Here is a 259,831-nt window from a genome sequence, read left to right as displayed (position 1 = left end):
CCCAACGTGGGGCTCCAACTCACCAACTGTGAGATCGTGACCTGAGCTGAAGTCGGACACCTAATGGACTAAACCACCCAGGCCCTCCTCATGAAACCTACTTTTAAAAAAGTGTCCAGGCCCAGGAACAGCCCCCAGCAGTGTGCATATAGAGAACTAAGGTGTGTGTAGGAGGAACCGAGCAATGGGACACGGACATCAACCAAGGCCTTGCTGTGTCTTGGCAGACTGGCTCAGTCAGGGTGGGTCTGTTGTCAACAAAGCCTCCTAAAGAGTGAAGGGATGTCTAGACTTCTGCCTCAACAATTTAGAAATTCTGTTGGGTTCACTAGGCTGACAGCTGCTATCAACAACCAGTAGTTAATAAATAAATCAAGGAGTAACAGCTGAGAAATGTGTTTTCTTTACGTGTATTTCAAGTAACTTGAAACACATATTCCCACAGACATGCATGTTATACAAGTGCACAACACACACAACTGGCTGTGTGATCTAGGAGTAGCGTCCTCCCTTCCCTTCTCTGGCCCCCACCCAGGAACACATCAGCTTGTGTAAGAATTCGTTTGTTTTATTCTTTACATTTTATTTTGTTTCTAATTTTTGTGTTTTTTCCCTCCTCCCATCACCCCCATGGAGGGGGAGGTCAGGGGTTTTTGTTTTTGCTATTCTCTGTTTTCTTGCTTTTTCATTTGGAAACTCTCCTATAGTTTTCTATTCCACTGCTGTTCATTTTCCTTCCCTGCTCTCTTAATTCAGACACTTATGACTGTACCACTGGTCACAAACAAGAAGTTTAATATGCTCTCCTAACAAGATCCCTCCACAAGATAAAACCTCTAGAATAATTTCTCTCTCCCATTTCTCTCCCTGTCTCCCCATCTCCATGAGAAGTTTGGAAAGATTTTACCTCTCCCAAGCATCTGTTCTACTGAAACAGTTTAATCTTTATTAGAACCTCCCCCACACTGTGTGTGTGTGTGTGTGTGTGTGTGTGTGCACGCGCGTGTGCACACGTGTATGTGTGAATTGCGGACGTGTGTGCGTGCGCGTGCTTGTATAGGGATAGAGATTCCTTGCTCAACAACGTTTCTTCCTTGCCGCTGTATCAGGGTCTGGTTCTGGTGTATCTGCCGTCTGTCTTTCATCTTTCCCCACTATTTTCCTCACTGCTACCTGGATGCTCTGCCCCTGACTTGTGGAACATTCCAGCCCTGTGCTGTGCTCTGGCAGGTGGAGGCTGTTCCGACTGGGCCATGGGTTCCAGGCTGTGTCTTTTCCTGCCGTGCTCTTGCTATCCCACCGTTCTCCAGCGCCTGGTGTTGAAGAGGACAGACCTGATGCCATTCTGACTTTTCTTTTTGTAGGTAATTTGGGTTTTCTTCCCAGAAGCTTATAGGGCATCTTTTCTTAGAATCAGATCATTATGTTTTCTTAGCAGGCCACCCTGGGATTCAGGGATCTCTTTGCTTCCCAGACTTGAGTCTGTCTCCAGCTGAGCAGAGTTCTCTTCTACTTTTCATTGAAGTATGGCCTCTGTGCCACCCTTTCCTTTTTCTCCTTTGGGAGCACCCGCGTCTAGTCACATACATCTGTGCCTCTCCTCCAACAGGCTTATCTTTGTTCCTCATGATTTCCATCTCCTTTTCTTTCCTATGCTTTCTACGTGGTGGTCCAGGCCACCTGTTCACATTTCAGCCATGACCATTCTCTGCTGTAGTTCAGATACCGCAAGTTTGAGACATCATTGTTCTATTGTGCGTCCATCACCTTCGAAAATTTCGGTTTGCCGGGGAGTTGTTTTCGAGCATATACTTGTGCGCATTGCACTTGTCCTTCCTCTGTGCTCAGTGTTTTTTATTCAGGAGTTTAGCTATCTTCCTCGTCCACGATTCCGTTTCACTAGCTTCGGGAAATTGGCCTTCCTCAGTCTCAGTAATATCACACAGCTGGCCAGTGCAGGCTTCTTGAAATGTTTTCTCAGCTCAGCCCTCACTGTGCCATTCCTCTTGGTTTTCCTTGTGCCTCACTGGTTGCTGGTTCCTCCCCTTCTTGCCAGCCACAAGTGTGCCTGGGCCTGTTGTGGGCCCTCCCAAGCCTTGCGGATGGCAATGACCGTCGTGTAGTTCCTGTCACATGGTTGCTGTGCTACCACATGAACGATGCCTAATGTGGGCCGGACAGCAAGATGGCCCGATAACGTAAGAGGAAATTGCGCCAGGAACCGTGATGTCGATCTAATGATGTTCGTCGAAAATGGCACCTTTGACAGCCATGTAAGGTACTTGTGGGGGAGTTTATGTCACAGTAATGTGGTTGGGGATGGACGTGTCTTCCTGCAATCTGACCCGCTCTCACTGTAGATGGCAAAATATCACTCTACCAACATAACCATCACCCAGGAGGACCACAGAACCTTGAGAAGCTGTGCTCAGCAAATGTCACACCACCTGATGGCTTATGGAATAGCTGAGATGTGGCCTTAGACCCAAGCCCAGGAGACTGTCGCTTCTTTGTGATTTATGTGTCAGAGTGCTCATTTCTGCCAAATCTCTAGCCTGGGACTGCCCTAGTGGCCGAGAATCCAGTGCTTTCCCTTTCCTTCACCCACATCCGCTCTACGTCAGGGGTTCACAATGTCTGCTTTTGTAAAGAGCCAGGTAATAACTATTTTTGCCTCTGCAGGTCATATGGTCTCCGGTAACTACTCCGCTTTGCTATTACAGCATGAAAGCCACCATAGAAAACAGTAGATGAGGCAGGCTGGCTTAGTGGCCCCTGCTCTAAGGGATCCCATCCATTCCCAGGGCTCGAGGATGCTTTCCAGGCCCGTTTCCAAGCTAGACGTCGCCACTGAGCCCCAGGTGCGTGCGTCTCCCCAGTTAACATCTTCGGCTGGGGGCGTAATAGCCATCTTGAACCTCAGACGCTCAAATCAAGACTTGATCTTTCCACCGTTCTGGATACGGCCAGTTGCACTCAACTTCCATTGTCATCAGCTGCTTCTATGCATTTTCCTGTATTTCAGAACCTAAAAGCTGAAAAACCACGTTTTTCAGACCCCCTTGCGGTGGGACTTCCGAAGGAGTGGTTGCATCAAATGCACGCTCATGGGACGACACAGGAGGCAGGGTGGCCATGCAGTCTCTGGGCACACGATGCCACAGCGATGGCTGTCAGGGCAGGGTGGGGTGCGGTTGGCAGGAGAGAGACCACAAGGCCCCAAGTTCCTGGCCTCACAGTCACGGCTACGCAAGTCTCTCAGACTCAAGGGGCCACCTCTCAGTCCACACGCCCCAGCCCATCTGAAGATTTTGTAGTGTCCCCTGTAATAAATCCGTTTCTGCCATAGCTACTTGAGAGCGGTTTCTGTTTTCTGCACCGAGCGTGATTGATTCACTCGCCCCAGCTGCCCCGCTCCCCATCAGCTTAACCTCAGAAATGACCTCTCTCTCCATTTTCTGTGAATTGAGTTCCAGTCAGAAGCTTCAAAGCCACACCAGTAATGCGAACAGGAAGAAAATGCGATGAAGAAGTGTTAACTAAGAAAAGGAGATTCCCCCTCAAGTAGACAGAAGAGTGTTCCAAGGGACCCCCCCCACTGAAAAAATCCACATGTGACGTTTGATTCCCCCAAAATTTACCTAGTACTGATGACATAAACAGTGGGGAACACACATCTTGAATGTTTTATGTATTATGTGCTGTATTCTTACGATAAAGCTACAAACACTGTACTGTATTTATGGAAAACATCAGCCTATAAGGGGATGTGCGGGTCACACCCGTGTTGTTCAAGGCTCCCAGCTGCACACCCAGGGCTGACAGAGAGAAGAACCCAGAACCTGGAAGAGCCCCACACCTGCCACAAGGGTGAGGCTCCTCTTCTCTGGAGGGTGTGGCTTCCACAGGTGGAGAAGAAAAGAGGGCGCGAGTCTGAGCTGGCGGGCAAGAGCAGTTGCCACACGGTGCAGAAACTTGAGAGGGTGCAGGCAGGACGCAGCTGGCCTAGCCGGGCTGCTCAGGTGACAGCCTCCCGCCTCCCGCCATCGGATCCTGGCCTCTGCACCAAACAGCGCGCCGCAAGGAATGAAGGCCCTTCTCTAGGCCAGTCCTTGCGGTGTCCCTCCGGCACCCCCTATGGACAAAACCTAGCACCACACCAGCTGGCAAAGGGGAGGTGTAGGGGGGGCTGGGCAGTGTCGGTGCAAACAGAAGGGGGGAGGGGTTTAGTGCTGGGAGGGGACGGAGTGAAAGTGGCACACTGCTCGGTCCATCAAAGCAGAAGCAATGAGTGATCCCCACCTTTCCTTTATCGCTTACATCCAATATATTACCAAAGCGTGTCAGTTTTAGCACCAAAACCTATCTCCAACCACACTCTCTCCTTCTCTCTCCATCATCACTGCTTTACTCAAAGTCACAACAGATCCAACCTGGACCTACAGAAATGTAACCTGTTCCTAAACTGGTAAACTCAAAACCATAATCCAGTCCATCCTCCCCAAAGTAATCTATGCAGCCAATGCAATTTCAATCAATTTCAACTCATTCAGAAATTCACGTAGGGAAAAAAAAAATGTGTAAAATGTTCCAAGTAATTTTGGAGAGGAAGCCAAAACAGAAGGGACTTGCCCTATCAGAAATCAAAAGACACTAGAAGCCCATAACGGAACATTCCAGTGTAGGTGCAGGGATAGACAGATAGGAATTTAGAGCCCAGAAACAAACCTAGGGGAGTTTAGTATATGATCAAGTTAGCAATTCAAATAATCAAGGAAATGATGTTTTTTTGAAAAATGGTATTGGAAGACAGGACAATAAAGTATATTCTTCCCTCATACTATACACAGAATAGGGATGCCTGGGTGGCTCAGTTGGTTAAGCATCTGACTTCAGCTCAGGTCATGATCTCACAGTTCAAAAATTCAAGTCCCACATCAGACTCTGTGCTGGCAGCTCAGAGCCCAGAGGCTGCCTCCGATTCTGTGTCTCTCTCTGCCCCTCCCCTGCTCATGCTCCCTTGGTCTCTTAAAAATAAACATTAAATAAATAAATAAATAAATAAAGTTATTTACATTAAAAAAAAAACTACACACAGAATAAATTCCAAATGATGAAAACTTTGAAATCACAGGTTTGTGTGTGTGAGTGTGTGTGCTAGGATAAACAAGAGAACAGTGTTCCAGTGTTGAGCTGCTGGGCCCAAAGCTAGAAGCCCAAAAGGAAACGTTTGACATATTGGACTATATAAAAACATATTTTTTCTGTACAGGAAAAGATTACCAATAACAAAATAGAAAGAAAAACTACAAATCTGGAAAACATATGACCCCCAAAGTTAAATATGTAACATAAAGATGTCTTGGGGTGCTGGCTGGCTCAGTCCGTGAAGCGTGCAACTGTTGATCTCAGGGTCGTGAGTTTGAGCCCCACATTGGGTGTAGAGATTACTTAAAAATAAAATCTTTTAGGGGAGCCCAGGTGGCTCAGTGGTTAAGCTTCCGACTTCGGCTCAGGTCATGATCTCACAGTCTGTGGGTTCAAGCCCCGCACTGGGCTCTGTGCTGACGGTTTGGAGCCTGGAGCCTGCTTCAGATTCTGTGTCTTTCTCTCTCTACCCCGCCCTCGCTCATGCTCTGTCTCTCTCTCTCTCTCTCTCTTTCAAAAATAAACCTTAAAAAATGTTTACATAAAAATCAGAAAATAAAATATTTTAAATAAATGTCTTACAAATCAATAAGAAAAATATGAGAAAAACAACAGAAAATTTGATAGAAACACGTGAACAGGCAGTTTGTCGAAATGTATATGGCCAATAAATACATGAAATACGTTCATTCTTCCTAAGAACCAACGAATGCAAATCTCAACAAAACAAGACCTTATTTTCACATCAGACTGGCCAAGGCCAAGGCATAGAGGCAGTGTGATTCATTAAGGGTCTGGAGTGTGAGAGCCAGATAGTCTGCATCTGAATCTCAGTTCCACCGCTCTCTAGGCATGTAGCCCTTCATGCCTTCATGTAGTTTCCTAATCTGTAAAATTGGAATAAATAATAGCGCTTTACTCCAACTTTGCTGTGAGGATTAAATAAAATAATTTCAGTAAATTAGTACTCAGTATAGTGCCTGACACATAATACATGCTCTATGAATATATTTGGCTCTATTTAAAAGGTTGATCTTAGGGGCGCCTGGGTGGCGCAGTCGGTTAAGCGTCCGACTTCAGCCAGGTCACGATCTCGCGGTCCGGGAGTTCGAGCCCCGCGTCGGGCTCTGGGCTGATGGCTCGGAGCCTGGAGCCTGTTTCCGATTCTGTGTCTCCCTCTCTCTGCCCCTCCCCCGTTCATGCTCTGTCTCTCTCTGTCCCAAAAAAAGTAAATAAACGTTGAAAAAAAAAATAAAAAATAAAATAAAGAAAAGAAAAATAAAAGGTTGATCTTAACCTTCACTGGTTAGGGTGTACAGAAAAAGAAACACAATTCATTGAAGAAAGTATAAATTAATCTATTTATTCATCAAATATTTATGACCCACTGGAGACACAACAGCAAGCAAGAGGCTCAGTCAGCACCCTCACTGGCGAGCATTCTAGGGAGGCTGCACTTCTGAGGACGGCAATTAGGCAACATTCGCCAAATCGTCATCCCCTTGACCCCACAGTCCCACATTAGGAAGTTTATCCCAAAGAACTATTTGGGTAAACTTATGAAGATTAATTTAGTAGAATTCAGAGTACCTGGGATCACAATCTGAAGCTGCAGAACCAACCCAAATATCTACGAATGAGGACTGGTCAAGTCATCATACGGGAAGGCACAGAATCGCGTGGGTAAGACAGGCCCATTCTGGGATAAGACAAGCGTCCAGGGCGCTCTGCTTCTGGCTGTGTGTCTTTCTGCATAGGTTGGCTTTTTCCTTACAGCTGGATGCACCACGCTTATATCCTGGGTAGAAATCCGGCTATTTCCATGGAGGAGGGAAATAAATGATTCATTGGCTGAAGAAACAAAGGCAAACGAGGAAAAACCAGGTCCCATCACTGTCCACTAACCCCAGGAATCTAGTCCTGCCCCCAGCCCTCATTTTCTGCCCACACATTCTAGGAGCTCACCCTTCCCCGACTTTCTGTCTTTCTACAGCCGCTGCTCCTGCACCTGGTGGCTGAGCCCAGGCAGAGTCCCAGGCAGATGGGGAGTCCTGGGGCACAGGGGTGCACACCAGTCCTGGAACTTCCCACTCAGGTCCCGGTTCCCACTCAAATGCTGGCCCTGGATGGCCAAGCTGCTGCGAGCCCCTGGAAGCCCACAGCTCACAGCTCAGTGCACCCCAGATCCCACGTGTGGGTGGACCAACCCGGTGTGTCTGATTTTATGGGGGATCTTCTGTCAACACCCCCCCTCTGGTATCCTGCAACATGCTTTTCAGAAATTATCATCTAATAAGCAGCAATAATGATTTTATTGACTCATTCTTTAATTAGCAATTAAAATGAGCAATTTTAAAATATTTTTGTTTTTAAAATATTCTAATTCAGTAAAATACTTCACATATGAAATAAAGTTTGTACCAACCAAACAAAAATAGTACACCTTGCCCTATCTCAGTATTTTAATTTTTTAAATTTATTTATTTATTTTGAGAGAGAGAGAGAGAGAGAGAGAGAGAGAGAGAGAACCCCAAGCAGTCTCCGCACTGTCAGAGCGGGGCCGATGCGAGACTTGAACTCACCAATTTAAGCTGAAATCAAGAATCGGACACAACCAACTGAGCCACCCAGGAGTCCCTCACTATTTAAAATCTTAAACACAAATAAAAACTCCAAATGGTCACAGAATTGCAAAAGTGCGAAAACTGAGTTCTGTTTCTTCTTCCTTCTTGCAATCACTCTGGTCTCATTGCTCATCTCAAATCTAAGGCTTAAAAGGAGAAATATGTGTCACCTCGGGGAGAGGAGACACAACTGCCCCTTGAGCTCCAAAAGCCGTTTCGAATGTCCAAGCATGAGGCACTGAGTCCCCTAAGAACAACTTGTAGGGAGTCTGCATTAACTTCCATACAGAATACAACATTTAATAAAGATAATAAAAATTGCTAACTTGAAACTTACATACATGCTATTAAAATTCAACAGTAACCACAGTATCTTTTTAAACCACTAACAAAAGATTTGTGGGGTAGGAGTATCTTCTCCCTGACCTTCTTTAAAATTGCTGGTCTCGTAAGGATAATAAAAGGCTGATCAATTTGGCACACCCTCAGTGTTATTTTAAAATTCTCTTTAGACAATGCACCCTCTAGCTGCCTCTCCCTTTCGGCCCTCAGGTCCCCCCTGGAGGGCCCAGACGCGCAGCTCCCAGCAATCCCCAGCTTGCCTCACGTTCCATGCCACACTGGGCTCAGAGCTCCCTTGGCAAAGACCAGAATTCCCACAAACCACTGGGCACTCCTTCTCATCCCCTGCCCCCTTCCGAGAGTAGGCAGGTGACTGGCAGAGCTGGGTAAAATGGACACATTCTTTTCATTTCCTTCATTGCTTTTTTTTTCTGTTTGTAAGATAAACACTAAGTTTCTTTACTTAAATTTTTCCTTCATTAATAATGAAGTTATTTAGGGGCACCTGGGTGGCTCAGTCAGTTAAGCATCTGACTCTTGGTTTCAGCTCAGGTCATGATCTCGGGGTTCTTGGGTTCAAGCCCCACATCGGTTCTGTATTGACAGTGCAGAGCCTGCTTGGGATTCTCTCTCTCTCCCTCTCTCTCTCTGCCCATCCCCTGATAGCACTCTCTCTCAAAATAAATAAACTTTAAAAAATAATGAAGTTATTTAAGGCTATACGTTTTCCACTGAACACAGCTGTAGCAATGTCCTGTGGAGTTGGGTATGAGGGATCTACCTTTGCAATGTTTTCTACATAACGTGTAACTTCACATTTGAGTTTCTCTTTGATCCAGTGGTTTTTAGATGAGAATTTGTCAGGGCGCCGTACACTTCTGGAATGGGGGCACTGAAGCCCAGCGAAGAGCCAGGCCAGCGCTCTGGCGCAAGGCCCTGCCTGCAGGGCGGCGGCACCGGCGACGACTCCGCGGAGAAGCCTCCAGGGCTGGGTTGCGGGGGGCGGAGCCAGGTTGGGGTAAGGGGCGGTCAGCCCCGTTGCCAGGAGGCGGAACCTGGACACAATGGGGTCTGAGAGTCGGGCCGGGAGGGGGCAGGCATCCGGGCACCCCACCTCGCCTTCCCCGCCGGGAGCCACAAGAGCAGGTTAGTGCATCAACTCTGGAGCCCCCTCTGGGCACCAGGTTCCCCACGTCGCCTCCTCGCCCCAGTGTCTTGGCCGGATGCCCCTAAAATATCCCAGCCCCCCAGAACCCCAGGGAATTCCTTCCCCCCAGGACTGAGTCCAAACTTGGCGCGCTCACACACCCCTATTGGACTCACTTTGGGGGCTTGAAGCTCCGGCCCGGCCCCCCGCCGCCCCCCGCCGAGCCGGGGAAGCTCCGGTTTGTTTTCCCGGCGCCCGGGATACAGGATGGGCCCCACCCCCGGAGTCGGGAGGAGCTGGAGCGGAGAAGCGCGTTCGGCGCGAGTCCTGGGTGGAGGGGCCGGGGCCGCCACCTTCTGTCCACAGGTGCCGCGGGCCGTAAGCTCACCCCACCCTCGCGCGCCATGGGCTCGGACGTCTGGGTCGGCCCTTGGCGGCCGCACCGGCCCCGCGGCCCCATCGCAGCGCTCTACAGAGGCCCGGGGCCCAAGTACATGCTGCCACCGAACACCGGTACCGGCGTCGGGCGGGGTGTGGAGGGGCTACCGAGGCCTGTGCCGGCAAGGGGACGCCGTAACGCGGCTGCGGGACGGAAGGGAGGGAAGTCTGTTGGAGGGAGGGATACGGTGCACTGTGCCCGGGGCGGGGAGCAGCGGGGGCCCGCGGTGACGCTGGGACGCTCCTTCAGGCTACATCCTGCACGACCCGTCGCGGCCCCGCGCCCCGGCGTTCTCCTTCGGCGCGCGCCTCCCCACGCAGCAGACTTCGTGCGGCCCCGGGCCCGGCCACCTGATTCCAGCTCGTATGACCGTGCGCGGCCCCGACGGCACCCCCGCCTACTCCATCTACGGCCGTCCGCGCCACGCAGCGCCCTTCCTCACTCCGGGACCCGGTCAGGACCCCTGGGACCCCGGGCTCCCCAGGGCAGAGCCGCCTCCGGGAAGGCCCACCCGGGAACCCCCTACCTGTGCCCCGACGCCCCCTCCCCGTGTACCCTAACACTCCAAAATCGGTACCTCCACATCTGGATCTCAACCCCAAGCCCCACCGGGCTTTGACAAACCGTGGCTCGGATTCACCTCAGTCCCAGGACCCCCAACCCGGGTCCCCACCAGGCCCTCAACCCGGTCCCGGTCCCGGCCCACACCCCCGGTCCGCCCCGCAGGCAGGTACTTCCCAGAACGAGCTGGGAACGCGACGTACCCCAGTGCGCCTCGGCACACCATCGCCCCCCGAAACTGGGGCATCCACGCGGGGCCGCAGACCCCAGGTGAGACCAGAAAGGCCTATTCCAGCACCGTGGACCTTCCTATCCCTGACGGGGAACCACTCTCCAGGCTGCGGCGGGGAGACCCTGGCCTGGCCAGGAAGACTCACCCCCGCCCCAGACCCCACCCCTTGCTGGCTCCTCCCCAGGCCCCGGGGCCTACACTGTGCCCTCGCTCTTGGGTCCGCGTGTCATCGGTAAAGTCTCGGCCCCAACTTACTCCATCTGTGGCCGCAGCGCAGTGGGCAGCTGCTTCGAGGACCTCAGCAAGGTGGGAGAGGGGCTGCGGGACACGGCGCAGCGCGGGGTGCACCCGGCGGGCCACAGAGGGTCAGGAAGCAAGAGGTGAAGGCCAGTGCGCCCCCGCTGCCCTCCCACAGACCCCGGGTCCCTGCGCCTACCACGTGGTGAACACTGGGATCTACAAGCCTCGGGCCCCCCAGTTCTCGATGCTGGCGCGGAATTCACTCCCCCAGGACAACACCCTGAATCCGGGACCCGCAGCCTACAACGTGGACCAAGGGGTCTGGAGTCCCGGGTCAAGGGTCAGGGGAGAGGGGAGGAGGGTCGGAATCCCGGGGTTCCCCGGCGCGGAGCTGGACGCCTGGCCCCGCGAGGTCAGCGCCGTCTCCTGGGCCCGCAGCATCGCAAGCCCGGCGGCTGGAGCTTCGGGATCCGGCACTCGGACCACCTGGCCCGGGTCCTGACCTACGCGGATGACTGACCCGCTGGGCGGGCGTGGCCCCACAAACGTTTGCTTAAAGCCTCCCGAGCCAGCAGCGTGTCCGCCCCTGTGTGTTCGCGGGGCGCGCGCGGGCGCGGGGCGCGCGCGGGCGCGGGGCGCGCGCGGGCGCGGGGCGCGCGCGGGGCGCGGGGCGCGCGCGGGGCGCGCGCGGGCGCGGGGCGCGCGCGGGCGCGGGGCGCGCGCGGGCGCGGGGCGCGCGCGGGCGCGGGGCGCGCGCGGGCGCGGGGCGCGCGCGGGCGCGGGGCGCGCGCGGGCGCGGGGCGCGCGCGGGCGCGGGGCGCTGGGGTCCACGGAGCTCCGCGGGCGGGCCTGCCCGGGAAGTCCCGGAAGGTGCGCGCCCGCGGGCCTTCCTGATTGGCCGAGACAGAAGGGCCTGGGGCGACCATTGGCCGAGAGTCCCGCCTGTCCGGGAGGCCCCGCCCACCCGCCGTCCTGTGGCCGCGGGACGGCAAACCGCACCCGCCTGGAGTCTGGAGCAGGATGGGTGAGGGCCGCCGTACCGGACAGGTACAGGCCGGGGTCAGGCTGTGAGGCCGACGAGTAGGAGCCAGACACGGAGACACGCACACGGGCACCACAGACACGGTACAGAGGGGCGGACATGAGAGGGAGAGACCAGGATCAGGGTCGGGACAGGTGCACCTGCTGCAGACACCCGGACACAGGGCGGCCGCAGGTTCCGGCGGTCTCGCACCCCGCAGGCTCGGAGCGATGGCGTCCTAGGGACCCACGGCCCAGGGGCGCCTGGTGACCTTTCAGGGGGAGGGAGCTCAAGCAACTCCCGGGTCTGACCCGCCTGAAGAGAGACGAAAGCCCCCTGAGCTAGGGGGACCTGCGGGGCTTCGTGCGCGCTGTGTTGGGGAGGGCGCAGGGCGCGCAAATCGGTGCGTGGGAACTTCTGGGCACCCCTAACCCTGAGGTCAGTCCGAGACCGCTTTCCCCTGGGGACGCCACAACTGTCCTGGGGACAGTGCCCCAGCACTGTCAGTGACCTCAAGATAACCCACCGCTGTGAGAACACCATCCCCCACCCCACCCCACCCCCCACCCCCGTGATGGCTACACCACCACCGTATTCCATGCCTAGAGGCCGTGCTAGTGGCCATGCCACTGGGAGGCATAGATCTGAAGAAGAAAGTGGTGCTGACCCAGGCCCTGGCCAAGTCTGGGCAGCAGCTGGAGCTGCCAGAGGCCTTCTGCCCGCAACTCATGAACAAAATTCTACAAGGGGAGTGGGTGACAAGGTCAGCCTGGACCTGGTACCTACCCAGCTGGCTATAGGCTACAAGGTTAGAAGATGCCATCTCTCCAGACCAGAACGTCTGACCTCAAAGAGGTCAGTTAGCAGCCTACAGGCAATCTCCAACTTCAAGCCTGGCCTAGACAAAGTCCCCCAATGGGGGGGTCCAGGCTTCTCACCCCCAGGATGGAATTTAGGTTCCCCCCACCCCATCAGCCCCCCATAACAGGACCAAGTTCTCCAGCTCCCCCTTGGGTACCCCACTCAGGACTCCCACAGGAAGAGCTGGGTACTCCTCTCTCTTGGTTCCCCAGACTTGTGCTCCTAGGTACTAGGAGCCTAGTACCTACTAGCCTCCTCCTCGTCACTCCCCATACCAAATCAAAACAATTTCTTTTCCATTCCCTCTCCACCAGCTGCACATACTAAATGCTTAACTCCAGCTGAAGCCCTAACCAGGGAAAGTGAGAGAGAATGGTGGAGGTAGAGGAGGAGCAGGTGTGCAGGTGTACTCAGCATCCCTGCCCAGCAGGTACCAATGACCAACGGATGTGGTTTGAGGTACCCTGGTGGGGCAGGGAGGGGTGGGGCCGGGGAGGAAGCCCCGCCAATAAACTGGAGTCTATTCCTGGATTCACCCTCATCCAGAGTTAAGAGCAGGTACAGGTGGGCCACTGGTCATTGATCTAGGTTCTTGATGGTAATATTGGCCAGAATCTCTAAAGAATCACTGATAGGTCATTAATCAGGGTCACTAATGAGGATATTGATCAAAGTTATTTATGGGTCACTGATAGTCATTGAACTTTGGTCACATCATCAGTGAAACCTTGATTGGAGTCATTAATAGGGACTTGATAACAATCACCATTGGGCTCTCTGATCAATCCTTAATGGGCCACAGGACATTGGTCATTATACCTGATGGGTCAGACCAGTCATTAATGAGGAATTACCAGAATTGTTCAGAAGTTTCTGGTCATGGTCTTGGACACCTGTCATGGTTGCTGATGAATCCTTGATCAGGGTCAGTGAAGGGGGTCCCTGGAAGTCCTGATGCAGGGTAGTCTGGCCGGATGTAAGGGCTGCTGGAGGGAGTGGGCGCAGTCCTATGGGTCAGGGCAAGAAGCTGGTTCCTGTGGACGGACTCCTGTATGAAGCCAGAGTGAGTGTCAGTCTCCATCGACACCCTGCTAGTCATCACAGGTTAGTAACCTGACCTCAGACTCCAGGTCTACTTCCTGCATGTTAAAGACCCCTGACCTCTGACCCACACAGTCAGGGTCCTCTCATCAGGAGACCATGGGACTTCCCCCAATCACTGGTGATCTGAATAGACCCCAGGGTCAGCGTACCATCACAAGATCCCTGACCACCAACTCAGAAAGGTGACCTGACTGATGCACAACCCACCAAGCCCGTTGCAGGTACAACAGGGGACTTGATCCTCAACATTCAGGGTCCCTAAACCCTCATGACTGACCCAAGAGTCAGTATACCCCTGTGAGAAATAAGCCCACCGACCCACTCGAAGGAAGGACACGGAGACTCAGAGCACAGTGAAGCCAGGCTCTAATCAGCGTTCTTGCAAGAGCGGTGTCTAAGGGACAGGCACACTCAGGGCGGTTACGGCAGGCAATTTATCTCCTAGCGTGAAGTCCCTCCCCTTGTTCTTCATTGGTGAGTACTACAGAGGTTACAGCCTTCCCCAGAGGTCGCCTCTGCCCACGGAAGGCACAAAGTAGTCTGGTTGGAACAAATGTACATTCCCTGAGGTGAGGCAGACTTCAGTTCTTTGGTGCACGCTAACTGCAAAGCCCAAGAAAATAAGGCCGCAAAAGGAGAGGGGAAGAACCAGGAAGTGAGGTGCCTAAGGGTTTGGGACTCCGGCGGGGGGGGGGGGGGGTTCATACATATCTCCAATAGGTTATAAACCTATTCTTAAGTAGACAGCACAACTTTTATTTGGTGTTTCTGAAAATGAATCATCTCACTTCTCACACGCCACATCTCCGAAAAAGCTCCAGACCCCTCTGCGTCACCACCCCCTCCATCCTCAGTCAGAAGATGGTGGACAGCCCATCCCCTCCGGTGGTGGACTTGAAGTATTCCCTAGTCACACCCAGCAGCTGGCAAGAGTCCTGGGGAGCACCTGTGCCTGCTGGAGTTCGTGTGTCCTATGGGAATCCCAGTGTGGCTGTGGCCTGTTTGGGTAGGTCTTCTAACGTGAGCTCAACTTTCCCTTCATGACTCTGGCAGTCCGGTCCCATGTGCCTCTTGGGAGCTGGAGGACCGCCCGGCCCAGGGGCGCTTCGAGTGGATGCCCAGGAGCAGAGCCTGGACCTGGGCCTGGCTCCAGGCCTATGCTCCCGGACCCCCGCGCCCGGAGGAGGAGCTGCACGTGCCCGTGGACAGTGGGCGCCGGGAGACCTCCGTCCCTCCCCACCAACCCAGGCCCCTTCCCTTCTCCGAGTTCCCATCCCCTTTCCTTCCCCGAGCCCGGATTCTCACCCCTGGCCCCCCGCCTCCGGCCGGCACCGCGCAACTCATCCGGGCGCAGCCACGCGAGGCATCCACTCCGGCGGGAGGTGGGAGCTGAACTGTAGGTCGGCGTGGGCCGGAGGCTGGCCCTGCAGGGGTCGTCGTGCCCTCGGACCGCGCGCCCTTCGCCACCCCCTCGTCCTTTGCCGACCTCTTCCCGCCGCCGCCGGCGCGCGCCGATCGACACACTGCGGAACAGACGGCCGCGGCGAAACCGCAGGAAGGCCGGCGAGACCGAGAGGAAGTGGGGGAAGTGGCTCCGAGGGAAGCCGGGCCGCCGCGGGACGGAGCGCGAAGGGGCGGGGCCAGGGAGACGCCCCGCCCAACTCTACGCTGGGCCCGCCACCTTTTGCGCACGCGCGCAGAGAAGCAGGGACTGGGGAGCGGGGACGTTCACGCTTGTCTGCGCGTGCGCCATGCCCATGAGCGTGCGCGCTGGCGTTGAGCGCACCGGTAGCGCAGGAATCTGTCGGCTCCGCTAGTGCAGCGTGGTTGAGTCTACAGCGGTGACGAGCTCTGGCAGAGCGGGGCTGTCCCCTGAGTCGCGGTACTTACGCCGGGTTCCGAGGAGACTGGGTCGTGCTCGGTGTGTGGCTCGGTGTCCAGCTTTCTGACCTTACAGGTGCGCGTCCGGGAGGGCGCCCTGGAGGTGGGGCTCCCAGAAAAAAGGGGCCCAGGAAGGCCACAGGCTGCCTTCGCTTGCCAGGCACATCGCGTGCACTGCTTAGAGCGCGTATGTAAAGAAGGAAGCTGGTGGAGAGAGGCTGTGGGACGTGCCAAAAGGTCATCCAGCCCAGAGCGCAACCCCGGGAACCATCCGGAAGTGGGCGGAGACCAGAAGTCTGGGAATCCTCGGGAGGGTCTTTTCAGCAGCTGAACGAACAGGTGAGGGGGAGTCTTAAGGCCCCCACTTAGCAAATTTCCAGGGACTCCTGTGAGAAGGACACGGCGGACACCGAAGTTGGTGTCAGGATCCTGGCTGTGAAGGGGGTGGTGGGGACGCTCGTGACCAGTGGAAACCTCATTCCTCTCGGGGTGAGAGCACCAGGAAAGCTCGGCCTGGAGCGGCGTCGGTGGGTACTTGCCCGGGCTCCTTGTGGGCGGACCGGCATGGGTGCACAAGGCTGTTGCTGAGCGCGGGGGGAGGGGGCACAGAGTTAAAGTGGTGAAAGGCTGGCAGGCCGCAGGAGGGCCGGAGGAGCCCATCTTTGGGGGTTAAAGGCAGAGACTCGGCCACCTCCTTTCAAGAAATGGGTTTATTGCAAAACGACACACATGCTCAGGAGCCCAGGCAAGGCATGCACTTGGAATGCTTCCCATCAGCTGACCCGGTGAGGTGTGGAGTGCTTCCCCGGGCCATAGAGCTGCAGGCACAGGACCAGGGTGGGAGGAGACAGACTGAGCCTCTCCAGCTAAAGGACAGGAGTGACAAGCATGGGCATTTGAGAACACCTTTCATAGGTGAGGCAGTCCTGAGCACTAGGTGAGCAGCTGTGAGCTGCCGTGCAGCCTTGGTCCTTCAGACGGTGGCAAGTCTCCCCAGAGCCAACGGGGGCTGACCCAGGAGGCGGAGGCAACCGCAGGCTCCTGACACCTGTGCTCTTTCCTAGGAGCGTCAGGTCCATGCTGCTGCTGGTTCTGGCACCCAAGGCTTGGCACAGGCTCTCTCATCTGAAGCCCCCAGCCCTCGTTTGGACCCCGGGAGGCAAGGCCGGACATGTGAGGTGTCGGCTCCTGTCAAGGCAGGGCCCTGGAGACACAGGCAGGCAGAGCCGGCCCCAGGGCCCTGGGCTTGGAACTAGGCTGTTGATCACCGCCTTGTTTGGGGCTGGGCTGGGTGGGGCCTGGCTGGCTGCCAGGGCCGAGAAGGAGCAGCGGCGGCAGCAACAGCGGACAGAGGCCCTGCGCCAGGCGGCTGTGGGCCAGGGGGACTTCAGCCTGCTGGACCACCACGGACGGGCTCGCTGCAAAGCCGACTTCCGGGGTCAGTGGGTGCTGCTGTACTTTGGGTTCACTCACTGCCCCGACATCTGCCCAGACGAGCTGGAGAAGTTGGTGCAGGTGGTACGGCAGCTGGAGGCTGAGCCCGGCCTGCCCCCGGTGCAGCCTGTCTTCATTACTGTGGACCCCGAGCGGGACACTGTCGCAGCCATGGCCCGCTACGTACAGGACTTCCACCCACGGTTGCTGGGCCTGACCGGTTCTGCTGAGCAGGTGGCCCAAGTGAGCCGCAGCTACCGCGTGTACTACAGCGCGGGCCCCAAGGACGAGGACCAGGATTACATCGTGGACCACTCCATTGCCATCTACCTGCTCAGCCCTGACGGCCTCTTCACGGACTACTACAGCCGGGCCAGATCAGCAGAGCAGATCGCAGACAGCGTGAGGCGCCACATGGCTGCCTTCCGCAGCGTCCTGCACTGAACCAGGTCATTAAAGAGGGTGTGATGGAGCTGTGTGCCTGTGGTCTGCGTCGTCGGTGGCCCCAGGAGGCCACGGCAGGGAAGCGCAGCCCTTTGCCTGCATGGCGCAGGAGTGTTTTTTAAGACTAAGTGGGATGGCAACACCATTTTATTGGGCTGGGCCAGCCAGGAAACGAGGGTCGAGTGAGCAGACGCGATGCCCAGCACCCGCGGGGGACGGGGCTCCAGAGCCCACCCGTCAGCGTCAATGCTCCCCACTCAAGGCTGGGCCATGGAGGGGGCAGCGTAAGTCTGGAAGCGCTTGTGGGCCCGCTGGTGGGTGAGTAGTCTCAGGGACATGGTGTCCACAGCTGCCTCCAGCCCCGGCTGCTGGGTGATCTCCACTGTGTGGTCGTTGGCCTACAGGGATAAGGTGTCAGCAGAGTCGGGGACCGCTTCCCTCCCAGGCTCCCCGGGCCACTCACCAGCTGCAGGGAGGCCAACATGGAGCGACACACCTCGAAGGCAGGTTGGCCAGCTACTAGCTCCGCAAAGGGACACCACTGGTTGAGCTGGCTGAACCTTGAGACCACCTGGTCCCCATAGGTGTGGATGTCAAAGGGCACGTGCTGTTCCTGCAAGAAAGAGGGGCAAGATCCCGGGGCAAAACCCAGGCAGGCGGCAGGGGAGTCCCTAGCTGTCAGTCAGGGCTTGGCCCAACCCCTCCCTCACCTGCTCCTGGAGCAGCGGCTGGATGGTGTCCTCCCAGTGCCTGATGCGCTCACTCAGCTCCGTCTCCTGCACGAACTTCTGAGACGTGGCGATGAAGAGCTCCTAGGGCGGGACCAGGAGCTGCCACCTTCTGTGCGGGAGCCCCACACCCAGCGCCCCCACCTGCTCTGACTGGGACCTACCACATTCCTGCGGACCAGCTCCTCATAGCTCAGGGATGCCGGCACGGCTTCTGCTTCTGGGAAAGGGGCAGCTATGAGCTTCTGTGGCCACGGGCCACGCCCCTTCCCCCCTCCACTGTCCTCAGGGGCCCGGAGTGGCCCCCCCGGCCAGCAGCTCACTCTCAGACCTACCCAGGTCTGCGGCTTCCCCAGGCTTTGCCTCCTGAGGCTCTGCATACTCCTCAGGCTCTAGAAAGTCATCTGTTGGCAGACAGAGAAGCCCAGGAGGAGGCAGGCTGGCTGGCAGCGGATGCTGAGCCCCCACCCCAGCCCATCCCAGTAGGCTCCCACCTGCCGCCCCCATATCCTCCAGGGAATCCTCCAGGCGGTCCTCTTCCACAGGCCACAGCCCCTCCTCAGGCCTCGGCAGCCACCGCTCCGCCATCTGTGTGCAGACAGCATCTATGAGGCACACTGCTGTCTCCCACCTGGGACCACGCGGGCGCCAGACAGTGGCCAGTACTTGCCTCCCTCCTCTGCAGCTTCCGGAGGGTCTCCAGCTGCTCCTTCACGTGCTTCCAGTACAGGACTTCCATGTCTACACACAAAGCCCTTGTAAGAGGGGCTCCCACGCCCTGCCCAGCCCCCCTCCCCAGTCCACCTGGAGCCTTGGGTGCCCCCAGGCCGAGGGGAGGCAGGCACTCAGCAGAGTGCGCACGTGACCCTGACCTCACCTGCAAAGGACGGGCCCTTTCGCCGGGGCCTCCTGCTGTCAGCGTGCTCGGCATCTTCGAGAGAATTTGGTCAGTAGGAACCGAGCCAAGTCCCCGTGAGCTGCACGCGGACCCGCCTGCCCTGGCCCGGCCCCACCACACCCACTCACAAGCAGCCAGGTACCACTGGTGGAAGTCCTGCAGCTTGGCGACACCCTTCCTCTTGCGCTTCTGTCCTGGAACCTCCTCCACACAGGGGGGCACAGAGTAGGGCCTACCTGGGGGCAAATGGCTAAGTCTCAGTGCACAACTAAAGGCCCTGGGGCGGATGATGGCACCCACAAGCCCGAGGAGCAAGTGCAGACCGCACTAGGCAGCACAGCCCCCACCCTCATCTACCACTAGTGCTCCGGAGAACCCAGCCACAGGTGCCCGAGTGAAGGTGTCCCTCCACCCAATTACCTTTCTTGAAGGGCTTGGCGTCCAGGGAGTCAAAGGGGTCCAGGCTCTGCCAGGGGTCTGGGGTCTCCTGAGCAAAGAGTACAAGCAGACCCTGGGGTGGGAGCAGGGGATGTACATCTTCCCCCCAGAAGTCCAGACACAGAGAAGGGCTGGCCACATTCAATCCAGGACCCAAGGGTGACCCACCAGAGAGAGAGGTTCCCCAGAGCAGCAGATGAGGGGATTCGATTTCTGGGGCAAGGAAGATTCCTTGCAAAAGAGAGCCAGCACAAAGGGCCTCCAGCTAGGAGCCCAGGCATCCGGAGCTCTGAAAGCTAGGAGTGAGGGGCGGGCAGCAGAGCCCCAAAGCACATCCTCCTTGCCGGGGAGGGTCTGAGCCCCACTAACCCTCACCTTCAGCAGGGACATAGGCTCCCGTCGCTCCCGCAGCACACACCTGCTGGGCTGGGCAGCACTCTGCAAAGAAACAGCCCCAGGGATGCCTCTCCCCTCCTCCACCCAAGGCTGGGGCACCCCAGTAGTCTGCTCTAGGGTCGGACACCAAGAACCCTGCAGAAGGACCCTCTTAAGGAAAACAAACACTCTAGGAAAAATTTTAGAACACACAAACTAGTAAACTAGTAAAATAGGGTACTGGTTTTTTCCTTTAAAAAATACCAAAAAAGAAAAAAAAGACTGCAAGAAACATCCACGTACGTACCAATCAAAATTAACAAATATTAACGTTTTTCCTGTATGTATCAGGATTTTTGTTCTAATAAAAAGATTTTGGAGCTCCAGGCAGGAACACAAAGCCAACCCTCGGGGGTGGAAGGGGCAGCGACAGCCTCCAAAGCCCATCCCCTCCCACCAGCCTGATCTCGGGAGTCAGCCTGGGAGACCAGCTGCCATCCTAGGTGGTAGCATGACCACAGGGCTCAGACCCTTGAACCCTAGGCCACCTCTCTAAGGAGCAGCAGCTATTCGGATCGGAAAGAGGACAGATGTAGAAGGCACCACCCGAAAGGGCTGGGTGCAAGGACCAGAGGCAAAGCCCCCGGGCCCACCTATCCCACCGGAGTGTGGGGCCTTCGCAGGCCTCGCAGGGCCCCCACCTGCTGCGGGCTCCTGGGCTCCTGGGGCTCTGGAGGGACGTCAGGGGCCATGGGCTCAGGGAGCTCCACTGCCCCATCTGCGTCCTCATCCTCCTCCCCACCTCCAGGCAGCGGGCCTTCCGGAGAGGTACCTGGGCCGGGGAGCAAGAGACCGGTCAGCCCCGAGAGGCCCAAGGCCAGACAGCAGATGGGAGGCTGGCCTTGGCCAACACCCCGGAGAGCCTGCAAGGCCGATTCCCTCGCTCAGCCCCACTCATTAGACCCGGAGTGGTATGACCACGCCTCTCGCCATGCCACGGTTTCATTTGGCTCGTTTTACCAATTTTCCTGCTGAAAGGCTGCCATCCATGTGTGCCCAGGGCGAGGTCCAAACCTCACAGGCCCAAGAACGGCCAGAGGGCAGTCACGAGACCAAGACAGCGCAGTGAGGCCAAGGTGGGGAGGGAGGCCTAGGTCCAGGTGCAAAGAAGCCAGGCTTCGTTGCTCCCCACACCTCACGCCTGGGGCGGCGGAGCACGGCCCCATGCAGAGCCCCATCTCCCCATCCCAACCCCGCAAGTCCACTGTGGTGCTCTCTTCTCACCTGGCTCCTGGGAGGCGCTGAGCGCAGGGACGGAACTGCACACACAGACTTCCATTGGCTGCTCCTCAGCCCCCTCAGCCTCTGCGAAAGATGGGGGACTGGACAGGGTCAGCCCAGCCCCTCCCTCCAGGAGGCCCCTCCCAGGGGCCCAGCAGAGCCAGGGCAGGGGAAGGAGAGCAGAGACCCGTCACAGGACTCGGGCACCCCGGGGCCGAGCCAGCTATGGGCAAAGAGGGGGCAGAGGGGATGTGGCCTGGCAGGCCTATCCTCACAGCAGGTACCCGGGGAGGGAGGCAGGACCAGAGCTGGCAGGCACAGGGGACCTGACAAGGGGTCCAGCCCAGAAGTCCCTTCCTTCCCACCCAGCCCCCACATCCAAGCCCTCACCCTTCTGGTTCCTTGGCAGCAGTGTCTCCGTTGGGGATATGCCCACCGGCTCCAACATGAAGGCTCCTCTGGGGTGGGCGGTGCATGTGTTCATCCTAAAATCCTTCCGGCTGGCCAGGACCTCCCCCTGACAGCTGTGCTGGCAGAAACACAGCCACTGCAGAGACCCTTCCCAAGCAGCCCTCTCCCCTTGTCTGATTCCCCTCAGCCAAGCTGAGGCCAGTACCTGTACAGGGGGCTAACATTCTTCTCCATCTCATCAGGGGCCACGAGGGCCATGGGCAGGAGAGGGACGATGAGGATCTCCTGCGTGGAGGCCAAGAGCGGGTGAGCCACAGGCCCCACGGGCTCCATGTGGGAAACCGTATGGGAGGACACCTTCCAACACCCCCATCAGCTAAAGGCAGCCCCACAGAGGGAGGGGGACTCACACGGGGAGGCAGGTCGTTCCTCAGATCCACATTAGCGCGGGAGTCAGGGAGGTCATCTAGCGACAGGAACTGTGGGGAGACGGAGCTCAGGAGCAGCGCCGGGCAAGCGCACAGCAGGCAGTGGCCACGCACCTGATAGATCTCACCTGGTCGTCCGCCTCCTGGGGCGCCTCGGAACTGGCGTCCCCATCCGCCCCCTGTTCCCGCACCGAGGACAGCTGCTTGGCCCGCCTGAGGGAGAATCAGCGCATGGGTGTCTGCGAGGCTGCAGGCCGGGCAGACACTCAGGCCTCCACCTGCTGGCTCAGACCACCAGTACTCACTTCTTGCCAGAGATGAAATCGAGAGCCTGGTAGACCAGCGAGTACAGGTACTCCACCTGGTGACCAGAAGCAGACGGTGAGGACGCGGAAAGGAGCAGCCTACCAGAGACGCAGAGACGAGCGTGTGCACAGAGAAGCCCACCGTCCCCTCGAAACCCTCCAGCACAAGTCCCGCCCACATGGCTGCTAGAGTGGCCTCTCCAATCAAACGAGCACGTCTTATTGTTGTGGTTTTCTCCTCGTCCTCCGTCCCCACGCTGCATGCAGCCACAGGAACGGCCGTCGTCACCCAGCTCTGACCGTCTTCAGTCCCTGCACGCCGGCCTGCGTGCGGCCCCCCGGCCCATCGCCGTGCTGCTCCTGCCCGACACCCACAGCAGCTCCTTCCCGCCCCGCCCGCAGGCTCGGGCCACCACCGCCCCATCTCCGGAAGCCCGTGAGTCCCTGCCTGCCCCGTCACAGGGTAACGGTCAGGATTTCCGAGAGGCTGACCAGCAGGGCGTGTGTGTACCGCCTCTGGGTCTTTCCCTCTGGGATGACACCACCCCAGAGCACATGCAACCCCTCTTCTTGGCCCTGCCTTTTTTTTTTTTTTTTTTTTTTTAATGCAACAAACGTTCATTGCGCTTCTATTATGTACGGGGCTCTGCACTAGACATTGGACACAATGGTGAGCACAAGAGGTGGTGCCCCCTCATCACAGGGGCCCCATTTATTAGGACCAATAAGCACTACCCGTTTCAAGTGTTTGTTCACATACAGGATTGTGTTCGTGCTTCTTCCCGTCTAGTCTGTCTGAATTAGGTGTCACTGCTGTTCCCGTTTTATAGTAGAATAAACCGAGAGAAAGTCGCCTGGATCAGGGGTAGGTCTGGGATTTGTACCCAGGGATGCATGATTCTCACTGCCACTAGCCACGTGTGAGTCAACCAATTTTAAATTCAAGTTCACTGAAAGTCAGTAAAACTCAGAATTGCTCAGTCACACCAGCCACCTTTCAAGGCCTCCGTCGTCACGTGTGGCAAGTACTTACCGTCTTTGACAGCACAGGTCACAGACCATGTCCATCATTTCAGGAAGTCCTGCTGGGCAGTGCTCGTCTAGAGCTCGCACTCCCCCCCACCTCCCAGACTTCGTCAACGTTTCACTACACTTGCTTTACCACACTTCTCTCTGTCTGTCACCTCACGTTTTATGCTTTCAAAGTCACTTGCAGACGTTCCTTCTCAGGACAAATACAGGATGTAGGAATCTGACGTAACCAGCGAAATCTTAAACTGTCTTAATGACTTATGGTGCCCAGAGATAAATCCGTGTCCTGTGCCATTAGAACTGAATGTAGATGGCTCACTGCCCTTCTCTAGTTTGGACCCCATTATCAAGTTCCTTATCACAGTTCTGAACTCTTACCTTTTGTCTTTCTCCCACCCACTACACCGCCAATGCTGAGTCCGCTCAATTCTGAGCACTTTTCCGTGCTCCCCCCTAGGGGATGGCTACGCACTGCTGGAGGAAAAGGGCACAAACGTGCCCCTGCAGACAGCAAGATGCGCGGACCGTCCGTGCCTTCTGTCAGTCTTTCGTTTGCATTCCCCTCAGCAAGCATTGTGAACTTTCACCAAATTTCCTTAACAGCTGACTTATATTCTCCATTACGAAAACTGGGGCCCTTGGCAGGAACTCCCCAAATGCCTGTGTCCAACTTCTGCGCATCAATACTGACTTCCTCCTCCAGAATCCTGAGATGAGGTGCCTTTTCTTTTTTTCAAGGCAGGCTTGTCAATCCATGGTCCTGACCCATTCCTCAACTATCTCTTCTGGGATTCTGTTGCATCCGCCGCCCCACCCCCACCCTTCAGCGCTGGCTGTCACTGATACCTGCCCCCTGCCCAGTTCTGATTTCACCAGTGCAGGTGATGTCCAGGAGCTGGGCATGAGATGGACCACAGCCTGAACGGAGGACTGCTGCCTTCCTTGCTGTCCCCCCTTCCAGTGACCTCTCCCCCAAAGGGGTCACGCCATGTCTCCACACCTCTCCCCACCCCACAGTCTGGTCCTTCTCTCCCTAAAACCCCTGGTGACCTTCCAGGATACCCACTGGACACCTGAAGACCTTTCCGGTGTGGGTCAATTCACTGAACTCAACATTCTGGGTCTTACGGTCTTCTTTCTTCCCCCTTAAAATTCTCTACTGCTCTGTCTTCCGGGACACTGTCTTGATTTACCTTTCTCTCACTTTTCCTTCTTGTAGGCACTTCCTAAACACTGGTTTTCTCAGGATGCTCGCTTCATCCTGCTTTTCCTCTCATTCTACACGGGGTTCTGGACGATTGGACTACTGACAGTTTGGACTGGACCATTCGTTGCTGCGTGGGGCTCTCCTGTATACCACTGGATGTTTAGCATTAGCAGCAGGCCCCGCAGTTATAAATCCAAGCTGTATTAAAAGGTGCTGAGGAAGAGGGACACAGGAGGTGCTGGCGAGGAAGGTAAGAGCCAGGGGTGAGCCTGCCATCTGCCCCAGCAGGACAGTCAGGCTCAGTCCCGCCAGACGCTGCAATGGCAAGAGCAGCAGCCAGATGGGCCCACCTTCTTACTGTAGACACAGGCAGAGCCCTGGATCAGCAGCGCTGCCTCGATGAAGTTCATGGTGGTTTTTCCTTCATCAAAAGAAATGCAGATCTGGTCCAGCTGCAAAACACAACACCAGGGCGTCGGGAAGCCGGAACCTGGGCACGCTTCTCCCCAAGAGCTCACCCAGCGCCCCTGCCTCCTCCCGGCACTCTGGCTCTGCTTGGAGTGAGGAGGCGGGCCTTTGTGATTTCTCCTACCTCCTGTAACCTCTCAGACCTACTAGTTTAGAAAAGGAAGGCCCCTGGAGTGTATCAGCCACAAACGGCCAGAGCTGCACGGGAGTCTCTCCCTGGAGACGCTCCGCACTGAGCCCATCTAAGTCAAGGCACAAGTTGGACAGAATCGGGCGGGAAGATCCCTCACCCTGCGAGAAGGAAAGGGGAACCTCAGGGGTGGGGAAGACAGAGACAAAACTCTGGGCCTCAATCCTTTGAGCAGAAACTAAGGAAACACTTACAAGTGAGTCCCCCTCCTTCCTCTGCAACCCCTAACCTCCCGAGCCCCAGCTCCTATCACCCCTTGAATGTCAGTGTCCACGGACCACATGCCAACAAGTCCCAGACCCACCTGCGGCAACACTCTCCCCTAAGCTGCGGCACTGTGCTTAGAGCAACCCCAACGCATCCAAATGTCCCCAAACTTTTTCTCTCCATGCTGAAGCCAGGGCTCCCCAGAACCTGGCCCCTCTCCTGCACGTCTCTCAGCAAACAGCACTTTGAAGCCCAACATGTTTTTTCAAGTTCTGCCTTTGCTTTCCACGTGCCTAGGACACCTGCCCCCAGCTGTGCCCCGTGTGAACCCAGCAGTGTGGCTCGGACGCCTGGCTCGGACGCCAGGGACTTCTCCCTCCCTGTAGGGCAACTGCAGCCTTTACCTCATGGCCTGACGCTGGTGTCCAGTAAATGTCTCATGAACGAACCAAGTGCTGACATCAGAGCTAAGCCTGAAAGACACACTCCCCAGGCAGATGAAAGGAGAGGCCTTTTAGGAAGAGCAACCACTCCCACAAAGGCAGTTAGCTGACCCGGGAATCCACTATTTTTTTTTTTTCAACGTTTTTTATTTATTTTGGGGACAGAGAGAGACAGAGCATGAACGGGGGAGGGGCAGAGAGAGAGGGAGACACAGAATCGGAAACAGGCTCCAGGCTCCGAGCCATCAGCCCAGAGCCTGACGCGGGGCTCGAACTCACGGACCGCGAGATCGTGACCTGGCTGAAGTCGGACGCTTAACCGACTGCGCCACCCAGGCGCCCCGGGAGTCCACTATTTAGGAAAATGAGTATCACGCAAACATGTCCAAAGCACAGGGCGTGTTGGGGAGCAAGGTCAGACGTTAGACACTATGGAGAGGGAGTCTAGGAGGACACCACCCAGGGACCACCTCTACCAGTTCCTGAAGGATAGAGGGAGTTTTTCAGGTCAGTGAAACATGAGAGTCTGACAGCGTGCAAACATTCTGGAAATAAGTGAAGGGCTTTCCCTGAAAGGAGGGACTATGAAGCAGAGGGTAGCCGGGCCACCCAGGCCCTCTTCTTCTCAGCCTAGGCTGGCTCACCCACTCCCAGGACCTCACACTCCATCCACTTTCTAACAACTCCCAAATGCATGCTCCAGATTGAACCTCCCATCTAAGCCTAAATCCATACGTCCAGCTGCCTTCTTCAAACACCACTTGGATGTCTTAACCAAAATTTGTATCGGACGGGCCCACACTGAACTCTCGATATCCGCCCCCCAACCACCCGTCCAAAAACCCGCAAGTCTCCGCTCCTTCCTGTCTTCTCTCATTTTCCCCATTCAACCTGTGCCAAGTTCCCTGCCAATTCCATGCTCCACTTCGACTAAACTGTCTGCTCCTCTCCACAGCGGCTGTGGCTCTTGCTCAGCCGGCCCCACCTCTTGCCCGGCCCTCGGCACTAACTGGGCTCTCCCCCCGCCTTCACTCCCTTCCAGCCTACTCCTGACAAGCCAGCGCTTGTCTGCAGACACAAGGCAGAACTACCTCACTCCACTCAGAACCCTAATGGCTTTCTGTCACTGTCAGGGAAAAAACCCAAATCGCAAACAGAGCCTCGCAGGCTGACCAGCTTCCCTCTGCAGCTACCCACCCTCCCCTGCTCGCTGCACGGCAGTCACACGGGGCTACCTCTCCAGGTCCCCCATGGAGCCAAGCACTTTCCCACCTCACAGCCTCGGAACCTATCTTCTCTCCACGTGGAACATTCTTCAGCTCATTTGGACTAGGCAACTCCTTGCATCCCAAACAAAGTTCAGTCCCCCACATAAACTCTTCGTGGAGCCCTCAACTTTTCTTTTGAACCTCTCATGTCTGTGATTGCACAAAGACACAGTGACGAGGACAGTGGCCTCTGCTCTGCCACCTATTAGGACTGTGAGCCTATCTCTTAACCTCCCTGTAGAACTAATACCTGTTCCAACGACCCTATGTCGTTACTTCCTCAGGATCCGTTCTCCTACAAGGGTGAAGCAGGGACTACTGTTTGCTTGCCACTATTTTCTTAGGATTTCACATGATTCTTGGCATACAGCAGACACTCAACAACAACAAACAAAAAAATAAATGGATGAAAGAGCCTGGGTGGCTCAGTCAGTTAAGTGTCCGACTCTCGGTTTCAGTTCAGGTCATGATCTCCCAGTTCCTGAGTTCGAGCCCCAAATGGTGCTCTGCGAGAGTAGCAATGTGATAAGATGTGTTTAAAAAAAAAAAACTTTCTGGTAGCTGCATGGAAAAGGAAAGGAGGAGAAAGACAAAACAAGAAGCAGGGAATCAGGACTTTAAAGGGCAGAGAAGGTCTGGAACAGCAAACAAAAGCAGGAAGGGAGCTGACCAAGCCAGGAAGTAGATCTACCAAGCATCCCCAGGCACCCTGACCAATGTGGAAACCTGAATTCACAGTAGCCCCACCCAGCACAATTCTCTGCATTTTCTCAGCAGTCCAGGTGTCCAAGCAGAGAAGGTAGATCAGTAGATCAAGTATTCATCCAACAAACACTTATTCTATGCCCCCTACTATATGCAACGCCCCCTACTATATGCCGGGCATTCTATTATTATTTTTTTTTTAATTTTTTTTTCAACGTTTATTTATTTTGGGGACAGAGAGAGACAGAGCATGAACAGGGGAGGGGAGGGGCAGAGAGAGAGGGAGACACGGAATTGGAAACAGGCTCCAGGCTCTGAGCCATCAGCCCAGAGCCCGACGCGGGGCTCGAACTCATGGACCACGAGATCGTGACCTGGCTGAAGTCGGACGCTTAACCGACTGCGCCACCCAGGCGCCCCGCATTCTATTATTATTATGCAAAGGGAACAAGGTATACACATGGTTCCTGCCCTAGCAGAGTTAAACAAGTGAACAAGTTAAAGAAGAGCTTGTGATAAACATCCTAAAGAACATAAAGTACTGTGACAACTATCTTAAACAGGCTCCTCACCTGACGTTTAACCTGAGACATAGAGGATAAGAGGTGGTTAATCATAAAAATAAATGGGTGAAGAATATTCCCCAGTGGGAACAGAAAATACAAAGACCCTCAGTCAGGAATGAGCTCCAGGGGCACCCAGCTGGCTCAGTCGGTAGAGCATGCAACTCCTGATCTCAGGGTCCTGAGATTGAGCCCAGGTTTGGTGTAGAGATAACTAAAAAATAATAATAAAATAAATAAAGTTCCTTATTTAAAAAAAAGGGGGGGAGGGCACCTGGCTGGCTCAGTCAGTTGAATGTCTGCTGTTAGCACAGAGCCTGCTTCGGATCCTCAGTGGCCCTCTCTCTCTGCCCCTTCCCTGCTGGTTCTCTATCTCAAATTAAATAAATAAACTTAAAAATAAATAAATAAGCCCCAGTGTTGTAGGTTGATTGGCTCTAAAGAACAGGTGGAGAGGAGCTCAAGATGAGGCTACAACAGTCAGCAAGGCCAGATTCGGAAAAGGAGGTTTGCGCTTTAGTCTTAGCACAGACGCCTCTGAGGCGCCACTGCAGTCACACTTGCTACTGGATGGAGCGTGAATCGGATGGGGCCAAAAAAAGCTGTTACAGAGCCTAGGAAGGAAGGTTTTACATGAATCTGAGCCAGGTAGAAAACAGATGAATTCAAGGGAAATTCTGGTGGTGCAACTGACAGAATTCACCGAGTTTCACTAAAACAGCTTTTAGTTCTCACCTTTTGTTGAACAGTAGTGCTATTAGCAAGGAAGACCGAGATTAGGGCAAAAAAAATATAAAGCTCCACTTTAATGTATTAAATCTGAGATGCTTGGGGCACCTGGGTGGCTCACTTAAGTGTCTGACTCTCAGTTTCAGTTCAGGTCATGATCTCCCAGTTCCTGAGTTTGAGCCCCAAATGGTGCTCTGCGCCGACAGCACAGAGCCTGCTTGGGTTCTCTCTCCCTCTCTCTCTGCCCCTACCCTGCTCTCAAAATAAGTAAACATTAAAAAAAAAAAAAAAAAGAGATGCTTCTGTGGAATGTCTAAGAGGAATGTCAAAGGTAAGCAGCTGGATATACAAAATAAATTCAGAAAAAAAGATCTGCTGGGGGGTCGGGGGGGCTCAGTTGGTTGAGCATCTCATGGCATAATCCCAGGGTCGTGTGACTGAGCAAAAAGTCAGGCTCCATGCTGAGTGTGGAGCCTGCCTAACATTCTTTCTCTTTCTCTTTCTCTCTCCCCCTCTGCTTTTCCCCCCACCTCATGCTGTCTAAAAAGAAAAAAAAAAAGAAAGAAAGAAAAAAGATCTGGGAATGAACACATAAATCTGAGAGTTGTCCTCATACAGGTGATATTTAAAGTCAGGGAAACAAGTGAGATTATTTAAGGGAGATACAGAAGATGGCCCAGGCCCTGCTCAGAGAAGCTAAACACTTAAGAGACTGGATAGCAAAGAAATAGTAAGCAAATAACATGGGGAGAAAAAATCAGAGCACGTAAACCTGTATCCAAAAAGGAGCGGTCAGCCCAACAAATGCTGCTAAACTGAATAAGGTGACACTTCTAGCGCCCCTTGAATTTGCCAGGATAGACGTCACTGTTGATCGCAGTCCAAGTGAGCTGCAATGTGAAAGCGAAGTACAGAAATGGAGCAGACAGCACATTAACAAGGACTAGACTCGGCTGTCAAGTAAATAAAGACCAAATGCTGACGAGTAGAACATGACAGCAGCTTGAAACTGGTTTCAGAACCCAAGATAAGAAACTCTCTTTCACCGTGATCCAGCTGTCTCAAATACCCAAACACGCACATAAATGCTAGTCTATCCTGTTACATTACAGAAAAATGCTTGTCACCACCCATGAAATCCATTTCACGGCTCTGGAACAGGTAGCGACCTGTGATGACAACTCCAGGCTAATTTAATAAGGGATGACTTCCAGAGGCAGAGATGGATTTGGAAAAAAAGAAACGAGCCTGAGGACAGCGCCAGAAGGACACAGACGAGGAGGCGGGGCGGGGCCGCCCAGCAGCCCCCCGCCCGCCGCCCCGCCCCGCGCCACTCCCCGGGACGGCACTCACCTCCTCTAGATATTCTCCCAGCTGGGCCGCCACGTCCACCTCCCAGTTCTTAGTGAGGTCGCGGATGGGCTGCAGTAGATGGGCGAAGCGCGCCTCCACGTCCTCCATGTCCGGAAGGGGCCGGGGCGGCCCGGAGACCGCAGGGCCGTCTTCGAGGGGAGCCAGCGTCCTCAGCCCGCCACTAGTTCTGGCGCCATTTTGCTGTTCCCGCCCAGGGTAAGGACGTAGCGCGTGACGCCGCGCGCACATCTATGACGCACGCGGCCGCAGCAGGCGAGAGCGAACCCCGACGCCGCGCTGCAGGAGCGCGCCGGAAGGGCCGCAGTTGGTGCTGGAGGCGGGGTCGGCGGGGCGGGGCGGGGCCGGCGGGGCGGGGCGGGGCCGGGCGTGCCCGAGGGCTGTTCTCCGGCCGGCCGCGTAGCGGACATGGCGGGCTCCCGGCTCCCGCGACAGCTCTTCCTTCAGGGCGTGGCCGCCGTCTTCATGTTCGCGTTCGCGTCCCTCTACACGCAGATCCCGGGTGAGGGCGCCGAGGGTGGGACACCTCCCGGCCCGCGCCCTGCGTCCCCTCCTCTCTCCGCCCGACACTCCGCTGACTGGGGGAGGGAGTAACGTCCAGGCCTCGGTGCCTGGGGTAGGGGCTTCGGTTCATGTCCTGCGGGCCGCGGGGGGCTTGGGGAGGTTTGAGGGTGTGCAGGTTCTGACTTGGCGCCGGGGCAGAATTCTGAGGGGGGTGGGCGCAGACCTGGTGGGGCAGTTAGGAGATATGACCTGGAAGAGAGGAGAACTCTCTCCGTTGGGCGGGAGGTCCTGACTTGGGAATTCCGGTAGACCTTCTGGGGCCTGATCTGGGAGGGGCTGGAGATCAGGTTCTCACCCGGTTGCAAGAGTCTCCAGGTCCTGACCTAGGTTGGGGGAAGGGGTGGGTCCTGTGGGCCCAGACTGGTGGGGGGTGTCTAGCCTTGGGGGACAGTGTCAGGGCCCTGGCCCTGATGTGCACTCCCACAGGCCTGTATGGTGCCGAGGGCATCCTACCTGCGCGGAAGACGCTGAGGCCACAGGGCAAGGGGCGCTGGCAGCAGCTGTGGGAGACCCCGACCCTGCTGTGGGAGGCGCCGCAGCTCGGGCTAGACACCACGCAGGGCCTGGAGCTGCTGAGCCTGCTGGGCACCCTGCTGGCCCTGGGTGCGCTGCTGCTGCGCCAGCTGCGCACCCTCCTCGTCTACCTGCTGCTCTGGGCTGCCTACCTGTCGGCCTACCAGGCAAGTGGGGGCTGCCTGCTGCCCGCCCCCCCCCCCCGCACCACTGGGACCCGTGTCACCAACTCTCTCCAGCCCTGTCCACCCTCCCGCTCACCCCTGTCTCTGCCTTGCCTGCCTCTGCAGACACCCGCCCCCGCCTCCCTGACAACCCTTCTCCCTGCAGGTGGGCCAGGTGTTTCTTTATTTCCAGTGGTGAGTGACTCCTGGGTGTGGGGCTGCAGGGGACGGGGTGGAGCAGGATATGTTTGCCTCTCCAGGGAGGACCCTCTGAGGGGAACAGCCTTGATGGGGAGGGGCCCTTTGTGCTGTTCCTTCTTCCCATAGGGATTCCCTGCTGCTGGAGACTGGCTTCCTGGCCGTGCTGGTGGCCCCCCTGAGACCGCGCCACCACCATAAGCAGGCCCCCCAGGGCGGGCTGGCAGGGGCCTTGCCCCACGAAGACCTCCCCTTCTGGCTGGTCCGCTGGCTGCTGTTTCGCCTCATGTTTGCCTCGGGTGTGGTCAAGCTCACCAGCCGTTGCCCCGCTTGGTGGGGGCTTACCGGTAAGGGTCCTATCCTGGACTCTGGGGCAGTCTTGGGGGTTCTGCCCAGCCCTGACCACCCATTTATCACCTGCAGCACTCACCTACCACTACGAGACACAGTGCCTGCCCACACCTGCCTCCTGGTTCACCCACCACCTGCCCGTCTGGCTGCACAAACTATGTGTGGTGGCCACCTTCCTCATTGAGATCGCAGTGCCCCCCCTGTTCTTCGCCCCTGTTCGCCGCCTGCGTTTGGCAGCTTTCTACTCTCAGGTGGGTGGGGACCTCAGCCGTCAGGAAAGTAGGATGTGGCCTTCTTCAGCACTGCCCAGCGGGTCCCGTTGGGATCGGGTGGCTGTTGCAAGCAGTCCGGAAGGCCCGGTGGGTGGAGGGACAGGCTAATCCAGGATGTAAAGGCATGCCTGTGGGGCAAGGCTGTGGCGTCCCTAGAAGACGCCAGTGAGGTCAGCAGAGGCAGGTGCAGAAGGGCTGCACGAGGCATGCCGAGCTGGGGTTCCTTCCAGGTGGTGGGAGCCATGGAAGGTATGAGCAGGGGGGTAGAGGACAGTGGAGTGAGAGCATAACCCAGGCCCGGGGATGATGAGGGGGGTGGGACGCCTGCAGGAGAGACCCAGGCACAGGGTGCCGCGGGGCTTGAAGCAGGCTCTGAAGGGCCAGGAAGGGGGTGGGCCTCAGGAACTCTCAGTGCAAACCCTCCCCCAGGTTTTGCTGCAAGTCCTCATTATCATCACTGGCAACTATAGCTTCTTCAACCTGCTCACGCTGGTGCTCACCACCGCCCTTCTGGATGATGGGCACCTGACTGCTACACCTGGCAACAGCCACTGCAAAAAGGCGGCCAGTTGTGAGTGTCCGCTTGTCCCAGACTGCCGGACACTCTCAGCCCAACCACCCACCAGCAAGTTTCTTTCCCTCCACCACCCCCCAAGTGACCCCTGCTCTAGTTCCGCCCCAGCCCGAGACTATGACTGTCTTGCTCAACAGCCTGGCCCAGGACGCTGCTGGCTGTGCTGTCTCTGCTCTTGGAGTTCACCATCTACGGGCTGCTAGCCTATGGTACCGTGTACTACTTCGGCCTGGAAGTCGACTGGGAGCAGCATGCTGTCCACTCCAGAACCAGTGAGTGCCAGCCGGGGGGACCAGAGGGCAGAGCTGGACCGTCCCTCCTCACACCCCTTTCCCTCTGCAGCTTTTACCTTCCACCAGTTTTCCCAGTGGCTGAAAATGGTGACCCTGCCCACCATGTGGCTGGGGGTGGCCTCCCTCACCTGGGAACTGCTGACTGCCCTCTGGAGGTACGTGGCCCGAGGGGGTGGGGCAGAGCCGCGCAGGGCAGGCCTGACAGCACTCGGGTCCCCCGCCCCCCAGGTGGACCCAGGTGCGAGGGTGGCCGAGGAGGCTCTGCACTGCAGTCCAGCTGCTCATCTTCGGCACTGCCACGGCGGCCTTGTTTGTGATCAGCCTGGTGGGTAGCACGCGGGGAGGAGGGTGGGGTCCGGAGGGGCAGCACTGAGCCTCGCCCACCTGCCTCTAGGTGCCATACTCCTACATGGAACCCTCAACCCACGGGCGACTCTGGACTGGGGCCCACCGCCTGTTCGGCACCGTAGAGCACCTACAGCTGGCTAACTCCTACGGCCTCTTCCGCCGGATGACCGGTCTGGGTGGGCGGCCCGAAGTGGTGCTGGAGGGCAGCTATGACGGGCACCGCTGGGTGGTAAATGCTCCCGCGGGCCCCACGAGGCAGGGAGGGACCTGCAGAGGGCAGGGGGAGGGTCCATCCAGTCCAGCGAGTTGTGTTAACCTGCTCTGCCGGGCAGGAGATCGAGTTCATGTACAAGCCCGGGAACGTGAGCCGGCCACCCCCCATCGTGGCGCCCCACCAGCCCCGCCTCGACTGGCAGATGTGGTTCGCAGCCTTGGGCCCACACTCTCACAGCCCCTGGTTCACGGGCCTGGTCCTGCGCCTGCTGCAGGGCAAGGAGCCTGGTGAGACCCCGTGGGGAGTTGGGGGTGGCTCACGGGAAGGGTAGGGTCTGGTGGGGGCAGGGTGTGTGTGAAGGGGAGGGTGGGGCCGAGAGAACATTGGCTGTGCTGAGCCCACTCCCTGGCAGTGATCCGCCTCATCCAGAACGACGTGACTAAGTACCCCTTCCACAAGCGGCCACCCACCTACTTGCGGGCCCAGCGCTACAAGTACTGGTTCTCACATCCTGGGGAGCAGAGGTAAGGCCAGGGTGCCCAGTGGGAAGCTGGGGCCTGAGCTCAGGCAGCCCCTGAACGTCCCGCCCTGTTGCAGCCAGTGGTGGCGACGCCAGTGGGTAGAGGAATTCTTCCCACCAGTGTCCTTGGGGGACCCAACGCTGGACATGCTGCTCAGACAGTTTGGCCTTCAGGTGGGAAGGCGTTAGGGAGGGGGAAGCGGCAGGGGTGACCCTCCCCCACAGGAGTGGTCCCCACGGACCTTCCTCAATCCTACACCCACAGGACAAGAGCCCACCCCGAGCCCGCAGCTCCAGCAACACCCTGGCCCAGGCCCTCCACTGGGTCCGGAGACAGCTGTCTCCCCTGGAGCCTTCCACCCTGCTCTGGGGGCTCCTCGCCGCAGTGGGGGCCATCAGGGTCGTGCAGGCCCTGCATTCAAGGCCTCATTCCCCCCGGTCTTCCCCTCCGGGGAAGGAGGAGAAGCACAGGCCAGCCCCGAAGAAGGACTCTGGAGCTGCCACCAAACGAGCTGCCCCAGCCCCTGACAACTGTACGAGCAGTTCCCAGTCTCCAGGGAGGAAAAAATAGCTGCATCTGTCAGCCACACGTCCGGAGAGGGTCAGGGTCCCCAGCACGTCTCTGGCCTTCTGCCGCAGGACGTGATCCAGCCAGCGTGCCTTAGCCAACTGCCGTGACAGATGCAGGATGGGGTGCCATCCTCCGGGGGGGGGCTCTGGCTTCCCTGCTGCGCGGAGGGCCCACTCCCCAGACACACACCAACCGTGCCCTCCCCAGGCTATCTCCTGGCCTTGACCCACGAGGCAGGCATGTGACCCAGCTCAAGGTCTCTGCCGGGACATTGTACCAGGGCTGGGGAAGCCCTTTCCCTCTGTAGGGATCCAAGCCTGATGCCCCAGCAGCAGCTCCTGCACCAGAGGGTCTGAGGCTGACTTGCTGGGGCATCGAGGGAGAGGGAAGACAGTCCTGAGACTCCGGCCATTTGGGTCCAGGAGCCAATAAAGGTGTCTCTGTGCTTGGCCACGCGTCGGATGTTTTCTTCCCGCTTTGGAGTCCTGAGGACAGCGGACCTTCCCCTACCTCTGGTAGTGGACACAGCTCGTGCTGTCCAGCTGATAGCTGGCCTGGCTTTGTGGATGCCTTCATTCTCCCGCCCTCAACGTTCCCCTCTGTGAAACAGACATAAGCACACGCTCGGGCACGGCCTGGCCGACCTATCCGCTCCACGCATCAAGTCTGCGAGGCCAGTGACACAACGTAGGGCCTGGAGGCATCCAAGGGCCCGAGAGCTCACCAGAACCTGGGCTCTGCTTTCTTTGCTTGTCCTGCTTCCTCATCTCAGGGAACGGCTGAAGGGTCAGAGCCCTGGACCTCCCTTGGGCAGGGGTGAAGGAAGGACAGGCGGGAGGGGCAGGGCGGGCACCACAGGCACCAGGTCAGGGAGGTGTTGAGTGGCATTCAGCAGAACGAAAACCCATCACGCCTCGGGCAGAGTGGCACAGGGTGTGGGTGGGGAGAGGAAGGAGGAGGCCCTGGGTCAAGGGCAGAGGAGGGAGAATGCATCTGACCACCCAGGAAGACAAATGTGGAAGCAGGTATTGAGGACAACACTCAGGTTTCTGTTTGGGGTTCTGTGGTCAGTCAGGAGGTCCCCGCCCTCCATGAGAACTTGTAGCCCAGCTGGCCCGGACTCTGTTCTCAGCCCCCACCTCTCATGCTCTGGTCCCATGGGTACCTAGTCAGCCCCCAGTGTGCTCAGCTCCCTCCCCCATGTCACTGAACCCCCTCTTTGATTTGAACACAACCCATGCTCAGCCTGTGCCCACAGCCACACGTGGTTTACATGGACCTGTGACCTGTGTTTTCAGGTGCCTTCAAAGGTGCTCTTACACGCAGATTACATGACCTATAAATTGACTTTTGCCTGAAGACAGTGAAGTATTTAAAATTTTAAAACCTGGGGGCACCTGGGTGGCTCAATCTGTTAAGCATCTGACTTCGGCTCACGGTTCATGAGTTCAAGCCCCACGTCAGGCTCTGTGCCGACAGCTCAGAGCATGGAGGCTGCTTCAGATTCTGTCTCCCTGTCTCTGCCTCTCCCCTGCTCACACTCTGTCTCTCCAGAGATAAATAAATGTTAAAAAAAATAATAAATTTTAAAAATCTGTTGCTTTTCTTTAGACTTTTTTTTTGAGAGAGAGAGAGAGAGAGTGCGCCTGCACACACACATGAGAGGGAGTGGGGGGTCGGGGAGGCAGAGGGAGAGAGAATCCCTAGCAGGTTCCGCACTCAGCGCATAGCCCCATGCAGGGCTCTATCTCACAACCCTGTGATCCTGGGAACATGACCTGAACCAAAATCAAGAGTCAGACGTTTAACCGACTGAGCCATCCAGGCTCCCCTTCCTTCAGGCTTTTAAACTCAGTTTGCGAATCTCTTTTCGGTTTTTGTTTTGTTTCCTGTAAAAATTTCCTTAAGATATAGTTCACGTGCCATACAATTCACACCCTTAAAATGCGGTGGGCTCACAGAGTGGTGCATCCATCACTTTAGTCAATGTTAAAACTTCATCCTCTCAGGAACCCCCGTTCCCCTTACCTGGCATCTTGCAACCCCTCCTTATCATGCCCTCTGCAACCACACATCTGCTGTCTCTATGGTGTTGCTTGTTCTGGACATTCCATGTGAGTAGAATCACGCAGTCTAGGGGCGCCTGGGTGGCGCGGTCGGTTGAGCGTCCGACTTCAGCCAGGTCATGGTCTCGCGCTCCGTGAGTTCGAGCCCCGCGTCGGGCTCTGGGCTGATGGCTCGGAGCCTGGAGCCTGCTTCCGATTCTGTGTCTCCCTCTCTCTCTGCCCCTCCCCCGTTCATGCTCTGTCTCTCTCTGTCCCAAAAATAAATAAACGTTGAAAAAAAAAATTAAAAAAAAAAAAAAGAATCACGCAGTCTATTCTGGCTTCTTTCACTCAGCGTGTTTCCAAGATTCATCCACGTAGTAGCGTGTGTGAGAGCTTCACTCCTTTTTTATGGCTGGATGCTATTCTGTTGTGTTTTTACACCACATTTTGATTATTTACCCATCGATGCATATTTGGGTTGTTCCCACCTTTTGGCTATTGTGTACGATATAAATGAACATTGACAGGCAAGTATACGTGTGAGTCCCTGCTTTCCATTATTTGGGGCACACACCTAGGAGTAGAATTGCAGGATCTGGCAATTCTGTGGCTAAATTTTCAGGAAACACCAAACTGTTTGTTATAGCAGGTGCCCCATTTTACATTCCCTCCAGGAATATACCGCAGTTCAAATTTCAAATTTATCCATATACTCACTAACATTTGTTATTTCCCTTTTTTTTTTTTATGGTGATACTCATTCTATTGGGTCTGAAATGGTATTGCATGCAGTTTGGGTTTTGCATTTGCCTAACGACTAACGATGTTGAGCAACTTCATGTGCTCATTGACTATGTGCATATCTTTGAAGAAATGTCTATGCAGGTCCTTGGCCTGTTTTGTTTTGTTTAGAGAGAGAGAGAGTACGCTCACATGAGCAGGGGAGAGGAGCAGAGGGAGAGGGAGAGAATCTCAAGCAGGTTCTGTGCTGTCAGCACAGAGCCTGACACAGGGCTCGATCCCACAGTCCTGGGATCCTGACTTGAGCTGAAACCAAGAGTTTGATACTCAACCGACTGAGGCATCCAGGCCCCCCTATTTTTGTATCTTTATTTTTTATTTATTCTTTGACTGTTTTTCATCAGTTATTTGCTTTTTGTTATTGAGTTGTAGGTTTTTGTATATTCTGCATATTAACCTTTCATCAGATATATGATTTGCAAATATTTTCCCATTCTGCAGATTAACTGTTCACTCTATAGTGTTCTTCAATGCACAAAAGTTTTTCATTTTTATGAAGTCAAATTTATCTGTTTTTTCTTCTTTCCTTGTACTTTGGCGTCACATCCCAGAAATCATTGTCAGATTCAAGGAAGATTTCCCCCTATGTTTCTTCTAAGAGTTTTATAATTTTAGCTCTTACATTTAGGTCTTTGATCCGTGTTAATTTTGCATATAGTGTGAGGTAGGGGTCTAATTTCATCTTCTGCATGTGGATATCCAGTTTTCTCAACACCATTTTTGAAAAGACTGCTTCCCTTTCCCCCATTGAATGGTCTCAGCACTCTTGTCAAAAACCAACTGACCATATATGCAAGGACTTTATTTCTGGGATCTCTGATCTATTGCTTTGGTCTGTATATCTGTCTTTATGATGGTTCTACCGTGTTTTGTCTACTGTAGCTTTGTAGTAACTTTTGAAATTGGGAAATGCAAGTCCTCCAGCATGCTTCTCTCTCAAACTCTTTTGACTATTTGGGATCCCTTGAGACTCCATGTTAATTTTAGGATGGGAGCACCTGGGTGGCTTAGCTGGTTGAGCATCAGACTTCAGCTCTGATCATGATCTCACCATTCATGAGTTCGAGCCCTGCATCGGGCACGTTGCTATCAGCACTGAGTCGACTTGGGATGTTCCATCTCCCTCTCTCTGCCCCTCCCCTGCTCACACTCTGTCTCTCTCAAAAATAAATAAAAATTTTTAAAAATAATAATAATTTTAGGATGGATTTTTCTATGCAGTGCAGTGGGATTGCACTGGCTCTGTAGCCTGCTTTGGTAATATTCTCATCTTAACAAAATTAAGTCTCCCCGTCCATGTATTTTAATTTTCTGTCCTCTATTTAAATCTAGCAGGGTTTTGGTTTTGTTGGGGTTTTTTTTCTTTTCTTTTTCTCTTTCTTTCTTTTCTTTTTTTTTTTTTTTTTTTAGATCTGGTAGGTTTTAGCAATAACTCTGGAAGGTTAAATTTGTAATTTTTTTCTCAAAAAAAATTTTAATGTTTATTTATTTTTGAGAGAGAGAGACAGAGTGTGAGCAGTGGAGGGGCAGAGAGAGAGGGAGACACAGAATCTGAGGCAGGCTCCAGGCTCTGGGCTGTCCACACAGAGCCCGACAACCCACAAGCCATGAGATCATGACCTGAGCCAAAGCCAGACACTCAACTGACTGAGCCACCCAGGCGCCACTTTAAAAAATTTTTTTACTGTTTATTTTTTGAGAGAAAGAGAGAGTAGTAGTAGAGGGGCAGAGAGAGAGGGAGACACAGATTCCGAAGCAAGCTCCAGGCTCTGAACTGTCAGCACAGATCCCGACACAGGGCTCAAATTCACGAACTGGGACATCACGACCTGAGCTGAAGTCGGACGCCTAACCAACTGAGCCACCCACGCACCCTTAATTTGTAAATCCTAAATGCCTGAAATACTTTAACTGCTTTACAAATTTAATTTTAATTTATTTGTTAACCCTTCAGTTTTCTGACCAACACAATCTTTCCAAGCTTCAAAAGAAGCATGAATGAACATACAAATGCAGTGAACCAACACTTCTCTTGAATGTCCCCACACCACAAACTAAGACTGACCATGGCCAAAATCTTGGCCTGGCCTGGTGAAGACACACTGTCCCTGGACACAGTTGGGTTTGAGAGCCTATTCCCAGCTCCAAATTAGGAGTCGAGCATGGCCAGGTTAGAATACGGCCCCATATAGCTCCAGGGTAATGCCACGTTTCTCCCTTTTCTGGCTTCCAGAAAGAAAGGCGACAAGGGGCAGAGTGGCTCCTCCCACCCAGACTCATGAGAATGCAGATTCCCCACCCACAGGAAATCTGACACACCATGTAACCCCCTGGGGCGCCCAGGACCCTGATGAATCCATCTTCCTAATGTATATTCCCCTCCCCCTACAAGGATGGTCTCACTAATACAAGGCGGCCATTCCGCACCCTGCACAAAAACCCTAGGTCACACCAAGGCACAGAGGCACCCAAAATCTGGTCCGTGCCTGCACCCACATCACTTGCAGGTTCCAGCATGACACCTACCTTCCCTTGAGCTCAGCACAATTCTGTCTCCAAATTCTGCATTTCACATGCTAGACTGTGAAGTTAGCCACCGGGGAAGAAAACAAAAATTGGGGGGCACCTGACTGGCTCAATCGGTTGAGCGTCCGACGTCAGCTCAGGTCGTGATCTTGAGGTTTGTGAGTTCAAGCCCCACCTCGGGCTCACTGCTGTCAGCCTGTCACCGAAGAGCCCACTTTGGGTACTCTGTCCTTCTCTCTGTACCCCTCCGCCACTTGCACTCTCTCAAAAATAAGTAAGTGTTAAAAAAAAAAAATTGGTCAGTGTTTGAAGGACAGCAAAGAAAAAATACAGGTTATGTTTAAATGCTTAGTTACACATTTTGAAGGAGAGGGAAAGGCAGAGAGAGAGAATCCCAATCGGGCTCTGTACTATCAGCACAGAGTCCGACTTGGAACTCCATCTCAGGAAAGGTGACATCATGACCTGAGCCCGAGAGTCAGACGCTCAACCAACCGAGCCACCCAGGGGCCCCCGGGTTGTGTTTATTTCAGCAACTCTGCATCGGAGTTGCTTGGGCCTATCTACACAGGGTGCTGCAGTCTTCCACCGATGCTGGCCAGAGACTTGGCAGTTCTCAGGCATCCGGGGGTCACCTGGAGCATTCCCGGGGCCTCTCAGTCCTGCACCAGCAGCCCTTTCCCCGTGAAGGCCAGCACCAGTCACACACTGCCTGCTCAACCCACAGCAGAGGCACTCCGCACAGCTGTGTGTTTAGCCGTGTCCAGTCCCAGGGAAGCGCTGCCACGTCTGGGGAAAAGCATTGCTTCCTTGAGAACCACATTTCACGATGCAGCATTCCCAGAGTCACCGAAATGGACCACAACACTTTCACCAGGGGACCCTGGGTGCGGGAGTGAGAGATGCTCACTGGATGGCTCCCGGACATTGCACTCCAGGCTCGCCGCACAGGGCGTTCTCTGCAGCCTGACTCCCGAGGGCATCGTCTGCAAGCTGGCACCGTGGCCGGGGCTTCGCCTGTCTGCTCCATTATTCCGTCAGATCATTGATTTGGGGGTCACGGGGCATATGCGGGGCCCACTGATACCAGCCTCTGTTTTCCGCCTTTCGCTCGGAAGAACACGTTTGGCCAGAGGCAGTGTTGTGCGGGATACGTCGGTGATGGGCACTCACGAGTCAGTGGACAGTGACGCTGGAGGAAGCACAGAGGACAAGGACGGCAAGTCTAAATTGGCACAAAAGGGTGTTGACGATACTGCCCAGCATCACAGACAACATCTGCCGTGGCGATTGACTGCACCCCTGGGGCGGGGGCATGCTGCTGGCCCCGGGGGGTTGGTGAGAGAGCTCCATATGGCTGTGCTCAGAAATGGCCTCCACTTCAGCCCTCACGGAGCCCACAGAGCGGTTGTTTGGTCTCAGGACTCCTTTACGTTCTTTTTTTTTTTTAATTTTTTTAATGTTTATTTTTGAGAGAGAGACAGAGCGTGAGCAGGCAAGGGGCAGAGAAAGAGGGAGACACAGAACCCGAAGCAGGCTCCAGGCTCTGAGCTGTCGGCACAGAGCCCGACGCGGGGCTCGAACTCACAGACCGCGAGATCATGACCTGAACCGAAGTCAGACGCTTAACCAACTGAGCCACCCAGGTGCCCCAAGACTCCTTCATATTCTTAAAGCTTGAGGACACCCTGGGGTGCCTGGGTGGCTCAGTTAAGCTTAAGCGTCCATTGACTTCGGCTCAGGTCATGATCTCATGGTTCAGTTCGGTGTTGAGTTCGAGCCCCACGTGGGGCTCTGTGCCGGCAGCTCAGAGCCTGGAGCCTGCTTTGGATTCTGTGTCTCCCTCTCTCTCTGGTCCTCCCCTGCTCATGCTCTGTCTCTCTCTCTCTCTCTCTCAAAAAAATAAATAAACATTAAAAATTGAGGACTCCAAAGCTTTTGTTTCGGAGGTATTACATCTATCAATATCTACCACGTTGAAATTAAACTGAGAAATTCTTTAAATATTTACTTACTAATGTTATTTAACTATATAAATAAGCTCACTACACATTACCATGAAGACAAATTTTTAATGAAAAATAACTGTATTCAAAAAAATTAAGAAGAGTGCCATAGATTTTTTTTTTGTTAGTTTGTTTTTAAAAGTAAAGTACAGCCAACACGAGGCTCCGACTTATGACCCTGAAATCAAGAGTCACATACTCTAGCAACTGAGCCAGCCAGGAGCCCCAAGAGTAGCATACTTTACGTTTTTGCAAAATCTCTTTAATGTCAGGCTTCTCATATCTGCTTTTTTGGCCAAACTATTGCAGTATGTTTTTGGTTGAAGTATATGAGGAAAACCTGGCCTCACACAGATACGTAGCTGGAAAAGGGAAGGATATTTTAGAAACTTTTTCAGATCACCGTGGGTGTTCTTCTTTAATACCGTATCAAAACTACACATAGTCACGTCTCGGTGGTTCATTGCAATTGGAATATGAAGCCATCCCAATGAACTTTTTGTCATCTGTCCCATGAGAACCCACTGGTGCATCCTACACAATGCAAGGAGCATCATATGTTGGTCATTTAGACAATATCCGTTCACTGAGTTACACCGGTCTTCCGAATGCTGACACGTGACATCGTACGACCTGAAAAAATCCCATTCATTAATATCACCACCAATCTCATCCTAAAACCGAGTCTAAGGAAGCTGTCATGTTCGCAGCTGCGGGCACAGGTTTTCCCAAATCCTTTTTTTGCTTGAAAGCTAAATTTTATTATTGGCAACAAATGCTACCATTGTTTTTCTTGAAGCGACAGGCTCATTTTGTTCATTTTTAAGAAAATGCCTGCCAATTCAGGTCATGATGTCACGGTTCATGAGATCGAGCCCCGCGTCGGGCTCTGTACTGATGGCTTGGAGCCTGCTTGGGATTCTCTCTCTGCCCTTCCCATTCTCTCTCTCTCTCTAAATGTAAATAAACTTTAAAAAGTCTTTATAAAAAGAAAAGAAACAAGAAAATGCCCTGCCCAATGCCCGAGACCAAATACCTACAGTCTGTCCAGTAGGTGTTGTTCCAGGGAAAAGGCTTCTATAGCTTCAGCAGAAGCGCCTCATGTGTCCAAAAACGGACGTCCCATTTTGCCACATAAAAGATTAAAAAGACCCACACTCGAAGATAGAGATTTAAGAATATTAGTGACGTTTACGACTTCGTTCTTAAGTAAAACTGACCTTGTTGTGACTTGGGGTGTGCGGTGTTGGACGGTCAGGGCCAGGTCAGGACGCAGTCTCAGCTGGTGTGTGGCAGAGTGGGCAAACCCCTGGCCCACCGAGTCCCCTGGACGTCAGCTCAGTGAAAAAGGCAGGTGACCTCATGGGCCCCTGAAAGGGCCTGAGGGGCACCAGAAGAACCACTGTCTCAGTGCAGATCGTTTCTGCATTCAGGCCATGCCTGGAGCCTGAGATGGAAAGATTTGAACTTGCCGTTATTTCCTTCTCGGGCCGTCTGTGCCCTGGGAGCAGCCCCCTTGCTCCAGTGCTTGCTCGTTGTCCCCCAGGCCCACGAGCTTCCTGCTCCAGCAGGCCGCGGACTGCCAGCTCCCCTCCGGTTCCCGCACAGCGCTCCAACTTTCTGCCTTAGATGGGCCCGAGAACAACTTCCAGATTCCTCTAAGGCTCTGTTGCTTGCAACCCACCTTCTCGGAGGGAACCCACGGGCCCATTCAAAGAGAAACCCGACGAATCAGAGGCGCCCTGGAAGGCTGAGCCTGGGGCAACGGGGAGAGGCAGACCAGGGCGGCTAGAGCAGGAAGAGGGACGCTGCAGGGGTTAGGCCAGGGTGGGGATGCCAGCAGGCGGGAGAGCCAAGCCCTCCTCCTGCCTGCAGGCTCCTCGGCTGCCTCAGTGCCTGGAGCCCAGTGAGGCCTGATAGTCCCCAGGGGGACAGAAGGATGGGGCCCTGGCCCACACTGCGCTACCCACCCTGGTGCTATCGCAAGGGACACAGACAGGGTCTGGGGGCTGGGGACAGGAGCGAAGATGGCCTCTTCTGCTCTGCACGGGGAAGGCCCCCCAGGGATGAGATCTGAACGGTACCTTTGGATCCAGAGACTCAGCCTGCCGAGCACCGCCCGCCCCCCCTCCCCCCCCCCAACCCCATGGAGCAGCTCCAGGGAGGGACCCTGCACTTGCACTGCCAGAGTTCACCGGAGGGAGCGGCAGAGGTTGCCCACTACTGGGGAGGCTGCCCAGGGATGGCGCAAGAGAACAGTCTTCCAGAAGGAAGCAAGTCCGACATTATTTGAGCCCGCACTCTCCTGAGGTGGGAGCGGAAGGGAGGTACGCGGGGAGAAGCAGGGCGGGGAAGGCGGTGGGTAACCCCACCTCCAGTGGCCACACCAGGGGGTGGAGTGGAGGCGAATGTTCAAGAGTGAGTCTTTAGCCCCCAACGTGTGGATATGAAATACCGTCTCCCCCTCAGAGAAGCCAGGGCTCCCTGAAGTGGCAGCTTCCAGGTCTGGGGCAGCCTCCGGGGTAAGCTGTTGGGGAAGGTCGTGGGGAGGACATTACCACCTGCACCCGTGAACTGGACCCTGGCAATCGAGGGCTCCTCACCCCTCCCCCGTCTTTGCCGTGTGCATCCCATTGCCCCCCTCCCCCCGCCCCCGAAGCTGCTCCAAGGATAGCGATGTGGGGTGGAGACCAACTGGACGGTCCATGTGACTGAAGCCGCTTAAGTGCTGAGTGTAAACTTTCAAGATTCTATCCTTAGTTTTTAAAAAATAATCTCTCGCCCAGCGTGGGCCTCCACCTCATGACCCTGAGATCAAGAGTGATGAACCCTACCGACTGAGCCAGCCAGGTGCCCCTAAACCTCTAAGGTTCCCGCGGGCAGATGCAAAGACCCAGGAGTCTTGTGGTCGCCCCAGACAAGCCTCATGTGTAGGCTCCCTTGCTTGTTTTTTTTTTTTAATTTTTTTTTCAACGTTTATTTATTTTTGGGACAGAGAGAGACAGAGCATGAACGGGGGAGGGGCAGAGAGAGAGGGAGACACAGAATCGGAAGCAGGCTCCAGGCTCCGAGCCATCAGCCCAGAGCCTGACGCGGGGCTCGAACTCACGGAGCGCGAGATCGTGACCTGGCTGAAGTCGGACGCTTAACCGACTGCGCCACCCAGGCGCCCCTCCCTTGCTTGTTAAACCTGCCACCTACTAACCTGGAGCAGCCTGTCCCTTTGGCATCTTCCTGCCCTCTGCCAATGGCGGCTCGTTTCGGATTACAACTGAAAAGCTCTGGAGGGGCTCGAGAACAAACAGTCCCCCAAAGGTGTCCGCATCAAATCCCTGGAATTTGTAAACATGACCTTATTTAGAAAAAGCATCTTGGGGCACCTGGGTGCCTCAGTCAGTTGAGCTCCGAAGTCGACTCAGGTCATGGTCTCGGGGTTTCTGAGTTCAAGCTCCGCTTCAGGCTCTGTGCAGACAGCTCAGAGCCTGGAGCCTGGATTGTGTGTGTGTGTGTCTGTCTCTCTGCCCCTCCCCCGCTCTGACTCTGTCTCCCTCTTTCTCAAAAGTAAATAAACATTAAAAAAAAAAAAAAGGAAAAGCATCTTGCGGCCCCTGGGGGACTCAGTCGGTTGAACGTCCAGCTCTTAACTTTGGCTCAGGTCATGATCTCATGGTTCTTGGGTTCGAGCCCCAAATTGGGCTCTGTGCTGACAGTGCAGAGCCTGCTTCGGATTCTCTCTCTCCCTCTCTCTGCCCCTCCCCCACTTGTACACTCATGCATGCTCTCCCTCTCTCTCTCTCAAAATAAACTTAAAAAAAGAAAAGAAAAAGCATCTTCTGCATGTGATGAAGTTAGGGATATTGAGATGAGGGATCATCCTGGGCCCGGTGCCATGACCGTGTCTCATAAGAGAGAGGCAGAAGGTACAGGTAAATGGAGAAGCCATGAGAAGACAGAGCAGAGGTGGAGTCACAAGCCGGGGGTGCAGGCAGCCCCCCGAAGCCAGAAGAGGCAAGGATGGTTCCTCCCCGGAGCCTGTGGAGGGAGCACAACTCTGCCCAACACTGTCATCTCAGGCTTCTGGCTTCCAGAACTCGAGAGTATAAATTTTTGCTTTAAGCCAACAAATTTGTGGTAATTTGTTACAAAAACACAGGAAATTACCACAGTCTGGGTGTCTTATCACCAGACAGCAGGACACCCACCAGAGACTGTCGCGGTCATGTCAGAAGGACCCGGGAGCCATCTGGAAGCTGTACCCCAGCCCTGGCCGAGGGGGGTCTGAGTACCAGCGAGGGTGATAAAATCAAGGAACCAAAGCACAAATATGCCGAAATCTACATGTTCTTTTTTTTTTTTTAATATTTTTTAAATGTTTACTTACTTATTTTTGAGAGAGAGAGCCAGATCGCAAGCAGGGGAGGAAGCTTCTCTTTAAGCAGTGTTCCCTCAGGTGACTGAGGAGGCCGGGGGCCAGGACATCATAGCTCCGCCCTCTAATGGGTTAGGGCTGCTAGGTGGACCTGAACAGAGTGGCTTCCACACCACAAAAGACAGCCTGTGGCCCCTGGGAAAGAATATGCCACTGCCTCTAAAGCACCCTTGCCCCCACAAGCCAAGTCTTAATCTGATTAAGCCTCTATGTGCAAGTAGTAGGAAATACCGGAGAAATGTTAGTAAATACCATGGGGATGCAATTAGCAAAATCTCAACAGAAGGAAATTCCTCGATCCTCTTTTGTCCAAGAAATAAGTTGCTAGAGGGGGCGCCTGGGGGGCTCAGTCGGTGGAGGGTCCGACTTTGGCTCAGGTCGTGGTCTCACGGCTCGGTTCGTGAGTTCGAGCCCCGCCTTGGGCCCTGTGCTGACAGCTTAGAGCCTGGAGCCTGCTTTGGATTCTGTCTCTCTGCCCCTCACCTGCTCACGCTCTGTCTCTCTTTCTTTTTTTTTTTTTTTTAATTTTTTTTTTTTCAACGTTTATTTATTTTTGGGACAGAGAGAGACAGAGCATGAACGGGGGAGGGGCAGAGAGAGAGGGAGACACAGAATCGGAAACAGGCTCCAGGCTCTGAGCCATCAGCCCAGAGCCTGACGCGGGGCTCGAACTCACGGACCGCGAGATCGTGACCTGGCTGAAGTCGGACGCTTAACCGACTGCGCCACCCAAACGCTGAAAGAAATGTAAAGAAATAAGCTGCTAGAAGGTACAGGGGAATCCGGTGCTAAACTGTAGTGCTGAGGGACACATACTTGGGGTTTGCCAACCCCAGGCGAGGGCTGCACCGTGGGGCACGGGAAGGCCCTGGGGTGCTATCCGTGGCTGGAACTCGCTGCACTTACCCTGCACACGGTCCATGAGCTTTTATGCCGTCTGCTCTCCTAGCTATCAAGTGTTCTGCTTTGTCTTGTTTTTAAGGACTTGTTTTGAGAATGTGAGCAGGGGCAGGGCAACCCCAGATGCTGATGCCGGAGCTGGCAAGCGGAGCAAGATGAGTGTGGTGGCAGGAGTGGACACACATGTCCAAGAGGCTACTGCGGCCACAACAGACCCCCGCCTCAGTGAAGGTCAGACTCATAAGCTGCTTCAAGGTCTTTATTGCCACTGGGCAGAGTGGCCACCAGGACAGGGAGCGTTGACCGCAGATGTGCACGTGGAGTCCCCCCAACCTTGGCTGTCACCCCAGGGCACCTGACCAGGCCTGGGCAGGGTGGGCAGGCCGGTCACCAGCTCAGCACACCAGGGCAGTACTTGTCAATGAGCCCCTGGTAGTAGGGCCGCAGCTCGTCCACATCCGGCAGATCTGGACACTTGGTGTAGAGGTCAAACTTGCTGCAACAGGGGAGGGGCAGTGCCTCGTGAGGAAGCCCCCCACATGCCCCCGCCCCCCCACCCTCCAGTCCCCTCCACCCAGCCCTGCACAGCAATGGCCGTACTTGAACTCCTGCACCCAGGGAAGCATGGCCAGGTCCTGCTCACTGCACAGCTGCCGGTAGTCGCCACCCGTGTGCCAAGGGTAGAAGGAGTGGAATCGGATCATGTAGAAGGCCTGAGGGCAGAAGGGAGTCACACCCAGCCGGGCAGGGCCAGGCTGGCCGAACTGAGCCAGGCTAAACTGGGCTGGGCCGGGCCGGGCTGGGTGTTCTTGGTTTAGCCCCTCCCCCCACCTACCTCCGGTGGGAGAGAGAATTTGTTGAACTTCATCATCTGGTACATGTACTCTGTGGGAGACAAGGTGTCACCCCAAAGCACCCAGAGCCATGGCCCCCACCATGGTCCCCATCTTCCCCACTGCCCGGCTCTAACTGGCCTCACCATCATGGCCCCAGGACATGAGGACGTTCTCTAGCCCACAGTGGGGCTGGTACATGCCGAACTCTGTGCTGCAGGGAAAGATAGAAGGTGAGGGGCTGAGGTGCACTGTGGGGAAGAGGAAGACCGGTCGCCAGGGAGGAGCACCTGTATCGAGGATCCTGGAGGTCGGGGTTGTCCTGGAAGGTGGAGTCACAGAAAACCACAGAGGCCTGGGGACGGCAGCCAACTGGGAAGGTGTCTCCAACAACCGCCCACTGGGGACAGGCAAGCACAGTGGGTGTGACTGCCCTGCCCACGTGGGGGGTTTCCAGAGCCCAGATCCCTGAACCCAGGCTGCCCCAGCCCCAACCTGCTGCACCCCTCCACCTCTGGCCTTACCTGGGGCTCCCCTGCCAGAACCAGGACCTTCCCCAGGTCATGCAGCAGCCCCACGAGGTGGAACCAGTCTGGGAGGGAGAGGGACAGAGCAGGCTAGTGGGCAGAGGAGAAGGCTTGGAACTGAGGGGTGAAGTCAGGAAAGGGCGAAGACCCCCATCTGGCCCTGCACTGCAGCCCACCACAGGAAGGGGACACACCCTTGTCAGGGTGGGCTTTCCGGATGCCCTCAGCAGTCTGGAAGGCATGGAAGGAATTAGGGAAGTCCACGTCTGGGTCCGACTCGTCCACCAGCCCGTCCAGCATGGCCACAGCCTCCAGCACAGTCATTTTCTTGTAGGAGAAGCCCCCAAACTGGGTGTGCTAGGCCAGGAAGGGGATGTCAGCACGGCCATGGTATCGGCGGAATCAGGGCCCGATCCCTCTCCATCCATTCGGCCTGGGGGCGGGGAGTAGGGGGGGTGGAGGGGGTGGGGGGAAGGGGGCAGCCCCACCCTTGGACTTGCAGCAGAGAGCTGCCAAGTACCTTCTTCCTGACGAAGTCCACGGTCTGCTGCGTGTGCATAAGCTTGTAGGTGGCAAAGACACGGTCCAGCAGCGGGCCAGACTGCAAGCCAGAAGGTCAGCCGGGAGGCTCCCATCCCTGCCCTTCACACCCTTGGGGCCCACTGCTCTGGTCTCCCAGGCTTGGCCCCACAAGCGTGAATGGGAGCTGCCCAAAGGCAGCCCCTGAGCTGTGCGAAAGGGGACAATGCTGCGCTCCCCAGGAAAAGATGGGGCTGAGGTGGGGTTGGGCTTGGGGCAGGGCGGGAGGAGGGTGGCAAGCGGTGGGGTCCTTACGGTGTAGTTTCGGAAGCTGCCCTTGTCTTTGGCTGCCTCTGGGTCCACATCGGGCCGGTAGACCAGGGAAGGGTCTGGGCCCTGGTTGGGTGGAGGATGAAACCCATTTCGCCTTGATGCCAGTTCCATGAGGAAGTGAGGACGTCCCCACGGGGCACCAGAGCCTAAAAGGTGGGCAGCAGGGCACAGCCCCTCCCAAGCACAATGACAGTCTGAGGCGACCTCGCTCCGATTTCCTTATCTGCAAAGTGGATGTCAGCAGGACTCCTGCTTCCCCGGGTGAGGCCCGGGTGCCCGGGATGCTGCGTAGGAGCACATGGCACCCGGCATCCCCTTCTCAAGATCTGGGTCTGCAGGGAGCCTGGGGTGGGGCTGCTGACCCTTGCCCCAGCTAGACAGCAGGAGGAGGACAGGAAGGAGGGAGCCCTTTGACCGGGACCAGCGGGCTGGTGGGAACCAGCTTGGAGAGGGCGGGGGTCTGCGGCTCCACGAGGGACAACCAGCCGCTGGGTGACCAGTCAGTGGGGCCACATGTGCGCTGGGTCTGGAGTACTCACCACAGCCACCTTCATCTTGAGGGAGCAGAGTTGGCAGGTGGGTCAGAGTCCCACGGGCCGTGTGCCCCTATATATGCCCACAGGTTACATAAGTGACCGGACACCACCCAGCCCCTTGGCCTTGGCCCTCGGTAATGAGTGACCATCCACCCTCCTCCTGGCCTCAGAAGTTAATGTGTCAGCACGGGAGCAGCTCCCAGAGGCCCCGGCCCCGGCCCCCTCTTCCTGATTTCAGCCTCTCTGGGCAACTGACCTGATTAGGACTTGGAGGCCTGACGTCCGCTCCAGCTCCACCACCGGCCTCCTGCTCTTCCTCCAAGGGCCTTAAACACCTCCCTTCCCACAGTAGGCCCCTCCCAACAGGTGGTGCAGACCCCAGACCCCACCCATCAGCCTCAGGCAGCTGGGATTATGAGAAGGGCAGGGTTTATAGGAAAAGTTATCCTGACGCTTGCTAAGTGAGAGTGAAAGACTTTATTCGTGACTATTGCAATAGGGGAGACAGAATCCAACAAAGACAGCAGGGGGTTGACTGCCAATAAGCAGAGTAGGGGTCAATGGACAGAAGATTGCTAAGGGGAGACACAGAGGTTGGGGGATCCTTGCTAAAGGCAGGCCAGGTGATCAGATCTCAGGGGCAGGGGACACTTGTTAATACTGGGTGAGGCCCAGTGGAGCAGCCTGGCTAAAGGTTGGTCAAGACGGGGGTGGTGGTGATCTTCGTCTGGCTTTTGAGGCGAGGGGCTCCATCCGGAGCCAGGGTAGAGATGAATTCAGCTAGCACTCATCAGGCATGGACCAGGTCAGGCAGACATAGCCAGGACCCAACTGATCAATATGCCTGCCCGGGAGCTGACAGGTTCTCCAAGTAGGAGGCAGACACCGCAAAACCAATCACTGTCTCATACCGGAAAGGCCGGTGCACTTGAGGAAGATGGGGGGTGGGGGTGGGGGGATGCTGAGTATGGTCGGGTCATCTGGGGGCAGAGAGAGAGAGGACAGGGGACGAAGGTGTCGAGGTGTCAGTCTACACCCCCCCCTCGGGCGTGTGGGTCTCCGCACCCACTCAGCTTCAGAGACAAGACGTTTGGGTGGGGTGTGCTGCTCTTACGATGATGGTCTCCTCCTGCCAGTGCTGAGAATAGACGGGGAGAGTGCTGGGGCCCCCCATTTGAAATGGCAAAGTGTCCGTTTCACCGTCTCCTTCCACTATGGTGTCAGTTGGGAGGGGGTATTCACTAATGCTTCTCTCACATGCTCAGCAAGCATTTGCTGAAGGAATGGAGGGAGGGTCCAGGGAGGTGGCTGGAGCCATCACCCCAAAAGCAGGTGGCGGCTTGGACTAGAAAAAGGAGCAAATGACCAGCCGACAGGATTTGCGTGAGGGAGACAGAGGAGAAGGCTGGCGGGAGTCGGGTGAGCTTGGCATCAGGGAGCATCATGTAGGTGGCCCAGACATGGCCTGGAGCTCAGGGGCCAGGTGGATGCCAGGTGCAATGCTGCGACCACATGGCCCGGCACAGGGATGCCTTGAGGTCAACAGTCCATCCTGCGTCGAGGAAAATGAACCCCAAACTGGCGCAGTTCCTCAACAAGGGCATGGAATTCTGGGGGTCTGGCAGCTCTGACCAGTGAGGAAGGGGCAATGTGGGGGTGTCCTTGGCAGAGGAACAGCTTGTACAGAGGACCAGACGACACACAGGCCCAGTATGGGAAGCCTGGGGCGGCCGGGGGCGGGGCGGTCTCGGCCAAGTGGAGCTCCTAACTCTCCCAATTTGACCCTCCTAGACCCCTTCTCTTCTCTCCCCAGTCTTCCTGGCCCTGCGACCCCTGCCTGCTCTGATGACACCCTTCAGGGACCACAGGCATATGGCTCTGAGGCCTGGCCCACTGGCCTCTTCCACCCCCACTCACGCTGGTTCCAGCCTCTCTCAGCTGCTTTGGGAGTAGGGGTGGGGGGGCTTCCCCGGCCATACTCGTGCCTCCTGTGGACTCCACCCTCGGCTCTCCTGGGAGCCTTGCAATCCTCAGACCTAGGCTTCCTCCAGGCAGCCTGCCCTGATCTGCTTCCCACCCGCAATTCAGGGCAGGGACCAGCCTGGACTGTCTCCACAGGGCCTAATGGTGTCCCGGTAACGCTCCCACCCTCAGGGGTGGGAATGGGGGGGGGGCAGGGCATCTGAGGGGTTCAGTGGGAGGGCACTGCGGTGACAGTGGGCACTTCCCCGACCTCTGTGGCCGCAGTTTCTGCTTCTAGAGACGGGATAGTGATAGCACTCCCCTCACAGGGTGGCTGAGAAGGGGACGAGGGCAAATGTTGACAGAGTAAGTGCCATCATGAGTGTATGCCAAGTAATGGAAACTTCCTTTCTGAACCTTGGGTCATGTCCCGATGGCATGGGGGTGTCAGTAATGAGGGACTCGCAAAGGCTCAGGTATCACAGCACGGAAAGGCCCTACCCGGGGTGGACCTACACCGGGAACTGGCTGAAGACCTTGTTCTAAGCCTTGAAGGACAATCCACCTTCCCCAACTCTAGGCGAGCCGGCTCCAGCCTCCTGCTGTCCACCAGTTTGCCCCAGTAAATCCCAGAGCAGGGCAGGGTGGGGCCGGGGAGATTGTATAGCCTGTGGCGCCCCCACCCTTGTTGGACTACCCCACCCCACCTGAGGTGGAATGGTTCTGACTGGGCCTATCTGGGCTGGAGATCTTGCCCCACCCAGCCCCACCCCGCCCAGAGGGATGGGAAGGGGCGTCTGCTAGGCCCCAGTGTGGTTCCTGAATCTCTAGGCCTTTTCCCAGGCTCCCTGCTATCCAGCTGGGGGGGAGGGGGTGCGGGGGGGGGAGGTCTCCACTTTGACATGGCCTGTCCTCTCTCACTCAGGCTCTGGGGATGGGGACCACAGGGGGTCCTCCTTCCTGCTGCCCTCCCAGTCTCCAGGGCACAGGGAACGGAAAGGCTGGGCACCTGGGACAGGCCAAGTGCACGTGCCCAAAGCCAGGGCCTAATCTGATGACTCCAGACCAGCGGGGAAGGGGCCACACTGGCCCACCTTGTGCTGGCCCAGGGTGGCCCTGGGTATCCTGCCCCACATCCTTGGGCTTCCCCTCCCCTCTGAAGCCCCTTTCATGAGTCCAGACTCTGCCTGCAGACCTGCTGGGGTCGACACATGTGCACGGCCTTCCTTGTCCAAAGCCGGTCAAGGTTGCTTGCTACAGGTGGGTGTGGGGTGGGGCGGGAGTTGCCTTGGGGGCCTGCACACTGTTCTGGTTATTGGTGTTTGTAGGAAGTCCGCGGGGCTGGGTGGGGGCAGGGGGGGCCCAGATGCAGCTCTGGGACTGGGTTGGGGGGTGGCATCCTGGCCGGGACAGACAGAGGTCTGTCCTGCTCCATCTCAGCCGTAGCTGTGGGGGCTGCTGGGGTCCACGGGGGCTGAGTCCCGTGGGCCGGCTGACCCAACCAGCTGCCATAGGCGGTGGCCGAGGTTGTGCACCTGGCAGGTGCCCAGCCCACAGCCCACCCTCAGGAGCTGGGCTCGGGACCTGCGGGGGCCCGGGTGTCGGTGGGGGCCACCCCGGAGAGGGTGACCCGTGGCAGGGGCTCGGTTGGCGCTCCTCTGTGGCTGGAGGGCCTGGTGTAGCTTCCAGACCACAGGCTGAACGGCAGGGTGTCCCGGCTTCAGGCCACCGGAAGGGGCCCAGGCTGGGGGCTCCCTGCAGAGGGGGTTGGGGGAAGTAAACCTGATGGCCAAACCTTTTAGGGACCCTCCGAAAGCACCCAATTTCCCCTCCACACAGGCCTGGGGTCACTGGCAGGGGAAGCCCAGTTTCCCCAGCAGCCTGGAGCACTGCCAGGGGAAGCCCGCAGCCCCCACGTCACTATCCAGCAGGCCAGGGGAAGCCCACCGCCCCTTGTGAGCTCTGGGCTTGGGTCCTGGCTCTCAGCCGTCTCAGTAGCCCAGGCCACGTGTCCATTTACCTGGGCAAAGGGCACCCCTGGACTCTGTGGGTCACCGTGCTCACGACCCGAGTGCCCCCCCCAGCCCTCCCCTGGGGGTGGAGGAAGGTGGGCAATCCTGGGGATCCCTCCAGCCTCCCCTCTCCTAGCCAACCTCTCCTCGAAGTGGTTCCTCTACTCATAGGGGAGGGGAGTGCCCTGGGAGGGAGGCCGAGAAAGAGGGGTCCCTTGCCCTGCTCAGGATTTGCTGAAGGCCCATTTGCTGGCTTCTCACTTGGGGGGGGCAAGCCTTAGCGGCAGGGGGTGGTTTCCCCACTGCAGGAAGAGTCGGGGGGCGGGGTCCAGGGAGGGGGAGATCGAGGGGGGCCTCCCCAGGGATTCTGGTTTCCCTCCCCGTAGGCCCCGAGGTTTGGGCTGGCGTGAACCCCACTCACCTGGGTGGGGCAGGCCATTGGCTCCCGCCCAGGCCGCGGGACAGTGTGCCCGGGAGCAGCAGGCAGAGCAGGCTGATGCAACCGAATGCGACCGGCGGGGGCCGGGCCATGGGGGCGGGGCTGGAAGGAGTGTGAGCCAGGTAGCCGTGGGGGGGCAGTCCTCACCGCCAGCCACCCCTAAGCCCGGCACATTGGCAAGCCCCGGTGACGAGGGGTGCAGGCGTGGACACAGCCAAGCTTGTACCTGTGTCTGTCGGCGAGAGGGTCTCAGGCGAGAAGCGGGCCGGCGGGGGGGGGGGGGGGGGTGCTGTCTGTCGGCTGGGCAGAGGGCACCTGGCAGGTGGAGGACCAACTCAGCCGGTTTGCCGTCTGTGGGTCCGGCCGGAGACCTGGCCTCCGCATCACCAGATCTAAATAGTCTTTCCAGGAGGAGGCGGAGCCGGATGCCCCAGCGGGGCGGGAGCCCGGCCCGTCCTGCTCCCCGCTCCTGCCTAGCCCGACAGGGGCCCCATCCCACTGGGAAGTGCTCAGCGACTGGCCAGGGACCCCAGCGGCCACCAGCCTCATCTCTGGTGCCTTCTGGTGGGGGACACTGTCCTGGAGCCTGGCAGTCTCCTAGGAGTGGGCGGTAGGGGTGCAGTCAGCCAGCCACCCACCACCTCCTGGTCCCGAGGGTCGGCTCCTCAAATGTCTGCCCTGATGAGTGGCCCGGGAGCCGGGCCAGAATCACGGCCGGAGAACGCAGGCTAGATATTCAGTTCCTCACAAAGGTGATTTGGAGACCCTTCCTCAAGATCCCCTCGCAGCTGTGTTCTGAAGAATCTCTACCCTCTTTTTCCACACTACCGAAGTCCTGAACGGTTTTTGTAAGAAGTTTAAGTACAACGTGACACCCTTGCATCGCCATCCACTATGGATTCTTCTGGGTGGGCACCCCGTTCCTGACTTTCTCTTATGTATGCTAGTACATTTAGCTGGGGGCAGGTGGTAGTGTGTGTGTATTACGCATGCACATGTGAGTGAAAATATATGTAAACAGAGAGACCTCCATTCTTTTTTTTTTTTAATGTTTTATTTATTTTTGAGAAAGCATGAGCAGGGGGAGACACAGAAACTGAAGCAGGCTCCAGGTCCCGAGCTGTCAGCACAGAACCCGACGTGGGGCTCCAACTCACAAACTGTGAGATCGTGACCTGAGCTGAAGTCAGACGCTTAACCAACTGAGCCACCCAGGCACCTCGAGACCTCCATTCTCTCCTACGGTTGGCCCTACTCCAATACGTAGGTGCTCTGTAACTACTTAACTGATTTTTATTAATGAGCAATCAGGCCATTTCCAGTCTTTCCAAGAGTAAGAACCCTTCTGTTGTGAGCTCACAAAAGTGTCCGTGAAGGATACTTCCCTAGAAGTGGAAATTCTGGTCGCAGGTGAACCTGTGTTTGTGCTGACAGACGTTGCCTACTTCCTCTCCACGAAGCCTGTGCCAGTCCACTGTCAACCGATAATGGATTCGACGTTAGCAGGTCTCGGTGTCTTTGTCAATCTGAGAAGGGATAGTCACCCCATCATCCCCACCCCAGATGTTTCTTTGATCATCTGAGCATCTCTGTGTCCGTCACATTTCCTCTTCTGTCTTGGCTGCCCCAGTCCAGCTCCCTCTGTAAAGTCATCACGGATGACCTGGTCACTCTCTGTTCCCCCTGCTGTGCACACCATGGGAGCTCAATAAACATTTGCTGGATGAATAAATCAACAAGTGTTGAACACATGCCATATGAAAGAGCTTGGTTCACGTCCTGAGGAAGGTAGGGAGGCATCAGCAGTTATTCTGGTTTCTATTTGTTTATTTGTTTTTACCAGCTGGGGGAGGAGAGTGATGCCATCATATTTATCTTAGAAAAATGCTGCATAGCAGGAGGGGTGTGTGGGGCAGAGCAGTCGGGTCAGAGAGAAAGGAGTGTCGCTGGAGGGCAGGTGAGTTCTGTTTGCTGATGCAGTGATGCAGGAGCCCCTAGAGAGAGGGTAGGGGTTGGCTCCCTGAGGTCATCCTGGCAGAGGTGTCCGGCTGCCGTCTGCCCTCATGGGTCTGGGCTGAAGAGAGGGCAGACCTGGAACACAGTTCTGGGGTTTCATAGATGGCAAGGCTCTGGGAGGTGAGAGGTATGGTGAGCTCTGTCCACAGAGAGTGAAGAGAGGGGACAGAAGCCGCATGCCAGCTCTGGAGGAACAGCCGGGGAAGGGGTGGGCAGAGGCCCCCGGGGCGGCGGCTCTGCAGCGGCCTCTCCTCTTGCCAGCCCCTCCCCCCAATCTGGCTGGCGCACTGATTCCAGGGCCATCTTTCCAAAACTCAAAGGTGATCACATCACTCACCCTTCCGATAAAGAAAAATTAAATCAAACTTCTTTGTCTCCACAAGATTTTTAATCTGGGAAAGTGGAGGGAGACCTCAGTGAAGTTCACAGGCCATGGCTCGCTGCATTCCTGGGCCCCAAACCCCACAGGTGGATGGCGTGTCCTCTGGCCCTCAGGTCTCAGTCTACCTGCTTATTTTGCCCCTGTCCCTCCCGACTGGATGAGAGGCCCCCTCCACGATCCCACAGACCCCTCTATGGCACACCTCATGGTACTTATTGTCAGTAACTGTCCACGTGCCCTCCAAGGAGAAACCGAAGGGCTTCCCTGGTGAGCAGAGACTGGGCCACAGGAGGCATGTGGTGCTGGTGAATGTTGTAAGAACTCTCTAATGAAGAAATCTGTGTGGGGCAAGAAAAGCTAGGGTTCAAGCTGGGTGGCTCGGTCGGATGAGCGTCCGACTTCGGCTCAGGTCATGATCTCATGGTTCACGAGTTTGAGCCCTGCTTCGGGTTCTGTGCTGACAACTCAGGGTCTGGAGCCTGCTGCAGATTCTGTGTCTCCCTCTCTCTATGCCCCTCCCCTGACCGCACTCTGTCTCTCTCTCAAAAATAAATAAAACATTTAAAAAATTAAAAAGAAGAAAAGGTGGGGAGATTGAGTTTAATCCTGATGTCCAGGATCCGTAGGGAGAAAAAGATTGAGAATAGGGGGCATTGATAGGGAACAGCAAGTGGTGGGGGGGGGAGGGGGAGTTGGGGTGTGGGGGGCAGAATTGGGGGCAATGCAACACAAGGCCTTCCATCTGATGGCTTTGTTTCCTCTGTGAAGGAGGGCCGGTGCGGTCATCTCTGAGACACAGCAGGTGGGATCAGAGACTGACCAGACATCAGCAGGCTGGGCAAGGGGAGAATGTCCATCTGCAGTTGGACCATGGGGTCATCACGGCCACTCTGCACTATATGGTGGTGCAGGACTGTGAGTGGCTGAGGTTTGCCAGGCGGGGACAGTGGGCTGATGAGGACATGGGCAAGATGACAGGCAATGGGAGTCACATTGGGTGGGGGTAAGAGGAGGAAAGGAGGAAGCCAGAGAGAGTCACTCCCTATAAGGAGGTTGACTCTGCTGTGGAGACAGGAGGCGAGAGAGCAAGCACACTTCTCCGGAGGAGGGGGAAGCAGGCAGAAGCAAGCACCTCTGACGGCGACCCGGACAATGCAGTGGTCAGGAGACCCAATGGTGAGAAGCTCAGTGGTGGGGGTGTCATGGTCTAGAAGGACCCCAAACCTACGCTTGACCCTGAGGCGTCTCTGAGAGGGCTGCAAGGAGTGGGCTCCTTAGGGCATGAGGGTGGGGCGAAGGGTCTCCACAGCGTCTGAGGGACAGCCAGCCCTGGGCTTAGGGGCCAGAGGACTTGCCAGGGACCCTGCCTGTCCGCCCTACGCAGAGCTCAATGGTGTGGTCCTGCGGTAACAAGGGTCTTTTTGGGTATACATGACGGAAACCAGCTGGGACCAAAAAAAGGACTTCTCAGCCTATGTACCCAGTACCAGACAGGAGCAGAGGAGGGTGTGACTGGGCCTGTGCCCCAGGAGGGGCGCCGGGGACACGGTACCCCTGGTAGGGTCTCTCAGTTCCTGTCGCTGGGTTGAATTTCATTCATTCTCCAGCCGGCTCCTGCAAGGGAGTGGAATACGGATGCCAGCAGTTCGTTCCTTCATAGGTTCTGGCGCAGCCAAGCATCTGAAAACAAGCCCAGTTCTGCCAGCTCACTCTCTCCCCCTCTGCAGCTCCTCTCCTCGCCTGTCCTGCCGTAGACCCCGTGTCCCCCTTGCCCATCCCTGTGGCACCGCGGGAGGGCCCTGCACAGCCCTGGTCCTTGTGGGTGGTGGGCACTGTCAGGGACTCTGCTGGGTGCAGTCTTCTCCCAGGCAACGGGGCGGCCTCCAGCGCTCACGGCTTAGGACGCGGCTCTTCACAGCGGGACGGCCAGCGCAACTTTTTAAAGGACTTGTGTTCAATGTCTCATCCCAGCTAGGTGGGGCTTCCAGGTGGGGCCCGAGCCATCCAAGGGCCGAGAACGCCAAGGGCAAGCCCTGAGCTCTCCCCCGGCAGTCGCCAGGCTAGCAGCCCCTGAAGGGACCAGGGAGGCCGGAGGGCAGGGTTGGGCCCTTCTGCCTTCCTCCAAACTGACAGCCCCGGGGTGCAGCGGAAGCCTCGGGAGCTCGCTGGAGCGAAACCCGGCCCCTCTCCGCCCCGGCGTAGGAGCCGGGAGCTCCCGGACCAGCTGCGACCCGGGCCGCACCTGCCGCTGACCCGCGCGAGCCGCCGTCGCTGTCAGCACCCGGGGGGCGGTGCCCAGGCCCCGTGTGGGCGGTGCTGGGCGGGGTCCCGCCCCCGGGAACCGAGCCCGCGCCGACTGGGCCAATGGGAGTTCGTAGTTACGAGCCCCGCCCATGACTGGGGGGCGGGGCGAGGCCGCGCAGGCGCACGGCGCGGCCGGGCGGGCCGGCTGGCTGGGAAGATGGCGGCGGGAGCCCTGGCCGCCGCCGCGGAGCGGGCCCAGGGTGTCCGGGGAGCGCGGGCCAGGGCCGGGGCCGGGCCATGAGCGCGCCACCCTCGCGTCCCCGAGCCGCGGAGCCCGCCCGCGCCCCTCGCCATGGCGCGGCTCGCGGACTACTTCGTGCTGGTGGCGTTCGGGCCGCACCCGCGCGGTGAGTGCCGGGCCCGCGGCCGATGGCTGACGGCGGAGGGCCGGAGCCTGGGGACCGAGAAGGGTCAGCCGGGGCGGCGGGACAGGTGCGCCGGGGCAGTCGTGGGGACATGCGAGGCGGGCGGGCCGCGGCCGTCGCGCCAGCGCGAGGGTCGTCTGGGGCACCTGCCAGGCTGGGGACCGGGGTCAGGGAGGAGCGGCCGCCCTGAGGAGAGCAGGGCAGTGCGACACGGCGAGCCGAACCTGCCCACCGCACTCAGGGCAGAACCGGGTCAGGCAGAGCTTTGGCGTGGGCCGGGGAGGTGGGAGGGCCCTCGGCTCGGCCTCCCCTCTCCCAGTTGGGTGGGATGGGCCCTCTCTGCCTTGGCCGACCGCCGGGTGGCTCTGCCTCCAGGAGCACGGATCCTTCGCTTGCGAGCCCCTCCCTCTGACCCCCAGTGCCTCTGGTCTGAAGCCTCCGCCCCGCCCGTGTGGGATGTCTCAGGTCAGGGAGGCTTGGTGGGATGCAGAAGAGGGCTGGGATTTAAGGAGTACTTCATGGAGAGGTGGTGTTTGAGCCGTAACTGGGAGAACTTCAGGAGGCGATGTGAGGAGGAGAGAGAGAAGAGCATTCCTGGCAGAAGGCCTGCGGTCCTCATGTCTGCAAGCCAAGCCCTGGGTGGGGGATCGTTGTGGTGACTGGTGCCGATGTCCAGGAGGTCCATGCCTAGGGTCACTGCCTGTGTCTGAGAGCCCTTCAGCCCAAGGGGGTAGGAGAAAACGGAGCCTGACAATGACATCAGCAACAGCCATGGAGACAGTGGCTTGGGGAGTGCGCTCCGTGTGCCAGGCCCTGCACAGCCCTTTGTGTGTGCGTGATCTCATTTCTTCCTCCGAGCAGCCCACCAAGGTTTCCTTGCTCTTCCCTTCATTCATAAGGGGAGTCAGGCGAGAGGCTGATCGCCTGGTCTGAGCCCCCACAGAGGCTAACCCAGAATGAAGCTGTGGGCTCAAATCCCAACGAGGGGACGGTGCATGTCATCAGGGGAGGCTTGTGTAGTCAGTGGGGCTTACCCTTGAGACTGAAGGTGGGGTTGAGCCCCCCAATCCGTGCTGCCTCTCATCAGCCCAGTTGCCAGTGTCATCACCCAGGACCCAGACTTTTCTCTGCTTCTTGCTGAGACTACCTGCTGGACCCCGCACACTCCAGACCCTCCTCAGTGCTCTTTTAGTCTTCGCTCCTCTTCTCTGCTCCTGTCTGTCCAAGGATCCATCCCCTGACACCCTCAGTCGTGAGCGTGTCTTCCTTCAGAGAGGGAGTTTTTGCAGGCAAGAACCAGTTGTCTTCATCTCCCAGTCTGCACGCGTCAGGCTCGCTGTCGGTGTTGTACAGGCCCACAGAGAGAGAACTGTCTGTTCCGAGGTGCATGTGGGGGGCAGTGAGGAGGCCATGCCAGCTGGAGCACAGGGGTGCATGGGATCCAGGAAAACAAAGCTGGCCAAGGGGCTGCCCCAGTGTGAGGGGCCCTGGGCTGGGTGCCAGGGCAGGAGCTACATGAACAGAGTGGGCTTGGAAGCTGACAGTGCGGAGAGGGGTGTGTGAAGGGTCTGGGGAGGCAGATACTGCGGACAGAGGCCAGGTGGTGGCAGGTGAATTAGGGAGGGGAGAGGTGGCATGACAAGCTGGCTGTGACACTCGGCACCCCTGGCACCTGTGGTCTCTGATGAAGACAGGGGAGACAGCTGGAACCCATAATTCCTGCTCACCCTGAGTGTCAGGAAGGAGGGATTCCCAAGCTGTCCACTGCAGGAGGGGTGGGGGCCATGGAGCTACCTAACCACTGCCTTCCGTGCGGGAGCTGGTCAGTTGCTGGCTGGCCAACCAGCCTCAGGGCCTCTGTTGGCAGGACTGGTGCATCGCTGGGAAAAATCAGCCCACAGCCTGGGACCCTGGCTGTAGACCTGAGGGCAGAGTCAGGTGGTAGGAGTACTGCTCGGGGGGGGGGGGGGGGGGGGGGAGTCGTCAGTGGTACCTGCTTTGCCACTTCGTAGCCCTTGACCTCAGGCCAGTCTCCCAGCTCTCTGCACCTCGGTGTTTTCATCTGGAGTTGGAGTGAGTCACATAGACCTCCCAGGCTTCCACGAGCATGAGGTGGACACAAGTGTGAAGTTCCAGGAAATGATGGATGCCTTATTAATGATGAGCAGCAGGTGTGTGCGCACCCATAGGCATTGGCACAGGGGGCACTTCTGCTGGAGGTAGAGAACCTGTGTGCTGGCAGGCCCAGGACACCAGGGCAGGGATGCAGGGTCTCCTGGGTTCAGTGGCGAGGATAGGAGTGGTGGATGTCTTGTCCTTGGCCTGGATCTAGACATCCCATTTGGAGTTGGGGGATGCAGGGCCTGGATGCAGGGGTCCCGCCTGAGGGAGCATCTGCTTTTATGGTTGCCACCTGGTGGATCTCTGTAAGCAGGAGGATGGGGAGGGGGCTGGACGGAACCCCTACTTTCAGAGTGCAGACCCCTCCCTTGGTGAGTCGGAGCTCCTTCACTGAGGACATGGGTTTAGCACCTGCACCCTGGGCCCAGCTCTGGGGACACTGTGGGGGCCAGACAGATGGTCCGTGCCCAGCTTCTGGCCTCGGAGGTCCCTGAGGGCGGTCAGCTGATCTCACACAGCGTGGCTAGCGCCAGGGTGTGTCTTTGGGAGCAGAAGACACTCTTGATCTGACCAGGCAGCTGGTCTACCAGGGAGGAGGGGCTGGACCCCTGCTGGTGGCCCTCTCCCTGCCCCCATCCCAGCATTTGAGAAGAAGACCTTCTGTCCCATGGTCTGGCCTCTTTCAGTCCTGGCTGTGCTGAGCGGGCCACATTCCTGGGCCCCGTCTACTCTCTCCACCCATGTTCCTGCCCTCTGGAGCAGGTTGGGGCTGTTTGGAATGGCCTCGGCTGATTTCCAGCCCCCACCCCGGGAGCCAGTCTGGTCTGCCTGGGGGGAGGTTGGGGAGGACCTCTGGAGAGCCTCAGCCCCTCGCACATCCTGTTGCCGTGGCCGGTGGGATGGCCCGTGTGTTGGGGTTGGGTGGGTGGAGCAGCAGGAAGGTCCCGTCCTTCCTTCACCCTCTTCCTATAGCTGAGCCAGTCCCACCCACCCGCGTGTGCTGCGGTGTGTGGAGGGACGGGCGGGGCAGCAGAGGAGGCTGCCATCCTCCCTTGCCTCTGCTCACAGCGCATGCTGGCCTGGGCCGGGCCTCCAGGCGTCGGAGCCTGGCACTGGTGACGGCCACTGCCAGCGGATGACAGAACGCGTGCTCTGTGTTCTCTTGCCCTGTGTTCAGGCCTGCAGCCCCCACACGGCTGGCTGCGGGGACATGGTTGCAAGAGGAAGTGCTTGTCCCCATCTGCGTCTCAGGGGACTTTGGTGCCCTTCCTCTTAAGGCTCCCCGAAGAGTCCCGCCCCGGGACACCTGATGGTGCTTGTTGGATTAGTTCTATCCCCGAGGCCTGAGGGGATGCCCTCCCTGCTATCCCGAGGTGCAGGAAGCTTGGTGGGGCAGGGAACTCAGCCACTGCAGGTCACCTCCATGGCCACAAGGGCTCAAGTGGGTGGGGGACACTGAGAGGCATGGCAAAGTAACTCCCCCCCCCCCCCCCCCCCGCCTCCTGTGCACGCCAGCAGCCGAGTTGGGGCCTGGCCCCTGATAGCACAAAGCTGAGGTGTGGGCTGGGTTGCAGGGAGGGTTGCAGAGAGAGCAGGGGTCAGGGCCTCTCCACGATGTGCCCTTCCAGGAAGGGCTTGCCTGTTCCGGAGCCCCCGGGGCTCCGAAAGCTGCCCTGCACTTCTGACCCAGGAACCTGTTTGCTTGTGGGGTGTGAGTGGGCCTGGGTGTGGGGGATGGCCGTGTAGCTGGCTGTATGTATTCAGCAAGCCCTAATTAGGCTGCGGTCTGTGCCAGGTACAGGTGTGGCCACGGACACAGGGACGTAGTTTCTTGCTTGTGGAGCTCCCATCTGGCCCAGCCAGCAGGTGCATCAGGAATCACGGGGCGGTGTAGTGGAGGGAGGGAGGTCCTGGGGGTCCGACTCTAGGCCCCAGGCTCAGGCAGGGTGCAGAGAGCTTCCTGGAGGAGGGGGCACTCTTTGGGCTGAGACCTGAAGGGCAAGTTTAGGGCCATGATGGTGCAAAGAAGGAGCTGGGGCTGGGGGGATGCTTGCTGGCATAGGCAGTTGGGACAGCTCAAGGAAAGCCTCCGGTTGGTTCTTCAGAGGGCGGAGCCCTGCAAGTGGGAGTTGATGTTTCACAGGATGAATGGGGTGGGGGTGGGAGGGGTGGACAATGGCCAGTTACATTGTCTGCTTCCCTGGGGGGCGAGGCTGCTGACAGCAGCCCTCCAAAGGCTGCCTGGCCTTGGGATGGAGGCTCTGGGGCAGAGGCTGCTGTCCCCATCTGCACACACCCCCTCTTCCTTCCTCCGCCCACTGCCTCGTGGCAAGAACTGGGTGAGCCCTGGGTGCCAGCCAGGCCTGGGCCCAGATGGTGATTTGGGGCTGCGCACAAGTGAGCCCTTGGGGGAGTGGGTGGGGAGAGAAGCCGTGAGCTGGCGTGGACCTGTTGAGGGTGGCCCTTGGGAGTGGGCCTGGAGGGACCCCAAGGGGCTTTGTCTCAGTGGGCCACGTGTGTGTATGTGTGCTTTTGTGTGGATAGGTATGGCCCAGCAGACACACCTGTCCCTCTTCCCTGCCTCCTGTTGTCTGCCGCTTCTCTTCAGAGTGTCAGGAGGGGGAGGGGAGCAGGAAACTGAGGTTTTGTGAGTCAGAGTCACGGCCCTCCATCGCCCCACCGCCACCTCCAGCCCAACAACCAGCCTGCTGCCGACCTCCTTGGCATTGCCTCTGTGATCTGGAGGGTGGGTGGTCTCCAGAGATCGTAGCCCAGCTCCTCTGCTGTCAAGGTCCTGGGGTCTGCTCATCACTGCCCAGGGGTCCAGGCTGGTGCCCAGGCCCCTGGCTCCGCCTGTAGCTCCTGTGCACATTCAGGGCGGACTGGGCTGGCTGGTCTGGGGCGGTGGGAGAGGGGGGGCTGCATCCATCAGGCCCTCGGAGGTGTGCGCCTTGGCTTTCAGGGCCTGGGGGCAGGCCCTCAGAGAAGCTTCGTGCGAGTGCCCTCTCCTTCCCCGTTTGCTCCCGCTCTTCTGCTAGTGTGGGCAGTAGTGTTAAAGCCGGTCTGTGCGGGGACCTGCATGTCACGTGTGGGACATGAAGGTAGGGAGGCTTCTGTCTTAGCCTGCTTTACCCTGCTGCTGCGCTGGGTGGGAGTTGGAGGTGGAACAGAGGCCTGTGTCCCTCCTCCACTGACCTGAGGTGAGTGGCCCCCTGACACGGCCCTCATCATGCCTCTTGGTTTGGTTCTCCAGGGGTGAACAAGAGGTAGGGGCCTCTGACCCCACCAGTGTAGACTTGAGCTGGGAGTTGTGCCCAGGGCATAGAGAGGGGGAAGCAGACCTGGGCCTCCTGCCCCCAGACCTCCTCCCTGGCCCAGGGCACCCAGGGCTGCACAGGCAGGGGATAGACCCCTGCAAGTTGCTAGATCCCCAGCACTCAGGAGGGCCCTTCGTTAGTGGGTGTCCTGAGACCTGGTCTCCATCCTTCCTGCCACCCCTCTCTGGGTCCTGTGCTGGGCCTGTCCGTCTCGGAGGCAGTGGTGTGAGTGGCAGTTCAGGCCTGGGTATCTTCTCCTCCGGCTCAGACAACAGGTGTGAGACCCCTGTGCCTCTTGAGTGGGCCCAGAGCTGGCAGTGAGGTGGGTGCCCACTGTCATCATGGTGCTCACTACCTAGCAGGTTGGGGGGGGGGGCAGTCCTGGGGACCAGGTGTCGAAGCTGGTGGTTGGCTGTGGAACCGTCCAGAGCTGCTCTCCCCTCGATGGAGGGCTGACCTGCTGGTGGGCGGCTGGGGGTATCGACGTGTTGGGAAGGGGCTTCTGTGCCTGGCCTGGCCCAGCCCGCGGCTTTCAGGACTCCACATCCCATGCCAGGGGGTTCTCTCCGTGCACTCTGGTAGCCCTGGCATCTGTGGCCGCCTGGGGGTCCTCCCGTCATAAGATATTTTTAGGGAAATGATAGGTCTGGGAGTGGAGGCTGGTCTGATGCCAGATGAAAGCCAGGGTAGTAGGATGTGTCCATCTGTGACCCTCGAGGCCCCTGACTTGGTGGGCGTGCAGGAGGTGGTGGGTGCCCTGACTGCCTGCTCCTGTCCTCAGGGAGTGGGGAAGGCCAGGGCCAGATCCTGCAGCGCTTCCCAGAGAAGGACTGGGAAGACAACCCGTTCCCCCAGGGCATCGAGCTGGTGAGTCGGGGGTGTTGAGATGGGGGTGGGCAGGCCGGCACTGGTTTTCCCCGGGACTGTGAGGAGCCTGCGCAGGGCCCAGCCCCCGCCACGCATAAGGGGACATCTGAGCTGCTGCGGGGGGAGGAGGGGGGAGGTCCTGGGCTTGGCTGGCAGGGTACGTGGTGCCCACATTGTGTCATGTCGTCCTTCCCTCGTGATGGCAGAGACCATGTCCTGCGTCACAAGGTTCTCTGTGCACGCGGGGAGACCAGGGGCCGTGACTTCCTTCTGTGGGGAAGGGCGAGGTGACCCTCACTGAGGTGAGCTCACTGGTGACCCCCACCCACCCTTCCCTGCAGTTTTGCCAGCCCAGTGGGTGGCAGCTGTGTCCTGAGAGGAACCCACCAACCTTCTTTGTCGCTGTCCTCACCGACATCAACTCTGAGCGGCACTACTGCGCCTGCCTGACCTTCTGGGAGCCGGCGGAGCCCATACAGGTCATCTTGGGGGCTCTGGGGTACAGCCGCGAGGGGTTCCGGCTGTGGCCACCACCCTCTGCCTCTGTCCAAGGCTGTGTCTCCCTGTGTGTGGCAGGTCCTGGGGCCTCAACCCCACGGGAGCCGGAGTTCCCAGAGGGCTGGTCCCGTCTGAGTCACTTGTGTCCTCCCCCTGCCTCCCCCGGGCTCGTGGGGGGCCTGAGAGCTGGGCAAACGGGGCTTCTGTCCACAGGAAGTGGTGTGCACAGAGGACACCACCGAGAGGGAGGAGGAGGCGGACGAGGGTGGCCCGGTGCAACTCTCCCCTGTGACGCCTGGCCCACCTGGCCAGCTGTTCGCACCAAAGACACTGGTGCTGGTATCTCGACTGGACCACGCGGAGGTGTTCAGGGTGAGGCGAGCACCCGGGGCTCGAGGCCGGACACGGGGTGCCCCCGCCGGATGTGCCGCCATTCTCCAATCTGTGGTCCTTGCAGAACAGCCTGGGTCTCATTTACACCATCCACGTGGAGGGCCTGAACGTGGGCCTGGAGAACGTGATCGGGAACCTGCTCACATGCATCATCCCCCTGGCTGGGGGCTCACAGGTGGGTCTTGGGGGCAGCTGCTGTCCACCCAGAGCAATGGCCCTTCAGGTGTCCCAGGCCACGAGCATGCGGCCTGTAGGCACTTGGAGTCCTTGGGCACTTGGGCTCAGCATGGACACCGTCCTGCGTCTTGGTGCTGCCGTCACCTGTCGTCCCTTCTCGGCCCTGCCTGCTCGCCTGTGTGTCCCGTGTCTTGCCTGGCTCCCCACCTGGCATCTGTCAGTTTCTGTGTCCTCTTGCTCCTTGGGTGTGCCTGTCTCCGGATGTCCGCTTATCTCTCTGCTCCCTGGTCAGTATCCCCACGTGTGGGTGCGTCTAACTGTGTTTCTCTGCCTGTCTGTCCTGTGCAGCTGGACTCTGTTGAGGATGGAGTGGTATGGATTCTTTGTTTCTTCTGCCCACCCAGGCCCCACCCTGCCCCAGGTCAGAGGCCCTGAGTTTTCTCTGCAGCACTGCTCAGGCCGCCGGGCCAGGCGCGGCCTTTCCCTCATGTTGTGCCGCCTGTCCTGGCCAGTCTCACCTCAGCCCATGGAGCTCCGGGCTGACACGGGTCTGGTCGGAGCAGCTGAGTACTGGCCCCTCTCTTTCCACAGAGAACCATCTCTTTGGGGGCTGGTGACCGGCAGGTTATCCAGACCCCGCTCGCCGACTCGCTGCCCATCAGCCGCTGCAGCGTGGCCCTGCTCTTCCGCCAGCTGGGTGAGCCCGGGCGTCCCCAGCCTGCACAGCCCTCCCTGTCCTCTCCCTGGGGGCTGGCAGTCAGAGGTGGGGTTCTTACAGCGCCGGCCCTCCACGCCTGTGTTTTCTCTCCAGGCATCACCAACGTGCTGTCTTTGTTCTGCGCCGCACTCACCGAGCACAAGGTGCTCTTCCTGTCCCGGAGCTACCAGCGCCTCTCGGACGCCTGCCGGGGGCTCCTGGCGCTGCTGTTCCCCCTCAGATACAGGTGCCTCCGCTGCCGCCTCGCCCCCTCCCCGGCCCCACCCCCTGGGCCCCCTGGGCTGAGCCCTGGTCTGTTGCAGCTTCACCTACGTGCCCATCCTGCCGGCACAGCTCTTGGAGGTGCTCAGCACACCCACCCCCTTCATCATCGGGGTCAACGCGGCCTTCCAGGCAGAGACCCAAGAGCTGGTGAGGCCTGTGGCTTGTGCCTGCCTCTCCGTTCCCGGCCCTGCTGACTGGCTACGGGCCCCTGACCGCTCGCTCGCTCCCTTTGGTCCCCAGCTGGATGTGATCGTCGCTGATCTCGATGGAGGGACGGTGACTGTCCCCGAGTGTGTGCACATTCCACCCCTGCCGGAGCCCCTGCAGAGCCAGACACACAGTGTGCTGAGCATGGTGAGGCGGGACCGGTGGCTTCGGGGAAGCTGAGGTGGGGTCGCTTGGCAGTAAGGGGACCGCAGAGCCCGGGGCTGGTGTGCAGCGGACCCCGCTCCCGTCTGCTGCTGCAGGTCCTGGACCCGGAGCTGGAGCTGGCAGACCTCGCCTTCCCACCGCCCTCAGCCAACGCTTCTTCCCTGAAGATGCAGGTGGGGGTCACTGCGGCTCCAGTGCGGGGGGGGGGGCCCACGCTAAGCCTGCCGCCTCTCCTCAGGTCTGCTGCCACCGATGGCCAGCGGGCAGGGCCAACCAAGCACCCTGTGCAGCCACCCCTTCTGGGCCGGCGGCAGGGGGCCGCTGGCGGGGGCTGTGTGTGTGTGTGTGAGTCCTCGAGGGGCCTGTGCGGGAGTGGCTGTCGACACCGGGTCTTAGAGGAGTCGCCGTGGCTTTGTGTGAAGGAAGGGTGGAGGGGCAGGAGGGGGCAGAGGTGCCTGGGAGGCCTGGGCGCGGCGTGGATAGGCGTGTTTGGTGCGCAGAGGTGGAACCTGGGGTGGGTGGAGGGCTGCCGCATGCTGGGGCTGGGGTGGGCCTGCGGCCTAGAGCTCACCCGCACTCACCTGCGCCCCAGGACAAGGAACTGCGTGCCGTCTTTCTACGGCTCTTTGCTCAGCTCCTGCAGGGCTATCGTTGGTGTCTGCACATGGTCCGCATCCACCCGGAGCCTGTCATCCGCTTTCATAAGGTGGGCCACGGGAGGGGGAGGGGCGCAGGCAGGCAGGAAGCCAGTGCTGAGGCACTGACCCCCTGGTGTGCCCCTAGGCAGCCTTCCTGGGCCAGCGAGGGCTGGTGGAGGATGACTTCCTGATGAAGGTGCTGGAGGGCATGGCCTTTGCAGGCTTCGTGTCGGAGCGTGGGGTCCCTTACCGTCCCACGGACCTGTTTGATGAGGTGTGCCCCTGCCCCTGTGGGAGGAGCTCCCACCACCAGCTCCCTGCCTTGCCCGGCCTTCCTGACCCTGCCTCCTCCCCCAGCTGGTGGCTCATGAGGTGGCACGGATGCGGGCGGATGAGAACCACCCCCAGCGCGTCCTGCGTCACGTCAAAGAACTGGCGGAGCAGCTTTACAAGAATGTACGGCGGGTGGCACGGGGCGGGTGGGGTGGCGGACCAGCCTAGCTAGGTCATCGCGCCTCCTGGCGTCAGGCCGCCTGCCCACACCTGCCTGTGTCCCCCCAGGAGAACCCATATCCCGCCGTGGCTATGCACAAGGTACAGAAGCCGGGGGAGGCCAGCCACCTGCGGCGGGCGCCCCGCCCCTTCCCCCGGCTGGATGAAGGCGTGGTGCAGTGGATCGTGGACCAGGCCACGGCCAAGATGCAGGGCGCACCCCCGGCCGTGAAGGCTGAAAGGAGGACCACTGTGCCCTCGGGGCCCCCCATGAGTGCGTAATGGGGAGGGGGCCCCTAGCGTGGCCCAGGGTGGGCACGAGGGCAGAGGTGAATGCAGCTTCTGCTCCCCAGCCGCCATACTGGAGCGGAGCAGCGGGCTCCACGGCAACAGCGCACGGCGGCTGGAGGTGGTTCGAAACTGCATCTCCTACGTGTTCGAGGGGAAGATGCTGGAGGCCAAGAAGGTGAGGACGGCTGGGGGCGGGGAGCCCCGGCGGAGAGCGCTGAGCCTGGGTCAGTCCACCTGCTGGCAGCTGGCAGGGGCTGGGCGGGCAGAAGGGGAGGAGGGGCAGGGGGACACCGGGTCTCAGGCTCCTTGCTTAGTGCAGCTGGACAGAGCCTGCCGAGGCGGCTCGCAAGACGGACCTTTCATCTCTTAGACGTCAGAACACGCGAGAGGTTTCTGCTGCTGGGTTCCTTCATCCTTCGTGAAAAGAGTGCAGGCCCACACAAGGCGTTTGTTTTGTTTTTTTTAATTGGTAAAAACTGCCCTCTGTGGTGTTTGTGAACACCTTGGGTTTCATGACAGCCAGTTTGAATGTGTCTTTTGTTCACAGCGGCACAGTCTCCTGTGAGGGGCCTACAGGGTCCCTAGCTGTTCTACGAAGAAAAATAATAAGGGGCGCCGGGGTGGCTCAGTTGGTTGAGCATCCAACTCGATTTCAGCTCAGGTCGTGATCTCATGGTTTATGGGATCGAGTCCTGCCTTGGTCTCTGTGCTGACAGCATGGAGCCTGCTTGGGGTGCTCTCTCTCTCTCCCCCTCTCCACCTCTCCCCCTCTCCCTCCCTCCCTCCCTCCCTCCCTCTCTCTCTCCCTCCCCCTCTCCCTCTCCCCCTCTCTCTCCCTCTTTCTCCCTCTCCCTCTCTCTCCCTCTCCCTCTCTCTCCCTCTTCCCCTCTCTATCTCCCTCTCTCTCTTTCTCCCTCTCTCTCAAAAATAAACTTAAAAAAAAAAGAAAAATAATTAGAGAACAAGAATGTGACCCTTTGTGGCCTGCCCCGTGCTGAGCCGGCCACCAGCTCTGCATTAGGCTTGTGCTATTTGGACACTGAGGCCTGGCCGACAGAGGGGCCACAGATGTGGCAGCCGGTGCGTGCTGGAGCTCAGGGCCAAGGGGCCTCCTTGGCACATCTGTACACTGGCTTGTGAACACGTGGTGTCTCCATCTTCATGGGCTTTCGTGTGTGTGGAGGGCTGGGTCTGCTTGACGTGTTAGTCTCTACTGGGCAGGGAACTCCCGGAGTCTGGACACACCTGACCTGGACAGCTTCCAGAGCTCCTCTGTGCTTAGAGCCTGGGCTCTGGCCCTCCAGGTGCCCACTGCCCTCCCCTCCCGGACTCTGTGCCCTGTGCCTCCCCCCCCCTTCCTCCAGGGCACAGTTGGACGTGTGCCCTCATCGGCTCGTGCTCCCGTGTCCCCAGCTACTTCCAGCTGTGCTGAGGGCTCTGAAAGGGCGCGCGGCCCGCCGCTGCCTCACCCAGGAGCTGCACCTGCACGTGCAACAGAACCGGGCGGTCCTGGACCACCAGCAGTTTGACTTCGTTGTCCGAATGATGAACTGCTGCCTGCAGGTGAGGCCGGGCCTCCCGCCTGGTGGCCATATGGCCATAAGGGTCAGGCCAGGCAGGGCTCCCCATTCTACCTGTAAGGATACCTCTCTTGGCAACGTTGACAGCTGGGGAGATCCTGGTCTGCGGTGGGGATGGCGGCTGGGGGAGAGAACTGTTATTGGAGGGGGTCTCCTGCCCTGAGCCCCTGGGCAGCCTCTGGGGAGCCGGTGCAGACGGACCGGGGACAGTGGTAGGAGTTGCTGCTCGGGCGGAAGTGCCAGTCGGGGCACAGTAGGTGTTGGGGGGTGGTTCCAGCGGGCTCACGGCTCTTGCAGGACTGTACCTCCCTGGACGAGCACGGCATCGCGGCCGCCCTGCTGCCCCTGGTCACGGCCTTCTGCCGGGTGAGTGCCGGGGCAGCCCCGGGGGTCCTTCCGCTGCCCCTCCTGCTGTGCCTGATGTCCCCCTCCCGGCCCCTGCAGAAGCTGAGCCCGGGAGTGACCCAGTTCGCGTACAGCTGCGTGCAGGAGCACGTGGTGTGGAGCACACCGCAGTTCTGGGAGGCCATGTTCTACGGGGACGTGCAGACCCACATCCGGGCCCTCTACCTGGAGCCCGCCGAGGACCGAGACCACCTGCAGGTGCGCGGGGACCCCTGGGCCTGGGGCGTGAGGGCCAGCCCGGCCTGGTCCCGGCTCACCTGCGGGTGCCGCGGCAGGGTGGGGAGCTGTCTGCACGGGAGGACGAGCGCTCTGCCCTGGACGTGGCATCTGAGCAGCGGCGCCTGTGGCCGACCCTGAGCCGCGAGAAGCAGCAGGAGCTGGTGCAGAAGGAGGAGAGCACGGTGTTCAGCCAGGCCATCCACTACGCCAACCGCATGAGCTACCTGCTGCTGCCCCTGGACAGCAGCAAGAGCCGCCTGCTGCGGGAGCGCGCGGGGCTGGGCGACCTGGAGAGTGCCAGCAACAGCCTGGTCACCAACAGGTGCGGCCGGGGCTCCGCGGGCCTTGCGGGGGGGGGTGGGGGTGGGGGGGGGCTCGGTGGGGTGGGCCTGTGCCCACCTCGCCCCCTCCCTGGCCTAGCATGGCGGGCAGCGTGGCGGAGAGCTACGACACAGAAAGCGGCTTTGAGGACGCGGAGACCTGCGACGTGGCCGGGGCCGTGGTCCGCTTCATCAACCGCTTTGTGGACAAGGTCTGCACAGAGAGTGGGGTCACCAGCGACCACCTCAAGGGGCTGCATGTCATGGTGCCAGGTATGGGGGGTCTGGGTGTGGGAACACTCCCCTCAGCCGAGCAGACGTGGGGGCCCAGGGCGTGAAAACCGCTCTCTCCCAGACATCGTCCAGATGCACATTGAGACCCTGGAGGCCGTGCACCGCGAGAGCAAGAGGCTGCCCCCCATCCAGAAGGTGAGTGGGGGCCGGGCAGGGCTGAGGCACCGGGGCCTGGGCCGTGTCCTGAGGCGCCACCCTTGTCCCTGAGCAGCCCAAACTGCTGCGGCCACGCCTGCTGCCCGGCGAGGAGTGTGTGCTGGACGGCCTGCGTGTCTACCTGCTGCCAGATGGGCGCGAGGAGGGTGCGGGGGGCAGCGGGGGAGGCCCCGCTCTGCTCCCGGCCGAGGGCGCCGTCTTCCTCACCACGTACCGGGTCATCTTCACGGGGATGCCCACCGACCCCCTGGGTGAGCCTTTGGACGCTTTGTCTGTCCCCGGCCTCCCTTCCCTCGCTCCCTTCCCCACCCAGGGCCCGGGGGTGAGTGAACAGGACTTCTCCTGCCTCTCTCTTTCCCGTTCTCAGGGGTGCAGGGTCCCTGCGCAAGATAGGTCATTGCCCCTCTCCCACCTGCCCGGGACCCCCCCATAGTTCTGGTACCCCAAGACTCTGTGATCCCCTCCCCCTGACTGCCCGGCCTGTGATAAGTCGGGGAACAGGTGGTGGTCCGCTCCTTCCCGGTGGCCGCGCTGACCAAGGAGAAGCGCATCAGCGTGCAGACCCCTGTGGACCAGCTCCTGCAGGACGGGCTGCAGCTGCGTTCCTGCACATTCCAGGTGCGGGGGTACTGGGGAGGGGCAGGGCCCCCGGCTCGTGGCTCTCACTGTGTGGCAGGCAGCTAAGCCCTCAGGCTCGTCCTTAGGAGCCGCCGTTGAGCTGGATGTCTCCTGCGGCCTTTGTGGTTTCTGTGTCTATGTGCAAGTTGCTGTGCTTTGGCTCGGTGCCGTCTGCCTGTGTGACGTGCTGGCCTTTGGGGCTCTTCCGTTTGTTTTGCGGGGCCCTGACCCTCGAGTCTGCGTCTGGCACGTGCGCTGTGTGCCCCGCACCACTGAAACCTAAGCAAATGACCGTCACGCGTGGCGAAGGACCAGGTTCCTTATTATGGCCGCAGACACCATAATAAGCGGCCCCTGCGCATCCTGCTGTCCCTCAGGCACGTCCTGCTGTCCCTCAGGAGGATGCCCCTGCCAGGCTTCCGGGCGTGCACGGCTTCCCGGGGAGGCCGCCCGGACCTCTGAGGGCCTTTGTCTGTTGCAGCTGCTAAAGATGGCCTTCGACGAGGAGGTGGGGTCCGACAGCGCCGAGCTCTTCCGCAAGCAGCTGCACAAGCTGCGGTACCCGCCAGACATCAGGGGCACCTTTGCCTTCACCCTGGGCTCTGCCCACACGCCGGGCCGGCCGCCCCGCGCCACCAAGGACAAGGGCCCTTCCCTCAGGTGTGGAGCTGGGCCCCAAGGCGGGGGCACCCGCCCCTCCCAGAAGCACCGTGGGCGTGTCCCCTCGTCCCTTCCGTTCACCTCTGCTGACCCCTGTGCCCGCCCGCCCCCAGAACCCTGTCCCGGAACCTCGTGAAGAATGCCAAGAGGACCATCGGACGGCAGTACGTCACTCGGAAGAAGTACAACCCCCCGAGCTGGGAGCAGCGGGGCCAGCCGCCTCCTGATGACCAGGAGGACGAGATCTCAGGTGGCAGCACGGGAAGCCCCAGGTGGTCTGGGCGAAGACCCCCTCCCCCCCCACGCGGAGGGCTGGGGCCTGGGCGGTCTGTGGGTGACTCCCCCCGTGTGCCTGGCCCGCCCCAGTGTCGGAGGAGCTGGAGCCCAGCACGCTGACCCCTTCCTCGGCCCTGAAGCCCTCGGATCGCATGACCATGAGCAGCCTGGTGGAGCGGGCGTGCTGCCGGGACTACCAGCGTCTGGGGCTGGGCACGCTGAGCAGTAGCCTGAGCCGAGCCAAGTCCGAGCCTTTCCGGATCTCCCCGGTCAACCGCATGTACGCCATCTGCCGCAGGTGAGCACGCGCTGTGCAGCCAGGCCGTGGCTCCTGTCCGGAAGAGGCACGTGGAGGCGGAAGGCAGAGGGCGCGGGCAGGGGTGGCCCCTAGGAGGCCGTGGGACTGGGGGCCCCTGGCGGAGCATCCAGGGCTGGCCTGCCACCCTCACAAGTCTGACTCCTCGCAGCTACCCGGGGCTGCTCATCGTCCCCCAGAGCGTCCAGGACAACGCCCTGCAGCGAGTCTCCCGCTGCTACCCGCCAGAACCGGTTCCCCGTGGTGTGCTGGCGCAGCGGGCGCTCCAAGGCCGTGCTGCTGCGCTCCGGGGGCCTGCACGGCAAGGGTGTCGTTGGCCTGTTCAAGGCCCAGAACGCGCCCTCTCCAGGTATCCACTCCCCCGCTGTGCGTGCGTGCGTGCGTGCGTGCGTGCGTGCCTGCGTGCGGCTGGGCCCTCCACCCCGCCCCGCCCTGCCTGGCTCCAGCTCCTCCTCCTCCTCCTCCTCCCACAGGCCAGTCCCAGGCGGACTCGGGCAGCTTAGAGCAGGAGAAGTACCTGCAGGCCGTGGTCAGCTCCATGCCCCGCTACGCAGACGCGTCAGGGCGCAATACCCTCAGCGGCTTCTCCTCCACCCACGTGGGCAGCCACGGTGAGGGGTGCCTGAAGGTGGGAGGGCTTCCGGGAGATTTTGTGGTGGCACTGATGAAAGGTGGGCCGGCCAGGGGGCAGAGTGTTTGGGGCGTGGGGTCAGGTGACTGTCCTGACCCTACTCGGACCGCTCCTCTCTCCTGCCTTGGCCGAGCTCCGTGTCTTTCCTGCCCATGGCCTGCCTCCAGGCTCTCCAGGTCACGGGACACCGCGCTTGAAACCCCCGTCTGGTCCCTCCTCCTCATTTGTCCTGTCCACCACCCCCCCCCCCCCCCCCGTCACTGTGGCTGATCCCTTTGTCCTGTCCCTCCCTGCGGTCCCGCGCCCCCCTCCCCCCCCCTGCTGTCACTCTGGCCCACCCTTTGTCAAAGCTGTCTGACTGCTTTACACCTTTCTTATCTGTCCTGGGTCCTCGAGCCTTGTCTGCTAGTCTCCCTGTCCCCACCATAGGCACCCTCAACATCCGCCCCCTGGACTCCCTGCCTCCCGGTGGATCCAGGCCTTAGGACCCGGCCTGCCCTTTGTCCTGTGTGGCAGGGTCTTGCTGTCACAGTGCGCAGCAGAGGCACCAGGCCCGGGAGGTTGGGGCACAGGCTCGGGGACCACCAGTGGACCCTGCCTCTCACCATTGGGCATCGGGGCACCGGTGTGGGGTGGCCCCAGAGATGCTCAGTGATGCAAGAGCACGTGCTGCTGCTCGTGCGGTCTGTGGCCCCTGGAGAGGGCTGGTCTGACCTCCTGGGGACAGGCGGGGACCTTGCTGGGGAGGTGAGTCATGTTTGTGTTGGGTTCTAGGAGAGGCTTTCAGATGGGAGAGCACACTGATGGGGGCCTGGAGGGCACGTGGCCCCCATTCTGTAAGGGGAGGAGGGTGTGTCAGAACAGAGGCGGTCTCGTCCTCCAGGGCCCTTGCTCCACGGCAGTCACTTCGGTATCCCGCTTGCCCCTTAGCTGACCCCGTCTGCCTCTCCCTGACCCCATCCTCCCCCTCATCTCCCCCACCCCCTCCAGCCCATCACCCCTGTCTGACCTGACCTTCCCCCTTTTCCCCTATCCCGTCTCCTCCATGTGCCCCCATCCTCTGCTGCCCCTGTCTCCTTGCCCCGACTGACCCCATGAGCCCATCTCCCCCGTCCCTCTGCCTGGATCCCTACGGATGCCGTGGCCCGGTCTGCCTCACCCTCTCGGTCTGGCTGATAGACACTGGGGCTCCTTGAGGGTTAGTCCTTGGACCCAGGACTCCAGCCATCACTGTCCAGACCAGGCTGAGTGTCTGTGCTTGGGGCCTGGCCCTGGATCCGTGAGGCTCCCTGTGCTGGCCTGGCCCTCAGCAGATGTGCTGACGGTGGCCGCCTGGGAGGCCTGGTTGCCATGCCTGGTTTGATGCCACACCTGGAGCCGTCCTGGCTGTCGTGTGTTGAGAGGTGGTGGATGACACACGTGTGGGTCACTTGTTGGCACGCCTGCCTAACTCCCCCCCCCCCCCCATCCCTATTCTCGTGCTCCTCTGCATTCTTTGCTGTTGCCCCAACTCCAGATGCACTGGGGTGCACGGGTGGGTTTTGGGGGCTGGTGGCACCACCCGTGGGTGGAACCTTCTGGAAGTGTACACATCCTGCTGATTCTTCCTGCTGTGCCCACTCCACGGGGCCTCACAGTGGCCCTCCCACCCCTTCCTGTGGCAAGAGGGTCTCCAGAACACACGAGGGCCTTCGCCTCTCCCTGTTGAGGCCTGAGGAGGGTCCCCGCGCAGCATCGCTCTGCACAGCACTGCCTTTGTCTTCTGAGCACCAGCCTCTGTCCCTGTGTGGTCTTGGCTCCCACTACAGGGTGTTTTGCCCTCCAGCGACGTCTGTTGTGACCACTTGCTGGGCCCTGGGGCCAAGCGGGCCTGGAAGAGGGGTGGCCAGGGTGCCCTTGTGGTCACTTACAGGGAGGGTCAGCCTTGGTGTCCACCGTTCTCCAGGGGCAGTCCTTGCCCCTCTCTTGTTTCTGTGCTGGGAACTTTCCTCTCTGTAGCTGAAGTGCTTTTTGGTTTTCTAAACACAAAAGTCCTTCATCAAGTAGGTTTTAGGGTTTCACCATTGTCCTGCCTTCTGCCTTCTCCAGCCGTTGTGAGTAGCACCCACAGGTGGCACCCTCCCCCCGATTCTTTGTCCCCAGTGCCTGTGTCTTCCCCTAATGTTGCCTGGGTATCTTTGTCCCCAAAGCCCACTGGTGCTGCCTTCTGGTGTCCCCCTGAGTTCAGAGAATGGGTCCTCTCCCTCATTGCTCAGGGGGCGTGCAGGGCCTCAGCTGTCTGTGGGCTCCAGTCCAGGCTGTGTCCGTGTCACGAGGGACACCCTGCGTCCTTCCTGCGAGCGCCATTCCTCCTGCCTGTGGTGTGGCAGCTGGTGTCATGCTTGTCTGTGGCGACTGCCATGGTGGGTACGGATGGTGCCCGGCTGCCCTCAGCGGAGGTGGGTCGGCCTGGAATGGGGCAGGGAGCAGGCTTTGGGGCCCAGGGCACCGTGGAGCTTCCTCATCTGGGCTCCCTGTGCCCCCTGGCCGGGCCATCCCAGCCTATAAGCCTGGGGCCTGGCTCTCGGGCAGGTGGCACTACTGAGCATGTGCCGGCCCTGGGGCTCAGGCCTGCCTCTGTCCTTGGATGAACTGGCCTCCATGGCTCTGGGCTGGGAGCTCCGAGGCTCCAGGCCTCCTCCTCTCTAGGCTGGGCTTTATGGGCTCCTCCTGCTGGTGTGTGTTGTGAGCAGCTCTGGCCAGTGCCTGTGGGGGCCGAGGGTACAGGGATGGGCTGTGGACGAGACACTGGAAGGAGAGCCCAGGGATCCCACCTCTCTTCTGATCCTACCTGCCACTGGGCCCTCTGCTCCCTGGCCTGTCCCTGAGGGCCAAGAGAGCTCAGAGGACCTTGGCATCGGCCCTCGCTATCTCTGGGGCCCTCGGGGGTCTTGGTGGGAACCCAGCCCTCTAGCTGGTCCCTTCAGACCACAGGCCCTTCATGCTGGGCACACCCTCGGGCCTGGGGTCAGGCCTGAGCCTTTTCTCTGCTGTGCCCCCAGTGCCCAGCCCCAGAGCCAGGGTCACCACGCTGTCCAACCCCATGGCGGCCTCGGCCTCCAGACGGACCACTCCCCGAGGTACCGTACTGGCCACACAGGCTGGCTCCCCCACACCTGGCACTGATGACCCCCGTGTGACTGAGCAGTCGTGGGCACTAACATCCCCCCACATCTGGCACTAACAGCCCCTGTGACCGATCAGCATAACCCAGCCCTCCTCAGCCCAGGGCACTAACAGCCTGAGGCCCCGAGTCCCACCCCAGCACTTGACCCTAACACAAACACAGGTCCATCTGGGGTCCCGTCGGCCTCCCCTGCCGTGCCTGGGGAGCTCAGCCTCAGGTTAAGTGGTGCTCCAGACCCACTCAGGCACTCATCTGGTTTCTTTGCACAGGTAAATGGGGCAGTGTCCGGGCCAGTGGGCGCAGCGGCGGGCTCGGCGTTGATGTGGGCTCCCGGCTGGCAGGCAGAGACATGCTGACCCCTCCCCAGGCTAATGGGGCCCCCCCTGACCCAGGCTTTCTGCGGCCTCAGCGTGCAGCCCTCTACATCATTGGGGACAAAGCCCAGCTCAAGGTGACCGGGGTGGAGGCACAGGGCCAGGCAGGGGCACAGGGCCCCCCCCGGGCGCATCTCACCATAGCTGGCCTTCTTCAGGGCGTGCGGCCAGATCCCTTGCAGCAGTGGGAGCTGGTGCCCATCGAGGTGTTTGAGGCACGGCAGGTAAAGGCCAGCTTCAAAAAGCTGCTGAAGGCGTGTGTCCCCGGCTGCCCTGCCGCCGAGCCCAGCCCTGCCTCCTTCCTACGCTCGCTGGAGGACTCGGAGTGGTTGACCCAGGTCTGTGAGCCCTGCCCCCGCTGTGGCCGGGGTCGGGGGGGTGGGGGTGGCGTGGGGGTGCCTGTTCATCCAGAGCCAAGGGCAGATGGGGTTTGGCTTGCTCTTCTGACGGTGTTGGGCCCTGGGAGAGGGTGATGGACACGTCCCACCGGGGTGGTGGTGCTGTCTGCTGGAGGGAGGCCACGGGGGGCTGGGCACCTCCAGGACAGGGAGTGTCTCTCAGGCCTGCGCGTGGGCCTCGGGAGGTGCTGAGGGGCCGCCCGTCCGTGCAGATCCACAAGCTGCTGCAGGTCTCGGTGCTGGTGGTGGAGCTCCTCGACTCGGGCTCCTCCGTCCTGGTGAGCCTGGAGGACGGCTGGGACATCACCACCCAGGTGCGTGCTGGGCGCCGGGGCCAGCCGGGACCGGGTCCCCCGGACGGACGCCCTCCTGACAGGCCGGTGCCGGCAGGTGGTGTCTCTGGTGCAGCTGCTGTCAGATCCCTTCTACCGCACCCTGGAGGGCTTCCGCCTGCTGGTGGAGAAGGAGTGGCTGTCGTTCGGCCATCGCTTCAGCCACCGCGGGGCCCACACCCTGGCTGGGCAGAGCAGCGGCCTCACGCCCGTCTTCCTGCAGTTCCTGGACTGCGTGCACCAGGTAAGCAGGTGGCCGTGTGTGGGCGCCACGCCTGCCGGCCCCTGGCGCCTGACCCCTGACCCATCGCCTCACGCAGGTCTACCTGCAGTTCCCCATGGAGTTCGAGTTCAGCCCCTTCTACCTCAAGTTCCTTGGCTACCACCACGCGTCCCGCCGCTTCAGGACCTTTCTGCTCGATTCGGACTACGAGCGCATCGAGCTGGGTATGGGGCAGGGCTGGGCCTCGGGGCGCGGCTGGACGGCTGGGCGGCTGGGACTGGCCTGGTGGGCGGCCGGGGCTCAGCGCTGCCCCTGCAGGGCTGCTGTACGAGGAGAAGGGAGAGCGCAGGGGCCAGCAGGCGTGCAGGTCCGTGTGGGAGTACGTGGACCGGCTGAGCAAGAGGACGCCTGTGTTCTACAACTACATGTACGCGCCCGAGGACACAGAGGTGAGCCGGCGTCTGGTCGGGGCGGGTGGGCGCCTTCTAGCCCAGCTCCTCACGCCGGACCCACCCCCAGGTCCTGCGGCCCTACAGCAACGTGTCCAACCTGAAGGTGTGGGACTTCTACACCGAGGAGACGCTGGCCGAGGGCCCGCCCTATGACTGGGAGCTGGCCCAGGGGCCCCCTGAGCCCCCAGAAGAAGAGCGGCCCGATGGGGGAGCTCCCCAGAGCAGGCGTCGTGTGGTGTGGCCCTGCTACGACAGCCGCCCCCGAGCCCAGCCAGATGCCATCTCGCGCCTCCTGGAGGTGTGTGCAGCCCCCTGCCCTCCCCCCAGCCCACACTGGGTCGTGTTTGCAGGCACTGATGTCCAGTGGCCATGGTCCGGGACGCCTGGGTCTCAGGGCACAGCTTCTTTGCTCTGGGCCCAGGCGCTGTCCCTGATCACCTGTGCAGTCGACCCTCAGGGACCACGGGCTTTCCCAGGGACCGTTCCTGCCCTCCCTCAGACTGCTGCGCCTGCTCCCTGGGTGCACCTGGCTGTTGGCCACACCCAGGCCCAGCCTGCCCCACGCACCCCAGTGCGAGCAGTTCTTTCGGCTTCTCTCTGGCCCCGTGGGCCTGGAAGCTTGGGGTTGACGTTTAGGGTCTCTCTCGCCTTCCCTCTGCTGTTCTCTGCTGTTGGGCCTCAGGAGTCAGGATCCCCCCAGGGCAGAGGCGCCCCGGGAGATAGGCTGTGGGGCTGTGGGTGTGAGGCCTGAGGTGTGACAGCGGGTGGCATCCAGCTGCCAGAGTGCTCCGCGGCGGGCCTCACACCCAGGACACAGGGTCTGCATTCCGTTCCCGTCCACTGGCTGTGTAGCCCTGGGCAGGGCGGGTGGGAGGGTTACCTAAGCACTCTGGAGCTGGTTTCATTCTGGGAAGAGGATGTCGACTCCTGGCCGTCGGGGAGACGGTGAGGTGTGAACAAAGTAACGTACGTCAGTCCAGCACCCGGCCTGGCCTGAAGGCACCTGTCACCTGGGGTTTGCGGGAACACAGGGTCATGGTTTAGCGGACAGAGGCGACCCACAAGCACAGAGAGCAGAAGAGACCCTCTTTATCTCTGGCGACACTCGTGGTCTTGGAACCTGATGCGAACCGTGCTTAGCTTCCTTACAACCAGCGTCGTGTGGCTTGTCATCGTCTGTACTTTTAATTCTGACTGGTCTGTGTCTTTATGTTTAAGCTCAGTGTCTTGTACTCAGCGTGCGGTGTTATTTTTATCCAATCTGACAGTTTATTGAAATTTTAAATTTTTTTTTTTTTCAACGTTTATTTATTTTTGGGACAGAGAGAGACAGAGCATGAACGGGGGAGGGGCAGAGAGAGAGGGAGACACAGAATCGGAAACAGGCTCCAGGCTCTGAGCCATCAGCCCAGAGCCTGACGCGGGGCTCGAACTCACGGAGCGCGAGATCGTGACCTGGCTGAAGTCGGACGCTTAACCGACTGCGCCACCCAGGCGCCCCTGAAATTTTTAGTATCTTTACACAGCTGTTGACATGGTTGGGTTGAGGCCTAACTTCTTTTTTTTTTTTTTTTTTTTTTAAAGTAATCTCCACACCTGATGTGGGGCTTGAACTCCTGCTGTTTTTTCCCTCGTAACAATTGATCATTTTACAGTATTCGGCCACCTCCTGTGCTCCGCTTTTGAGCTGTACCTCCCTGTGTTCGTTTTCGTGGCCGTCAGCGTCCGCAGGTACAGTCTGTCTTGGGTTGGCTGTGCCGCCTTCTACACGGGACATACAGGAGTGCCGCCCGCTCACCCCCTTCTGTCCTCACGTGTTTTTCTTTTACATATGATGGAAGCACGTGGTGCATACTGTGTTTTATGTAGTCAACTTTGTTTTGAAAAAAATTAGAAAATGAGGAAAAAGCCTTCTGTATTTGCTATTTCCAGTGTCGATCTGACCTGGTTTCATTTCTCTTCAGCCCAAAGAACTTCGGGCATTTCTGGTGACGCGGGTCTGCCGGTGATAGTTCCCTCAACTTCTGTTTACCTGGAAACGTCTGTGTTGTGTCTCTGTTTTGAAAGTTTCCAATGTACTTTATTTCTTCAGTCACGCCGTACTTCAATAGGTGCGTAGTGCTTTTACTTGGCATCATTTACAGGTTGGTTCTGCAACAATCCAGTATCCCGCCAGCTGGGACAGTTACTGATCGCTCCACTCCTGTGGTTCCGTCCCTCTCTATCTGGTTGCCATATGCACCCGCACGGCAGAGCGGCTGCACTAGCTGACGCCGAATTACCACGTTTGCCATGGAGCCAGCTGTCCATTTCTGCTGGCTCTGCCTTGCCATTGTCTGCCGGACGCTTTGACCTTGGAGACAACTTAGTGCGCTTTTGGCCAAAGAAGGGAGAGAGACATCGAGAAGCTGAGGCCAGATCTGCGGCAAGTGGCAGCCCAGCCTAGCAGAGAGCTCGGAGAAGCGAGATGGGTTTTGGCTCTGGGCCTGTTGTGTCCTTATTTTTTTATGAGGTTTTCTTTATTCATCTCTACGTCCAGCACGGGCCTCAAACTCACAACCCCCAGATCGAGTTGTGTGCTCCTCTGCCTGAGCCAGCTGGAAGCCCCTCATTTGGGGTTTTTCTGTTCATCCTGCTTGGAGCTCTTTCAGCTTTTTAGATCTTGTGTGGGATGATAGTTTTCATCAAATTTAATGCATTTTAGGCTATTCTTTTTTTTTTTTTAATGTTTATTTTTGAGAGAGAGGGAGAGACAGAGACGGTGTGAGCAGGGGAGGGTCAGACAGAGAGGGAGACACAGAATCCGAAGCAGGTTCCAGGCTCCGAGCTGTTAGCACAGAGCCCAGCGCGGGGCTCGAACCCATGAACTGCAGAGATCATGACCTGAGCCAAAGTCGGACGCCTCAGCCACCCAGGCGCTTCAAGACTATTATTTCTTTAAAAAGTTTTTTCTGCACCATGTCTCCCTCCTTTCCTCTGGGACTTGATTGTCCCATTGGCCCCTGAAGCTGTGTTTTGTTTTTTCCCTCTGATTTTTTTTGTCTTTGCTATTCATTTTGGATGATTTCCACAACCCTACCTTCAAGTTCACTGCTCTTTTCTAACGTTTAGTATCTACTTACGTTTAATATTCATCTAATGAATTTTTCATTTTAGATATTTTCAGCCCCAGAATTTCTATTTGCTTCTTTTTTTAAATATAGTTTCTATTCCCTGTAGAGATTCTCGTCTGCTCAACCATTGTGTCCATCTTTTACTATACATCTTAAACATATTTATAACAACTGTTTTGAATTTCTTACGTGGTAATTCCAGTACCTGTTTCTTTTCTGGGTCTGTTTCTTTCAACTTTTCACCTAACTATGGACCTCATTTTCCTGCCTTTTTGTCTAATAATTTTTTTTGTATATTTTTTGTAATTGGGGATTCTGCATTGTTGAGGATCAGGATTACGTGGTCTTCCTTTTTTTTTTTTTTTTTTTTTCAACGTTTATTTATTTTTGGGACAGAGAGAAACAGAGCATGAACGGGGGAGGGGCAGAGAGAGAGGGAGACACAGTATCGGAAACAGGCTCCAGGCTCTGAGCCATCAGCCCAGAGCCCGACGCGGGGCTGGAACCCACGGACCGCGAGATCGTGACCTGGCTGAAGTCGGACGCTTAACCGACTGCGCCACCCAGGCGCCCCATGTGGTCTTCCTTTAAAGCGTCTTGAGTTTTATTCTTGCACTCAGTTAATGAACTTGTGGGTCACTTAGATCTTTTTTTCAAGGGTTGTTCTTCGGCTTTATTAGGGCAGTTCTAGAGAAGCTTTCCTCCTAGAGTTAGAGGAGGCCGACTCAGACATGGCCTCTCCAGGGTTTCAGTTAAAGGTTTGGGATCTTCAGCGAGGGTATCCACTCTGGCTGTTGGGAATCCCCGGCATCTTCCTGCAGGTTGTGTAACCTCCAGAGTTTGGATTTAGCTCACCACCCAGCTTCCTGTAGCTGCTCTCTGCCGGGCCTTGTGACATCCTGCCTGGCACCTGACAGTTCACTTTGGCCAAAGGCTCCAGGAGGCCTCTGGATTTCTAGGGTTCCTGCTCTGTGTGCCACTCCTTCCCCTCTCACATGCCACCCTGTAGACCCATGTGTGTCAGCGTCCCCAAGCCCCACCGCTCTGCCTCCTTAGCTCAGGACGCAGTGCTCTGCTTGGGCTCCACCTCCCGGCATTCTGGCCAGGCAAAGAGCTAGAGGATTATAGGGCTCCCTGGTGTGGTCCCATCCCAGGGTTTCGGTGCTACACTGCTGACTGTCCAACATCTGTAAACAACTTCCTGTTCTTGTCCGGTTCTGTAGCTGCTCATGGCAGGAGGATTAGCCAAGGACTGAGTCACTGTGTCGTGGCTGAAAATGTTGTCACCTGGCAATGACATTCTTGCTCTTTTGAAGAGCACATAGCTTTTTTTTTTTCTGGCTGGTTTTGGGATTTTCTTTTTGCTTTTTAGCCATTTTTCTCTAATATCCAGGAGTGTGTGTGTGTGTGTGCAGCTTATCTTGTTTGGGGTTTGTAGTGCTTGATTATGTTGCTTGTTGCCTCTTGCTAGTTGTGCAGAAATAGCTTTTGTTGTCTCCAAATAATTGTTTTAATTTTTATTTTTTTTAAATGTTTATTTTTGAGAGAGAGATTGATTGGCGGGGGGGGGGGGAGGGTTGGATCCCAAGCAGGCTCCACACTGTCTGCACAGAGCCTGCCGTGGGGCTTGAATTTATGAACCGTGAGATCATGACCTGATTCGAAATCAGGAGTTGGATGCTCAACCGACTGAGCCACCCAGGTGCGCCCAAATCATGGTTTTTGCCCATCCCCCTACCCTTAACCCACTTAATGCTCCAGTCTGTCACTTCACTTTCCTGTTTTCCATGATTATGTCTTTTCATGTTTCAGTCTGGATTTTTTTTTTTATTATTTTTTTTAATGTTTGTTTATTATTGACAGAGACAGAGCATGAGTGGGGGGAGGGGCAGGGAGAGAGGGAGACACAGAATCTGAAACAGGCTCCAGGCTCTGAGCTGTCAGCACAGAGCCCGACGCGGGGCTCGAACTCACGGACAGCGAGATCATGACCCAAGCTGAAGTCGGACGCTCAACCGACTGAGCCACCCAGGCGCCCCCAGTCTGGATATTTTCTTCTGAATAATTTTCGTTCTCCAACTCTCCCCCAGGAGCTACAGCGGCTGGAGACAGAGCTGGGGCGACCCCCTGAACGCTGGAAGGACACCTGGGACCGGGTGAAGGCTGCACAGCGCCTGGAAGGCCGGCCAGACGGACGTGTGAGTGGGCGTGGGTGGCCAGGGTGAGCTTGCTGTCAGGAGGAGTGGAGGCCACCAGCCCTGACACAGGCCCTCTTCCTGCCCCCAGGGCACCCCCAGCTCCCTGCTGGTGTCCAGCGTGCCCCACCACCGCCGCTCGCTAGGTGTGTACCTGCAGGAGGGGCCTGTGGGCTCCACTCTGAGCCTCAGCCTGGACAGCGACCAGAGCAGCGGCTCAACAGCATCCGGCTCCCGGCAGGCCGCCCGCCGCAGCACCAGCACCTTGTACAGCCAGTTCCAGACAGCTGAGAGTGAGAACAGGTGTGAGCACACCTCCCACCTCCCGCGTCAGCGTGGGGTCCTCTGCGCTGGGGGCTCTGGGCGCTGGACAGCTCTCAGATTGGGGGTGGGTGCCCCTGGGGAACCTTAGCCCTTTCTTAGGTGGATCGGGGGGGGGGGGGTGCGTAACAGTGGCCGAGCACAAGCTGACAGTTGCTAGGGAAAAGCGGGAGGGCTTAGAAGGGGTTTGGGCCATAGAACCAGTCAGTGAGCACAGCTGAGCCATGGTGGCTGCAGAGGAGCAGAGGGGCAGCAGCTGTGCGGTCCCTGTGAGGGCAGGCAAGGTACCGGGTGAGGTTGGGGCCTGGCAGACCGCATCCTACTTTCCAGGCCTGGAGAGGGGGCCCTGTTGCTACAGTTACCTCCCCAGACCTGCCTGCTACATGTGGGGCTGCTGCTCTGAGGTCCTGATGCAGGACCCTCTCTGGTGTCGGTCATGCCAGAGGTGAGGGGTGGGGGGGCTGCTTTTCCATCTCCTTACTAGGAACAAACCCAAGGCTGCTTCGTGGCCTTCCTGGCCAGTCCAGCCTTGGGGCTCTTTGGGGGCAGGAGCCTTGGTCTTGCTTCTGGGGCTGGTCTGGTTCGAGGGTTGGGGTGGGAACTGCTAGGGTCTGGGCTTGTCCAGGCCCTGACGGCCAGCCAGTCCCTGGTTCTGCTGTGAATTCAGGTCCTACGAGGGTACCCTGTACAAGAAGGGGGCCTTCATGAAGCCCTGGAAGGCCCGCTGGTTCGTTCTGGACAAGACCAAGCACCAGGTGAGTGGTCGGTGGGCTGGAGCGGGGCGGAAAGAGGTTAGCAGTTCGGGAGAGGGAGGGGCTGTGCCCTGACTTCCTGCTCTCCCCACCCCACCCCACCCCACCCCTCAGCTCCGCTACTATGACCACCGTGTGGATACGGAGTGCAAGGGTGTCATCGATCTGGCCGAAGTGGAGGCAGTGGCTCCTGGCACTCCTACCATGGGGGCCCCCAAGACCGTGGACGAGAAAGCCTTCTTTGACGTGAGCTGTGGCCAGGGCCCGGGGATGGCGGGGGGCGGGGTGCTCTGTGGGGGTGGGACTGTGGAGTCAGCAACCCGCCATCCCCAGGTGAAGACGACGCGTCGCGTTTACAACTTCTGTGCCCAGGACGTGCCCTCAGCCCAGCAGTGGGTGGACCAGATCCAGAGCTGCCTGTCAGATGCCTGAGCCCAGCTCTGCCCCGGCTGCTCTGCGTCCAGTCGTTAGAGACCACTAGGGGTGGGCAGGGCCCCCCGGCCATGTTTACAGCCCCCACCCTCGACAGTATTGAGGTCCCGCCCCCAAACTTATGTGTACAGTCCCTGCCAGCTCCCGCCCCCTGCCCGCCCCCGCCCACCTGGCCAGCTCTAACTTATTTTGGAGTTATGGGTGAGCGCCGGCCGGGAGGCGGCCATGGTACAGCCCTCGCGGCGGGCCTGTAAATAGACCGCTCCTGCCCAGCCCCCCCTGCCCGTCAGCGTGCTGGTCCCAGCTGGCCAACCGCAGGCACCCTGTTCCTAGAACCAGAGTCTATAAAGAGAGAACTAACAACACATCACATGCCTGTGTGTCCTCGCCCTGCCCAGAGCACCGCCACCCGCCACCCACTCGGTCCAGGACCCAGGGCCACTGTGTGGGGGCCGAGTTCTGCTGCTAGGGAATCCACGGCCCTGGGGGTGGAGGCAGCTTCATCAGGGCCTAGCTTGGTGCCCAGTCACCCTCAGGGGTGGCCTTGGGGCTGGCACAGCCCAAGAGAAAGACACCTCCCCCGTCCCCACGCAAGCAGCCCTCAGACAGAAGGTGGCCATCTGGAGGTGTGACATGAGGAGGGCAGTAGTTCACTAAGGGGAGCTGGTATCGGCCATTTGTGTGGCCCCCAGAAGGCTGTCCGGAGAGCAGACAGTCAGAATGGCTGGAGGATGGGTGGCTGAGATTTGTTTGTTCCCTGATCAGATGAGAGTGGATGGGAGGGAATCTGGGAGGGAGATGCTGAGGAGTGGGGGGCTCCTTATGTTTGGGGGGTGGGGGCTCTGGGAAGTTTGCTCCAGATGCCTGCCCACCCCCTTCCCTGCACCCTGGGCTCTGTCCGGGGCATGATGGGTGCCACTGTGATCACTCTCCTCCTTCCCCACACAAATGTGAGTCCCTGTACCAGGTGCCTGTCAGGTGGGGTGTGTGGGATCGGGGTGTAGGTGTCACATAAGCCAAGAACATTCCACAGTGGTCTGGGACGGTGGTGAGTCAGATTCCCAGCCAGAGGGGCTGGTGGTGTGGAGGGGCCTGACAGGTGGTAGGTAGCACCTGTAAGGTGGGAGGTGGGCAGGTGTGGACACAGGCACAGGAAGGACCCACTGGTGGTATCAGGTGAGTTGTGAGGAGAGCCCCCACGTTCTCTCTGGGTCACATAGTGGATAGCTGTTGGACTAAGGTTCCCAACACCCAGGAGATCCACACCTGGGGTCCTGTGCCTGCCTGATTTCACACGGAGGCTGTCTCAAGAGAGGAGGTCAGAAGTCACCAAAGCAGGGGCCACAGGGCGAGGTAAGCGCAGGACCACAGCTGCTTAGGAGGAATGGAGGCACTGATGAGTACACAGACCCACATCCAGGCCCTCAGTGACCAGGGAGGCCCTGCTGGCTGCCCCTGCTGCCTGGCTGGTGAGGACCAGGTGGCCCTTGGGTCGGCTGTAGGCAGAGCCTGTTTTACAAAGAAAAAAGCTCTCAACTTGCATCAGTTCTGAGACACTACTGCCAACGCGGGGCGGGGGCGGAGGCAGCAGTGACCCCCCTGCTGCCGGTCAGGCTAGGGCTCCAGGGCCTGCGGCTGAACAACACACAGGTTTGTCAGTAAGAATAATAACACAGCTTTTATTGGGAGTTGGGGGTCTCGGGTGCCCTGTCAGATTATCAGAACATTAAAAATGGACTCAACATAAAATAATCCTGCAGACCCCTCTAGGACAGCATGGCCTGGCTCTGCCCTTCCCAACAGGTGCACCCCCCCCCACCCCACCTGGCATCGCCGAAGCCAGTCTCTGCACCCCCTGTGCCCCTATCCTGCACGCCCATGGCCAGCCCCTGCCAGGTGCCCCAACTGCCCACCAGGCCGTGAGGGTCTTATTTTAAGGCAGTCAAATTTTGCAGCCTGGCTCAAGGCCGGCTCCCAGGGCCACTGGGCAGCTAAGACCCTGTCTGGCCAGTCCAGCTCCAGACCCACATTTGTCCCCAGAGCCAGGGAGACCCTTCGTTGTGGCTGGACACAAAAGTGCAAACACGTGGCTCTTTCCTGCGTTTGTTAAAAAAAAATAATAATCAGTAAAAACTGAGGCTTAGAGCCTGTGACGTCCATGCCCGTCGTGGCCCTCAGTCCTCACGGTGTCTTGGGGCTCTGGCCCCTGGCTCCCGCCGGCAGAGCGCACATCTGAGGCCTTATTGCTGTGCGCGGAGCTGGACTCACTGGACTCGAGGCCCACGTGGGGTCAGGCAGGAGAGACGCAAGCTGGGCTGTCCAACTGGTTCCAACTGCCAGCTTTACCAATGCAGCATTTATTTTAAAATAAAATTAAATTAAATTAAAAAAGACAAATTGCATCACCAGGTAGTTTTCTCGATTAAGGGCGCGCCACGGCTGGGCGGCAGCAGCATCACACGGGGCCGTTCAAGGTGGCTCCTGCAGGTGGTGGTGCGTCCATCTTCCTGCAGGAAGACGAGCGGGGGGTTAGAGCCCTTGGTCCCAAGGGTCCCGTCCGGTCCCCTTCCCCCAGCCTGACCGGCTCACCTGTCTTTTGTCGCTGTCCCCAGGATGGCTGCTGTGCAAGTGGATGGGGCTGCAGTGGTGACGGCCGCTACGGGCCCTGTTGGAACCGCCCCGCTCAACACAGGAGCGACTGGCAGGGTAGCTGGGGCGGGACTGGCCTTGCCCGGCGCCGTGGTGGCCGCCACAGCAGCCTCAGGGGGGACAGCCACAGCTGGGGTGAAGGTTGCTTCTGCAGGTGCAGGGGAGGTGGGGTCTGACAGCGTGCTGGCGGTGCACTCAGCCCTGTACGGCAGACACAGGCTCCAGTTACCTGGGCTCTAGGTTCCAGTGTGGTTCTGCGCCCCCCCCCCCCCCCCCCCCCCACGTTCCACAAACACCAGAGATCACCTGCCTGTCCACCGAGACCTCAGGCCTTCCAGGTAGTGCTTGCCCTGAGCTGGTCTCTCTCCAGACAGCTCCCCACCCCCACCCCCCACCCTGGTATGCAACATGCTCCCCTCAATACTTCCAGCGACCCTCACTAACTCTGCACCACACCCAGCCCACTTAAGAGAGCCCACGGGGGGCGCCTGGGTGGCTCAGTCGGCTGAGCGTCTGACTTCGGCTCAGGTCATGATCTCGCAGTTTGGGAGTTCGAGCCCCACGTCGGGCTCTGTGCGGACAGCTCAGAGTCTGGAGCCTACTTCAGATTCTGTGTCTCCGCCTCTCTCTACCCCTCCCCTGCTCACTCTGTCTCTCTCTCAATAATAAATAAATGTGAGAAATTTTTTTAAAAAGGCAGCCCATGGGCCATGTGCCCAGAAATGGTCCCTCCTGTAACTGGGAAGGTCAAGAACCAGTGGCCTCAGGACACCAGCCCCAGTGCCGGGCTCTGGTCTTCACAGCCCTTCTTGCTGCAGCCCAGGAGAGCGAGCCCATGGCTCCTCCATTCAGCCCACACCTGCCCAGTGCTTGCTTCAATTACATATAAGGTCAGCTCCAACCGTACAAGGACCCCTGGGAGCCAGTGAGGGTGGGGGAGCCACGGGCAGCGTAAGAAACGCCCTACGTTAAAGCCTGGTGACCAGGTGTTGGCCTAGGTGGGCACAGCCTGAGGGCTCACCCACAGGCGGGCTGGGACCAGAGTCATGCAGGCAGCTCCGGAAATGGCCCACTTGCTTTCAGAACATAATTTGCTTCTCAGAGCAAAGCTGGTTTTTAGTCAGGGAAGTTAGGAAAAGAGGAAGAGGCTTTGACACTTGCAGTGATTCTGCACTTTGAGAAGGAATTAAACCCATTCAGGAACCATGTATGCCTTTAACCCAAGGATCACCACTCAGGGGCCTGGGGCCCTGCCTCCTTGCCTGGCCCCGCTGGCTCCTAGCTGTGCCCCCTGAGGGACAGGCCTTGTTGTCTGGGGTCCTGAGAACGAGCATGCTGTGAGCCAGAGCTGGACCCCCACCAATGGGATGGACTGAGCCCCAAACCTGCGGGACCACCAGGGCTGGGGCAGCGGGCTGGGGGGGGTAGGGGGAAGGAGACTCCACGGCTGTTCCCACTGTCACACATCTGGTCCTTGTCCTCTCCTGCTGGGGGACTGCCCCCCCCTCGCCCCTGTAAGCTTCGGCTCCACCATCACCTTCTCTCTCAAGTGCCCCACTGGCCCCCAGTTCCCTGTTTTCACAGCTCCTTATGCAGCTTGCCTCCCCACCGTGCCCAGCCAGGAGGGGTCTGTCCATCCAATGACGGATCCCAAAGGCCTGGGCCTTCCTGTGGGTGAAGGAGGGATGCGTGCAGGGGAGCTTGCAGGGAAGATGTCCCCAGTCAGGATTCCTGTGACCCAAGGACGTCCTCAGAGACCCTCCCTCCTGCTGTCTGAGAGGCCACGGCCCCTCCCCACCATCTGGGGCAGCCCCATCCCCAAGTCCCCAAGGCGGGACATTCAGTCCCTGTGCTCTCCCTGTGTGAAGAAGGCATCCCTGACCCCGAGCTTCCACTTAGATGAATAGGCATCCCTACCCCCCCACCCCCCAAAAGTCAGCATCCTCAGGGTCACAGGGCCAGCAGGGCATTAGGTGAGCAGAGTGCTGGGGACCTAGGGACCCTGCGCACCTGGGGACTGACGCAGGCAGCAGGGGGGTCTCCCGGCTGGGACCCATGCTGACAGTCTCCAAGGCACCTGCCATCTTCTGCTCGTCCTCAGTGTTGTCGGAAACCACTGGGGGGGCCTTCCTGGTGACACACGCGTTCCAGGCACATGGGGAAGCTGGGCCTACTACAAGACAGGGAGCTGAGGACGGAGGGGCCACAGGGCGTGGCCTCAGGGTCCTTAAGCCCACACGTGCATCTGTGTATTTACAGGAACTGTACAAAGGGGCTCTCCTCCCCCAGGCCAGGAGGGCCCCCACTTAGCCCTGTGACTTCCAACTCCCTCTCGGTGTGGCTCTGATACCCTGTGGAGCTTCCAAGCCTGTCTGATGAGGGGTTCAGGGTCAAGGACCCTGAACAGGCCCCAGAACGGCCACTGAGGTGGCACAATGCACTCAGGTGACCTGCATGGAGAAAGCAAGGCCTGGGGAGACTGGCCTGGGTTGGGAAGGCCCTCACTGTCCGCCAGAGGCCCTGGCAGCACAGATGGGTACAGGCCAGTGACATGCACACCCCGAGGGCTACCCGCCCTATGCCTAGGCCCTCTGGGAGATGTGCAAACCCCAGTATCACCAGGGGGACAGGGAGCCACAGTGGGGTCTTGGCTACATCCTCCCACTGCCTGTGCTCAGAGCCCCTCCTACTCACGGGTCCTCTCTGGGCCCTGGGTCAGGCTATCCTGGGCACCGCCGTGGCCCGTGTCCACCGGGGAGCTGCACCTGGGCCCCGACTCGGAGCTGTGGAAGGCAAGGCTGAGCCCCGGCCAGGGAGATGCCACCCCCAGAGGCAGATGGGGTGACCTCCTGGCCCGCCCCACCTCACCAGCAGAAAGGCTGGAAGTCGGTGAACTTGGCCCAGCCTTTTTCCTCCAAAGCCGAAGGGCTGGGGGTGCTGGATGCCCACACGCCGGAACCCACATCCACCGCCACTCCTGGAACCGGCACTGGCGAGTTCACCGTCTCCTCAAATACTGCCCACGAGGCGCCTGCTGGGGGGAGACACAGCCGTCCAGGCAGCCCTGACCCACAGGTGAGCCCCACCTGCCTTCACAGCCCTGGGGCTCCGCAAGAAGTGCCGCAGGGCATGCCTTCCCCGACAGGACCAGTGGACACCGGCCGGCCACCAGCCATGGCAATGTGGCAGAGTGACCTCGACAGGGGGCAGGGGGGCAGCCAAGATCTGGGCCAAAGCATCTGCTACCAATCCTGCATTGGCACAGCCGGGGGTTGTGGGGACACTGCTGCCTTCTGGAGCATCACCTGCAAGCTTGGGCACAGAGTCTGCAGACAACAGACAGCAGGCCCACGGCAGAACACCCCCCCACCACCACCACCACGCACAGGCCAGGGCCTGTGTCCCTGCCCAAGTCCCCTGCCCAGCCTGAACCCTGTGTCCCCAGCATCTACCTTCTGAGCCACCCTCCAAGCGAGGACCTTCCTTCTGGGCTGAGGCCAGAGGGGCACCTGCCAGAGCCACATCCTTGTCTGCTTCCAAGCCCTCCTTCCTGTCCTGGCCTCCACGCTCCAGGCCATTCTTTGAGCAGCTCTCTGAGGTGTGAGGGCCCCCAAACCTGGGGAAAGACACATGGTCAGAGCAGCCACCAGCCAGCACCAACACGGGGTGCCCCAGAGTGTCCCCTCTTGTGCACCCAGAACATCGTGGCTGGCGTGGGGCTGGGAGTGCACACACAGCCTTCTGGGACCTCTCTGCCTCAGGAGGCTGGAGGGGGACAGGTGGGCCTCACACCTGGCTCTAGCCGTCACTCGGGCAGTGCAGTGCGTCTCCTTGTCCTCCCAGATGTCATCCTCCTCATCATCGTCAAAAGGCTGGATGTGGTCACTGCAGCAGGCCTCAAACAGAGCTGCGCTGGGCTGCAGGCAACATCACCCACATAGTGGCAATGGCTCCGGGAGGGGCTGAGCCAGACAGGGGGGGGCCATGGGATGGGGGGTTGGGCTCCCGGAGGGGCTGAGTCAGACAGGGGGGCCATGGGATGGGGGGTTGGGCTCCCGGAGGGGCTGAGTCAGACAGGGGGATCCCAGGATGGGGGGCTTGGCTCCACGAAGCAGCCCTGTGTCCCCATACTGCCCACCCACCAGTGTCCCCATCCGCTTCTAATGAGCATGGAGCTGTGGACTCACACTGTCCTCGTCAGCATCGATGCTGAAGTTTATCTCAGCAATCCTGTCGAAGGGAGCACTGCAGCAATAAGGGACATGGTCAGTATGGGGCCACCTGGGGCTTGTCCTGCAACCATCCATGCCCTGATGCCCCGGGGACGTCCACCTGTCCCCTTGAGTGTAAGTAAATGGGGGCCTCGGACAAAGGGGGCAGCTCTCCGTCCTGCCTCCCTCCTCACACTCACTCGTTTTCCACCCAGGCCCCTCTGTCCCTGGTCTGCATGGTGACAATCTGCCTCCCCAGAGGGTGTTGCAGCCCAGCCCCTCCTGCAGGCCTGGAACCTGGTCACACTGGGCAGAACCCAGCTCCTTTCCAAGAGGGACAAGGTGGTGGGAGATGGTGAAGGCTCGAATGTGGGATGTGGTGACAGGAGGGAAGCACCCAGGTGACAGGATCCCAGGTGGGGTGGACATGGTTTAGGGTCCAGAGAGCATGATGGGAGCTCACTTGACACTGTCATCCTGGTCTGCAAACTCCTCGTCATTGAAGCCAAACTGATCCACGAAGGTGGCTGTCATCTGCTGGACCTGGTACTCGGAGAAAGCCTGGCGGGGAGGGGGGCGCAAGGCGGCCTCAGACGGAGCTGCTCCCAGAAAAGCTCACTCTGCTGCTTCACGGGGTCCTCCCAACCGGATGACATGCACGCAGGGTCGCGTCCAAAGAGCCTCGTTTACTTTAAAGGTCATCCACCGGGTCCCCAAGGGTCTCATCGATGTGGCTCTGGGGGTTCCCCCCTCATTAAGGGGCGAGGGCGCTGCACGTCTGGCCCCTCCCCTGCTTGAGCCTGGTGTGTGGGGACAAGCACACTCCCCTGGGCTGTTTCCCGCAGCAGCCTGGCAACGCCCTGGAGACTGAGCGCTGCCAAGGGCGGGAAGGGCTGCCTGAGCTTGTGCAGAGCGGCCACACGCACCTGCTGCAGGGACAGCTCATTAGGGAAAACGCCCTCCATGTCCTCATCCTCACTCGAGGGGTGAAGGTGGTGGGTGCTTACCTGAAACAGCCAGAGTGGGTGGACGTGAGCCCCTGGGGCTGCTGCCCCCTTGCCCCTCCCCTTGGTGTAGGGCACACCAGGCCTCGGGAATCAGGAGCCCTCGAGAACACACTAGGGCTCCTGAGGGGACAGGGAAGGGTCAAGGGGCCAGGCCAGCTCTGCTGAGGCTTTAGGGGGCCACTGGGGCCCGAGGCAGGACAGGTCGGTGTTCAGGACACAGAGGCAGAGACCACTGCACGCATTCAGGGCCGTGTGGATGGACGGAGACACACACACACACACACACACACACACACACACACACACACCACACCCCCCCCCCCCCACCGGACAGGAAGGCATGGCCGCGGCACCAATGGATGCCGTGCCACGGGAACAGCTGAGCCCCTCACCAGGTCCACAGCGTTCCTGCGGTTGGTCTCCGCCAGTGTCTCCTCCACGAAGTTCTCCCAGCGCCCACGGCAGTCCGCAGGGAGCCCTGCAAGGGAGCACCATTACTTAGCCCTGGGACAGCGCCACTGTGCTCAGGCATGGAGGGCCCAGAGGGGACGCCTGAGGGCCACCGGAAGGGAGGCCTAGGCGGCCAGGGGTCCTGCAGGACCTCGAGGGCGCTCACAGGGAAGGGCCTGAGCTCAGCGGGCATCTTGGCACACAAGCCGACCTCAGGAGCCCCCAGGTACGAAGTGAGCATGGGGACCACTGCTGTGCGGATCTCCCTCTGCTGCGCGGATACCACTGCAGCTGTATCTCCCTCTCCGCCCATCCCCCCAACCCCTCAGTGCAGCCCACAGGCCTGTGGGGGCCTGTTTTCTGGAAAGGTCAGAGCCCCAGAGTGAGTCACAGTCCAGAGCAAGTGAAGACCACGGCAGAAAGCTCCTCGCTCACCTCACACACCCCAAACTGCACCCTTCCTAGGGAGCCTCCCTGGGTCCACACACCCTTGTCACAGGTGCCTGACCTTGGCCTGTTGGCCACCGACCAAGTACACTCCCCTGCTTCCATTCTGGAGGGCCACCCAGAGCTTCCTAGACTCACCCCCGGCGCTGTGCCATAGGGACCACAGCAGAGACTCCCTGAAGGGACAACCAGGCAGCCAGTGTGGCAGGCCACCGGTCTAAACCGGCGGGGACCACACCTGCCACACAGCTGACCTAACACTGGCAGCACAGCTTCCTCTGCTGCACGATGGGGGAGGAACCCTAGCACCCCCCTATGCTCCAGGATCACGGCACCGGTGGGGGTCCTGACAGATGGAGCTCACTCCTTTGTGCAAACACCATCCACTGCGCCCAAGCATCCCACGTGGGGCTGAGAAGACGGTCCTGGTCACGAAACTGGTGTGAACACCGCCCCCAGGGCCTTGAGGGATCCTGTCCTCTGCCCACCTTCAGCTCCCTGGACTCACTAGTGCACTCCATCCACCTGTTCAGCCCTGACCTCCCAGTGTCTCTCAGCACGCTGTTCAGGCTGGTCTGGGCATCGTCCTCCCCAGGGGAGCCACACGGGCCCTTCCGACCTGCCCACCTTCCTGTCTGAAGCAAGACTCCTTTGGGCCCTCCCGGCTCTGCTCAGGAAGCCTGGTGGCCAGGAGTTGCAGACCACGGCCAGGATGTGAGAGGGCGTGGGTGGTGGGACCCCAGGTCGGGGCAGGGGTGGCCCTGGAGTCCGAGGCAGGAGAAGCCCAGGATGGCGGATGTCTCAGGCTGAGGGCAGAGGGGAAGACTGACCAGAGGAGGGGCTGCCTCTGCTCAGGTCCCAAAACCTGTTCTTCAAGAAGAGAGGTCACCTTCCCCAGCTCCCCAGACTTGTGCTAGAAAGGTCTGCAAAGCTGCCTGAGTTCAGAGACAAGCTGGACTGTGGAGCGGGAGGGCAGTGTTCGGGCGGGACTCGGGTGGTCCCTGAGCAGCAGACACAGGAGAGAACTTGTTGACACCTGAGCTGCTGAGTGCAGGCACCTGACAGGGCTGCTGGGCACAAGGATGCCCTCCACAGAGGTCTGTTCAACAGAACTGACACCTGGGACCCAGGCCCACCTTGAGAGAAGATCCCATGTGGGAAAGCAAGCAGACTGTCCTGTACCAATGCAGTCACCGCCTGCTGAGGGGGGCCAGAGGGCAGGAGACGAGCAGGAGACGGGGGCAGGGGGCTGAGGGCAGAGGCAGGGGGGCAAGAGGCAGGGAGCAGAGTGCAGAGGCAGGGGGTAGGAGGCAGAGGGCAGAGGCAGGGGGCTGAGGGCAGAGGCAGGGGGAAGGAGGCAGAAGGCAGGGGCAGGTGGCAGGAGGCAGAGTCAGGGGGCAGAGGATGGGGGCAGGAGGCAGAGGGCAGGGAAAGGGGGCAGAAGCAGGGGGCAGGAGAGAGGGGGCAGAGGCAGGGGACAGAGGCAGGAGGCAGAGAGTAGAGGCAGGGGGGGAGGCAGAGGGCAAGGGGCAGAGGGCAGTAGGCAGGGTGCAGGAGGCAGAAGACATAGGCAGGGGGCAGAGGGCAGGGGGCAAAGAGCAGAGGCAGGGGGTAGAGGGCAGGAGGCAGAGGCAGGGGGCAGAGAGCAAAAGCAGGGGGCAGGAGGCAGAGAGCAGAGGCAGGGGGCGGAGGCAGAGGGCAAGGGGCAGAGGGCAGGAGGCAGAAGGCATAGGCAGGGGGCAGAGAGCAGAGGGCAGGAGACAGATGGCAGAGGTAGGAGGCAGGAGACAGAGAGCAGAAGCAGGGGGCAGGAGGCAGTGGAAGGGGGCAGGGGACAGAGGCAGGAGATGCGGCAGAGGCAGGGGGCTGAGGGAAGGGGCCGGGGGCAGACCCAGAACGGGGCTCCTGCTGCCAGGAGGGCAACAAGGGCAGGACGGGCTCACCTCGGATGACTTCACTGATGTGGGTCTGCATGGGGCCCCTCTCCAGGTTCTGTACCACCGCATTGGCAATCCGGGTAAGGTGGCCCATGTTGCCTCTCCTCATGCCACCCGCTGCCCTGAAAGTGAAGGGCAGCATCAGGGGACCACTAGGTTTTCTTCACTGTGTCCATCAGGGCCCTGGCCTCGCCCCTGCTCCCAGCCCTCCCTGTTCCCCCTGCTCCCCTCACCCTGCGAATCCCACCTGCAGGACACTTATTTTTCCAGAGCACCTGCTACAGGCCAGCCAATCACTCCAATCTCACTACAAGGAGTGCTAATGAGGCAGACACCACTCCTACCCCCAACGTAGAGACCAGAAACCGAGGCAGCCATGGGGCCTGCATACCAGCAGGGCCTGGTGGGCCTCTGCCCACCCTGCAGGGCTGGTCCGATGCTGCGCCCCTCAGCCCACACGCAGACACCTCTGCCCTGTCCTGGCTCCCAGAGGCCCTTCCAGCTCCACCCAGAGCCGGCTGACCCGAAGGAACACCCAGTGGGGCAGAAGAGGTTCAGAGACCCCAGTACAGTGCATTCCTGCCACGGGTGCTGACCAGCGGTGGGTGGCAGGGGAGGGCAGGGGGAGTCAAGAACGGACACGGGACTGGGACCCAGAGCCAGGCAGGGGCTGCTCCACATGGGCAGTGGCTGGGAGCTGGCCTGTCGCTGCCTGGCTCCCCGGGTCTGCAAACTGCCTCCCTTGCTGAGTTCTACACACTCTAAGGCCTGAGTCCTGGCTTCCGTCCACCTTCCCACCCCACGCTGCCAAGCACACACAGCTTCACGTTCAACCTCTCCTCCGTCACAGGCGTGACCCAACACAAGGGCAAATCTTTAAAGCCCCCTGTGCTAGGAAGGCGTTAAATGCTCAGAGGGAACAAAGTCACTTTCGACCATGTTCTCTGTCCTAAAAGCCTGACGGTGCCCAGAAGAGGAAGCAAAGGTGGGCTCCTGAGTCAGTGAGCCCAGCCTGGCAGAAGAAGGGGTCAGGAGGGAGCCTGGAGGGACAGGCCCGCGGGGAGGCCTGTGTGCAGCCTGCTGTGAGTCTCAGCCTCTGTGGCATCGTGGGCCCCTCATTGAAAGGAGTGAGCCACCCACCGCGACAGGCACCGTGTGCACAAGTGCACAAGAGGGACAAGAGCAAGCTGCCCATGGGGCTTCAGTGGTATCACGTGGGCCAGACCCAAGGAAGGACAGATGACCCCGTCCCACATGTTGCACGTATTCTGCAGAGGACACAACCTGGTGGGGTAACAGCAGGATGCGAGCCATGAGGTGGGTGAGATCAGAGCCCCCCAGAAGCAGCAGCGGGCAGGGTGGAGCGACGGCAGGGTGTGGGCAGGGCTGTGGGCAGGGGCAGCCCACACAGGGACCTGGATGGTCGAGACTTAGGCAGTGGGAAGACCATCTGTGTGTTTCAAAAAGATCCCAGCTGCTCAGGGCGCGAGAGGCCGGTGGGGCAGGAGAGAAAGCAAAAAGTAGCCCAGATGCACTGCTGAGGGTTCAGGGCTTAGCAGGAGAAGCAGCTGGTGGCGGGGATGGGGAGATGGGAGGACTGAGGACACACTGTGAGTGGAAGGCTGGGGTCCCTGCTGACAGACAGGCCGGGTGGGGCAAGGAGAAGAGTGGCTCTGCCTGTCTCTCCTGGGCACCCTAGGCCTGCCCCTCCCTGGCCAGCACTTCCAGGTTTTCCCCACCGGAGCCACACACCAGGCCCTCGGGTACCCCCTGCAGCTCCCGTGGGTCCTTACTGTGCGTGATCATTGGCTTCCCAGGCCTCCAGGATCCGCTGGACCAGGCAGCACTTCTGGAACAGCTAAGGGGACAGGTGACCCCAGTCAGGGTCTGCAGGGCTGCACGCTGCCCTCTACCCGACAATGGACCGTGTGGGTTAGGCTGGCAGCAAGCAGGCACATCAGCGCAACGTCCCCAATGCCTTCCTACGGTCCAAACAGGAGCAAAGGTGCTGCCCGGGCCCCATAGGGCCACCCAGCTCCGCTCCTTCCCCTTGGCCGCCTCCCACCTTCTCTGTCCAGAAGCAAGGATCGGGCCCAAGTGCCTCCTCTGGCCTCTGGGCCTGGGCGCCATTTCCTGTGCCTCTGCATGTGTTCTCGGACCCACCTCACACCCCACTCCATACAGGGCCTCCTCATCTGGGTGAGGGTCCCTCACTCACTGGTGTCAAAGCACCTGCCCCCACCTGTGTACCCCCTGGGCTGCTGTCCAGCTCAGGCCTGAACGACGCAGGCCTCTCTGGTCAGACACTTGTGTCCCTCCTGTCTGAGCCTCACAGCCAGCCTGAAGGTCAGAATCGTCCCCCCACCCCACCCCCACAGCCCCCAGCCTCCCCAGGGAAGCACGAACCAGTGGGCTCCCTGACTCAAGAAGAAGTGACCGTGCCCACCTCCTCATGGCACCCACCCACCCGCACGCCTGTTTCCTCTCCTCCTCAACAAACACTTGTTAACATTGCCCTCGTCAGCTGTTTAGGGCAGAGGAGACACAGACACGGACACCAGGGAAGAGCTATGGGCAGTCCCAGAGGGGAGACTCCCATGAGACACTCATGGGCCAGCATGGAAGTGCCAAGAAAAAGGCAAAACTTTCCTTTCACAGGGTCCACAACCCCAGAATGTTTTCCCCTGAGACTTCGACACATTCTCTTTCCTGCACACTTTCCTTCATGGCCTTGTCATGACGGCAGCAGACCCTGGGGCTGCATCCAGATGCTCTGGCCCCCTCTGGTGAGCGTGGCCCACCGCAGGGCCCGGCCCTCGGCTCCCCGGCAAGCAGGGACACTTTCTCCGTGACTCTATGTCTCACAGTGGAGGGAGGGCAGCTCACCCACGTCATGGGAGGCTTAGGGGGCAGCCGCAGTGCGGATATCCACACAGGGTGGGGCTCAGCTCGCAGTGACAGGAAGGGCGCACAGCAACACACAGGACGCTGGCTGGACTTACATGGGTCACCATTGTGTTCTCAGGGCGGCTGGCAGCAGGCTGGGGGGCCTCTGGGTCCCCGCTTCCGGGCAGAAGCTCCACCCTGCCCTCCAGTCCACTGGCTTCTGCCCTGTCCTCGCGGGCAGCATGGGAGAGAATAGCGGCTATGCATAGTTCCACTTGGAAGTGCAGGAAGTTATTCCAGGTGTACTTAAAAAACAGGTCCTGAGTAAACAGAGGACAGAGGAAAGTCCTTGGACGGGTTTTCTCCCGGCAGCAGGACCACAGAGGCGAGGGGATCGCTGTCGTGGTAGTGCACCATTCCCACACGCTGTCCCCTGACCATGTGGGTGGCCAGGCGGGTGCTGACGGTACCTCCTTGAGATGGTCTGTTTGGAACCTTGACAAAGGGCCACCCGCCCTTCTGTCTCACCAATCTCTGCTCTCATCTGAACACACCCTGTGCTGGGCTTATCTTTTTGTCCTTAACTTAGAAGTTTAACTCATGAATTTTTAGCCTTTTTTCTTTCCCAAGTGTACTTCTCCTGTGGTACCCACTTTAAGTACATGATACACATTTTGCTATGTAAATGTTTATTATTCTGCCTTTACGATTTTGTCTTGACCCATGAGTTACTGGAAGTACATTAAATTCTCAAACACCCAGGGACTCTGTTCAGGAAGAGATGTGAAATCGAGAGGTGGACACTCCCCGATGGAACCCAGTGAGGCCCAAACCCCAGCCAAGCCTAGAGGATGGCTGTGTCCTTCCCCTGGACCAGGGTGGGGACAGCAGTCTGCCTGTGACTCTCTGGTCCCGTAGGCCAGGGAGGAGGCACTGGCAAGGAGAGTGACAATGTGCCTGCCACATCGGTGAGGACGTTGCCGGTAAAATGGGGCAGCTACTACGGTAACCTGCTGCCTGCTCAAACAGACGCGTAGAATTACTGTATGACCCGCCAATCCCACTTCTTGGTACACACTCAGAAGAGATACGGGCACACCCATGTTCACAGCAGCGTATTCAAAACAGCCCAAAACTGGAAGTAACCCACGTGTCTATCAACTAATGGCTCTGGACAAACACAATGTGGTCACTTCACATAATGGAATATTAGTCAGCTTTAAAAAGGACGGAAATCCTGCCACGTGCCACCACATGGATGAACCTTGAGGACGCATTGCTGAGTGACATAAGCCAGACACAAAAGGCTAAATCCTGCGTGGTTCCACTTCTGTAAGGTCCCTACAAGAGTCAGACTCAAAGAGACAGAAGGTATAGGGTGGTTGGGTGGCTCAGTTGGTTGTGTCCAACTTCAACTCAGGTCATGATCTCACGGTTTGTGAGTTCGAGCCCCGTGTCGGGCTCTGTCCTGACAGCTCAAAACCTGGAACCTGCTTCGGATTCTGTGTCTCCTTCTCTCTCTGCCCCTCCCCCACTTGTGCTCTGTGTCTCTCTCTGTGTCTCTCAAAAATAAATAAATGTAAAAAATATTTAAAAAAAAAAAAAAGAGAAGGTAGATGGTGGTGGCTGGGGCTGGGGGAGGGAGAGGGGCAGGGGATAGACTGCTTACTGGTCAAAGTTTCTGTTTCAGAAGAGGAGAAAGTTCCAGAAACAGAGAGTGGTAATGGTTATATAACATTGGGAATGTACTTAAATCTACTGAATTATACACTTACAAATTATAAAAATGATAAATTTTATGTTATATATATTTTACCACAAAAAAATAAAAGCAAAAAAGGGGGGTGGGAGACACTTTTTTTGAAGAGAGGAAAAGGAAAGGAGGTCTTTCAAAAACGAAGCCCTGATCCGTATCTGGGATTTCAGCACAGCAATGCCCAGCTGACTCCCAAACCCTGTAAGAAACTGAGATATAGTCAGTACTTCAGGCCTAGTTCCAAGGCTGCCCCCTTCTGGGATGAGAAATTTTTTAAATGTTTATTTTTTTATTTTATTTTTTTTTTTTCAACGTTTATTTATTTTTGGGACAGAGAGAGACAGAGCATGAACGGGGGTGGGGGGGTGGGCAGAGAGAGAGGGAGACACAGAGTCGGAAACAGGCTCCAGGCTCTGAGCCATCAGCCCAGAGCCTGACGCGGGGCTCGAACTCACGGACCGCGAGATCGTGACCTGGCTGAAGTCGTACGCTCAACCGACTGCGCCACCCAGGCGCCCCTTAAATGTTTATTTTTGAGAGAGAGACAGAGACAGAGCAGGAGCAGGGGAGGGACAGAGAGAGAGGGAGACACAGAATCCCAAGCAGGAAGGATCCAGGCTCTGAGCTGTCAGCACAGAGCTCAACACGGGGCTTGAACTCCGGACCGCGGGATCATGACCTGAGCCAAAGTCTGATGCTTAACTGACTGAGCCTCCCAGGCGCCCGTGGGATAAGAATTTAAATTAGAAAAGATTTCAGTTCTCTGGGAGTAGAGGCCCTAAGGCAAGGCAGAAGGGAAGAGGGAGACCGAGACCCCACGTGCTCACGGTGCACACCCAGGGGGACACCCTCCCCATCAGCACCCACCTTCCGTGGCGGAGCCTGCTGCCCACAGCCAGTGCTGCTCTGCTATCCCTGCCTGCCTGACCGTCTCCCGCAGGCACCAGAGAGGTATCTGCTGAAGAGAGGACCACTTCCCACTGGCCTGGGCAAGAGCTGCTAGGGTGGCCTTCTACTGTGAGTGACCAGGATTTGCTCTTTCAGGACGTTTTATGCTGGAGAGCTATAATAAAAGTTCTATCGTGGGGAGAAAACAGGAAGGAGATGGACTGTATTACCCCAGTCCCTCACAGTGGATTAGAAATCTGCCCTCTGCTTTCGGGGCAATTCTCTGTAAGCCTACACCAAGGCCTATCCCACGGTCACTCGGTGTGCTTCACCAGCGACCTGTCCGGCGAACCCTGTGACAGGATTGGGAAATGGTTTCTCTGTACAGACTATGCTTGTTCCGGGCAGAACCTTGTCTGGATACTGAGGTCCAAATGCCTGCCCCTGACAGACCCCCGCCCAGTGCACCTGCCCTGTCTGCCCACCCCCCTGCTGACAGTGCAAGACATGCAGAGAGCCACCCAGGGCTGGCAGGAGAGCCCACTTACCAGCAGTAAGCCCATGGTGTTGAGCCGGCAGAGTTCCTGGTTGATGCTGGGCGTGTTCGTGTGCAGCAGTGCAGCCATGAGGCGGGCCCCGTGCAGACGGGCATTCCCCAAAGGCTCCTCCAGCACGCCGATGGTGGTCAGGATCGCTTTTTTCTACAAACACAAGAGCACCACCCAGTTAGAGACTTGCAACCAGCATGGATGGCCGCTACTGGCTTCTCTCAGCTCTGGTGCTAACTGCTCAAAGGGCCAGGCCACTACTCCATGAAGCGGCTCAGCCTGGGGAGGCATGCGATGTGTGTGTGGAGGTTCCTCAAGCCAGTGTTGCCTATGAGAGGAAATAAGGGGTCAGCAGGGTTAGGGACCCCACCACTCCCTTCAGGGCCTCACAAAACAGTAAGCAATGGTGGTCTACTGTCCCCAGAAGCCCAGGGCTCTCTGGTCCCAGCAAACCAAGCAAAGACATGTGCATGTCAGGTTATGAGACATGTCCAACATGGGGCCAGCTCTCTGGGGGACACAGTGTCAGGACACCGAGCTAACAGACACCCCATGAACATACTTGAAGGAGACAAGTAACAGCTGGCCTCATCAGATTGGATGCCAGGGTTTTCTGACCCCACACACATGCAGCATAATGTTTCATTAATGAAATGTTCCAGAATCCCTACCTTCATAGTGCAACAGATCATAGTAGGTGCTACGAAGCACCAAGGAAAGGGAAAGGGGCCCTGACAGAGGAGAGGGGCTCCACAGTGAGCTCCATGGTGGCTAAGCGACTGAGCCCTTCTCCGTGTGACCCAAGTGCTGCCTGGAGCTACTGAGCTGAGCAAAGGCCTCCCCTGGGATTTTCCCTGACCATTGGCCAGGTACCCCTGACTTGGAGGCCAGACCTACAGTAAACTTGGGCTCTCAGACGGCCCCTATTTCAGACTGCAAGAGTCATCTGGGGGGCTGCAAAATGTCCTCCCCATCCAGCCTTACCTCAGAGAAGAGACGGACATTCAGCAGATGAGGGTAGGGAAACATGCCTCTGGGATCTGTCTGGTGGCTCTCAAGTCGGGATGTCTGGTGGTCTACTTGCAAATCATCCTGCCTATAACGCCTGCATAGGGACCTAACAGCTGTTCAAGGTCACCCACCTTTGGCGGGCTGAGTAGAAGCTGGTGGAAGTCCTTCAGTCGTGGCTCAATGCCGTGCAGTATGCTGCTGCTGACGGTACACAGCCCTTCCAGTCCCTGAGAAAAGGAGTCCACCAAGCCCTCTGTCCTGTGGATGAGGACAGCAGATGGAGACACAGGGCATACACCCCCATCCTCTGTCACACCTCGCCCCCCAACTTCTCCACCTATTGGCTCAAGAGTGGTTTGGTGGCTGGTACAGAGAGAAGAGAAAAGCAACAGTGGCCTTTAGAAAACACTCCCAGGTGATGGCCAAGGACAGCCTCCTCACCCCCACGGGGCTGGTGGCATCTCACACGCACCGGACTACCTCTGGCCCCCACCTCTGGTTTTGGAAAATTCACCATTGTTCCTACTCCTTGGTTGAAAAACAGGAGACAGGACTCCACATCGTCCCTCCAGCTTTTTCGAACTAATTTCTCTGAGATCTTTATTTAAATGCTTTTTCCAGTTATAAAAGTAATACGTGACCATTATAGAAAAACATTTTAAATACAAAAAAAGAATTAAAAAAAAGAATCAGCTGGCTCATCTCTGTTTTTATGTCTCATTTCCATGCTGTCCCTTTACTGCAGGCAAGGTTGGGAGAGGCCTTGAGAAAAACCCCCACATCCTACAGAAAAGGCCCAGGCTTCCAGGATTCACAAAGATTGAAAGAAAAAAAAAAAAATCAGCATTCTTGGGGTACCGGGATGGCTCAGTCAGTTAAGCGTCCAACTTGGGCTCAGGTCACAATCTCATGATTGGTGGCATCGAGCCCCAGATCAGGCTCTGCACTGACACTGCAGGGCCTGCTTGAGATTCTCTCTCTCCCTCTCTCTCTCTCTGCTCCTCCCTGAGCATGTATGTGCTTTCTCGCTCTCTCTCTCAAAATAAACATTAAAAAAATCAATATCCTGATTGTCTAACTAGAGAAAACAATGATAATGTTATAATTCTATTTTTAGGTAATAAACTAATAGATCTGTATTGGATCCCAGAGAAAGAGAGACAAAAACTGCTACTAATCCCATACCAAGATTAACTCAATTTCTTGTCATTTCTTATTCTTTGGTTGTTGTTGTTTTAAATTTTTTAAAATGTTTATTTTTGAGAGAGAGCAGGGGAGGGGCAGAGAGAGAGGGAGACAGAATCTCAAGCAGGATCCAGGCTCTGAGCTGTCAGCACAGAGCCCAACGTCAGCGCGGAGCCCAATGCAGGGCTTGAACTCACAGACCGCGAGATCATGACCTGAGCCAAAGTCAGACGCTTAACCAACTGAGCCACCCAGGTGCCCTTTTTTATTGTTATTATTTTTTAAATAGGCTTCATGCCTAGAATGGAGCCCAATGCGGCGCTTGATCTCACGACCCTGAGATCAAGACCCCGAGATCAAGACCCTGAGCTGAGATCAAGAGTTGGATACTTAACTGACTGAGCCACCCAGGTGTCCCTATTGCTTTTTTTTTTTTTTTTTTTTTTTTTTTAATTTTTTAAAGTGCAGTTTATCAGTGCTGGGAGCTTCAATGAAGTCCCCTCCAGAAGAAATAAGAGAACTAGTCACCCTGGGAGACAGGCCACTACCACAGCACATGACGGGACAGAACAGATCAGACATACACACACACACCTCACAGCCCACACCCCCACACATTGGCGTGTACATACAAAAACCACTCACACACACACACACACACCCCACACCACACTTACACACATCACACACTGGGACAGTCTATGGAGAAACCCACTGTTCATACCTATTCCACAGATACATCTATAAACACCTTGTAAGCTGGCGACATTGGGTACCTTCGGCCTGAGGCAGGAACATGACTGACGCCAAAGGTCAAGGAGCTGTAAGTTTATCTTTTCAACAAAGAGAGTCTACCCATCATTAACAATTAGTTAAAAATCCCACACACCCAGACCACTCATCATATTCAAGCTCTCATGCGAGACACTCACCCAGCCCGCCTTGTTTCCAACAAGGTAAGTAACACCTGAGTCCCACTAACGAGGCAGCTCTCAGTCTGGTCTCCATCAAACATGTTCTTCAGAAGCTGCTCCACACAGTCCTGCCTGTCAGACACACACAGAGGTCACTGCTGCTGGAGCAGACACACAGGCCAACGTCCAAAGGACCGCCTCTCCTCTCTATAAAGGAGCAACACCCTAAAACTCGGGCGGCTTCGCTTGGGCTTCAGGCTGGGCACCCAGGGTTCTCACGACACTCCTGCCCCTGCTGGCCTAGAGTCCCTACACATGCCAGGGGTCCCCTGGAGACCCCTCCTCCCATGAGAAACAGGCTCATCAAGTTAACTAGATGGGAGTATTTCACAGCCAGCTCATCAGAATCTGGGCATCTGCAGTATCTGCCTGTGCTCAGGGCAGGGGTTGGAGGCCTCCTCATGCTCAGAAAGACCCCACCCCACCCAGCCAGGCACCCGCAATGCAGCCAGCACTCACGACTCCAGCACTGTGAGGAGGGGGTCTGGCTCCGGGGCCTCCTGCAGCTGACTGGCCTGCTCTCTGCCCAGCCTGACGATGTCACAGAGAGTCTGAGAGGCGTTGGACTGTCTCTGGAAGGAAAAGGAGACACAGCACTCCCCTCAGGGCTGGGGAGAGAGGCCAGTAGAGCCGTCCCACTGCTCAGTTCTCGGAAGAACACACTGGACTCTCTAAACAAGTCCATTTCAGAGAAAACTGGTTGGCCTTTCTGAATGTCAGGATGCAATCCGGTCAGACCTTTCAGCTGTACTGAGCTAACCCAGACTCCAGATAGGGCTCTCGAGGGTCAGATACACCACAGAGACATTGCTCTATCCCTGGAACCATTTTGAGATATGCTGCATATGTGACCACGTTACTGCCACTGTATTTTAAATTAATATTTACAATATTAAGTATTAAACTGTAGCTGGTAACACTCAGAATGAGTCCTATGAGCTAATGGAAACAGACAAGGTGCTACAGAAAACAGAGGCCTCAACTCTTCTAGGGAAACATTAAACCTTAACTAGTGAAAATCTGGAATCAGTGCACTCGCAACAACATGGGGTGTTTAGTGGTGCAGCTAAACTAACTAGAGAGAAACTCAGCCCCCTGGCTCCATGCCGGGAGTGTCAGAACATGCAGCCGTGACCTGCACACTGTGGGAACTCTGGGCTACAGAAAGTGTTTGCATGACTACTTTGGGGAGAAATGAAAGCAGTCAGGTGGTCCCTGTGGCCTCACCCCTGCGTCTGGGCCAGGAACAGACCAGTCGGCGGCCTGTGGTGCTCACACTGGTGGAGGGGCACCCGCCCTCCTCAGTATGGAGCATAGGCACCCTCACCCGGCTGTCTGACGGCCCCGTGGGCGGAGAGGAACAGAGAACAGTGTGGCCAGGCCACAGCACAGGCTCAGACACAGGTCGGCACCACTGTTCTCAAATTGCTGAGGGCAGCGTGTCTGTTTACTTTTGTCATGCACAGAAAAAATACACCCCAAATCCTTCAACAGTGATCACTGCAGGGAGCAGGCAGGGGGCCAAGAGGAAGCCCCACTGCCACCCTACATGCTTCCACACTGGCGGTGGGGGCCTCCCTCCCAGAGGCTTTACGCCCTCGTAAACCCCACCTCCTCAGCCACTCACTTCTAGAGAGCAGAGTACAGCCACAGTGCAGACTGTCCCTGCCAAGACTGCAGAAGAAGAACTTCCGTCTTGCTCACTCCAAGGGAAGCCAGCAGCACGTTGTGAGCTGCCCCGTGGACAGGTCCACGGCCCTCAAGGAACGGAGTCCTGTTGAGCCACTGGTGACCCTGGAGGCAGGGCCTCCCCCAGCTGAGTCCTGAGATGACCACAGTCTTGTAAGAGACCCTGGGCAGAGGACCCGCTAAGCCGTGTCCAGGTCCCTGACTCATAGAAAGAGAAATTTAAAAAATACTTGTTCTTATAAACAACTAAGTTTTGGGATAATTTGTTACTCAGCCAGAGATGCGATCACTAATATAATTCTGGTCAAATTGTTTTTCATGATACGTATGTGTTACTTTTTTTAGTAAAAAGACATAGTCTGGAAGTCTGTGCTTGACTGAAGCAAGGAAAGTATGTAACTCTTGCCCTCCGCGGCAGAGAGCGTTCTTTAGTAGCCCCGAGTGAGGGGCTCTGCGGAAGGTGGGCTCTGTGGGAGCCATACTCACATCGTCATCCTGACTTGGGTGGATCAGCTCCACCAGCCTCTGGATGATCTTCTCTTCATTAAGCCACTGAAAGGGAAAAAGAGGCCTGCCAATGATGCTGCTCACATCTAACTGGAGAAAAGGAAAGTCCGTCAGTGCAGAAGGAATCCACGTGCCAGGTTCCAGGGACAGAGATCTGTCCAACGTACGTGTCCACCCAGACCCAGAAAGAACAAGTAGTGACCAAATTCTGGAGAGACCTGAACTCCACAAAGAAGGGACCAGTGGTCCAGACGCCTAAACATACTGTCCTCAGGGTGTCTCGGAAGACAGAATGAGCTGGAGCCCAGAGCCACCCAGGCACCAACAGGGCTGCCCTGGTGCACAGCCTGGCTGCACATGGACGCTCTGCTCTCTGCTGCGTCAGGGCCTTTCCAAGGTCGGGAGAAGCAAAGAGGTCTGGTGCCGGTGCCTGAATGCTGTGAGGACTACAATGCCCGACACTATTTGAGGCCCAAAGGTGGTGGGGACCCAGGGAAGACCAGTGAGTTTCCTTATCCAAAACTGGGAGATCTGCCCCCGCGGTTGCTAACATGAAGTTAATGTGGGCTTTCCGCCACTAACAACAGCTGACATTCATGCTGTGTCTCACTGCCTAACGTTAGCTATTTATGACTGACTCTTCGTGGGAGGCTGCTCCATAACGAACCTAAACATGAGAACGGCTACCCTGATGACAACTGTTACTGGGTCCCAGGAGCTGGAAAATGGGCAAGAAGGCCCAGGCCTTTACTTTAAATTCCATCACAGACAAAACCTGCCAAACAACAGTGAACAGTTTATCCCGCACTCATTTCCTGGCTCCTCTGAGACTCCTCCTCTTTTCTGGGAAAGAGAATGCTCCTCTTTTCTGGGAAAGCCCTCAGGGAGTTATGAGCAGCTCGTCAGGCTGCGAGCCTGTCAGGACAGACACGTGCACAGACTCCAGGTCAAAACACAGACCTGCTCAGGTCTCTGTGATTTCTCTGCAAAGAATCCTTGTCAGCTGTTGCCTTCTTCATAGGTAGGTGCCAGATAATAGAGCCAGGACCTGACAGAGCCCCTGCTCTGAGGCCATGGGGACACTAGGGTCTGGGGGGTGGTGAGGAAAGTCCTTTTCTTCCTCTTCACAGAGAAGGAGCCCAGAGAGTGTCAGGAGGAAAAGGAACACTCTGCTCTTTGTTTCTCAACAGACTGAGGCAGTACAGCAGAAAAGGTACAGACTGCAGACCCAGCCTCAAAATACAAGCCCTGACAAGAACCCATGATGGCCCCACAGGGAGAAAATCATGGCGGGTGGAAGGCCGGAGGTACTGGCCCTCCAGTGCTCTCTGAGTGCCTTCACCCAACTCTGGCCTCCCTGAGGCAGGCCCTCACCATGCACTCGGCCTGCACTCAGCCGACCGGGAGAGGGCTCCAGAGAGGAGGGGCCCACACACTCACATGCAGGACTTCCTGCCGGAGCCCAGCAGGCTCCACGCAGCTGACAAGGCGCAGCAGCAGGTCCATGAGGGCCGAGGTGCCGATGTGCTGCAACACCAGACTGACGAACCTGTCCTTCTTCTTCAAGAACAGAATCACCTGAAATCAAACACACCGTGCGTGATAAGCCTGACACCCATGAAATGCTTCCCCCAAGAACTCTCATGAGAAAGATTAATTTTCAATTACACTGAGCAGAAATTATGGAGACCTAGAAAAAGTTGTAAGACAGACCTTTCCAAGGACAGGCAGAGACCTGAACACAGGGAAGTCTATGTGGCAGTGATGGGGGCCCATGAAGATCCCCGGCTGATGGAGAGCTGCACGGTTTGAGGCTTTATGCTCTGATGACACAAATATCCTCAGATAGCACAGCAGCCATTCGGTACTGCTCGTTCAGTACTGCCTCAAGTTCTCCCAACAGGAATAACCAGTGTGAACAGACCGGAGCAGAGTAACGTCGTCGCTGCAACCCCCAGACCTGGGATGCAACCCGACAGCACAGAGCACACAAGACAGCCAGTCACTGACAGGCCGCAGCCAGGGAGGGAAAGAGGACTAAGGTTCTACAAAGGAAAAGGCGGCGACGCATGGCCGGCTGGCGACCAGTGCCACCAGGATGTGGACAGCCGGGCATGGGGGTGGGCTGCAGGTGAGAGTGGAGACGGAGGTGGAGAAGCCTGGGCAAGTCCTTCTCAATCGCACGTCTACGAGCTCAGCTCAGCTCAGCCAGAGATTAAGTGCCTACAACATGCAGGTCACCGAGGTGGACCCAGGCTTCTAATGGAGATGGGGGGTGCACAGAGAAGGCCCACCTCGGTGAGGGACCCCAGCCATACTCATGCTAAGATGCGAAGAAGAGGAGGGGGAAGAAGGAAAAGAGGTGAAGGGAAGGAGGCTCTGTAAGGAGAATGAGTACACACCCCTAGAGAAGGCGCCAAGAACAACATCAGGAATGAAACAAGGTGCATCAGGACAAAGCCCATGGGTTATCACCAGGATAGGGTTAGTAGAAACGATTTCATGACAATTTATGTAAATTTAGAAAAAATGAAAAATTTCCTTAAAAAACACACTCATCTCAAACTGACAAAAAGGAATAAAAAATCTGAATAGTTCTAGGAGCATCAAAAGAAACAAAATCTATAATTAAAAGCCTCCTCATATAGAAAACTCCAAGCTCTAATGACTTTCTAGTAAATTCTACCCAGTATTTAAAGAAAAATAATTCCTAATCTTACATACACTCTTCCAGGAAACATAAAATGAGAGAATATGCCCCATATCATTATATAAGAACATAAAACTTTGATTCTAAACACCTGATATAGGGAGCACCTGGACGGCTCACTTGGTTAAGCGTCTGACTTTGGCTCAGATCATGATGTCATGGTTCATGGGTTTAAGCCCTGCGTTGGGCTCTGTGCTGACAGCTCAGAGCCTGGAGCCTGCTTCAGATTCTGTGTCTCCCTCTCTCTCTGCCCCTCCCTGTTCATGCTCTGTCTCTCTCAGTCTCTCAAAAATAAATGTTAAAAAAAAATCTAAACACCTGATAAGGACATTGTAAGATAGGCAAATTATAAGCCAATCTCACTGATGATCACAGATGCAAAACTTCAACACATGAAAGAAAGCATAATGTACCACAACCAAATGGGTGAGGTTAATACCATGAAACCAATGCTAGCTTAACATTAGAAAACCAATGGGCAGGATTTATGAATTAACAGAATAGAGAAGAAGAATCATATGATCAACTCAATAAAGACGTCTGATAAGTTTCAACAACCATTAATGTTATAAAAAGACTAGGAATAGGGGCGCCTGGGTGGCACAGTCGGTTAAGCGTCCGACTTCAGCCAGGTCACGATCTTGCGGTCCGTGAGTTCGAGCCCCGTGTCAGGCTCTGGGCTGATGGCTCAGAGCCTGGAGCCTGTTTCCGATTCTGTGTCTTCCTCTCTCTCTGCCCCTCCCCCGTTCATGCTCTGTCTCTCTCTGTCCCAAAAATAAATAAACGTTGAAAAAAAAATAAAATAAAAAAAATAAAAAGACTAGGAATAAAGAAAATTCCCTTAACTCTGATTAAAACAAAAAAATTAAAAACTCATAATATACTTCATACTTAACTATGAAATGTTGAAAGCTTTCTTTCTGACGTAATAAAACAAGGAGACCCACTATCACCAGTTTGATTCAACACTGTACTAAAGGTTCTAGCCAATGCAATAAGGCAAGAAAAAGAGATAAAAGGTATAAGAATTGTAAACGACAAAATAAAACTGTCATCAATCAGAGACGACATGATCCTGTACATGGATGAAACAAAATGACAGATAAGTTATTAGAATAGCAGCTTTACTGATAATCACCAAAACCTGGAATCAGCCTCGATGTACTTGAACATGTGACTGGAGAAACACGTGGTCCACCTGCCCCACAGAACACTGCTCGGCAGTAACAAGGAATGTACTGTGGAAACACACAACGACCTGGATGAATCTATAGTGAATTATGCTGGAAAAAACTAGTCCCCAAAGACTACATATTGTATGCTTTAATTTAAATAACATTTTGAAATAACACAATTTTAGAAATGGAAACAGATTAGTGCCAGAGGCTAGGGATAGATGAAGGGGTAGAGGTGAAGGAAGATGGAAGTAGCTATGAAAGGGCAACACGAAGGATCCTTGTGGTTTTGAAAGTGTTCAGTATCCTGACTTTGATAATGGATAAGTAAACCTATATAGGTGATAAACAGTACCAAACTTAATACACACAGACACACACACACACACACACACACACACACACACACACACACACACACAGCTATAAGCAACAGTGAACAAATCTGAATAAGATCAATGGACTGTATGAATGTCAATATCCTGGCAGTAATGTTCTACTACTGTTTTGCAAAATGTCACCATTGACAAAACTGGGCAAAGTATACAAAGCACCTCTTCAAATTACCTTATACAACTGCCAAGTGAATCCACAATTATCTTAGTAAAACATTTTGATAAAAAAGATATTATTTAGAATAATATGAAAATATCAACTACCTAAGAATAAACCTGATGAAACATGTGTAAGACCACTACACAGAGAATTATAACATGTTACCAAGAGAAATCAAAGAAGCCCTAACTACTCAGCTTTGTCACTGTAGCACGAAAACAGCCATAGACAATATGTAAGAATGGATGTGTTTCAGTCAAATTTCATTTCAAAAATAGGTGGCAGGTTGGATTTGGCCTGTGAGTCATAATTTGCCAACCCCAATCTAGAGCCAATGTAAGCCTAATAAAAATTTTGGTAGGTTTTCTTGGGAGAGGAGGGCTGGGGAGAATGTGGAAACTGACCCTCAGTCCAAAAGCTGTTCATTCTAGGGGCACCTGGATGGCTCAGCTGGTTAAACATCTAACTCTTGATTTTGGCTCAAGTCATGATCTCACGGATTGTGAGTTCAACAGTGTAGCCTGCTTGAGATTCTCTCTCTCCTTCTTTCTCTGCCCCTCTCCCATTCATACTCTTGCTCTCTCAAAATAAATAGACTTTTTTTTTAAAGTTGTTCATTCTAAAATAATGCAAAAGGCAAAAATTAGTAAAAAGAAATACTGAAGAAAAACAAAGTGAGAGGACTAATTATCAAATACCAAGACTTATAAAACTACGGGAATTAGGATAGTATTGCATCAGTGCAATTACAAACAGGACAACAGAGCAAAGTCCAGAAACAGACACACGATATGTGAGCCCCTGACTTATGATGGAGGGGGGGCATTATTGTAAAGCAACTGAGAGAGAAGGGCCTTACCAATAAATGCTGCTGAGCTAACTGGACATCCGTATTTAAAAACCAAAAACAAACTGTATATCATTTACAAGAATCAATTTCAGGGGTGCTTGGGTGGCTCAGTCAGTTAAGCATCCAACTCTTGACTTCTGCTCAGGTCATGATTTCACAGTTGTGAGATCAAGCCCTGTGTCGGGCTCAGTGTGGAGCCTGCTTGGGATTCTCTCTCTCTCTGTATCTTTGCCCCTCCCCATCTTGTGCTCTCTTTCTCAAAATAAATAAACTTAAAAAAAAAAAAAAAGAATCAGTTAAGTAAATTATAGATAGAAATGTGAAAGGTAAAACAATAAAACTTCTAAAAAAATACAGAAGATTTTTGTGACTGTGGTAGAGAGGTTTCTTAACAACAAAAAAACCCACCAACCATAAATTAAAAAAAAAAAAGCTGAACAACATAAAAATCTGAACCTTTGCTCATTAAAATACCACTAACACTAAGGGGTGTGGGTGCAGCTAGCCAGAGTGAAAAAGATGCTTGCAACACAAAGTCAACAAAGGACTATATCCATGAAAACAGAACATTCCTGCAAATCAAAAAGAAGAGACAGCCTAACAGAAAATGGGCAAGAGACTTCCCAAAAGACAGTACCCAAATGGCCAATTAATATATGAAAAGGTATATATCCTTATTAGTCACCAGGGAGATCACAAATTAAGATCACAACACTATATTACATATACCCACCACAACAGCTAGAAGAAAAAGAATGATAACATTCAGGGTTAGCAAGCAAAAGGAACTGGTATACTCTGCTGGCTCAACCACTTTCATTCACTGTATCCATTCAAACCACATGCATGCCCTAGTTATGTGGTAACACCTAAAGCAATCACTAAAAAATCTACACAGAGACACATGAGAAAACACTACAGGTAGATCAAAATGGAGTATTTAAAAAAAATTTTTTTAATGTTTATTTATTATTTAGAGAGAAAGACAGAGTGTGAGTGGGGGAGGGGCAGAAAGAGAGGGAGACACAGAATCTGAAGAAGGCTCCAGGCTCTGAGCTGTCAGCACAGAGCCCAATGTGGGGCTCAAACCCATGAACCATGAGATTATGACCTGAGCCGAAGTTGGACACTTAACCAACTCAGCCACCCAGGCACCCCCCCAAAAATGGAATTTTTAAAAATTTTTAAAATTTAAACTTAAATGAAATTTTTTTAATTTTAATTTTTTCAATGGTCAAGTTAACACCCAGGGCAAGGAAAAGAAACGAAAAACAGAACAAACAGAAAACTACAATAAAATGGCAGTCCTGACATATCGATAATTACATTAAATGTAAATGGCCTAAATATGACAATTAAAGATATATCAGTAGAACAGATAAAAACACATAACTATGTATTGTTTATAAGAAATTCACTTCATTTTTTTTTTTTTTTTTTTAAGTAGGCTCCACGCTGGGCGTGGAGCCCAAAGCAGGGCTTGAACTCATGACCCTGAGATTAAGTAAGACCTGAGATGAGATCAACAGCTGGACACTTAAGACTGAGCCACCCAAGTGCCCCAAGAAATTCTTTTCAAATATAACAATTCACACACAAAAAAACTAGTTATCCCTCTTTATCCACAGGGGATACATTCCAAGACCCCCAATGGATGCCTGAAACCATGTATAGTACTGAACTCTATATGTACTGTTTCTTCCTATCCATACTTACTTATGAAACAGTTTATGAATTATGCACAATAAGAGATTAACAACAATAATAAAATAGAACAATTATAATAACGTACTATAATAAAAGTTATGTGAAAAGTTATGTGGTCTTTCTCTCTCAAAATATCTTATTGTGCTATATTGACCCTGCCTCCTGTAATGTGAGATGATAAACTGCTTATCTGATGAGATGCAGGAAGGTGAATGACCTGGGCACGTGATGTGGCATGAGGCTCCTACTGACCTTCTGATGCTATGTCAGGAGAAGGATCACCTATTTCTGGACCAGGCTGACTGCAGACAAGGTGGAACTACTATATGCAAATATTCATAGCAGCCTGATGTCTAATAGACAAAAAGTGTCAACAACTAGTATGTCCTTCAGAAGATGAACAGTTAGACTGTGGTCCATCCACAATCTGGACTACTCCTCAGTAATAAAGAACTGTAAAGAGTCCTTATCCTGTAGAAACACATATGGGAATATTTACATATAAAATAATAGAATATCTGCGATTTGCTTCAAAATAATCTGGAATGGGGGTTGGTAACAGGGGGAACAGAAAAAATAAGATTGGTCAGAAACACACAACTGTTGAAGCTGTGTGAAAGAAACACCAGGGTTTGTAAACTATTTTCTCTTTAAATGTGTGACATAATCAGGGCACCTGGGTGGCTCAGTGAGTTAAGCATCTGACTTCAGCTCAGGTCATGATCTTCCGGTTTGCGGGTTTGAGCCCCGCGTTGGGTTCTTTGCTGACAGCTCAGAGCCTGCTTCAGATCCTTGTCGCCCTCTCTCTGCCCCTCCTCCTCTCACACTCTGTCTCTGTCTCTGACTCTCTCTCTCAAAAATAAATATTAAAAAACAATTTTTTTTTAATGTGTGAAATAATCTATAATGAAAAGTTAAGAAAAGGCAGTAGGTCCTTCCAGTGCAGCCCGCCTTTCTATGGAAACATGTGATGAAGCACTTTGGCCCTATCCCAGCAGACCCTAGAACCACGTCAACTCCTGGGTTATTGATACAGAACTCTGGTGTAGCAATACCACAGACTCCATGTCTGCTAAAAAGAATATGGTAGCTCTAGGGGCGCCTGGGTGGCTTGGTCAGTTAAGCATCCGACTTCAGCTCAGGTCATGATCTCACGGTCTGTGGGTTTGAGCCCCGCGTCGGGCTCTGTGCTGACAGCTCAGAGCCTGGAGCCTGTTTCAGATTCTGTGTCTCCTTCTCTCTCTGCTCCTCCCCTGTTCATGCTCTCTCTCTGTCTCAAAAATAAATAAACGTTAAAAAAAAAAAAAAAAAAAGAATATGGTAGCTCTATAAGAAAAGATGTACAAAATCTATTTCTAAGTGAAAAAAACAATTTGTAATATTCAGAGTAAATCATTATGTGACAATAAATAATAAATACATATTAATATGTCTTACAGGGGGCGCCTGGGTAGCTCAGTCGGTTAAGCGTCCGACTTCGGCTCAGGTCATGATCTCGCTGTCCATGGATTCAAGCCCCGTGTTGAGTTCTGTGCTGACAGCTCAGAGCCTGGAGCCTGCTTCGGATTCTGTGTCTCCCTCTCTCTCTGCGATCCCCCACTCATACTCTGTCTGTCTGTCTCTCTCAAAACTAAATAAAACATTAAAAAAATATATTTAATATGTCTTACAGGAAAAGAACAGGAAAAGAAGAACATCAACTAAATAATCAACAGTGGTTGATCTAGAGTATTAGAGGAGACCGTTCATGTGTTTCTGTCTTGTTTAAATTCATAGAAATGTGCTACATGTTTGTCAATATAAGAAATACCTTTAAACAGTGCATTTCATATTATTTTGATGCACTGGACAAGGGAAGAAGACAGAAATATTGTTAAGAAGCAGTAAAATTCAGCAAATATCTGAAAGTAGCAGAGGAATATTTTGAAGCTACAGACAATTATGAGCTGAGATGCAAGAGCCAGACTTGAAAGGTCTTTGGAATTTCTACCACTACCCGAGAGCCACAGTGACCCCCACTACCCATCAGTGACCCCCTCCACTACTGACAGCCAGTGACCTCCCCTCAACTAGCCAACAGCCACAAGCCACAGTGACCACCCCCGACCACTACACGACAGCCACAGTGACCCCTGACTATCTGACAGCCAGTGACCCCCCCCACTACCTGATGGCCAGAGTGACTCCCTCACTATCCAATGGCCACAGGGACCCCGCCCCCACCACCACCACCACTGCCCAACAGACACAGGACACCCCTACCACTCCCTGCCTGATGGCCACAGTGCCCCCTGCCCTCAATCCTCGCAGCACTGTCACTAGTGTGAGGGACTCCCTGTCGCGTCCTAGAACCACTGCCACTACTAGTAGCCTCTCTCACTACCTGCATTACCGCCACTCTTCACTTATGCTCTGACTGGTTCAGAAAAAGATCTGAGGTGAGGTAGTCCTCTAAGATCCCTTGCAAAGCTAAGATTTAAGGTCCTATGAAAGGTACGTTCCACTGAACACTTACAACATGCCAACAATTTCTTCGGGTGAATGATGGTATGCCCTGAAGGTCACACCTTCTCAGAATCCCAGACATACACACAAAATTTGGGTCTGTTCCCTCACCAGATATTTGATGATACTGAACACTTATAGTTAATGTTTTTGGGACGTGATAATGCAATCTGCTCAGCAAAGTCTTGTCCCCTCCTAGAGATATGTTTAAAAGAATTTTTTAAAGTTCTTATATTTTATTTTTATTATGTTTTTAACGTTAATTTATTTTTGAAAGACAGATAAGACAGAGCATGAGTGGGGGAGGGGCAGAGAGCGATCCGGAGACACAGAATCCAAAACAGGCTCCAGGCTCCATGCTGTCAGCACAGAGCTCGACTCGGGGCTCAAAACCATGAACCGCGAGATCATGACCTGAGCCAAAGTCAGACGTTCAACCAACTGAGCCACCCAGAGACGCCCCATAAGTCCTTACATTTTAGAGATATATACCATAATAGTTTTTAAAATATTTATTTTGAAAAAGAGAGAGAGAAAGAGAAAGTGGGAGAGGGGCAAAGAGAAAGGTGGGGGGAAAGAGAGGATCCCAAGCAGGCTCCATGGTCTCAGCACGGAGCTCGATGTGGGGCTCCATCTCACAACCATGAGATCATGACCTGAGCTGAGATCAAGAGTCAGGCGTTTAGCCGACTGAACCACCCAGGCACCCCACCATAATATTTAGTTTTTAAAAAATTTTTTAAGGTTTAGAGAGACAGAGGCGAGAGACAGAGACAGAGAGAGAGAGAGAACGCGCACAAGCCAGGGAGGAGCAGAGAGATAGGAAGAGAGAGAATCCCAAGCAGGCTCCACACTGTCAGTGCAGAGCCGGATGTGGGGCTCAAATTCACAAACCGTGAAATCATGACCTGAGATGAAACCAAGAGTTGGATGCTTAACCAACTGAGCCACCCAGGTGTCCTTATACCATAATATTTATTAAAAATTATATGATATCCAGTATTTGTTTTGAAATAATCCACTGGGGATGGTAGGAAGGGATAAAAGGTGAATACTAACCAAAACTAACTGCTGAGGCTGGGGGCAGGCCTAGGACACCACCACACTGATGGCCCTGAAGCACAGGCAGCAGCAAGAACCCACTCTAAGAAGACCATGCTCCAGCTAATGAAACAAATGCACTCACTATTTTTACAGAAGCCTAACGCGAGAAGTTTTCTTTTATCTGCTTTGAAACAGTAAGTGTCCTCGACACATGGATACCTGCCACTCACATAAACAGAGCAGCAGATCTTAGAAGGTGGGCGTCCTAAGAACCTGTCATGATGCAGGTTTATCCCTATTCCTCATGCCTGTGACTGGTCAGGACAAGACATGCCAGCGTGCTCTGGAGTCCTGTGCAGCTCTCAGGGATGGCGGGAAGAGCTGCTTATTCCGGAGCCAGGCTGCAGAAACATCCTCAGAAAGCCACTTTCCTCATCAAATTCCAACTCACACCAGCAGCCCACACTGCTCCACCTGTGTCCCACAGAACAGTCGGAAACACTGTTCTCCAAGCCCTAATGATACAGTTTACACAGCGACAGCTGACAGAAAGAAATGTCAGCATCAGCTATGCCAGCCACCCCAAACCACACAAGCTTGACGGATCATTCACCTGTTCAGTCTTTCTTGCAATGAGGTTGCCAATGGTCTTGCTGAAAAAACTGGCGAGCAGAGGATTCAGAGGCGGCTCGTGGTCCAAGAAGTCGTAAAGAAGGTTCAGCAAAGTCTCATCCCCTCCTAGTCTGTCGTTGATCTGTGGCACGTCACATGTCAGCAGCTCACAGGCTGTGTTTGGATACCTAAGAGGGCACAATGCAAGCAACTGGAGGTGAAATTAGACTTCTCCAGCTCTCAGGAAGCTGCTTAAACGACCAGCCTCGTAGAAAGCAGGTCCATGGGTAAGACCAAAACACTCACAGACCTTGGAACGAAGTAAAAACGTGAATATTCTGTGACCAACTGGCATTTTTGACTACTACAAGCTCAATGTTTTTAACATGCATTCTTCTTGCTCCTCATACCCTACACTCTGGTATCTCACCGTTTCCGACTCTACTGCACTCTCTAAATAAACCTTCTGCGTCTTTTGGCATCTCCTCTCTCAAACCCTCTGCCCTTACACCCACCTGCCAGGGCTCTCACCTCCTGTGACCACACCGTTAGTGACACCAAGTCCATCGTGCGCACCCTCCCTCTCCATACCCTTCCTGTCCCAGCATACCAACAAACAGAACCAGCTTGTCTCTAGGCTAAAGAAAGGCCACATCAGGGGTCCCTGGGTGGCTCAGTCGGTTAAGTGTCTAACTCTTGATTGCGACTCAGGTCATGATCTCACAGTTGGTGGGATCAAACCCTGCGTCTCTCTGGGCTGACAGTGCAGAGCCTGCTTGGGATTCTCTCTCTCCCTGTCTCTCTGTTCCCTCGCCCACTTGGGCATGCTCTCTTGCTCTCTCACGCTCTCTCTCTCAAAATAAATAAACTTAAAAAAAAAAAAAAAGAAATACCAATATTGATGTACCAATACCAAATGATGTACTATTCACTTGATAAAAATGACCAGATACAAAATAATCTTTATCCCATCACATGTAATACCGTGACATCACTCTGCTCCCTGACTTACCTGATAGACGCAGGGTCACTGCCATTGCCCTGCAATGGGCACGGCTACCCAACAACCTGCCACATCCAGGACACAGCCCACAACAGCAGGGCCAGGAACAGTGCCTGGAGCCATATCCAGAAACATCTGGGAACGCAAGGGATCGTCCCATGGAGCTGACTGCCCTAGAGCACATCCGGCACAACCCAGGGCAAGCTCGGCAGCTTCAGGCACATCACCTAACCTCTCTGTGTCATTCTCGTTTGAATGTAGAGGTGCAAGTGCCCACCCTCCCCACAAGGATCAATATAAAACAGAGCAGTGCCTGGCACACAGTAAGCCCCGGGTCAAGGTCAGTCACTATGATCCTCCTGCTCCCGGCAGCCACCTGCACAAGCCCTAACAAAGGCCTGAACCAAAGAGTGGTCACTGTGGCCTGGCTAGTGAGGCCTGGGTTTGAGACCCTGGAGAAAACAGTTGGCAGAGTATGGCAGTCAACCACATGTGGAAGGGGGAAGAAATTGAGAAATCTAGGTCTGGCTAAGAGACGGGTGCTCCTTGTCAGCCCCAAGAAGAGAAAGCACCTTCTAGAGACCAGAGAAACAGGGCCGTGTGGGCAGGCTGGGTGTGATGGACATGAGGCATTCACAAAGAGGTGTCCCAGTTCAATACGCAGGCAGGCCCAGGCCAGGAGAGGTGTAGGCAGTGCCCAGGGAGGGGTGGGAGCAGTGCCCACCTCATGGGATGGTTACAAGGGTTGAATGAGTCGGCTCAGCCCTATGGATGTACACTGTGAGACCAGCATGGCAGAGAACACAGAGGCGCCAGGGGCAGGTCGTCAGAGAAAGCCTGCTCAGAGTCCAGGGCAGAAGGGCCAGGTCAGCGACCCTGAAGGCCAGAGCAAGACTTGTATCACACAGGCAGAGAGGTTCCCACCAGACTGCAAACAACAAGAGAAGACGTACCAATGGCACCAAAGAATCAAGTCCCAGAGAAAAGTATCGACTATTCCTTCAGGAGATGTTTCCAGAGCACAAGGAATGGTCCCAATCTGGTCTCCACACACAAGCAAATGTGCACACATGTGGCAAGCTGAGCTGTAAGGCACTGACCCTCTAAGGTGGAGGGACTGAGATAAAGTACTGCTTTAGCTCGTTCTAAGATTTATGCAGAGAATAGGAACTCCAGCTAAGCATGGCAGATCAAATATACAGGCTTGTTAGCATTCCCTCTCAAATTCCTACTCCAATAACACAGAGGAAAAAAGACAAGAAAAGAGAAGTGCAAATGATCCTTGGCAAGGCCCGGAGGACTGGTGTGGCACACCAGGGAATCGAAGTCTCAGGTGGCTACAGAGGGAGCACCAACTGGAAACCACTGGACACAGAGGCAGCAGCTACTGGACAGGGCAGAGGGCCTGGCTCAGGAGAGGAGTGGGCTTCCTGACCCTCTCTTGCCAGGACAGGACTCAGAAGTTATTCCCAAGGGCACCTGGGGGGCTTAGTCAGTTAAGCATCCAACTCTCGATTTTGGCTCTGGTCACGATCTCACAGTTCGTGAGATAGAGAGACCTGCACCGGGCTCTGTGCTGACAGCTCAGAGCCTGGAGCCTGTTTTGGATTCTGTGTCTCCCTCTCTCTCTCTCTCTGCCCCTCCCCTGCTCATTCTTTCATTCATTCTCTCTCTCTCTCTCTCAAAATAAATAAATAAATAACCTTAATAAAAAGATTATTTTAAAAAAGTGTCTCTCTTTTAAAAGGAAATAAGGGCTGGGGCTCCCGGGTGGCTCAGTCGGTTAAGCATCTAACTTTGGCTCAGGTCATGATCTCATGAATCATGAGCTCGAGCCCTACATCAGGCTCTGTGTTAACAGCACAGAGCCCGCTTCAGTTCCTCTGTCCGCCCCCCCCCCCCCGCCCCTCCCCTCCTGGTGTTTTTTCTCTAAGTAAATAAATAAACTTATTTTAAAAATTTTATGAATAAATAAATATAATAGAAATTTTTAAAATCAATTAAAGGGTAAGAAGATAAAATTTGAAGAAGCTTCTCAGATGTAGAACAAAAAGGCCGAGACAAGATATTAAGAGCAAAAATACGAAGAAAAGTATTAATTCAGGTGATCTAACACCTGATTAGAAATTGCAGAAAGAGGGGGCACCTGGGTGGCTCATCTGGTTACTAAGCATCCCACTCTTGATTTCGGGTCAGGTCATGATGTCCTGGTTCATGAGATTGAGCCCCGTGTCTTTCTCTCCTTCTGCCTGCCTCTCCTCTCTCTCTTTCTCTCTCTCTCTCTCTCTCTCAAAATAAATAACTTAAAAAGCTGCAGAATGAGGTAAGAGGGAAAACCGGAAGGGAGAAAATTATAAAAGAAGCAACACAAGAAGCTTCCCTGTGGGGAAGGCCATGAATTTATAGACTGAAAGGGCCCTGTGGTACCATGGAGTACCCCGCACAGGGACTGACAAGAACCCCAGGGCCAGCTTCACCGTGGTACAAATATGCAGCACTGTTCACAGCTGAGCCGACTGTTTACAAAACTCTCCTTGCTTATAGATGCTGCTTCTAGGACTGCCCTGCCTGACCCCGGGGGTGATCTCACAGTAGCAGGAGACTCCAGGACAACGGGACTAGACAAGGACCGAAGTGCCCCCTGGAGGAGAGAAAACCTCCGGCTGCATCTGTCCGGCTTTGTCAGCAGCAAGGCCAGAAGAGGAGCCAACCATGGAGTCTTCAAAAGGACAGAAAATGGCATCTGTGCAGAGTCTAAGGTAGAGGGAGTTTCAAACAAGCGTGAACAGAGAACAATGCACCGACAGGCCTCATCTGCAAACATCGCCCTTCACATCGTACTCCTCAGGAGGTTGCTAGAGAATACGACTCCCCACAGGAAGGAAACCAAAGACGATGACGAGGTCCCGGAATACGGAAGGTGGGCCGGGTTCTCAGAGTGAGGAAGGAGGGAACCCCTCTCCCCTCCAGACGCCTCCCGCTGTGCCAAAACTTGCTGCGCCCCGCGGGGGCAGGCGGGACGGTGATCCGGGCAAATGGGCTTAGCCAGCTTTCCTGCTCTGACTGTAGCACTGCAGGGTCTTCTGGGGGGTGTCCTTTCTGGGGGCTATCCTGCTGCAGCCCTGTTTCCTACCCAGCAAGCAGTTCTGACTGTGCAACTTGGAACAAGGAAGCCCACTGCCCAGAGTTACGGAACACACTCTCCACTGCACTCTGCAAGTAACTGCAGTGCTGTCTTGACGTCTGTCTGCTGGCTCTTTCGTCTGATTTCTCAAGTGGCTGGGAACTCAGCAGGCCAACTGGACAGGAGCCTCAAGAGAAAGACCAGGACCTCCTCATGGCTCTCAGGTTGGACCCAGTGGCCGAACTCTCCGCCCAGGGCTACTGCACAAGCCCTACCTGCCTGCAGACTCTGGCTTTATGCAGGAACAGCGGCTGCTGCCTGACCTCAAATTGGCACCCAGGGGCAGCTTCTCTGAAGCAGACATGGCTCCCACACATCCTCCCCTATGTGGACTAAAGTCCCCTCATAACCCAGCCTTTAGTCACGCAGGGGTGAAGCAGCTAGCCATGCTGCTCAGCCAGGTCTGCAGGCAAAGCCCTCGCTTCAAAAGCACGAAGGCCACAGGAGGCGTCGCTGCTGACCCCATCAGGCCGGCCATGACGGGCAGTTGCCTAGAGCCTTGAGATGCACAGGCAGTGCTTCTTGTACATCAACTTTACAGGAGCAGAGCCAGACTCACTCACTCACGTACGGTCTGTGGCGGCTCTCACGCCACATCAGAGCCGAGCGCCACAGCGGCTCCACTGGCCTGCGGTACTTCCTGTCTGCACTTTCAGAGCTGGTGTGCTAACTCCTGGCCGACGTCCCTACTTGTATCTTTCCCATCTTCGAAAACTAATCTTGACTCTACTGCTTTCTTACCTACCACCTCATCCATCTATCCATCCATCCTATTCCTTTTCTCAAAAAGGAAATTTTGGTTTAATTTTAATTAAAATCTAACTTTGGGGCGCCTGGGTGGCTCAGTCGGTTAAGCGTCCAACTTTGGCTCAGGTGGTGGTCCTGCAGTTTGTGGGTTTGAGCCCCACGTCGGGCTCTGTGCTGACAGCTCAGAGCCTAGAGCCTGCTGCGGATTCTGTGTCTCCCTTTCTCTCTGCCCTCCCCTGCTCACACTTTGTCTGTGTCTCTGTCTCTCAAAAACAAACATTAAAAAAATTTTTTTAAATCAAATTAACTTTAATTTTTTTAATTTTTGATTTTTTATGTAAGCGATATGTACACCGGCTTTCAAACTCAGACAGTTGGACAGGGTCTGTAAGGCGGAGCAGCCTCCAGCCTCCCGTGTCCATCCTCAGACCTGCGGTTAACCTCCGTGTTTCTAAATAAAATACAGATGCATTTCTTCATTTGTCACCCTCAGACGTTACAAACCAACCTCCCATGATGGAGGATGAAGACACAGCTCTCCTGCTCCCTGCCCCTCACCCTCTCTGTAAAATCAAACCACAATTCTTAAACCCAGGGCTTAGTCTACCCCGTGTGACTGTGCAGACACTGCTTACAGTGGAGCTGACGTGATCACTTCGGTCTCATTCGCTAACTTCTCTAAGTCCCCAGAGTCATGGTTTTCTCACAGCTTTGTTTTCTTGGCTTTGTGCTCAGGCACGAATTTTCTGACTCCCCAACTTTCTGACTCTGAACACAAATGTCTCCTGGCTCACTGATGCCACTCCAAGATCCTTCTGCCCCGATCCGGAACACATGGCCCTGCCCCTGCTCCCCATCTTGCCACCAGTGCCCTCTACACAGGGAGACCATATAACTTATCACCAAACAGGACACATTAGAGGTAAGAGGGTAAAAGGGATGGGGGACACCCACAGGGACGCTGAGACAAGGGGCACTGACCAGGCATGTCCCGTGCACAACGGCTTCCATCCGACTTTCTGCAGATGGCCACCACAGCCCTAAACCCGCAGGCTCCTCACCAACAAGCCCCTGCCTCTGTCTCGGGCTCTCCTCTGCCAGCATCTGCAGGGCTCCCTGTCAGAGGCTGTGACAGACCACCCTCACTGGGTGTCCCTAGATTGAATGTCCCCTGCACAGGCACTTCTCGTCACCCTCTCCAGCTTTCTTTTTCTCCTAAGACAAAAGTCAACAAAGACTTCTGTAAAAGTACAGAGAGTAAGTATTTTAGACAGTCTATGTTGTAACTAGCCAACTCTGCCCTTGTAGTCACCAAAGGCTGAGTGTGGCTGCCTTCCAACAAGACTTTCTTCATGGACAAGGAAATGTCAACGTGGTACCAATTTCATGTGTAACCAAGTATTATCCTTTGATTTTTTTCAACCATTTAAAAATGTAAAACTATTCTAGGGTGCCTGGGTGACTCAGTTGGTTAAGTGCTGACTTCAGCTCAGGTCATGATCTCGCGGTTTGTGGGTTCCAGCCCCGCGTCGGGCTCTGTGCTGACAGCTTGGAGTCTGGAGCCTGCATCTGATTCTGTGTCTCCCTCTCTCTCTGCCCCTCCCCTGCTCACACTCTGTCTCTCCCTCCCTCTCTCAAGAATAAACATTAAAAAAAAATTTATGAAAAAAAATTTAAAAGAAAACGTAAAACTATTCTTAGCTTGCAGGCCATACAAAAACAGGATTTGACCTGTGGGCCACAGTCAGCCAACCTAAGACTTTACCACCATCCACTATCTGGCTGTCTACAGACACTGGAACCCGAGGGGTACCCTGTCTGCACCCATTCCCACTGTGTCCTTAGTCCCAGGCTCTGCCACTCTGTCCTATACTCTCATTCACACACCTCTGTCCTCACCCCCAGCCCTAGCCACACCACCACCGCCCTTCTGTCATCTCCTAACATGCTGGCCAAATGCTGAATGGAACATTTTAGGAAAAACTCTGAGAATGGTCAGTACTACTCACGACATGGCCTATTTCCTCTGATCCCAAGTCCCCATGGTCGAGCAGTCAGATGCCACCCACCCCTCCTGACAGGCCATCTCACCAGGCTGGGACCTACTTCCCACCAGTGTGCAGTCCCATCTGCTTCTTTGTCATGGGGTCAGTCTTCCCTCAACACATGCACTCAAGACACTCAGAACACAGCATAACTCAGCACAACTCACGATGAGAAATCACACACACAGAGATTCAGAAATCTCAAACCCCACAAAAACAGACCCCACGGGGAGTGGCCTCCTTCCTTCTCAGATGGGGTAAATGTTTAAAGTGGGCTTTTTTGTCAGAAGCCCTGGCTCTGGCCGTCCTCAAATGCTGCCCACCAGCTCCCTGCCTGCCCTCCCTGCAGCCCTGCCCAGCTCTGGGCCCCCGTCAGAGCCTCGGTACATACTTGAAGCGGACCTTCTCCTCCATGTCCAGAGGTGGGTCCTGTGTGATGAGGCTCACCAGCTCCTCCATACACTGCTGCCTGCAGAGGAAGCCCAGCAGCTTCTGGTTCTGAGCCTTGCACTCCTGTAGGACGTCATCTTCGTCCAGTAACTCGCGCAATGTCACGTCCTCCTTATCCAGCAGCTTGTCGACATGGGACGTGGTGTTCAAGTCAAACTTCCAGAACATGGTGACGGCCACGAAGCTGCAAGCAAAGATTTGAGGGTCACTTCCCCCAAGCAGTGTGAATCCACCCTCAGAAAGTCTACACCAAAGCCCATCGAGTCCGTCCCCGGCATGAGCCAGGGCTGGAGGGTGCTCTCCCCAGGAGCTGCCCTCAACACATCTCCCCGGGTCCAGCTCCACAGCCGGCAAGAGCTCCCCAGCTCCCAGCGCTGAGCCTGTGCCTTCTCTGGCTTCCCTCTCGCTGGCTCACCTTCCCTGCTCTCCTTTCCCACCCAATGCTGGACATACCTTCAGTGCTCTTACTCTCTTCCTCCACTCCCTGAGGCCAGCACATCCCATGTCTCCCATGAGTCAGCACTGGGGATGCCCCTCCACCCTAAGAAAGTTAGCAACTCTACAGCCCACCTCCTCAGGGTCCCACCCCTGCCTGTGTGAACACTAGGCATCTCGCCCCAGTTGCATACATTTTTAATTTCCTGTATATCACGTTTGACATCTTAAAAAACCTCTCTGGCTAGGAACAGGCTGCCCCTCCCAGGACCAGCCAATTCTTAAAGACAGCAAGGGGCCCAAGCCAGAGCATCACTGTGATCTACTCCATCCAGAGCAACTACTCCTCTCTGGGCCCACACATCCCAGGAGACAATCTTCCTCTGCCTTCGTCATCCCACAGCCAGGGGCCAGGCAACTAGGGACCACCCCTACAGCTTAGAGCCCACCAAAATAATTCAAACTAGCCGATCCTAAGCTGTTCATCCTGCCATGCCTTATCTTTCCTGTGGAAACCCCAATAAAGGTCATGGCTTAAGTGTTCCCCGACTCCTGTCTTATACCTCCCGACCCCCCTGGGGTTTCCCCATGTGGCTCTGGGTGAGGCCCACACCTCCTATCTCCAGGACTGGACGTATAACAAACTTAGTTTTCTTGAGCCCCCCCTGTGTCTCCTCTCCTGCCCATGCCTGACTCACCATCTCACAAAAGAACACCAGACATCTGGCAGACCTCAACCTAAGCAAGTCAAACTCCTGACAGCTCACTTTGCTTGACCCTCAGCAGCTCTGCTGTCCCCCAGCCAGGCCCCCCCTTTCACCACCCATCCCACCAAATGACCCAGTCTTATCCTTGAAGCCACAATCTCCCTCACATCCACACCCCTGACACTAGGCCCCACACCACAGCCACCTGAGAAATCCCTATGGACCCAGCCATCCCTCTGCATCACACACCACCCACCCTCTCCAGGCTCTTGCTGTCTTTGCCTGAACAACACAAGGTTTGTCCTGCTCAGTGAGTGTCATAGGGCAGGCTCTGAGGGCCTAGGCTGGTTTGCAGCAAAGTTTTCACTGTTTGATACAAAATGAAAAACATAAAGCCTGTTATGTTTAACAAAGTTAAACCTGTATTTTGAGATTATGAAGTCTCTTCTTCAATGCTACATCGATTGTTTGCAAAATTATGGTAACGGGAGATGGGATTTATCTTCTCTACTATCTTTAATCAGAAGAATAAAAGACCTCACACAACGTAGAAGCTGCAATTTGTGTGTGTGAAGCCCGCTGCCCTAGGAGCAGGCTCCACCACATCCAGCCAGCCCCCTTTCCTTCCTTTGCAGCCTCTTGCCTTTGCTACATCCAACTCACTTTTTCAAAACACAGACACTTTCAAGTTCCTCTCAACTCAGCCACAAAACCTCTGCTGCCCATATGCCTACCACTCACCAGGCTGCATTTTACAGCATTCCTCCAGGCCCTCTGGCACTTCCTGCTTTCTCCCTAACCCTACCCTTGCCACAAGGACGTTGTCTTTCTTCCCACACAAACTACACTTTCCTACCTTTATCCTTCTGCACATGCTCTTGTGCTCAGTCCCTCCTATGCCAATATCCCACTCACCTGCCAGACTGAGCTAAGCAACAGCACAGCCTGGGCTTCCCTCTGGCCAGCACCTGCACTGTCAGTGGGGCCTCTGACTTGCAGCGCAAGTGACTCCACAGTCTGACACTATACTTAGTTTCCTTCTGGGTCCTAAGATCTTCCTATTTCTGTTGTGAGGAATGTAGATGGATATTTGTGGGTGGAAGCAATATACCCTGTGAGAGCAGAAATAATTACCAGTAGTTTCAGGATAACATGGCTGTCTCTCCTAAATGCCCTGCAGAACGACTCAAACACTTGAATAACATACAATCCAAGGAAAGAGAGGAACCACAGGGAGACTCCCGCCCTGCCAAGGTTTTCTTCCAAAGAGGGGCAACTAGAGACGGCTTCTGTGCAACCCGCTTTCAGCCACAGAGTGGGTGAGTGGCTGGGTGGATCACATGATCCCATCAACAAAGGAACAAGTTTTTCAAGCAGGATCCTAAAAAAGGACAGGATTAATACAAAAGAAGACAAAAAGATGAAGACAAAGAAGAATAAGAAATAATAAGCAACAAAAACAAACAGGACAAATGGAAAAAAATGGCAAGACAGCACAGCACACATAAACTTAACCATGTCAATAAGTGCGTTAAATGCAAATGACTACTTTCAATTAAAGACAGAAATAGGGGTGCCTGGGTGGCTGTCTGTTAAGCGTCCAACTCTTGGTTTCAGCTCAGGTCATGATCTCATGGTTCATGGTTCAAGCCCTGCCGTCGGGCTCCGTGCTGACAGTGCGGAGCCTGCTTGGGATTCTCTTTCTTCCTCTCTCTCTGCACCTCCCCCACTCAAGTGCTCTGTCTGTCTGTCTCTCTCTCTTGCTCTATTAAATAAATAACCTTAAAAGATGTTTAAAAAAAAGAAATAGAAAAAAAAGAAATAGATAAGATTTTAAAAAGCAAGAACTGTATTCGGGGTATTAAAAGCTTACTTTAAATATAAAGATACATGGGGCGCCTGGGTGGCTCAGTCGGTTAAGCGTCCGACTTCGGCTCAGGTCATAATCTCCCACCCCGTGAGTTCGAGTCCCGCGTCGGGCTCTGTGCTGACAGCTCAGAGCCTGGAGCCTGCTTCACATTCTGCGTCTCCCTCTCTCTGCCCCTCCCCTGCTCACGCTCTGCCTCTCTCACTCTCAAAAATGAATGTTAAAAAAAAATTTTTTTTTAATTTTTTGCAAATCATATTATCTAATAAATGACTTTTATCTAGAATATATAAAAAACTTAGGGGACCTGAGTGGCTCAGTCTTAAGTATCCAACTTGGGCTCTGGACATGATCTCACAGTTCAGGAGTTCGACCCCCACATCAGGCTCACTGCTGTCAGCTCAGAGCCTGCTTCAGATCCTTTGTCCTGCTTGCTCTCTGTCCTCCCCCATTTCCCCACTTGTGCTCTGTCTCTCAAAAATAAGTAAACATTAAAATAAAAAAGTTCACAGTGCTGAGTAGATGCTCAGGGGAGAAGGAGAAGGAGAAGGAGGAGGAGGAGGAGGAGGAGGAGGAGGAGGAGGAGGAGGAGGAGGAGGAGAAGGAGGAGGAGGAGGAGGAGGAGGAGGAGGAGGAGGAGGAGGAGGAGGAGGAGGAGGAGTTATGGGGCACCTGGGTGGCTCAGTCGGTTAAGCGCCCGACTTTGGCTCAGGTCATAATCTCATAGCTCATGAGTTCGAGCCCCACGTCACGCTCTGTGCCGACAGCTCAGAGCCTGAAGCCTGCTTGAGATTCTGTGTCTCCCTCTCTCTTTGCCCCTGTCCTGCTCACGTTCTCTCTTTCTCTCTCAAAAATACATAAACATTAAAAATGGGTTATTAAAAAAAAAGTTAGACAAGAACATTAGAAAAGGAAAAAGAACAGATAAATATAATAACCCAAATCCATGAAATAGGACATTTTAATAGTGAGATTAACTAAAAACTGATTATTTGAAAAAATAAGTAATTACTTAAGTACTCTCACTCACACCTGCAGGACTGGCCAGGTCATTAGCAGAGCTGGCGGCACAGGAGGCAAAAGCCTCACACACTCCCGACAGGAGAGAAGACAGGCGGCTGCTGTGGGGCGCTCACCCAGCAATCCCACTCCTACCTACACATCCCAAAGGAGCGGCAGGACCCCACACAAGGATGAGGTGGCAGAGAAGGAAGCAAACTGGGGAGTCACACACAGGGACTGAGAATTAGAGGGACACATGACAGCATGGATTCCTAAAAGGATGATGCTATACGAGAAAACATAAGAAACAAATCAGGTCCATAATGCAATCCACCCCTTTAATTTAAACTACACGCAATAGGGGCGCCTGGGTGGCGCAGTCGGTTAAGCGTCCGACTTCAGCCAGGTCACGATCTCGCAGTCCGTGAGTTCGAGCCCCGCGTCAGGCTCTGGGCTGATGGCTCAGAGCCTGGAGCCTGTTTCCCATTCTGTGTCTCCCTCTCTCTCTGCCCCTCCCCCGTTCATGCTCTGTTTCTCTCTGTCCCAAAAATAAATAAACGTTGAAAAAAAAAATTTTTTTAAAAATAAACTACACGCAATAATAAAAATTTTTAAAAAGACCCCCCAAAAATAAATAAAAGTAAAATAAAATATATGTACACCCCACAACAACATGCATTCCTAGGAACACAGACACAGAACAGGGTATCCAATGAACATGTCACAACGACTGCTTGTAGGGAGAGACGGAGATTGAAGGAAAAAAACAGCCGAGGGAGCCAGGCCGCCTGGACCCGGAGCGCACCCCCAAAAAAGGGAGAGAGGGACTGAGAACGTCATGCTTCCGTGAACCCTGCAGAGCATCCCCTGCCCCCCGCAGCAGTTGCAGGGTTCTCTCTCACGGAGTCCACAGGCGGGTAGGGATGCTCAGTGTTCCCCAGCAACCAGGAGCCACAGAGGTCCCAGGTCAAATCTGCACCTCATCACTGTTCCTACATGGCTGGGGATTTTACTCGTTTTCTTGTATTTTTAACTTGTTTTGGGAGATCTCACACATGCCTAACTATAGCGAGAGCAGTACAATGATCCTCCTGTGCCTCTCTCTCAGCCTCAACACAGATCCACTCAAGCTCACTTGCTCTTATCCAGACTGCCTCTTAACCCTGCCCCCTTAGAGGTTCTCCAGACATCACCATGTCACTGCCCAGGCTACTGAGATATCTCTCCAGTATTATTAACTCTGTCATTAAGTCCTTCCAGGTATCTAGGAGCTCCCCTTCATGGAGCGGTTGGCTTGTTTTTTCCATATGAGGGCACAGGCAGTGTCTCGCCAGCAGGTCCACTCACAGAGGCACTGAGGTGCCCACTGCACTATCCCCCACTGATGAAAGGGGTCATCGATGGCACTCTGTGTGAAGCCAGCACAGCAAACACAGGAGTCTGCACACAACAGTCCACGGACCACAGGTCCCCCTGTGGGTGGGACAGGTCATACATCTTATGCATTCCATCACAGACTACAAACAGAACAATCTGTACAACAAATAAAACCAAAACTAAACCAAAATCATATTACCCACTTGCTCATAATTTATAATTTGAAATAACAAACTAACTTAACATCCACTTGTTTACTTCTAAATTATAAAACAGAAAGTTTAGTAAGGTTATCTACCCTGTAAGAAGAGTAAGACATTCAAGGGCTTCTGAGAACTCACCCCATTTAAGAAATCAAGTGTACCAAGTCACCTATTCACTGAACCAAGCACAAGGGACCTGTCTGAAAAGCTGGCCCAGCTCCACAGTTCCAAAACATTGGGCTTTTGCGGGCAGGTAAATTTTTTTTCTTTTAATTTAGAAAAACAATGGGGGGGCGGTTCTGGGGGCTCAGTCAGTTGAGCATCTGACTCGATTTTGGTTCAGGTCACAATCTCGCAGTTTGTGGGTTGGCTCTGCACTGACAGCGTTTAGGATTCTCTCTTTCTCTCTCTGCCCCTCCCGTGCTCCCCCACTCCCACAGAATGGATAGACAGAAGAAAGAAGGGAAGGAAAGGGAAGGGGAAGGGGAAGGGGAAGGGGAAGGGGAAGGGGAAGGCGAAGGGAAAGGGAAGGGAAGGGAAGGGAAGGGAAGGGAAGGGAAGGGAAGGGAAGGGAAGGGAAGGGAAAGGAAAGGAAAGGAAAGGAAAGGAAAGGAAAGGAAAGGAAACCAACAAAGGGTTGCCAACTTTTCAACTTGGTCAAACAAGGAGGGAGGGAAGAGAGAGTGAAGACACAAAGGAAAAAACGAAAAGAAAGCAAAGGATAAATTATCATCCATAATTACCTTAATTGCAGGAAACAATGACTTTTTAAATATCAAAAAAAAAAAAAAAAGGAAAGCCATAATCTCAGTATTAAGGATAGCATTTCACTTCAAAAAAATAATAACTTTTTTAAAGTTTATTTATTTGAGAGGGAGAACACGAGGTGGGGAGGAGCAGAGAGAGAGAATCCCAAGCAGGCTCCGCCCCGTCAGCACAGAGTCCAACATGGGGCTCAATCCCACAAACCATGAGATCATGACCTGAGCCAAAATCAAGAGTCGGATGCTTAACTGACTGAGCCAACCACGTGCCCTTGATTCTGGAACTCTTACTCAGATTACAGTACATATGTGGCTTCCAAAGGTTTCTGGTATCCCAGCAACTGTGCACTACTCTGCACAGAGATGCTAGCATCTTGTCAGTTGGCACTTACCTACATGGAAGGTCATAATTTTCCTTCCCTAGATGACTGAAGACCCACCACTGACAGCATCTTTAGGACAAATAATTGGCTCATGAACTGGCTTGAGACGTCTCTGGTATTCACAAAGTATCAGCACAGCCCAAGGGTCCCTGGCACACCCTGACAAGGCCCTGCACAGTCCATCTGCAATGTCAACCAAACTGTTACCAAAATCTTCTGGATGCTTAGCCAACATTTAAACAAAAGGAACCTGAAATTCTTTATTTGCTTTTACAGGTTAGCATAACCATCACACAGAAGGTAGATTCTAAAGAGAAATGTTGCCCATATGAACCTATATAGTTCCATGAACAGAGCTCTCCAGAAAAAGAACGTTCTGTGGTAGAAACTGTTCTTAAGAAAAACTAGAATCCAGAATGCACCCTGTACCCATCTGGCCACAAATCAATTGGGTTTTTGTTGTTGTTGTTTTAATTTATGATCAAAGCCCTGGCTCTGCTGTATGACCTGAGGCCAGTTATAAGACCTCTTATGCCTTGGATTCCACCCCTGTAACCCAGGGATAATGAGCATCTCACAGAGCTACTGTGAGGGCTGACTCCAGAACAGCGGCTGGCACATTTTACCCTCATGGATTCTGACTGCAAAGAAGAGAAAGAAACAAATGAGGTCACCTTGCCACAGAAGACAGATTCACTGTGGCCAGAGAGGCACACGCCTCTCCCAACCCCACCTTCGGTGGCATCACACTGCCCACTGAAATCAGACATGATGGAAGTATTTGCACTATAGAAATCGACAAATGCTTCAAACAACAAGGTTTTTTTTACTCTTCCAGAAAGCCAGTTGTTAAACATTTACCAATGTACCACTGGAATTCTGTTTGGCCTAAAAAAATGGCAATTCGAGTCCATGGAGAGCAGTAATTTTTGCCCAATCAACAAATGACACCATGTCTATAATGGACACACTGCACTGGAAGAAAGATCAAAAAAAGGGTCTGGGGCGCCTGGGTGGTTCATTGGTTAAGCAACCGACTCTTGATTTTGGCGCAGCTCATGATCTCACAGTTCGTAAGGTCGAGTCCCACATCAGGCTTTGCGCTGATAGTAAGGAACCTGCTTGGGATTTTCTCTTTCTCTCTTTCTCTCTCTCTCTCTCTCTCTCTCTCTCTCTCTCTCCCCCTCTCCCTCTCTCCCTCTCTCCCTCTCCCTCTCTGCCCCTCCCCTGCTTATGCTCTCTCTCAAAAATAAACAAACTTAAAAAACTTAAAAACTTAAAACTTAAGTTTAAAAAACTTAAAAACTTAAAAAAAGAAAAGAGTCAATTCTAAAAAAGGGTTGGGGTTGGAGGAACAGATGAGCAAAAACAGAAAATCAGAAGAGAAGAAGGATGCCTGGGTGGCTCAGTTGGTTAAGCGTCCCAACTCTTGATTGCAGCTCAGGTCATATCTCATGGTTCATGAGGTCAAGCCCCAGGCGGGTTCTTTGCTGACACCACAGAGCCTGTTTAGGATTCTCTCTCTCCCTCTCTCTCTCTCTCTGCCCCTCCCCTGCTTGTTCTGTCTCTCTCTTCTCTCAAAATTAAGTATTTTAAAAGCGAAGAGAAGAAATAATCACAAAGGTAAATTAAAATGACTGTAGAAGAATAATTTACACAGATCTATGCAATGCATTCAAAGCAAGTTGCAGCCACCTGAGACTGTCAGAAACACACTGTGCCAGCCTGCCTCTTGGAACAGGGCCTGGGCTCCACAAGCTGAAGCTCAGAGGGGCTAACTGAGTGACCAGAGTGTGCACCTTGCCTTCTGTCCCAGCCCTTCTCTTCACTATATATAATTCAGTATGAAACCTATACATGAAATTCTTAACAGTGGATACTGCATTCTGGATTTCTAGAAGTTCTATTTGTTTTGTTTTTCAAATATTATAGACCACTTATTATACTTTCCTACAGATATTTTTATTTTTTTAAATACTTATTTAAAAATAAACAGCATGCTTGTGTTGGAGTTTATTTCTGATAATTCCAAAAATGAAGTCTTGGAAGGCTTCAGATTTTGGGTTTTACTCATGGTGCCTTATTTCCTTGTGTGCCTGGTCAGTGCACAAATCCACGTCCTTAAAAAATATCTATAGGGATTTTTTCACATCTTAGGATAAAGGTAACTTCCTCCACAGAGGTTTTATGTTTGCTCCTGCAGGACGCCTGAAGGCATAAACCAAACCAGAAAATCTTAAACTAAATTTGTGCTTGACCTCCCTGAACTACAGGTAATGTGAACCTAGGTTATAAATCCTCACAAAGGCTAACCCATAGCTGCAAGCATTCCCCCCCCCCTTTTTTCCTGCTGTGTTTAACAGTAAAAGACAACCAGGTGGTAGTAGGGAGGGATAGAGTGAGGTAGATCTGCTTCTAGTTCACTCTTGCTCTGAGGATAGAGCCTTCAGAGCCCCTCTCACACGGGGAGAGTCTCCTTTGGGCTCTCCACCTTGAGAAGACTGTGGATCTTAACTCCTACTCTTCCTACCCTACAAGACCTCTGAAATCAAAGTCCCACTTTGTCCAGATCAGCAAATGCCCTCGGAGCAAAGGCAGACCCTCTAGTGCTTAAATTATCTGGGTTCTTACTTTCTGGTTTTGGTCTAGAACTTCTTTGTTATATTCTCACTTGTTTGTTTTTGTTTTTTCAATCCAACGCTTGTAGTTGTTTTCCAAAAGGTAGGGGGTGGGAGGTTAGAAGGCAGTCCAAATGAACTAGCTCAACATTTATCAAAAACATTAGGGATGCCTGGGTAGCCCAGTTGGTTGAGCATCCAACTTCAGCTCAGGTCAGTCTCAAAGTTCATGAGTTTGAGCTCCTCATCAGGCTTGCTACTGTCAGCGCAGAGCCTGCTTTGGATCCTCTGTCTCCCTCTCTTTCTGCCCCTCCCGTGCATGCTCGCTCGCTCTCTCTCTCAAAAATAAGTAAAATATTTTTAAAAAATTTATCAGTAATTGGGGCGCCTGGGTGGCGCAGTCGGTTAAGCGTCCGACTTCAGCCAGGTCACGATCTCGCGGTCCGTGAGTTCGAGCCCCGCGTCAGGCTCTGGGCTGATGGCTCGGAGCCTGGAGCCTGCTTCCGATTCTGTGTCTCCCTCTCTCTCTGCCCCTCCCCCGTTCATGCTCTGTCTCTCTCTGTCCCAAAAATAAATAAAAAAAAAAAACGTTGAAAAAAAAAATTAAAAAAAAAAAAAAATTTATCAGTAACACTGTTGGGAGTTTTTACCAAATATACCTGATACACAATTCTATACTGAAATTTATATTCGCTTAACACTTTGATGAACTATTCCTCTCTCTATTGGCTTCTACTCATGCTAATGTGACATCTGTTGTCAACCTAACAGATGTTCTTTTGTAGGAAATCTATCTTTTACCTACAGCTTAAGAGCTTTTTGTCTTTGTTGCTACATGATTTCAATATATAGGTGTGGGTTTCTTTTTGTTTATACCACTTGGTACATAGTGTGCTTCTAAATCTGTGGATTTATCTCTCTTATTAGTTTCTGAAAAGTCAAAGCTATTAATACTTTGAACAATGCCTCTCTTCCATTTTCCCAACCCTTCCATTCTGGGATTCCAACTACACATTTATGACACATTTTTATTCTATCCTCCGTCCTCTTATCCTCGTTTTTCCATTCCCCATCTCTCAGTGCTGCTGGTAATTTCTTCAGACATATACTACAGTTCACAAATTCTGTCTTCAGCCACATTTAATCTGTTTAATCCACATACACTGAGTTTTTAATTTCAACATCATTTGCATTTCTGAAAGTTCCTCTCGGATCATTTTGCTACTTTGCTTTTCATTACTAATTTGTATTCTGTTTTGTATTACTTCAAACACTCTATACTGCATCCAGTTATTCAATCTGTGTGTGAGTTCTGACTATTAAGTTCAAGTTTGCTTAAATTTACTCTATAGAGGGGCGCCTGGGTGGCTCAGTCGGTTGGGCAACCAACTTCACTCAGGTCACGATCTCACAGATCGTGAGTTCGAGCCCCGCATCAGGCTCTGTGCTGACAGCTCAGAGCCTGGAGCCTGCTTCAGATTCTGTGTCTCCCTCTCTCTCTGCCCTTCCCCCACTCACATTCTCTCTCTCTCCTTCAAGAGTAAATAAACATTAAAAAAAAAAAAATTGCTCTATAGAAATCCTGAGGGCCAACACTGAGTATGCTTTCTTCTGAAGAGGACTGGTTTTCTTCAGTGAGGAACAAAAGACAGCCATCACAATGCTCATTGTTCATTTTTTTTTAGTTTTTTTTAATGTTTATTTATTTTCGAGAGAGAAAGAAGGAGAGCTTAGGGGAGTTAGGGGAGTGGCAGAGAGAGAGAGAGAGAGAGGGAGGGGGGGAGGGAGGGAGAGGGAGGGGGGGAGGGAGGGAGAGGGAGGGGGAGGGAGGGAGAGGGAGGGGGGAGGGAGGGAGAGGGAGGGGGGAGGGAGGGAGAGAGAAAGAGAGGAGACCCAGAATCTGAAACAGGCTCCAGGCTCTGAGCTGTCAGCACAGAGCCCAACACGGGGCTCCAACGTGGGAACGGTGATATCATGACCTAGGCTGAAGTCAGATGTTTAACCTACTGAGCCACCCAGGTGCCCCTCATTGTTCCTTTTTAAAATTTTTTTCTCTATTGGCCTTTGGAGAGTTATCTCAGCTTTTAATGCACTGAAGTGCTCACAAGAAATCACATTTATTGTGGGGCACCTGAGTGGCTCAGCCGTTAAAGGGTCCAGATTTGGCTCAGGTCATGCTCTCACAGTTCATGAGTTTGAGCCCCATGTTGGGGTCTCTGCTCTCAGTGCAGAGTCCGCTTTGGATCCTCTGTCTCCCTCTCTCTCTGCCCCTTCCCCCCAAAAAGAAATTACATTTGTTGCAATTTACTCAGCATCTAACTGGATTGCAATGGTGAGCCTTTTGACAGCATCTTACACTGCAGGAAATCAAGTCCTCTCCTCAATTTTCATGTTGTAAGAGGAGTGTATGTTCTGGATGGCAACTGTGACAGTGTCTGTGCCCTGTCTCATGTGTTCCCCCGAAGTGAGAATGTGCCTCACTACACACGACTCTCCCTGTTTTTTTGTATTAGAGAGACTAAGTGACTTTTCCACAGCAGAGCAATTAAAACCAGATACAGAAGGATCAAAAACAACCAAAAGACAATAATTATACAACACCTTCTAGGCTAATTTTGCTGTCATCCATCTTTGAACTTCCACTTATACAGTATATTTACATAAATTACAAAAAAGAATTAAAAAGGAAAATTATCTTACCTTCTATGAAAACTTGTTTATGTTTGAATTCAAACAAAATATAAAAACATTTGGGTTTTTTTTCTTGGACTATATGCAACTTTAAGAAAGATTTTTTCATTCAGTGGAAGATTTATAATCTCTTCACCTGGAAAATAAGAAAAAAAAAAACTTATTTTAAGTTCTGCCTTTGTAAAGTTAACTTACCAAAACAGTAGAGGAAAGGAAAACAAAAATCAGAAATTTTACTTAGTATTCAAATTATCAGATTTTACGATTATTATCATCAAATTGTTTTATGATTAAGGAACTAAAAATTCCCTTGTCTTTGCTCGTGTTAGAGAGAATGGAATTGATGATACAACCCATTCTACATCTGGATAACTAGTGCCATGGTTTGAATATCACTCCAAAGAATCCATATGAGAAGGATCTCAATGAGATTGTCCAGTTTCATAACTATACATTAATACCACCTCACTCTCCACCACTCCCCCATTGGTTCTCTCTCTCTCTCTCTCTCTCTCTCTCAAAAAAAAAGACACGGGGCGCCTGGGTGCCTCAGTTGGTTAAATGGCTGACCCTTGGTTTCGGTCAGGTCATGGTCTCAGGGTTCGTGGGTTCGAGGCCCACATTGGGCTCTGCACTGACACTGTGGAGCCTGCTTCCAATTCTCTCTCCCTCTCTCTGCCCTTCCCCTGTTCACACTCTCTGTCTTTCAAAATAAATAAATAAACTTGAAAAAAAACCTTTTTTTAAAAAGACAATAAAGTTGTGCTAAGCCACAAATCAGTGTTATCATCTTCTAGATAGGTAACTCTTTTTACATTTGGCACTTTACATTATTAAGCTAAATAATTCAACATTGGCTTTTCAGCACTTTATACCGTTTTCAAAGTAAGAAAGTATTTCAGTAAGACTGACTTTAGGCCTGTTTATTCTAAATTTGAACCAGTGTTTATTAGAATATATTTATATTTAACTGGGGGAGGGGGGTTGCCTATTTGCTACTGTTTTTTATTTAATTTTGTTTTCAACTTATGTAAAATATTTACATGGTTGCAAAGTAAAAAAGTACAAAGAGGTGTCCAGCTACACGGAACCAGTCACTGGAGAGGTATTGGCAGTTCCAACCCAGGCAGACAGAGCACCACGAGGTACACAGCAAACATCCCAATAAGGCCCTGCCAGCAGAGTAAAAATTACAACCTGGAGCAAAGGCCATAGCCAAACACAAAGTTCAAATCCAAAATACACTACTCAAAGAGTAAGGCCAAGCCTGACAGGATCAAAATGATCTTCCAATAACTTAACCATCTGCCAGAACAAAACTCAAGATCATAATCCAGATACCAACATATAAAAAAATTATTAGACATACAAAGCAGCAGAAAATGTAACTATATATATATATATTTTTTTTAATTAAAAAGCAGCTAGGAGGCACCTGGGTGGCTCAGCTGGTTAAGTGTCTGACTCTTGATTTTGGCTCAGATTAGGATCTTACTCATGGTTCATGGGATCGAGCCCCACATTGGATGTAGAGATTACTTAAAAGTAAAATCTTAAGAAGTTTTTTTTCTCATACTACCCAAAGCAATCTACATATTTAATACAATCCCTATTAAAAAAACACTAGGATTCTTCACAGAGCTAGAACAAACGATCCTAAACTTTGTATGGAACCACAAAAGACCCCGAATAGCCAAAGCAATCTTGAAAAAGAAAACCAGGATGTGCCTAAGTAGCTCAGTTGGTTGAGTGTCCAACTTCGGCTCAGGTCATGAATTCGCAGTTCACGCGTTCAAGCCTCGCATTGGGCTCTGTGCTGACAGCTCAGAGGCTGGAGCCCACTTCAGATTCTGTGTCTCCCTCTCTCTCTGTACCCCTCCCACCCCCAAAAATAAATAAACATTAAAATTAAAAAAAAAAAAAGAAAGAAAGAAAGAAAAGAAAATCAAAGCTGGAGGCATCACAATCCTGGCCTTCAAGATGTATTACAAAGCTGTAATCAAGACCATATGGTACTGGTATAAAAGCACACACTTAGATCAATGAAACAGAATAGAGAACCCAGAACTGGTCCCACAAACATAGGGCCAGCTCATCTTTGACAAAGCAGGAAAGAATACCCAACGGAATAAAGACAGTCTCTTCAGCAAATGGTGCTGGGAAAACTGGACAGTGACATGCAGAAGAATGAACCTGGACCACTTTCTTACACCATACACAAAAATAAACTCAAAATGGATGAAAGACCTAAGTGTGAGACAGGAAGCCATCAAAATCCTAGAGGAGAAAGCAGGCAACAACCTCTTGGACCTCACCCACAGCAACTTCTTACTCAACATGTCTCCACAGGCAAGGGAAACAAAAGCAAAAATGAACTATTGGGACCTCATCAAGATAAAAAGCTTCTGCACAGAGAAGGAAACAATCAGCAAAACTAAAAGGCAACCGTTGGAATGGGAGAAGATGTGTGCAAATGACATATCAGATTAAGGGTTAGTATCCAAAATCTGTAAAGAACTTATCAAACTCAACACCCAAACAACAAATAATCCAGTGAAGAAACGGGCAAAAGACATGAGTAGACTTTTCCAAAGAAGACATCCAGATGGCTAACAGACACATGAACAGATGCTCAACATCACTCATCATCAAGGAAATACAAATCAAAACCACAGTGAGATACCACCTGACACCTCAGAATGGCTAACATTAACTGCTCAGGAAACAACAGATGTCGGCGAGGATGCGGAGAGAGAGGATCTCTTTTGTGTTGCTGGTGGGAATGCAAACTGGTGCAGCCGCTCTGGAAAACAGTATGGAGGCTCCTCAAAAAATTAAAAATAGGGACGCCTGGGTGGCTCAGTCAGTTGAGTGTCCGACTTCAGCTCAGGTCACGATCTCGCGGTCTGTGAGTTCGAGCCCCGCGTTGGGCTCTGGGCTAATGGCTCAGAGCCTGGAGCCTGCTTCCGATTCTGTGTCTCCCTCTCTCTCTGCCCCTCCCCCGTTCATGCTCTCTCTCTGTCTCAAAAATAAATAAACGTTAAAAAAAATTAAAATAGAACTGCCCTACGACCCAGCAATTGCACTACTGGGTATTTATCCAGAGGATACCGGCATGCTGTTTCGAAGGGGCACGTGCACCCCAATGTTTATAGCAGTGCTATCACCAATAGCCAAAGTATGGAAAGAGCCCAAACGTCCACTGACAGATGAATGGTTAAAGAAGATACAGTATATATATATATATATATGCGTATATATGTGTGTGTATATATACATATATATATGTATGTATATACACATACATACAATGGAGTATTACTTGGCTATCAAAAAATGAAATCTTGCCATTTGCAACAACGTGGATGGAGGGTCAGAGAAAGACAAATGATGACTTCGCTCATATGTGGAATTTAAGATACAAAACAGGAACAGAAGGGAAGGGAAGCAAAAATAATAAAAAAATAGGGAGGGAGACAAAACATAAGAGACTCTTTAAATACAGGGAACAAACTGAGGATTGTTGGAGGGGCTGTGGGTGGAGGGATGGGCTAAATGGGCAAGGGACTTGTTGGGATGTGCACTTGGTGTTATAAGTGGGGGATGAATCACTGAATTCTACTCTTGAAATCATTACTGCACTATCTAACTTGGATGTAAACTTAAAAAAAAAAAAAAAAGAAAGAGGGGCGCCTGGGTGGCGCAGTCGGTTAAGCGTCCGACTTCAGCCAGGTCACGATCTCGCAGTCCATGAGTTCGAGCCCCGCGTCAGGCTCTGGGCTGATGGCTCGGAGCCTGGAGCCTGTTTCCGATTCTGTGTCTCCCTCTCTCTCTGCCCCTCCCCCGTTCATGCTCTGTCTCTCTCTGTCCCAAAAATAAATAAACGTTGAAAAAAAAAAATTAAAAAAAAAAAAAAAATTAAAAAAAAAAAAAAAAAAAGAAAGAAAAAAAGATACACTAAAAAGAGTTGAAAAATCAAATTTCTAGAAAATGGTGGGAAAGGTTCCACTACACTGTATATAAGAATTTGTAGCCTTATTAGTAGCAGTCATCATTAATAAAAATTAATATGATTTATTTTTTTAAAATATGAACAAATCAGGGGTGCCTGGGTGGCTCAGTCAGTTAAGCTCCAACTTCAGCTCAGGTTATGATCTCCCGGCTGGTGGGTTCGGGCCCCAAGTCGGTCTCTGTGCTGACAGCTCAGAGCCTGGAGCCTGCTTGGATTCTGTGTCTCCCTCTCTCTCTCTGCCCCTCCCCAACTCGTGCTCACACACGCTCTCTCACTCTCTCAAAAATAAACATTAAAAAAAAATTTTTTTAAATCATCTCATCTCAAAAACAATTTTTTTAAACAGCTATTAGGAAATAAATAAATAGCAGCTATTAGAAACAGACCATAGGATGTCTCAGATGATAGACTTACCAGAAATACACCTTAAAGCAGCTATAATAAATATGTTTAAAGACTTAAAGGAAAAGATAGTGATAATGAGTGAAAAAACAAAATTTCAGAAATAGAGATGGAAAGAAACAGAAATTACACAGAAAAACAAACGATTTCTAGAACTGAAAAGTAAAATATCTGAAATAAAAATATATACTGGATAGATTTAATAAAAAACTGAGACTGAAAAAGAAAATGTCAGTGAACCTAAGACAGATCAACAGAAACTAGCCAACCTGAAGAGAGAGAGAGAAAGGTTTTATTAGAAATGAATAGAGCCAAAAATAAAGAAAAAAGAAAGAAAGAACAGAGCCTCAGTAACCTGTGGGACCATACCTGCAACTGGTAGTGGCCTACCATACCTGTACTGAAATCTCAGAGGAAAATGAAAGAATAGAGCATAAAAATACCTGAAGAAACTACACCCAAAGTTTTTCCAAATTTTGTAAAAGAACTTCATAAGAAAATAGCTCACGAGTCTCATCCCATTCCTGCCCCTTCATCATGCTTCCCTCCTCCCTCTCAACATAGCTATTTTTATTAATTTTCTGATTTACTGCTTCACTGAAAAATTTTTTTTGATACTTTCCAACATTTCTTGTCCAAAAGGTAACAAATTGCTATTGTGTCTTGTTTTTTTTTCATAAAACTCTTCCTTATTTCTTTCTTTAAACAAACTTTTTACTAATTTTAAATACACAATAAAAGGACATAAATCATAAGTGAATAGCTCACTGAATTTTCACAAAATAAACCCATCTATGCAACCACACCATCCATTTCAAGAAACTGGATTACTGGGGCACGTGGGTGGCTCAGTCAGTTAAGCGTCTGACTCTTGGTTTTGGCTCAGGTTGTGATCTTGTGGTTCGTGAGTTTAAGCCCAGCGTTAGGGTCTGCACTGGCAGCACAGAGCCTGCTTCGATTCTCTCTCTCCCTCTTGCACTCCCTCTCTCTCTTCCCCTCCCCTGTTCGCATTCTCTCTCTCAAAATAACCAAATATTTTTTTTTAAAGATTTAAGGAACAAAAAGGAGAAAAGAAAAAAGAAACTGGATTATGAGCACCCAGAAGTACCCCTCATGTCCCCAAAGGTGCTAGCCAGTACTCCATTATGTGGACTTATCCCTAGTGGTGGACACATGTTGTTTCCAGTCTTTTGCTATTACAAATAATTCTGCAATGAAGAGCTTTTAACAAAGTGATTTAATATTTTTGCCAGCATATCTTTAAGACAGATTCCTAGATGTGGGATTGCTGGGTCAAAGGACAAATGCACATATAAATCTGCAAAATATAGACAAATCCTCCTCCAGAAGCATTGTATCATTTTTGCATTTCTATTGGCAAGAGATCAGTTTCAACACAGCCTTTTTTTTTTTTTTTTTTTTTTTTTGAGAGAAAGAGACAGAGCACAAGCAGGGGAGGGACAAAGAGAGAGGGAGACACAGAATCCGAAATCCGAAGCAGGCTCCAGGCTCCATACCATCAGCACAGAGCCCCCAATGTGGGGCTCAAAACCACAAACCGCGAGATCATGACCTGAGCTGAAGTCGGATGCTTAACAGACTGAGTCACCAGGCACCCCTCAACACAGCCTTGTCAAAAGAAAATATAAACTTTTGGATTTCTGCCAAAATGTAGGGTGATCAACTGTCCCAGTCTGCTGAGGACTGAGGGGTTTCCCAAAACAGAGGACTTTCAGTGCTAACACCTGGAAAGTCCTGGGCAAACCAGGAGAGTTGGCCATTCTACCAATATGGTAAGCAAAAAGTGGTGTCTCCATAAAGCTTTGATTAGTATTTTTATTACAAGAAATGGTAAGCATCTATTCAACTATATAAGGTCCATTTTCATTTCTTTTCCATAAACTATTCCCATCTTTTGCCCATTTTTTTCTATCAGGTTGTTTTATTTTTCTTCTCAGTTTCTATTGGTAATTTTTTAGATACATTTTTAGTAATCTCTACACCCAACATAGGGCTCAGACTCACAATCCCAAGATCAAGAGCCACATGCTTCTCCAGCTGAGCCAGCCAAAGCCCCTCTACGAACGAGTATGTATGTATGTATATATAGTTTTTAGTTAAATTCCAGTTAGTGAACATACAGTGTGTGTTCATTAGTTTCAGGTGTAGAGTTCTTTTAAATATTTGAGATAAAAGCTCTTTGCTATGACAGAAGTTCAACATATCTTTCTCTTTGTCATTTGTCTTTTGACTTTGCTTACAGTGATTTTTACAATGCAGTTTTTCTGTTGTTAATGTAATCAATTTCTGTGAATATTCTACTGTTTCTAGATTCTGAGTCATAGTTAGAAAAGTTTTCCCCACTCCTAAGTTCTAAAGAAACTCACCTTTGTTTTTAGTACTCACATGGCTTAATTTTTTATATTATAACCCCTGATCTATTTGGAGTAATTATTTCATTGTTTATTTGACTATACAAGGGTTAAAATAAAAGAATAATATAAAATACTCACCATAAGGACTATGACCTATATAAGATACCTGTCTCCAGGAAAGGCGTATGTGACATTCACCCCAAAATGTGTCCCACGTATTATCACTCTATACCACTAGATTTTGTTTTTGTTTTCTTTTCATTTATTTTTGAGAGAGAAAAAGAACGAGTGGTGGGGGGAGGGGCAGAAAGAGAGGGAGAGAGAGAATCCCAAGCAGGCTCTGCACTGTCAGCTCAGAGCCCCAAATGGGTTTCAATCTCATGAACCAGGAGATGATGACCTGAGCTGAAATCAAGAGCCGGATGATTAACTGACAGCCACCCAGGCACCCCATTTTTGTTTTCTTTAAACATGTTCTATTTGGTTTAATACACTTGTCTGTAGGGGAATAAGCCAAAGAGAAGCAATTCTACTATTTTCCAACAGCTACTGGAAGAAGCCCAGTGAGCAAATGAAGGTAGAATGAAAAAAAAAAAAAAAAAACACGTTTGAACACCTAATCAGACATCACACACTAAGAACCAGTCTACCTCAACAGAGAACTGAACCAAAACCTAAAGGAATAAACTGCTATATGGACAGACATCCCCAGAGTTTAATGAAATAAGGATAGTCAATGTACATAAAATGGAAAGGGAATGTTTTAAAATCCAGGTCTCCTGTGGAAATTACATTAAAATCCATCAGATCCACACCTGTTCAGTTTTCCTACCTAAAAAAGTTGTACCTAAGTCTAATCACCCTGTCAATCTCTTTACTGGAAACATGAGATAAAGGGGAACAAGTTAACACAAAAGGAAGCAACTAGTGAAATTCAGAATGTAGGAACTAACAGGACTAATAACCAAATTTCTCCAACAAATCAATGATACAGAAGGGGGAGGCACTCTAAGAATAAGAGATTTAAGAGACCCTCAACAAAGTGTGACACTTGGACTTTGGTTCAAAGAAACCTACAGAAGACACTTCTTAGGCGAGTGTGGACCCATCTGCAGGCAGGTAAAATGGCATGATTACTAGAATTCGTTTTTTAACGTTTATTTTTTTGAGAGCAAGAGCGAGAGTGAGAGCAAGAGAGCGAGCAGGGCAGGGGCAGAGAAAGAGGGAAACACAGAATTTGAAGGAGGCTCCAGGCTCTGAGCTGTCAGCACAGAGCCCAACACAGGGCTCGAACTCAGGATCCGTGAGATCATGACCTGAGCCGAAGTCGGACGCTTAACTGCCTGGGCCACCCAGGGGCCCCACTAGAATTTGCTTGTAAATCCACCAGGGGAAAAAAAGATTGGGAGGAGTACAGACAGACAAAACAAGATTGGCAAAATGTCGTAACTGTTGAAACTATAGGGGCCAAAGGCAGGCTGCCCCAAGATAGACCACTTTGGCATGAAGATTATTTTGAGTTGAAAAGCAATCAAAACCCAGCAGATCCAAGAAGAGCTCTTTACCTCCCCCTCAAATTGCCTAAAAAAATTTTAGATAGAGGACCTCCTCCAGGAAGAGAGCTATCACTATGAAAACTACATCATACTATGAACTAGGTACAGCAGACGGGGAGAAATCTAGCAAGGCCCGTTTGATCCAAGTCCTCTCTGGGTCCCATTGTTCCTGGGGAGCAGCAAACATTTCTTTACGAAACATTTCCTCCTTTTCACCTTCCTGTGAATTGCATTCCTTCCCCCCTTTGACATCCCAAACTCCTACCCCATTCTCCTTATTTCAGAATGACATATATACCAGTTTGACCATCTTTGGAATTTCGGGGGGGGGCAGTTAGGGGTTTTTGGTTTGTTTGGTTTTTTTAATTTACATCCAAGTTAGTTAGCATACAGTGTAAAAATGACTTCAGGAGTAGAATCCAGGGATTCATCCCCTACATATAACACCCAGTGCTCATCCCAACCCATGTCCTCCTTAATGTCCCTTGCCCATCTGGCCCATCCCTCCACTCCCAACCTCTCCAGCAACCCTAAGTTTGTTCTCTGTATTTAAGAGTCTCTTATGTTTTGTCCCCCTCCCTATTTTTATATTATTTTTGCTTCCTTTCCCTTCTGTTCCTGTTTTGTATCTTAAAGCCCACATATGAGTGAAGTCATATATTTGTCTTTCTCTGACATTTAGCATAATACTCTCTAGTTCCATCCATGTTGTTGCAAATGGCAAGATTTCATTTTTTGATAGCCAAGTAATACTCCATTGTGTGTATGTGTGCGTATACACACACACACACATATATATGTATGTATGCATATATATATATACACACACACACACACACACACACACACACACACACACATACTGCATCTTCTTTATCCATTCATCTGTCAGTGGACATTTGGGATCTTTCCATACTTTGGCTATTGGTGATAGCACTGCTATAAACATTGGGTGCATGTGCCCCTTCAAAACAGCACGCCTGTATCCTCTGGATAAATATCCAGTAGTGCAATTGCTGGGTCATAGGGCAGTTCTATTTATAATTTTTTGAGGAACCTCCATACTGTTTTCCAGAGCGGCTGCACCAGTTTGCATTCCCACCAGCAACACAAAAGAGATCCTCTCTCTCCGCATCCTCGCCGACATCTGTTGTTTCCTGAGCAGTTAATGTTAGCCATTCTGAGGTGTCAGGTGGTATCTCACTGTGGTTTTGATTTGTATTTCCGTGATGATGAGTGATGTTGAGCATCTGTTCATGTGTCTGTTAGCCATCTGGATGTCTTCTTTGGAAAAGTCTACTCATGTCTTTTGCCCGTTTCTTCACTGGATTATTTGTTGTTTGGGTGTTGAGTTTGATAAGTTCTTTACAGATTTTGGATACTAACCCTTAATCTGATATGTCATTTGCACACATCTTCTCCCATTCCAACGGTTGCCTTTTAGTTTTGCTGATTGTTTCCTTCTCTGTGCAGAAGCTTTTTATCTTGATGAGGTCCCAATAGTTCATTTTTGCTTTTGTTTCCCTTGCCTGTGGAGACATGTTGAGTAAGAAGTTGCTGTGGGTGAGGTCCAAGAGGTTGTTGCCTGCTTTCTCCTCTAGGATTTTGATGGCTTCCTGTCTCACACTTAGGTCTTTCATCCATTTTGAGTTTATTTTTGTGTATGGTGTAAGAAAGTGGTCCAGGTTCATTCTTCTGCATGTCACTGTCCAGTTTTCCCAGCACCATTTGCTGAAGAGACTGTCTTTATTCCGTTGGATATTCTTTCCTGCTTTGTCAAAGATGAGCTGGCCCTATGTTTGTGGGACCAGTTCTGGGTTCTCTATTCTGTTTCATTGATCTAAGTGTGTGTTTTTTTTTTTTAATTTTTTTTTCAACGTTTTTTATTTATTTTTGGGACAGAGAGAGACAGAGCATGAACGGGGGAGGGGCAGAGAGAGAGGGAGACACAGAATCGGAAACAGGCTCCAGGCTCTGAGCCATCAGCCCAGAGCCCGACGCGGGGCTCGAACTCACGGACCGTGAGATCGTGACCTGGCCGAAGTCGGACGCTTAACCGACTGCGCCACCCAGGCGCCCCTAAGTGTGTGCTTTTGTACCAGTACCATACGGTCCTGATTACAGCTTTGTAATAGTCCAGGATTGTGATGCCTCCAGCTTTGGTTTTCTTTTTCAAGATTGCTTTGGCTATTTGGGGTCTTTTGTGGTTCCATACAAATTTTAGAATTGTTTGTTCTAGCTCTGTGAAGAATCTGGTGTTAATTTGATAGGGATTGCATTGACTATATAGACTGCTTTGGGTAGTATCAACATTTTAACAATGTTTGTTCTTCCAATCCATGAGCATGGAATATTTTTCCATTTTTTTTGCGTCTTCTTTAATTTCTTTCATAAGGTTTCCGTAGTTTTCAGTGTATAGGCTTTTCACCTCTTTTGGTTAGATTTATTCTTAGGTATTTTATAGTTTTTGGTGCAGCTGTAAATGGGATCAATTCCTTGATTTCACTTTCTGCTGCTTCATTATTGGTGTATAGAAATGCAACCAATTTCTGTGCACCGATTTTATATCCTGCAACTTTGCTGAATTCATGGATAAGTTCTAGCAGTTTTTTGGTGGAATCTTTTTGGTTTTCCATATAGAGTATCACGTCATCTGCAAAGAGTGAAAGTCTGGCTTCCTCCTGGCCGATTTGGATGCCATTTATTTCTTTGTGTTGTCTGCTTGCAGAGGCTAAGACTTCCAATACTAAGTTGAATAAGTGGCGAGAGTGGACATCCCTGTCGTGTTCCTGACCTGAGGGGGAAAGCTCTCAGTTTTTCCCCAGTGAGGATGGTATCAGTGGTGGGTCCTTTGTATATGACTTTATGATCTTGAGGTACGATCCTCTTTCCCTACTTCCTTGAGGGTTTTTATCAAGAAAGGATGCTGTATTTTGTTAAATGCTTTCTCTGCATATATTGAGAGGATCATGTGGTTCTTGTCCTTTCTTTAAGTAACGTGGTGTATCACATTGATTGATTTGCAGATACTGAAGCAGCCCTGCATCCCAGGTATAAATCCCACTTGGTCGTGGTGAATAATTCTTTTAATGTATTGTTGGATCCGGTTGGCTAGTATCTTGTTGAGAATTTTTGCATCCATGTTCATCAGGGAAACTGTCTACAGTTTTCCTTTTTAGTGGGGTCTTTGTCTGGTTTTGGAATCAAGGTAATGCTGGTCTCATAGAATGAGTTTGGAAGTTTTTCTTCCATTTTTATTTCTTGGAACAGCTTCAAAAGAATAGGTGTTAACTCTTCTTTAAATGTTTGGTAGAATTCCCTGGGAAGCCAACCAGTCCTGGACTCGTTTTTGGGGGGAGACTTTTTGTTACTAATTAATTCAATTTATTTACTGGTCATGGGTCTGCTCAAATTTTATTTACTTTTTCCTGTTTCAGTTTTGGTAGTTTATACTATCTTTGGAATTTCTATGTCTGTTTGGATTCCCCCTACCTACATCAAAATTAAATTTAATTTCTCCTGTCTATGTGATCCTTAGTCTGGCCAGAAGGACCCTGATGGGGACAGGACATTCTTGCTCCCTGACAAATCTGAGTAATGGGCACATAAAGATTCATTACATAATTATCTCTACTTGTGTGTATGTGTAGGTGTGTGTGTAACTACCCATCAGAAAACTCTGGCCTAGTAAGCCACATTCTAAAAGTCCTGGGGGCCTTTCACGGGAGATCACCAAATCTAAGAGAAGATAACTATTGCCCTTGCCACACAGACCAGTCTCTGCAAATGCCCAACGGTGGGACTTCCCCTGGATGTGGGAGGCCAGATTCCTCCAGTTTAAGATGGAGCACATCTAACCAGTCCCTGGAAAGAGGGATGTTTGAAGGCTTTCTGGGACAAGTCACCCAGACTGGATGGGGCCCCTTGGTGAATCAACCCTAGGAGTACTTTCAGCGACCATCCCCAAGACATAATCAGCCAGTGGAAGTGTCAGACAGCAGAGGAATGGGAGATGTTCTTTTACGACCACAGTGGTCAGGCTGTCTAACAGTAGAGGACTCAGCAATGTCTTGCACGGTCACCCAATGGGGTATCACAGCAGGTCCAAAGGTTAATGGAGCTGAGCTTCAGAGTCCGACCTTCTAAGAATGATATCCTCTTCTCCCTGAGGCAGGCAGAGGGCCATGGGCATCTATCCTCAATCACTTCCTGGGCCTGAAAAGTTTTCTAGAAGCTAAGACCCATGGTTATGGTCAGAAAGCAAAGTAGGGCAGGCACCTCCATTCTATAGTTTGGGGGCTCCAGCTACCCAGCAAGGAGCCTAACAATTAAAAGGATCTCTAAGCTGGGTCAAAACAGATGTTTTGTTTTTTAAAGATTTTTTTTTAAGGTTTCTTTTTTTTAATATTTATTTTGAGAGAGAGAGAAAGAGATACAGCATGAGCATGGGCAGAGCAGAGAGAGAGGGAGAGAGAGAATCCCAAGCAGGCTCTGCACTGTCAGCCCAGAGCCTGACACGGGGCTTGATCCCAGGAATCAAGTGAGATCATGACTTGAGCCAAAATCAAGAGTCAGATGCTCAACCGACTGAGCCATCCAGGAGTCCCTAAAGATTTTATTTTTTAAGTAATCTCTACACCCAACATGGGACTTGAACTTATAACCCCGATATCAAAACTAGCATGCTCCACAAACTGAGCCAGCCAGGTTTAATGGTTCTTATAACTCCTCAGGGTCATCTCTGCTCCTGCCAATTTGCCTTGATCCTCATGAGGGGCCAGGGTGGCTGAGCTCAGCACAGACTGGGAAGCTTAAACAACTAGAAATTTCCTTTCTCACAGTCCTGGAGGCTGGGAGTCCAAGATTTGGGCCAACGTGGCTCTGGCGCAAGTCCTTTCCTGGCTTGCAGACGGCTGCCTTGGTGTGTGCATGTGAAGAGAGAGGCCTCTCTCTTCCTCTACTTTTAAGGCCACTGAATTAGGATTCACCCATATGACCTCATTTAACCTTAGTTACATTTCTAAATTTTTTTTTACATTTATTTATTTTTGATAGAGACAGAGCACAAGTGGGGGAGGGGCAGAGAGAGAAGCAGACACAGAATCCGAAGCAGGCTCCAGACTCCGAGCTGTCAGCACAGAGCCCGACGCAGAGCTCTCACTCACAAACCGCGAGATCATGACCTGAGCCTAAGTCTGACGCTTAACCGACTGAGCCACCCAGGTGCCCCTACCCTGGTTACATTTCTAAAAGTCCTATTTCCAAATATGATCACATTGGGGGTTAGAGCATCAACATATGAATCTCGGGGACACACAAAACAGTTCATAGCACAGAACTCCCAAGAGGGTCTTCCTGTGACCATATCAAGAAACAAGTTGATGGGGCACCTGGGTGGCTCAGTTCGTTGGGCATCTAGCTCTTGATTTTGGCTCAGGTCATGATCTCATGGTCATGGGATCGAGCCCCACATCAGGCTCCACACTGGGCACGGACCTGCTTGGGATTCTCTCTCCCTCTCTCTCTGCCCGTCTCCTGCTCGTGCTTTCTCTCTCTCTCAAAATAAACAAGTATTTTTTTTTAAAAGAAGAAGGTGACAACGGCAAAAGGTGGAAGCAACCCAAATAACCACTGATGGACAAAGGGATAAACAAATTGTGGCCCATCTATATAATGGAGTATTATTCAGCCTTAATAAGGAACTTCTGGGGCGCCTGGGTGTATCAGTCAGTTGGGTATCCAACTCTTGATTTCAACTCAGGTCATGATCCCAAGACCCGTGTCAGGCTCTGTGCTGAGCGTGGAGCCTACTTAAGATTCTCTCTCTCTCCCTGTGCCTCTCTCCCCAACTCGTGCAGTCTCTCAAAAATAAAAATAAGATTCTCTCTCTCTTCCCCTGCCCCTCTCTCCCGCTCACATGTGCGCTCACTCGCTCTCTCTCTCTCTCAAAAATAAAAATAAAAAGGAAAGAACTCCTCACACCTGCTGCACCGCAGGTGAACCCTGAGGGCACTGTGTTCAGTGAAAGAAGCCATCATAGAAAGACAAATCCTGTGTGGTTTCACGTCTACAGGAGGTACCAGAATCTGGAGTGGTCAGATTCACAGAAGCAGAGAGTAGAGACGGTGGTGCTGGGGAAGGTGCTGGTGGGGGGGGTGAGCGTCTGATGGGGAGGGAGTTCCAGTTTGGGAAGATGGAGAAGTTCTGGAGATGGGTAGTGGGGTGGATGCACAACAACATGAATATACTTAGTACCCCTGAACTATGCACTTAAAAATTATTAAAATGGTAAGTTTTTTGTTACATATATTTTTACCAGAATTTAAAAATTAAAAGACAAAAAACAGAGGCCCTGGTCAAGTCGCCTCTGTGCCTCATTTTCCTCATCTACAAAAGGTGGGTAACAACACCTGCCTTGTACACTGCCAGTGAGAACTGGAAGAAATCAATGTAAAGATCTTAGGAAGGTGCCTGACACGTGAAAAGCCTTGATACATGCGAGCTGCTACTAGTTTTTACTATTATTAACTTATGGAAGTTAACTACCAGAATTAAACAGCTATTAAAAGTTCAAAAATAGTTGTTTCTTTGAAATAGAACTAGAAGATGGGAAGGCTCCATGTAAGAATAGATTTTTTTTTTAATTTTTTTTTCAACGTTTTTATTTATTTTTGGGACAGAGAGAGACAGAGCATGAACGGGGGAGGGGCAGAGAGAGAGGGAGACACAGAATCGGAAACAGGCTCCAGGCTCCGAGCCATCAGCCCAGAGCCTGACGCGGGGCTCGAACTCACGGACCGCGAGATCGTGACCTGGCTGAAGTCGGACGCTTAACCGACTGCGCCACCCAGGCGCCCCAAGAATAGATTTTTTTAATTAGAAGCCCCATATATTTGTTACTGTGTTAGCAATTAAACATCCACTTCTTTAAAAAGCTCTATTAGAGAATCAGACATACAAATATATAGAAATAAACTTGAAATTCTACAGGAAAACACTTTCTAGCAAAATAAATAAATGGGGAAACAACAGAGAAAAACTGGACCCCAAAACAAGTGCCAGTGGGAGGGCTGCAATCAAACTCCTTCCCCAGTCTCCAAGAGCAGGAGGGGTCAGCAGGCTGAGGAGGGAGCAGCTGCTGACAGCTGAGCCGGCTGCCTCTTCTGCATGCGGCTTCCCAGCTCCTAACTCTGGTAGGTGTCCCCAGAAAGAGGGGCCAAGAAAAAGGCGGAGAGTCTTCCTGGAGAATGAGTGCACGAGTGTTGTGGTCAGAAAACAGGAAAGCACAGCCTAGCTAACTCCAGGTGCCAGAAGGATGCAAAAGAATTTTTTAGAAAGGAAGCTAGCTCCACTAAGAAGCGAACAACCTAAACCCTACACTTCTGGAGCAAGAGCTGTCCTACAATGGCAATAGGAGAGCGCCCAGTCACCGAATTTCCAGTTCTTCGGCCGCATCCCAATGCAAGGCTACAACGCAAAAAAGGCCTGTAGAGCAGGAAGGTGTTAAGTGGAAGGAAGCAGCCAGACAGAGAAGACAGAGGAGGAGTGAAGCCTGCAGGAGAAGCACAGGGCCGTCCATGGGCAGGAGCAGGGAAGATCCATGGCAGCCGCCTACAGGCCTGCAGGGACACAGGGCACGAGGACACATCTGCCAGTTTCTACAAGAAAGGCCAGAAACCCAGATTTTCTTAAATCCCTCAACCTATTCAAATGTTAACTTATTTTTTTATATTAAATATAACTTATTGTCAATTTGGTTTCCATACAACACCCAGTGTTCATCCCAACAGTCGCCCTCCTCAACAACGAATTTTTTTTAAGTGTATGTATTTATTTATTTTTGAGAAAGACACAGCATGAGTGGGGGAGGGGGAGGGAGGGAGGGAGGGAGGGAGGGAGGGAGAGAGAGAGAGAGAGAGAATGCCAAGCAGGCTCCACATTGTCAGCACAGAGCCCGACATGGGGCTCAAACTTATGAGCTGAAACCAAGAGTCAGTCACTTAACTGACTGAGCCACTCAGGCGCCCCAACAACTAATTGCATTTTTTAACACTATGTGGGCCAACACTGTGAAGAATAAGTAAAAGTGCGTCTTCAGGCTGACAGTGTCTCTGCCAGAGAGCTAGCCTGCCTTCTTGCCCCTGCTGACCCCAGCCCAGGAGCTGTGAGGACGAGATGAGACCCACATGCAGAGGTAGCATCCACCCCACACCTGGCCTACGGGGAAAACCCAACAATTTGCCATCAGCCTGAGTGCCACCACCTCAACCACAGCCTGCCTAGGTGGCTGCACACTCCTGGGGCTCCAAGCTACCAAAAGCAGCATTTCTCCCCTTGGTGGTGGAGCCCAGCTGGTCTCCCACCAAAGTCTGATAAAGGTGATTGATACACAGCCCCACCAGACACCTTGAGCAAGAGCTCTGTCGGGCCTGAGAGGGCTCTCACCTTCTCCTGGTTTTCTCAAGAGCTTCCTCCTGGCTGTTGGGTGTGATGAAGAGAAGACTCAAAGTGAAAGCTGAAGACCTTCTGTCTGCACACTGCTAGTAATCATGGCCACTCTGCCTGGTTAAGGACAGAGCCAACTGGCACTGTTGGCACGCACTCTCCCCACGTATGCTAAGCACCTGGCCCCCATCCTCCCTCCTGGAGACAGACACAGAACCCAAGCAAAGAACCCACCAGCGCAGCAGACCTGACCATGGGAGGTGTTCTCTGGCATGAAGTCCAGCCTCCACCACTGACTAGTTCTGCAATCCTGGTCCAATGTGTATGTGATGCAAGTAAAAATGTGACTCACTGACAGAGAGATGTCATGACTGCTACCACCGGTCTAGGACAGAGAAGAGGAATCAACTGTAGATCTTCCTCAACCTACATGTTAACATACTGAATGCTGGATTCAAAGTGACAAACAGAATGGTGGTCTGGGTACAAGATGATTGTTGCCCTCGTGTTGATGGGCTGACCGGGAGCTGAGGCCGCTGCCCAGAAACACAGGAGGATCATACCACATACCGTTAGCCCAGGAAAAGATGTACATTCAAAATTCCAAGTACAGTTTCTATGGAATGCATACCATTTTCACACCATCATAAAGTTGAAAATATGTTAAGTTGAACCATTCTAGATCTGGGCTTGCCTGTACAGGGACCCAAAGACACACCACAGCAAGGCCCCAGTGTACATGTGCCCCACGCACTGCATGTGTTCTCAACACTGTGGTCCTGGGAGAACCAGCTCCAAGGGCAGGCAGGGCACATGCTGGGCCGAGACTCTTGGAAGGACAAGCAACTGGAGACATGTGGCTAAAAGGCATTGCCAAACAGGCAGAGAAAAAGCCCCAACAAGCACAGGGCAGAAGCCAGGGCAACGGACAAAGCTGAGTCCAAACAAGAGCACAAGAGAATTAACTCGAGGAACTCTGCAGGGTTCCACCTGCCACAAGAAAGGGAATCGACAAGAGCTGTTTCACGGACACTCCACTGTGTGCAAGCATTGCATGAGCCCAGTAGAACTCAGTGCAGCAGGGAGTTTACCACTAATCCCAGTTCACAGGTTAAAAAGCAGAGGTCTCGATAATTATAGGACTAGCCCAAGGCCACAGGTTAATAAACATCAATTCAAAACCTGAACCCAGATTGTCTCACAGCAAAGTCAAGTTCTCAGTCTCCACATGACACCAGATACTGGTCCAGTCAATAAAGAAAAAAAGGAGGTATCAAAGGAGATACAAAAAGAATTATCATGATGGAGGGAGATAACACGAAGGTACCAACCAGGACTGGCCTGGTCCAGGGAGGACTATGCGGCAGAGCCAAGAAAGGGTGAGAAAGAGGGTCTCGTAGGCTTGAGGGGAAATGAGGCCCTGAGGAGAGAAGAGCAAGTCTTAAAAATGACGCAATGGGCTTCTCTGTGGAGTGATAAACTGTTCTGGAATCAGTGGTGCTGGCTGCACTTGTGAATGTACTAAAAGCCCCTGACTTGCACACTTTAGAAGGGCAACTTTATGGCATATGACTTCCATCTCAGTGCTGTATGGGAGCAGTCGGTGGGCTCACAGATGGGCACATCCCTGAAGAGGAGCTCTGAAAAGTTTCTTTTTTTTTTTTTCAATATATGAAGTTTATTGTCAAATTGGTTTCCATACAACACCCAGTGCTCATCCCAAAAGATGCTCTCCTCAATACCCATCACCCACCCTCCCCTCCCTCCCACCCCCCAACTCTGAAAGGTTTCAATGCTGATAACAGCCCACAGAGAGGACACTGGGTGTCCTCTACTCAGCAACAAATGAAGAAAGGACACAAACACAGCCCCACCCCCAGAGGCCTGACCTCCAGTAAATCTTGAAGGACCCTGCCCAGAGAGCTTCCTACCTGCAAGCCCTGAGGACAGACTCACTGGTCCCCTGTGCCCTGGGGTGTCCTGGTGGACAGGGATAAAAATAACATCCTCCTAGGGTGGACGTGAGGACTCTCCAGGGCAAAGTTCACTGCAAGGAACCAGAGGCATCAAGAGTGCCTGCGTGTGTCAGCTACCATGGTGGTCACGCGTGGAAGACGTGACGTCTGCAGCCAGTGCGTCAAGGTGGCTACAAGCTCAGCTCCAGATGCGACTGCCTGGCCTGCATCAGCGCCTCCACATACTGACCTGAGTTACATTTCTTAAACTCTATGTCTCGGTCTCCCCAGCTATGAGATGGAGATGATGATGGTATTTACCTCAAAGGACAGTGTGAATATTAAGCAAGATAATCTGAATCAAGTGCTCAAAATACCTGGAAAACAGTAAGTGCCCAATAAACGTCATCAATTATCATTAGTCAGGGAGCAGGAAGTTGTTGGTCAGAGAGGGCTTCCGTGAGGAAACCTGGCCTGAGTTTCACTTGTTTTAAATTAACGACCACACATCTCAAGTGAACATTAAATACAGCCTAGCCTTCAAACCCTTAAGAAGCTAGCTTCCCTCTCTTGAGACAACTGTGACAAATATCAGATGGGTACAAATTCTATATAGCTCCTTGCATCAAGAAGTTAAGTCAAAAAATAAAATCATAAAATATAAAGTCTATCCACCCATCAGGTGACTCCTGGGACCTGCTGTAACCACCAAAAGGCAGCAGAGGACAGGTGCCATTTTGAGAACCAGCTGCCAGTCTTGCCCTCTTGGAGTCCTGTGACAATGTGGCCTCCTTGAGGCTGACAGAACCCTGGAGAGAGGCCTAAACATGCAGCTGAAGCCCCAATCATACAAGAAGCCAGGCAGACAACACAAGGAGCAGAGAGGAGCCATGCTGGCCACGCCTGGACCAGCCCAAACTGGGCTCAACCCACACTCATAACCAAAAACAAAGATTGCTATTTTAAGTCCCCAATCATTGTTGGGATGCTCTGTTACAAAGCAATAGATACTTTCTTTCAACTCTTTCTTCAACTCTCCAATACCCTTACCCCTTAATTCACAGAAAAAGCACAAGGCTTCAAGTGTGAACTCTCCCATCTTCCTTCCATCAAACCTACCAACCCTAATCACCACATCCACTGCATTCCCTCCTACTACAATGGAGAAATGGTCCTTGCTCCCACCAAGACCAGCCTCTCCACCTATGCTCTGGACCCCACCCTTCATGCCTTCCCAAGACTGCTCCTCTGGTATCTCCAGTCCCTCCTCCTTTGCTAGCACAGTCCCGTCAGTGTGCACACACTTACACATACACACACACACACACACACACACACACACACACCTCTGCCCCATAGACATTTCTTTTTTTTTAATTTTTTTTTAACGTTTATTTATTTTTGAGACAGAGAGAGACAGAGCATGAACAGGGGAGGGTCAGAGAGATGGAGACACAGAATCTGAAACAGGCTCCAGGCTCTGAGCTGTCAGCACAGAGCCCGACGCAGAGCTCGAAATCACGGACCGTTAGATCATGACCTGAGTCGAAGTCGGACGCTTAACTGACCAAGCCACCCAGGCGCCTCCCCATAGACATTTCTCCAATCCCCGTTGACGCGATGCTTCCTTAAAGAGCTGTCTGCACTTACTGTCCCTAATCCCTCTCCTCCCATCGAACCTCTCTCCCCAGCATGCCACCAGACCACTTTTGTCAAGGAAGCCAATGAAGGAAGCCAATGAATTCCCAGGACCACCTCTCAGTCCTTCCCTCACTCTACATCCCAAAGCTTATCACAGTGAAGTACCAGCCTCTCTTAGCTTCTGCAACACCACACTCTCCTGGTTCCGTCCAGCACCCACAGCTACTCCTGGTCAGCTTCCATATCCTGTGCTCACCTCCACAAGTGGACACACCCCCACGTTCCCCGTGGTCTCCCTTCTCTTCCTCTGTCAGGCATGTATAGCACAGGGTTTAAAAGTGCAGATCTGACAGTTCTGGTTCCAGCTTCTATCTGACTGATCTTCCTACTGATAATAATTATAAACTGCACAAAATATTTTAAAAAAACCGCTATCTGAAGGTGTTGGAGAACAACCAAAAACACAAAGAAACTGGAGGGAGCACAATCAGTATAAGGAGAACAAACTATGAGCTCTGCACTGAAATGTCTTGTGACCTGCGGGCACTGCCCAGCTCTCACTGAGCATGAGGCAACAGTGCTAGGTGACAGCAGTGCTAAGCATCTCACTACAGGAAGAAAAGAGGTCAGAGTTCAGGACTATCAAAATGGCTGAAACTGAAAGGAAAAACCCAAAAGAAGCAAAAATCTCACACATCTGCATTAAATTCCTCCCAAATCCTTGACTGACTCCTAAACTGCAGATGGCGGGATAAGACACCAATAAAGCAAGCGAAAAAAAAAAAAAAATCAAACTCCCAGAAACAGAGCAGAAAAGTGGCTGCCAGGAGCTGGGTACAGGGGACACAGGGAGAGGCTGGTCAAAGGGTCCACACACAGATGACTACGGTCTAAGGACGTCATGTAAGACACGGTGACTACAGCTGAGAACGCTGTAGAGAGCACAACTTAACTGAGGTTTTTTTGTTTTGTTTTGTTTCTTAAGTAGGCTTCATGCCCAGCACAGAGACCAATGCAGGGCCTGAACTCATGACCCTGAGATAAAGACTTGAGATCAAGAGTTGGATGCTTTACCAACCAAGCCACACAGACACCCCAACCTAAGTGTTCTCAAACACACACACACTAAGATAAATATGTGAGGTGACAGATGTAACAACTAACCAGATGGGGAGAGTCCTTTCATAATGCATACATACATCAAATCATCATAACCTACTTCAATAACTTACAACTTTGTCAATTATATCTCAATAAAGCTGAAAAACTAAAAAGAAAAACAAGCAGAAAGCAACTGTTGTGAGGACAAAGAACTAAGCAAAGACGCCAGCTGCTGTCCAGTCCTGGGAAGACAATTTAGAGTTTCAGTTCTGGCAAATTAGAAAGGTTTTCCATTAAAATCCTAGACAGGTCACACCTTAGAGGAGTAAAAACCATATTCCAGAACTAAAGGTCATGTCTTAAAACACAAGGCAAAACAAAACAGATCCACCCTACAGGCTACAAGCTTCTACAGGGTCAAGATGATCTCCCAGTAATTTAAGTCTGCCCTCACAAAACTCAAGATCCTTCATAGGATTAGAACCCCAAATAGAGTCTCTATAATGCACCGTGCATAATGTTCATTGTATGATAAAAAATTACTAGACATGCAAACCAGGAAAAGGTGACCCATGATGAAGAGAAAAAACAATCTATAGGACCCACAAAGATCATATGTTGGAAGTGGCAGATGAGAACTTCAAAACAGCAATTATAATATATTAAAACATTTGGGGAAATGGTCAGAAGGAATGAAAATATTCATTAGAGCTAATATTCATTAGCAAACGTGATGGAAAAACCAAAAGGAAATTCTGAACTGAAAAATACAGTATGTTAAATCAAAACATTACTGGATAGAATTAACACAATGATCACAAAACAGAAAACAGGGACTCTGAAGATAGATGAATAGAAAATATACATATATAAACAGAAAGAAAAGGAATATTACAAATACAAACATTCAAAACCTATGGGAAAATGTCAAACCATGTAAAATAAGTATCACTGGAGTCCCAAGAGGAGAAAAAATATGAAGCAGAAAAAATATTTAAGAAATATTTAAGAGTCAATGGCCAAAAATTTTCCAAAGTTGATTAAACACATCAACACAAAGATCCAACGAACTAAATAAATCCCAAAAAGGAAAAACACAAAAACACTATACCTAGAAAAATTATAGTCAAATTGAAAAAGAAAAACAATAAAAATCATTTAAAATAAGTAAATAAAATACCTTAAACACAGTAGGAAAAAAGATACCAGGTGAACAAGAACGATAGCTGACTTAGAAACAACAGATGCTAAAAGCACTTAAAAGTGCTAAAAGAAAAAAAGCTGTCAACCTAGAATTTTATATTCAACAAAAATGTCCTTCAAAACTAAAGGAAACGGGGCGCCTGGGTGGCGCAGTCGGTTAAGCGTCCGACTTCAGCCAGGTCACGATCTCGTGGTCCGTGAGTTCGAGCCCCGCGTCGGGCTCTGGGCTGATGGCTCAGAGCCTGGAGCCTGTTTCCGATTCTGTGTCTCCCTCTCTCTCTGCCCCTCCCCCGTTCATGCTCTGTCTCTCTCTGTCCCAAAAATAAAAATAAACGTTGAAAAAAAAAAATTTAAAAAAAAAAAAACTGAAGGAAAAAGACCTTCACATCTTCACTGTACAGAACACACTGATGGTCACCAGAGGGGAGGTGGGTGAAATAGGGAGGATGGGAATTAAACACGGAACGAGAATTAAAAAGTACACTTATCATGACAAAATAAAATAATAATAAAAAAAAGACCTTTTCAGACAACCAAAAACAGAGACTCTGTTCCCAGCATATCCACAATGTAAGCGATACTGAAGGAAGTGCTTCAGGCTGAAATAAAATGATCCCACATAGAAAACTGATCTGCAAAAAGGAAAGAACAACTTCCCAACTCATTCTAAGGTGCTAGTATTACCAAAACCAATGATATCATATAAAAAGAAAGTCATTCACAAATCTCTTATGAATATATATAAAGTCTTCAACAAAACACTAGCAAACCAAATCCATCCACCTATAAAAACCATTATAGGGGCACCTAGGTAGCTCAGTCATGGTTGAACATCCACCTCTAGATTTCAGCTCAGGTCGTGATCCTGGAGTCGTGGGATCAAGCCCAGCGTGAAGCTCCACACTGGTGGAGCCTGTTTGAGAGTCAGTCTCTCTCTCTCTCTCTCTCTCTCTCTGCCCCTGTCCCATGCTCAAGCTCTAAAATAAATTATAAAAAAAAAAAAAAAAAATTAAAGCATTATATACCACACCAAGCGGATTTAACCTAAGACTCCAAAGTTGCTTTAACATCTGAAAATTAATATAATACACCATATTGAGGGGCACCTGGGTGGCACAGGGTGGCTCAATCAGTTAAATATCCAACTTCAGCTCAGGTACAAGATCTAACCATTCATGAGCTTGAGCCCCCCACTGGGCTTGCTGCTATCAGCGCACAGTCCATTTCAGATCCTCTGTCTTTCTGTCTCTCTGCCCCTCCCCTGTGGGTGTGCATGCTCTCTTTCTCTCAAAAATAAACATTAAATAAAATAAAATAAAATAAAATAAAATAAAATAAATCTACAGATTCAATATAACCCTAACCAAACTTCTAGCAAAAATTTCTGTACATAGTGAAGAGGTTATTCTAAAACTGGCAAGACAATTTTGTAGAGGATTAAAGGTGGAGGACTTATACTACCTTTAAATTACAGTAATTAATACACTGTGGTATTGACATAAGATAGAAAAACAGACCAAGAGAATGTAACAAAACCCAGAAAGAAGCCTGCACACGCATGTTCAATTAATTTATGACAAAGGCTCTAAAAAATGATGCTAGAATGATTACATAACCCCATGAGGGAAGGGCAGGGAGGAAGTATACTGATTTCACCTGACATTAAAAACTAATGCAAGAGGCACCTGGGTGGCTCAGTCGGTTGAGCGTCCGACTTCAGCTCAGGTCATGATCTCATGGTTCATGAGTTCGAGCCCCACATCAGACTCTGTGCTGACAGCTCAGAGCCTGGAGCCTGTTTTGGATTCTGTCTCTCTCTCTCGCTCTCTCTCTGCCCCTCCCCAATCATGCTCTGTCTCTCTCTCTCTCTCTCTCAAAAATAAATAAACATTAAAAAAAAAAAAAAAAACTAATGCAAGAACTTAGCCTGGGTGGCTCAGTTAAGCGTCTGACTTCGGCTCAGGTCATGATCTTGCAGTTCACAAGTTCGAGCCCTGCATCAGGCTCTGTGCCTGACAGCTCAGAGCCTGGAGCCTGCTTCAGATTCCTTGTCTCCCTCTCTCTCTGCCCCTCCCCCTGCTCACGCGCGCTCTCTATCAAAAATTAAGTAAAAACATTTACAATTTTTTTAAAAATAAAAAACTAATGCAAGAAGGATTCAGAAAGGAAATCTGTATTTGCTTGGAGATGGAGGCAGGAAAGGGTGGGAGGGACGGTTCCCAAAATGAAATGAGGAAATCTGGGGGATGATAGACATTCACTACACTGTGGTGATAATTTCACAGGTATATACATGTCAAAACTTATCCAATTTTACACTTTAAACATGTGTGGTTTATTGTACATCAATTACATCTCCATAAAGCTGCTAAAAAGAAAAAGGTGAATCATAAACCAAAATACAAAAGCTACCACTATAAAACTTTCATAGGGGTGCCTGGCTGGTTCAGTCAGTGGAACGTGTGACTCGATCTTAGGGTTGTGAGTTCGAGCCCCACATTGGGTGTAGAGGTTACTTAAAAATAAAATCTTTAAGGTGACTCAATTAAGCGTCCAATTCTTGGTTTCAGCTCAAGTCATGATCTCGCAGTTTCATGGGTTCAAGCCCCACATCCAGCTCTGCACTGACAGCACAGAGCCTGCTTGGGATTCTCTGTCTCCCTCTCTCTCTGCCCCTCCTCCACTCGTCCTGTCTCTGTCTCTCTCAAAATAAATAAACTTAAAAGAAAATGTTTTTGGGGCGCCTGGGTGGCGCAGTCGGTTAAGCGTCCGACTTCAGCCAGGTCACGATCTCGCGGTCTGTGAGTTCGAGCCCCGCATCAGGCTCTGGGCTGATGGCTCAGAGCCTGGAGCCTGTTTCCGATTCTGTGTCTCCCTCTCTCTCTGCCCCTCCCTCGTTCATGCTCTGTCTCTCTCTGTCCCAAAAATAAATAAACGTTGAAAAAAAAAAAAAAAAAGAAAATGTTTTTAATAAAATAAATAAAATCTTTAAAAAAGAAAACTTTTACAAAAAAAAAAAGATAGTGTCTTCACAACACTGGTGCAGGCAAAATTTTGTAAGGACACATAATAAACATAAAAGAAAACTACCAACAGGGCACTTGGCTGTCTCAGTCGGAGGAACGTGCGACTCTTGAACTTAGGGTTGTGAATTGGAGCCCCACATTGGGTGTAGAAATTACTAAAATATGTATATATATATTGACAAAAATTTACTTCACCTAAATTAAAATTTTCTGTTCATCAAAAGACACCATTAAAAAAAATAGGCAAGGAGTGCCTGGCTGGCTCAGTCAGTAGAACATGCAACTCTTGATCTTGGAGGTCATTTTAACTCTTAAAATGAATTAAAAAAAAAAAAAATCCAATGAAGAATGGATTAAAAACCTGACACTTCACAAGAAAAATACTTAAGTAGCTAATTAGCATATAAAAAGTTGTTCACTGGGGCACCGGGGTAGGTCAGTCCTTTAAGCATCTGACTTGGACTCAGGTCATGATCTCTCGGCTCTCTCTTGTGAGTTCGAGCCCTTCAAACCCGTGTCAGGCTCTCTGCTGACAGCTCAGAGCCTGGAGCCTGCTTTGGATTCTGCTGTGTGTGTGTGTGTGTGTGTGTGTCTCTCACTCTCTCTCTGCCCCTCCCCCACTCGTGCTGTGTCAGTCTCAAAAAGAAAAAAAAAAGGTGTTCCCCAAAAAACCAAACCAAACCAAAGTTGTTCACCATCATTATTCATCAGAAAAATGCAAATTAGGGGTACCTGGGTGGCTCAGGCAGTTCAGAGGTTAAGCATCCAACTCTGGCTTAGGTCATGATCTAACAGTTGGGTTCAGTTTGTGAGGCTTGGTTTGTGAGTCTGAGTCCCGCATCGGGGCTCTGTGCAGACAGTTCAGAACCTGCTTGGGATATTCTCTCTCTCTCTCTCTCCCCCTCTCTCTCTCTCTGCCCTCCCCACTCACACTTTCTAAGTAAACTTTAAAAAAAAAAAACTTAAAAAAAAGAAAAATACAAATTAAAACCATAGTGAGATATCACTCACTACCAACTGAATAGCTAAAATTAAAAAGACTGACATACATACATACATACACACATAAAAGACTGACAACGCCAAGGGCTGGCATAGATGTAGAGAAACTAGAACTCTCATACGTTACTGTGGGAGTGGAAAATGGTATCAGTTTGAAAAATAGTTTGCAGTTTTTGAAAAAAGTTCAAAATGTATCTACACTATGACCCTCAGCAGTACCACTCCTAAATATTTACCCCAAAGGAATAATGTACGTCCACAGAAGACATGCATAAGAATCTTCAGTGACTTTAGTCATACTAGCCAAAAAGTAAAAACAACCCAGACACCCATCAACAGGAAAAAAAACGTAAATTATATTTTCATACAAATGAGTACTACTCAAATGAAAAGCACAAACTACAGATATAGGCATTAAAATCAATAAATCTCAAGGGGCACCCGACTGGCTCGGTCAGTAGAGCACGCGACTCTTGATCCCAGGGTCATGAGTTCAAGCTCCATGTTGGGCATGGAGATTACTTTTTTTCTTTTTTTAATGTTTGTTTATTTTTGAGAGAGAGAGACAAAGTATGAGCAGGGGAGGGGCAGAGAGAGCAGGAGACACAGAACTTGAAGCAGGCTCCAGGCTCTGAGCTGTCAGCACAGAGCCCCATGTGGGGCTCGAACCCACAAATGGTGAGATCATGATCAGAGCCAAAGCCGGACGCTTAACCCATTGAATCACCCAGGCACCCTGGAGATTACTTTTTAAATAAGTAAATAAGATCTAAAAACGTTACACTGAGCCAAAGAAGACATACACAAAAAAGCATATATTTTATGATTTCATTTACATGAAGTTTGAGGACCTGCAAAATTAATCTGTAATGACAGAAATCAGAACAATGGTTGCCTCAGGATTTGGGGGTTGGTTGTAGTAACTGAAAAGGGACACAAGGAAACTTTTAGGAGTGATAGAAATGTTCTATATCTTGACACGAGTGATGGACACACTTTTGTGTACACACTTGTGGTGTACACATTTGCTAAAATTCATCAAGCATATTTAAGATCTGTACATTTTACTGGGTATAAAATATTCTTCAATAATTTTTAGTGGTAGAATATTTTTAAACAAATAAAAAATCGTACATTCTGTGTTAAAAAGAAGAAAGCTGCTTGCTGTACATGGATGTGACATGTTTTCTAAGAAGTCAATGGCTGAGGAATGGGGTGAGAATGAGACTAACTTCACGATACCCATTTTGATAACTTCCGGAATTATACTCTGAGTTCAGACTACCCTATGTATGAACCACAGGAGGTGAGAATGAAAAACACAACCTCTAGAGTCTGACCACCGAGGCTGAGTTCTGGTTCTCACATTTATTTACTGTGACCTTGGGTACATTTCTTAATTTGTGCCTCAATGTTCTCACATAAATGGTAATAGGAATATTGAGAGTAACTATAGGAGCACCTGGGTGGCTCAGTTGGTTGAGTATCCGACTGGATTTCAGCTCAGGTCATGATCCCAAGGTCACAGGCTCGAGCCCCACATCGGGCTCCACACTGAGCGTGGAGCCTGCTTAGGTTTCTCTCACTTTCCCCCCCTGCCCACCTCTCTTGCACGCACATGAGCGCTCTCTCTCCAAAATAAAATTTAAAATGTTTAAAGAAAAAAAGATTAGCTATATCATTAAGTTGTTTTAAGAATTAAATGCTGGGGCACCTGGGTGGCTCAGTCAGTTAAACATCCAATTCTAGGTTTCAGCTCAAGTCATGATCTCATGGTGAGATCAAGGCCCGCATCAGACTCAGCACTGTCAGTGGTTAGGATTCAGCCTGCTTGGGATTCTCTCTCTCTGCCCCTCTCCCACTCCACTCATTCTCTCCCTCTCCCTCCCTCTCTCAAGATAAATAGACCAAAAAAACAAACAAAAAAAAAAGAATTAAGTGCTTACTGTGTTAGATGTCAAAATAGAAAACTTAGCACTGGCTTTCACTCTCTGGTTTATAATAAATTCTGTACAAGTCATGTACCTGCTTTCTGTCAAAATGTCTGTTAGATCTCACAAGGATACAAAGATAATAAAATGGTAAAGCACTTTGTTTAAAAAAACAAAAAAGAATTAAATAAGATGGTATAGGTAATGTACTTTAAAATGTGCCTGGGCTTGTTTTCCTAAATAAATAAGGCTTTATTGGAACACATGCATGTGTGCACACAAATATGCCTGGTACGTAATCAGCTACCATTATTTAAAAATTTAAAACAGTATTTTGAAAGTCAGCCTTTTCCTTAACCTAAAGAAAAAGTAGGGGGAGGGGCTTTAGTCAGTCTGTCTGGGGTATAAATCCTGAGTTAATCACCTACTTTGTTGTGTACCAGTTTTCTCATCTGTAAAATAGGAAATAATAGTTTCTATACCCTTGAATTCTTGTGAAGATTAAATAGTTCATTCATATAAAGCATTTTAAGCAGCAGCACACAATAAACGATCAGTACGTTCTGCTGTGCGTCTGTGTAAAAAAACTGCCATTACCAAGGTTTTCAACGTTACCCCTGTGCTGAGGTCCTATATGCCTGCAGCCTGACCTCTCCTCTGGGCTCCAGATTCTTCTGCAAGATACCTTCGTGCCAATGATCCTTGGGTAAGTCAGACATCGCCCACTACTTAAAGCCAAGAGAAAGCCTTACTTTCTACATCTAACCTACCATTAACGCCCTGCACCTGCCACCACCCCATCCTGCTTCCCCATCTCAGCTGACAATGCCACAGTCCCATCAAGAAGCCCAGACCTCACCTTGGGCCCTCTCCCCCACACCCTCTTCTCATCTATCAGGAAGTCCTAACAGCTCTGCCTCCCAAACATCTCCCTAAGTCGACCCCCAAGGTTTAAACTGCAACTACACCACTCCCACCACCTCATCTCGCCCCCTCTCCTGCACGTCCTGCCTCCGTGATGATGGCCCTTCCCAACTTAACGTCCATCCCGGTCCCCCTCACAACTCAGGCACACACCTGCCAAGAACAGATGATTGCAAGGCCCACGCTGTACCCTGTGCTCCTATCTCCCCCTTACCCCAGCCACACATTAATCTTATCTAGGTTCCTAGAGAAGATCCACTGCAAGGCCACTGCACGTGCTGTCCCCTCAACATGGAACGCTCTGTCCCCCCACTCTGCGGGGCTTGAACGCACAACCCTGAGATCGAGACGTGAGCTGAGATCCAGAATCTCGCACTAAACCAACTGAGCACCCAGGCGCCTGTCCCCCACTCTGCTCATAGCTGGCTGCTTCTCACCTTCCAGAGCTTAACTGACATGACTTAGAGTGGCCAAAATGGAAGAGAAACCAGAAAGGAAGGAACATGGAGAAGTAAACAGCTGAGAGTGTCAGTGATGGCCCCAGCACTGAAAGGCCAAAGGCATGGCAGGGAGTGGCAACAGGGGCAGGTGACAGGCGGGGCTGGAGAAGGCCACAGGGACAAGACAGGTGGGTACAGTGACGAAATGGGGGAGAGGTGAAGTGAGAGGCAGGGACTGAACAGAAATGACAGAGTGGGTGAGCTGGGGGTGACAGGGCACTGTTTCAGTGGTGAACTGAGAGCAGTGACTAGTGGGTGGACAAGGTAAACAGGTGTCAAGGCCACGAAGTGGCAGGTGGAGGTGTGGAGGAGACACCACAGCAAGGTCAGGAAGCCACTGAAGAGGGCCAATAAGGTGCACGGTGAAGGCAGAGATGATGGAGATGGAGGAAGAAAGGAGGCAGTGAACGGTAAGGAGACAGGCCAGGGAAGGTGACAGGTTCATGGAGCGCTGAAGCTACAACAGTGATAGAAAAAGGGGATGCTGACAGGAAGAGTGAGGGAACAGGGGACTGATTACAGTGGGCACTGGGGAGGGGAGTCCCAAAGCAATAGGCAGAGACGGGGACAGGCAGAGAGGGGGGACAGGTGGGAGGGACAGGCGGGGTGGGGGGGCAGGCTGGGGGGAAGCAGGCAGGTGGGGAGCAGGCAGAGAGGGGGACAGGCAGAGGGGGGGACAGGCAGAGGGGGGACAGGCAGAGAAAGGATAGGCAGAGGGGGAGCAGGCAGGGGAGCATAGGCAGAGGAGAGATAGGCAGAGGGGGAGCAGGTGGGGGGAAGCAGGCGGTGGGGGGGGGAGAGCAAGCAGAGGGTGGGAGTAGGAGGTGGGGAGACAGGCAGAGGAGGGATAGGCAGAGGAGGGACAAGGCAGAGAGGGAGCCAGTGGGGGGGGGCAGAGGAGGGAGCAGGCAGAGGGAGGGAGGGGGGAACAGGTGGGGGGAGCAGGTGGGGAGGAGGGAGTGGGCAGAGGGAGGGAGGGGGGAGCAAATGGGGGAAGCAGGTGAGGGGGAAGCAGGCGGGGTGGGGGCAGGCAGGGGGGGGAGAGCAGGCAGAGGGGGGAGCAGGCAGAGAGAGGGAGGGGGGAGCAAGCAGGGAGGAGCAGGCCAGGGGGTGGGGGAGAGCAGGCAAAGGTGGGGAGCAGGCAGAGGAGGGGGAAGCAGGAGGGGGGAAGCAGGAGGGGGGAAGCAGGAGGGGGAAGCAGGTGGGGGCAGGCAGGGGGGGAGAGCAGGCAGAGGGGGGAGCAGGCAGAGGGGGGAGCAGGCAGAGAGAGGGAGGGGGAGCAAATGGGGGGGAAAGCAGGTGGAGGAAGCAGGTGGGGAGGAGGGAGCAGGCAGAGGGAGGGAGGGGGGAGCAAATGGGGGAGCAGGTGAGGGGGAAGCAGGTAGGGGGAGCAGGTGGGGAGGAGGGAGCAGGCAGAGAGGGGGGGGAGCAAGCAGGGAGGAGCAGGCCAGGGGGTGGGGGAGAGCAGGCAGAGGGGGGAGCAGGCAAAGGTGGGGAGCAGGCAGAGGAGGGGGAAGCAGGAGGGGGGAAGCAGGAGGGGGGAAGCAGGTGGGGGCAGGCAGGGGGGGGAGAGCAGGCAGAGGGGGGAGCAGGCAGAGGTGGGGAGCAGGCAGAGGGAGGGGGGAGCAAACGGGGGGGGGGAGCAGGTAGGGGAAGCAGGTGGGGAGGAGGGAGCAGGCAGAGGGAGGGAGGGGGGAGCAAATGGGGGGGAGAGCAGGTGGGGGAAGCAGGTGGGGAGGAGGGAGCAGGCAGAGGGAGGGAAGGGGGAGCAAATGGGGGGGGGAGAGCAGGTGGGGGAAGCAGGTGGGGAGGAGGGAGCAGGCAGAGGGAGGGAAGGGGGAGCAAGCAGGGGGGAGCAGGCAGGGGGGTGGGGGGAGCAGGCAGAGGGAGGGGGGAAGCAGGAGGGGGAGGGGGATGCAGGCGGGGTGGGGGCAGGTGGGGGGGAGAGCAGGCAGAGGGGGGAGCAGGCAGAGGGGTGGAAGCAGGTGGGGAGGGGGAGCAGGCAGAGGGAGGGGGAGCAAACGGGGGGGGGGGGAGCAGGTGGGGAGGAGGGAGCAGAGGGAGGGAGGGGGAGCAAGCAGGGGGGGAGCAGGTGGGGGAAGCAGGTGGGGAGGGGGGAGCAGGCAGAGGGAGGGAGGGGGAGCAAGCAGGGGGGGAGCAGGTGGGGGCTGGGGGGGAGCAGGCAGAGGGGGGAGCCGGCAGAGGGAGGGGGGAAGCAGGAGGGGGAAGGGGAAGCAGGTGGGGGGGAGCAGGCAGGGGGGGGGAGCAGGCAGGGGGGTGGAAGCAGGTGGGGAGGGGGCACTAAGAAACAGGTCAGGGCACTGATGGTAAGGGTCCCTACTGAAGGGAAGAGAGGAGGAGCAGGGAGGAGGTGGGTGGGACTCTGACAGGACTGACTGACGGGAGACCTTGACAGGCAGGCACGGGGTGGACACTGATGGGGGGGATGCTTCCTCGGGGGGCACTGACATGGGGGACACTGGCAGCACAGGGGAGGGCACTTATGGAGGGGACTAGGGACAGGAAGGAGGAACTGACAGACGAGGAGCGCGCTTGGGGGGGGGGCACTGATACAGGGGTCACTGACTGGGAGGGCACCAAGAATGGGGGTGGAGGTGGACACCGCCTGGGGGGGGAAAATGAGGGGAGGGAAGAAAAGAGGTGGGGGGGAGTGACAGGGAGTGACCACTGATGGAGGGACACTGTTGTGGGGAACACTGACGAGGGAGGACACTGACAGGGGAACACTGACGGGGGGCGGGGGACACTGTTGAAGTGGACGCTGATGGGGGGACACTGACGGAGGACACTGACAGGGAGACAGTATCGGGGGAGGGACACTGACGGGGACACTGTCGTGGGGGACAGTGTCGGGAGGGACACCTGACAGGGGGACACTGTCGTGGGGGTCACTGACGGGGGGGGAACACTGACGGGGGGACACTGTCGTGGGGGCACTGACGGGGGGGGGAGACACTGACAGGGTGCGCACGGCCGTGAGTGGACACTGACGGAGGCGAACACTGACGGGGTGGACAGACGCGGGTGCACTAACAGAGGGGTGGCCACTGGCGGGTGAGCACTCGGGGTGGACACCTCAGGGGCACCGGCAGGCGCGGGCACGGCGGGGTCGGCGGGCGGCCGCACTCACCTGCCCCGCGGGCCGGGCGTCGCGGCGGCTCCTCGGAGGCCCGGGTGGAGGCCAGGGCGCTGGCGGAGGCGAAGCCCGGGCGACCTGGGGCTAGCCGCACACACATGGGCCCGGCCGGGCGCGGCGCCCACGGACACGGCGCCCACGGACACGGCGCGGGCCGGCCGGCGGCTCGGGACCGGCTCGGGCCGCGGGCGGCGCTCGGGTCGCTCCAAAATGGCGGCAGCGGCGGGAGCGCGCGCGCACGCCGGGGGCGGTGCCTGGCGCGGAGGGGTGCGCGTGCGCGCCGGGGCGGGGCGGCGGGCGGAGCCGCGCTCGTGGGCGGGGCTGTGTTGTGGGAGGAGGCGGGGCCGCGCGCTCGCCACGGAGCGCCGGCTAGCTCGAGTGCGGGGGTTGGACCGCCTTGGAGCGCGGTGGGGTGGCGAGCGGCCTTCTTTCGCTTTTCCCCCCGGGGTGCTACTGAATAATGATGCGAATATACAAGCGTAATTAACTTGCTTGGGGGTAATGCACTTGCGGTAATGAATTTGCTAATGCCATGTCAGCAACAGAGCAACCCCTCCAGATGCCCGAAATGATTTGAGGGTCACATACCCGGGGCAGGGGTCTCCCTGTTTCCTGCAGGCCTTCCTCTCTGCTCGAAGGTCTTTCCCACTGGGTGTTTCCTGAACCCCTCAGCATGTGGGGTGGGCACGGCCAAAGCAAGAGTGAGCAGTGGTCAGCCGTCTGCACCCCGTACCGAGGTCCCCTCTCCGTCCTGAGCAGCAGCCACCAGACGTATTCTTTTTTCCAGACGCAATGTTTTGCACATCGAAATATGTGCAAATTAAATTTTTTTGGATTTGTTTAATCCAATCAAACTAATCTCTAAGATGAAAAGTATTATTTCAGGTGTCAGGAATATCCAACTTGCCAGATACAACTGCACACCCCTCCAAACTCACCGAGGCCGTCCGACAGTGCATCCGAGCCCTTGCTATGCTAAACTTTATCAGTAGACGGCGCAAGAGAGACGCTGCGCTCTGGGGGAAGGGGTTTTTGCTCTGGGGCTTGCTCTGCGGTTGCAGGCACTGCTTCCCCAGTTGCCTGTCTTCCCCGCATCCAGGTCCGCGGCCCGCATCTCAGTACCCCTTTGGGTTACTTTATAGCAGATGTCTCTAGTGAGACGTCTTCCCCTGAACACTTTTCCCCAGCATTCTGCGGTGCAGATTATCTGGCAAGTTCTGTAGGGTGAGCTTCCAGGAATTGGAAGTTAAAAAAAAAAAAAGCATCGGCCTTACAATTGAGAAAAGAAACACCCTTCAAGCCCTGCAAATGAAGGCCCCTTACAACCAAAGCTGGAGGTGCAATGGATTGAGCAGCAGAATGGGGGGCTCAGGGCCAAGGGGCCTAATGCCAGAGATGTTTCCACTGATTTTCCCACTATGTAAGCGCCTGCAACCCTCTACCTGATCTTGCTCTTCCTGCGCTCAGGCCAGAGCACCTGAGGTCTGCCTGGGCCCTTCTCTTAGGTTCCACACTGGATTTATCAGCAAATCCCTCCACTTTTAAATATGGCCAGTTCTCCACCACCACACCCTGGTCCAAGACCAGTTTCTCTTACCTGACCGACAACAGCAGCCGCCCATGGATTCCCTGCTTCTATTTTGGCATTTTTGCTAGAGGCCAGCTTACATCAGCATAACACCTAGAGGGATCAAATGGAAACAAGTCCATCACACCCCTCTCCCTGGGGCTTCCAGCTCACACAAGGAGAAAGCCTCGTCCTCGCTGTGGCTCACAAGGCCCTGCGGGATCTGACCCCATCTCCCCTACTCTACCCGTGTTTATTTGCTTCTAATTACGATAACCTCCTGCCATAGCCCACTTGCACGTGTCCTTCCTCTAGTTACTGCTGTGCCTACTAACTTCCCTCCTAGATCTTACTCATTCAGCCCCTTCTCAGTGAGGGCTTCCCTGACCTCTCTATTTCACAGCTGAAGCCTGCATGCACACAAGCACACTTCAAAGCCTCTTTCCCCTGTTGTTTTTTTCTGCCTTGTATCAATAGTCATGGTCCAATAACTGGACGGAAACCACACAATGACTTCAACAGAGAAAGCTGGGTATAAAATTATTGATAGCAAGGGATTATCGTAAAAGAGTAAAGAGGACTCCATATTCAAGAAAGGACATATCTTGAAGGGGGTCCCCTCCCGAAGGTGGGAATTCATTCTGTGTTGGTGGGGTGTGTGGCCACAGCCTGGTGGGTAACAGAGACGTTCCTGGGTTGCCCAGGGATAGAGCTGATATAAGCATTGCAAATGAGCACATACATGCCCGTTCCCAACCGTCACTGTATCTATGATTGGCTTCATTCATTACTCCTCAAATTGTGCCATTGTCCCTTTGAGCATTCTCTCATGCTCTTACATTAAAGCTAAATAATAAAGCTAACCTCTGAAAACTTGTATATTTAAAAGAATGGAAAGGAGAAAGAAGAAAATGATTAGTATATGCAAATAAACACTGTAACAGTCAAAGAGAAAATACGTAAAGTTACCACAAGCCCTGTTTCTGTAATTGCTTACAAGACATGGTTGACATGTATGGCTGTTCAACAGACTTCTCTTCTAAACTGCCTTATGGTGTATACAACACAGCTAAAACAGAGCCAAGCTGATTTCAGTATTTCTGACACAGAAGGATCAACTAAAGTAAATTCTATCACTAAGAACACCAAATGCAAAATTACTCGCCAATAAATTGGAAAAGGGAAAACTTGTGTAAATGAGTGCTGCCTAGGGACACTCAGCTGGCTCACTCGGCAGAATCTCAGGGTTGTGAGTTCAAGCCCCACGTTGGGTGTAGAGATTAAAAATAAACTCTTAGGGCACCCGGGTGGCTCGGTGGAGCGTCTGACTCTTGATTTTGGCTCAAGTCGCAATCCCACGGTCATGAGATCAAGCCCCACATCAGGCTCTGCACTCTCAGCTGCTTGGGATTCTCTCTCTCTCTCTGCTCCTCCCCAGCTCACACTGTCTCTCCCTCAAAATGAATAAGGAAAAGAAAAGAAAAGAAAAGAAAAGAAAAGAAAAGAAAAGAAAAAGAATATCCATTACTGACAGATCTGCCTTATCAGAAATACTAAAGGGAGTTCTTCAAGCTGAATGGACATGACATAAGATGATCACTCAAATCAACAGGAATGAATGAAGAACCAAGTTCAGCAGCAAGTAAAAAGTGTTACCTACCAAGATCAATGGGCCTTATCCCATTGGAATGCAAAGTTGGTTTAGCAACAAAACTCAGTCACTGCAATACACACCATTGAGAGAACAGAGGACAAAAATCACAGGATTGTCACAATAGCTGCAGAAAAGGCATTTGACTAAAGTTAATACCAATCATAATAACTACTCTGAACCAACTGGGGATGGATAGGCAACTCCTCAAGTTCATCAAATACATTCGGAAAAATCTATAATATCAAACTTAATGGTGAAATGTTTAATCCACTAAGACTGAAAACAAGACAAGATTGTCTGCTTTTGCCACTTCAATTCTACCTTCTAGGACTGCATGTTGGGAGCTTGGAAGTTACCATTCATCCTAACAGGTAAAAAGCTGAACAGAATGAAAGAGCAGCTCTTCTTGGATCTCTAGGAGAAGGGGGACACAGCAAAGCCCTGCTCCTGAGATGACACAGAACAGGTAAGTCCCAGCCATCGTGGCCCAGAGTGAAGACTCACAAACGGGAGCCGCCGCGGGAGCTGTGACTGATGGATCTCCGGAGGCTCCGAGTGCACCACTCAGAGTTCAAAACCTCGGGAGATCCAGTCATCGGGGTCCCACCACATTGTGGGGTTGATCCCCAGGACCTTGGCCAGGTTCCCACAGTAAACACCTGAGAAAAGGCCCCTGATGCTTCCTGCAGGGGAGGGAAAAGAGCCCTTTGGTCGTTCTGCTCACCAAGGCCTGACCTCAAGGAAAACCACTTAACCAGAACCTCACTTTCCTCAGGGAAGGGAAATACCCACCTCCAGCCCCTCTGGACACCCGTCCCAGCTAGAAGGAGAGGAAAACAAACAAACAAAACCCTGAGGAGCACCGACAGTCCAGAGGCCTAATCACAGGACTAGAATTCTTCCTCTCCCCCCACACCTCACCGCCACGTACTAAAAGCCGACTTGACCCAGCACATCATGTCTGCCTATCAAGAAAAATTTCCAAGGCAAATTACACGATTTGAAGAGACAGAAGCAGACGTGGCAGGGATGTTGGGACGGTCAGAGGGAGACCATGAAACACTGTGACCAATACACTAAGGGCTCTAATAGGTAAAGTCGGCCGCGTGCAGGAACGGGTGGGCGGTGTAAGCGGAGCGATGGGAGTCCTGAGAAAGAACAACAACAAATGCTGTGGCGGGAGTGGAGAATCCCTCTTGTGGTCCTAGTAGACTGGACATGGCTGAGCAAAGAATCTCTGGGCTAGAGGATGTGTCAGAAGCATCCTTGAAAACCGAGAAGCAAAGAGAAAGACTACGCAAAACAGAACATCCAAGGGCTACGGGACAACCACAAAAGGTATAACATACATGGAATGGGACACTGGAAGGAGAAGGGACACAGATGAAATATTTGAAATGATTCTACATTGTACTAAAGGTTCTAGCTAGTCAATAAGGCAAGAAAAAAAAATAAACGCGGATTAGAAAGGAGGAAGCAAAATCATCTTTATTCACAGAAGATATGATTATCTGCTTAAAAATCATAAGGAGGGGGCGCCCGGGTGGCTCAGTCATAAGCGTCCAACTTTGGCTCAGGTCATGATCTCACGGTTTGTGGGTTTGAGTCATGCATCAGGCTCTGTGCTGTCAGCACCACTGAGCCCACTTGAGATTCTTTCTCTCTTCCTCTCTCTCTGCCCTTCCCCACTTGCGCATGCACACGCTCTCTCTCTCCCTCTCTGCCTCAAAAATGAATAATTAAACTTAAAAAAAAAACACATAAGGAGGGCCGCCTGGGTGGCTCAGTCAGTTAAGTGTCCAACTCCTGATTTCAGTTCAGGTCATGATCTCACAGTTCCTGGGATCAAGCCCCGTCTCAGGCTCTGTGCTGACAGCTCAGAACCTGCTTGGGATTCTCTCTCCCTCTCTCTCTGCCCCTTCCCCACTCTCACACTCTCTCTTGCTCTTGCTCTCTCTCTCTCTCAAAATCGATAAATAAAAAAAAACTTTAAAAAACAAAAATCATGAGGAATCTACAAAAAGAACCACCCTGCTAGAAATAATAAGCTAGTTTAACAAGGTCAGAGGATACAATATCAATGTATAAGTAAGAGTTATATTTCTATATACCAGCAACAAGCAATCTGAAAATTTTTAAGAAAAAACTCCATTCACAGGAGAAGTGGATGGGGAATGGGTGAACTAGATGATGGGGATTAAGAGCGGGGTGCCTGGGTGGCTCAGTCAGTTGGGTGTCTGACTTCGGCTTGGGTCACGATCTCGCAGCTTGTGGGTTCGAGCCCCGCGTTGGGCTCTGTGCTGACAGCTTGGAGCCTGGAGCCTGCTTCGGATTCTGTGTCTCCCTCTCTCTCTGCCCCTCCCCTGCTTGCACTCTCTCTCTCTCTCTCTCAAAAAGTAAATAAACATTAAAAAAAAAAAGCAATATGATTTATACTGAACACCCATTTTCTTTCTGGGTGTCTGGAATTTGGGCAGGCACCAGACGGAGACTGCCTATCTGACCAGCCCTGTCGTGGGTTGAATGGTGCCTCTCTCCCTAAAGATATATCCACTGAAAACCTGTCACTGTGGTCTGTGGAAATAGGGTCTTTGCAGATGTAATGAAGTTAAGAATCTTGAGATAGATCATCCTTGCTTCAAGATGGGGGTGTGTGAGGGGCGCCTGGGTGGCGCAGTCGGTTAAGCGTCCGACTTCAGCCAGGTCATGATCTCGCGGTCCGTGAGTTCGAGCCCCGCGTCAGGCTCTGGGCTGATGGCTCAGAACCTGGAGCCTGTTTCCGATTCTGTGTCTCCCTCTCTCTCTGCCCCTCCCCCGTTCATGCTCTGTCTCTCTCTGTCCCAAAAATAAATAAACATTGAAAAAAAAATTTAAAAAAAAAAGTTAAAAAAAAATTTAAAAAGATGGGGGTGTGTGTCCTAAATCCAATGACGAGTGTCCTTCTCAGGAAAAGAGAGAAGACACAGAGGACAAAGTGACATAAAGACAGAGATTAGGATGATACATCTACAAGCCAATCAGATTTGCACGTAGCAATCGGCAGTTAGCAGAGAGGCCTGGAAAACACTCTTTCTCACGGTCTCCAGAAGGAACCAAACCAGCTGACACGTTGATTTCTGACTTCTGCCTACCAAACTGTAAGACGATAAATGTCTGTTGTTTAAAGCCACCTAGTTTGTATCAATTTGTTACAGCAGCCTTAGAAAAGAAATATAAACTCCAGATAAGAGGATAAAAGTCTCTAATGAGCTTCCCTGGTTGCCAACATTTCACACACTCTTGTCACCGCTCATGGAGACAATTAAATGCCTCTTGTGTGACTCCATTGAGAGAGGGCCCTGGAAGCTGGAGGCTGGTCTCCCCCAAACTTTTCTCCAAGGGCCTTTTCTCTTTGCTGATTTTATTTTGTATCCCTTTACTACGATAATGATATAATGTAACAATATAGAATGACTATGTGCTGAATCCTATGAGCCCTCCTGGCAAATTGTCAAACCTGGTGTGTTTCTGCAATTCCCAACCAATAAAAACATTGCTAAGGGGGCCTGGCTGGCTCAGTCAGTTAAGCATCTGGCTCTTGATTCAGCTCAGGTCATGATCTCACGTTTCCTAGGATCAAGCCTTACTCTGGGCTCCATACTGACAATGCGGAGCCTGCTTAGGATTCTCTCTCTCTCCTCTCTCTCTCTCTGCCCCTCCCCCCCTTTCAAAATAAATAAATAACCTTAAAAAATTGCTAAAATAAGTTAAAGAAGACCTGAATAAATGGAGTGACGTGTCACGGCCATGTCATGGTTAGAAGACTAATATTAAGATGCCAGTTCTCCCCAAACTGATCTATAGGTTCAATGCAATACCTGGGAAATTTTCAGCAGGTGGTTTTGTTTTGTTTTTTTGTTTTTCTTTTTTTGTAGAAATTGACAAGCTAATACTAAAATTTATATAGAAATGCAAAGGATCAAGATAACCAAAACAATTTTGAAAAAGAACAAAGTTGAACAATTTATACTACTATTTTTAACTATAAAGCTAAAATAGTCAAGAAAGTATAGAATTGGCATAAGGATAGGCATATAGATCAATGGAACAGAATAGAAAGTCAAAAAATAAACTCTCACAAATGTGATCTTTCATTAAGTCAATTCAATAGGGAAGCAATATCTTTTTAACAAATGATCATGGAAACAGTGGTTATTATAAGCCAAAAAAAAGTGGGGGGGAATGGGGGACTCAGCTGCTTGAGTGTCCGACTTTGACTTATGTCATGATCTCACAGTTTGTGAGTTCAAGCCCTACATCCGGCTTGCTGCTCTCACCCTGTCAGCACGGAGCCCCCTTCTTGGATCCTCTGTTCCCCTCTCTCCTTGCCCCTCCCTCGCTCATACACACACACACACACACACACTCTCTCTCTCTCTCTCTCTCTCAAAAAATAAATAAAACATTTTTTAAAAAAGTTAAATCCTTACTTTACCCATACACAAAAATTAATGATTCACAGACTTCAATGTGAGAGGTGAAATACTTTTAGAAGAAACATAGGAGAAACTATTTGGGTAAGGACCTTGGATTAAGAAAAGATTTCTTTGGGGTGCCTGGGTGGCCCAGTTGGTTGAGTGTCTGACTTCAGCTCAGGTTATGATCTCATGGTTCATGAGTTCCAGCCCCGCATCGGGCTGTGTGCTGACAGCTCAGAGCCTGGAACCTGCTTCGGATTCTGTGTCTCCGTCTCTCTCTGCCCCTCCCCTGCTTATGCTCTGTCTCTCTGTTCAAAAATAAATAAACATTAAAACAAAATTTATATGTATATATATATGTATATTTTAATTTACATCCAAATTAGTTAGCATACAGTGCAGCAATGATTTCAGGAGTAGATTCCTTAATGCCCCTTACCCATTTAGCCCATCCCCCCTCCCATACCCCCACCAGTAACCCTCTGTTTGTTCTCCATATTTATGAGTCTCTTATGCTTTGGCCCCCTCCCTGTATTTATATTATTTTTGTTTCCCTTCCCTTATGTTCATCTGTTTTGTCTCTTAAAGTCCTCATAGGAGTGAAGTCATTTGATTTTTGTCTTTCTCTGACTAATTTCACTTAGCATAATACCCTCCAGTTCTATCCATGTAGTTGCAAATGGCAAGATTTCATTCTTTTTGATTGCCGAGTAATACTCCATTGTATATATATATACCACATCTTCTTTATCCATACATCCATCGACGGACATGTGGGCTCTTTCCATACTTTGGCTACTGTTGATAGCACTGCTATAATCATGGAGGTACATGTGCCCCTTCGAAACAGCACACCTGTATCCCTTGGATAAATACCCTGTAGTGCAATTGCTGGGTCATAGAGTAGTTCTATTTTTAATTTTTTGAGAAACCTCCATATTGTTCTCCAGAGTAGCTGCACCAGCTTGCATTCCCAAAAACAACTTTTTTTTTTTTTTTAAAGAAAAGATTTCTCAGCTGTGACACCAAAAACATGACATGGGAAAGAAAAGAACTGATGAGTTAGACTTTATCAAAATTAAAAATCTCTTCTCTTCGAATGATTCTACTAAGAAAAATAAACAACAAGCCACAATAATTTCAAGCCATATATCTCATAAAGGACTCGATTCCAGAACATATATATTTATATACTTTTTAAGTTTATTTATTTATATTTTTAGTAATCTCTACACCCAACGTGGGGCTTGAACTCACAACCCTGAGGTCAAGAGTCACATGCCCTTCTGACTGAGCCAGCCAGGCGCCCCTCAGAATATATATTTTTAAAAACTCTTACAACCCTGTGATAAGAAGACAACCCAATCTAAAAATAGGCATAAGATTTAGGGGGGCCTGGGTGGCTCAGTTGGTTGAGTGTTGTATAATCACTTGGGAAAGCAGTTTGACAGTTTCTTTAAAAGTTAAACATGGGGGCACCTGGGTGGCGCAGTCGGTTAAGCGTCCGACTTCGGCCAGGTCACGATCTCGCGGTCCGTGAGTTCGAGCCCCGCGTCGGGCTCTGGGCTGATGGCTCGGAGCCTGGAGCCTGTTTCCGATTCTGTGTCTCCCCCTCTCTCTGCCCCTCCCCCGTTCATGCTCTGTCTCTCTCTGTCCCAAAAATAAATAAACATTGAAAAAAAAATTTAAAAAAAATAAATAAATAAAAGTTAAACATAGCCATACAGCCCAATATTTTCCCTTCTAGGCATTTACCTAAGGGTGTGTCCACACAAAGATTTTTACACAAATGCACACAGTAGCATTACTTACAACAGGCAAAAATGGGAAACGATCCAAATGTCCATCAATTGCTGAGTGGACTGAAAGGTGCCATATATCCAGATAATGGAATACTATTCATAAGAAGGAACTGCTGACACAGGCAACGACATGGATAGACCCCAAAAATATGATGTTAAGTGCAAGAAACCAGACAGAAAAGACTACATATTATATGGATTCGTTTGTCATTGCTGCTGTAACAAATCGCCACAAACTTAGTGGCTTGAAACCACACATATTTACTATCTTACAGTTCTGGAAGTCAGAAACTTGAAACGAGTCTGAAATGAGGCTTAAATCAAGGTGTCAGCCGTACTGTGTTCCTTCTGGAGGCTCTAGGGGAGAATCTGTTTCTTTGAATGTTTCAGCTTCTAGAAGCTGCCTACATTCCTTGACTCATGGTCCCTTCCTCTGTCTTTTTTTGTTGTTGTTGTTTATTTATTTACTTTTGAGAGAAAGAGAGAGCACGTGAGAGGGAGACAGAGAATCCAAAGCAGGCCCCAAGCTGTCAGTGCAGGGCCCAATGCAGGCTCGAACTCACGAACTATGAGATCATGACCCGAGCCGAAGTCAGTGGCTTAACTGACTGAGCCACCTTGGTGCCCCTACCTTCTTCTATCTTTAAAGCCAGCAGTGAGGCATTTTCCAATTTCTCTCTCTCATCACATTGCCTTCTCTGACTCAGATCCTCTTGCTTCTCTTAAAAGGACTCTTACAGGGGTGCCTGGGTGGCTCAGTCGGTTAAGCGTCCGACGTCAGCTCTCACAATCTGTGAGCTCCAGCCCCACATTGGGCTCTGTGCTGACAACCTGGAGCCTAGAGCCTACCTTGGATTCTGTGTCTTCTTCCCTCTCTGCCCCTCCCCTGCTCATGCTCTGTCTCTCTCTGTCTCAAAAATAAATAAAAACATCAAAAAAAATTTTTTAATAAAAAAATAAAAGGACTCTTACAATGGGTCCACTTAGGTAATCCAGGACAACCTCCCTATCTCAAGACCCTTAATTAATTTTTAAAGGTTTATTTATTTTTGAGAGACAGGGAGAGAGAGACAGAGAGAGACAGAGAGAGCGCATGTGCGCACGAGTGGGGGAGGAACAGAGAGGGAGGATCGGAAACAGGCTCCAGGCTCTGAGCTGTCAGCACAGAGCCCAACAGGGGGCTCGAACCCAGGAACCGCAAGATCATGACCTGAGCCACAGTTGGTTGCTCAACCGACTGAGCCACCCAGGCACCCCTCAAGATCCTTAATTTAAACACACTTGGAGAGTCCCTTCTACCTCATGTAAGGTAAAATATTCACAGGTTCCAAGGGTTAGAATATGAACATCTTTGAGGGTAACTATTCAGCCTGCTACATGGTATGTTGCATTTATATAGAAATTTTGAGAAAAGGTCAATTTGCAGAGAAAAAATGCAGATCAGTAGGTACCTGGACCTCTGGACCTGAAGAGCGAGTGGGGATTGGCTGTGAACCGGCACAGAGGAACTTTTTTGAAGTACCATATTTCATTGATTGTAAAATACACATTTTGGGGGGCACCTGGGTGGCTCAGTTGGTTCAGCGTCTGACTTTGGCTCAGGTCATGATCTCGAGGTTCGTGGGTTTAAGCCCCACATCGGGCTCACTGATTCCAGTGCAGACCCCGCTTGGGGTACTCTGTCCCCTTCCCTCTCCCCCTCCCCTGCTTGCATTCTCCCTCTCTCTCAAAAATAAACATTTTAAAAAATGCACTTTTTTTCACAATATAACACCTGAAATCAAAATACATCTTACAATTGATGACAGGCAATAAGAACATGAAAAAAATGCTCAACACCATTATCAGAGACATTCAAATTAAAACCACAATTAGATATGACTACCCACCCACTAGACTAACTAAAATTTAGAAGACTGATAATATCAGATGTTGGCAAGGATATGCACCAAACAGGAAGACATTGTTGTTGAATTTTAAAAATATATGGTTGATTTTGGAAAAGTTCTGGCTGTTTCTTTAAAAAGGTAAACAGGGGCACCTGGGTTGAGATTCTGACGCTTGATTTTGGTTCAGGTCATGATCCCAGCATGGTGGGATCAAGTCCCGCATCGGGCGTTGTGCTGAGCATGAAGGCTGATTGAGATTCTCTCTCTCTCCCTCTGCTCCTTTCTCCCATGCTCTTCCTCTCTCTAAAAATTAAAAACGAAAAGGTAAATAAAAATCTTTGTGACTATGCTATGACTTAGCAATTCAGTTCCTAGGTATTCGGCTGGGAGAAATGAAAATGTACTTCCACAAAATATCTTGTACAGGGATCTTCACAGCAGTTTCATTTATCACAACCCAAAACTGGAAAGAGACCGGCTGCCCATCAGCAGGATAATGGATAAACAAACTGTGGCATATTCACAAAATAGAAGCATACACAGCAGTAAGAAGGGGTGAGCTCATGAAATATACCACAAAATTGATGAATCTCAAAAACATGGTGAGTGAAGGAAGCCAGACACACAAAATTTCATACTGTATGATTCCATTTTTATGAAGTTCTAGAACAGGGTCACTCATGGTGCAAAGAATCAGAATAATGGAGACTGGTTGTTCAGAGTGACTGGAAAGAGGCATGCGGGAACTGAGGTGATGGTAATGTTCCTTCCGTATCTCGCTAGTTCTTTGGGTTACTGGTTCTGCCCATGTAAGATTCATGCATTTCATTATATATAAATTCCCCCCCCAAAAAGAAAAAAAAAACCTAAAGATTACTAGTTAATAATACACATACTGAAGTATTTAGGGGTGAAAGCATTGATGTCTATAACTGTCTTTTAAAAGCAAAAATATGGGGCACCTGGTGGCTCAGTCGGTTAAGCGTCTGACTTCGGCTCAGGTCATGATCTCATGGTTCATGAGTTCAAGCCCCACGTAGGGCTTTGTGCTGACAGCTCAGAGCCTAGAGCCTGCTTCAGATTCTGTGTCTCCCTCTCTCTCTCTCTGTTCCTCCTCTGCTCGCGCTCTCTCTCTCTCTCAAAAAGTAAATAAAGATTGAAAAATTTTTTTAAATAAATAAATAAAAGTAAAAATAAGATGCATTGATGGATGGGGACAGGTAAGGACAAATGTAGATATAGGATAAAACGGATATAAGAAGATATTAACTATTGATGTAGATTCTAGGTTGTAGGTAAAAGGATGGTGTTTGTACAGTTCATCTATCTTTTATGTATTTTTGAATATTTCGTAATAGAATGTTTGAAAACATTTGATTGCACATCACTGTGTAAATAGTTTATCTTGGTGACTTATAAAATGGCATCTTAAACTCAATGACACATGATAATTGTAAAGGATAATTGTGTGGCTCATCAAGTATCCCTGTCCTTCATTTTCCCTGCAGTTAGGTTGTATCCATGTGACTAACTTTGGCCCTAGGACTGTGAATAAAATGATGCACACGTCACTTGACCAAGGTGTTTAACAACTAATGGGCCTCATCAATCTCTTTTCCGCTGCCGGTGACCTCAGAGGCATGTATTCTGGGGGTTTAATGAAGGAGAGCCCCCCAGCTCTCCCACCAGTCCAGGCACGCGTGAAAAAGCCACTGGGGACTTGGAGGTTGTTACTCCAGCCTAGGCTAGCTTAGCCTAACTTTGGAGCGGATTTTCATACAACTCGAATGTACACGGCCAGTCTTATCAGTTATTGTCCTTACTCCAAACTCGCCCTTGGGTGAGGGGACTCTGCAGCCACATTTCAGGAGGCCACATTTCTGCAGGCAAGGCTCGGCCAACAGGGGACGCCAGAGGGACACGGGAGGCCAGAGAGGGAGAGGCGACCTGCCCGCTCAACCTCACTTCTCCCCCGTGGCAGAAAATGAAAAGGCACAGGTGGCTCGAATTACATGTTACAGGCGTTATCTGGTTTCGACAGACAGGCCTGAGTGAGCGTGCAAGGTAGCCCACGAGGGTTACAGAAATATTTGGGAGCGCCGGACCCTAGAGGCGATAGACACGGGCGTAGGCGCAGTCCGCACGCAGGTAACAGCTATGCTCCAGTGTCCGGACGCAAAGCCAGGACGTGACACCTCTGCAGCACCCCACACCTCGAGGCGACCCCAGGGAGGAGACCAGGAATCTCTAGAGAATGTTACAACTAGACTGGAATTCGTGTCCGACGGGTGGTAGGAAGTCAGCAACTACACAATTTGGACGTGAACGCCGGCCGCGTAGCCCCCGCCCCACACCCACCTCCAGCTCCCGCAGCGCCCTGGCAGCGCCCCCCGGAAACCGCGGCGCCCCCGGAAGCCCCGACCCCAGCCTGGGGTCTACAGCCCTCCCCGGAAGTTCCTCCTCCTGGCTAGGGCCGCTCTGGCCCGCGCGGGCCCTTCTCGCTGGTGGACTCGGCGTCGCCCCGCCACACGACGCTCCTCCGGCCGCCAGGGGTGCGGAGGCCGTGGCAGGGCCCCTCTAGCCCGCGGCGGCCGCTCGACTGCTCTGCGGCGCTCTCCCTTCCTGCGCCCAGGCCGCCGCCTTCGAGCAGTTCCCCCGGCAACGTCTCCGAGCCGTTCCCCCGGCAACGCTCTGCAGGCGCAGTCCCGGCCGCCATGGACTCGCTGTCGGGCGCTGAGCCTCGCCGGGCTCGCGGCCGCTTGGGCGAGGCGTCCCCTGGAGCGCGGGCTGCGGCGGCGCCCTGGGCGCGCTTCTCGGCCTGGCTGGAGTGTGTGTGCGTGGTCACCTTCGACCTGGAGCTAGGCCAGGCGCTGGAGGTGAGCGGGGCGGGGGGCCGGGCGGCGGGGCGGGCCTTCCTCTGTCGCCGCCGGCTGACTAGGGCCCGGCCATCGCCCCCAGGCGGCCTGAGCACTGCCCGCGCGAGAGGTACTGTCGGGCCCACCCCCCAGGTGGCCTCTTCCTCTTCTGAAGCCCCGCACCTGTCACCTCCTGGAAGGTGCCCCACCCCCGCTCCCGGCAAAAGCAGAAAGAAAAAAAAAAAAAAAAGGCAAATTGCCAAGACTTCCCATTGCGGTGCAGGAGAGAGGGGCCCCGCACTTGGGGAAACCAAGGCTCTTTCCCATAAAAATCTGTCCCGTCTTTCCCCTTTCCACCACTAGCCCTGATACCTTCCCTCCGCATTTGTTCCAGCCAGAATCCCAGGGGCCAACAAGGATTTGAAGTGCGTTGCCTCTGGTGCCGTCACCCCCTTCTAATTGTCCTTCAAAGTCCAACCTTTGTGGCTTCTCCTGCTTGAAATCCGTCCACACCTCCTTGTTCGCTTACGGTCAGACCCGGACCCCTTGAAGTCACGTTGCAACCACACTAGTCATCTTTCTGTTCGCCAGCCGCACCCACCTCACCGGGCCTGGGCGTCCCCACTGCCTGCACCCCCCCCCCCCCACCACAAACAGCTTCTCTTCCTCCACCTATAGATGAAAATGTGGTCTCCTCGGGGAGGGGAGGCCTTCCGCAGGCCTGTCACAATGGTCATTGCTCTGAAAGCGGTGACCCACACCAGGCAGCTGAGCAGTGCAGGGGCGTCGCCAGGTTGTCAGAGAGCCTGACAGGTAGTTGCCAAGATGAGGCTCAGCAGCCATCCTTGGGGAAGCCAGTGAAGGCATGTTTTCTCAGCCTTTGCTGAATTCCGAGAGCCTGCGGGGAACCCGAGTCTTCTAAACACAAAGGGCCTGCCCTTCCTGAGACCTTTTTGGATCCCAGTGCGGTGCCCAGGTCTCTGTGGAGACCCCACCCCCACCAGGCAGGCATTACTGTGATAGCCCCATTTGACCGAGGGACCTGAGCACAGAGGTGAGGTGAGGTGATCTGCCCGGTGTTACAGAGCCCACACTCATGCTGTTGCCCAAATTGTTCCCCATAAAATCACAAGAAAAGGCGTTCTTACGTAAGTTTTTCTAGAACTTAACCGTTTAGAAAGCTAATTCTAAGCAAGTACCATTAAAGGCTCTGTGTGCCTGGGCTTCTGAGCCTTTGGTGAGGCTACACAGCTCTGGGAGGGGATGTTGGGGACCCAGAGCCCCTCGAAATCATCAAGTCTCTGCAGGAATCGGGCTGTCACTCTTATCAGTGCAGCCACAGTCTTTATCAGGTCTGCCTCTTGATCAGGGGTCATTTCAGCTGGATCTTCCGGCTTTTGAGGATGTCTTGGACTGCCTGAGCACCGAAAACACCCTGACTCTGTGCTTGGCGCTGGGATGTGGACAGAACAGCCAGAGGCTGCCTTCCAGGAGCTCCTGGCCCACAGAAACCCCATGGACAAGTGCAGCTCAGAGGAAGGCGTAGGGCTTGGCCAAATCTTGGAGGGTGAGAAGGAGGCAGCCAGGCAGGGGAGAAGGGGCTGTTTCAGGTAACCCCTCCCTCAAAAAACCAGCAAGAACAAAGGCAAGGAGTTGTCCACTCACTCATCCGATAAACCCAAGTACTAAGTGGCTGCCGCCAGCCAGGCCCTGCAGCACCGGGGCTGGACACGGGGAACACTGACTTAAGTGAGAAGACAAGGCCCTGCCCCCCGGGGTTCACGTTCTGTGCTAGAGACACAGACAGTAAGTGGACAGGACACCCGCAGACACACAATACGGGGAGGGGGTTCCAAGCATGTGGGTGCACTGAAGCCTGTGGGTGAGGCAGGAGTCCCACTCGAGAGGAAGGCAGGCAGGGCCTAGTGGGGGGGGGGGGATGAGAACATGCGGATCAGCCAAGGAGAGGGCCTGGCTCTGCCCTGGATGCCCAACTTCGGCTGGAGGCCCAGAGAGCTCCTCTCCGCTGTGGTGTTGACGTCCTTCCCGGACAGAGCTCCTGCACAGTCTCAGGACCCTTTCTAGTCAAAAGTCATCGAGGATCCCAAAAAGCTTTTTGTATTGGCGACACCTGTCAGCGTTTACCAGAAGTTAAAACTGAGAAAATTTTAAAATACTTAATTAAGCTATTGTAAAAAACAAAACCAAATGAAAAACAAATACTGTATGCGTTAATATAAATATTTTCATGAAAACAGCCATATTTTGCAAAACAAAATTTAGTGAAAGGAGTGGCATCATTGACACTTCTACAAACCTTTTTAATACCTGGCCAGAGAGAAGGCAGCCGGCTTCCCGCATGGGTTCTGCTGTGCGTGCCGTGACAGTGTGCGTTACAACCTCTGGAAGCATCAGTGCATGTGTGAGGGTACAGCTTGGGCCTCAAGAGTCCTGAGGCACCTGGGCATTCTCAAGGGACACTTCACGTCTGTCTTCCTCGGGGAAGACTGCGTCCCAGGAGCAGCAGCTGTGCTGACTGTCTCGGGCAGAGAGGACAAGGCCCTCGTGGGCCTACGGGGATGGGGTCCTCAGGCAGCACGACTCCTTGCTTCCTGCCTTTCTCTGAGGGTCTACTCCACTTCTTCCCCCGTCGAGGCGTGGCTCAGTTTGGCCTTCCCTCGGGTCTCCATTCTCAGGAGAGACTGCACCAGGCCATAAACGTGTGCTCTCACCAATTTTTCCAGTGGGGTCCGTGGACATAGATGCAGAGGCCAAGGTGGCCTGCTTAGATGCTGCAAGACTCCTGATTCAGACCCCTGGTCTCAGTGCAGAGGGTCCATTGCCCCAGCTGCCAGGCACCTGCCTTTCCTTGGCCTTGACACACATGAGGGCTTGGCCTGAGTGGTCCTGTGGCCCTGCCCCTCCGAGCCCTCCCAAGGTTCCTCTGTGGGTCCAGTGCCATAGACAAAATGCCCTTCGATCTTATTGCCTCCTTAGCTGACATGTCCTTGAAGTTGCCACACGACCTGCCTGTTCTGTTATCCCTCAAACATGTGTTTTCACACACATCATAAATACTGTATCTGGTGAGGGTATAGTCCCTGCCGGGGCCAGGAGACCAAAGTATCTGGGACATGGTCCCTGTCCTCAGGACACTTGGTGTGCAGCAGAGGAGACAAAATGGGAGCACAGCAGCAAGCCCGAGCGTAAAAGGACAAGAAGCTACGTCATTCCGACAGTGCAAACCCCAGAACCTGGCGCTTTGGTCTGGGGGCTCAGGGAACACCCCAGGAAAAGTCTCAGCTTAAACCCAACTCCTCCTCAGTGTTAGAGTTTGGGGGACAGAGCAAGGGGCCCATGCACACAGGCCCTTGGCTCCTGGCCCATTGTAGACTCCCAGCACTGCCTCTTCCTGACAGCACAAGCCAGGGCAGCAGCAAGGCCCACGGTACGCCCGCTCCCCAGAAGTCCCCTTGAGGCCCACTGAGGGTGAGGGCTGTGGGGCTCCCTGCCATTTTGGTCCCCGACAACGAAACCCATTCTGGCCACGGGCCTGTGCATGGAGTTGCTGAGCCTGAGAGCCAAGCCTCAGCCCCCTGCCCCTCTGGGGCGTGGCCTGCCTCCTAGATCACTAAGGGCCTGCTTCTGACATGGCTGGGGCCCACGGTGTTCTCCTGGGGCTCTCGCTCCAGGTGGGGCACAAGCCAGAAGCTCCTGGATCCCAGAACGGCAGAGGTTGGGGTGAAAGCACTCAAGGTGCTGTTGACAGGCAGGGATGCCGCTGTCTCGGATGACCCCTGAATCGAAACCAGGAGATGAGGTTGACAAGTCCCGTCTAGGGGAGCAAGTCTGGGGATGGTACAGCCCAAGACTCTGGCTGAGTAGAGGGGTTCAGGAGGTGGAGAGCAGGAGGGGCAGGGGCCAGCAAGCAGGGCCATGTAATCACACTCCAGAAGGAAGAGGAGGCCACGGGGGCTCTGAAAACCACCTTCTGAAGCTGTGGGGGCAGACCTTGGAGATGGTGGAGGCAGGGGGGCCAACCACAGTCTGCATGAGGGGTCTGAGGAGGGAGTTGGGGAGCTTGCCCAGGTGTGGCGGCCAAGGCAGGGGAAGGATAGTGTGGTCTTGTGCTGAGAAGGGCCCGGAGGGAGCCCAGGGAAGAGGAGGAGGGGGCAAGGGACACACTCCTGCCAACCAGCGTGGCACTGCCTGCCCAGCCGATGTTACCCGGTGCTTGTGTCCCTGCAGCTGGTGTACCCCAGTGACTTCCGGCTCACGGACAAGGAGGTGGGTCCTGGCCTGTTGGGAACGGATGTGGCCCTGCACTGAGCCAGGCCTCACCGGGTTTCCTGTGTTTCAGAAAAGCAGCATCTGCTACCTGTCTTTTCCCGACTCCCACTCAGGTAGGCAGCCCCAGCTGGGATGTCAGCTCTGGGGCTGGCGGGAAACAGGAAGGAGGTGGGAGGTGAGGCTGTCCCAGAGCCCCACCAGCCCCACTCCTGTCTCTACACTGCCTCAGTGGTGGTCACGTTCCCAGATTCTCGTGGAAAGAAGGGTCTCTGGGCAGAGGGATCGGCGGATCTGGTGCCCTTTACTTCAACACAGCGGCCACCAGGACCTGGGACCTGGCCTTTGCTCTTGTCCAGGCAGGCCTGTTTTTCTGTCCCAGGCAAGCTGACTGGGCCCCACACCAGAGTGTCCCAGTATCCCACCTGTGCTAGTTGACAGCACGGATGCTTTGGGGCTGTTCCTGCTGCTTCTGTGTGCTGTGTTTATTGTGAAACTCTCAGGGGCATCAATTAGGACACAGCCTTCCTGGCAAGCTGGGCTTTCGTCTCTGGTTCCACCCTGACACAGTCTGGTGGGGGCTGCCTCCCTTCCCAGGCTGCCTCGGAGACACTCAGTTCAGCTTCCGCATCCGGCAGTGTGGTGGGCAGAGGAGCCCCTGGCACGCGGAAGACAGACACTACAACAGTGGGGCTCCCGTGTCCTTGCAAGTGAGTGTGGCTGCCTCTCCCCACAGGGCAGGGTGGGGCTGGTGTGAGCAGCCCCTGTAGGGCACCTGGGCTCTGTGTGGGAGGACAGGCACTGGCCAGGCCCAGCCAGTAGGCTTTCCAAGCGCCACCAGCCCCTCTGCGCCTGCAGCACAGGCGCCCCCACCTCCTCTGGCTGTCAAGTCCTGCCAGAGTTGTTTCATCATCCTGGCCTCTGCTGGGGTTAGGCTCACTCTCCCGGGGACTCTCCAGGGTCCCTGGAGCTTTTCGGTGCATTGTGTGTGCGGCAGGGCGTGGCCCAGTGTGTGGAGGCCAAGGTAAGCCTCCGGTGCACCCAGGCCCCGGAGCTGCAGGGACCGCCGTGTTTGCAGGGACCTTCTCTGCAGAGGTGTCACCCACCTTCTGAGCCCAGGACTCTCCTGGCCGGGGAGAGCTGTAGCAGCCTTGGCAGGGAGTTGGGTGGGCGGGACGGAGCGTGGGCAGTGGGCTCAGCCTGGCTGACACTGCTCCCCTTCCAGAGGGAGCCGGCACACTACTTTGGTTACGTGTACTTCAGGCAGGTGAAGGACAGCTCCGTGAAGAGGGGCTACTTCCAGAAGGTGAGCCACCTGGCTGCTCGGGGGTGGTGCTGCTATAAGGCAGGGCTGGTGGCCATCAGGACAGATGGACCAACAGGCTGGGGGTCCTGACCCTCCAGTAGTGCCCACTCCTCCTGCAGCCCCCAGCCACTTGGCACGGGGCAGAGCTCACTGCCCTGGGCCACCTAGGCCGCCCCACCTGGGGGCAAGGGGTGGGGGATGGGTGCCGCTGTACCCAGCTCTCCTGCTGGCCTTTTGGGGCACGGGCTCTGCTGCTTGCTCCTCGCTGCTGACTGGGGAGGGGCCCTCGCCACGCTTTCAAGATTAGGAGAACTTCCACCTTGAACTCAGACACCATAAGCAAAAGCTGCTTGCCTCCTGGGACGATCACCCCAGAAATCTTGGCCACGTACATTTTCCTGAGGAGGCCCAGGGTCCAGCCCCACTCTGCTGTCGCCTGAGGTTTCCCTGTCTCGTCAGAGGCAGGCTTTGGGTTTTCTCCTAATAAGCCTGGGGTCCAAGTTGGGCCATTTCTGGGGACAGGTGTCCTGTGGGGTTTGTGGGATGTACTGCCGCGGGCAGACTCTGGCTGAGCCAGGCCCCAGGGGTCCCTGCAGACTCCTGAGTGGCTGGGATTCCATCTCACCGGCCCGGCGCGCCCTGCAGTCTCTGGTGCTGGTATCCCGCCTGCCCTTCGTCCGGCTGTTCCAGGCGCTGCTGGGCCTCATTGCCCCTGAGTACTTCGACAGGCTGGCACCGTGCCTGGAAGCGGGTGAGTGGCTGTCAGGTCCTGCCAGAGTGGTTTCATCATCCTGGCCGTAGCCCCCAGTGGCTTCAACAGGCACCTGCTGCTTGGGGCAGGCTCCTGACGCTGGCCGCCTGTGTCCACAGTGTGCAGTGAGATTGACCAGTGGCCCGCCCCCACGCCTGGGCAGACCCTGAAGCTGCCTGTCATGGGAGTAGTCCTCCAGGTGAGACTGGCTGGCGGGGCTGGGAAGGCCGCAGGTTCATGGGGACACCCACTCCCAGCTGGCGTCTGTTCCTGTTGTTCCCCCAGGTTCGCATCCCGTCCAGGGTGGACAAGCCAGAATACAGTCCTCCAAAGCAGTGCAGCCATGAGGTAGGGGTGCCGCTCCTGGGCCCGGGGCCTCACACCTGCCTCAGACCTCCCACCTCCTCAGGCCTCCCCGCCCCACTTGTTAGGGGCCCTGTGGGGGTGGGGGTGGGGGTGCAGGGCAGGGGCCACGGCCCCCAGCGCTCTCCTGGGGTGAGGGGTGCTGCTTGCGGCTTTGGGGATGCCAGCCTTGCCCTCGGCCTCACCCTGCCCGCCCCTCGTCTCAGAGTCTGCTGCCCACCCCAGTGGTCCTTGCCAGTGTCCACGAACTGGACCTGTTCAGGTGAGCCCGGCAGGCTGCCGCCTGCTACCTGAATACATGGGGAGGGGTCCCCCGAGGTAGAGCCTGTGCAGGGCGGGGGCCGCCTATCAGGAAGGAACCCTTGGCCGGTTCCACGAGGGACACTTATACAGAAGAAGAGCCCAGGGTCCCGGTGCCTCTACCTAGAGGAGGTGGGCACGGTGGGCAGGAAGGTTCCAGAGGTCAGGTGCAGGGAGGGAGCAGCTGTGTTGGGAGATACTCGCTGCCTGAGGCTACTCCTCTCCAGGCAGGTCTATGAGGGAGCCAGGCTTTGGAGACTGAGCCGCCCTGCCCAAGAGGCAGTGCAGGGCCAGGCAGGCACGCCGGCGGAGTGGGGGGCGGCCCTAGACGCCCCTCGGCATGGCCTGGTGTCCTCACTGCCTTCCGTCCAGGGCAGTGCCAGGTGTGGGCGGGTCAGGGCTGGCAGGCTCTGTCCCCGCTGGGCTTCCCTGACCGCCCCTGCCCCGCACAGGTGTTTCCAGCCAGTGCTGACCCACGTGCAGACTCTGTGGGAGCTCATGCTCCTGGGGGAGCCCCTGCTGGTCCTGGCGCCCTCACCCGCCATGGCCTCCGACCTGGTGCTGGCTCTGATCAGGTATGCCGGGCGGCACAGGGCGGGGCTGGCCGGGGCACTGGACCGGCCCCTGCCGTGTTTACTGGCCCTGCCACGCTCCCCCCCCCCCCCCGCCGCCCCACAGCTGCCTGCAGCCCCTCAAGTTCTGCTGTGACTACCGCCCCTATTTCACCATCCATGACAGCGAGTTCAAGGAGTTCACCACACGCACGCAGGCCCCGTGAGTCCCCCGTCTGTGCCCTGTCCCCAGCCTGCCGTATTCCACCTCCCTGGGCCTGCCTCTGCCTCTTCTCTCTCTCTTTTCTCTCCTCTCTCTAGACCAAACGTGGTCCTGGGAGTCACAAACCCTTTCTTTATCAAAACACTCCAGCACTGGCCCCACATCCTCCGTGTTGGGGAGCCCAAGATGTCAGGTGAGGCTGGCCTGTCCTCTGCCCAGGGGACCTGGGGAGGTGGGGTGAGGGGCTCAGAGGCCCACCCAGAGGGGAGCCTCAAGGGCCCTGAGCCTGAGTGGCAGAGCTGCGGCACTGAGGCCCAGCCACCGCCGTGTTTCGTAGGGGATCTTCCTAAGCAGGTCAAGCTGAAAAAGCCCTCTAGGCTGAAGACCCTGGACACCAAGCCAGGTGTGTGCCCTTGGCGGGACCCTCCTCTCCTCCAGAACCCAGGCAGTAGGCTCTGAGTTCTCGGGGAGCCTTCTCTGCTTCACAGGGCTGGAGAGGGGAATAGATGTGCAGGTGCATCCAGAGGGGGTAGGGCTGTGGGGGGTGGGAGGGGGCCCTTCGGCTGGGGGCCACTTCTGCCCTCCCGAAGGGTTGGGGCTGTGGGGGGGAGGCCCGGCTCTGCCCTCCCTAGGAGGTGGGGCTGTGGGGGGGTGCCCCCCCCCGCCCTTGGGAGGGGGTGGGGGCAGTGGGGATGGGGCCAGCTCTGCCCTCCTGCCAGGCCTCTACACGGCTTACTCCGCCCACCTCCACCGAGACAAGGCGCTGCTGAAGCGGCTGCTCAAGGTACAGGCTGGGGGGGGGGGGCGGGGCTCCGGGGTGGGGAAGTGTGAAGCTCTGCCTTGGATTCGAGCCCACGCCTCCCCCGCTCCCTTAGGGCCTGCAGAAGAAGAGGCCGTGGGACACACAGACGGCATCGCTGAGGCGGCACCTCCTAGAGCTCACCCACAGCTTCATCATCCCCCTGGTGAGGCCCAGGGCAGGAGGGGGAGGGGAGCGGAGGGCCACGGCCCTGGTTCACTCCCCTCCCCTTCCCTGCCAGGAGCACTACATGGCCAGCCTCATGCCCCTGAAGAAGAGCATCACACCTTGGAAGGTTCGGGTCCAGGTGGCATCTGGGGAGGGTCCGGGAGGAAGGTAAGGGAGGAGGTCATGGGTATGCAGGAGCCCCCAGGGCTCCAGGCTGTCCCCACACATGCCAGACATCCCTCAGAGGACAGAAGAACGGGGCCCACCCCGGAGGGGCTCGAGGCCCTCCTCTCTGAGAAGGGCCATCCTAGGATCTGTCCCGGGAAGGGTGGGGTCTGGGGGTCCTCACGTGGCTGAGGAGTATGGCAGTGAAGGGTCCTGGCCAGCCGAGGTGCGGGGCCTGTGAGGCTGCGTCCCCCACCTCCCCGCGCTCACCAGGTCCCTGTCTCAGACTCCTCCCCAGATCCGCCCCTTCCGCCAGGATGACTTCCTGCGCAGCCTGGAGCACGCAGGGCCCCAGCTCACCTGCATTCTCAAGGGCGACTGGCTGGGCCTGTACAGGTGGGTGGATGGCAGGTGGCCTGAGGCCCCTGCAGTGGTCGGTGTAGACCCTGCCCTCACCCAGAGTCAGTCCACGGCTGCTGTATCTCATCCCCCACAGGCGGTTTTTCAAGTCCCCCCACTTTGATGGCTGGTACCGGCAGCGGCACAGAGAGATGGCCCATAAGCTGGAGGCCTTGCACCTCGAAGCTATCTGTGAGGCGGTAAGTGGGGGAGCTGGGGCTGGGGGAGGAAGTGGGGGTGTGCAGGCCCCCGGGCAGGGGGCGGGCCCTGGTGATGGCTGGCTCCGTCTTATTCCCAGCAGAACATTGAGACCTGGATGAAGGACAAGTCTGAAGTGGAGGTCGTGGACCTAGTCCTGAAGCTTCGGGAGAAGCTGGTGAGATGCCTCCTGGCCCTGTCCAGCCTCTGCCAGCCGGATGTGGAGTCACCTGCCCCTGACCACCACTGCCCCTGCAGGTGCAGGCACAAGGCCACCAGCTCCCGGTGAAGGAGGCGACGCTTCAGCGGGCACAGCTGTACATCGAGACAGCCATCGGCTCTTTGCCCAAGGACCTGCAGGCTGTCCTGTGCCCCCCCTAGGACAGAGCCAAAGGGCAAGGTCCAGGGATCTGGGTCTGGCCCAGCTTCCTCATCCTCAGTGAGAGGTGGTCCCAACCAAGCGCGAGCTCCCTGCTGCTGCTCCCCAGCCTTGGCCTCCTGTCAGCACCACTGTTGTTCCAGCAGTAAAGGTGGCATTTGGACCCACAGCCTGGCCCCTGACTATTGGCGGATCACATGCTGGCCAGAGCCTCACCTCCCCCTGGGTCCCACCTGCCCTCTGCAGGGCCTGAGGGCTGGGAGGCGGAGCTGGCTGGGAGCCCTCACTGCTCTGGGCACATGGCTACCCGCCCCCCTGCGGTGCCCACCTGCCCAAGCCCTGCAGGCCCTGTCCTCCGGCCCCACCAGGCTGCCCAGCCCGAGACGGAAGGAGGCAGCTGTTAGGCAGACCCCTCTTCTCATGCAGCCACCCACCCATCCTGTGGGGGAGGGGGATACCTCGCTGTGGTCACTGGCTTGGGATGGGCAAAGGCCTGTTTGCAGGGGTGGAGCTCTGCCCTGTAGTCTGCTGGGAGGCTGCCAGGGGGGTCTGGGGCATCGTCCTGGATATCACTCTTGGCATACCCGACTGGGCACCCTCTCTGCTCCGCCCAGTGCTGCTTCCTGGCTGACAGGCCCTCGAGCTATGTCCCCTGTGTCCATCCACCCCCACGTGCAGCATGAGGGGTCCTGGACTCAAGCCTCACCGGGTCCTCTCGGCCAGAGCCCTGCTGCCGCAGCCTCGGAGCACCAGGCTGCTTGGCAAGGCACAGAAGGCCCAGAGGTGTGACACGGTAGAGTGCCGGGCCCTTCAATGCCCGGTGCTGGCCGGTCCCGGCGCTGCCCTGGCTTAGCGCAGGTGACGGTGCTGTCGGCCAGCGGGTGGGTGGGCGTGAGGTGTGGACCGAGCGCCGTGGGCCGGCAGGTAAGTCTCCCGACCTCCCGACTTCATCCGAGAGGTGAGGCTGTGTGGGCGCCTGGCTGGCTTTGGCCACCTCCCTGCATGGTGAGTGGGCGTGGGCTGGGCGAGCTGTTCCCCTTCCGCGTGCCTGTAGATCGAGTACTCACTGACCACTGCGCCCCTTCTGTGCTGGGCTTGGCAGAGTCACCAGATGACAGTGGCCGCTGGTCTCAGAAATGTTGGTGTCGACTTGTGCAGCCCTGACTGGCCTAGGACAGCCTGTCACTGCCGCCATTCTGCAGGCAGCTGAGCCCAGTCTGGCACAGGGTCCAAGGACACGGCTGTGAATTAAGCAGAACGGAATAGAGCCGGGCGGAGGCACAGATCCACTTTTGCAGGACTGGGCTGGAGCTGCGGGTCAGAGGCCCTCCATTGGCCCCAAATGCCACTCTGGCCTCCCTGCCCTGGCTGTCAGCCTGGAGGGGAAGCCTCCTTATCCAGGATGTGGTGTTCAAGGGGGTCTGCAAAGACACCAACACCTTCTTTGTGACTGGCTCTCTAGTGTGCCAGCTAGGGACAGGGCCAGTCCTGGGCCTGGGCCCCCAGAGGGCCATGGCTTCAAGGTGTGTGGGTGGCTTGGGAAGTTGACCTGGGCCCCTCTCTCGGCTGTGACCCCAACTGTGAGGGGTATGCTCCAAGCATCACTCTAGCTTGTGCTTGCCATGCTGGGGGCCTGGGAAGCACAGGCTGCAGGGAAGGGGCTGGGAGGGGCCTTCTCAAAACCCCCAGTGACCTCCCGGATGGCCCAACCAGGTTCTCCCAATTCCCTGAGCCCTCCCGTGTGGTGGAGGCCCCGTGGCTGTCCCTCATAGTTCATCCCAAGGACCACTGTGGGCAGGAGCTCTGGGGAGGGACTCCCGGAAGGCTGGGCGATGCAGCCCAGGGCGCAGAGTCCAAGGCTGAAGCGTGGAGGTGTGAGGACGCATCTCTCCTGGAGCCACGAAGGGGGTCCCTCTTCCTTGTAGCCTGACCTCTGGGCACAGTACAGCCTTGGTGGGGGGGCCTCTGGGGTGTTTTGGTTGGTCAGCGAGGGCTCTTGAGGTTGGAAGGCTGTGTGTGGTGGCTGTGGGGACGCCAGTCAGCCACACCAGGGACAGGAAGGACGGTCATCACCCCCCAGCTTCCTGTGCTTTATTTAAAGATTCCCTTTTAGTCTGGGATAGTGGCCTTCCCACATTTTTGGTATTAAAATGTTCTTCTGTGACCATGCTTGTCTTTTAACTTCCTTTTTTGATAAAAAGTTGGCATCCTTGTCAGACCCTAGTAATTTTAGGGTCCTCTGCAGTGGGGATTGGGTAAGCCAGGGTATGAATGCAGTTCAGGGCTAAAGGAGAGAAGGTTTGGCCTGGCTGGTTGGGGGTGGAGGGCGGCTGAGATGCTGAAAGAACAGGACATTCTTCTAATGCTCTTAATGGCTTCATCTCGTTGGGGGAGTTCTTGATCACTGGGGGCAGGTCTGGGGGTGGGGGGAGCTGAAGGGGAGGAGATGCTTGAGGGTGTGTGGAGGTGCCGGAGGAAGTGAACAGGAGCAAGTGAACAGTGCGAGGAGGAGCTGGGGCAGGGAGGGGGCATGCTGGTGTAGGAGTGTGGGTTAGGGTTTGGGAAATGTCCCCATCTCTTCCCTGGGTCCCCAACTGCTGCCCAGCACACGCCATCCAGTGGTGGGAGACTGCACGTATCTCAAGTCCAGGCACTGAAAGTCCTGATGCTGGGCCTGGGTACAGGTCTCCAAAGACCCTCTGGAAGTAGGTGAGGAGGGAGAAGGGCCGCTGGGGGCTGATGCCGAGTCCGGAGGCTGCTCCCAGCAGGCGCGCTCCTCCCCTGAGACACTGGGGGGCTGAGGCTCCAGGGACCTGGTCAAGGCGCAGGCCTCCCCGCCCCCCGGGGAGAGCAGGGGTGTGGCCGGCCCGACCCCCATCTGAGGTGACGGTACTAGTGCCGAACCTGCTTCGGAGCCAACCGAGAGGGGTTCAGACGTGTCGGGTGGCTCGGAGCGCTCCCCTGGCGCTGAGGCCTGAGCTCCCGAGTGAACCCGGGCGCTCCCAGGGTGGTGCCAGGCGGGGGGTGGGGGGCGCACTCTGCCTGCAGTGAACCGGGGCTCGAACGCTGCCTAACATACCCTTCGCTGCGGCGCACTCGCTGCGGGCGCGGGTACGGGGTACGGGGTACTCGCGGCGAGGGCGGGGGGCGGGGGCGGGGCCCTCCCTCCTCTTCCCTCCTCCTCCCTCCTCCTCCCTCCTCCTTCCCCCCCTTCCCGCCCCTCTCTCCTCCCCTTGCCCTCGTCCTCCTCCCCGCCCCTCCCTCCTCCCCCTCCTCCGCCTCCTCCCTGTCCCTCTTCCACCCCGCTCTCCCCGCCCTCCCCCTCTCCCCGTCGGGGGCGGGGCCGCTGCTCCCGCGCGCTCCGGCCCCTCCTCGGCCACACAAAGGCCCGTCTCCATGGCAGCCGCGCGGGCCGGAGCGCAGCGCCGATCGCGGCCCGGGCGCCATCGAGCCTCGGCGGCGGACGTGCAGGTATCGCGGTGGGGGTAAGGGCCCACGGTGCGCCCGCGCGGGTCGGGGGGCTTCGCCGTTAGCGCCGCCCTGTCCCAGCCTGCGCGCCCTGGGCGCGGGGACCCGGGGCAGCTGCGGCTCCGCGGAGGGCGATCGGGCCTCGGCCGCCGTCCGTGTGTCCTCGGCTCTTCCAGGTGGCCGGGGAGGCCCGCGGCGCCGGGGGCGAGCGGGCTTGGCCCGGCCGAGGGCCCCCAGCCGGGCGCCGCGCCCTCTGGACCTCTCGGACCCTTTCTGGTTCCGGACCCTCCCTCCCCGCCCAGGCCTCCCACCTCTCCAGCCACTGAGATCCGTGGGCAGGGCTGCAGTTGTCCCTGTTGTGCAAGAGCTCGGGACCCCCAGCCACCTGCCCCCACCCCGGCAGCAGTTCCGGGGTGTCTCAGCCCAGGCTTCCCCAGGGGAGTGACCGGCAGTCAGGGCTTGGCTACCCGCCCCCCCCCAACCTTTCCCCACACACCCGCTGGGGCTGCTTTTGAGGAGGGCTTCGGCTGGGACCACCCTGTGAGCCCCCTGGTCTGTGCTTGGCCCCGGCAAGAAGGTTGGGAGCAAGCGTTCTGTCTTGGGACTAAGGGCAGCTTAGCACCGACCCGGGGTACCTGACGAGTCCTGGTGGCCCTGGGCCTGCTTGCGTCTCCACAGGGCCTGCTAAGGCCGCTCCTGGTGTGCTTGACTGGAATAGTGTTTATTACTGAGAAAATCTCAGACTGTGGGGGGGGGGGGAAGCATACCCAGTCCCTGGGCCCTCCCCTCACCCTCTGACCCTACATTTCTGCTGCTTCCTCCTGTGGGAAGCCCTCCTGGATGGGCTTCTCCCCACCCCTCTGTGCTCAGGCTGATTGGCAGATTTCTGGGGTCCCTGAGCTCAAGGGCCCCGGAGTTTCCTGCCACGTCACGAAGGCTTCTCTTCCCAGCAACTTGGAAAAGGAAGGAAGGGGTCCATCTGTCCCCTCTGCCTGTGGCAGTGGACAGGACGGGGGCGGGGGGCGTGAAGCAGGGCCCCAAAGCTAGTGGAATATCCTGGACCTTGGAGGATTTTCTAGCGCATGCCTGCTGTGGGAGAGCTCTCTCTTCCATGTCGAACTTAAGCCCCTGTGCCCTCCCCAAACCCAGGGCTGGGCCCTGTGAGAGCGGAGCGGTGCAGGTCAGCCCATGCCCGGATGTTACCCTGGCGTGTCCGGGAGAGGCCGTCTGAGAGTCTGAAAGTTGGACAGCTAGCACGAGCGGCCATCCCTCTGCCCTGAGGAGAGGGTCCCTAGGAGGGAAGGTCAAGCATTGGCCTGGCTGGGCCTGCTGGCTATTTTTTGTAGCATGTCAGCTTTCAGGAATTCCCAGAGGAGATTAAGGACAAACAGGTGGTCTCCACAGATGTGAACCTACCACCTCTTCCCACCGTGTCCCTGTGGGTGCCCACCTTGGTCTAAGGGGTGGGCCCCTCAAGGAGGGCCTGAGGTTTGGCCAGGGGTTCCTTGCCCCAGGAGGGGAGGGAGGTTACCGAGAAAAACAAGGGTTTGGAATGTGAGTCCCCCCTCCCCTGCCGGCTGCCTGCCAAGAAGGAATTATTTTGGATTATCCAGCCGTGTCCAGCCACCCAAGGGGGGAGGCCGCAGCCCTGCCGAGGGATCCACTTCCGGGGCTGAGGGTTGAGAGCCCTGGGAGGGAGGGACGGGCTAGTCTGGGCAGCTCCACCGCCTCCTGAGGCTGCTCAGACCGGTCGGGGGCGGGGTGGGAGGGGATGCGTCACCCTCGGGTTGGAGATTGCAGGCCCTGCCTAGCCAGCCTGGAGCCGACCCAGGCCCCTCCGAGGGAGGCCACAGGGCTGGAGGAGCCCCAGATCCTGTCCTCAAGGGCTTGGGGGAGTTGCCCAGCCGGGGGTCCCCCTTCAGCCCCAGAAGGCTTCGCACCGTGGCCTGAAGGCCTCTGAGGCCACTCTCCAGAGCTGGGTTCAGGGACACACCTTGGGTTACTCACACCTGGTGCTTCCCAGGGATGACGAGGAGCAGGTAGGGGCGTGACTTAGGCTGCTTAGGGTGCTGCACAGGGGTCTTCTCCGGCTGGCCCTCAGGCCACCTCCCTGTCCCCGCCCCCCAAGACCCGCTGACCAGCCGCTGACTGATGCACAGCCCCCTCGAAGCCCTTCTGACAGCCCAGCCTGCAGGTGAGGGGTTCCCCAGGTGAAGAGATACAAGCCATTCGTGAGTGAGGAGCTGTCTGGGGTGCTGCCTCTGCTGTGTGGGCCCCCTGGCTCTGTGCCTGAGTGTGCCCACAAGCCCTGTGCTCAGCAGCCCCTGTGGGGACCCCATTGGAGACACAGAGCTGGCAGCTTGGGCACAGAGCAGGAAGCCCAGGGTCCTGGCCCTAGCCCAGGCAAGTGGGGCAGAAGAGATTGGGTTGGAAAGCACTGGGGTGGGCTGGCAGCCTGGGGAGGGGTCCATATGGCATATGCCTATCTTTCCCAAGAGGGCACGGTTGCAGGCACTTGAGCCATCCCAAGACCAAAACCACTCTGGGAACATGGCATCCTGTCCCCTGCCTTGTCCCCACATCCTGGGGCCAGAGCCAATGATCCCCCTGGGACGTTGGGTGTGGGTGTGGGTGTGGGTGCACCGGGGGAGAGGCTGTGGGTTCCAGCACCCTCCCGTTTCGCCCCTTCTCAGATCTGAGCAGGGCCACGCTGAGGTGTGATGCCCTCTGCCACTGAGGGCTGTCTCCCGGTCACTTGCCTCAGTCCTTGCTGCAGCAACAGGTGCTCGTGGGCGGGGACATAAGCTTTTCTCCCCTGTCCGAGGAGGCTCCTGTGTCCAGAGCCTGCCTTGGACTCGGGTCTGGTCCGGGTAAGGCTGGGGACCAGAGGGTGGAGGAGGAGGTGAGCGGATCAGACCTCCTGGAACCGAAGCCCACGTGTGACCAGTTGGGGGGGGGGGGCCGCAGTGTCCCTCCAGCCCCAACCTCTGACGTAGTCGCAGGTTCATTGGGGCGGGTTCCTTGCTGAGGGTGGGGGCTGGGCAGAGTCCCTGCGCCGGAGCCTAGTGGGAGTTTGTGTTTGGGGTGGGGCTGTGGGGTGGGGTGGGGTGGGGCCAGCCTGCAGCTAATTGTCTTTGGACTCAAATTACAGGCTGAGAGGGCGGGATCAGTGGCCTGTAATTGACTGGTGGGGGGGGGACCTGTGGGGGGGCCCCTGCACCAGTGCTTCCCTTTTCTCTCCGCGGTCCTTGCACTCCCTTCCCCTCCATGGTTTCACATCTGACAGGCTCTGCTTCTCTCTGCCCAGTGATAGGAGGACCTCGGCCCCTTCAGCTCCCCGGGCAAGAACCCTGCCCTGTCCTGCCCTCCGCTGGCGGCCCCTGAACCAGGCCAGCACACAGCTCACCCTGCCTCATCTCGGCCAGAGCATTTGAAGGGCCGGGCCTGGCCTCTGCTGCCCTGCCTCCAGGTCCCACCCAAGTGGGTCTGCGTTCTTCTGCTCTGTGGTTGATTCACACTCTTGTGACAACGACTGGACCTGGGCTCTGGAGGGAGCCTGGCGCAGCCATGGTTGGCAACGGGGGCCGTTTGTGGGGACACCCGCAGGGCAGGCCCGGACCTGGAGCTGGGGTCCTCTTTCCCACTTTGTTACTCTCTGTGGCCTCCCCACCCAACCTTTCAGGCACAGAGACCGCATCACTCACTGCTGCCTCCCGCTGTGGCTGGGGGCTAATCCACCTGAGTGCCTGGTATGTCAGTGTGCTGGGCACCGGAGGGTCTCACCCTGGGCTGGGATCGGGGACATCTGGGCGCAGGGCCTGGCTCAGTGCCCACATCCTTGTCCTCAGATGACATGATGCCCACCAGTTCCCCATCCTTGTGCTAGGCGGGTCCCGGCCCGGGTGCTGTGGGGAAGGAGAGGGAAGCCTTGCGGGTGCAGCCTGGGTTCCGGCCTTAGCTCTGCCATCAGCGTGGCCCTGGACACATCACTTTCTGGTGCAGGGACCAAACCCCCGGCCCCTCCTCAGGAAAAGCAAGAGAGAGAATCAGGGTTGATGTCGGTCTTTCAGGAGGCCACCTGTGTCAACAGAGCAGCCGGGCAGGGGTGTTGGCCTTCTCCTCTGGCCTGTGTCCCCTGAGCCAGCATGCCACCTACGTAGACCCTGGGCCTTACTGGGGGGGGGGGGTGTGTACTGGCTCCCCTCCCGGCATACCAGCCCCAAGCTGAGGCAGTTCTGGGGTCCTGAAAGGCCATAGCAGGCAGCATGGGTGACAGGGGAAGAGGGTGTTCTCCCTGCTGGGAGGAAGTATGCTGGGCAGAGGTCTGGTGCAAGGGAGCCTGTGGCACTTGTGTGGTTCAGAGGCCGCGAGGGGGCAGTTGGACAGCATGGGGGTGACCTGGGTGGTATGGGGGCCCGGCTATAAAGCGGTGGGTTTGAAGGCCAGTAAGAGGTCGGGGCTCTGGGCCGCATGTGGATTCTAGCCCTTTCTGTGTATGGGGCTGCCCCCACCTTTCCTGCACATGGTCCCACCCTGGAGGCCAGCTCTAGGCCTGCCCAGCTCTGCCAGCCCTCTTGGCCCCTCTGGGCATCCTGGGCTAAGCCAGTGCTGGGCCTGCCCAAGACCCTTCCCACACACAGCCTCTCACAGCCCAAGAGCCCAGGTCTGGGGAACTTCCCACGGGCTCTTTGTCCCGGGGATGCTGTGTGGGTGTTGGGGAAGGACCCCTGCTGGCATCACAGACGTGTGTGCCTGCACATGTGTGGTCACGTGTGTGAGCGGTGGCTGGTTTGCCGGCTTGGCACAGTGCCCCAGGCTAATTGTGGGGTTCCGTAGTGATAGAGGAGGCGGGGCTGGGGTGACCGCCGAGGCGCTGACAGACTGATGGGGAGATTATAGGCCTTGCTTGCTCCTCACTTGCTCAGGCCCTCACCCGTCCGCCCCCCACGCCCACTCCCGCCTCCTGCGCGCGGCCCAGGAAGGGGGCTCTGGGTGGGGGCTGGTCCTGGGCCATGTGCAGCTGCCGTGAGCCTCAGGCTGTCGTGGCCTGCAGCATCCAGTCAGCTGTGGGGTGAGCCTGCAGAGGGGAGATGGTGAGGCAGGCAGGCAGGGAGGTGCTGGTGTGCAGGGAGGCCAAACATGAGAACCAGTGGTTCACGCCTGCCACTGAGGCCCAAGTGCCCACAGGACTGCCCTTAGCCTCTCCTAGCTTGGATGTGGGGGCTCGGGGACTCAGCTACAGGGGCCCCTTCCGCGGCTGTCTGAACTGCTCTTACCTGGGTGGTGGCTGGAGGCCCTGCACCCTCAGCTGGCCCCTGCCCATCTCTCACCCCCGCGTCGTCTCCCTCAATTAGACCATAGGCTACCCACTGGGGAGGTTATCTCAGGACCTAAGGGCCAGGCCCATCCTTGTCATCTATTTAAGTATTGACTGAGGCCACTGTGCCGACTCGTTCCTGAGTCCCCGGCACACAGGAAGCTGTCAGGGGCTTTGGGCTGAGCAGATGGGACAGGCCAGTGGGCCCAGGTTGGGGTTTCCCAGGAGCACAGGGATGTGAGTGGAGGGTGTTGAGCTGTGGAGCGTTCTGATGCAGAACTGCTGTGCAGAGGAGGAACCTGGGGGTGAGGCCAGAGTGAGGAGACCTGTGTGGGGCCCAAGCACGTCCTGGTGTGACACAGTGGTGGATAGGACCCAGGAGGGGTGGTTAGGGTGGAAGGGACAGGTCTTACAGCAGCGGTGGGGGCAGCGGGTGGCCAGCATCAGAACCTAACAAATCCTACCTCTGTCCCAGGAGGCCACTGCCTGCAGGCAGGGTCCCTGCAGGATAATTTATTTTACTGTGTTCTCGGCCGTTTCTTTCCCTTTCTTTCTTTCTTTCTCTCTCTCTTTCTTTCTTTTGAGAGGCAGAGAGAGAGAGAGAGAGAATCCCATGCAGGCTCCATGCTGTCAGCACAGAGCCCGATATGGGGCTCAAACTCAGAACTGTGAGATCGTGACTGGAGCCGAAATCAAGAGTCCAACTCAGCTTAGCCGACTGAGCCACCCAGGCGCCCCCCAGGGTTAGGCAGTGAGTGGGACAGAAGAGTGGCCTGATTGCCAGCAGCATGTGGACCCGGGTGTACGTGGGCACCCACAAGGGGCAGACAGGGAGGGGCTGGAGCACACACTCCCGGGCTTGGTTGGGCCAGCTCATGAGGCACCTGAGGGCGAGGGCTAGATGCAGATACCCTGGTGACAGCGACCTCAGGTCTCAGGCGGGGCTGCTGAGAGAAGACTTGCGTGCACTCAGGCGGACACAGCATCAGAAGCTTGAGTGGGAGGCTTGCGGGGGAGCACCGTGGGGTCACAAGGGGCTGGGGTTTCCCTGGGCACACTCTCCTTAGATTGAGTTTGGGGCCTGTGACAGCTCACTGCCACCAGCCAGGGCTGACTTCATGCTGGGACCCAGAGTCCAGACTTCAGGATGCTAACTAGTCCCCCCAACGAGGCCGAGGCCGGGTTTGGGCAACCTGGCCCCACAGTCTAGGCAGGTGGGAGGGACCTGGGGGAGCAGGGGTCCTGTGGGAGGCTCTGGTGGCGCTGACGCAAGTCTCAGGCTGCGACGTCAATCTGTCCCTAGGGCCCCGCCCCGCCCCACCCCTGCCCTAGGTGCTTGTGTTGGGAGAGCTCAGCCTTCGGCGGGGTCGGGGTCATGCCAGCTGCCGCTGGGGCCCAGGTGGTGCGTGGCCGGCCGGCAGCGAAGGGGGTGGCCGAGCCCTGGGACCGACCCGCTGGGCCCGGAGGACTAAGGCAGGTAATGGGCAGTCGAGCGCGGGGCCGAGCCTGGCGCCAGGTGAGCGCTCGGTGGCGACGGTTCCCTGTGCCCACGTGACCGCCGCCGCTGTCATTGTTACTGGAGGTCGGGCTCCGACCCGCCGGCGCGCCTTGGGGTCCCCGGTGAGGCGCGTGGGGCGGGGGGGCGGCGCCGAGGTCGCCCCTGGCCGGCACCGGGGCCCGGCTCGTCCTCCGCCGCGTCCCCGGGTACCCGCCCCGCGCCCTCCGCTCTCTGCACCCGGCTGGGTCCCGCGGGAACGCGGCCGGGGCGGCCCCCACCCCCCAGCGGAACTCTGACCCGGGTCACCAAGGGGAGGGGGGGGCTGGGCGCGCGGGACCGAGGGGAACCGACCCCTCCCGGGCAGGAGCGCCCCCCCTCCCCCCCCCCCAATCGCGCCCCTCCCTCGCGCTTGTTTTGAAAACAGCCGAGGCTCGGATTTGCCGGCGATTTGCCGGCGTTTCGGCCTGTTTTGTTTCCTCTGATTTGTTTAACGCTCCCGGCTAATTGCAGATTTGCATTTTCGTCGGGAGAGTTGAGGCCCGGTCCCCTGGCTGCCAGCTGCCCGGCGGGGGAGGGGCGACTCCCTGGCTTCTCACGTGGCGCCTGGCCGCCTGGAGGCTGGCTCCCCGCCCAAGGTGGGGGGGCTGCCAGGGGCCTCCGCTCACGGTCGCTGGGGTGGGGTGAGCCGCGTCTGTCCCCACCTGGCCCTGCGCCTTCCCCTGAATCATCCCTTTTTCTGTGTCTGCCTGCACCTTAGTCCTCGTCTTGGTCCCTGGGCACCTCTTCTGCCCCCTGTCCCTTCCCACCCCATCCGGGTTCTCTTCCTGAACTACAGGCTGGCTGGCCTGGCCGAAGACAGCCTCCACGCTGGACCCAACTTCACCGGCCCGGATGCTTGTTATTGGTTTGATTTTAGCATTAAGAGATCACTCAGTCTGTATTTACTAGAGAATAGCGACCTGGAAAGAACCCCCACCTCTGGCGCATACCCCAGGCAGAGGCTTCCCTCGGGTGGGGGAGGTGGGGGGAAGGGCCAGAGAGGCCCCAGCCCCCGGGCCTAGTCTGGAGCCAGGCCTCTGCCCTGCCTCGGTGGGGGTGCATTTCTGTCCCTGCCGGGGGCCTGGTGGCCCTGGGTTAGAGGAAGCTGGAGCCTGAAGACAGACAGTACAGGGACCCATCTGGGAGGGGACCACTGCTTCCCGCTCAGGCTGAGGTGTGGAGGACAGGTGGGGGCTCCCTGGGCAGCGCCTGTCTCCTGCCCCTGCAGGGCATCTGTGTTTTCAGCCCCCCACTCTGGGATGCCTCCGCCTGCCCGGTTCCCTGGGCTCAGGCCCACAGGTACCTACCTGGGCAGCTCCTGTGCTCAGATTTGCTCAGGGAAGGCCCATCAATGGAGACCCATAGACCTTTGGGATGAGTGAGTGACCTGCAGGGTCAGGGTGGATGTCTCAAGACTCTGAGGGAGGGGTAGGAGTTTTCTGGGTGGGCTGTGGGACAGCAGAGCAGGGACAGGGTGACATCAACCCCCTTCTCTGTACACACACACGTGAGGATTTCCACACGTGGACGTGGTTACACTTCATGGCAGCTCACGGAGATCGATGCTGTTATTACTCCCATTCCACATGGGGACACTGAGGCACCGTGTGGCTTTGTGAGCAACTCACACAACCTAAGCGGAAATCGACAGAGCTGGGGTTTGAACCCAAAAGTCTGGCTCCAGAGTTCTGCCCTTGAGGCCCCTCTGTGCAGCGGTGTTTGGCGTGTGTGACTGTGGTGGAGGGCTGGCCACAGCCTCAGTGGCCCGTGGGTGCTCCCTCCTGACAGCAGGAGGCTTTGGGGGAAGGATGGACAAGAAGAGTGGATGGAAGAAGGATGGAAGAGACTGGAGCAGGACTGGGTAGTCGAGAGAGCTGACCTCGAGTTAGGATGGGCCCCAGGCCCGGGTGTCTGAGGAAGGCGAGGGGTCCAGGTTTCATTGTGCAAGAAGTTTTGGCTGGAGGAGCCGGATGTTGGGGGGAGAAGTCACTGGGTTGCCTCTGGGCCGGTGTGAGAGGAGGACCCAGCATCATCAGTGGGTCACTCGGGACAGGTCTCTGGAGGGGGTTGTGTGCCTGTGTGGGCCCAGGAAGAAGGTGTCCCTTGGAAGAGACCAGCCTCCCTTGGCTTTGCCTGCAGCACACAGACCGACAGACAGACACACACACACACATGCACACACACCCTGCCTGGGGGCCGGGGACTCCAGGGCACGCCGTGCTGGGGGAGGGATCAGGCATGGGGCACCCGGAGGCTGGCATGCTGTCCCTTCAAGGTGGCAGGTCGGCATGAACTGCAGTCTGTGTGCTGTGGGCCCCAGTGTGGTTTGCACCTGTGCCGACAACGGCCTCCGGCCCAGGCTCGCCCCAGCTTTCTCATGAGACTGAATGGTGCTGACGCCCTGTGGTTTGGCCCCTACGTTGGTCTGTGGAGTGGCCTTTGCTCCTTACACAAAGGCTGCCTTTAGGGCCTGTGGCAAAAGGACATCCCTCATCCCTGTGCCCAGAGCCCCGAGCCCCTCAGCCAGGGGCTGGGGGACCCTCTGCCCAAGCGCCTGCAGCCCTTGCCCTCCTTGCCCCTGCCAGTTCCCCTTGGGCCTGCCATAGGTCCCGCCCTGGGTCTTGCCCTCCAGGATGCAGGTAGATGGTGGTGGTGGGGGGGGGGGGGGCTGGTCCTTATGGAGCAGGTGCTGAAGGCACAGTGCTGGGGGAGGGGGGCAGCCAGTTTGGGAGCCAAAGGGCCAAGCAGGAGTGGCTGAACCTTGGATGGGGGGGGGGGGCGCAGCGGGGATTGGCCAGGAGAGATGGTTGACCCAGAAAGCCATATCCTAAGGTAGAGTGGAGCTGCAGGGGGTGAGCTGGGGGGCGGCACTCATTATTATTAGGCACATACCTCTTTTTATTTAGACGATATGCAAATATATTCTTGTAAAAATTTTTCAAAAATTGGCAAAGGAAGTTACTTTGCTATCCCAATTCCCTCCTTCCTGCCCCCAGGCCTTACTACTGTTTTCAGGTTTCTTTTTTAAGTTTGTTTATTTATTTATTTGAGAGAGAGAGAGGGAGAGAATCCCAAGCAGGCTCTGTGCTGTCAGTGAGGAGCCTGATATGGGGCTCAGTCCCACGAACCGGGAGATCACGATCTGAGTTGAAACCAAGAGTTGGATGCTTGACCGACAGAGCCACCCAGGTGCCCCTATTTTCAGTTTGAACGAAGGCTTCTAGAACTCAGCAGTTAACCCCACACCCATATACACACCCATGAAGGCACCTGGAGTCCTGTGCCACAGCCATCACTGTCCTGTCTGGGCTCCGTGGGATTCAGCATGGACCACCCATGTGCGTCGGCATGGTTGTTTTTTGGGGGTCCTCTGGTTGGATGCTGGGTGGTTGCCACATTTTCTTGGTAATCAACCATGCTGAGAAGTATCCTTGAACGTGTCTCCCCCGTGGACACACGTGGCTATTTATTCAAGGTGGTAGGAGGCAGTAGCACTGCTGAGTGCTACAGTGTAACTGGTCTGCCCAGGGTTTTCATGAATGAATCATTTGGCCCTTACAAACTCCCCGGGGAGTTCACTGTGACTCCATTTTGCAGGTGAGGAAATGAGGCAAAGGGAAGTAATTGACCAAAGTCACACAGCTAGTAAGTAGAATTTGTATTCTACTAATTCGTAGTAAGTGGGTATGCTCATTTTTCAGAAAGTAATTTATATTTTAATCAAGGTAATATACGTACCTAGTTTTAAAAAGGCAAAAAAAAAAAAAAAAAAGGCAGATGATACCGACAGACTTATAACGAAAGAAAGCTGTTCCCTGCCCCTGTTTTCCCCGGCTTCTTTTGAACAGAGAGAGGGATGTGTCAGGCTTGTATTCTGGGACGACCAAATGGGTGTTTATGCACTGGGGGCCTGGAGGCTGGCATCTGAGGGCCGGGTGTGCTGGGAGCAGGGTGGAGGATGCGGAGAAGGTTGGGGGTCTCCTGCGCCAGGATAGCAAGGGCCAGATGGGACCCCTTGAGCCGCTCCCCGCCCCCCAGACATGGAGCAGAGGAAACTGGTGCAGCCGGGCCAGGCTTGTGGTGAGACCACTGTTGCTCCTTTGCTTCCTAGAGAATCTTGATGCTGGCCCAGAGCAGACACTGAGCTGGACTACGGGAGCCTCGGTGAGTGGGGGCTGGGCCCCACCTGGGGAAGGCAATGGGGTTAGACGCGCTTTCTACTGACCACGGGGCGGGGTGGGGGGGGTGACCTTGAGGCCCCGGTCTGGCTGAGCCCAGTGTGCACACATCTGCGCAGACCCAAGTGTCCTGCTCGTGGGGGCCACTGCCAGCACACATACCCCCCCCCCCCGCCCCAGTTCTCTGAGATCAAGCTTTCCTTGGGAGGGTGGGCTCTTCAGTGAGACTGGCAGGGGGCTGGGTTCTGAACACTAAGGCTGGGAATTTGGGCTTGGGGGAGGAGTGCCCGTCCAGACGTTTTCTGGGCCAGCAACAGGCCGGAGTTTGTGCAACTTTTTGGAAGTGCACCTCTGGACCCTAGCCAGGAAGGAGGCCGTCTGATGCCCTTGAGGAAATCCCCGGCAGCCCCGGTGAGCCAGGGGTCCTGGGGCTCTCTGCAAAACAGGAAGCGCCCGTTCCAGGAACACTAGCCACAGGAAGCTTTGCTGGCTGTGCCTGGCGCCTCCTCAACAGTGGCCTGAGCTCCCTGGTCAGGTGGGTCACCCTTTGCTCCAGGACCTGGCCTGGCAGGTCACCTGAGGCTTTGTTTGGCCGGGAAGTGGAGGGGAGCCTCGGCCTCTGGAGTGTGACCCAAGTCCCTCCTACCACCCCAGGTGACCTGGGCTTGGTATGGGTGGGGGGTAAGTTTGCAGCCCTGGGATTTAAGCCTCACTTTGCCCACCACCCAGAGGGGTCCTGGGGCAGGGAGCCTGGGTCTGGCCCAGCTCTCCTTGGTGACTCACAGTGCTACTGAGCAGGTACGGTGTCCCAGACCTGGCAGGGCCCTGGGGCAGAGGGCAGGGCTGGGCTCCTGCCCTAATGGACTAGTCTAATGGATGTGAACCGGAGAGAGACCGGAGCATTCTTTTTGTGCACTGTGACCCCTCTGCCTCTTGGGTCCCCCCAAGGCTGTGAGTTAGCAGGGCTGAGGGAGGGGCTGGGGTTTGAGTCAAGCTTTTTTACAACAGGGGTGCCCCAGAGCTCCCCCACTTGGTCAGCTAAGTGTTCAAGCCCTGGTCCAGACCAGTAGAGGGGCCCTGGGCTCCTTGGGTCCACGTGGGGCGATCCATCCGGACTGCTGCCAGGGTGGCCTGGGCTCCGGGCCCGCCCCCACGCCCCACCCCCGCCCGCCCGCAGTCCCTCCCTGGGCCCCGGGAACATTCCATTCATTCCGGGCTCCGGCAGGCGGCGGGTGGGAGCCAAGCGGGGCCAGGGGGCTGGGGTCGCAGCGGAGGCGGCTCCGGGACTCCGGGTGAGCGGGGAGCCAGGTGGGGGAGGGCCAGCCTGGCAACGAGACTGAGGGGCTAGGAAGTCCGCCCTCGCCCTTGCCCTCACCCTCGCCCTGGCCCTGGCCCTCACCCTGGCCCGCGCCCTAGCCGGCGCCACTGAGTGGACTTTGAGCCCAGACTGGGCCCTAAGCGTGGGGGCGGGGGAGGGGCGAGGGGGGCGGGTCCTCCAGCCCAGGCCCTTTCCTTCCCTGGGAGGGAGGGAGGGAGGGACCAGCGGCAGTGACCGTGCCAGCCGGTGCCCAAGCGTTCAGGGCCTCTTGGTGCGCCTGGGTCTGTGTGGTCTCAGAGTCCGGGGCATCTCCCAAACCCTGATCTCCTCTCCCCACAGATGGGCAGCTGAGACCAGAGAGGAGTCTGTGCTGGGGGGGACCCCCTGCCATTCAGTGGGATGACCTCAGGGGCTTGTGACATCCTAACTGGCTAAAGTCTCCCCAATCTAGCTACCCTTATCAGGGGTCACCCTGGCTCTTCTACAGCCGTGCCCTGGACCACCTTCACCTCTCCCTGGTACTACCCAGCCTTCTGCCCCCAACACCCAGGGGCCGGTTCCTAAGTCCCTGCAGTCTCCCCCTGTGGACCCCCTCCAGCTCACCTCTGGGTGTTTTCTCTTCCGGTGGCTGGTGAGGAGGGCATCTGGGGTCGCCAGGGGCCAGGCGAGAACTTCCCTTGCCAGTACTAGGTGGGGGTTCTCAGAGGCAGTGGCTGCCCCAGAGAGGTGGTGTCTTCCCAAGCCTTGCAGTGATTCTGAGGGAGAGACGGTTTTGTCAGTCGGTTGCTTCTTGGTTTTACTTCCTCAAGACGTTTGAGGAAGGCTGCGGTTGCTCAGAACAGAGGGTTGCAGGGGGATGGAGAGCGGCCACAGCCTGGTCAGGGTTTTCCTAGTGGCCCAAGCAGAGAAGGAAGTTAGCTGGATGGAAGAATCACGGGTTCCGTGCGAAAAAGCCAACTTATTCTAGGAAGCACAGCTTCGCGCAAAGTCAGTGCTCCAGAGCCACGTCTCCCCTGGCCAAGGACCAGAGCAGATCCCTTTCTGCCTTCTTGGAAGAGATGGACAGGACACAGGGCAAGTCAGGGTGTCGGAAAAGTCATTGTCTCTCAGAGGAGTGCCAGCATATCCAGGTGTGTCGTGCGTAAGAGCAGCCACCTTTGCCTGTGCAGGGGTAGACTGGGCCCCTCCTGCGGGGGTAGGCGGTACGGGCGTCTGGGAGACGGGGGGCCTGGGCCCCTCATTGCCTTCCGCCATCTGGGTCTGGCTCCACTCAACGCACGTGGCGCGGGCAGGACTGCTCTAGATGTCATGCCAGGCACAGGTGCCCTCAGGGAAGGTTCCAGTGGATTCGAGGCCAAGGGCTCCAGCGTGCATCCAGAGAGGGCAGTTTGTGAGGGAGCCGGCAGACGGTGGCACAGGGGATCCTGACCAGGGTAGAGCAGGGTCTCCAGGGTGGGGCATACGGGACTCTCCCAACATGGAAGAGGCCTAGAGGCAGAGGGGCTTGAGTTTCCCCGAGATCCCTGTGTCCCTGAGGTGGGGAGGGAGAACCATGTGCGTTCTAGGTCCCCTAATCTGGGGACACTTCTACACGTGGACGGGGGCACAGGCCTGTGTATGTGCAGGAACGTGCTCGGAGACACCTGCGCACCGACTCGGCCTGCCCTGGCCGTGAGGGCAGCACGCACCCCACTGCCGCCTCCGAGTGTCCCCACCTCGGAGAGCTGGTGGTGTCTGGGAACTCGTCCCAGGGCCTCTGAGTGTGTCTGTCCCCGGGAGGGCATGGGCAGGGTGGGTGGAGTGTGGCTGGCGCCTCTGCTGGTTCTGGAGGGGAGGTGGGTGGGGAGGCCGGGGTGGGCAAATGCGGATAAGCGCGTGCCAGGCTGGCTCATTCGGAAGAGTGTGCGACTCGGTCTGTGTGTATTTGAGCCTCACGCCGGGTGTAGAGATGACTGAAAAAACAATAAACTTAAAAAAAAGCGTGTGCCTTCATTGATCACAGCTGGTTCCAGCTCCTTTTCTCCTTATTTGCTGTCAGATGCCCGTGTGCAGCACTTGGCAGGGCTCGTGGCCTGGAGCTCTGGGGTCCTCGGGTTGGGGGAGGGCACGTGCGTGAGGGCCTGAGAGACTTCCTGGAGGGGGTGCTTTGAGAACCTGGAGGTGGAGGTCGGGGCACAGTCATGCAGGGGCTGCCTCACCCTGCCCGTAGCACACAGTGCTGGTGGCTGGACCCTGCTCGTTCGTTTGCGTTATAGGGGAAACTCTTGAGACGGTCCGGGAGACCGTCTCCTTTGAGAGGAGGCGGGCGGGCGGGCGTGCCTGCCCAGACACACGGAAGGCAGAGAAGCGACCGGGCGCTCTCGGGGTATGCTGCACAGCCCCGACTCTCTCTGGCCTGTGTTCCGCTCATTCGGGCGGGACCTGGAGGGGCCCGTGAAGCGGGGGCTTCCTGTGCGCAGGTGGATCCTCCGGGCTGGGGCTCCCCTGACCCTTGTCTCTTCCCACAGGGTGCCGGGGGCAATGTCTCTGCAGCTCTGGGCCCTGGCCCTCCTGGGCCTCGTGGGCGCGAGTGCGGGCCTGCGGCCCCGGAAGCTGGACTTCTTCCGAAGCGAGACGGAGCTGAACCACCTGGTTGTGGATGAGGCCTCGGGCGTGGTGTACGTGGGGGCGGTGAACGCGCTCTACCAGCTGAGTGCCAGCCTCCAGCTGGAGCAGCAGGCGGCCACGGGCCCGGCCCTGGACAACAAGAAGTGTACGCCCCCCATCGAGGCGAGCCAGTGCCACGAGGCCGTGCTGACCGACAACGTCAACCAGCTGCTGCTGCTCGACCCTCCCGGGAAGCGCCTCATCGAGTGCGGCAGCCTCTTCAAGGGCATCTGCGCCCTGCGTGCTCTGAGCAACATCTCCGTGCGTCTCTTCTACGAGGATGGTAGCGGCGAGAAGTCCTTCGTGGCCAGCAACGACGAGAGCGTGGCCACGGTGGGGCTGGTGAGTGCCACGAGCCCCGGTGGCGAGAGGGTCCTGTTCGTGGGCAAGGGCAACGGGCCCCATGACAACGGCATCATCGTGAGCACCCGCCTGCTGGACCGGACCGAGGGCAGGGAGGCCTTCGAGGCCTACACGGACCACGCCACCTACAAGGCCGGCTACCTGTCCACCAACACGCAGCAGTTCGTGGCCGCCTTCGAGGACGGCCTCTACGTTTTCTTCGTCTTCAACCAGCAGGACAAGCACCCGCCCCGCAACCGCACGCTGCTGGCGCGCATGTGCAAGCAAGACCCCTTCTACTACTCCTACCTGGAGACAGACCTGCGGTGCCTTGACCCCACCGACCCCCAGGCCCCGGCCTTCGGCACCTGCTTGGCGGCCTCCGTGGGTGTGCCGAGCGCCGGCAGAGTGCTGTACGCGGTCTTCAGCAGGGACGGCCGGAGCGGCGGGGGACCCCGTGCGGGCCTCTGCCTGTTCCCCCTGGACGAGGTGCACGCCAAGATGGAGGCCAGCCGCAACGCCTGCTACACGGGCACCCGGGAGGCGGGCCGTGACACCTTCTACAAGCCCTTCCACGGCGAGATCCAGTGTGGAGGCCACGGGCTGGTATGTGGGGCTTGTCGGTGTGTCCGTGTCCCGCCAGCTCGTGAGGGTGCGCGTGCGAGGCGTCGCTCTGGTCGGGTGCCGCCTTTTTCTTCCACGTGTCTGATCACTCGCTCCGTCCGCTGCCAGGCCCGTGCTGGGTGTCAGGGGCGTGCGGCAGTGACACGTCCCTGCTGGCATGGCGCTTGTTCCTGGGGGTGGGGGGGGGTGGGGGGGGGGAGGGCACGTGTGCTGGGAGCCCTCGCGGGGAGAGGCCTCCGGCGCGAGGGGGTCTGTGCCCAGCGCTGACGCTGTGGTCCACAGGGCGCCAGTGAGAGCTTCCCGTGTGGCTCTGAGCACCTGCCTTACCCGCTGGGCAGCAGAGACGGACTCACAGCCACAGCCGTGCTGCAGCGTGGAGGCCTGAACCTGACGGCCGTGACGGTGACCGCGGAGAACGGCCACACCGTTGCCTTCCTGGGCACCTCAGATGGCCGGGTCCTCAAGGTGGGGCCTGGGGCTGGGGTAGGGCAGCTTCTGGCGGGGGCCGTCTGCACACGGCCCCCCAGCTTCATGCACCTGCCCTCGTGCCCGCAGGTGTACCTTGCCCCGGACGGCAGCTCCGCGGAGTACGGCTCCATCCTCGTGGAGATCAATAAGAGGATCCAGCGGGACCTGGTGCTGTCTGCAGACCTGGCCAGTCTTTACGCTCTGACCCAGGACAAGGTGGGCCCGTGGAGCCCCTAGGGAAGGGGCCTTGCTGGTCCGGGCCCTTGGGACCGGCGGCGTGGAGGGAGGTGCGGAGGGGGCGGGAAGGGCTCCTGGCAGCATCCCGATCCCGTGTCTCTCCGGTGCCTTCCCTGTCTGCGGCCCTGCCCTGGCCCCGTTCTGATGGGAGGGACAAGTCGGTGCTCTGAGTGGGCCTCCTCCAAGGGTGGGCAGGGTGGCAAGGGACCCCGCGCAGCCCCGTGAGCTTGGGCGGCGGGGGACATGGGCCGGGCCCGCAGTATAAGAAGAGCCCTTCGGGAGCACCGAGGTTGGCCAGGCGCCTCTCTCGGGGTGCGGAGTTCAAGGGCCTGAACGGGCACAGGGAGGCTCCACAGCTCGGATCCCCCTGGTTTCCTGGACTCCGCATCACCTGGGCCAGCTGTAGCCACTGGACAGGGTCATTCAGAGTCTGGAGGGCAGCTGTTCCTGGACGCTTGTCGGTGAGCCTTGAGTTAGTATCAGGCTCTTAGGCTCAAAGATAAGGGTGGGACCAAGCCTGTGGTCCCAGGAAGGTCCAGGGCCCAAGAGACAGGTGCTTGTGGCTGCTGGCCGGTCGCCTGTGACTGCAGCAGTCCCCCTCACTGCCCTGCTGGCCCAGGTGTTCCGGCTTCCCGTGCAGGAGTGTCTGAGCCACACGACCTGCACACAGTGCCACAGCTCCCAGGACCCCTACTGCGGCTGGTGTGTCGTCGAGGGCCGGTGAGTGCCCGGGAGACCAGGAGTCTCAGCCCTGCGCTGGGGGCATGGGGTGTGGCTGGCTGGTGCCAGGACTGAGGCCCCCCCCACCCCCCCGTCCCTGTAGATGCACCAGGAGGGCCGAGTGCCCACGGGCTGAGGAGCACGGCCACTGGCTGTGGAGCCGTGACGAGTCCTGCGTAGCCATCACTGGGGCCCAGCCACAGAACATGAGCCGCCGGGCCCAGGGCGAGGTACGTGGTAGGGGCGGGATAGGGGGTAGGTGTTGGGCAGAGGTGGGGCTTCCACCGGCCTGGGGGCTCTTGGGGACAACATGAAGAGCCAGCCTGGTATTACCGTACTCCCGCCTGAGGACAGGGCCGTGGTGCCCCAAGGCTGGGCGGGCGGAGGGGTCCTGGCGTGAGCCCACGTCCTTTCCCCAGGTGCAGCTGTCTGTCAGCCCCCTCCCGGCCCTGAGTGAGGACGACGAACTGCTGTGTCTCTTTGGTGACTCACCACCACACCCGGCCCGTGTGGAGGGCGACGCCATCATATGCAACTCCCCGAGTAGCATTCCTGGCACGCCGCCTGGCCAAGGTGAGGCCCCCGTCCGGTGACTAGAGTGGGCACTTCACTCTCCCTTCTGCGTGCCGTGGGGTCACGGGGGCCTGCGGTCCCAGGGGTGCAGGATGGAGAGGGAGGCTTGCAGTTCTGATTCTGGGCTTCCTGAGCCGTGTGCGCGGGGACCACGCACTGTCGGCCCCCGCTCCCCGCTGCAAGGCTCTGAGTGTGGGCCAGCGGAGGATGGCTTGCTAGTGAAGGCGGGGGCCACACAGTGACACGTCAGGGACCCAGACGTCGGCCAGGAACCATGGCCCTCAGTGCCTGTTGGGACAGAGAGAGGGTTCAGCAGCACAGGCCCCTGGGGAGCAACTTGGACCCATCCCCGGGAGCTGGCCCAGGAGCCGAGATCCGATAACGCTGGCAGGCCTGGCTGAGCCCAAACGACGTCAGTGGGGCAGCCCCTGCAAGGGCCCCCCCCCCCCGCCCCCCCAGCTCACAGGCTGGGATCTCCTCCCTCGGCCTCTGCTTCTGGCTGGGCCGCCGCGCCCCCACCGTGCCGGCCGGGCCCAGAGCTCTGAGGCCCCTGCCTGATGCCGTCCTCGGGTGCCATCCACAGACCACGTGGCCGTAAACATCCAACTGCTCTTCAGACGCGGCAGCATCTTCCTCACCTCTCACCTGTATCCCTTCTATGACTGCCGGGAGGCCATGAGCCTGGCCGAGAACCTGCCGTGAGTGTCTCACCGGCCCCGTGTGCCTGCCCCGCCTCTGCTGGGGGCCCCGCGTCCCTCACCACCCTCTCCCCCAGGTGCATCTCCTGCTCAAGCAACCGCTGGACCTGCCAGTGGGATCTGCGCTACCACGAGTGTCGGGAGGCCTCCCCCAACCCCGAGGCTGGCATCGTCCCCGCCCACATGGTGAGGCGCTGTGAGCACCTCGCGGGAGCTGGGTGGCCCAGCCACGGCCAGGCAGCACCTGACCAGCCCTGTTCTCTCCAGGAGGACAGCTGCCCCCAGTTCCTGAACCCCAGCCCGCTGGTCATCCCCATGAACCACGAGACGGATGTGACCTTCCAGGGCAAGAACCTGGACACAGTGAAGGTGGGGGGGGGGGGCTTGTGGGGTGCTGGCCTGGGGGCCCTTCGGGGGCCATGGGGGCTGGTAGAGTGTCTGCGGGGCTTCTTCAGAGCCCTTTTCCTGCAAAACCAAAGTCAAAGTGCCTGGTCTGCATTCGAGCCTCCCCTGGCTCAGGACCCAGCCAGTGAGGGAGGCGCTCTACATATATTTGGGGACAGAAGAAGGCGGAGAGGTCCAGTAGGATGGGGGTACATTCCTGTGGGCCTTGGAAACCTAGGCAGGAGCAGGAGACAGCGAGGTTTGAGTTTCAGGTGCTGAGTGGCTGGGGAGCTGGGGTGTCACTTGGTGAGAAGGGAGCAGGGCCGTGGTTGGGAGCAGCCGAGGGCCTAGTGGGGCAGGGAGCACCCAACTGCTGGTTGTGGGGCACAGAAAGGGCACCAGCACTATGAACACTGGGCTCAGGGAGGGGCGGGCAGGGCGGGGGGGCCGGTCTGGGGTTCCTGACCAGACTGCCTTGCAGGGTTCCTCTCTGTACGTGGGTAGTGACCTGCTCAAGTTTGAGGAGCCGGTGAGCACACAGGAACCAGGAACCTTCTTCTTTCGGACACCAAAGGTGCGGCTCCCCAGGCGGGCCCGGCTGCTGGATTCCGAGGAAGGGCCCTGGGGGTGGGGGGTGCACAGGGGGTGGCCAGCCATTCGTGTGTGGCCTTAGAGTGTCTCTGTCCCTGCCGACGCCGTGCAATCAGAGTGACCCTTTGTATCTCTGAGGCTCCAGCTTCCCGCTGCCTCTCGGCCGTGAGGGGACCACACGGGCCCTCGTGGTCACCCTTGGGTTTGGGTGGGCTCAGGGAGTGCAGCCTGTCCCTGCGTGTTCCCCCAGCTGTCCCATGACGCCAACGAGACGCTGCCCTTGCACCTGTACGTCAAGTCCTACGGCAAGAACGTGGATAGCAAACTCCAGGGTAGGGAGCGGGCAGCTGGGGCTAGAGGGGCTAGGGGGGCAGGGCAGCCCCCTGACCACCGGCTGCTGTCCCCACAGTCACTCTCTACAACTGTTCCTTTGGCCGGAGCGACTGCAGCCTGTGCCTGGCCGCCGACCCCGTGTACAAGTGTGTGTGGTGTGGCGGGCAGAGCAGGTGCGTGTACGAGGCTCTGTGCAGCAACGCCACCTCCGAGTGCCCGCCGCCCGTCATCACCAGGGTGAGCCCTTGTGCCTGCGGGGGAGGGGGGGGAGGGGGGAGCTCCAGCCTGGCCCCGGCCCCCGCGCACGCCAGCCTGGCCCCGCTGCCGGGTCAAGCTGGGCTCTGCCGATTCCAGATCCATCCTGAAACGGGCCCGCTGGGCGGGGGCATTCGCATCACTATCCTTGGGTCCAATTTGGGGGTCAGAGCGGATGACGTCAAGAGGATCACCGTGGCCGAGCAGAACTGCGTCTTTCAGCCAGAGCGCTATTCTGTGTCCACCCGGTGAGTGGACGACCTGAAGCCTGTGCTGCCCTGGCCTGGGGGGCCAGGCGACCAGGTGGATGAGGAGGAGGACGGGACTTGCACGGCCACGGACGTGTGGGGAGGGGCTCGAGAGTGTCCCACCTCGTCTGTTACTCTCCCAGGATCGTGTGCACTATCGACGCTGCAAAGACGCCCATCACGGCCGGTGTCGTCGTGGATGTCAATGGGAAGCTTGGTCATTCGCCGCCCCACGTCCTGTTCACCTACCAGGTAATGCCTGGCCCCGGAACCTGCGTGGGTCTTGCAGTCTGGGACAGACGTGAGTGGGACGTGGCTGTTGCTGCTGACCTCTGGACCGTCGGGGGCTGCGTGTTGACACGGGGTGGGGCAGAGCTCTGACAACAGTTGACGCACAGTCAGGTCTCCACCGCCCCAACCCTGACCCGAATGCACCTGTCACTCTTGTAGCAGCCCCAGCCCCTCAGTGTGGAACCAAAGCAGGGGCCACAGGCAGGCGGCACCACGCTGACCATCAATGGCACCCACCTAGACACAGGCTCTGAGGAAGACGTGCGGGTGACCCTCAATGACGTCCCTTGTAAAGTGTGGGTGTCACCTGCAGGCTGGTGAATCTGTGGTCTGCCCTGGTCCTGGGGGTGGGGTTGGGGCTCTCTGGCTGTGACCTGGCGTCTGCCCAGGAGAGGGCCGTGGAGCCAGCCTGACCCGTTGCCCCGCTGGCCTGGGGCTGGGGTTGGTCCTGGAGCCGAGTTCACTGATTAGCAATTTCCACCCCCAGGACACAGTTTGGGGCCCAGCTGCAGTGCATCACTGGCCCGCAGGCAGCTCTGGGGGAGCTGCCCCTAGAGATTTACTACGGGGGCTCCCGTGTGTCCAGCCCTGGTGTTGTCTTCACCTACCGCGAGAATCCAGTGCTACGGGCCTTTGAACCGCTGCGAAGCTTCGTCAGGTGTGGCCTCCCTCCCTCCTCCCTGAGGAGGGGTCATGGTGCCCCCCGCTTCCACCGCCAGCCATGGGACCCCCCCCCCCCGCCAACACACACACCACACCCCACCCCTTTCAGCTACTTCCCAGGCTTTCTCCGCCACTTAGGCTTCGGAGGATGTCTCAGGGCTGGTCTGGGTGCCCCCGGATCAGCTTCCTCCTAGAAACCCAGAGGGGCAGGCCCCACGGCCCCCCACCCCGCCCCGCTCCTGACAGGCAGCGGCAGTGCCCATGGTCATGTGCTCTGAGCTCAACCTCGCAGCAAACACTCGTTCACACAGACCTGCACCCGTAACCAACTGCACACTGGGTCCAGGGACTCTGGGCCCTGCCCTCCTCCCAGAGGGGAGGGGGAGCTGCTGGGGGCACAGCTTTGCAGGGCAACCCCTCCAGAGCTGGCTCGCCGAGCTGTGCCCACTCAGGCACTGCCCACCTCCCGTCCCCAGCGGTGGCCGTAGCATCAACGTCACGGGGCAAGGCTTCAGCCTGATCCAGAGGTTCGCCATGGTGGTCATCGCTGAGCCCTTGCAGTCCTGGCGGCGGAGGCGGGAGGCCGGACCTCTGCAGCCCACGACGGTCAGTCCCGGTACTGGCTGGGGACTCGGCTCCGACGTGGGCCCCCGGGAAGTGCAGGGCAGGGACGGGGCCTGTGCCACGTGGCCTGACGGCCCGGCCTCGGCCTGCAGGTTGTGGGCACGGAGTACATGTTCCACAACGACTCCAAAGTGGTCTTCCTGTCGCCGGCGGTCCCCGAGGAGCCCGAGGCCTACAATCTCACGGCGCTCATCCAGATGGACGGGCACCGCGCCTTGCTCAGGACCGAGGCCGGTGCCTTTGAGTACGTGGCCGACCCCACCTTTGAGAACTTCACGGGGGGCGTCAAGAAGCAGGTCAACAAGCTCATCCATGCCCGGGTGAGGACTGGCCACAGCCCGGGGTCGGCGGGGGGAGGCGGCCCCAACTCCACAGCCCTGACGCCCTCCCGGTGACTGTGACCTCTGCCCCCCCACCAACCCCCAGGGCACTAATCTGAACAAGGCGATGACGCTTCACGAGGCCGAGGCCTTCGTGGGCGCTGAGCGCTGCATCATGAAGACGCTGACCGAGACGGACCTGTACTGCGAGCCCCCCGAGGTGCAGCCCCCGCCCAAGCGGCGGCAGAAGCGAGACACGACACACAACCTGCCTGAGTTCATCGTGCGTGCGGGTTGGCCGGGTGCCGGGCTGGGCCAGAGGTGGGGACGGAGGGAGGGCAGGAGGGCAGGCTGGGCAGCCGCGGGTCCTTGCGAAGCCACGCCTGTCCACAATACAGGTGAAGTTTGGCTCCCGAGAGTGGGTGTTGGGCCGTGTGGAGTATGACACGAGGGTGAGTGATGTGCCACTCAACCTCATCCTGCCACTGGTCATCGTGCCCATGGTGGCCGTCATCGTCGTGTCCGTCTACTGCTACTGGTGAGCCCCGCCCACTCCTGCCTCTGCCCCTCTGGCCACACACCCAACACAACACACAGGCTCAGGGCCACCAGGTCCCAGGAACCTCCCTGTGCCCCCAGGAGGAAGAGCCAACAGGCAGAGCGCGAGTACGAGAAGATCAAGTCCCAGCTGGAGGGCCTGGAGGAGAGCGTGCGGGACCGTTGTAAGAAGGAGTTCACAGGTAGGGCTGCCTGCTAGGGGCGGCGGGATCCTCGGGCTGCCCTGGGAGCCCGCTGCCGAGACCTCCTGGGGGCTGGAAGGCCAGGGAGGATGGCCTTGGAAGAGGCTGCATCCGGAGAGGCAGAGGTGGGCAGGGTGGCCCGCGGCTCGTGGCCGGGACGCCTCACCGTGCCCCCCGCCCCCAGACCTGATGATCGAGATGGAGGACCAGACCAACGACGTGCATGAGGCGGGCATCCCCGTGCTGGACTACAAGACCTACACCGACCGCGTCTTCTTCCTGCCCTCCAAGGACGGCGACAAGGACGTGATGATCACGGGCAGGCTGGACATCCCGGAGTCACGGCGCCCAGTGGTGGAGCAGGCCCTCTACCAGTTCTCCAACCTGCTAAACAGCAAGTCCTTCCTGGTCACTGTGAGTGGGGCCAGGGCTGCAGGGCAGGGTCGGGGGGGGAGGAGAGGGGGACAGCCGGAGCCTCGGCTGCTGGCGGGTGCCGGGGCCAAAGTGCTCAGGCGGTCTCTGGCTGGTGGCCCTCGCAGTTCATCCACACCCTGGAGAGCCAGCGGGAGTTCTCAGCCCGCGCCAAGGTCTATTTCGCGTCCCTGCTGACGGTGGCGCTGCACGGGAAGCTGGAGTACTACACGGACATCATGCGCACACTGTTCCTGGAGCTCATGGAGCAGTACGTGGTGGCCAAGAACCCCAAGCTGATGCTGCGCAGGTGTGTGGGGGGGAGAGGCGGGAGGTGGGCCAGTACCTGGCGGCCAAGAACCCCAAGCCGATGCTGCGCAGGTGTGGGGGGGGGAGAGGCGGGAGGTGGGCCAGTACCTGGCGGCCAAGAACCCCAAGCCGATGCTGCGCAGGTGTGGGGGGGGGGGGCGCGCCAGGTGGGAGGTGGAGGTGGAGGGTTGTGGGGTGGCACCGGCTGAGTCCAGTCTCCAGTTTGTCAGCAGATGTAGCCAGTGCAGGTAGGGAGAGCGGAGGGACGGCAGGGGTGGCGCCCCTGGCTTTCTGTCAGGGACCCAGGGCCTGGATAGGGGTGTGTGGGTGCCTGGAGGAGCCGGCTGGGCCCTGGGGCAGTAAGGGAACCCTCAGGAAACATCTCTTTGTACCTTCAGGTCCGAGACGGTGGTGGAAAGGATGCTGTCCAATTGGATGTCTATCTGCCTATACCAGTACCTCAAGGTGGGTTTAAGCGGCCTGGCCAGGGTCGGGGCAGGAGTGAGGGGGTGCTCTCCCCGGCCTCCCCCCAAACATCCACCTGCCCGGGGGGCATCTCCAGTCTCACCCGTGGCTGAGCTGCCCTTTGCTCTCCAGGACAGTGCCGGCGAGCCCCTGTATAAGCTTTTCAAGGCCATCAAGCATCAGGTGGAGAAGGGGCCAGTGGACGCTGTGCAGAAGAAGGCCAAATACACCCTCAACGATACGGGGCTGCTGGGGGATGATGTGGAGTATGCGCCCCTGGTGAGCACTGCGGCTGGGGGGCCTGGGCCGCCTCAGGAGCAGACGCTGGATGCCATTCACAGACTCGCACGGGCCCACCTGAGTTCGGGGGGGGGGGGGTTGTGCACCCTCCGTGGGTGTTGGGCCCCAAAGGTGTCCCTGCAGAGAGGCTCCGAGTGTCCCGAGTCACCTGCCTCCCGGGCACCTGGGTCCCCTGCAGCCCTGTGTGGGGCGTCCAGGTGTGCCTGGTGGTGAGCCTATGTGCACACGAGAGGTGGCGCGTGGCTAGTGATGCTCTCTGTCCTGCTCAGCCAGGGCTTGTGAGGAAAGGCCAGGTCAGGCCGCTCTAGGGGCACCGGAGGGTGTGACCACGGGGGTACCCGAGGCTGCTCCCACACCGGTGGGCAAGAGAGAGGCCCCCCACAATGGCTCTTCACCCCACGTCCCCCGGCAGACGGTGAGCGTGATCGTTCAGGACGAAGGCGCCGATGCTGTCCCGGTAAAGGTCCTCAACTGTGACACCATCTCCCAGGTCAAGGAGAAGATCATCGATCAGGTGTACCGTACGCAGCCTTGCTCTCGCTGGCCTAAGGCTGACAGCGTGGTCCTCGGTGAGCAAGGTCCTCGTGTACCCAGCTCTGTGCCCTGGGGCGGGGTCCTGCCCTGGGGACCCTGGGTGGGCAGGTGGGGTGGAGGGACAGCAAGAGGGAGCCGGGTGGGGTGTGGCTGGGTTCCAGGAGCTGGGCTGTGTCCTCCCAGAGTGGCGTCCTGGGTCCACAGCCCAGATCCTGTCAGACCTGGACCTGACCTCTCAGCGGGAGGGCCGGTGGAAGCGTGTCAACACCCTGATGCACTACAACGTGAGTGCTGGCGGCTGGGCAGGGGGAGGGCCGCATCCCCAGCCTCGGTGGGGAGCCGGGGGCCCGCCCTCATGACTGCATGCCCCAGGTCCGGGATGGAGCCACTCTCATCCTGTCCACGGTGGGAGTCTCCCAACAGCCTGAGGACAGCCAGCCGGATCTACCCGGAGAGCGTGAGTCCCTTCCTTTTGCCTGTGCTCTTGTGGGCTCTGGAGGTCAACGTGGACCAGTCTGCCCCCCCACCCCCCCCGCCCCGTGCTGCCCTGGAGGGGCGGGGGGCTACTGAGCTCCAGTCTTGGCCTTCAGTGCCACCTCCCCACAGGCCATGCCCTCCTGGAGGAGGAGAACCGTGTGTGGCACCTGGTGCGGCCAGCGGAGGAGGTGGACGAGGGCAAGTCCAAGCGGGGCAGCGTGAAGGAGAAGGAACGCACCAAGGCCATCACCGAGATATACTTGACCCGCCTGCTCTCTGTCAAGGTGGGCGCTGCGGGGGGGGGGGGGGGGGGGGTCGGGGCGTGTGTGTGGGCGGGGCAACGTGGGGGGGCGGTCACACCGTCCAGCGCCCACTCCCTGCTGAGTCCCCCCCCCCCCACACTGCCCCAACCCCGCAGGGCACGCTGCAGCAGTTTGTGGACAACTTCTTCCAGAGCGTTCTGGCACCTGGGCATGCGGTGCCGCCCGCTGTTAAGTATTTCTTCGACTTTCTGGACGAGCAGGCCGAGAAACATGACATTAAGGATGACGACACCATCCACATCTGGAAGACCAACAGGTGGGGGCTCCTCCACCCTGCTGCTGCCTGCCCTGCTCCAGGGTCTCGGCAGCCCCTCACTCCCTGTTGCTCTGCCTCAGTCTACCACTGCGGTTCTGGGTGAACATTCTCAAGAACCCCCATTTCATCTTTGACGTGCATGTTCATGAGGTGGTGGACGCTTCCCTGTCAGTCATCGCTCAGACCTTCATGGACGCCTGCACACGCACAGAGCACAAGCTGAGCCGCGTGAGTGGACCCTGAGGGCAGTTTTGGGGGTGGGGAGATTTAGGTCGTGGCCCTGGAGTTCTGCAGGGTCCGGGTCGAGTAGTGGGGGGTGGGGGGTGGCCCGGGGAAGCCATGCTGTGATGCGGGTGAGGAGGTCCGTTTGGGATGTGCCGGGAAGTTTGGGGTGTTGGTTTGTACATTTGGGGCCCGATCTCATGAGAAAGGCAAGTGCACGGTAACTGGGGCTGTGGGAGGTAGAGGGCCTGGGTCACGGCCTGTGGGCTCTGGAGGTCAACGTGGACCAGTCTGCGCCCCCGTGCTGCCCTGGAGGGGCGGGGGGCTGCTGGGGCAGAGCCTGGGCCCTCCCTGCCTTCCCCTCGCGTGGGTACCCAAAGCACTGGACGCTCCTCCCCTGTTGGGCGTCTGTCCCCCACACACCACACCTCCGGTTCTCTGTTCCGTGGGTGTCCCGGGTGGGGGCGAGCTCGGCTCTGTCACGACTCGGGCATCTCTTGGCTCCGACCCCCCACAGGACTCTCCCAGCAACAAGCTCCTCTACGCCAAGGAGATCTCCACCTACAAGAAGATGGTGGAGGAGTGAGTGCTCCCGTCCCCCCAGCTAGACCCTGGGCACCCACCCTTGACCCCACTGGGTGGGGCCCCTGGGGGTGGTTCCGGCCTGTGACTGGGACCCGCTGCCCCACCCCTTCCCTGACCGCACGCCCGCTCTCCTGCAGTTATTACAAGGGGATCAGGCAGATGGTGCAGGTCAGCGACCAGGACATGAACACACACTTGGCGGAGATTTCTCGGGTAAGAGAAGATGACGCAGGGTGTGTGCGCGCCAACTGACCGTATCCAGGCCGAGCACCCCACCCCTCCCCCAAAGCCCCCTGCTGAGTGGCGCTGGAGACTGCCCTTGCAGGAGGGAGAAGCAGGGTGGGGCCGGGTGTGCCCCGAGGAAAGGGGTTCGCGAGCCGTGCTGACCGGCCTGACTGCCGTGTGTCTGTCTGTGGCCATCCCACGTACCTGTAACCCTCCTACATGTGTGTGTGCTTGGGGTGCTACACGTCGGCCCTTTCCTCCACCGGGGACAGCCTCCTACCTGCGGGGTCACACAGCCCCTCTCCGACACCCCCCCCCCACCCCCCAGGCACACACAGACTCGCTGAACACCCTCGTGGCCCTGCACCAGCTGTACCAGTACACGCAGAAGTACTATGACGAGGTGAGGGGTGTCCTCCCAGGGGTGGGGGCCGGCACCCAGGCAGCCCCCTTCCCTGGCGTGGGGTCTGACGCGGCCCACCTGCAGATCATCAACGCCCTGGAGGAGGACCCTGCCGCCCAGAAGATGCAGCTGGCTTTCCGCCTCCAGCAGATCGCGGCTGCGCTGGAGAACAAAGTCACAGATCTCTGACCTCTGGCCTCTGCCACCACTGACTCTGGGCACAGGTGCGTGATGCTCCGTGTCAGGCGTCGGGCAGCCCCTGAGAAACGAGGCCGAGCGGTAAGGCCCTTACCCTTCACCAGCAGGGGAAGAGCCCCGGGCATCCGCGTGTGGGTGCAGCGGGGGAGCCCCTACCTCCGCGTCTGTAGCATCTATCTCCTGAGCAATAGTGCCGTGCGCCCTCCAGCGCCAGCTCCCGCAGAACCAGCATCAGGTGTTGTCTGTGTCACATCTCCCGCGCGATTCGCAAATGTGCCTTACGCCCCTGGCACCGCGCCAGGTCGCTGGGGGCAGTGGGGCCTCAGCTCCCCCTGTCTGAACACCAGCAGCCACCTCAGACTCCTGGGTTTGGCCTCTTCGGGTGGGGTCTGCTTGCCTGTGGCCCGCAGGGCCTCGCGCCCAGACTGTGTCTGTCTGCCCCGCCGGGACTGGAGGAGAACAACGGTACGAAGCCTTCCTGACCTCACGTGGCCTGCCCCGCGGGGCGCTGGCACTCCGGGTGGACTCCGTGCCCTGGGCCCCACCTCAAAGGTCAAGCTGGACGTCAGACGTCGAGGCCCAGGTGGCCAGAGGGGACCCAGAAGACTGGGCCGTGCTGGAGGCCCTGCCCAGGTCGGAGGGGTCTGGCAGCAGCTCCACCGGGACCACCCTCACCCCTACCCCCTTTTGTAAATCTTGTTCATTGTAAATCAAATACACCTGTCTTTTTCACTCTGCTGCGTGGCTGGGTTCCTCCTGTGGCTGCAGCAGATTTGCAGTCCCTGCTTCTCCACTCCCATTCCTCCTGTGGACACTGGCCCGAGGGTCTCCCCTCAGGCCAGCATGTGCTTTCTGGTTGGGGGGGGGGGGGCAGGGGAGAGTTGAGCTGAGTCCAGGCCCTGCCCTCCCCGCTGCCCCAGGGCTGAGAGATGCGGCCTGGGGCACAGAAAGGGGCTGGGCGCCACCGCCAGTAAGTGATCCTGGAAGGATTGGTTCCAGGCAGGGGAGTGTGGATCAGGCGCCATCTGGTGGCCAGGATGCCCCTGCCTGCCTTCCTTGGGCTGAGCCTGCTTGGGCCTGGGGGGGCACTCGTGGGCCTGGCAGGGGCTACTGTCTGGGCCCCTGATAGGTCAGGGACCGATGATCCTCTTTTCTAAGGAGGGGGTCCAGCCAGCATACAGGTAGTAAGTCACTGCTGTGTGCAGACCCCACCAGACACTGGGTGACTCTGGGAGAGAGGGCCCTGTGTCCCCCAGGGTCGGCTCCTTGGCCCCGAGAACAGCCCCAGGATGACTTAGGACAAAAGTAAGGCTGAGTAGTGCCCCCTGCCAATGCCTCACGGAGGGGGTGGTCCAGGATTCTGGGGGTGGAGGAAGCATGTTGCTCCCGGCCCCCATGTTGCACGCAGGGCGGCAGCAATGAGTTGCACCGTCCCGGAGCATCAGCACACAAGCGTGTGCGTAACACAGGGTCCCCTGGGCCCTGGGAACACAGCAGTAAATGGCATAGACGGGCTGCCCTGAGGGAGCCCTGGTGCTCCAGGAATACCGCGCAGCCGAAAGGGGATTCGGTGGCTCCAAAATGAGGGCATGCTGCTGGTCCCGCCTCAGATCTGGCTGGACCCAGGTGCTCACGTGTCTCAGGGTTCCTTCTTGTCTGAACTGCTTCCCGGCCTATGTGGCTGTGTCCCCAGACAGCGGGGACGTTGTTGATGGGCAGCCCCAGACTGCGTCTCCTCCACTTGGGGCATCGTGAATGAGGGTGGGTCTCTCCTACAGGGAAGCGTACTAGGCAAACGCTGACACCCCCTACCCCAGGGACCCCTAAATGACACTGTTACGACCCACACGAGGTTTCCTCTTCCCTGAGATCTAGCTGTTCAGAAGCAGGTGGAACAGAGTCTGGAAGTGCTAGGCTGGGGGTGCCTGGGGCAAGGAGGCCTGGCTTCCAGACTGGACCTCCACAAGCCACTACTGCCCCTAAGAAGCCACTACTGCCCCCTACAGACTACAGTCTGCAGCGTGAGGACCCCCTTCCCATTCTGTGAAGGTTAGAGACAGGAAGGGCTCGAGGTCCAACAGATGGGGTATGAAGAGGTCCAGGGGCTGTCCTTTCATGCGGCTGTTGAAGGCATAGATGTTGGGGTGCAAGGTGGCAGGGGGCAGGCCAGCCTTGAGTTGTCAGGATGGTGTCAAACTGAGGGATGACCCACCTTCCTGTTTCCACTTCACCATCTTCCTCCTGATGTAGTGGCTGGGGGCGGGGGGGGGGGGAGATGCACGCACAACTTCAGTGACCTTTCCTTCCAAGTTGCAGGGAACAGCCTAAGGCCACATCCTGCTTGCTTAACGGTGAGGACCCTCTCCTAAATCACCAGGCCTCCAGGATAGAGCCACATCAGCTTTTTAGGAAGTTCATTCTGACCACAGGGAGAAGTGCAGCCAGGAGGCCAGCAAGTGGCCAGTGGAGGGGAGAGTGGACATGGAGAGAGTGGGATCTTGATACTGGAGTGTAGGGTGGAGGGAGACCAGGGATGGGGGTCCCGAGACTCAGGGCTTCCGTCTGGGTAGGAGGCCCTTGGGTGTAGCCTCCCCATCTGCGCCCCATCCTCAACCTGCTGCCCCTGCCGCTGCCCGCTGCTCTCCACGCCATGACCACCGACTTCTCTAGGCTCGGGCCTCTCTCACCCTCCGGACCTGGTGGCCAGGATTACGCTGTGAAAATGTCCAGCGCAGCTTCCCATCACCCTGAGAGCAAAAATGAAATCCCTGCTGTGGCCCCACCCAGCCTGCCTCAACCCTCCTCCCTGACCACCTTCCCCCTTTCTTGTCCCTCAAGCCGAGCTCAGTCCCGGGGAGGCAGGACGGTCTGAAAGCTTGGCTCAGCTCCACTGGTGTCTCTCTCCAGGGGACTTCCTGACCTGTCCGGCTTTGTGCCCTCTCCCCACCCTAACCACCACCGGAAACTCCCTGGTTTCTCTCCCGGACCCTCCCCAGGAGGCAGCTTGGCCAGGACCCGCCAGCCTGGGGCCAGGTGGGCCGACGGGGGTGAATCCTGAGGGAGGGTCTCCATTCTGCCTGACTCACTGAGCCGGCCGGGTAGTCCACTCCGCTCTGGTCAGTTCCGACCACTCAGCCCGGATTTGGGGCAGGTAGGGGGAGGCCGGGCGCAGGCTCCCCTAGGGGCGGCACGACTCCACCCCCGGGCCGCGGAAGAAGGGCGGAGCCTGTCGCCCGGGGAACCTGCTTTGGTTGCGGGTCGGGGGGGGGGGGGGGGGGGGGGGAGAGGGGGGGAGCGCCCGCCTAGCGCGAACAAAGGCCGCCTCCTCTCCCCGCAGCCCCGGGCTCGGCGCGCCTCCGCCCCCCGGGAAGGCGGGGACTCTGGAGGAGGGGCGGAGCGGGGCGACACCGGTGTCCTCCCCCCCACCACCGCCTGACCAGCACTGGCTCCCAGAGGGGAAACTGAGGCCAGGGATGGCTCCGGACTTGGCCTAAGTCACGCAAGGCTGGCCGGAGCGAGACTCGGATCGCTTTCCTGTGGTTTCTTTTTTTTTTTTAATTTTTTTTAACGTTTATTTATTTTTGAGACAGAGACAGAGTATGAACGGGGGTGGGGGGGTGGGCAGAGAGAGAGGGAGACACAGGATCCGAAGCAGCTCCAGGCTCTGAGCTGTCAGCCCAGAGCCTGACGCGGGGCTCGAACTCACGGACCGCGAGATCGTGACCTGAGCTGAAGTCGGACGCTTAACCGACTGAGCCACCCAGGCGCCCCTCTTTGTGGTTTCTTGGCTCCCGCCAGAGTTGTTTTGTCTTATTTGGTTTTAATGTTTATTTTTGGGGGGCGAGGGGCAGAGAGAGAGAGAGGACAGAAGATCCCAAGCGGGCTCTGCGCAGGCAGCAGCAACCCGCACTGCGGGGGGCGGGGGGGGGGGGCTCGAACTCACAAACCCTGAGATCATGACCGGAGCCAAAGTCCCAGGCTTAACCCCCTGAGCCACCCAGCGCCCCCCACCCAGCCACCGCCCCCCGCCAGGGTTTCGATTCGCTGGGCAGTTATGTCCTTTTGCCTGGCACTGCCTTGAGATGTCTTGTTTTATTTTGGTTGCCAATATTTAAAAATCAGGCGATTTCACGTAAAAACTCAGGTTTTAGTTTGTCTTTGAGAGGTGGGGGTTCGGGCCACGCAGAGCCTGATTTCCCACTTTTCCAGGAGGCTGCAGCCCAGACAGTACTCACTGCCCTCCCAACATAGAGGGCCAGGAGGCGTCTGTCCTGGGGACAATGCTGTCTGCGAACACGTGTCACTTCAAAACGGAAAGTAACTACGCGGGTGCAGAGCAACAGACGGTCGCGGGAGGCCGTCTTGCCGGAATGAGGAACATCTCTCCCCCCCCCCCCCCCCCCCCCCCCGTCAGTTACAGCAGCCTGCTCGAAATAATCCTTCCAGGCCAGGAGAGGAAACCAGGGAACGCGCTGAGCGCGGAGGCGTAACAGCGGTTACGCGCCAGAGGAGCTCTTCTGTACATAGGAAAGTCAGGGTGGGCTTCCTGGAAGAGGTGACAGCCGAGGGTGCGTTTAGAAGGAGGCAAGGTACCAGGAACCAGAAAGGACACACTTGGGGATAGCATTTGATGGGTGCAGCGCCTCCGAGGTCCCCTGGCGCTGCCGCTGTCCCTGGTCCTGACAGGGCTGGTTCCCCAGGCCCGCCCAGCAGCCACACTTCTCCCCAGGGGCGGCCGGACGGCGCCCAGCGGCCGGCTTCGGACCACGGAAGGTTCCCCGCGGAGGAACCACACGGCCAAGCCGAGAACGGCCTCCAAGGGAGAGGGAAGCCAGGCTGGCCCGGGATGCAGGGCGCCGCCATCTGCACACCCCAGAGGGGGACCCAGTCAAGTGTCCAGTTGTGATTAGGTAGCATTTTCTACATCGGTGGAAAAACCGCTCCCACGGCTTGATCTTGAGGGAGCAGGCTGGGGGGTGGGGGTGTCGTGCAGGGCCCGGAGCAGGAGCGGGGAGAGGAGGGATGAGCGAACCCGAGGTGCCGGCACCGGTGCGGGCAGGGGAGGGTGCGGGGAGCGGAGGCGGCCTGGCAGGGGCGGGGCGCGGCCGAGGGCCGAACGCGGGCGGACGCTGGGGCCAGTGCGGACCCCAGGAGGCAGAGGCGCCCCGGCCGCGACCCCGGGAGGGGAGGGCAGGGCTGGCTTCCGGCCGGCCGCCGCCCGGCAGGGGCAGGAAGCCGCGCGGCCGTCCCCGCGCACCCCCACCCCGGCCCCGCCCCGCGCCGCGCCCGCCACCGCCTCCTCCCGCCGCCCTCCGTCCGCTCCGCTCGGGCTCGGGCTCCGGCGCGGGGCGGGGGCGGGGGCGCGGGGCGGGGCGCGGGCCGAGCGGCGGCCGCTTCGGACATGTCGGGCCCGCGCGCAGGCTTCTACCGGCAGGAACTCAACAAGACGGTGTGGGAGGTGCCTCAGCGGCTGCAGGGGCTGCGCCCGGTGGGCTCGGGCGCCTACGGCTCGGTCTGGTAGGGGCGGCGGGGAGGGCGGGGAGGGCGGGGAGGTGCGGGCGGGACGGAGTGCGCGCCCCCTCCCCTCCCTTGGCGAGGTTCCTGGCGTGGGGAGGGGCCTCGCCCTGCCTCCGCCCCCGGGCCGTTCACCGATCGCGGGAATGAATGGGGGGTCGGGGGCAGGAAGAAGGAAACTTTCCTACCGGACGCCGCTCCGGGTGAGGGAGAGGGGTCGTTCTCCCCCCCCCCCGTCCCAGCCGGAGCACCCCCACCGGGCCCAAATCCTGCGGCGTCACAGCCGGCCAAAAGGCGGGTCTCCCGGGCCCCTAAATGTGCGAACAGGCGTCCAGGGTGCCACCCCCTCTCCCGTCAAGGGTTGGGCAGCTCTGGGGTCTGCCCCGTTCCTAGGATGGGTGGTCTTGTTTGCAAAAGAGAAAGCCCAACTTGAGGGAGGGCAGGACCCCTCCCCTTACATTGGCTTCAAAACTCCCCTGGGTCCTGCCCCCTCCCCTGTTTTCCAAAGGGTCTCAGACTCTGGATGGGGCTCAGGCCTGATCAGAGAAGCCTACCATTCCCCCTGCAGTGCTTGTGGGGGTCTACCCCTGCTCCATTGTTGCCCCCACCAAGAGAGCTCAGACCACAGCCCCACAGTTGAGCCCTGGGGCCCTGACAGAGGACAGAGTCTGGAAGTGGGAGACAGGGTTGGGGGTTTGGCTGAGACCTGTGTGGGGCTGTGGAGGGACTGGGGGTGGGGCTTAAGGTGAGGTGGTTCCAGGTGGTGGGGGTGCAGTTACAATACCTTCAGGCTGAGTGTGGATGTGGATGTTGAGAGGTGCTCCCCCCAAACCCAGTGGGGTCCTTACCAAGGCCTGAGCTGGTGGCTGCCGTCCACTGAGGGGGGTCTTAGGTGGGGAGGCCAGAGCCCCTCGGGATGGGGCTTTACTCCTGGCTCTGACAGAAGGTTACCAGTGGCACTTCCTGAACCCCTCCAGAGTCCCAGTGCTGTAAGGGCTGGTGTAAGGGCTCGGCACCCCCCACCCCCACCTCCCATCTGCAGTCATCCGCCAGCTTGTCAGAGTCCGCAGGCTGGCCATTTCAGCTGGTCCAGCCTCTGGCCTCTGACTTCATCTCTAAGGCCTCAAGGGCAGGAAGAGGGTCAGGGATGATGCGTTAGTGGCCCCGCATAGAGTCTTCGCTGGATTCACCTCTCAACTGGAGCCACCTTCGGGGGTCCCTAGGGGGGGCCAGCTCCCTGAGCGAGGCCTGGGTCTCTCCCCATTGCTCCGTTGCCCCGGTGCAGGTGACGGCCCTCTCCTGGGCTCCCACGGTGAAGCTGGTGACCTAGTGCCAATTCTGTGTCACCAGATTGTGCAGACAGCACTGGGGGAAAAGGTCCGCTGCCCCACATGAGGAGCCACTCCCCTGCTTGCCTCCCCAGAAGTGACTTGGACCTTCCCCAGCAGGCGACAGGCTGGGGGAAGGGGCCTGGGTGCCCCAGGCACCTGGCTGGCTCTCCTCCACCACCACCTGGGCCCATGGGCATCCTGTCCTGTGCACACTCGTTCCTGGGGGAAGCAGGGTCCTAGAGAGTGGAGGTAAACTGGGAGAGAGGGAAGGTCTGGGCGTCGGTGACCAAACAGTCTTGGTAAAGGCATGGCTGTTAGCACGGCTCCAGTGCTGGGGGCAGTGGGACTCTGAGAGGGTGGGGGTGACAGACTATTTGCGTTTGGAGATGATGCCAGTGACCATTTTGTCTCTGCTGAGGAAGAGTAGGTGGGTGAGGCTGTGAGGAGCTGGGGAGTGGAGTGGGGGTCCAGATACCACCCTCTGTCGAACATTTCGTGTTGTCCGGTTTTTCATTCTTAAAAAACAATAATCCAGTAAACACCCTTGGCCAGTTTTTTGTCCATATTTTGAATATTCAGAGGCGTTGGGGGTCCAGGGGCTTTGGAGGTGGCTCTGGAACCACCTGGGGAGCCCCCCCCCCCCCCGCCCCCATGCATGGGCCCACAGGGGAACAGGAGAACAATTTGCAGTGGTTGTTTTCCCGGCCTGGTCATTGGAGACCCTCCCCCAGCCTCATGCTGAGTTGGGGGAGAAGATCCAGGTCCTGCTCTAGGACTCCCAGGTGGGGGCAGGCCAGGACCTTGTGGGCCTGAATACCGGTGGGAAGGGGCGGACTGGAGGGTGCGATCCGGCCCAGAGGAGGCTCAGAGGAGAGGCTTTCCAGGCCGGTCAGGGGCTGGCTGCACCTGGTGCACCCTAGGGGTCCTCCGAGCAAAAGTGCGCTCAGAGGGCGAGATTAGGCCCAAAAGGAGCAGGGCCTGGGGGCGCACAGCTGGGTCCCCCCTCTGCGCCCGCCCGCGCTGCCTCACTTGCCCACCTTGCAGCTCGGCCTACGACACGCGGCTGCGCCAGAAGGTGGCAGTGAAGAAGCTGTCGCGACCCTTCCAGTCGCTGATCCACGCGCGGAGGACCTACCGCGAGCTGCGGCTGCTCAAACACCTGAAGCACGAGAACGTGAGCAGAGAGCCCTGGGGCGGGTCAGCGGGGCGGGGTGGGGCGGGACGGGGCTCCCCGGGCGGGGCAGGCCTGACTCCCGCCCCCCTCCCAGGTCATCGGGCTGCTGGACGTGTTCACGCCGGCCACCTCCATTGAGGACTTCAGCGAAGTGTGAGTGGCAGCCACCGTGGCAGCTGGGCGGGAGCTTGTATGGGGCGGGGCTGTCCTGACCCCTGACCCCTCCCAGGTACCTGGTGACCACCCTGATGGGCGCCGACCTGAACAACATCGTCAAGTGCCAGGCGCTGAGCGACGAGCACGTCCAGTTCCTGGTTTACCAGCTGCTGCGCGGGCTCAAGGTGGGCGCCACGCAGGTGGGCACAGGGTGGGATGTGGTGGCCACAACCTGACGCTCGCCCCGTCTCCCCCTTGCAGTACATCCACTCCGCGGGGATCATCCACCGGGTAGGTGTGGCCACCGGGTGAGGGCCGGGGCTGGCGCTGCCCTGCTCCTGCGCTCACGCCCTGCCTGCCCCACAGGACCTGAAGCCCAGCAACGTGGCTGTAAACGAGGACTGTGAGCTTAGGGTGAGCTGGCCGTGCGGGCGGGGCGGTCACCCTGCTGGCCGGCAGAGGGGGCCTGCCTGGAGGCACTGACAGGCCTGGTGGTCCCTCTAGATCCTGGACTTTGGGCTAGCCCGCCAGGCTGATGAGGAGATGACCGGCTATGTGGCCACCCGCTGGTACCGCGCGCCTGAGATCATGCTCAACTGGATGCACTACAACCAGACAGGTGATGTCAGCCCATATGGGGGCACACGGGTTGTGTTGGACCAGGGTGGGCAGGCAGGCCAGGGCCTGGGGAGGGTGGGGGCTTATGGGGCCAAAGGCCAAGGACCTTGCGGGGGGGGGGGGGGGGAGTGCTTGTGTCCAGCCTTGGGGACAGGCAAGGTTTGGGACCATGGTTCCAAAACAGACCTTACAGGTACTGAGCACAGCAGGTCTTGGGCTAACTCCTCCCCCTCCCAGGGTTGGGTCTAGAGGAGTAAGCGGGCTGCTGTCTTTGGGCCCGGGTGTGACCGAGAGGCCACTGGGCTGGCACTGTCCGGACAGCCCCCTGATTCTCTGAGGGGGGCTTGGGGAGGGCAGACTAATGGAGACTCCTTCGCCAACAGTGGACATCTGGTCTGTGGGCTGCATCATGGCTGAGCTGCTCCAGGGAAAGGCCCTCTTCCCAGGAAATGACTGTATCCTTGCCCCAGGCTGGGTCCCTTTCTGCTGGGTGGGTCTCAGGGGATGTGGCACCGGCCCTTTCTGGCTGGTCTTGCCTCCTCTGCCCCCCGCTGTAGGAGAGCAGGTTTGGGGCAGCGTCCCAAGGTCTGGGATCTGGGGGCTGGGAAGGGTCAACTCCTGGCCAGTGGGCATTTCCTCAGCCAGGCAGACATCGACCAGCTGAAGCGAATCATGGAGGTGGTGGGCACGCCCAGCCCTGAGGTTCTAGCAAAAATATCATCGGAACACGTGAGTCACCAGCTCCCGGCTCCCTCTGCTAACCGTGCCCTCAGGTACTCTGGGGGGAGGGGCTCTGTGGGAGTAGACCAGGGAGCCAGCCTGTGGGGAGCACGGGTCACAGCGGAATGGAGCCTGAGGCAGCGCCTGACCCCTTAAGGGAGAAACAGGTGAACAGGGAAGCCGGTCCTTGGGGCGTGAGGGACAACGAGGGCACAACCCCAGCACTAACCAACAGTGCCCTGCCCAGAGCAGTGGGGCGACACCAGGCCCCGGGGCTCCAGGCATCGAGAGCCAAGTGGCGTGCTCGAGCCGCTAAACCCCAAGTGGGAGATGCTTCTGGTCTGTGCACGTTCTTGTCCAGGCCTGTTGGAGGGAATGAGTCTGGGGGCTTCTCTCAGCAAGCGCCTGCCTGGCTTGGGGCCAGGGGAGGGAGGGTGTGAGCAGCCCCCTCAGGCCCTTCCTCTGTGCCCCCAGGCCCGGACATACATCCAGTCCCTGCCCCCCATGCCCCAGAAGGACCTCAGGAGCATCTTCCGTGGAGCCAACCCCCTGGGTGAGGATGCGCCCTGGGTCTGGGCTGGGCTCCACGTCTGGCCCTAGATGCCTAACTGACCACCCCCCTTCCACTGGCCGCTCTAGCTGTGGATCTCCTGGGAAGGATGCTGGTGCTGGACAGTGACCAGAGGGTCAGTGCGGCCGAGGCCCTGGCCCATGCCTACTTCAGCCAGTACCACGACCCCGACGATGAGCCCGAGGCTGAGCCCTATGATGAAAGCGTTGAGGCCAAGGAGCGGACCGTGGAGGAGTGGAAGGGTGAGCTTGAGGAGGGCTGGGTGGGAGAGGTGGAGCCCAGGGCCTGAGGGCTTCATTCCCCCGGAGGCTAGGAGTTGCCTGCTTCCTTCTGGAAGTGTTCTAGTTCCTCCCAGAGCGCCGCCCCACCCCCCTCCAGGGTGGGGCAGGTAGAGATGGGGTGAGGGGTGTCCAGCAGGGACCTGGGGGGCGGGCAGCACAGGGCAGACTCCGAAAGGAAGGGGGGGGCGGGCAGCTGAGGCTGCCCTCGGGGTGACGGGCTGGGGTAGCAGGGGAGACGGGCCAGCCACCAGCGACCGCAGGAGCTCACCCTTTCCTTGGCTCCCCAGAGCTCACCTACCAGGAGGTCCTCAGCTTCAAGCCCCCGGAGCCGCCGCAGTCACCTGGCAGCCTGGATATTGAGCAGTGAGGGGAATGTGCCGGCCGGCCACTCGAACTGCAGGATTCCCTCAGCCTGCCGGATTCCCACGAGGAGTGCCTCCCAGCACCTCTGTGGCCAGCAGGCCCGACCCTAGCCTGGGACCCCTCGCCTGCACACTGCTCCTCGTGGGCAGTCCTCGTATGCATGTGAACGCACAGAAGCGTGCCTGTGTGCAAGCCACTGGGGCAGGAGTCTAGGCAGAGCGTCCTTGCTCCCCCTGCCTCCTCCCAGCAATCTGGGTCTCCCTCAGGACCTCACCTGGATGCCATAAGGGGTCCCTCTGGGGAGTGTGTCTGTCTCCAGATCTCCTGAGTCCCAGAGGACTGTCTCTGGAGGGCCCCCTGGAGACTGAAGTGGGGGTCTCAGTTGTCAGAGCTTCTCAGCCCCCAAGTACGGCGCTACTCTGGAAAATGCGGAGCCCCGAGTCTGAAAGCTGGGCGGGGTCTTTCCTGGAGGCTGGCAGGGTAGGGACGGCCACCAGGTATCAAATCAGAAAGTCATTCTGGAGCCGTGCGTTCACCTGTGCTGTGTGTGGCACGTGTGCACTAACGTGTGCTCCTGGTACCTACGTGTCAAGGCGTGTGCAGGCACGTGTGAATCCGTGGCTGCCTGAGGGGAGGGCCAGCTTCCATGACCAGCAAGAAGCTTGAACGGAGGTGGCCGCACTGTCACTTCCCCTTCCCTCAGTGCCCGCTGTAGGGGTGCAGGGGTGGTGGTGCTGCTGCTGAGATCCCGTGTGTACCGTTCGAGGGGCTCGGGCGGGCGGCGGCGTCCAGTGGACAAAAGCCAGCGCTTTCTCCTTGGCTGTGGGGGCTGCTGCAGGTGCTTCTAAGGTGTGAAGAGCTGGTTGGCACAGGGGGCTCCAGCCTGGAGGGGGCGGGGGGAGGGGGCACACAGCAGTGCAGACTTGGACTCAGGCTCCGGACCTTGGCCCAGAGCTCTGCACGCTCTACCTCTGTCCACCTGGCCCTGCCACTGAGAGCCGGGGGTTCTGGTCTGTGGGTGACCCTCATCCTCCCTTCTTCCAGGATGGAGCTGATCTAGTAAGCTCTGGACACGAACCTGCTCAACATGTTGGGGGTGTGGGTCCTCCGTCGAGGGGCTTCTCTGTGGGGTGGTGGCACCCTATGCAGGAGCTGGTGACCTCCCACCTTCCAGAGGCCTCAACGTCAAGTGCCTGCACCAGGGTTTCACAATAAAGGGGTTCTCTCTCACTCGGCTTGTGTCCCAAGTCTCCCGGCCCCGCTGCCTGGCTGTCCGCCCTGCCTGGAGTGGGTCGCTGGCTCTGTGCACCACATCCCCAGCTGGCCTGGCCCCACCAGACCCCGCACTGCCTCCATCCCTTGGGTCTCCAGGCGGACAAGCAGCCATCGCCGGCATAGCACCCTCCCTGCTCCCCAAGAGCTCAGGGGGACCGGGGTGGGGTGGACTGGGTTCTCCACCCAGGCTAATGGGTTCTGAGGAGGGACAAGGCAGGATGGCCACCCACAGATGGACCCCAGCTGCCTTGCTGAGGAATTCATTGGGCGGGCTCAGCTTCTGGCCCAGATGCAGACCTGTGCTGCCTTTCGGTGGTCAGGGAGGCTGCTGGGGGACAATCAGGGGTCTCTGGGAGCAAAGGCCTGTCCTTGCTTGGAACTGCGTGAAGCGGGTGTGTGTGGGGGGAATAGCTTCTTTAAGGGGAAAGAGACCACCTGCTCTCAGGACGCACTTGCACTGCAGTTCAACGGAGGAAAGGCACCGGCCTCAACAAGGACAGTCGTGCCCTTGCCCTGGGCCTTGGGGGTGGAGACCATGTGGGAGTGAGGCCTCCAGGGGCCTGGTCAGTATGGCTACTGGGCCTCAGGTTCTGGGGAACCCCTGGAAACCAAGCGAGGCTGGGTGGGGGGTAGGGGATGGGAGAACTGGGACACGTGCCACCTAGGGAAGCCGACCAGACGACCAGACCCCTGGACCCCACCCCAGGGAGTAAGAAGGCCAGCTAGGGGCCTCCTGGAGGAGGCAGGTGGAGTGCCACAGGCAGCCCAGGGCATGAAGGGCACAGGTGGCTGTGGCTCCAGTGACCCCGGGCTGCTCCCACTGACTAGTCTCCAGTCCTGGGTGCTGCAGATCACCAGCCCGCAGCCCAGGTGCCAAGCTGCTCTGGCCGCCTCTGAGCTGCTGATTCATGGCGGCAGCGGCCGGCCGGGCACAGAGGGAGGGGCAGGGGGCCTCGGGGATCCTGTTACTCCACTGGTTCTCAGGCCTAGGTCGCTGGGTGGAGGAGGTGGTGGAGGGGGCTCTGTCCTCCAGGAGCATCTGGTCCAGGATGTGGCCAGACATGGAAGGACGCTGCCCCCATCGAGGGTTAAAGAGGGCGCAGAGAGCCCAAGTGGGGCCCTCCTTCACCCCCGGGGTCAAGCACAACTTTCTGGAGAGGGTGGAGAGGCTCAGACCAACCTTGAGACAAACCGGAGGGAGTAAGCTGGGCAGAAGGGGGGACGGACAAAGGGACTTGCAAATGCTGGGAGCAGGCTTTCCCACTGGGTGGGTGGGTGGGGGGGATGGAGAGGAGGGGGTTGGGAGGTGCACAAGGGCCCAAGGGGGGGACCCTACAGGAACAACTTCTCTGGCTCCTGGGGTCGGGAGGTCACAGGGAGGGGTGTTGGGGATGCAGCCTAAGTTTGGGAAACGGAACCAGCTCCTCCACAGGGAAGGGGATGCCGGCAATTGGAGGGTTGGGGGGAAACCCCATACTGGGACAGGATGGTCAGCCCCAGGGCAGGGGCGTGTCCTGCAAGGTGGGCCGCAGACTTGCGGAACGCGGAGCTCAGCCCGGTGGGGGCGGAGGGGGGCTCAGGGCTGGGGGACCGGGTCGGTGGGGTGGAGTTGGTGAGGCGGGTGGACAGTGACCTGCGGCTGGGAATAAGAGGTCCTCCGTCGGGGCCCAGCTCCCCGGGGGCGTGGCTACTGGGGAGGAGCCGGGAGCCCCAAGGCGCTAAGGCTGAGACACCCCCGACCCGGGCCGGGGGAGTCCAGCTCCGGTGGGGAGGCGGCGGGGGCCTCCGGCGGAGTGCGTTCGGGCGGGCACTGCCCTGCGGGGCGGCGCTCCCCCGTCCCCGGCCGGCCCTCCCCCGCCGCGGCCGCCTCGGGTTTCCGCAGGGGCCGGAGGGCGGGCGGGGGCGTCACGTGCGCGCGGCCCGGGGGCCGGTTGGTCGGCGGGCAGGGGAGGGACCGCGCGCTACCCCGGGCCCGGGCTGGGGTCGGGCCGGGGTCGCGCGCTCCCGACAGCCGGGAGGGCGGCGGCGGGAAAAGGGGAGAGAGCCGGGAGCCGGAGGACCCGGACGGCGCGTAGCGGGCTGTGCCCAGGCGGCGGCCCCGGGCGCGCGCCAAGGAAGTCCCGCCGATCCCGGGTGTCCCCCCCCCCCCACACCGGTCCTCGGGGCGCAGCGCCCACGGGGTCTGCGGCGGGGGGCGGCGCCCGGGGCTGCCATGAGCTCCCCGCCGCCCGCCCGCAAGGGCTTTTACCGCCAGGAGGTGACCAAGACGGCCTGGGAGGTGCGCGCCGTGTACCAGGACCTGCAGCCCGTGGGCTCCGGCGCGTACGGCGCCGTGTGGTGAGCGCAGGCCGGGCGGGGCGGCCGGCGGGCGGCGGGGGCGCGCGGCGGGGGCGGGCCGGCCTCCCGCTCAGCGGTGCGCCCCGCAGCTCGGCCGTGGACAGCCGCACCGGTGCCAAGGTGGCCATCAAGAAGCTGTACCGGCCCTTCCAGTCCGAGCTGTTCGCCAAGCGCGCCTACCGCGAGCTTCGCCTCCTCAAGCACATGCGTCACGAGAACGTGAGTCGCGCTGGTCCCCGCGCAGCTGGGCTCAGGGCCTCCTCGTCCATCCGTGCGAGTCCTGCCCTGGGAGGCTGAGGCCCTGGTACCCAGCCCCTGGGCGACCCCGCCCTTGTGGCAGGGCGGACGTGCGGGATCAGGGGTTGTACGCCACGATGCTGGTGGGGCTCCACGTGCTGAGGGCAGGCAGGCCCCCCGCCCCCTTTCTGAGAGAGACTGCTTCCCCAGGCTCCAGTCCTCGCTGCTAGGCCAGGCCCTGCCAAGGGCTTAGCTCCTTGGCTCGTTCCTGGGACCACATCTGGCTCCTCAACCCAGATCCCAGTCAGGGGACGGTGGCTTGCCCAGGCCAAGGGCATCCTCCAGGCCTCACCCCAACCCTGCCCCCAGCCGGAGCCTGGAGGTGAGAGAGGACACAGTCATCCTAGAGGCACCAGCCTCTTCCCTCTCCCCAGGCATCCTCCACAGCTGCACCCCAGGCCCCCTTCTGCACCCGTGGGGTCCCTGTCCTGCGCAGTCTGCTCCAGTCCACCGCCCCAGCCTCGGTTCAGGGGTGCAGAGCTAGTCACCGAGCAGGAGTTGGCATGCCGGCATTGTCACCTCAGAGCCCTGGGGTGTCCGGGGGTGATGGGGTTTACAGAGCTGGCGTGTGGAGGGCACTAGGCAGTGGCCAGCGCAGAGACTCCTCCTTCTGTGCCGGGAGAGGGCAGGTCTGGGTCCCTTCTCTCTCCTAGGGGAGCCCCCGTTGCTTCTCGATGTCCTTCCTGTGGCCCTGAACTCTGTCCCTCCCACACCAGCCATTCCTGCCTCACCCCTAGTTTGGACTGCTGGTGTGAGTACTCAGACCCTGGGCTAGTCATGCTCCTGATGGTGTGGCCCCTCCTGGATCATCAGAGCCATCAGCCTCCTTCGGGGAAAATGAGTCCCACGTCCACCAGGAAACTTGTCCCCTTGACACTGGGTCCTTCATTCACTCTGACTTTCCCTCTCTGCCCTTGGCCCTTCCCGGGGGGGGGGGGGGGAGACAGGGGCAGAATCCATTTTGGACGGACAGCAGCCCAGCGCTGCCCTCCCTACCTTCTGGTTACACCCAGTCATGCCCAGGTTGGTTCCCACGAAGGCAGACCCATCTCCTCAAGGCTGCGTACTCCTCCCCAACTGCCCCCCTCTCCTGCCTGCCCTGCCCATTCCCCAAGGTCTCAGGGCTTTCCTTCAGTTGCTGGGCCCCCTGGCCCAATCCCCCCCTCTGTGCCTTCCCAGCTGAGCTCCCAACCCGCTAGCAGCCAGCTGACGCTGCCTGCATGGTGCCTGAACGCAGCTAGGAGGCTCAGCCCATCGTAAACCCATTTTCCTACAAGAACACTGAGGCTATGAGGGGCTGGGTGCCATGGCGGGTCCCACCCTTCCACCCACGCTTCGGGCCTTCTCCCTCTCCTTCCCTGCACTTTAGGCCAGAATCCACGCCGCAGAGGTACGGAAGTCTCCATCAACCTGATGGACCCTCCTTACACTTGGGGACCCTGTCCTCTGTCCTCTTCTTGCAAAGACACTGTCCTCATTCCCTAGTACTTGCCTGCCTCCAGGCCCTCACTGGACCTCCCTCTCTGTCCTCTCCTTCCCTGTCCCCATGGCTCTGGCTGGCGGCTCTGAAGGCCATCTAGCCGTCCCTCCACCTTGTGTCCACTCTTGCCTCACTCCTGTCTGTCCCCATACAGCACACAGAGGGACTCACTCAGCATCACACCTATTTAAACCCTTTCTCGGCAGCTCTTAGGATCGAAGCCAAACCTTCACCTGGCATGCAAGGGCCTACTTGGGCTCCCTCGGGCCTCTCCTTGGCTGCTCCCTGGCCTGGGCCTCGGCCACCTGGCCTTTCTCCCCGTGTTCCTCAAATGCTTGGAGTGTTCTCCCTTCTACCTCGGCCCCCATTTGCATGGCCTATACCAGGGGTCCTCCCTCCTGGCACATCCAGCTGCCCCTCTGGCCACTAGGATGTACAAGCTGCCCAGGGACCTGCGGGGCTGGGTCTAGCTGTCAGCTCGATCATGGTGCTGTCAGCCTGGGCCTCTCCAGCGGAAACTAGGCTCCCTGGTGGACCTGCTGGGGGCTGGCACTCCCCTGGGGGGCTGTCCCACCCTGGTCTCGAGTCTTCCATGGAGACAGGAAGAGGGGGACAAAGGGCCAAGGGGCTGGAGCTCCTTGGGTGGCTGGGAGCTGACCCAGACTTGGGGCTGCCCCTCCCCCAGAGGATTCCTGTGGTCATCACTCAAAAATAGCCTGTGTCTATGGGCATGTGTGCCAGCGCTGGGTTGCGTGGCCAACAGACAGAGCCAGGCCCTGTGGACAGTGGGAAGGGACGGGGATATCTGTAGGGGGCTTTCCTGCTCAGAGCACAGTGCCAGCCTCGGGGGTTTGCCTGAACCCCCATGCCCTCCACTGTGCCCCCATCCCACCTGTCACTCTGGCCTCCTCCCCAGGTCATCGGGCTGCTGGACGTGTTCACTCCTGACGAAACCCTGGATGATTTCACAGACTTGTGAGTGCCGTCCTGGGAGGGCTGGGCAGGGCAGAGGGGTGTTGGGTTGCTCTTGGGTGCTGACTCGGGTTCTGTGTTGGCATGTGGGCCTGTCCCTGCGGCCCAGCGGGGTCGGGATGCACACTGCCCACCCCTTCCCCACACCACAGTCCACCCCCTGCCACGCACCCCTGGGACCCACGGCACTGGCGCAGCTGGGTGCAGCCCGGGCCTCCTTGGACCACGCCTGGCACGGGCTGTCCAGTGCTGGAGGTGTGAGCGTTGGACCTGCGTCGGTTAGCCAGCAGGCCCCGTGCTCTGGGACCCTGGCGTCAAGTATGTGGCTTTGTAACTGGAGCTGCTGACCTTTGCTGGCAGGCAGGGGAGGGGCGGCAGGGGGCCTGCCTGTGTCTGCCATCCCTGGATTCATACTGTCGTCGGCCAAGGCTGGGGGCTGAGCCTGGGAAGGGCTGAGGACAGGCTCCTTGCCGTCTGACCTTGCAGAGGTCGAGGACACACATAGGCCTCAGTGTCCTGGCGAGGTGTTAAGTGTCTCTGCTCTGTGTCTCTCTCCCTCCACCTACAGGCCCAGCCTGCTCCTCTGAGCCACGTGTCCTCCTGTCCCCACCCCTGCCCACAGGCACTTCCCTCCTTCCTCTTGCACCCTCTTCTGTCTGTGATCCCTGGTGCTCCCTAGACCCTAGCCTCCACGTGGCCCTGCAGGAAACCCCAGAACACGGTCCTGACCCACCTGACATTCTGGGGCAGGTGTGCGTTGGGAAGGTGGGTGGAGCCTGGTGCTGCACTGTGGAAGGTAGAAGGTGCTGCCAGGCGATCCCCAGGGACTCCAGGGTCTGAGCCTAGGCCCAGGGGGTGTGATGCCCACTGTCCGCACCCACCCCGGTCCCTGCAGTTACCTGGTGATGCCGTTCATGGGCACCGACCTGGGCAAACTCATGAAGCACGAGAAGCTGAGCGAGGACCGAATCCAGTTCCTTGTCTACCAGATGCTGAAGGGGCTAAAGGTGGGAGCGCACAGGGGTGCTGCAGGAGGGGCAGAGCCCCCCAGGCCAGGCCGGGGCCAGGGTGGGATTGCTCGTCCGTGGTTCTGAGGTCCCAGAGCTGACTGCCACTGACCCTCTGTCTGTCCCCATAGTACATCCATGCTGCTGGCATCATCCACAGGGTGAGTCCTGGTGCTGGGTGGGAACTTCCTGTGGCCTGTAGGTGTGGGAGGGGCCTGACTGCCAGGAGCCTCCACTGCTGGCCTGTGAGGGGGCAAGATGGGGCCAGTGGGGAGTGTGTGCGAGGCTCACGCACAGCTGTGGGGGCCTGGGTACCTCTGTCCTTCCTGGAAGGGCATCCGGGTGGGGATGGCCGAGTCTGGCTGCCCCACATTCAGGTGTCCGGGCTCTGGCCCTGGTGTGGTGGGAGGGGCTGCTCGCCCACCTTTCTTGTGCCCCCAGGACCTGAAGCCTGGCAATCTGGCAGTGAACGAGGACTGTGAGCTGAAGGTGTGTGTTGGTTGGGATGGCCGGGGGGGGGGGGGTGAGGGGGGGGGCTGGGCCTCTCTCCCCGCCTGTCCATCTGCCTGTAGCCCTGGGCCCTCAGGCCTGGGGGAGTGTTGGCTCGAGCCCAGGCAGAGGGACCAGACCCCAGCCATCCAGGCCATGGCTGGCAGCTGACAGGCAGATGGGCCCTGGGGAGGCACTTGATGCACGGGGAATGGAGGGCCGAAGTGGGTGCACTCTCACACCTGATTAAGGTGAAGGGCGGGAGGTGTTCCCGGTCCTCCATACCTGAGCCAGCATAGGGCCGAGGGGGCCCCTGCAAAGCGCTGGCCAGGTCCTGGGGTCAGCAGAGAGTAGAGGAGCAGGGAGAGGAGACCCATGGGAGTGCCGGCTCCTGAGGGTAGGAGAAGGCAAGGTCGGGTGGGGCTGGCGGCACTGGCCATGGGGAGGAACTCATGGAGAGGCCATGACCTCAGGCCCTGGAGGGTTGGCAGAGGCCCCGGTGTGCCCGGTGCTCCTGGGTCATAGGCTGGCCCACCTGCTCCCTGGGGGCCGTATTGCCCCACCTTCCTGATTGTGACTATAGATCCTGGACTTCGGCTTGGCCAGGCAGGCCGACAGCGAGATGACTGGGTACGTGGTGACCCGGTGGTACCGTGCACCTGAGGTCATCTTGAATTGGATGCACTACACCCAGACGGGTGAGAATGCCCAGAGACGCAGGGCCACCCTGGCCTTGCCCACCTTCTTGCCTTTCTTCATGGGAAGCCCAGCGGTGGCTGCTCCACAGGGAGGCTGCTGACCTGGGATGGGATTGGGGCGAGGGTGTGGCAGGCTAGATGGCCCCTATGTCCACGTCCCCCTCCCGTGTCTGTGTCCCCCGCCCCCCTCCCTGGCCCACAGAGCCCTGATGCAGGGGCTTCTGTCTCAGTGGACATCTGGTCAGCGGGCTGCATCATGGCAGAGATGATCACAGGGAAGACGCTGTTCAAGGGCAGTGACCGTATCCTACACTTGTGGGGGGTAGGCTGGGTCTGGGGGGGTGCTGGGCATGCTGCCCCAGCCAGGTGGGGGGGGTGCGCCCTGCTCTCTGGCCCCGTGCTGTGCTCCTCATCTCAGCACAGACCTGGACCAGCTGAAGGAGATCATGAAGGTGACAGGGACTCCTCCCGATGAATTTGTGCAGAGGCTGCAGAGTGCCGAGGTCAGTGGAGAGCTGGGCGGGGGCTGGAGGGGCTGGGCCCGGGCCTGTGGGTTGGCCCCTTACCCTTTCTTCCTTAAAAGGCGAAGAACTACATGAAGGGCCTCCCCGAGCTGGAGAAGAAGGATTTTGCCTCCATCCTGACTAACGCAAGTCCTCTGGGTAGGGCTGGACTGGGGGGTGGGGTGGGGTCAGTGACCAGGGCGCTGGGGCCTGCGACCCTCCCTAACCAGTTCTCCCCGCAGCTGTGAACCTCCTGGAGAAAATGCTGGTACTGGATGCAGAACGGCGGGTGACTGCGGCCGAGGCGCTCACACACCCCTACTTCGAGTCACTGCAGGACACGGAGGATGAACCCAAGGCCCAGAAGTACGACGAGTCCTTTGACGATGTGGATCGCACGCTGGACGAGTGGAAGCGTGAGTGGGGGGCTCTGGGCAGGGCCTGTGCCTGGGCTCTGAGTCCTGGGATGCAGGTCAGCTGAGGAACACAACAGACTCAGAGGGCAGTGGGGCTTCTAGGTCAAGGTGACCTCTGGCTGGAGCTGAGGGATGAAAGAATGTTCCTGGCAGGAGGTTCGGCACAAACAAGAGCGGGAGGGGAGTTCTGGAAGTTGCAGGAGGCAGCTCTCAGCTCAGGGCCGTTGTGAGCACTTGGCTTCTCCCGGCCCTGCCGGGCCTGCCCAATGCTGCCCACATCCTCCCCATGTCCTGGCCATTCTGGAGCCCCTCCACTCCCACTCATCCCCCAGGCCTCCACTCTTACCTCTTGAACTCGTCCTTGCCTCTCTGCCCTTTTCAGGACCCCTCCCACCTGCACAACTCACACCTCTCATGTCCTGCCAACAGCAGAAGCCCCCCACCCCCAGCCCCAGCCAGCCCCCTCACCACCCCTCGCCTGTTCCTCCAGTCCCACTGAGCAGTTCAGATGTACCTGTAACTGCTCTGTACTGCCAGGCTGGCTGTTGCCTTACACTAAGGGCCCTTCCCTTCCTCCCTGAGGGCCAACCAGCAAATATTAAGCCTCAGGCTGGGCTCAGGGACACCTGCCAGGTCCCCAGGCCTCCCTCTGCTGTGGTCCTGAAGCCCTGTGCTGGAACTGTCTTGGCAGAATGGCAGGCAGTGAGGGCTGGGCTTGGTGTCCTTCTCTTGGTGGCTGCAGGACCAGCCTGGAGGGTGCTGGGATGTCCGAGGGCAGCAGTTAGCACTGTTGGGGCCGTGGCACATGGTGGCCACTGTGTCCTAGGCCCCATCTTGGCTCTGCCTCAGACATAGGGCCTTGGTCCTACACACGGGGGTCAGGGTGGGACTGGACTGGTGGTTCCCAAATCACGTTCCTTAAGCCACGGGGTGCTTGTAACTCTCAACAGAGCTCCGCCCTTGGTTGTGCTGTTTTGTGCTTTTAAGTTTCGTTCAGTTTGGGGAAAGTTTTCTGCTGCTAAAAAAGATAACATGAAAACCACGGGCCACAGGCTCCTCTCTGTGGTCCCCACCCACACAGACTGTGGTAAGAGATTTTACTTTTACTATAGACCATGGGGAACACGTGACCTGTTTGTGGCTAAGCCCCTGGTCAGGAATGCAAACTCTCATCGCCTCCTGTTTCCCTGGGAACAGCCAGCTTCACATAGACCTTCCGTGTATGGGTTGAGCCCTGTGTTAGGATCAGATGAAGGGCCTAGGAGGCACCACAGGGGGCGGGAATACATCCATGCCACAGGCAGGGCAAACCACAGATCGTCTGCTCTAAATGCACAGTGTTTCCTGAACTGGGCTCTGGAGGAGCAGAGTCCCCCAAACAGGTGCTCCACTGGCCAGGTGAGCCTGGAAACAGTGAGGTAGGCTGAGCAGAACCTGTCCCGCTGCAGATGGCCAGAGGAGAAGCAAATCAGGCTTTCTCCTTCCTTTGGGATGGCTTGCTCTGGGGACAGGGGACAGGACCACTAGGCAAGGAGGGCAGATGCTGTGGGTGGTGGGAATTCCCCTCGTTTAAGTTTCTATGGATAGTCTCGATCCAGAAATCGAGGTGTGCCCTGCTGGGGCCCTGAGTGGCTCCGCTTGAGTAGACACATTGATTTACATTGCCAGGACAGCCTCTGCTCACTGCAGAAGGCTGCGGGGCCAGGGCCTGTCTGGCCACGCCAGGGGCAGTGGGTTTGGGTTACAGGAGCTCCTTCAGGGTGGATGGGCACAGGTGGGCTGAGAGTGGCCGTAGCCTCGGATGAAGTGGCACCTGCACTCCAGCAATGACCTCTGGCCCTGATGTTTTTGGGGACTGGCTGGGCCCCTAGGTCAATGGCTAACAGCCTGTGCTCTAGGGCCGGGGAGCTCTTCCCACCCCTACCCTGAGCCGCCCCTCACAGGACTCAGTGCTGGTCGGGGCGGGTACCAGTGAGCTGGGCCCAGTGTTCTTCCTGGGTCACTGGCTTCTGCCTTTGGTGTGAATTGTAGGAGCTGATTCTGAAGGGTGATGGGGCCCCTTCTCCCGTGATGATCTGTCTCCCTCACCCCACCCCAGGTGTCACATATAAGGAAGTGCTCAGCTTCAAGCCTCCCCGGCAGCTGGGGACCAAGGTGTCCAAGGAGACAGCGCTGTGAAGACCCCTGGGCCCTGAGAGCGGTGGGGAGGGGGCCTTGAGGACCCTGGCTGGGGCTTCCACCTGGAAGGGGATCCTGATTATCACTGTGACTCTGGCTGGGGTTTGCATCCCAGGAGACCTATGGTTCCATGGACCCCCTCCCCCAGCCGTTACCCTGCTCTCAAGGCTACCACCTCAGTCTAACCTTGGGGGGGCATCTGGACCTTCTGAACAGGATGCCAAACTGACCTGGGACTGGCCTCTGACTCCCTGGGCAGTGGTCCCCTTCCCCAGGTGCAACAAGAAGCCTCAGAGCCTGTGGGGGATGGGGGTGGTGAGGCTTGCGTCAAGGCTTGGCCTGATCCTGTCCGCTCCAGCCCCTGCTGGAACCCAGTTCACACAGCTGAAAGAGACACACAGGGAGGGCACTAAGTGCCTACTCAGGGATGTCTCTCCTGGGGGGCGTTGGTGTGGACTCTCCTGAACCCCCAGCCCGGAATGTAAATTGGCCCTGTGCTATGCCCACATGACGGGAAGGAAATAAACCCTTTTGTAGAGATCCCACTCTGGCTTTCCTTCCTAATTCTCGCGCTGGATCTCCACCTTTAGGTCTCTGAGCTGCAGCCAGGCATAGAGAAAAGAAGCTGGCTCCCGAGCCTCAGTCCCTACTTAGTAGCTGTGCCGGGGCACGCCCTTCCTCCCAGGTCCACTGTGAGCCCAGAGCCTGAAGCCCCCGGGGTAGGGATTGGTCCCGCCCCTTCTGAGGACTTCCTCTAAAGGTTTAGACTCTGGAGCCAGGCCCCAGGCAGAGCCCGCTCAGGACGGGGCGTTAGGGCCCAACGTGGGGCTCAGTCCCAGCTGTCTGAGCTCCCAGCAGTCTCCAGGGCCAGGTTCCTGGAGAGGAGGGGTCACGCTAGACGCTTTGAGGCACCTGTCACACACAGTACGCCAGTGGGTTCTGTTGTCATTTGAAACCTCCCGCCCCGGCGTCCACATGCCAGCGCCATCGGCGAGCCCGCGCAGCCTTCTGCCAGCCAGTGGACGTCTCGGAGAGCCGGGCTCTCTAGGCTCTAGGGCTCCTGCGTTCGCACTGGCTCCTCCCACTTGTCCCCAGGGCAGGTACGCCCAAAGCGGGGCCAGGCCGTCCCCCTTCTGGCCTGGAGTTCGGCCGGACACGTGAACAGTTGGCCCAGCCGAGTTGCCACAGTGGACACCGGCCTTCTCTGCTCAGGAGCTCTCTGGTGCTCCCGGGGCCGACCCTTCTCTGGACCCCCGGCTCAGGGCGATCCGGGAAGGGCTGTCTGCCACAGGCCCCGCCTCTGGGACCACGTGTGCCAGGATGGCCAATCAGAGTACGCCAGCCCCATAGCCACCGTGATTGGCTGAGGGGTGGGCACCTGACCCCAAATGACCCAATCGGAGTCTTCCCGGCGCTGGTAGCCTGTCCGTTGTGGACTCTGGCAGGTGCCTCGACCGGGACGGTGGGAACCCCGGTGGGGCCGCGGGCCGCATCCTTCCCGCCGTAGGGGCCATTCCTACACTTCCGGGGCACCCACGAACGGGGTTGGCTGCACTCCCGCCCAGGGCCCCGCCTCCTACGTGCCCCGCCCCCCAGGGCCTATTCCCTTCAGAACGCCGCCTCCGTGAAGCCCGCCGCCTCAGGATTCGGGCCCTGGGCGCTGTTGCCAGAGCCCTTATGTTTCAGGCCCCTGGCTCCCACTTTCCTCCTCTCTGGCCATCTGGCTCGGTTGCTGGCCTCATGCATGCATTCCTCGCCCAGACCCTCCCTCTGTTCGCCTTGCCCTCCTGCCTTGCCTCGCCCCACGCTTCCGCGGCTCTTGTCTAGCGGCTCTGCCACCCCCTGACCCTCCGACTGGTCTGCTCTTTGGCCAGGGTCTTTCTGGAGCTCAAATCGGACCCCGCCACTCCCTTCTTACACCTCGGGGGAAGCGCTGCGCGTCGACGTCGCCCAGGCCCGGCCTCCCCTAGCCCAAGCGGCCCTCGGATGCGTCCCAGGGCAGCGCCAGACGTGATGGGCTGAGGACGCGTCTGACGCCTTGGCCTGCGCGGTCAGGCTGGGTCGGGGGAGATTTGGGGCGGTCCACGGGGTCCTGGGCACACTGGACCTCACCCGCCCCCTCCACCTCTAGAGGGAGAGGGAGGCCCGCGACACGCCTCAGGCTCCGGGCTGGGGTGGGGGAAGGTAGGTCTTGGAGCCGCAGCCGGAGCGCGGAGTAGGAGAGATGGGGCAGCACAGCCCCGGCCCGGGCCCCAGGCGTCTCGCCAGCCCAGCTCCCGTCAGGCCGCGCTTCGGGGCGGGGTTTTGGGCGCTGGGTCAGAGTCTGAGGAAGTGGGGAAATCTGGCCCTGGGAGCCCCCCTGTCGGCCTACTTCCCTGCCTGGATTCTGCGTGTTCCTGCCCAGGCTCCCTGCCGGTCGTCCCAGCTCCGGGGGGCTGCAAGGAGGGGACAGGCAGTGCATTCACCTGCCCAGCCAGGGTGGCCCAAAGTGACCACGGCTGTGCCATGAGGACTGCGCTGGTGTACCACGAGGACATGACAGCGGCCCAGCTGCTCTGGGAAGAGTAAGTGTGACCTGGCAGAGGTGGGAGGATGGAGAGGGGGCTCTGGACCCTGAGCTCTGTGTCCACTCAGCCCTGAGTGTGAGATCGAGCGTCCGGAGCGCCTGACTGCAGCCCTGGAGCGCCTGCGGCAGTGGGGCCTGGAGCAGAGGTGTCTACAGTTGGCAGCCCGAGAGGCCTCCGAGGCAGAGCTGGGCCTGGTACACAGGTCAGACCCTGGGGAGCCACATGCCACAGAGGAGGCCAGCTAGGACCTGAGGCCACCCAGCCTGCCAGCATCTTGAAAACAGAGCATCTCCCCTACCTGCCTCAGTTTCACCATTGGGTGGGTGGGTGACGAAACAGTGAGGTGGGCAGTGCCCCCAGGGGTCCAGCCCCTCTTTCTCCTCCTCGTCCTGCTGGTGACCCTGCCTTGCCTACCTGTCCCCCTGCAGCCCAGAGTATGTGTCCTTGTTGCGAGGAACCCAGACCTTGAGCACCAGGGAACTACAGGCGCTGTCTGGACAATACGACGCTGTCTACTTCCATCCGGTGCGGCCCTGGGGACACACCACTTCCTGGGTGGGGACACGCTACCTCCCCACTGCACATCCACATGCCCGTGCCTGATTTATGGCCTTGCCGCCAACCCTGGCCAACGGCCCCACATTCATGAATGTGCACATGGCCTACACGCCCTGCTGCCTGCTGTACCCTGCGCGGGCCTGGGCAGAGCCTGTGGGGGGTGGGGGGTGGGGGCTCATTTGCACCCCTGCCCCACAGAGTACCTTCCACTGTGCCCGGCTGGCCGTGGGGGCTGCGCTGCAGCTGGTGGATGCCGTGCTGACGGGGGCTGTGCACAACGGGCTCGCCCTGGTGAGGTGAGAGCTGTCCCCTTCCTGGGTCGCTCCCACCCGTGGGTGGCCCTGTGAGGGCACAGGATGACCCTGATGTGCCCCACACCCAATTTTCACCCACAGACCTCCTGGGCATCACAGCCAGAGAGCCGCTGCCAACGGATTCTGCGTGTTCAACAATGTGGCCATAGCAGCCAAATACGCCAAGCAGAGACACGGGCTGCACAGGTGTGCACTGCGAGGCAGGGGCCCAGGCCCGACAGGAGGGTGGTAGAGCGGGCTGCTGAGAGACCCCGTCCAGCCCCTTCTCTTCCTGGGGTGGGCTGTGGCCCCAAGGTCAGAGGCTCTGCCGCTCAGTGACCTCTGAGCACTCCCTGTCCCCAGGATCCTCATTGTCGACTGGGATGTCCACCATGGTCAGGGCATCCAGTATATCTTTGAGGATGACCCCAGGTGAGCCGGGGACGCGACCCTTCCCCGAGACCCTTTGCTGGGAGCCATGGGGACAAGGTCTTGACCTCTGGTCGTGGCTGGTTGTCCACAGCGTCCTCTACTTTTCCTGGCACCGCTATGAGCATGGGCACTTTTGGCCCTACCTTCGAGAATCGGATGCAGATGCTGTTGGGCAGGGGCAGGGCCGTGGCTTCACTGTCAACCTGCCCTGGAATCAGGTGCCTGCCTCTCCCGCCAGCCGCCTACACAGTGCCCCTCACCCAGGCCTCGCCCCTGCCCCGCAGCCCCAGGCCTCCTGAACAGAGTTCAGGGCATCCTTCCAGGGTCACCCCCAGAGTTTGGGCCCCAGGGACGGAGACTTCATAGCCCTCTGCCACGGGGCCCAGCACTGATGCCCCATGGCCACAGGTTGGGATGGGAAATGCTGACTACGTGGCCGCCTTCCTCCATGTGCTGCTCCCCGTGGCCTTTGAGGTAACTGCATGGGGGGCAGGAGTGGTCTTGATGGCAGGAGAAGGGGAGGGCGATCCTCTTGTCCAGAGTACCCGCCCACACCATAGCAGAATGGAACCCTCCGGATGGGGAGTGCTATCTGGAGGGGCCTCCTTCACCCCTGCTCCGGTCTCTTTCCTGCCCATCCCCACGTGGCCCCGCCCACAGTTTGACCCTGAGCTGGTGCTCATCTCAGCAGGATTTGACTCTGCGATCGGGGATCCTGAGGTGAGGGCCTGGCCTGGCAGGGGAGGGCTCCCGGGGTCCCGGGGCCAGGCACCCATCACGCTGGGCTCTGGTTCCAGGGGCAAATGCGGGCCACGCCGGAGTGCTTCTCCCACCTCACACAGCTGCTGCAGGTGCTGGCCGGCGGCCGAGTCTGTGCTGTGCTGGAGGTGACCGTGACAGCTGGGAGGGCTCACTGGTCAGATGCGGGGGTGCCATCAGAGGGGGCCTGCTGTACAGGATGGGGTATCCTGCCTGGGATGGCGACGCCCCGGCCCAGTCACATCCCTTCCTTTCTTTCTCCTCCCAGGGAGGCTACCACCTGGAGTCGCTGTCCCAGTCCGTGTGCATGGTGGTGAAGGCGCTGCTGGGTGACCCTGCCTTGCCCCTGTCGGGGCCCATGGAGCCTCATCACAGGTTCGGGGCCAGGAAGGTGGGAAGGCCTGGGGGTGCGATGCCAGGCCTCACTGCTCCTGCTTCTCCCCACAGTGCCCTGGAATCCATCCAGAGTGTCCGGGCTGCCCAGGCCCCTCATTGGAAGAGCCTCCAGCAGCAAGGTCAGTGTGGCCTAAGCTGGGAGGCAGGGTCACATCCTGGGCTCCCACGCAGTGGCTTTGACTCTGAACCACCCTCTAGGGTCGACCCCCATACTGAATCCCAGCACCTACTCCCTGGAGCGGAGAGCCTCACCTGTATCTCCCGGGGGACCCAAATTCAAGGCAGCAGAGGCGCAGGCCTCGGCCGCACTGAGTTCCCTCCTAGACCAGCTGCACCTCAACCCCACACTGCCTGTCCGCACGGCTGTTGCCCTGACTGCACTGGATGCCGCTCTGGTCCTACCCGCCGACGTCCTCCGTCAGGAGGGGTCAGCCCCACAGGAGGAGACACGGGCCTGGGCCAGGTGGGCAGCGTGGGCCTGGGGAGGGGGAGGGGGCTGTGTGTGTACATGTGCTGCGGTCTGTCAATTCCTGTCCATGTGTCTTGGTTTCCCACCATAGGGTACACAAGGCCCTGGCCCAGGACAAGGCTCTCACTGCACTTGGGAGGGTCCTGCACCTCTTGAATGGGATCCTGGATGGGCAGGTGGGTGCACCTGGGATGGGCCAAGGGTGGCCATGAGCCAGGGGCAGGGCCCAGGGCCCAGGACCTGCCCACAGCAGATGGCCTGTCCAGGGGAGTGCTCGGTGGCGCACAACCACATGGACCCTTTCTAGAACAGTCCTCAGGGACAGGGTCATGAGTTCAGGGTCACTCAGTCTTCCCAACTAAATACTCCTTGACGGAGAGGTGAAGGGGATGACGTAAGTTAGTTTTAAGCATCTCACAGATGGCAGCTAGGTAGAGGGGGGCCCAGAGAAGGGGCAGATGTGTCTGTTTATCTGGTTGGGAGTGGTCCTGCATGCCCACTGTCGACCCCTCCAGGTGAGCAGTGGCATTGCAGCAACCCCGGAGCCCGCTGCGGCTCCCACCCTGGATGTGGTCATTCGGCACAGCTTGTCCCACGGAGCGCGGAGGTGAGTCTTCAGGGCATGGCCCGTGGGCACCCCCTGCCCTGCTGGCCACCACTCCTGCTCCCCGCTGCGTGGGGAGGGCTCTGGGAATGGATTCCAGGTTGGGTGAGTGCAACCTGTCCCGGGGCCAACTTTTCCTCCAGGCTTCTGTGTGTGGCTGTGGGACAGCTGGATCGGCCCGCAGACCTTGCCGACGACGGGTATGACCCTTGGGTCAGGTGTACATCCAGCCTTGTGTGTGGGTGGGCACGCAGTCCTGGGTCCCCATGGGTGATGGGTGGGCAGGGCCTTCCACAGCTGGGGGCTGGCAGAGGAGTCCCTGGGAGGGTCTCCAGCACAGACGGTCAGCAGTGCCCCCTCCCCCCGCCCCCCAAGGTCTCCTCCACCTCCCCTTCTGTGGTCTGGGCTCTGGAGGGCAAACAGCAGCTCACCCCCCGCGCGTGCTCGCTCTTCCCCGCTCACCCCCCGCGCGTGCTCGCTCTTCCCTGGAAGGAGGAATCTGTGGCTGAACATCAGAGGCAAGGAAGCGGCCGCCCCATCCATGTTCCAGGTCTCCGTGCCACTGCCAGGGGTGAGCGGCGATGTCGAGGGCAGGGTGTCCTCGTGCTGGCTGGCCCGCTCCTCCCCCTGCCCTTCCTGGTGGGGCTGTTGGTGTGGCTGCGCACCTGACACTGGGAGGCGGGGTGACCCCTGACTGCCGTTCTTCCCACAGACTACTGGTGGGTTCGTGAGCTGCGTTCTGGCCCTTGTGCTGCCCCTGGCCTATGGCTTCCAGCCTGACCTCGTGCTGGTGGCGCTGGGGCCAGCCCACGGCCTGCAGGCCCCCCAAGCCGCACTCCTGGCTTCTCTGCTGCGGGGGCCGGCGGGGGGCCGAGTCCTGGTCCTGCTGGAGCAGGTGAGCTGGGCAGGGGGCGGATGTGCTGGGGGTGGGGGTGGGGGCAGGTGGGGAGCGACCAGTGACTTGCTGCTTCCACCTCTGCTCCCGGCCCAGGAATCCACATCCCAGCTCGCAGGGATCCTGGCCCGGGTGTTGCAGGGAGAGGCGCCCCCCGGCCTGGGTCCCTTCTCCATGGCCTCCCCAGAGGACACACAGGCCCTGATATACCTGAGAGGGCAGCTTGAAGCAGAGTGGAAGATGCTGCAGGTGGCCGGTGAGGCTGGGGGGGCACGGCCCAGGCTGAATACTGGGTCTGGGGGAAGCAGCTCACCGCAGTGACAAGCTGACCGTGCACCTCCTCCCAGCTCCTCGAGTGCCGTGACCGGGCAGCTTGAAATCTGCCAGGGTGGGAGTCTTTGCACTCCAGAGGTGACGCCACAGACTAGTCCCCCAAGAGCCGGCTTTAAACACTCACGTGTGCACCACTGCCCGAGGCCTCTGTCCTGATGGCCAGGCTACAGAGCTGTCCGGGGCTCTGGCTCAGGGACGCTATGTCCACGGCCGTGACCGGGGGCCCCCCCTCCAGGGGTCTGCCTCTGCACAGATGGTTCCATCCTCGCTTCCTGCGCGCCTCTTAACCTCAGAAAATAAAAGTCGTTTTACCAGCAAAAATGGGCTTATTCAGGAATAGCAGAGAACTGAAATTCAGGATAAGTAGACGACGGCAAAGCCATAAGCAAGTGTAACTAACAACGAAGAGGAACGTTATTTTATGGAAAAGGAGGCAGTGGGGAGGGGTCGTTTTGAATGAGCATCCGTTGGAGAAGGATGAGGAGGGTTTCTGAGGATGCTTTCCTGCTGACGCTTCTGTTGGGTCTGGAATTGACGATTCCTCCTGTGATTGGCCGAATGGTGCAGCTTCCGTCCTGGCATCCCAAGCCCATGCCAGCGAGCGTCCCTTTATTCCCGTTCACACTTCCCCCCTCCTTTTGATCAAGGTCTTTTCTTTGAAAGCATCACTGTTCGAGTCAGGTTTTCCACGTGTAGTGGTTTTGTCCATCGGTGCCAGGAAGGACATTTCCCATGTCAAGGACCATGTCAGAGGGAAAGTGCGTCCCGGCTGGAAACCACTTAAGGCCAAGTTTGAGTAAGAAGGAAGGTCAGGAAGGCCAGGCACTCCCATCTAAAGTCTCTCTCTTCTCAAGGTTATAAATATTGGAGATGATTTCCTTATTGTGCCCGGCACATCATTTTTACAAAAGTTTGGCAGGCAACAAAATATGAAACCTAAAATAAGTATATAAAACAAGACAGTAGTGTAACAATCCCAAAGTGAATGATGGTTCTAAACCAGGACCCTTGGTCTACAAAGTAGCCAACTTGAGGTATTTCTTGGCACTTACTCCGATTTAGGGGAGAAAAATTCTCCCTGTGGAGGCAAGCCAAGCATCCTGTACGCCTTCTGCTCTCATGGCCCCCCTCCCCAAACCCCTCCAGCAACCCTCAGTTTGTTCTCTGTATTTGAGAGTCTCTTATGTTTTCTTCTCCTCCCTGTTCTTGTATTATTTTTGCTTCCCTTCCCTTATGTTCATCTGTCTTGTATCTTAATTCCACATATGAGTCAAGTCATATGATATTTGTCTTTCTCTAATTTCATTTAGCGTA

At 56.0% G+C, this 259,831-nt stretch overlaps 14 protein-coding genes across 30 annotated transcripts; 10 read left to right on the top strand and 4 right to left on the bottom strand.

The window, feature by feature from the left end:
- The first annotated feature begins 9,665 nt into the window (after nucleotides 1-9,665).
- On the top strand, nucleotides 9,666-11,252 carry ODF3B (outer dense fiber of sperm tails 3B). Its single transcript, XM_047066424.1, has 6 exons — nucleotides 9,666-9,774; nucleotides 9,950-10,205; nucleotides 10,377-10,531; nucleotides 10,678-10,799; nucleotides 10,909-11,073; nucleotides 11,172-11,252. The coding sequence occupies exons 1-6, from the start codon at nucleotides 9,666-9,668 to the stop codon at nucleotides 11,250-11,252; spliced, it is 888 nt and encodes a 295-aa protein (XP_046922380.1).
- A 501-nt stretch (nucleotides 11,253-11,753) lies between these two features.
- On the top strand, nucleotides 11,754-15,536 carry TYMP (thymidine phosphorylase). Its single transcript, XM_053722161.1, is given in 7 exon segments — nucleotides 11,754-11,800; nucleotides 12,033-12,159; nucleotides 12,363-12,489; nucleotides 12,492-12,562; nucleotides 13,030-13,179; nucleotides 14,440-14,748; nucleotides 15,012-15,536. Coding segments are annotated over 7 exon segments (1,356 nt in total).
- LOC124501287 (protein SCO2 homolog, mitochondrial) lies at nucleotides 15,349-18,340 on the top strand. Of its 2 annotated transcripts, none has more exons than XM_047065322.1 (2): nucleotides 15,349-15,676; nucleotides 16,665-18,340. In XM_047065322.1, the coding sequence occupies exon 2, from the start codon at nucleotides 16,678-16,680 to the stop codon at nucleotides 17,476-17,478; it is 801 nt and encodes a 266-aa protein (XP_046921278.1). In that variant the 5' UTR covers nucleotides 15,349-15,676; nucleotides 16,665-16,677; the 3' UTR covers nucleotides 17,479-18,340. The 2 variants fall into 2 exon arrangements, with proteins under 2 accessions (XP_046921278.1, XP_046921277.1); XM_047065321.1 differs by lacking the exon at nucleotides 15,349-15,676 and adding an exon at nucleotides 15,695-15,939.
- NCAPH2 (non-SMC condensin II complex subunit H2) lies at nucleotides 17,608-30,712 on the bottom strand. Of its 3 annotated transcripts, none has more exons than XM_047065317.1 (20): nucleotides 30,508-30,712; nucleotides 24,932-25,033; nucleotides 22,343-22,398; nucleotides 22,166-22,250; nucleotides 22,020-22,088; nucleotides 21,815-21,894; nucleotides 21,589-21,722; nucleotides 21,202-21,282; nucleotides 20,619-20,749; nucleotides 19,918-19,980; nucleotides 19,525-19,591; nucleotides 19,233-19,340; nucleotides 19,084-19,137; nucleotides 18,877-18,947; nucleotides 18,701-18,794; nucleotides 18,542-18,610; nucleotides 18,371-18,426; nucleotides 18,189-18,290; nucleotides 17,942-18,091; nucleotides 17,608-17,876 (listed from the first exon to the last, which is right to left on the bottom strand). In XM_047065317.1, exons 1-20 carry the CDS (start codon nucleotides 30,613-30,615, stop codon nucleotides 17,736-17,738), a joined length of 1,821 nt encoding a protein of 606 aa, XP_046921273.1. In that variant the 5' UTR covers nucleotides 30,616-30,712; the 3' UTR covers nucleotides 17,608-17,735. The 3 variants fall into 3 exon arrangements, with proteins under 3 accessions (XP_046921273.1, XP_046921275.1, XP_046921276.1); XM_047065319.1 differs by having other exon boundaries at nucleotides 18,371-18,423; XM_047065320.1 differs by lacking the exon at nucleotides 19,918-19,980.
- A 200-nt stretch (nucleotides 30,713-30,912) lies between these two features.
- On the top strand, nucleotides 30,913-35,556 carry LMF2 (lipase maturation factor 2). The gene is made up of 14 exons (XM_047065316.1): nucleotides 30,913-31,027; nucleotides 31,516-31,769; nucleotides 31,933-31,961; nucleotides 32,094-32,311; nucleotides 32,388-32,566; nucleotides 33,017-33,158; nucleotides 33,299-33,433; nucleotides 33,504-33,609; nucleotides 33,683-33,779; nucleotides 33,849-34,031; nucleotides 34,135-34,303; nucleotides 34,429-34,540; nucleotides 34,614-34,710; nucleotides 34,802-35,556. Exons 1-14 carry the CDS (start codon nucleotides 30,934-30,936, stop codon nucleotides 35,105-35,107), a joined length of 2,121 nt encoding a protein of 706 aa, XP_046921272.1. The 5' UTR covers nucleotides 30,913-30,933; the 3' UTR covers nucleotides 35,108-35,556.
- A 12,557-nt stretch (nucleotides 35,557-48,113) lies between these two features.
- Nucleotides 48,114-50,411, bottom strand: MIOX (myo-inositol oxygenase). Its single transcript, XM_047067075.1, has 9 exons — nucleotides 50,012-50,411; nucleotides 49,698-49,778; nucleotides 49,372-49,534; nucleotides 49,175-49,242; nucleotides 48,941-49,050; nucleotides 48,797-48,864; nucleotides 48,653-48,702; nucleotides 48,418-48,530; nucleotides 48,114-48,313 (listed from the first exon to the last, which is right to left on the bottom strand). The coding sequence occupies exons 1-9, from the start codon at nucleotides 50,138-50,140 to the stop codon at nucleotides 48,205-48,207; spliced, it is 891 nt and encodes a 296-aa protein (XP_046923031.1). The 5' UTR covers nucleotides 50,141-50,411; the 3' UTR covers nucleotides 48,114-48,204.
- Nucleotides 50,412-53,681: 3,270 nt separating this feature from the next.
- ADM2 (adrenomedullin 2) lies at nucleotides 53,682-55,070 on the bottom strand. The gene is made up of 2 exons (XM_047067370.1): nucleotides 54,961-55,070; nucleotides 53,682-54,282 (listed from the first exon to the last, which is right to left on the bottom strand). Exons 1-2 carry the CDS (start codon nucleotides 55,068-55,070, stop codon nucleotides 53,964-53,966), a joined length of 429 nt encoding a protein of 142 aa, XP_046923326.1. The 3' UTR covers nucleotides 53,682-53,963.
- Nucleotides 55,071-59,838: 4,768 nt separating this feature from the next.
- On the top strand, nucleotides 59,839-87,793 carry SBF1 (SET binding factor 1). Its single transcript, XM_047066644.1, is given in 42 exon segments — nucleotides 59,839-60,027; nucleotides 66,265-66,350; nucleotides 66,692-66,829; nucleotides 67,062-67,220; nucleotides 67,306-67,416; nucleotides 68,010-68,115; nucleotides 68,230-68,362; nucleotides 68,439-68,547; nucleotides 68,641-68,754; nucleotides 68,868-68,945; nucleotides 69,365-69,478; nucleotides 69,556-69,684; nucleotides 69,768-69,866; nucleotides 69,972-70,176; nucleotides 70,256-70,368; nucleotides 71,607-71,756; nucleotides 72,071-72,139; nucleotides 72,218-72,376; nucleotides 72,454-72,719; nucleotides 72,818-72,990; nucleotides 73,073-73,146; nucleotides 73,223-73,418; nucleotides 73,658-73,785; nucleotides 74,267-74,445; nucleotides 74,559-74,695; nucleotides 74,812-75,019; nucleotides 75,189-75,258; nucleotides 75,260-75,386; nucleotides 75,511-75,648; nucleotides 78,710-78,787; nucleotides 79,104-79,285; nucleotides 79,367-79,546; nucleotides 79,819-79,920; nucleotides 79,997-80,182; nucleotides 80,259-80,385; nucleotides 80,480-80,610; nucleotides 80,681-80,911; nucleotides 85,817-85,924; nucleotides 86,013-86,224; nucleotides 86,910-86,997; nucleotides 87,109-87,240; nucleotides 87,328-87,793. Coding segments are annotated over 42 exon segments (5,679 nt in total). The 5' UTR covers nucleotides 59,839-59,972; the 3' UTR covers nucleotides 87,427-87,793.
- A 1,284-nt stretch (nucleotides 87,794-89,077) lies between these two features.
- Nucleotides 89,078-173,579, bottom strand: PPP6R2 (protein phosphatase 6 regulatory subunit 2). Of its 6 annotated transcripts, none has more exons than XM_047066645.1 (24): nucleotides 173,430-173,579; nucleotides 140,215-140,341; nucleotides 128,100-128,342; nucleotides 120,731-120,917; nucleotides 111,012-111,149; nucleotides 109,551-109,616; nucleotides 107,835-107,947; nucleotides 107,334-107,447; nucleotides 105,348-105,474; nucleotides 104,206-104,358; nucleotides 101,130-101,333; nucleotides 99,921-99,985; nucleotides 98,134-98,249; nucleotides 95,686-95,771; nucleotides 95,213-95,293; nucleotides 94,750-94,847; nucleotides 94,263-94,320; nucleotides 93,868-93,992; nucleotides 93,528-93,691; nucleotides 92,944-93,109; nucleotides 92,770-92,858; nucleotides 92,086-92,248; nucleotides 90,016-90,276; nucleotides 89,078-89,933 (listed from the first exon to the last, which is right to left on the bottom strand). In XM_047066645.1, exons 3-24 carry the CDS (start codon nucleotides 128,324-128,326, stop codon nucleotides 89,882-89,884), a joined length of 2,853 nt encoding a protein of 950 aa, XP_046922601.1. In that variant the 5' UTR covers nucleotides 128,327-128,342; nucleotides 140,215-140,341; nucleotides 173,430-173,579; the 3' UTR covers nucleotides 89,078-89,881. The 6 variants fall into 6 exon arrangements, with proteins under 6 accessions (XP_046922601.1, XP_046922603.1, XP_046922602.1 ...); XM_047066647.1 differs by having other exon boundaries at nucleotides 92,086-92,245; XM_047066646.1 differs by having other exon boundaries at nucleotides 92,944-93,106.
- A 13,836-nt stretch (nucleotides 173,580-187,415) lies between these two features.
- DENND6B (DENN domain containing 6B) lies at nucleotides 187,416-199,712 on the top strand. Of its 3 annotated transcripts, none has more exons than XM_047066505.1 (20): nucleotides 187,416-187,680; nucleotides 191,908-191,946; nucleotides 192,020-192,062; nucleotides 192,544-192,656; nucleotides 193,172-193,252; nucleotides 193,898-194,003; nucleotides 194,123-194,202; nucleotides 194,289-194,351; nucleotides 194,573-194,628; nucleotides 195,119-195,241; nucleotides 195,345-195,440; nucleotides 195,539-195,633; nucleotides 195,778-195,843; nucleotides 196,160-196,224; nucleotides 196,316-196,405; nucleotides 196,481-196,534; nucleotides 196,859-196,968; nucleotides 197,069-197,171; nucleotides 197,270-197,347; nucleotides 197,428-199,712. In XM_047066505.1, the coding sequence occupies exons 1-20, from the start codon at nucleotides 187,519-187,521 to the stop codon at nucleotides 197,548-197,550; spliced, it is 1,746 nt and encodes a 581-aa protein (XP_046922461.1). In that variant the 5' UTR covers nucleotides 187,416-187,518; the 3' UTR covers nucleotides 197,551-199,712. The 3 variants fall into 3 exon arrangements, with proteins under 3 accessions (XP_046922461.1, XP_046922463.1, XP_046922462.1); XM_047066506.1 differs by having other exon boundaries at nucleotides 187,418-187,680; nucleotides 197,273-197,347; XM_047066507.1 differs by lacking the exon at nucleotides 191,908-191,946.
- Nucleotides 199,713-207,715: 8,003 nt separating this feature from the next.
- On the top strand, nucleotides 207,716-229,563 carry PLXNB2 (plexin B2). The gene is made up of 38 exons (XM_047066805.1): nucleotides 207,716-207,810; nucleotides 211,982-212,034; nucleotides 215,874-216,960; nucleotides 217,261-217,443; nucleotides 217,534-217,662; nucleotides 218,303-218,403; nucleotides 218,507-218,633; nucleotides 218,823-218,976; nucleotides 219,560-219,674; nucleotides 219,752-219,860; nucleotides 219,942-220,043; nucleotides 220,540-220,632; nucleotides 220,900-220,981; nucleotides 221,059-221,219; nucleotides 221,337-221,485; nucleotides 221,629-221,737; nucleotides 221,936-222,072; nucleotides 222,264-222,434; nucleotides 222,916-223,045; nucleotides 223,156-223,383; nucleotides 223,490-223,666; nucleotides 223,782-223,921; nucleotides 224,023-224,123; nucleotides 224,308-224,537; nucleotides 224,663-224,844; nucleotides 225,242-225,308; nucleotides 225,441-225,587; nucleotides 226,021-226,177; nucleotides 226,326-226,426; nucleotides 226,515-226,599; nucleotides 226,749-226,903; nucleotides 227,038-227,198; nucleotides 227,279-227,426; nucleotides 227,938-228,002; nucleotides 228,143-228,218; nucleotides 228,559-228,633; nucleotides 228,718-228,857; nucleotides 228,936-229,563. Exons 3-37 carry the CDS (start codon nucleotides 215,887-215,889, stop codon nucleotides 228,820-228,822), a joined length of 5,526 nt encoding a protein of 1,841 aa, XP_046922761.1. The 5' UTR covers nucleotides 207,716-207,810; nucleotides 211,982-212,034; nucleotides 215,874-215,886; the 3' UTR covers nucleotides 228,823-228,857; nucleotides 228,936-229,563.
- A 4,654-nt stretch (nucleotides 229,564-234,217) lies between these two features.
- MAPK11 (mitogen-activated protein kinase 11) lies at nucleotides 234,218-240,789 on the top strand. Of its 2 annotated transcripts, XM_047066914.1 has the most exons (12): nucleotides 234,218-234,348; nucleotides 236,721-236,850; nucleotides 236,945-237,003; nucleotides 237,080-237,191; nucleotides 237,268-237,297; nucleotides 237,373-237,420; nucleotides 237,511-237,625; nucleotides 238,008-238,079; nucleotides 238,274-238,353; nucleotides 238,819-238,897; nucleotides 238,984-239,157; nucleotides 239,484-240,789. In XM_047066914.1, exons 1-12 carry the CDS (start codon nucleotides 234,233-234,235, stop codon nucleotides 239,561-239,563), a joined length of 1,095 nt encoding a protein of 364 aa, XP_046922870.1. In that variant the 5' UTR covers nucleotides 234,218-234,232; the 3' UTR covers nucleotides 239,564-240,789. The 2 variants fall into 2 exon arrangements, with proteins under 2 accessions (XP_046922870.1, XP_046922871.1); XM_047066915.1 differs by lacking the exon at nucleotides 237,268-237,297.
- Nucleotides 240,790-242,865: 2,076 nt separating this feature from the next.
- MAPK12 (mitogen-activated protein kinase 12) lies at nucleotides 242,866-251,766 on the top strand. The gene is made up of 12 exons (XM_047065917.1): nucleotides 242,866-243,171; nucleotides 243,261-243,390; nucleotides 245,865-245,923; nucleotides 246,816-246,927; nucleotides 247,059-247,088; nucleotides 247,369-247,416; nucleotides 248,000-248,114; nucleotides 248,345-248,416; nucleotides 248,538-248,617; nucleotides 248,698-248,776; nucleotides 248,860-249,033; nucleotides 251,132-251,766. The coding sequence occupies exons 1-12, from the start codon at nucleotides 243,047-243,049 to the stop codon at nucleotides 251,209-251,211; spliced, it is 1,104 nt and encodes a 367-aa protein (XP_046921873.1). The 5' UTR covers nucleotides 242,866-243,046; the 3' UTR covers nucleotides 251,212-251,766.
- An 879-nt stretch (nucleotides 251,767-252,645) lies between these two features.
- Nucleotides 252,646-258,838, top strand: HDAC10 (histone deacetylase 10). 6 transcript variants are annotated; one of them, XM_047066281.1, is made up of 20 exons: nucleotides 252,646-253,775; nucleotides 253,846-253,980; nucleotides 254,207-254,303; nucleotides 254,535-254,632; nucleotides 254,732-254,836; nucleotides 254,993-255,061; nucleotides 255,153-255,279; nucleotides 255,470-255,535; nucleotides 255,722-255,781; nucleotides 255,859-255,948; nucleotides 256,089-256,195; nucleotides 256,268-256,335; nucleotides 256,415-256,679; nucleotides 256,777-256,861; nucleotides 257,201-257,292; nucleotides 257,433-257,489; nucleotides 257,665-257,860; nucleotides 258,002-258,184; nucleotides 258,281-258,440; nucleotides 258,532-258,838. In XM_047066281.1, exons 1-20 carry the CDS (start codon nucleotides 253,717-253,719, stop codon nucleotides 258,546-258,548), a joined length of 2,136 nt encoding a protein of 711 aa, XP_046922237.1. In that variant the 5' UTR covers nucleotides 252,646-253,716; the 3' UTR covers nucleotides 258,549-258,838. The 6 variants fall into 6 exon arrangements, with proteins under 6 accessions (XP_046922237.1, XP_046922242.1, XP_046922236.1 ...); XM_047066286.1 differs by having other exon boundaries at nucleotides 257,782-257,860; nucleotides 258,281-258,838; XM_047066280.1 differs by having other exon boundaries at nucleotides 258,281-258,838.
- Nucleotides 258,839-259,831: the final 993 nt, after the last annotated feature.

Source organism: Lynx rufus, unplaced genomic scaffold (genome assembly GCF_022079265.1).
Source record: "Lynx rufus isolate CCGP_SWC_20201006 ecotype Redwood Valley unplaced genomic scaffold, mLynRuf1.p SCAF_7, whole genome shotgun sequence".
NCBI classification, from domain to species: Eukaryota; Metazoa; Chordata; class Mammalia; order Carnivora; family Felidae; genus Lynx; species Lynx rufus.
This window is presented reverse-complemented; position numbering and strand designations above follow the sequence as displayed.

Coding starts and splice junctions, on each gene's coding strand:
- MAPK12 (XM_047065917.1), top strand. CDS start 243,047: ATGAGCTCCCCGCCGCCCGCCCGCAAGGGCTTTTACCGCCAGGAGGTG. Junction 248,417..248,537: donor GCTGTTCAAGGGCAGTGACC/GTATCCTACACT, acceptor ATCTCAGCACAG/ACCTGGACCAGCTGAAGGAG. Junction 249,034..251,131: donor CACGCTGGACGAGTGGAAGC/GTGAGTGGGGGG, acceptor ACCCCACCCCAG/GTGTCACATATAAGGAAGTG.
- DENND6B (XM_047066505.1), top strand. CDS start 187,519: ATGGACTCGCTGTCGGGCGCTGAGCCTCGCCGGGCTCGCGGCCGCTTG. Junction 192,063..192,543: donor TTTTCCCGACTCCCACTCAG/GTAGGCAGCCCC, acceptor CTCCCTTCCCAG/GCTGCCTCGGAGACACTCAG. Junction 192,657..193,171: donor GGGCTCCCGTGTCCTTGCAA/GTGAGTGTGGCT, acceptor CTCCCCTTCCAG/AGGGAGCCGGCACACTACTT.
- NCAPH2 (XM_047065317.1), bottom strand. CDS start 30,615: ATGGAGGACGTGGAGGCGCGCTTCGCCCATCTACTGCAGCCCATCCGC. Junction 25,034..30,507: donor TGGGAGAATATCTAGAGGAG/GTGAGTGCCGTC, acceptor TGTGTTTTGCAG/CTGGACCAGATCTGCATTTC. Junction 20,750..21,201: donor CAGCGCCTCCCAGGAGCCAG/GTGAGAAGAGAG, acceptor TCCCCGGCCCAG/GTACCTCTCCGGAAGGCCCG.
- ODF3B (XM_047066424.1), top strand. CDS start 9,666: ATGGGCTCGGACGTCTGGGTCGGCCCTTGGCGGCCGCACCGGCCCCGC. Junction 10,800..10,908: donor GCTTCGAGGACCTCAGCAAG/GTGGGAGAGGGG, acceptor GCCCTCCCACAG/ACCCCGGGTCCCTGCGCCTA. Junction 11,074..11,171: donor TCTGGAGTCCCGGGTCAAGG/GTCAGGGGAGAG, acceptor CTGGGCCCGCAG/CATCGCAAGCCCGGCGGCTG.
- LOC124501287 (XM_047065322.1), top strand. CDS start 16,678: ATGCTGCTGCTGGTTCTGGCACCCAAGGCTTGGCACAGGCTCTCTCAT.
- MIOX (XM_047067075.1), bottom strand. CDS start 50,140: ATGGAACTGGCATCAAGGCGAAATGGGTTTCATCCTCCACCCAACCAG. Junction 49,243..49,371: donor GAAAGCCCACCCTGACAAGG/GTGTGTCCCCTT, acceptor TCTCCCTCCCAG/ACTGGTTCCACCTCGTGGGG. Junction 48,531..48,652: donor AATTCTCTCTCCCACCGGAG/GTAGGTGGGGGG, acceptor TTCTGCCCTCAG/GCCTTCTACATGATCCGATT.
- PPP6R2 (XM_047066645.1), bottom strand. CDS start 128,326: ATGTTCTGGAAGTTTGACTTGAACACCACGTCCCATGTCGACAAGCTG. Junction 104,359..105,347: donor TTCTACTCAGCCCGCCAAAG/GTGGGTGACCTT, acceptor TTGTGTTTGTAG/AAAAAAGCGATCCTGACCAC. Junction 94,848..95,212: donor ATGAGCTGTCCCTGCAGCAG/GTGCGTGTGGCC, acceptor CCTCCCCGCCAG/GCTTTCTCCGAGTACCAGGT.
- HDAC10 (XM_047066280.1), top strand. CDS start 253,717: ATGAGGACTGCGCTGGTGTACCACGAGGACATGACAGCGGCCCAGCTG. Junction 255,949..256,088: donor GAGTCTGTGCTGTGCTGGAG/GTGACCGTGACA, acceptor TTCTCCTCCCAG/GGAGGCTACCACCTGGAGTC. Junction 257,293..257,432: donor TTGTCCCACGGAGCGCGGAG/GTGAGTCTTCAG, acceptor CTTTTCCTCCAG/GCTTCTGTGTGTGGCTGTGG.
- MAPK11 (XM_047066914.1), top strand. CDS start 234,233: ATGTCGGGCCCGCGCGCAGGCTTCTACCGGCAGGAACTCAACAAGACG. Junction 236,851..236,944: donor AACACCTGAAGCACGAGAAC/GTGAGCAGAGAG, acceptor CCCCCCTCCCAG/GTCATCGGGCTGCTGGACGT. Junction 237,192..237,267: donor AGCTGCTGCGCGGGCTCAAG/GTGGGCGCCACG, acceptor TCCCCCTTGCAG/TACATCCACTCCGCGGGGAT.
- ADM2 (XM_047067370.1), bottom strand. CDS start 55,070: ATGGCCCGGCCCCCGCCGGTCGCATTCGGTTGCATCAGCCTGCTCTGC. Junction 54,283..54,960: donor CAATGGCCTGCCCCACCCAG/GTGAGTGGGGTT, acceptor CCCCCTCTGCAG/GGAGCCCCCAGCCTGGGCCC.
- LMF2 (XM_047065316.1), top strand. CDS start 30,934: ATGGCGGGCTCCCGGCTCCCGCGACAGCTCTTCCTTCAGGGCGTGGCC. Junction 32,312..32,387: donor CGCTTGGTGGGGGCTTACCG/GTAAGGGTCCTA, acceptor TATCACCTGCAG/CACTCACCTACCACTACGAG. Junction 32,567..33,016: donor TGGCAGCTTTCTACTCTCAG/GTGGGTGGGGAC, acceptor ACCCTCCCCCAG/GTTTTGCTGCAAGTCCTCAT.
- PLXNB2 (XM_047066805.1), top strand. CDS start 215,887: ATGTCTCTGCAGCTCTGGGCCCTGGCCCTCCTGGGCCTCGTGGGCGCG. Junction 226,904..227,037: donor CCCGCCTGCTCTCTGTCAAG/GTGGGCGCTGCG, acceptor CCAACCCCGCAG/GGCACGCTGCAGCAGTTTGT. Junction 227,427..227,937: donor CAGAGCACAAGCTGAGCCGC/GTGAGTGGACCC, acceptor GACCCCCCACAG/GACTCTCCCAGCAACAAGCT.